This window comes from Phyllostomus discolor, chromosome 11, assembly GCF_004126475.2.
Source record: "Phyllostomus discolor isolate MPI-MPIP mPhyDis1 chromosome 11, mPhyDis1.pri.v3, whole genome shotgun sequence".
In the NCBI taxonomy this organism is placed as follows: Eukaryota; Metazoa; Chordata; class Mammalia; order Chiroptera; family Phyllostomidae; genus Phyllostomus; species Phyllostomus discolor.
The window spans coordinates 92,665,806-92,945,126 of NC_040913.2; the positions used below are offsets into that span (position 1 = coordinate 92,665,806).

A 279,321-nucleotide genomic window follows, 5' to 3' on the forward strand; every position below is an offset into this window, starting at 1 on the left:
AAGGAGACCCTAACCCCGAGTGAGCGAGGCTCAGGGAGGCTCAGCCCAGGTCGGAACGCGGGCCTCCTGACTCCTAGGGGCCACGCGCAGCCCAGGCCGTGGGGAGCCAGCTGGGAACGCCCTGGGAACTCGGGACTAGCAGGAGAGAAGAAAGGCTGGACATGAAGAGACGCCCCAAGTCACAGGTCGCCCAGGAAGTGCCAATCTAAACAGCAGGGAGACGCCACTGCACGCCTATTGGAGCGGCCAAAACCCAGACCCGGACAGCCCCACGTGCTGGCGCAGACGGGGAGCGGCAAGAATTCTCGTTTACTGCTGCTGGGAACGCAAAAGGGTGCCGCCACTTCGGAAAACAGTGGGGCAGTTTCTTCCCAAAGTAAACGGGCGGTTGGGGTCTGATCCGACAATCCTGCTCCTTGGTCTCCGCCCAAAGCAGGTGGACACCGTGGCCACACAAACACCTGCGCTGGGGCGTGTACAGCGGCTCCGTTCTTGATCGCCACGATTCGGGAACCGCGAAGGTGCCCCTCGGTAGCCGAATGGGCAGACCAGCTGTGGCTCATCCACACAGCGGATTACCTTCAGAGCCTCCGCGTCACGCAAAGTGAAGAAGGAACCTCACAGGCACGTCACAGAGCGAAAGAAGGCAAACTGAGAAGGCGGCGCGGTTCCAGCTCTGAGACCCCCTGGGAAAGGCGAAGCTGCGGAGACAGGGACAGATCAGGGGTTTCTGGGGGGTTTGGGTGACAGGGAGGGGCGAACGGGCACAGCACAGAGGACGTTGAGGGCGGTGGATCTGCTCTATGTGACACGGTAATGATGCACACATGTCCCCATACGTGTCTACAAACCCACAGAACGTGCAACACAAGAGTGACCCTGATGTCGCTGTGGGCTCTGGATGACGACACCGTGTCAGCACAGGTTTATCAGTTGTGACAAAGGTCCCGTCTGGTGGGGTGTGTTGATGGTGGGAGGCTGTGGAAGGGGTGGGGGATGCAGGCTGGAGGTATACGGAAAATCCTGGTACCTTCCCCTAAATTTTGGTGTGCATCTGAAACTGCCTTTAAAAAAATAAAGTCTTGATGCAATGTAAGTGGTAGAAGTGGCTTGTAGTTGAAAACTGGTTTGAGAGACATATTAGTTCAAAAGGAAGGGAGGGAAGGAGGAAGGGAGGAAGGGAGGAAGGAAGGAAGGAAGGAAGGAAGGAAGGAAGGAAGGAAGGAAGGAAGGAAGGAAGGAAAGGAGAGATTGGAAGGCAGGCTGGTGCAGGCGGCTCCGGGAGAAAGTCCCGCGGCAGCAGGGAGGGAGCAAGCAGCCTGGCTGAGGACAGCTGCTTCCCGGCAGGTTAAAGGAAACAGCTGGCTGTCTGTGTCGGGGAAGGGGTGAAGTCTGAGCCCGGGAAACACAGTTCAGCTAAAGAGGCTGACTCAGGCTTCCAGGCGGGTGGCCCCTGGCTGTTGGCCACCCGGTGGCCACTTCTCGGGCTCTCCGGGCCCTTCCACCCTCCGCAGGGGCCGCCCTCTCCAGGAACCTCATTGGAACTGCCCGGCGAGGGGGGAAAAGAGAGAAAGAGCTGCAGGACAAGCCAGCTGCAGGTTTCCAAGCTGAAAGCTCAATCCAGCAGAAGGCGTCAGGGGGGTGGGAGTGGGGGACGGGATAAAGACAGTGAAAGGATTAGCCCAAGAACATGTATGCACAACCTGTGGACACAGACAAGGGTCGGCTTGGGATGGGGAGAGGGCGGGGCCGGGTGAAGGAGGGAAGGAAGGGGAGAAAACTGGGAAGGATCGTCACGGCTTAAACAATCATAAAAGGTAAATAAACATATCAATCCAGCTGCCGCTGGTCAGGGACTCGCAGACCGCTGGGGGTGGGGGGAAGGACGGGGGGGTCACTTATCAGAGTTTCCCTCTGAGGATTGCGACAGCAGCTGCCCGATTGTGCAACCCTCCTGCCCTATAAATACGGAGGCGCTGCAGCCTCGGGAAACTGTCAGCTCAGCCTCCAAGGAGCCGCACCTCCACCTGCCGCCCCAGCCCAGCCTGGCAGCCACCATGAAGGTTTTGTACTTGCTGCTGCTGCCTCTCTGCTTCCTCTTCTCCCAGATAGCCCCAGGTGAGCTTGGGGGCCAGGGCTCCAGGGCTACGGGAGCTGTGAGGACAGCCGGCTCTTGCACCCTCAGGGCGGAGCGGCCAGACGGCATCCCCAAGGCTGAGGGGGCCATGGGTCTGCGGTGGTGGGCAGACAGCAGGGAGCCTGCTGAGCCTCAGGTCTGCCCCGCCCCTGACCGGCTGGGAAGGAGCCTGTGGGGAGCGTGTGCAGGCTTCTGGTCCCGGCACCCCAGGGCCACCCAGCTGCAGGACTGGCAGGCTCGTGCCTGCTGCCTGGCCATCCCGAGGGCTCCGTGCCCTCCGCACCTGGCAGGGACAAGGGGCCGGGCCCTGGCAGCTGCCAGCACCCCCCGGCCCCATCAGGTCTTGGGCATCTAGCAAAGACACGCTGTTGGGGGCTCACCTACTCCACCTGCAAGACAGCCCCTCACACAGGGTGGCCAGCTTCCTATTCTATCCAGCTGACGGGGTGTAGGCTGTCAGCCCTGGGTCACCGGGCGGGGCCTCCCAGGTGCCCTGCTGCAAGCAGGTGCCGCCCGCCCCTCCCACAGGGCCAGCTCACCAGTGCCTTTGACTCACCTGTGTGCAGGTGCTCCAGGCCCAGGGGCGGTCTGAGACCCTCCCTCCCTCCCTGAGGAGCCCGCTCACATTCTCCCCAGTGTGCGTTCCCGGTCCGGCCAGGCTCCCCCAGCTCCTCTGGGTCAGAGCAGCCAAGTCCCTGGTGTGAGAGAAGGCGGGGCCTCCGGGAGGATTTGGGGAACACATTTCACCCCGGCCCTGGCCCTCTCTCTCCCTCAGGGCCTTGAGCAAGTCCCGCTTTCTGGGTGTCAGCGCCCTCCCCTGCAGGAGAGCAGCAGCTGCCTCCGACGCAGCCCAGCTCTGAACTGCTCCCAAGGGTTCAAACACACCCTTCCCAGGCCATCACTGGAGCGGACAGATAGGCCTCACTCAGTCCAGTTGTGCCTCAGTTTCCCCGTTGGAACACAGGAACGAAAGCATTCTAACACCGCGTGTTTCGTGTTTGCGGCCGGAACCCTTTAGAGAACTGGAGAAATTGACTGAGCTGCAGCCGGGTTTTTCCAAACGCGTGCTTCTCCTCTGTCCTGCCACGTGTGTAAGCGTGCGCGCTGTTCTAGTGCGTGCGGGTTTGGGTTGTGTGTGCATGTGAGTGCACGTGTGTGCACATGTGTGCACACTGAGTAGCCGTGCGCCATCAGAAAGTTGGAATGCCGCTTTGTGGCCATGAAGAGTTCTCTTCCTCCCTTACGTCTGAATGGGGCTACGAGCATCCCATTCCAGGCACGGGAGACACGGGTGTTTCCAGGGACACGCAGGAGTAGCTGCACTGGCCGATCACCCATGGGAAAAACACTAGCTGACACTGGGGAGTGCTTAGTAAACACGGGGCGAGCTCGAGTGCTCCTGGGGTGGGGGCTCTGCCCTGTGCTTGCACAGCACACCTGCCCAAACCTACCAGGGTGGGGGTCCTCCGTATGGGGACCAGGACACCTCAGGAAGGCGTGTCCCTTGGCGGTGGGCAGGGGGCGCTGTTCTGGAAGGGGGAGAGCTGTGCCCACTGCCACCCCCGGGCTGAGCCTGGGTGGGTGGGGGGACTCAGATCACCCCGGAGGCTCCGCAGGCCAGATGTCACCTACGTTAAGTTGCTGCCGCTGGGTGAGGTGTTCAGGTCGTGAGCCTGGCCACAGGAAACACACACATCCTGCACCAGGGTTTTCCGTGTGTTCTGGACATGGTTGTCGGGGGAGGGGTCGGGGATAGCTATCCCCCCACCCCATCTTCTGCCACAGGACTCCCACAGAGTCTCTGCCTCACTTTCCGGGCTCCGGCTTAGGGTGTCTGCTGCAGCTGTTCTTGCCACGGCCACAGTCGTGCGGCTGCTCTGGTGGCTGCTACCCGCTGGCTCGGCGGACGGCTGTGTGTGGTTGGCGTGATCCCGGGTCCAAGTTCAGTGCAGGGGGCGGGGGTGCTGCCCCAGGCCTGCTTGCTCCCACCTCGCCCCCTCACTCACCTGAGCCCTGACATGGGATAGGCCCACTCCTTTTCTGGAAGGGCCCTTAGAGCTCGTTAGGCTGGCTCAGTCGGTTCACAGGTGGGGAAACCGAGGCACACAGGAGCCGGGGTGAACGAGGGTCACGCGGTCACTGCCAGAAGTCATGACACTCTCCGTAGGCAGTCCCCATCTCTGACCAGAGCTGCCCACGCCTGTCTCCTACAAATGCTCTTCCCAAGAGGACCGGCGATGTCAAAACGGCCCGGTGACTCAGGTCCCTGAATCAGCGAGTCCAGGGCCCCGCCGAGGTGTTTGGAAATCAAGGCGGTTTGAGGCGGTCCACTCCCTGCTCCTGCAGACATTTACTAGATTTTTAGGACTATAGGACACACCAGACCTTAAGACACACCTAGGTTTTAGAGGAGGGAAATAGGGAAAAAAAATTTTTGAAGCAAAAAATGTGGTAAAATATTTAATAACCTGGGGCCCTGCTCCACTACCACCCACTCCCGCCACAGTGAGCCAGGGAAGCTGCATTCTGACTATGAGACGCACCCCCCTTTTCCTCCCAAATTTGTTGGGGGCAGTGCATCTTATCATCTGAAAATACGGTAGTTTGCAGCTCCTGTGCCCGGGCACTGCCCGGGACTGGCGAGAGTCAGGGACGCAGCCGCGTGAGTTTGAATTCTAGGAGCAGAGCGCGGCAAGAAACCCGCGCATGTAACAAATACCCCCTAGGGGTATCGTAGGGGGATCGATCATGCTGGAGGTGCCGGCGAGGGCAGGGTGCGGTGGGTAGGTGTGACTGCAGGAGGTGCCTCAGCCACGAGGGGCTAGGACGGCTGAGAAGTGAAGGGAAAATGGGAGTCATGTGGGTGTTCGTGGTATTTTAAGAAGATAAAAGTTCATTCCTTCTTAGCCTTTAAAACTCAGGACGTGCCACAGAAAACGTGGGTTTTCGCCTTCTCTTACAAACACATAAAACGTGGCAACAGTGAGCCGCCTTGGAGTAGCGGCCACTGGTCCCCACAGCCTGCTCCCCACTGGCCGCAGCCCCCACCGCCCCCACCACCCCTCCCCGGCCCACGCCACAGATTTACGGGAGCTGCTGGCCGGCCGCTGTGGGTACCCGAGGTGACAGCCCTGAATCAGATGAGAGAGAGACAGCGGACAGGCCCCAGGGAACAGGGACAGTCCAGACGGAAAGAGCAGCAGGTGGCAAAGACCAGAAGGTGATAAGGAATAAAACTGAGAGCTCTCACTGTTAACACACGCCTCGCAGCGCCCCCACGGAGGAGGAGCGACCGCTACCCCCATCCTGTGGGTAAATAACGTGGCCAGAGTCACGTGACTGGTCCCGAGTGCACAGGGACTGAGGCCTGGGCATCAGCGCCCACGCGGGCCTGCCTGCCTCTCGGCCCCGAGTGCACTGGGAGCTCGTGGGGGCCAGACCCGGGGCAGGCCAGGCGAGGCCTCAGGCGACCCCCGGGTTCGGGCGAGCCCCGAAAGGCTCACACGCTGGGAGGGTGGCAGAACCAGAGACGGTGAGAGAGGCTGGTCAGAGGCTGAGCAGATGAGAGCGTGGGGAGGGGGCGGTGGCGGCAGGGACAGCGGGCCCCTAAACAGGGCCACCCCCTCCAGCGGAGCTTCTCCCCAGGTGACCAGCAGCTCAGCCAGCTCTGCCAGATTGGCCAGGCCCGCGGTAAAGCGCCGGCCATCCCTCCTCCACGCTCCCCTCTCCTTCCCTGAGGACACCGCGTGCATCCCTGGGAGCCTGGGCCTCGGTTTCCTCGCCTGGAAAACGAGAGCATTCAGCAGAACGACTCCCAGCTGCAACCTTCCATGACCCTCCATCTCTGCCCAGGTGCCCACACCTGAGTGTCTCACGCCGCCATCCCCACCCCAGCCTGCTGGCCCGAATTCCTTGCGCCCGTTAGACCTCTGGCAACAGCCGGCAGGAATGTGCCTGCTGTGTGACCTCTGAACCCCCGGGGAGGAACGTGCTCCCTCGGCCCGTCCCAGGCGGACAGAGGGCGCTGACCCGCCACACGTGGGGAAGAAAGGGTCCGCGCCCACACCAGAGGCGGCAAACCCCTGCGGGTGTCATTGCACCGAGTGTCCCCAGCATCTCTACTGGGCGGGGACTCCTCTGAGTGGTCGTCCTTATTTCAGACTTTATCCCCACGTCGTAGACTAGTTTTCAATCGTGAATCTCAGAGGTCGACTCCTCAAACACCCAGCCCGCGAACACCCCAACCCGGCCCCCACTCTGAACACCATGCTCTGCTTCGTCACCTCCCAAGGCCCCCCTGGACGCGCTGCAGGGCCCGCAGAGCTTCGTCAGGAGCAGCCCAGACAGGAAGGCAAGCTCTCAAGCTTCCGTGAACTTAGTGAGGGGCGTCGCTGACCACCCGCAGCCAGCAAGAGGCCACAGTGGACAAGGACTTCCTGGGCTACTTGTTGGCAGGGAGGGCCTCGGACCTGGGTTATGTCCCACTTTGTGGGTTTGATTTCTGTCCCCACAGAGTTTAACAGAGTCATAGGGATGCAGGGTGACCCTCTCTGGCCCCTGCTGCATGCTGGGACAGCATGGCCCCTAAGTTGGCCAGCAGCCTCTACCTCAGTGACCACAGTGGGAGGGGCCACGCTCGTGGGCAGTGCTTCCCCCACCTCGTCCTGACCAGGGGCAGAGCCTCAGCTGACTTGCCAAGGCCCAGGGGGCTCCGACGAGCTGACTCTTCGCCTCTGACCAGCCCCGGCCCACGTGGGGTGCGCCGAGGAGTGGACCCCTGCGGCAGGCGCCGAGAACAGCTGGCCAGCACCCTCCGCTCCTGTGCATGTGCCTCTGCGTCTGCCCCTCCCACGCGCCACCCGACGGGCCACGTCAGCCTTGTCCCAGCCCTGACCTCCTCCCGGTCTCCGCTCTTCGCAGTCCTGGGAGGAGACGGGGGCGTGGGTCTGGCCGTGGCGGAGTGTGGCCTCCTCTTCCCAGCACCCACGTCACCCACGCCGCTCACTTCCGCCTCGGCCGGTAGTCTTCTGGAGCAAGATACCGACGGGTTAGTCACTGGCTCTCCGGCTGTCCCTCCTCACATTGTTCTGCATGGTCCCATTGTTCTCGCCGTGTAACAGGGAGCGGCCACACTTCGGAGTGGGGTGGCAGAGGGCGACGAGCATTTTCAGCAGCCTGATCGCCACGCTCTGCTCCTCTCCCCTCCCTGGCTCGGCCCCTGAAAGGCTCTCCTTCTCCTGCCTCTTCTCTGTCACGTCCAAAGACTACACTCTGTGTATCCAACACGTCTTCTTGGCCTCTCTCTCTCCTGCTATAGACCCTGGACCGCCACCCCCGACCTGGGTGGGCTCAGTGGCACTGAAAGGGGACCATTCCGCCTTCCCGAACACTTATTTTCTGATGGCTCTAGAACCCACCCGCCTGCACCCGCCCGCTGCCGTAACCCCCCTCCCTGCCTCCCATGTTCGTCCCTGGCCGGCCCACGGCACAGGTTTCCCAGTTAGCTTCCTGCTGCTTCGTCTCAACTACCCTCAGCCGCCCAACACACAGTATTGTGCTCGACTAGGAAAACAGTTGGTGTGGCAGCTGTGCCTGGGCAGGAATTTTTTTTCGCCTTGGCAGGATTGTTGACTGGCCTCACTGACGTACATTGGAAAAAGTCCCTCTTGCAGCTGCAAGCAGAGAAACTCGGGCATCCTTTGGGAAGGGCCTGTTTGCCTTCTGCCCACGTTTTCTATCAGAGATCTGGCTCTTCTTAGTGGTTCGTAGTAGTTCCTTACACAGCGCACGTATAAGCCCTTTGTCAGTTGTGGGCATTCCAAGCCGCTCCTGGCTTGCGCCTGGATTTGCGCTGTCCTGAAGGAGGCTCTCCTTCGGGCTTTGTATCGCTGTTTTCATGAGGCTCGTAAATGCGTCACGGCTTTTGCTTCAGGGTTCAGGTTCTTTCTGCACCTTAAGGTATCCTTTTTAAGCCAAAGGCATGAAGAAAATCTTCAATATTGTCTTCTGTGAGCTTATTGTTGTCTTTTTTAATTTATATTTATTTGTTTTTATGGAGAGAGGAAGGGATGGAGAAAGAGAAGGAGAGAAACATCAATGTACCATTGCCTCTCATGTGGCCCCCACTGGGGACCTGGCCCACAACCCAGGCATGAGCCCTGACTGGGAATCGAACTGGCCACCCTTTGGTTCACAGGCCGTGCTCAGTCCACTGAGCTGCACCAGCCAGGTTATTGTTGTCTTTTACAGGTAGGCTTGTAAAGGGGTGTGTGTGTGTGTGTGTGTGTGTGTGTGTACAGTCAGGTAAGGGTGAAAGTTCCTTCCATACGAACATCCAGGTGTCCCTGAGCCAGCCTAGGAGAGGCCCACTTCCCCCCCTGCTGTGCCGACCCGCGGTTGTTCTCCAGCGACGAGCCACGCATGCCCGGGTCTCGTTCCGCACTCTCTGTCCTGTTCCATCCCCATGTTGTCCTGGTGCCTCCCCGCTCGGTCTGACTCCCGTGGCTCTATAATTAGTCTTGACATCCAGTAAAGCCAGTTTTTCTGCCTTCCTCTCCAAGAGTGTCTCGGTTATTCCTGGCCTCTTACATTTCCGTGTAAGTTTTAGGTTCACTTGGCAAGTTTCGCTGAAAGAGTCTCCTAGGATTTTCACAGCATTGGGTCAAATCTGTAGATTAATTTGAGGAAAATTAACATTTTAAGAATAATTAATCTTCCAATGCCTAAATAGCCGTTTCACTCATTTAGGTCTTCTTTAACAAAAAATATTTTATTCCTTATATATAGAGGTATTGCACATATTTTCTTAGATTTATAAGTAGAAACTGGCTATTTTGTACTATTCTAAATGGTGTTTTATTTTAATTTTATTTTTTCTATCAGTTGGTAGTATACAGAAGTAAAATTATTTTTTTTCCTTTTTTTTTTGTCTGCTGATCTTATACAGCAAACTTGCTCAATTTGCTTATTAATTCCTCCTGGGCTGTCCACATAGAATCGTAATGCCTGCAAATACTGAGAATTTTATTTCTTCCTTTACAACACTCATCCACGTTATTTATTTATTCATTTGTTATCTTATTCCCCTGGCTAGTGCCTCAAGTACAGTGTTGAAGGAATGGATGACGGCAGCCATGCTGGCCTTGTGGCCAGTCTCAGAGGGCAAGCGTTCAGTGTTTGCCCTCTAAGTGTGCTGCTTGTTGTAGGCTTCTGTAAGCGTTCTGTGTCGCATGAAGAAAGTTCCCTCTAGCTCCTTATGTGCTAGGAGTTTTTTATCATAAGTCAATGTTGAATTTTCTCCCGCATTTTCCTGCATCTGTGAAGAAAACCATATGCTTTTCCCCCTTTATTCTTTTTTAAAAGATTTTATTCATTTATTTTTAGAGAGGGAAGGGAGGGAGAAAGAGAGAGAGAGAGAGAAACATCAATGTGTGGTTGCTGGGGGCCATGGCCTGCAACCCAGGTATGTGCCCTGACTGGGAATCGAACCTGCGATGCCTGGTTCACAGGCAACGCTCAATCCACTGAGCTACGCCAGCCAGGGCTCCCCCTTTATTCTTAATAGGCATCGATCGATTTTCAAATGTTAAATGAAACAGTCAAAGGGGAAATGAAAGCTGAACCTGGTTTTGCTTTGTCCACTGAGAGTGTATGTAGGACCTTTGCCTCTGCTGACCAGGGAGGCTGACCTGCGAGTTTCCCTTCCTTTCCTGCTGTGACTCATCCTGTATGTAGACCATGCTGACGTCCCATTGTGAACGGGTGAGCATTCTGCCTCTTTTATTCTGAGAAACAGCGGGTGTCGGGTGTCGACACTACTCCTTATTTGTCCCCTGGGAGAATGTGCCGGTGAAGCCACCTTGGCCTGGGGGGTTATGTCTGGACTCGAGTTCTTGGACAGTTACGGGGGCTATTTAGATTTTGACATCCTCATTTGTTTATTTTAGTAAGTTGTGTTTTTCTGAGAATTTCTCTATCTCAACAAAACTTTCAAGTTTGTCCAAGTGAATATTCTATTTTTCTATAGGAGTGCATACACAGACAACTATTCCTATTGCAACTAACTGTTCCCATTCGTAATGTGCTGCCCTTGCCCCCCCTCCTGTCTGCCCCCAAATCTTGCCCCAGCAATTCTTGAGTTCTCTGGCCAAACGTGAAAACCAGTGGTCCAAGTTCTCAAGCCTTCCCTGCACATTAAATTTATCTGAGGAGTTCTTTTAAAAAAAAAAAAAAAAAAAAGACCAGCCCATAGACTGCGCCCCGGAACAAGTATATCGACACTGGGGCGGGTATCGCAGCTGAGTTTCACGTGGGTGCAGCAGGAAGGGCCACCGGTCTGGGCCACGGCGTCCCCACCTGGGCGCTGCTGACCCTGGGCCCAGACAGCTCTGCTCTGAGGGCTGTTCCGGGCCCTGCAGGTATCTAGATGCATCTCTGCCTCTACCCGCCTAGCACCTCCCACGCCCTCCCAGGTGTCCCCAAACAATGTGTCAACCAGCAATGTCCCCACACGTTGCCCAACGTCTAGTCACCAGACACCCACAGTTGTAAGGTGGGTGCCGTGGCCACGGCAGGGCTGTGGATTGAATGAGAACCATCTCCGTCAGTACGAGGGACATGTCCCCAGCGAGCAGAGGTGCGTGGCGTTAGAGCGCACCGTTTTCCAGGGAGAAGACGGGCTCTTGTATCAGCCAGCTGGGGCGGCTGTGACGAAACACCCCCGCGTGGGTCCCTCAGACAACCAACACTTATGTTCTTGCAGCTCTGGAGGCTGAAGTTCAAGTGCAGGTTGCAGACAGGAGGGCTCTCTCCTGAAACCTCCCTCCCTGGCCTGCAGACGGCGGCCTTTGCGGCGGCCGCACGGGGCCTGCCCTGTGTGTGCAAGCAGCCCCCACGTGTGTGTGTGTGTGTGTCTCTTTCTGTGTCCAAATCTCCTCTTCTTGCCGGGATGCCCATCATGTCGGATTAGGACTGACTCGTAGGGCCTTGTTGAACCTCGGTCACCTCTTCAAAGGCCCGGTCTGCAAACACAACCACACTCTGGGGCCGTGGCTGGTTAGGGCTTCAACACAAGCACTGGGGGCGCTGAGGGGGCACAGGTCAATCCATAACACCTATCGGTGCGGAACCATGGCTTGAGTGTCGCTCCCCGGGGATACTGCAGGGGCCGCTTTGCTCTCCTCTGCCTGCAGCTGACGGACCGTGAGCCTGGAGACCGTATAACTGGGACTCTGAGATTCTGGGAGGAAGGCAGAGTAAATCCCGGTGGAAGGAAACAGCTTTAGGGGCAGCCTGTCCTGCTTCACCAGATGTCCCAAAGGCCCGTGGGCCGCCAGCCCCGAGCCTGACGTGTGCTCTCTCCCCCCTCCCAGGTGCGGGCATCATGGCCGTGTTCCACAGGTACCCGGAATACGTGTGCGCCAAGAAGGGGGGGACCTGCAACTTCTCCCCGTGCCCGCGCTTCACCAGGATCGAGGGTTCCTGCTACCAGGGGCGAGCCAAGTGCTGCGTCTGAGCGGGGCGCCGCGCACCCGCGGGCCCTCTCTGTAAGCATTGTTTTAGTGAAAGAAAAAGCCCTTTCTTTTTTTTTCTTCAACATCCCTCTTTCGGACCAAAATGAATCTGGTGTCTCCTTTTGGAAGACGTGAGGAGGCAGGGGGACTAGGAGTGAGGCGCGCCGGGCCGCCAAGCCCGCGAGCCCCGCACGGGGGCGCTCTCCTCGTCACCTCCTCCTCGTTTCCAGACCAAACCGGCACGTGAGCGATGCAAGGAGTCCAAACGCCGTGGAGAAGACGTGACGAGGGGACAGCCGACTTCAGGCCCTGCTGGGCCGGGCAGGAGCCCACCCCAAATCCAGTGCTCGCAGGGGCCTGGCCCCTCCGCAGAGCTACAGCTGCCACCTGCCTCCTTCCCGGGCCTGGGGCCGCGGGGCAGTCCAGCTTAGCAGCTGAAAACTTCCAGTTTGACCATAAAACGATTCGGCTTCAGCTCCGCGCTCTAGGCCTAACGTCTGAGTTCCCAGGGGATGGTTTCTGACTCTTCTGCAATCGCTTAGCCAAGTCACAGGTGTCTTACGAGCCCCCGCTGGGAGCCCCGCCCCCGGCGCAGCGCTCGCTCGTGCCTGCCTGCCTGCAGCGCACCTGAGCCCGCGCCCACCTGTGGGTGGAGAGATGGTCCGCCTTCCCTTTCTCCCAATAAATATTTTGCAGCTGGTGAAGCATCCGTTGTCTCTGGTCGGCTACGGGCCCCTTCTTTCTCCCCACGTCGCCAGAGTGTAAAGGCACCGATGGGTGTCAACCGTTGGAAGAACCACCGCCCCAGGGGGCGCCTTAGACACAGCGCCCCCCTTGGGTGAGCAGAGGAGCGGGCCGACGGGGGCAGCCGGTTCCGGCTGCGGACTCCGGCGTTGGCGGCGGCCCACGCGCAGCGTGGGACTGCGTGACGGAACAGCTAGGAGGGGCTCGGAGCGGTGCCAGGTGGGGACTGGAAGCACGGGGAACCCTCTGTGAAGTAGGGGATGGCCTGACCAGCGTGCTGAGCGCCCGAAACTAACACAAAGTAATACGGACTGTAAACTGTCTACGAAAAAATTCTTTTGAAAATACAATAAAAGTTATCTAAGGTTTTTTAAAAACCCGCTAAGGAATCCTCCAGGGCCACTCTGCCCTGAGAAGCGGCCGCAGGGCCGCCGCCCACCCCTAGAGGCGGAGCGAAAGGCGGACTCCGGGGGGCGGAGCCTCCCACCCGCCCGCCGGCCGGTTCCCCAGGGCCCGGCTGCAGGGCAGAGGGAAGCCCTGGCTTTACCAGGCGGCTTCGGTTCACCGGGTCGTGGCGACGTGGCCGCCCTGCCAGGAGCTCCTCAAGGACATGTTTATGAACTCTCAGCCACGGAGACATCACTGCCCATGCCAGGAACACGGTGGGAGGGCACCAGCAGCGCTGTCCCCAGAACCAGGCTCGGAACCGGACCGACTAGAGGACCCCTGCGGCCCTCCCCGTCCCGGTGATAGGTGGTCCCAGGGCTCACGCCCCCCCCCCCAAGGGGCAGGGGCAGCCCTTCCCGCCCGCAAGGTTTAAAGGGAGGGCAGCAGATCCGTCTGTGGCCTCCTCTGGCCCCACCCCCGCCCCTCACGCCTCTGTCCTCCACCCAAAGCTCAGGCCTGCAGCTCAGGGAGCCCCCACCCCGCCCAGCCCCACTGTCCTGGGACTGAGGCCCAGACACCGTCTCACTCGGTCCCCTCGGCAGGAGCCGCCCCACTTCTCCCCGAGGGTGGCCTCTGATCACTTAACAATCAACTGTCCCCGGGACACACCTCCACCCCTGTCACCACTGCCCTCTCTCGGTGTCAGCCTGAAACACAAAGGTGCTGCCTGGACCCTCCCCCGCCCCCCAGGGGAGCTCGGCTTGGAAAGGAAGGACTGTGCGTAGAGCTGTCCACGACCCACTGCACTGTGCTCCCGCATGGGCGCAAGGCCCCAGCCCACGGTCCTTACCTACGACAGCCCCCCACTTAGGTGAAGGAGAGAGCGTGAGCAGGCGTGGGGTGCCCGCTCGCACCCTTGGGGACTGTGGACCTCCCTACGGCGTCCCTGGCTCCCCCGCCTGCCAGTCCCTGCGCACGCTGACGGTCCTGCATGGGAAACGAGTCCCCGGATGGATGGGTTTTGCCAGGCTGCCCTTGGCAGGCACCTTCCCCCACCCCCACCCAGGACGCCTGCCTTCCCGGTGCCGTGGTGGATGGCCCAGCTTACAGCCCGCAGAAACAGGACGAACCTGGCTACTTCGGTCAGATGCTACTTGAACACCAACTCTAACGACCTGCAGGGGGCGCTGCCACCTCTACAGCGTCGGACAAAGCCGTGGCCTAAACCTTCCCCCCACTCTGGCCTCCTGCCTCCCCACCCCGTGTGGCCCATCCCCAGGGACCTGGGAATGTAGTCAACAGGCTTCCGGGGCCCCTCCTCCGTCTCCTGGAGGCCACACCTGACTGACCATCTCAGACAGGAACACAGAACACGGGGCGATAAGAACGGCAGTGTAGCGGCAGGTGACAGGGGGCTTCAGAGACACCCCGCTGCAACCTGGCTGGCTGTGGGGCTGGCTGTGGGGCTGCCCAGGGGGGCCCCCACGGCCGCGGAAGCGTGGTGGGGGGAGAGGGGCAGGTGCCGCACAGATGAGAGCTGGTGACACAGAACAGGGTCTTGTGGACCCCTGGACGGAACAGTTCATTTGGCCCAATGTAATTCGAAACCAAGACTTTCTTATTTTTAGTTATTTTATTGTTGGTCACGTACAGTTGTCTGCATTTACCCCTGCTCTCCCTCCCCCACCCCAGCCATCCCCACCTCCCTCCCCTGATTGCACTCCCCCTCGGTTTTGTCCGTGTGTCCTTTTTGGTTGTTCCCGAAAATCCGTCCCCCTTCCCCCCCCCTCCCCTCCCCTCTGGTCACAGTTTCAATGTCTTTGGTTATATTTTGCTAGCTTGTCTGTTTTGTTGGTTAGATTCCTGCTACAGGTGAGATCCTGTGGTATCTGTCCCTCACTGCCTGGCTTACTTCACTCAGCATGATGCTCTCCAGGTCCATCCACGCTGCCTCAAAGGGCGGGAGGAACGGAGACTTAAAGCTTGTGACATAAAACTGAACACATGAAGGGTGACCGTGCCCACGGCTTCTCCACATGGTGGCCCAGTCCTGCCTGCTCTGAAATCTGGATCAACTAAAGGCATCTCCTGGTGGGTTGGCACGACCTTGCGACTATGGTTCCAGCCGTCGGGGCCCCCAGTCACCAGTGTCACTAAAAGCGCTAATTCTGCTCATCGGTGCCGGGTGAATGCTGTGCTCTCCTGGATTGGGCTAACCCGTCCTGTTCAGGGCTCCCATCAAAGGCCTCTCGTCAGTGGTCCCCCTTCTCCAGCCACCCCACAGGGCCCTCAGTGGTTCCGCCGTCCCTCCCCGTCCTTGCAGATGACACCTTTGCTGCCCCTGCCTTGCTCCAGGAGCACAGGTGTGACACCAGCTGGATGACATCCTCCTCCAAGGAGAGTCACCAGACACGCTAAGGGCACGTGAATCTAAGGTCTCTCGGTCCATCTGGGGTTCTGGTGGCCACAACCCTCACTTCCCAACTTCACTGCCCAGTTAAAACCAGCGGTCACTCCCAATGGCACCTCAGAGACGCTGCCCCTGCAGAGGCCTCGGCAACCCCTTCTCAGGCCCCCGGGGCTTTCTGGGCCACTGGTGACGGCCTCTGGTTGCCCGGGGGCTCCTCCCACTGCCCCAGACGCTGTCTGCCTTGGGCCACACACCGTTAAAACCACAAGCGACTGGCCGCCTGCCAGGCGCCGCTGGCTTCAGGGCGCTCTCAGACCGAGCCTGCAACCCTCCATGCCCAGCTCCCCAGGGTGCTTTCCACCACAGAGGCAGGGCGCTGTCGTCGTGGGCACCCCGTGCTCGGGAGACACATGGGGAACTGAACCATCATGGCGTCTGCCGCATCCTCTCAAACAGCTCAACGCAAAGACGGGCGGCGAAGCCATGGCAGTGGGTGCGTCCAGGGGAGCGTGCACCAGAGCTCGTGGCGTGGGATTTGCATGAACGTGGAGGTCTGATATACTCCACATGAAAGTCGGGGGCGGAAACGTCTAAGACCCAAGGTACGCAGCACGAGAGAGGATTCAAATGAAAGGGAACGTCGCATTACAATCCTCTACTCTCTGGCCTGTGAACCAAAGGGTCGCTGGTTCGATTCCCAGTCAGGACACATACCTGGGTTGCAGGCCAGGTCCCCCCGCAGTAAGAGGCATGCAAGAGGCCACCACACACTGATGTTTCTCTCCCTCTCTGCCTCCCTTCCCCTCTCTCTAAAAAATAAATAAGTAAAATCCTCTATTCTTACATTTGCATTGGAACAATCGCTATAAATCATGGTGCTCCCCCACCCAAACAAGGAGTATTTCTTAGCTTCTGCCCCTGGTGACACAGTGACTGGCAGCAATGGTGCAGGCCCCTCGGGCTCAGGCCACAGTCTCCACTCATCCCCACCGGGAAGACCAGAGTTATTTGAGGAAAGAGCAGAGCCCAGGTCTCACCCAGGACACGTACAGGCGGCACCTCCTGGTGCTGGGGAGGAGGGAAGGGAGTGAGAACGGACGGGTCCGAGGAATGCGGCGCCAAGCCAGAGGGGACCCGGAGGCAAGGACGGAGCATCTGCCATCGGGGCAGAGAGCGATGGCTGCGGTCTACTGAAACGTTAAACATCCACCCATCCCTGCGTTCCCAACGGCACGTGCACAACAAAACTGCCTGTGGCTGGAGTTTGGGGGCAGCGACACGTCCCTCTGGATACTGGGAGACAGAAACGAGGAAGCTCCCATTCTGCCTCGCTGGTCCAAACGGTAGTTTAGGATCAATAATAGTTATTTGAAGGAAACACCTGCTCACAGAAAGTCTCCAGCGTCCCCGAACGAAACCACAGGTGCGAATCATCTGTCAGTAGATTTAAAACCGCCCATGCAAAGCGTGACGGAGATGTGATGATCGGGGGTGGCTGCCACCGGCCAGGCTCGGTGACCAACCTCCACCGAGGGGGAGAGACGGGCGCTCACAGGCCTTCTGCAGCCCGTGGCAGAAGGCCTGTGCAGAAGGCCCGGAGGCGCCCAGCACCACCTGTGGAGTACTCGGGCCAAAAGCCGTTGAACCTGAGCCTAATCCAGGCTGTAGATCTAACGATCCCTTTGCAAGAAACACAGGAGTTGGAGAAACAAGGAAAGCAACAGCTCAAGGGAGCGATCAATCTGTCAGACCCGGAACGTGAGCCACGCCGCAGGGCCCGAGACCTGGGGTCGCCCCAAGTCCAGCAGCAAGAGGGACACGGCAGGGCGCTGCTGCAGAAGGAGACGGAACCGAGACCAAGCAGGCCCCGCAGGTTGGGTTTGGACCCTGCGCTGCAGGGACCGACTGCAGAAAGAAATGTCTGAGGCGGTCCCATAGGCTTCAGTAGGGACCAGGCAACAGCAGAGGCGTGCTGTGGGTTCCAGTAGGTGTGACTGCAGGCGGTGGGACAGGTGTTGGCAGAGAAACAACCCCTCGGTCACAGTTGCTCCTGAAGGGTTGAGACCACCGTGACGTGCTGTCCTGTCCGCTAAGCTGGTCGGTGGCCGAGAACTCGGAGGGTCCCTGCTGTGACAGCGACCCCAAGCACACTCCCTTCTGACCCGTGCAGTGTGGCTGGTTTGAACCACGGCCAGCTCTGGCCTCCTGGCCCCTGACCCAGATTGCAGGCCTTCGTCACACGTCACCTCCCGGACACATGAACCCCCGAGCCTCCCCCTCGCAGCCACGCAGCGACCCCGCTCATTGGTGTGTGTTCCCTGACCGGCAGGAAAATGGGATCAGGGAGGGCGAACCTGCTGGGAGCCAAGGGGGCCCCTCCCCTGGCCTGGCAGCATCCCCGTGCGCCCAGTGGGCGGGGCAGAGGGTGGCTGTCCGCCTCAGAGTCCGAGCTTGTTGCTTTGGGACTGGCCCTGCCACTCTGCTCGGTGAAAACCAGGGTGCCCTGTGGGCAGGGCCTTCCTGCCGCCCAGGCATCGGAAACCTGCCTGCGGACAGCGGTCACCTGGGCGGCTGCCCTTTCACCACCTCCCCCGCCCCCCCCCAAAGGCTGCTCCTGCCTCTGCCTTGGCCACACTTTCCAGTCCGGTTTCCCCCCTGTGCCCGCATTCGCCGTGCTCCTCTCCTCCTTCGCTCCGTGCTCAGGGGGTCCATCTCCCCTCTGACCTGCTCTCTCCAGCCACCGGGTGTCTGCTCCCTGCATCCAGGACCCGCCCCCAAAGCAGGGCACACTGGGTGCACGTGGACACACAGATTGCCAGGTCGCACAGACCTGGGGCTCTGCACAGCGCCGTACCTTCTCTGACCCTAGGCTTTCTCCGGAACACAGTGAGAGTAGAACAAATGTACCCCGGGGCGATGTGGGGGTTTGGAAAATGCATGGGTACCGCTGACACTCGCAGCGATGGACGCCGGGGGATGGACCTCACCCTTGGAGTAGCCGTGGGCAGGGCAGCACTGGTCAGTGGCACGGAGCCCGATGGCCACCTGCTCTCGGCCCCCCCCAGCACCTCGTCAGCCCATGGCACTGCCAAACTGGTTCTTCTGCTTCGGAGGGTGGAAGCGCCTCCAGCCTGTGACTCAGGGCTGACTCAGAACCCACATACGGGGAGGAGCCGCCAGCCAGCAGAGACGCGGAGACCGGGGAGCCGGGGAGAGCCAGCCCAGCTGAACCTGAAAACGACCTCGGAGACCACGCCGAGTGGTATGGGCTCCGGGGACCCTGGCGAGGTGTCACCCCACCCTCCCAGCACGCCTCCTGGGACAGGTTCCTTCAAGCTCGCCGGCTCTTGCCTCACCCTCCCTTAAAGTGATGGCACTCGTGGTAATGAGACCGTGACATGTTTATGAGAAATGAGACCATGACATGTTTACAAGATTCACTCAGTAAACGGAATCAGCTCCCCTCGGTGGGTCACAAGCTTGACACGGTTTCTTCTTCCAAAAGCTGCCAACAAACAGCCTCTCAGTTTGCTTCTGTGATGTTTCGGCAACTTTTAGATCTTTAGTTGAAGATCTCCTTCTGGTTCTTCAGAGGTAGACTCGCCTGTTTTCCAACTTCAACCTCACGTCCCGATCGAGGCTCTTCTCCTGCCCCTGTGGTCTGGACCCGAGCTTCGGTGGCTGGGAGGGCTGGGAAGAGGGGTACCCCACTGGCCCATGGTTCTTCCTCCTATTTAGTCCTTTGGGTGGGGAGGAGGGATGCTTAGCGTTTGCTCTCTCAGAAGAACCACCCTTCGCCAGGTCAGCAGGGTCTCTGGCTGGAGCTTTTCTACTTAGCCTGACGCCTCCCCTGGGTTGCGGGTTCCTGAGCCAGCCCTCTCGTGGGCTGCGTCTGCTGGGTCTCCACACAGCCCTCTGGGGTGCCCCCCACCCTGGTCACTGGCGTGGGACCTCCGTCCAGGTTCCGAGACTCTCCACAGGCCCCCTTCCAAGGCACAGCCCCAGCCTCTACCTTCTGAGGTCCTTTTTCACCCAGTAGGTGGCCCACGTGGAAGGCACCGAAGCAGCCTCAGCCCAACCACGGCCACAGCGTTCGGACCAGACCCTCGGTGTCAAAACCGCCGGCGCCCAGGACACCCAGCACTGTGGCTCTGCAGCTCGGAGCCTCTCCCCAGGCACAGCCTGCGCTCCACCCACTCAAACCTGAGCGACGGCCACACACGGAAACGTCACCTCCACACCTGTGGGAAGGCGGGGGAGGACACACGTAGGAGAGGACGGGGTGGGCAGGGCAGGGCTGTGCAGCCCCCCCAGAAGGCTGGCCCTGGAAACATCACAAAGACGGCAGGACGCCAAGTTCACCAGGAACGCGGCTGCCGCTGGGCACAGGGACCTGGAGGGTGTGGAGGGAAGAGTAATTGTGCACGAAGCAGCGTGGACAAACACGATACTAAAAACGACGAGTAATTCATGGCAACTTTGCAGCACGTGAGGAGAAGTGATGGAGTCCTTGTCCAAAGTGATGGACAAGAGGGAAGAAAACGAGGGAGGGAGGAGGCACCAATTTCAGAATCGCACCTGCTCGTGTGGGTGATGACTACTCTTTTTACGAGCAACGAAATGACGGAGCATGAACCACAACAAAGGAAAACTCAGAGAGGGCCCTGCATCGACGGGTCACTGACTCTCTCCGCTCTCACTCAAGGACGACTGTGAAAGTGAGGCTCTCCAAACATTCGCGCGCGCACCTGTGCCACAAAGGTGAGTCACTCCTGTGTGTGGCGATAGGAGTCTCTTAAAATCCTCTCGACACTCGCCCGGGGACAGCCCGGCCACCTCCCCGCCACCAGGCAAAGGAGCAGAATCCGCAGCGCTGCGAGGAGGGCCCGCGGCTGTCCCTGAGCCGCGTGGCTGGGGGCTGGCCGTCCTTAGCTGAGGGGACGCGCGCCCCCTCCCCCCGCTACCCACCCGACCTGACCGCGTGAGATGGACCGTGAGCAGACCCCCCGCGGCCACTCTTCTTTACATGGCGTTTCTACAGGAGGAAGCCCCAGGTCTGCGGCCCCGTCACTCCCTGGCGGGCACCTGCGTGTCACTCATCAACAGCAGGTTCAGGCCCTCTGCAAAGGGTCGGTTTAAAGGTCCCTTCCGCGGATCCCAGGGAAAGCCGCGTGAGCACTTTACCTTCTCAGGGCGCCATCTAGTGGCAAACTGTCGTAACGTGGGCTCTTTCGGACTCCAGGAGTTTATGTCATCTCAAAGCCCAAAACCGCGCAATGATCAATTCTGCATCATCTAGTTTTCCAGAGCCAACTCTCTCTCTGAGTACAGGCTCCCTAGTGGCCTATTGTCCTACAGCCTGAAGTTGTGTCTCAAACAATTCGACAGGTTCCTTTCAGCACCAGGGGCAAAAGATGGGGTGTGTTGGGCACCGGGACTGAGGGGGGTGGGGAGAGCCGGGAGGACGGCGGGGGTAAGGTCAGACACTGTGCAGGAACAGAAGTAGGAGTCCAGGCAAGCCTCACCTGCAAAAATGGAGGTCACGACCTTCGTTGAAGGGCCCCCATCCATACGGACATACAAAATGCAGCATTTGAAGAGTTCCTGATTTAATTATAAACAAGACATGTGGGGAAGTGGCAGCAGCGACATTAAAATGATCAAGGCATGGTGCAACTAGAATTTGTGAAAAATCCCTCTATTCAGCACCTTGGTAACTGGGTGACTCCACCTTCAGCGAATTCGTCACGTGGTACAAGACACGAGATCCGCGTGATGGTTTTCAGGGGGTCGGCTGCTTTCTGTCATTCGGGCTTTAAGATGCGCCCGTCCACCAGTGGCAGGCACAGGAGCCAACCCGATGAAATCATTCTGTCGGGGTCCCTAGCCCCGAAGGACTATGAACTGAATGCAAATTCGAAAACCTAAGTCATTCATCGGTGTTCAGCTTTAGTTACTGGGTAAGGAAGAGCTGGTCGTCCCTCACACAGCGCCCCCGTGTGGCAGCTCTCCATGAGCACTCATCAAACGCATGAATAAATGAACAAACCTGCCTGGACTGAATAAGGTTATAATAAAGTGTAGATTATCCTCAACATAAAAATATAAAATGTAATATTTTCCTTGGAGGCTTTGGCCTTCAGCGGCTGCCTGCCGAGCCTGCCACCCTTCCCTGAGGTCCACAGATCCCGGTACCAACAAGGGCCCCTGCCCTGGATTTTCTCAGCCCCCTGGGCCAGAACTGGTGGGGGCCAGGGGCCTGAGAGCGAGTCCCTCTCCGTGTTCTTTCTTTTCAACACTTCATTAGCAATTCTCTTCGGCTTAATTCTGGATGCTTTCAAAGTCTTATTTTTAAGTTCTAATTTTCTTTTTCTTTTTTCTAATCCGTATATCCATTCGAGAAGAAAGGTCACTTCCCCAGTGTTCAGCTTTCCCGTACAGAAACCCGATTTGCCTGCCCATGGACTCAGTGTGGCTAGGTCTCGTTCAGTGTCTCCATAGAAGTCTATGTTCACTGATAAGAATCTTTATAGGGATTTTATGCAAGCTTTGTTTCAGCTTTTTCCTGATTGTGAAAGAAGTATTTTTTACATTTTATCTTATTTACAGTAAGACTATATGGACTATGTGGTAACTGAAAATATATAACATAGAAGAATGTAAAGAAACAATAAAACGCCAGTAATCCCATAACCCAGAGAAAACCAACATGAACTCCACCAAACCAAACTATACTCAGCCCTTGAGTATATTTTCCCTTTCTGTGTATTTTTACATAGGTGTATTTTGTTCTATTTCTCATTCCACATGTCATGTATATTCACAAGGGTGCCATTAGTACTTCAACTTCATGAATACAATTCCACCGATTCCGTAATACTTAATCCTATGGCCATCCTACAATGTGCTGTGTTTGTTGGGGTGGATTTAACCAAAAAAGCCTTAATTTGAACTCAACCCAGGTAACCCTAGCCTCCAGCTTCAGGGTCAAGTCACTCGATATTTCTTTTTAATTTTCCCCAAGCAAAAGTTGATGTAGAAAGTCACAGAGGTTGGAGTAGTGAGCCGTGGAAGAAGCGAGCCAGCTGGATGGTGTGGGCTCAGGAAACAAGTTAAGAGGCAGAAGAAGGGCCCCTGGAATGTAGGGGAGAGAGAGGCAAAGCACACACACCTGGGGGAAGGAGGGGGGAGGCGCAGGTGTGCCCCAGAGAGAGGGAGTCACCCCGGGGAAAGGAGGGGGTGGGGAACGGCACAGGCATGCACAGGACAGAGCAAGAGCACCTGCTGGGTCCTTGTCTTTAGGGATTTTGACTGGGGGTCTCAGGGGAGGATCTTCATGGCTGCCCATGGCTCCAGGTGTGTCCCCTCAGGACCGTGGTCTCCGCTGATTGAGCGAGCAGGACCATGGTCTCCACTGATTGGTCCAGCCAGGGCCGTGGTCTCTGCTGATTGGTCCAGCAGGACCGTGGTCTCCACTGATTGGTCCAGGCAGGGCAGGCCTCGCTAGTCAGTGCAGCTGGCCCAGAGCTCAGCCCTAGTCGCCCCACCTGGCCCTTGTCTGGGCTGAGATGTTATCTCTGGGGCTTCAGGCTTAGAGGAGGGGTCGTGTGGGGGTCGCAGGAGGCTGTTCCCCAGAGCCCCCCAACTCGATATTTCAAATTGTAGACACAGTTGAGTTAGCTCCAGCTCACCCCACCATTGCCAAGTACTTTACCTGCGCCATTATTCCATGTCCTTGTCCCACGGAAAGGGACTGTCTCTCTCAGTGGTTTACCTCTTGCGTTTCTTAAATGTGTGGAGGGCTAATTTGACAGTGGTCTCTGTTTCTTAGAATGTTTGTGCAGTTTTGTTTCCGATGCCTGTGTTTCACAACCTGGCATCTACAGGTATTTAAAACGAGGTCATCGGGGCGGGCCTTAATCCAGTGTAAGGATGTGTAGAAGAATATAAATTCCTTTTCTGGAGAGGAAACTTGGACACGGAGACACTCCTGAGAGGGAAGAGGGCCTGAAGACACCGGGGGGGGGGGGGGGGGGGGGGGGGGACACGGCCGGGGGACTACAGTCGTGAAGCCACAAGCCAAGGATTTCCGGCGAACACCAGACAAGGTGACAGACGAGGATGAACCCAGCATCACGTCTCAGCACTAACCTGAGGGCCTGGGAGGAGCGGGGACCCAGTATCCGCACTGACCACCTTCTGCTGCAGCAGCGAACATCCCCGGATCTCAGCTTGCAAGGACGTCAAGCGCGCTGGCAGGTGGCCTCTGCTCCCGGCGCTGGGCCAGGCCCAGGTCCGCGGGGTGTGCCACCGGTTCCGAGTGCCTGCTTCACGGACCGTGGCTGCCACTGGCCTGCTCTCCTCCCGGAAACCGAGGGCCGAGCTGGAGACGTGTCGCTGCCACTTCTTCCCACCAGCACCACAGAGGCCCGAGGCAGACGGACCTGGAGCAAAGGTTCCAGGTCTCTGCTCTCAGGAACAGTGCGAGTGGCCGACTCCCGTGGCAGGGGCAGGTGTTTCCTGATTGGCTGTCCTTGCTGCACCTCGGGTTTGCTATTGGTGCGCTGCACGGACGCGATCGACAATCTAACCTACCACAGGGACCTCAAACTCCAAATTCCCGGAGACACGCCCAACCCCGTGCCCCGGGCGGACTGACGCCGACCCCCACTCAGGACTTCTGCACCTCCCAGCCCCGCCGCCATCTGTACTGTCTGACGCCATTGTTTCACCCCGGCTGTGATTTGGGGTGCGAACCGCTGTTTTGAGTTGGGGCTCATGCAGGGACAATCAGCCCCTTTCTCCGTGATGTTTTCTGCTGTTCGACGACCCTCCCGTAGCTTCAGAACAGAAAACGTCCGCTGTAGCTCTTATTCACACTGCTACTGTCCCAGGAGAAAGACCCCCTTCCAAACTTTTTAAATTTATGTTTAGAGAGAGGGGAAGGGAAGAACAGGGAAAGAAACATCAATGTGTGGTTGCCTCTCACACGCCCCCTACTGGGGACCTGGCCCACAACCCAGGCCTGTGCCCTGACTGGGAATCGAACAGGCGACCGTTTGGTTCACAGGGCCATGCTCCATCCACTGAACCACGCCAGCCGGGGCACCTTCCAAACTTTTAATTCTTTTTTAACCTATGAGGTATGGGATACTGTATATGTTTCAAGTAATACGTAGAAATCAGGGGGACATTTTTTTTCTAAACTGGAAATGTCGCAGAAAGTATGGAATACATACAACGATCCCTCCCTGTCCATAGACACCCGCTACTCCCAACCCTCATCTGCCCGTGACTCCAGTTTCTTACTGCTTCTACTAGACGAGAGCCCTGCTCCGAACGCAGACAAACTGTGACATGTGCTCTCTCCAGGGCCACCAGAAAAGTAGGACGTCGACAGAAAGGAAGGTTGTGGGACTTGGACACCAAGGTTTGGGGGGGAAGAGAGGCTGAAGGACCGAACACCCAGGCCTCAGAAGTGCACCCTCCTGCCCACCCATCCGTTAGAGGGAAGAGACTCGGAAGGGTCGCAGGGGGTGTGTCATCTGTATTTCCGAGGACAGTCCCAGGTCAGGTCAGAACCCGCCGTTCCGGTGAGAAAACCAGAAGAAACACACTGAGAAGTCCGTGGAGAACCGGGGTGCAGGGTGCTCTCCGGATAAACAAACACCACCTCCAGCCAGATGAAGCGTTTTAGAAGAACCACGCTGGAACTACAGCAGAAAAAAACGGAGGTGTTGGCGCCTTGGTTGTATTCTGGTAAATGGAAAATAACCATAAGCGCTTCACAGGCTCACCCCAGGGCCCTGCTCCCGCTTGTCCCTTCGAGGGTTGGGGTCTCCTCCTGGGGCTTCTCTGCATCGGGGCTTTAGCGGGAAAATTGGACCATGGGACAGTGCGGCCAGCGCCGGTGGGGAAGCGGCAGAGGCCCTGACTCAAGGACGGTGGCCGGAAAACGTCCCCAAAATAAAAGGGAGGACTGGTTTGGCTAATTGCCTGCTTTGGGGGTTACAGACCCCAGATTCATCATCACCTTCACGGCACCCAAATAAAACCCTTAACTCAGACCACACATGCCTGTGCGCATGGACACATCACGTGTGTGCCCATCACACACAGGGTCGGGCAGGAGTAAGGCCTGCTTGAGTGTGTGTGGTTGGTAAGGTAATAATATCGGTGACATAACTTAGAGTTTTAATTTGAATATTTCACCTAAAGTCCCATACGGTATGCCTGAGTGTGATGTGGTGATGTTACAGAATTGCTTGCTTGTGATTTGGGAATAAAAGAGTTTGGAATCAAAGAGGGGGCGTTATTTGTGCCGGGCCCTACACATACGCACGCTCTGGAGAGAACGTCTCCCAGTGCACGGTTACTTCTCGCAGCTCGGAGCCTTGGGTTGCCCTCCAGCCGACCTAGAGCTACAAAAATACAAAAGGCCGTTGTGAGGCCGGAGACAGGGGTGAATTTGAGGGCGGTCTGCAGAGAAAGAACCAGCTGGCATCCTCCGTGCGATTTCCAGAGGACCCGCTGAGGGCTCCATTGCATGTCCACCCCCTCCACAGACCGCACTCCCCAGCCAGTCCACCGCCTCGCGACAGCCACCCGCAGTCCCGACACCACCGCGCGCTTCTCCGAGTCTGGGGAACAGCGAGGAGACGCCCCCGCCCCCTTCCAGACGCCTGACCTTGCCGGCACTTTCGGGCCAGGAGCCAGACCCCTCAGCGCCGCCCGCACCAGGGGGAAACCGGGGCCGGACACCGCGCACCGAGCAGCCCCCAGCACCAGTGTCGCGGCCGGAAACCTCCCCGACCCGCGTGCCGGGCGGGGAGGGGGGGAGAGAGGAGGGGGGCGGAGGGACGGAGGGACGGAGGGGGCGAGGAGGCGGCGGCTGCGGCGAGGATGCACGCGGGGCTCCTGGGGCTCTCCGCCCTGCTGCTGGCGGCCGATCAGAGCGCGCGTAAGTGCCGGGCAACCCCAGACTGGGAACCTGCCGGGCTCACCCCTCCGACACCCCAACCCCTGCACGCTCCACCCCTGCCCGGGCCTGCGCCCTGCAGGAACCTGCCTGCTGAGCACGCCCGCCCAGACGTGAGCAGACGCCGATAGGACGCGGGAAGCACGACCCTCCTGCGGACGCGATTCCCTACCCCTGTGTACATGAGCTCCCGAGCGTGGGACCCCCTCCGAAGGAGCACCATTTTCCCCGTGGAGGCTGAGTCCCCCGTGGATGCCTGATTCCCCCCACCCATGGTGCACGATCCCCGAGCGCAGGAGATCGCTCCTGGAGGCACGGCTCCCCCTCCGCGGAGGCTCGGCCCCTCGCAAATGCACGATCCTCCCGTAGATGCAACACCCCCACCCCGACAGATACCTGGTCCTCTGAAACACTGGCACATGTATCCCGCCCCTCCCTCCAGAAAGTTCTCGGGACTCAGCGAAGAGCTGCGGGTTCGAGGTGGGCTGAAGGCCGGCCCGGTGCGCCCTGTTCCCCGCCCACCCCGGCAGGCCTCGGGGGCTCTGGCTGCTTGGAGGACAGAGAAGGGTCGAGTGGGACGGGGCTCGGCCTCCGCGCTGCACTGGAGGTCTGTGGCTCCGCCTCGGGGTTTAGAACAGCCCAGCGAGGCCTCTAGGGACACCCCTGTCCCTCGGAGACCCGGGTCCCCACCAGCCAAGGCGAAGCAAGATGGCAACACTTTTAGCGCCTTTCTGGTTTGAATTGGTAACTCCTTCGGCGCCGGAGAGAAGTCCAGGCTCCGCCCACTTCCGCTGGACTCCCAGCAACGCCTTCTCCTCGGAGCGGTCTGGAGTGGGGAGGAGGGGCGCATTAGGAGGTCACAGCATCTAAGCCACGCCCCTCTGTGCAGCGCCCCCTCCCCCGCGCGCACACAGCTTTACCACTTTACCCCTGGGAGCCAGTCGCTGCTCCGGGTTGGTGGGGTCCCTTCTTTGAACCTCGGTCTCTGCGGGTCTCCCCAAGGCGCCCGCTGTTTCAAAGACGCACCAGGAGAAGCCAGTGTGAGCAGGCAGGCAGAGCATCGTCCCCGCCAAGCGGGGCGGAGACAGAACAGGACCCCGTGGTCTCGGCACGCACCAGGCCCAGAGAGGTCCCCTCCGGGAGCGGCCTGGCCCTCAGCTTTCCTCCCGCAAAGACTGTGCTGGGGGCCTGGCTGCAGGCCCACGAGGCCCAGGGGGCGGTGGAGCAGGAGACAGAGCCTGAGGGCCCAGGGTGACTGCCCAGGCCCTGATCCCTGGTCCAGACCTGCAGGCGTCTCTCTGCAACGAGGGCCGGCCGTGCTGCTGCTGCTGCGACTGGCGGCAACGCGCGTGCCCACTTTAAACTCCACTGTCACCAGAAACGACGACAGGACCTTCCTGGACCTGCCGGTGTGGACAGACGCAGCGCCGTCTCCACTGTCAGTGATGGGGGCGGGCAGACCCTGACCTGTGTCCGTCTCTACCCTCCCGAACGAAAACATGAATCCCGGCCAGCAGTGCGCAGAGGGGCGGCTCCGCGCGCTAGGTGGCGCGGACTGTTTGCTCCCGCGATCTGGGCCGTCCAACGGCGCCTTCGTCTGTCCGTCTGTGCACCCTCGGCGGTGCCTGTGCCTCGGGCTCCCTGGTGCTTTCATTCAGCCTCGCGCCCATCTCGCCTGCCAGGCGGCCCAGCAGTTCCCGAGCTGGGTCTTGCAGAGCCCTGGCGGGGACAGTGTGGGCTGGTCACCCCGGCTCAGTCCACCACTCACTCACCCTCTGTCCTTCCCCCTGCACCCAGGCCTCTGCGCGACCGTGTACTACTTCGCCACAGGACAGCTGCTCTGGGCGTGGCTGACCTTCGCGGTGCTGCTGCCTGGCTTCCTGGTCCAGGGCCTGAGCTACCTGTGGTTCCGAGCAGACGGACAGCAAGGTCACTGGGGGCTGGTCACGCTGCACCTCCTACAGCTCGGCGTGTGGAAACGGTGAGCCTGACGAAGTGCAACTGGCGGGGTCTTCTGTGCACACGTGTTCTCTCCTGGGGCCCCTGCAGGGCTCAGAGGGAGCCCCCTGCTATCCCACAAGTCGGGGCTCCCAGCGCCGAGCCCCCTCCCCCTCACCCCAGCCCCGCCCACAGCTGGGCAGAGCAGGACCCCCTGCGGCAGCGTCTTCAGTGCGCCGTGAGGGGTCAGGGGCCCCGGTGCGCACAGACAGGGCAGGTCACTCTCCAGAATGCCACAGGTCCCACCAACACGCCAGGGAAAGGGGGCTGTTCTGGTCAAGCCCGCAGTTGGGCCCCACACCATCGCCCTCCCCCCTCAGGCACTGGGACCTCACCTCCGCTGTGCTGGGGAAGCACGCAGCGGCCCCCCGCCCGGGCCCGCCGCTGCTGCTCCTGGAGGCCGACCTGTCGGCCCTGCGCCTCCTGGAGGCCCTGCTCCAGGCCGGGCCCCACCTGCTGCTGCAGACCTGTGCTCTCCTCGCCTCGGACTTCACCGACGTTGTGCCAGGTGGGCGACACCTTCCCCCGGCCCAGCACCGACTGTCCCACTTCTCAGGGGGGCCAGAAACGAATGCCTCATTCAGCAACACCCCACAACCATGGCTTCCTCTGCCCGCAGGGGTGAGTGCCCTGTGCTCCTGGGCCGCGCTGTCCTGGGCCCTGGTGTGCTACACTCGGTTCGCGGGTTCGGTGAAGCCGGGCCCCCTCTCCGCGCCGGGGGCTGCCCTCGCCTGCCAGCAGCTGTGGAGGATGGGCATGGTGGGGGCCCGCGTCCTGAGTCTGGCGCTGTTCTTCAGGGCCCACCACGCCTGGGGGCTGGCCGTTGTAGGTGAGCCGAGCCCGGGCCCCCGCTGTCCATTGCTGTGTACCGGACTGCCCAGGGGTTAGTGCCTTCAAAAACCCACTCACCCCTCAACCCCAGCGGGCATCCGGAATCACAGGGAGGCTCCGGCGGGCCGGCCTTTGCGACAGCGCCTTTCCTTGCACACCTGGCACCCCCAGGCTCCTCCTGTGCCCTTTGAACCCGGCAGAGAGCCTGCACCTCACACGGGGCAGCAGAGGATCCCAAGACAGACGACACGGAAACCGTCGGTCCTCCTCACAGTGGCCCACACGAGGCCTCTGCTGTGTTCTACTGGACAAAGCAGTCGGCCAGCCCAGAGGCGGGGCCCAGAGGCGGAGGAGGGGGCTGCAGCTGCCATGATGGTCGGGTTGGGGGCGGGAGGGGGCTCTCACTGGAGACGGGTCCCACGGCCAGCAGCCCAGCCACAGAGCCCCCGAACTCTGGAGTGCACAGGAGGGAGGCACAGGGAGCCCCCAGCCCTGATGCCGTGCAGCAGTGTTCCCTGCGTCCGGTGACATCTTCCAGCCTCCGGGAGCCCTCCACTTCGTTGGCCAGGCTTTGGGCATCTCCCCTGACCCTGACCCTCACTCACCCATGTCCTGCCTGGCCACGCGGGGGCGCTGCAGAGCCTGTGTGCCCCTGTGTCCAAGCAGCGGCGTCTCCCCGGGTCCTGGGGAGGCTCCGCAGGAAGGCGCAGCGGCCTCCTGTTTACGGAGAACAACAGCGGCTAAGAAACACCCAGCCTGGAGCCCGGGGCAGGTGTGGACACACGTCACTCGTTAACAGAAAGGAGACGTTTCTGGAAGAAAGTGGGTTCCTAAAGAGAGATTAACTCTTCTATTCACTTTTTGACATTCAGCTCAAGCTCCAGTATAAAATTATTTAGCTTAAAACTAGGAACAAAAAGTGCAGCTGGAGCCCGGGCCGGTGTGGCACAGTTGGTTGGAATGTCCTCCCGTAACCGAAAGGTTGCGGGTTTGATTCCCGGGCAGGGCACCTGCCTCTGGTTTGGGGTTCAGTCCCCAGTTCGGGTGCGTAGGATCCCTGGTCCAGGTGCAGACAGATGGGAGGCGACCAGATGATGCTTCCCCTTCCCATGCGTGTTTTTCTCTTTCCCTCCCTCCCTTTCTTAACCTCCAAAAGCAGTGAGAACACGTCCCCGGGTGAGGATAAAAAACAAACAAAACTAGCTGCACCGGAGACAGGTCTCACGGCAGTGATGAGAAAACGGCGTGCCCTCAGCGGCCTCGGCTCCTTCTAAACCAGGGGTGCCAGCTCACTTCCACGGGGACCGCATCGGCCTCCCGTTTGCGTTCGAAGGGCCGGATGTAGAGCTCCCTGCCTCTAGCTGAAGAGCAGTCACATGTGTACGGTCCTAAAGTTGTTTCGGCCCCTTGAAGGCAACCGCGAGGCTGCCGTGGTCCCCGGTGAAAATGAGTCTGACGCCCCTGCTGTAAACCCTTCCTGGGACTCCAGGGCACAGATGCAGGGTGTCCGGTACGGGTGGCGGAAGCTGGTCTCGGTTTTCTCAGCACTGGGTTAGGTCAGCCGCCCTCGATGGGGCTCAGACAAAATGCCCCGAGCAAAGAAGACACGCACACTTCTCTGTGCCCCGGTCTCTTTGGGTCCGTCCTCTCTTCCTGGCGCTGAGGCAGGGTCGGGGGCTCAGAGGCAGTCCCGAGCCCCCCCCCCCCCCCCCCCGCCGCCTCCCCTCCGGGACCCTGACTTCCCGCCTCTCTCCAGGGGCCCACTGGCTGGGGATGACGTTCTGGCTGGTGGCCCAGCAGAGCGACCTCGTGGACAGCACCTGCCACTGGAGGCTGTTCAACCTGCTCGTGGGGGCCGTGTACACCCTCTGCTACTTCGACGTGCGGGACAGCCCTTCCAGGAACCGGATGGCCGCGTTCTACACGGTGAGCATGGGCCTCGCGAGCCCTCACTCCTCCTGTGCATACGGGAGAGCCCCAGCCGGTGTGAGTCTGAGTGTGTGTGTGTGTGTGTGTGTGTGTGCGCGCGCACGCACAGCTATTTAAGAAGGGAAATCTCAGGTTTAGGAAAACTTCCAAAAGGAGTTACTGTCCTAAAGAGGGACTTTGGCCTCTATAAACAGAACCCCGGGCCCTGTTCCCCCCGGTGGCTGCTGTATCCAAACCTGGGGGTGTTCGGCGGTATCCTTCCGCCGCTCTGCACGTCACCCCGCCTGGTAAATACAACCGCAGCCCTGCTGTGCAATGCACACCGCGTCCTCGGTAATCCACTCGGCCGCTGAGCTCCAGCCGGGGGCCCGGGACGGTGGGAAGAGCTCGGAGGGGATGTGGTGCCCGCCTCCGGCTGCCCCTTGCCCCCAGTGTGGGAGGTGAGCTGTTTGCGGCCGAGTGACCGGGAGGAAGAGGCAGAAGGGGCGCGAGAGCTGAGAGAGCAACGCCAACCCGAAGCCCACGGGCGTGCGGTCCGTATGGGCCCCGCTGGGCGAGCAGAGGTGCTCCGGCTGGAAGGTGCGGTCGGGCTGCCGACAGCAAAGAGGGCCGTGCGGCCACGGGCCTCGGAGCACCCTGTGTTGGCCGCGGAGGAGCTCACGTGGAACCCCAGCCCCTCCAGCGACCATCCCCTGCTGCTGTGGCCAAGGCAGTTGCCCCTCTGAACCTGTTTCTCGTCAGCACTTGGGGGGCGAGGCTGCCCACAGCAGCCCTGTGACCCCCTCGGGAAATCTACCCGTCCTGGTCTCTATGAAGACTGAAGGAAGATTAAATAAACAACTGGCACAAAGCAGCCGGCAAGTAGTGGCCATCACTTTACTGCTAATAAAGACAAGGACACTTCTGGGAGCAAGCCCACCAGGACGGCGCCGTGAGCTGATGGAAGGGACCGGAGAGGCAGCTCGGGCCAGGGATGTGGACGGTGCGGTCCCCTCCCACAGGGCTGCGTGACCCCATGGGCCTGGGGTGCACAGACCGGAAAGGCTGCGTGATGTTGGGCACGTTACAGAGCCCCAGCCAGCCTCCGCCTCCACACCCGAGAGCGGGAACAGTGACGCCCCTCCCGGGCGGTGAGGGTGAGTTTGTTCCCGGCCCGGCGCCACGCCGACAGCAGCGTCCCAGCCCACAGGCACCCACGTGTGACTGACGTGGACGGTTGGCTTTCCCGTCCCCCTGCAGAAGCAGTGTCCCCTTCGCCAGCACCCACGCGGGCCCCGATGAACAGGAACTGACCGGGGAGAAGTCCGGTGTCTGTGGCATTTGTTCGAGTCGCTGGCCCTGCCACACCTTTGTCTCCACACCAGCTCCCAGGGGTTGCAGAGGCCGTCACACGTGGAGGGGAAGTGAACACTTGATGGCTTCCTGCTGTCTTGTCACTGAGTCACCGGGTTAAGGGCGATTGTGTGTGAAAAACAGGAATTAGTACCGAAGTCTGGAGCCGCACCTGCAGGGATGGCCGTGCTGTCCGTGGGTGGGGCACGCCGCAGGTGCAGCCACAGGACAGGTGCAGCACGTAGCAGATGCAGCACAGGACAAGCGCAGCTTGCCACAGGTGCAGCATGCTGCAGGTGCATCCCTCAGCCCCTCACTGTTTGACTCGGCCTCCTGTGGACTCACCGCAGCCCCACTGCGTGGAGTCACGACCGTCCGCCCTGGAGCCAAGAAAGTGCACTCAGGGCTGGCGGGGGACGCTGCCCAGGCCAGGCCCAGGTCTCCTGCCAACACCCCTCCCCCTAACCCCGTGTCAGGCCCTGTCACTCGGTCCTTTCACGGCCTCTCTGCTCCCTAACAGGCTCTTGCCTGGCAGAGAGACAGGAGCCTGGATCCCAACAGAAAGTTACGCCTTTTGGGGTCATGGTGTTGTGTTGGCAAAGAGGAGTAACACCTTCCGAGGGAAGAGGAGAGGTCCAAGAGCAAAGACCACAGGGTCCGCTTTCTAAGGACGATGGGCCTGGTGGGCTGCTTAGTGGAGCCCTGGTTCTTCATGGCTAATTCAAAAGTCTGTTACCTGCTTACATCATAGAAAACTTGGCCCCAGATCAAAGCCACCCAGAGCCCAAGGCAGGGGAAAGTGGGCATTCTGAGGATCGCTAAGCCACTCCTAACAACGTCGTTAGTGCTCTCCTCCTTGCTTGCTCTCCTCATTTGCATCTTCTAGAGTTAAAATGACACCCACCAGTGGCCACGCAGTCACTTAGCACTTGGAGACTTAGCACATCCGAATTACAATTCAGTTTTCCTCCTGTCTCCTACACAGTGTTTCAGTGTATCACCTTTGAATCGTGTCTAGTTTAATTATTTCAAGAAATTTATATTTTGCGTTTGAAAACTGGAAAGCAATGTTAATAAGCCGCCCGGTGGGAGGGACAAAGCCCCATGGGATCACCTGGGAGTCTCCCCTGCTGCCCCCTAGTGGCTGCAGAGCAAACGTAACGTTTAAGGAGGCAAAAACTTGAAAAAGGCTGTAGTTCTGCGAGTGTGTGACTCCGCCTTCCTGGAACTGACGGGCACCACGAGCTGTGCAGACACCTTTCGTTGTCCTGTTATAAAACCGACACGTGCATACAGCTCACACGAGCGTGTGGACAGTATAGAGCCGGAGATGAGGTCTCTCTCAGCCCCGCCGGACTTGCCAGCGGGAGCCAGGCAAGCCCCCACGGGGGCTTATCCTTGCCTGTCCTGCGCGTTTACAACACTGCAGACACCCGAATGAGCTGCATGGAAGACAGGGACAAGCCCCCAATGCCAGAGAAGCTCTCAGACCCCGTCCCTCTCCCCAGGGAGCCCCTGCCCGACTCTGGGATGGGCATGTCCCCGAGGCCACGTGCTCCTGGCCGGAGAGGTGACGCTCCCCCTGTCCCCTAGGTCATGCTGCTGGAGAACAGCATCCTGCTGCTGCTGGCCACTGACTTCCTCCAGGGGGCGTCGAGGACCAGCCTGTGGGCCGCGGCGGGAGTCTGGGCGGGATTCCTGATCGGTGAGAGCCGAAGGGGCCTGCTTATTCTCTCCAGGGGCGGCTGACCGCACAGAGGGAAACCCTGCAAAACGGGGCACAGCAGGGGAGGGGCGGGGAAGCGAGGGAGGGACACAGAGACTGCCCGGGCGTGCCCGGCTGGGTTCACGCGCATGACTCTCGGGTCTGGGTGCCCGGGAGCACCGGGAGCCGCCTGTCCCCAGGGCGGGGCACAGGTGGGTGCCAGCTGGAAGCCTGACCTCTCCCTGGGATGGTCCGGTTCTCGGGGGGCATCACCCAGTCCCCCCACCGCTGCTTCTTGTGTTTGCACACTCCGGTTCAGAAACACACACCCCACACCTTCCTAACACGGGCCTCACGCCCAGTTTCCCACCAGCTTCGCACGGGGGAGGTATTTTCTTTCTCCTCCTGTTGACTCGGGACTCGGGGAGTGGAGCCCGGCGGAGGGTCAGCGCCGGCTCAGACAGCCGCAGGGCTCCTAGCCAGGCCTGCGGCGCTGCCCTGTCCCTGGAGCTGCCCCAGAGCCGACTCCCACGCGGTCAGGAGGGAGCCCTCAGCGGGAAGATGGTGTGTGGACGAGTGTCAGGCAGGACCCTGGCTTGCGATGGCAGCTCTGCCTCTTGTCCTGAGCTCCCCGGACTGACATTGATTGAGCACCCACTGCGTGCCGGCGGGACTGCAACCAAGAACCCCGGGAGGGGCGTGGCCTCCCTGAAGTCCATCGTCACTGCGGCTGGGGACTAGGGTTGCGAGATCGGGACCTTCACTCCCTTGCTTGGCCTCGGGTGGGTCACTGTGAAGGTGCCACCCTCGCCCTGCACGGCCGACCTCAGAGTTCACAGCGGTGTGTGGACTGGGTTTGACCAGGGCCCACCGCGCAGCCAACCCTGGGGGCAGGGGGAGTCAGCCTCCTTTCCCCCGTTTGCTGCGGCTCGCCTGGCGCCCACCCTCACCCCCTAAGGAGAGGAGGCGAGGGGACGGGGTTGGGCTCCTTCCAGCCCTTCCTGGCCCTCGGCAGCCTCCCCCGCACCATTTCAGGTTTCACGCTGTTTATGAGGAGGCCCAGGCCAACAGGAAGCTGGAAATAACGTGGGAGGTTGCTGGAACGCTCTGCTATTCCATAGTCAACACTTCTGATCACAATAAACGAGCCCGACAACAATGCAATCAAGATGTTTGTGCACAGAGGAAGGGCTGTTGCTGCCGCTCATGGAAATTCCTCGATCTGGGGTTTCGATGGCTGCCTTTGACCTCTGCGGGGCCCGCGCCCCAGCCTGGCAGCCCACCCGCCCACGTGTGAATGGTTAGATCCTGAGTAGCTGACCCAGTCATCTGGAAGCAAAATAAGCCTTTCTACCAACATTCCCACACACACACATGCACACACATGTGGATGCACACACCACACGCACACACACCCAGGGTACTGGGTTGGAGCTGCCCTCCAAAATTTAGGACTTAATGGTGTTATTACATTGTTAAGTTTAGAAACACGGGCGGCTTATGGCAGCTGGAACCAATGTCAATCCCCCCCCTCCCCCCCCGGCTACCCAGTCCTGGTCCCCAATAGTCGTCCTGTTTTGGATCCCAAACCACGTTTTCTACTCAGAACGCCAGAGCCTGGGACGCGCAGGGCCCCGGGGAGGTCGCGGGGCTCGGAGAACAGAACCTGCACTCTTTTTCTCCCCTCTGCTCCAGGCGGCGTCTCGCTGGTCACCTACTACGGCCTGCTCCACCCTAGGTGCGCGGACATCCGGCGGGGCCTCGCGGGCAAGTCCTGTGGCGTCGCAGGGGGCGGCACGCCCCAGAGAGGATCTACTGCCCCGGCCACCGCAGTAGCTGGGGAGAGGCCCGGGACCCCAGGCCCCGGGGAGGGGTCTGAGCTGACAAGCCTGGAGAAGCCCCCCAGCCCGCAGTGGGCGCCCCCAGAGGCTGGGCCGGAAAGCCAGGGGGCCGGGGGAGACTCGTTCTTCATGCACCACCACTGGCTGCTGCTCAAACTTGCCCTGAAAACAGGAGACGTGTCGAAGGTCAACGCAGCCTTTGCTAAAGGCCAGGCTGGCTGCCTCTGCTCCCCTGCGTGGGGGCTGAGTCCACACGACAGCCAGCAGAGGGGGAGCACGTGGTGCTCCCAGCAACAGCCCCCCTCGCCACCCCAGGGCCCTCTGACCTGGGAGAAGGGTGCCGAGCTCCCCGCTGACCTGACAGCAGGGGCCGACTCGTTGGAGACGTCCAGTTACTTCTCTGTGGACAGTGGCGGTTGTGACACAGCTCCTGTCCAGAAGCCATCAGCCACCCGGCAGGAGGGCAGCCTGGGGGAAGGAGCGGGGGCTATTTCCGGGGTGCAGGAAGGAGGCTCGGGGGCGCTGCAGCGAGGAGGGGAGGAGAGCGCCACACTGTACTTCAGTGCCACTTCGGCCGAGGTGGCCGCGTCCCCACACCGGGAAGGCGCGCGGGCCGCGCCACAGACCCTGGGGGCCGGCAGCCCTGCTGGGCCGGCCTCACCGCAGCCGGCCACGAAGCCCTTCCCCATCACCATGGCCAACATCAGCCCGATCCTGGGCCCGGGCCCGGCCAGACGGTTCCGCCCCAGCCCCAGCGCAGTCCTGCCCGGTGGGGCGCTGGGTGGCTCCGAGCGTGGGCAGGAGCCAGAGCCCACGAGGGACCTGGATCGTCCTGCCACGGCCAGCCCCGGGACGTCCTGGTCCAAGGGGAGCCTGAGACTCCCCGACACGCCCCACCTCACGTCCACCCCCAAGGCGGAGTCCACTCCCACGGGCCGCAGCGGGCAGGAGGAGTGTGTGGTGCTCCCGGGGCCCCAGCCACGGTCGGAGTGGCCAGCGGGCTGGCCCAGCAAGCACGCCCCCGGGTGTCGGGACAGGACAGACCCCACTCTGACTCCCATGCCCCGGGAGAATCCCTGCCCCTGTGCTCGGCTGGGAAATGGGGGGCCCAGAGGAGGTTATTTCTGAGAGCCCCCTGTGGACGCCCCAGGCCACACGTGTGAGCAGGACACTCTCCGCCGGGGCAGCAGCAGGAAAGAGCCTCCAACCAAAATCGCCCGCAGCCTTTCGTGGGCTCAGCGGTCTCTACTGTGTTGTGTTTCTTTGGCGTGGCTTCGGGGAACCCCGGAGCCCGGTTCTATTCCGCGCTCCTGTTACAGCCAGCTTCTCCCCACACTCGTGATTGTTGATCTGTGCTAAAACGTGTTCTGGCGGCAGTGTTTTATGAAAGGCGTGGAAAGAGGGCCTAAGCCCTCCCTGGAAGCAGCAGCCGATCGGAAAGGGCGCGCCTCTCCCCCTGGTCACTGCGGCGGAGCCCACAGGGCCTTCCCTGGTTAACTGCGCGGCCCTCCTGCCCGCAGGCCCGGCCCGGCGCCTCTTCCGCGCTGCGGCCTTCGCACGGCCTCCGGGGCCTCCCTCTCCTCCGCGGGGCGCGAGCGTCCCCCGTGACGTCAGTGCACCCACCAGGAACGGACTGAACGTCCCTCTCCGCTCGCGCTCCGTCTCTTCCCAGCCCTCCCCTGCATGTGCACCCCCCGCGGACCGGCACTCGGGTCATCTCCCAAGGCCCTCGCTCTCCAGGCGGGGGCGGGGGGCCTGCCGACCCTCTCCGAACACCTCTGTGTGCAGGGACAACGTTCAGGCCCCCGGGGGGGGGGCGGGCAGCGCGGCCCAGCTCGCACAGACTGGGCGCGTGGGCGAGCGTTTCCTGCAGCGAGCCGGCAGGGCAGTCACGGAGGCCGTGCACGGCAGGGGCGGACGGCTTCTGCCAGGACGGGTCAGCGGGAAGGAAAGGGAGTTCGCTGACACAGCAGAGAGTCGTCGCAGTGACAGTCCCTGTGCTGCCACAGCCACTGCTCCCCCCACCCCACATCTCCCCCAAACAGAAACCGGACCCTCTTCCCTGATTCCTGCAGATCCCTACCCCCACCCCTTCGCCCTCCGTGGCCCATGGGGACCCTCCCGCACCTGGCGCCCCAGCCTAGGCTTGTCCTGCACTGGTCTTTGTGCTCTAGTGGCCGCTTCCTAAACTCGACCGAGGCCCCCCTTGAAGGCTGAGGAAGGGCGCAGAGCTTCACCCTAAGCTCAGGAACCGGCAGCGGGCAGGGCTCTCCCTGCAGCCACCCTCCCGGGTGAGGCCTGGCCTGGGGCCGCTGCTGGAAACCCCCCCAGCAGCACCCCTGAGAGAGCAGGGCCCGAAATGGGGCCCCCCATGATCAGGGCGCTACGTGGGGCCCAGGGGGCGCCTGTGCCCCCCACCTGAGCCTCCGAGTTCCTTCTCCTGCACCCTCTCCCCTGGCAGAGGGCAGAGGCACCTCTGGCCCACGCGGGGCCTCGTCCAAGGCTTGGGCCGCCACGAGTCCGGGGGCAGCGGAGCCCGGGACTCAGGGCTCCTTTAGTGCCCACATCACACGCGGCCCTGCCAGGCGGAGGGCTTCCTCCTGCCTCTGGGCCGCGTCCTCGAGGTTCTCCGCCGTGTGCTGACCACCGGAAGTCCCTCCGGCACCAAGCGAGGGTTTTGCTCTCAACCGTCATCCGCTCGCTGTCTTTAAAACAGACGGATACTTTGCGGGCCTGGATCTGATTCAGTGTCCCGTAGTAGTCAGGATGGCCAACCACCCTGGTCTCCCCGAGAGTGCGAGGTTCCCTGGGACGTGAGCTCCTGGGGCTGAAACCCAAGTTCAAGTGCCGTCAGGATAGCCGCCACCCTAAGACCTGCCAGCGGGGGGCTCGGGTTTTCTGCCTGCCTTGGCCACTGGGCCCGAGAGCAGAGCGAAGAGGTCACGGTTACACACCTGGGAGAGGCGAGTCCCCTAGAATAGCTCCTACGCCCCCTACCCCGCCAACCTTTCAAAACCCAGCCTGACTGATGTGCCCCTTGCTGGTCACGACCCCCAAAGCCAACACCACCACCACCTTCAAGCTCCGCGGTGCCGGGAGAGACCCCGCTCCGCCGGCGGAGCTGCAATCCAGATTTTCGGTTCCCATCTCTCGGGGGGGAATCTCCCATGGAAAAACACCATGGAAAAATCCAAGACTCTGACCACACAGAAACATTCATTACGGCAACACTGTAATTACCGCGTGGCCCGTCAGGGTTTCCATTATGAATGGGGCCTGCATCGCAGCGGAGCACGATTCTTTCCAGCTGGAACCGGCCGCGGACAGGTTTCCAGCCCTCTGGGGGGTTTTCTGGTGCGATTTCCAGTTGGCACGGCTGGGGCGGGGGAGGGGCGGGGAGGTTGGGAACGGAATAAACCGTATGGGTTTTTGTTCTTAGCGTGTTCTTTAAGCTGTAATTAAGAAGACACAAACAAACAAAACACGACCAACCAGGATAATTGAGGATGTCTCGATGACCCGTAGGGTTGGGACTTAAAGGGGACGGATGGTCTTTAACTTGCTTTAAGAGATGGGGCGTTTGATAAAAGAATGGAGGCAAGGTATTTTTCATACTTCTACCTGAAGTGCGGGCAGGTGGGATAGCGAGGAGCTGGGCTCACTGTGCCTTGGAGGGAGGCTGTGGGCTGGGGAGGCCAGGTGGCCCACGAGACCTGGCCTTTCTCTTGCAGCTGTTTGTCCAGCTCATTCTGTGCGCACAAATCCCCTCGTCTGAGAGCCTGGGCCTCAGGTTCCTCGTGGGTGCATCAGGGACGAGCGTAGCTGGCTAGGTCACAGAGCTCTGGAGTAAGCCACAGAGGCCCTGGGAGCGAGCTGCTTACCCTGGTGACAAGGCCCCTCTGTTCTTCCCCGACCCCCCAGCTGCCCGCCAGAGTCCTAGAGTCACCGAGCGGTCAGGGCCCTGTGTCCCCTTGACCACCTCCACCCTGCTCTGGGTCCTGGCTCACCCCCCAGCAGACGCATACTGGATCCACCTGGAGCTATAACCGTGGCTTTACTGAACAGTGTTACAGGCGGAGCCCTGAAACCACGGGCGGGGGAGGGGAGGACAGCCTGCCAGGACCCCCGGGTCTGTAAGGCAGGAGGGGCAACCCTCCTCCCCACCCCGTCCTGTATCCTGCGGGTGGGATCAGAGAGCCCTGTGAGGCCTGGTGGAGTCACCGGGTGAGAAAACAGCCTTAAGAAAGGACTCACACCCCAAACAGGAACTCCAAAAGCATTGAGCCTGCCCCTCCCCCTCACTTCTAGGACTGCTAGGGAGAGAGAAGGGGAGGACCCCATTCAGCTAGTGATGGGGAGAAGTTTAATTTAGCTACGCAGACCCCACGTGCCTTTCTCAGGTCTTCAGAGTGTGGAGGCCAGCGCCTTTTTCCCCAGCACCAGGAAGAGCTGTGAGCACTCTGAGCAGTGGAGGTGGGTGGACAATGTCCACGTTGAACTGGATAAGGTTATGACAACCTGCGGGATTTTGAGTCATTGATGTTCAATAACTGCCCGCCGACAGCGGAATCGGGCGGAGTTCTGACTTGGGATCGACATACGAGGCCCCTTAGCTTTGCTCCCGTTTAACTCAGGGTAGGATGTAGGTAGCCCCGACTCAAAGCTGCAAAGCGCGGGGTGTGTGGAGAGAGTCGCTTACCCCTCCACCCACCCCCGGAGACACAGGTTACTGCCTCGAGGGGCTCCGGGCCTTGTCGCCTTGCACAGTGAAGACACCCCGCGCGGGCTCTGTGCCCCGGCGCACGGTACGAAGCAGGCCCGCTTCGCGGGCACGTTTTGCTTTCCGAGTTCCTGCGCTACTTGGAATCCCTCCGGAGTCCCCACCCGGGGCACAGCCTTGAAGCCGCTCTTTCCAGCTGCGCCCGGGGCGCCGCTGCCCGCGCAGCGCCCTGTCGGCCAGTAGGTGGCGCGCCTGCCCCTCCGCAGCCACGCAGCCTGCGGCCTCCTACTCAAGGCTGCGTCTCTCACCCTTCCAGCCTAAGCTCGGGTGGTGGGTGTTCAGTCTGCCGCTGTTGGCCACACACAGGGACGCCCCGCGTGGGCCGTCCCACGGGGCTCGCCAAAGGCCTGGCAGGACCGTCTGCATTTACCCACTGCCCTCGCTGAAGTCAGGGGCTCAGGGAGTTACTGAGGTTGTTGGGTGTTCACACGCTCCGTTTCCCACGAAAGGAATGCCACGAACCCCCGTCGTCACAGGCCCGTGCCCTCGAATTCGCAGCCCGCGTTTGTGAGCCGTCCATGCAGCAGGCTAAGCTTGCTGGCTCACGGGCCGGGCCTGCGCCCGCAGGTCTCCTGCAGCGGGGTCAACCCGGCTGAGTCTTGTGCCAGCGGGGATCCCTGCCTCGGGCTCCCACGGCCGATGTCATTTAAAAGCTGTCATCCCTGGGTCTCTCCGGGGACAGCGACTTCCAGTCCGGCGCTGCCCCACGTTCAGTCTAAGTTCCGTGGATCTGGAAAAGCACCTTTCATCTCTGTGGGGTGAAAGTTGTGCCCTTCGCTCCCAGGTGATGGCATGTGACCCGGCTGTGGGGGAGCGAGCTAGGCAGCCGTGGAGAGGCGGGGGGGGGGGGCCTGAACGCGGGTTTCTGGGCGGAAGAGGACACCCGGGAAGGCTGCCTACACCGGACGGCGCTACCACGTGCCGCAAAAGGCAGGACTGTGGAAGCAGCGGAGAGATCAGCCGGGCAGGTGGGGGGCGGGGCGGACAGGCGGAGCGCGGGGATTTTCCAGGCAGGGAAAGTACCCGTGTGACACTGTGGTGATGGACACGTGTCACTGCATGTTTGTCCAAACCCACAGACGTGCAGCACAGAGTGACCCCGAGGTCACTGAGGGCGCCGGGTGACGACGCCCTGTCAGGGCAGGTCGGTCAGCCGTGACAAATGTCCCCTCGGAGGGGGTGTTGTTGGTGGGGGCGGTTGGGGGAGGGGGAGGGGGTGTATGAAATATCTCTGTCCTTTCCCCTCCGTTTCCCTGTGAACCTAAAACTGCTCTTTAAAAAAGGAAGCCTATTTTTTATAAGTTTTTAACAATTATGCTCTTCTTGGCCACGAACCGAAACCTCAGCCGAGCCGTTGAAACGTGTGACTGGGCACCTGCAAGGCCAGGCCCCGCGCCCAGCACCGGGGACCGAGGCGCAGGCCCCGCGGGTCGGAGCCTGGTGGGCGACCGACCGACCGTCACACGAGAGGCAGCGGCTGGTCTCCTCCGGCGTCTGGCCGGGGCCGGCGGTCAGTCGGCGAGTCCAGGGACAGGTCAGCACAGCGGCCCACCCCTCACAGGGTCTTGGCGAGTGCTGCATCGGCACCCGTGGGCTCGCGGGAAGAGGACCCTGGGTGAGCGGCGGGATAAAACCTCCAAAGGCCCCCGGGTTCACAGTCGCCTGGGAGGGGGACTCCCTCAGGGTCCGGGCTGGTGCTCTCATCCGCCTTGCAAGGTCTGAGGCCCTGCTCGGGGGGGTGTGAGCTCGGTGGCTTACGTGACCCTTCTGGGTGACCTTTCCTCTCTCCCCAGCAGGGCGGCCACCCCGCAGGCTTGTGCGTGGATGGAGTGGGGGAAAGGCCCACGAGCATGTGACACAGGCTAGTCAACATTGTTTCCAGGTGGGAGGCACGTGGGGAGCAGTGAGGGAGCCACGAACTCCTTACCTCGGTGACTGTGTGAAAGTCACATCTTTCCTCTGAGACCTCTGACCTCCCTCCAAACTCCCAATGTCCCCCTGGCAGCCTTTGCCGGCCCCGTGCGCCCCAGGAAGGCGGTCCCCATGCTGGGACAAGGGGACAGCAAGTCCCACCCTGTGTCTTCTGAGCCCCACTGCCTCCCGGCCAGCGGGGTGTCCAGACCTTCACCCGGCAAATGGGAAACTCCTCCAAGGTCTTTCAGGACCAAAGACAAAGACAAAGAGCAGCTGCCCTAGAACTTTCTTTAGGAAAGAAAAGAAAGAGAAAGTTACAGTTGTTTTTTTTTTTCCTGGTTCAGAGTTCTGACGTGCTTCTCCTTGTTTTTCTTCGTACTTGGGGACAGCAGAAATGACACACTGCCTCTCTGTAATCGGTGGGCCATGATATATTTACTGAGAAATTTTTAATAAATAAACCGCAGCATGAACCCCTGTGCCCCGACAGCCCCGCCGGTTCTCATGGGGAGAGTTCGGGAGTTTTTATGGAGCAATACGACGTTCTCATGAGAATTTTATTAGAAATCAGAGATTTGAAATGCATCGGGCAGGAAATTTACGAGGCTGCCTGGGAACCACCCTTTCATTTTGTCATTCGGGGTGAATTTGCTTCTCGCGGTGCGGCGATTTACTTTGGAAGTGTCTTCAGTCCTGAACAGTGTGCTGCAGTTCTCGGCCAGTTCAAGGCAGCTAATTGATTTCTCCTTCCATGTTCACCCTTAAAAGCAGATAGACACAGTCATGGAGAGCGCCTGCAAGAAAGCCCCCGAGTCTATGGGAAACACTTAGCACCCACCGGAAACGTGGCCAAACAAGCCCTTCCTCACGGCGAGGGGTAAACAGGGCCTCGTGGAAAAACATTTTTTACAACCACATGCAAAGTCTTTGTCTCCGATGTTTCCACTTAATCGTTTCTCCAAATAATCCCTTTTTAATTGTGTTTTGTGAAGTACCCAGTTAAAATTTCACTCGCCCAGAAAAACTTGTTTATCGTCGTGCAGCCCAACTTGGAAGGCGGCCCGGCCCCAGAATAGCTGTTTGTGCCGGGGCCGCGGGCAGGAAGCGTCCCGAGCGAGGCCACTCTGCGTCTGGGCCGGGTCCAGCGGCTCGTTAACGGCCGGGGGCGCTGGCGGGTGAGGAGGGAGGCCTGGCCGGGGGTGCCGGGAACCGCTCTCCCGTCCTGACCCCTTAGCCCACACTCCAGCGTGGCTCCTGAGTGAAGTCCCCACGTTCGGCAACTTCTCTTCACGTCCAAACCTCCTCCTTAGATCGTGGCTGTGTTTTTCCCTCCAAATACTCGCTCCGGGGGAGGGGGAGTTTATTGATCGGCGACCGTGGTGGGGTCAGTTTCTTCTCGCTTTCCTACACACCCAAGGGCCCTACATTCCTGGAGACCCACTCCAGAAAAACATGCCCCTTATAAAGCAATGCCAGAAGGCACCCCAGGTCCTGGGCGTTCTGCATCCTGGGACCCCAGGAGGAGGTCAGCCACCCTGTCCTGGCTCAGCTGCTCCCTGGAGTCCTGGGGTCGGGTCATTCCCCCCAGGTGCCAATGGAGTAACTGATAATCAATCATCGTCACCATCGATTGGTCTCCTCTGTGTATACTTTACGTGTGCATTAGCACATCTGCTTCTGAATAAAATGCTCTGAAAAGAGGGCCTGTTCTTTCTTCCCCTTTCCCAGATGAGGAGCTCGGGGCTCAGGGGGTGGTCCCACAAGCAGGAGTGGCTCCTCCCCGGCTCTGCCCAGACTCTTCGGGGCCAGGCTGTGTCCAAGGTGGCGGAGCGGGCAGGGGGCACGGGCTCTGCCCTCGGGAAGCTCTCTCCCCGATTTCGGGAATGGGGAGCTGGGAGGAAGGCTGGGACCCAGAGCCTGCAGGGACCCTGTCACTGTGTGGGGAGCAGACCCGCACCCCGGGCGGGGAGCATGGGGAGGCCGCTCCCCGTCACGGGGCGTCAGGGGAGTGCAGACCAAACACCTGGGAGAATATCCTCAACCTGGAGCCCTGGCCGCACCGCAGGTGGTGGGGGGGGGGCGGCTGGCGGGGACCCAACAGGGAGCAGCCACGTGGGGGGGAAGACCGGTGGGCCGCGTGTTAGACACTCAGCCGCCTCTCGCCCACAGGGCCCGGCGGTCCCGCTGCTCCACGTCTCTTCAGAGGAGTTCAAGACCAGCACTCGGGGGTCAACGGCAGCCTCGTTCCTCACCCCCCAAGCGGGAGCAGCCCAGCTGCCCTCCCGCAGGTGACGGGCACGGAAGCCGGGCTCCCCCCGGGCGGGGGGGGAGCTCTCCCGCTAGAAAGAGATGAGGTGCCCACCGTGAGAAGACGCGGAGGAACCTGAGATGCGTGCGACTAGGCGACGGAAGCCAGTCTGGAGAGGCCCCACTCGGTGTGACTGCAACTCAGTGACATCCGGGAAAAGGCAAACCCAGGGGACGGTGGCAGGTCCGGGGCTGCCAGGGGTGGGGGCGAAGGAACAGACAGAGCCCGGGGAGTTTTCCAGGAGGGGGGGCCGTTCCGTGGGACGACGGACACGCGCCACTCTCCACTCGTCCGAGCCCACAGAACACGCAACACGCGTGTGACCCTGGCGCCACGCGTGGGTGACGACGACAGGCCAACGCAGGCCCGTGGGCTGTGAGAGCTGTCCCACCCCGGGGGGGCGCCGGGGCCGGGGGCGGCCGGCCCGTGCGGGGCAGGGGATGTGGGAACTCCCTGCCCCTTCCGCTCCGCTGCGCTGCGAACCCAGCACGGCTCTGAAAACACAGAGTCCGTGGGAGAACCAAAACAAACACAGGCACCCCGGGCCGAGGAGAGGGTCACGCTGGCGGCCCAGGGTCGGGGCGCTTCCAGACGAGCGTAGCAACAAAATCGAGGGACCCGGCAGCCCGAGGCGGTGGGGGCTGCTCCCCACAGGGCAAGGTGCTGGGACCGAGCCGGGACCAGTGGGAAAGCTGGGGGGAGAGGGGCCCCGGGGTGGGGGGGCACGGGGCTGAGTAATGGGGACCCGGAGGCAGAGGCGGGGCCTGGGCTGGGCGCCTCCGAGGCCTTTGCCCTGGGGGTTTTGCCTGCAGATTCTTTTTTTTTTTTTTTGAGAAAAATGCCACAAGCTTATTTTCATTGAACATATTCCCATAGGTCTGCATGTGATTTTTAACTATAATATATTGCCAAAAATACACTTTCTATTCATTTACAAGATTTTGACTCATTTATCTTATAGCTAGAGCGACACACCCTGTGAAGAGGTTAGGAACATGTAATCTCCCGTCTGCTCTTGACACAGTTAATTGGCTATTTCCTAAGTAAGGAGTAATGAAAACTAGAAGGACAGGTTAAGGGAACTGGTGCTCTCGAAACAAGTATATTAACACTGAATTCACAAAGTTGGTAAGCTGTACAGAATGCATTCAGAATACCCACTGCTGTTTTGTCACATTTAATGACGAGGGTTTTAGGAGGTGATCACGTAAACACTAAGATGCGTTGATGAGTCCATGTAAAGTATGTAATTGCCGTATTTTTCTTTTCTTAAACTGCTGTTCCGAGCACAGTTGTCCCCATGCCCTGCCGCCCCCCCCACCCTGCCTCCAGAGTCTGCCCCCACCCACCCCCCTCGGCCCCTTTTCTCTGAGAACAGCCAGGGAGCCGTGTCTGGGAGCCCGGCCAGGGCCTCGGCAGTGCCCACCGAGCCGGCGCGGGCCCAGCAAACTGTCTGTCTCCGGCCAGGAGCCAGAGAGCGGCCTCCTCCGAGGCCCCGAGGGCGGACACCCCCGCAGGACCAGGCTGTCCCTCGGCTGGGCCTCCTTCCGCTGGGACGCGTCCAGCGGCCGCGGCAGGGGCCAGCCCTCCAGCGCTGGGACCAGCCTCCACCCGCCAAGGGCCGGGCTCCAGAGAGCTGGCCTTCACATGGAGGCAGCCCAGGGCAGGGACTGTGGTGGGGGGGCCGCAGTGGGGGACCAGGGTGGGGGCAGAGGGAAACCGGGTAAATCTGGTGGCTCTGGGGGCACTCCCGGCTCCCCCACACCCAGCTCCCAGCCGGGCCTGTGACGTGGAGGCCCACAGGCCCCCTTTGAGACCCACCCAGGCTCCGGCGCTGCCAGCCAGGCCTCGGGAACCTCCTGCCGGACGTGCGCTTGCTTCCTGGACCCCCGATGTCAGCCCTGTGGCCGTCACTCCCCCCACGGCCCCTGCCCTCGCTGCACACACGCACGTCATCGAGTGCTCAGAAAAGCGCCGGCCCGCCCCGAGCATTTTCCTGGGTTTCAGCTCATCTCCTCCCCCTCCCGGACAGACGCCCGCTGCAAAGGACAGTCACAGGGCTGTGCCCTCGGCCCTGACCCCTGCGGCCCTGACCCCTGTGGCCCCGCTTAGCACACAGGACAGGACGGCCGGACAGACGGATGCTTCCTCGGCCCCCTCCACGGCTGTGAGCCCTCGGCTCTCCAATCCACGGGCCTCACTCTCTGCCGGTGGGCGTGGCCCCAGGGCTTAACGTGGCCCCTGTCCCCAGTTCAGTGGCCTCCGTGGGGCCCGAGACCTCCGCCACACATCCCCACGAAAGGGCCTTTGAGTGCCCCTCACAAAACAGAGCTGCGGGTGCAGGTCCAGGCGTCTGCGGGGACAGCCCCGTGGCCCAGGGAGGACGGCAGCAGGCGCAGGGAGGCAGGGCCGTGTGGGTGGGGGGCAGGGGAAGGGGCTGAGTGTGCCACGATGAACAAGGAGGGTGGGACACGGGCCCAGGCCGGTCTCAGGTGGGTGGCACCGCAGCTCCGGGCGAACCGGGGAACCGACCCTGCCGTGGAAGTCACCTTGAGACAGGGCGCCGCGCAGGCGTGAAGTCCGCAGTGAACAAAGGGTTTGTCACGGCGGCCACAGCGGGGCCGCACCACACACGCCAGGTGAGAACAGCCCGACAGAGTCGGCGCAGACAGGCAGGGCCCGGGTCTGCACGGGCACCACCTCTCTCCCTCCGCTCCGCACGGAGCTCCCGCCGGGAGGCTCCAGGGCGAGAGTCTCTGAGCCGTCCCTCCCTGCGGCCGGGCGCGGGGACAGGTGCTCGGGGACAGGTGCTCGGGGCGAGGCTGGGCCAGCGAAGGCTGCGGAAGGTCCCCAAACCGGGGCCCAGAGAGAGAAGTCACTGTGACAGTGGCGGCACACGAACATCTGAACGGCACAAACAGCAGGAAGGGGCCGAGCGGCACGAGGCCGGCTCAGGAAGCGCCGTGGGATGTCATTAAGGAAGAGGAAGCGGGGGCTGCCTCGCCGAGAGCACTTCCTGCCGGCCTGGCTGGGAGACAGACGCGCAGCCTCTCTCCGCTGGGTCCCCAGTGCCCCGCCCCCTGCTGCAGGGGACAGCAGGGACGCTGTGACCCCCGCGGCCCAGCACTGCCTAGCAGCAGCCTGGCGGCCGAGACCGAGGACACGGGGTGAGAGGGAGGGGACCGAGGGGTGTCCAGGGCCAGGCAGGTGCACAGGGCGGTCCCCGAACCTGGCCTGGCGTGGGGCTCCTGGGGGCTGGGCTGAGACAGAGAAGCAGGAGGAGGGGGGAGTCCCCGCGGCCCCCCTGCCCTACCTGCCTGCCAGTGCGCGTGGGTGGGTGGCTTTCTGCCTCTTGAGGAAAAAATAAAAAGGACGCCAGGGTCACTTCCTGAAACAAAACTAGGTGAACGTGAGCCCAGGCGGCCTCTGGTCGGTGCCCTTTGCCTCTGGCCTCAAGGCCGGTGCGGAAAAGTACTCAGCTGAAGGCTTCCCCGCGCCGTCCAAACGGTGTGTGACCGGACACAGCCATCCAGCAGCGAGGCCCCTGCTCCCCCGTGGGGTCCTCACCGCCACCCGCAACCCCGCACCCCCCACAGCCGCCCCCAAGAGAAAACTCTGCTCGCAGATGCTGGGTGTGGGGGTCCCTCGCCTGGTTCCGTTTTCGGTTCCACGAGCTGTTCCTGCAGCCCAGGGGGAACCTGGGGCCACAGCCCGCGTCTCGGGGCCCAGCTCCCACCTCAGGCATCCCCTGGCGTGCGGACCCCACGGGCCGTCCGTGCACCCGGCAAGGAGGGCCCCCGGTCGGCTGGCCCCAGCCTCCGCCTCCCCGGCCTAGACTGCCTGTGGGGGCCACGGGCCCGCCCCTCGCCCCTAGGCCTGCAGGGTTTCTGGTTTTCTCCGAGTGCACGTGGCCCCACCCATGACCGTGTGTGTCAGGGAAACCACCTAAAAAGGGGGCAAACACCCAAGGTTCCAGAGAGTTCTCTGGAAGTCTCCAGGCAACAGGCCAGCTCCTACACCCCCACTGCCGTGGTCGCCTGGCGCCGACCTCTCTCACTGAGTACAGGGAAAGCGTCTGGCCTGCATTACAGTCCTTCTAGAGGTTTCTCCCTGTGGCCTCCACAATCCCAGCCCCTCCTGGCCCCCACACGACTGATGGGTGCAGCAAGCGCTGCCCGAGAAGATGGCATGTCATGTCCCTCCAGGGTTTCAGGCCCTGTGGGCTGTGCTGTCCCGTGCCACACAGGACCGCGAGAAGACTGGGGAAGAAGACGCTTCTCGGGGCCCCGAGGCCGGGGGAGCAGACTCCGGCCAGGGCCTGTTCCTCCCAGAGCCGCAGCCCCACTGGCGGCCGGGAAAACCCCGGAGATGCCAGGTGGTCGTGCCTGCGGGCGGCCGGGCTCGGGGGGCAGGAGCTTGGAAGTGCGTCACGAGGTGCGGAGGCTTCCACAGCCTCGGGGTCATCTACGCAGCGCGGATTTTCCGTGTGGAAAGAACGCAGTCCCCGGTCCCCGGCGTCCGTCCGATTGGTCGGCGGCCAGCGGGAACCGCCCTCGGGCAGCATGCGCATCACGGCGGGGGGAGCGCGGCTGCTGGGCCCGGCCCGCCCGGGAAGGGCACTCTCCGATGATGGTGACTCGGACGCGGCTTCCACCCCGTCCCAGGGGAGGAAGGGGGTTTAACGGCTCCCTGCCACTGTAAATTTCCTTTAGTCCGTTTGCTTGTTTACATGTGGGGAGAGGGGTTTTTTTATTTTTTTATTTTTTTGGAATGAAAAAACCAAGCCAAATTAAAAAAAAAAAAAAGGCTCTTTTTTCAGCCAAAAGATGAGAGTTTCCCATTCACAGAAGTGTACTTGGATGCCCTCGGTGTCTCTGAATGAGCGCGGCTGTGTCCACACGACAATGGCAAGCGTCCCCCGAGCCTGGTCAGGGCCCTTTCCTCCAAGTCCCCTGGGCCCGCGGTCCGTCCAGCGTGGACTCCAGGGCCGGGCCCTCTGTGCGCCCCTCGGCAGTGGCTCCTGGACACCATCCCCTTGCTCCTCGTCAGCAGTGAGGAGCCTTCCTCTGGGGCCCAGAGCGGGCAGAACTCCCCGTGTCCAGGGGCCCTGCCCAGTGACCTCAGTCGGTCCGTCACCCACCGCAGGGCCCCAGGAGGCAGCGGCCCCACTCGAGTGGGAAGGTGGGCCCCACCCCAAGCTGCTGGCGGGGACGGAAAGGGAAGGCCGGGCTCTGCCCTTCGGACACACCGCGCTTCCCACGTGGGCCCGTTCCTGCACCCGTCCGCCGCCCGGGTCAGGCCCGCCTGGCAGGCGGTTCCCACAGCACATGTCCGCCTGGGTCCCTCTCAGGCCTGCGACTCGGCCTCCGGAGGCTGGGCCTGGGAGAGCTAACGGCCAGGGGATCGGGGGGCCCCTCACCCCGTCCTCTCCACGCACCCTGGGGCCATGGTGGATGGCGGGCAAGGTTCTGTGATGCTCCCCCACGGGGAGAGCCTCGGGGAAGGGGGCTCTGCTCTGGCAGCAGTCGGCAGGCCGGAGAGGAGTGGGGGTGCACAGGCACGGGTCCCCCTCAGTCCCGCCAGGGCCCCCCACCCACAGCGAACGTCTTTTCCGTCAGGGCCCAGGACGGAATGAGGACCAGCTGTGCGAACACGTCGCCAGAGCTCACGGGCTGTGTTCGGTGGATCCGTGTGTGAGCCTGCTCGCCCCCTGGGGCTGGCTGGCCGTGCTTACCCCCGGCACAGGTGCGGGCGGCCTGGAGTGGGCTCAGGGACTGCCCCCCGCCCCCCGAGCCCTGGGTGATGGTGCCCACCCAGGCCTGTGACCGGCGGCCCTGCAGAAGGGCCTCGGCCCCCGCTAGCTGGCGGCGGCTCAGAGGAGGGGAGGAAGGGGGGCTGGGTCTGGCAGCGACGCTCGAAGGGACAGGAAGGGAGCCAAGCACAACGGACTAAATCTGGAGCCCAGTGTGGGAAAGCACAGGCCCGCGCAGCGGCGGGGCCAGGGGCGGGGTCGCCCCCCCCCCCCAACCCCGAGGACCATCCCCAGACACTCCCAAAGGCCGAAGGTAGACGTGACACGGGGTCCCCCGACCGGAGCCCCCGAAACTCGGGAACAGCTCATTCCACCAGGCGCCCGAAGGTCAGGGGCACCCACGATGCCCACCGCCTCCTCTCGGCGCAGGCCGTTCTCTCCAGGGGGCGGCTGCCCCACCCCCCGCCCCGGACACCTGCACCCACGGGAGCCCCTCCGCCCACCCGACGTGCTCCGGGTGTGGATGAGGCCCGGCGTCCACCTGTCGGCCCCGCCGTGGGCTCGCCTCCGGTGGGCGGAGCGGCCGCCCCATTGTCCCTCCACCTGCGGGCGCTGTCCTTCCGCCCGCCGCCCGGACTTCGGGCTGCAGGGGGCGCAGCCGAGCTGGCCCAGCCGCCCTGTGACGTCACATCCCCTGCCGCCCCGCCCGTCTGCGCCGCGGGCCGCGGCCCCAGGAAAACAGGGAGGCCTGGCTGGGACAGCGCCCTCTCGGGACGGTCTTCCGCTCAGAACGGAGAGGCCTGTCCTCGGCCCCCAAACGCCACCTCTCCGCCTCCCTCGGCCTCACAGGGAAACGCACCCCGAGTTTGCGGGCAAACCCCGTGGTCGCTCCGGCCCTCCCGCGTGACCTCCTGCTGCCGGACGGAGACCTGCGGGGCCGCTCTGCCCCAGTGCCGCCTGCTCAGGGGAGATGCCACCACCCACCGAGGTCACACCTGATGGGGTCAACGGCCACGGGGCTCCGAGACGGCACCGGGGGGTCAGGAGGCTGGCACTCCGAGACAGGCACCAGCAGTCCTGAGTCGGGGGACACCCTCCTCCCCGGGGTCCCCACACGGTGGAGAGGCCGCTCCTGTCTGGTCCCTGTCCTCTTCTTCTTGGGAGCCACTGGCCCCCGTCTCGGCCGCTCGGGAAGGTGGGCACCCTGCCACGGTGAGGGGACCCGACCCCCAGTGACCCTCAATGACCCTCAGTGACCCTGAGGGCAGATGCCCGGCCAGGCTCCTACCCACCCTGGCCTCGGTCTCCTTCTCTGGAAGTCACCATCCCGCCCACGCCAGGACCCAGTGGTGCAGCCCCTGGGGCGTCCCGGGGCCCTGTCCGTGGGCGTCCGTGACCAGGCCTTGGGGGGGCCGCCCCTCAGCTGCATGGAGGCGACATATTTCATGGGGGTGGGGCACACAGGTGACAGGACTCCCACCCACGGCTCACCTCCCCATCGGGGTGCAGTGGGGTGTGGCAGCACTGCACCCGAGGAACGGCTCCCGGCACCCCGGGTGACTTGGGGAAGGGCGGGGCCCAGGGAGGGGACAGGGCCGGGAGGCGTGGACCTCACTCACCCAACACACAGGCGGCCAAGCAGCAGGCCAGGCCCCTGACCCTCGAGGAGTGGGGGGCAGCGGGCGGGTGGGCTGGTGTGTTCTCCTGCAGGGCCCATCCTTCAGTCAGGGTGGGGGTGGGGACAGGAGAGGCTGGAGGCCCTCCCTGGGGCTCCAGAAGTCTCCGGGAGCCCCTGGGTGCCGTGCAGGGACGGGAGGTGCATCCTCCTTCCGAAGCACAGTTCTGGCACGAAGCGGCCACCAGGGGGCGGCAGAGGGACTCGGATACTGGAAAGGGACCCGGGGACCTCCCTGCACCTGTCCAGCCGCAGGGTTCCCGCCCGCCGGCCCTCCTCCCATCCGCAGGCTGGGCCTGAGCCCAAGTCCATGGGACACGGCTGCCCACGGCCGCCCACCGCGCCGTGCAGACGGGCGTCAAAGGAACGCTTGCCGTGAAAACCTACGCGGCTGCTCCCTCCTGTGTCTTCACGAGGCCTCCTCTTCTCTTATGGGGGTGCGGGTGCGCCGGAGAGCACTGGGGCCCCTGCGGCCCCTGCTACCTTTCACCCCCTGCCACCCTGGGGGTCGGACGGAGGCCTCAGGAACGGGGCGCTGAGGCCTCGGGGGCACAGCCAGGGCTTTGGAGTCCGGCCGGCAGGTCACAGGCACTTCACGCCTCTGCTGGGGGAGTGCCAGCCAGCGGGGAGCCCCCTCCCCGGCTCAAGCCAGCTACTCTGCCCTGCTGACAGCAGGAGACCCCTGCAGCCCGGGCTGTGACCCCTCAGCCTGCCCCTGGGGCGCAGCCGGCAGCGGTGAGGCTCCCTGTCCTGAGCCCCCCTGCCAGAGCCCCCCGGAGACGGGAGGATGGCGTCCCTGAAACGCACCTGCCCTCTCCCCCGACTCTGGGAGGAGGAGACTCCTGGCTGCTGCACCGGGCACTGGCTTCCCAGCATTCCACGCATCTCCTCCTCCACCGGGTGGGCGGGCGGGCTCCCTCCCCGCTGCGCCTCTGCAGCAGGGGGCCACACCGCCCAGCAGCCTCTGCGGCCGGCCGGAGCCAAGCACACTGCTCGGCGTTGACCCTCACGCCGTGCGGCCAGCCCGCGGTGGCACCTTCCACCGCCATGACGTGTGACAACTGCGGCCACGTTTCCGAGCCCGTCCCCCGCCCAGCCTGTGAGCTCACTTCGTCCACACGGCCTCCCTGCGCAGCAGGCCTTACGGCTGGCGGGCCGGCGCTCCATCTGCTGAGCCACACCAGCCACGGCTTCCCCAGTGACACCTGCATCTTGGTGTTGCCCTCTGTCCTCACGGCCCTTCCTGTACCTCTCAAGTGAGCCAGGGGTGCCTGATGCCCCTCCAGCGTTGCCTGCTCTCCTGGGTCCCGATGGGGTCACTGCGCTGAGCTACTTGGAAATGTATCTTACATGCAAGTGGCCGTTCTGTCCGGAAGGGCCACGGTTCCTTGCTGGGGGATGTGCTCCGCGAACAACTCAGGGGGGTTGTCTTGTCTTCTGCACACCTCCTTCTAGGGTTAACGGGCCCTGACTCACGGCCAAGGTCACTCTCCCGCCGTGCGCGCGTCCGTGTGCCCTCGGAGGCCACTGCGAACAAACACACCGTCTCCCGACACAGCTCGTCCTCAGTGGTTCCCCCGGGGAGAACAGCAGGACCAGAGAGAGAGACGCCACAACTCGGTCTCCCGTCCGCAGCGGACATGGCAGCCAACAGCTTTGAAATTCCTCCGCGGAATCGCAGCACCTGTACCAGGAGCGGGGCGCGCTCCTTCGGGTCAACCAGAAACTCACATGGGGGGGGGGGGGGGGGGCTGTCCGAGGACTGCGTATCTGCAGATTGTAAGACTGTGCCAATCCCGACCCCGCTCGGAGGGAGGGGCGCCCGTGGGAAGGTGGGGGCGTGTGTTACTGGTGACTGAGACGCAGGTGGACTCGCCTCCGGATGATGAGGCTGGACAAACGAGCGAGGCCCCGAGGCTCGCCGCCGGAAACCCTGGAAACCCTTGGACACGAGCAGCCCCCGCAGGGCAGCAGGAGGCGCCCCCCGCAGGCCCAGACCGGCGTGGATGCGCTTCAGGCCGCCGCGCCACATCACACTGGGCCCCCGGGCTGCGCGGGACTGTCCTGAACTCCATCAGCGTCGTCACTTCCCCGAGACTTGTCACGTGTTTGATAGATGCTGTGAAAAGCCATGTGCTTTTTAAAAGAATCCGACTCCGGACTGTGAAACTGAAACAACTGATGGAGAAAGCCCGTGGATGGCGCTGCACCGGATTCCTTCCGTGAGGACGAAGCGGGTCTGCCTCCGCGGGCGGATGCAGCTGCGCCCTGTGCCCCCGGGGCAGAGTGGGGGCCGAGGCCCCGCCCTGGTCCTCTCGCAGACCAGGTCTGTGCCAGAAAGGGGCGGGGGGGGGGCGAGAGAGAGAGAGAGAGAGAGAGAGAGAGAGAGAGAGAGAAGGGGGGGGGGTTGCAGGCAAATGAAACGCCCCTGGCCCACCGCAACGTTCCTCCAAGCTGAGAGCGCGCTGCGAGAGCCGTCACCGCACGCCTTCGCCCCACGACCGGGGACCAGCCCTTGCCACCCGGCCAGACGCACACGCGAGCTTGCATTTCCTTTGCTTTTTCACAGGTCAAACGGGGACAGCGAACGGCACTCGCTTATTCAGCGTCGTAGGTAGGTCCCCGTTACCGTCCCAAGATGTCATCGGTGCGGAGATGAACGAACCGGTCTGCGTTCTCTTTTGGACTAGATTTTAAAAGCGTGGAACGCACTGCACACTCACCGCACAGTCTGCGGGCGCTGCCGAGCGTGCGGATGTGAGTGCGGGAGGGGGCCCGCGGGGACCGGGGCAGTGGCCAGGGCTCGGGGGTCAGGGGCTGTCGGGAGGGGGGTGAAGAGAGGAAGCTGATGGTGGCGGGAGGAACGAGCTTCGAGCAGACGCCCCTGGGAGACAGGTGGAAGGCGTGACTGCAGGCGGCCCCAGGCGTCGGGTGGTGGGGGGAGGGGAGGACGCTGGGAAACGCGGAGTGCGTGTGTGGGCGGGGCGTGCAGCGGACCGGAAGGGGCAAAGCCGCCAGCCCCCGCCCCGCCAGACTGCGGTCCCGGACAGGAGGGGCCCACCGCCCCGTGTGGGGCACCGGGCCCCAACCCAGCTCTCCCGACCCGCAGACTAAGCGCCTCTGTGCTCTGCACGGCCGCGAGGCCAAGGCCGGCGGACACCGCCTCGCTGGCTTTGTGCTCGATTGGAGCTGGCGGTCCCTAACAAGACGCGTCGGGAAATGGGGCGGCAGCCCCGGAGGGTGCCCGCGAAGCAGCCGCAGAGCCGGGAAGTGCCGGCGGCGAGGACGCGCGGAGGGACCCTGGGCGCTGGGTCACTTCCGGTCTAGCCTCCCCCGCGGCTGCGGCAGGGGCGCAGGCGCAGACACGGAGACGTGAACACGGGCTCACCAGGAGAGCGCACAGGCCTGGCCCCCGCCTCTCCGTGCACTGGGTTCCATTTCACGCGTCACACGCCAGGTTAGGCCCACACCCCAACACCTACAACACACGTGTGGTGTTTGCACGCCAGCCAGCGCTGGTGCCACGCAGAGCCCACGCGTGAGCACGAACACAGTCAGGGGGTCGAGGTGACAGACACCCACAGGCACCAGTGAGACGGAGTTTCGGGGAGCCCAGTGACCCAGTGGAGTCCCAGGGACCCGGGGCCCCGGGGAGAGGCGTCCTCACCACCCGCACGGTGCAGGATTGTGGGAACACGGGCCAGAACACGGCTGGCAGGGGCGATTCTCGGGGGGGGGGGGGGGTGACCCCAGCACCCCCCTACCCCCAGGTCCCCGCTGGGTCCTCCAGAAACCCCACACGGGGACACTGCTGCGGCCGCCCCTCTCCACTCCTCCGAGGCGAGCCCGCGGCCCAGCTGGCTGGCACTCGGCGGTGCCCACGCTCCACGGGCGGACTTTCTGTACGTTTCGTTTATTTTTTAACCCTCCATCCGACTCGATCACTCCGTGGACGCAGACCCACTGGGCAAACGCCACGACAGGCCGTGCGACGCTGCACGGGAGAGAAGGAAGCCCCCGTCCTCGGGCTGGGAAGGCGCCACGCGGAGCGGAAGAGGAATCCCGAGGTCGGGAGCGCACAAACACTGCCACTGGGAACGGCGGGGGGCAGGCCCCGAGGGCCCCACGGACCCCTGGGCGGCCACGTTCTGGGCTGACCGGTGCCCCCGAGAGCTCCCGCAGATCAAAGAGTCATGGAGCAACCCACACTTGTCGTGCGTCACACCCAGAACAGGGACGGGCTCAGGCAGCCAAACTGATAACGCTGCTTCACAATTCCGGGAATTGCCACGTGCGTGTTTTTAAAAACTGGCTCAGCACTTCGAAGCAGTATTCCGGTTTTACCCGCTCAGAACGTGGGCCCGGCCACAAAGCCCCCTTCCCGTGACGGAAGGCCGCCGGGGAGTTTCGGGGCACGGGGTGTTAAATGGCACACACACACTAGAGACAGTGACAGATTTTATTTTTTCTTTTACTTTCATCTAAACACACTCTTTTCTGAAAAACATAAAAGCATGCACATTTATGGCGTTCTTACAAAGAAAAACTAAACATTAAGCTGTAAACCAAGATAACAAACAAAAGCTTAAACGATGTTACGTGAGGAGATTTACAAGTAGAGACGGGGCTCTTCACTTCAGAAAATAATCCAAATGATACCAATGCACGTTAAAAAGAAGCTTTTAATTTTCCAAATATTTTGACACAAACTTTTCAACTAACAAATATTTTAAAGACCCCTTGTGAGAAGAATATAAGTATAGCGACAAAAACCATGATTTTCAAGTGATTTTATGCGGTTTACTTTGCCTTTTTGAAGTCAGTTATAATCAATACAGTTCTAATGGCATTGCTTCTTAAAATTTAAATCCAGAGCGTATCCGTTCTAGTCAAAGGAACACAACTGACATTTATCTTGACCTCATCGGAAGCAGGGTCTAGCCTCGGGACCTAAAAGAACGCATGTGACGAAGACACACGACAGACCTAAGCGTCACTTCCCGGGGGGGAGGCCGCTGCGCTCTGGCTGGAGGGCCCTCCTCTGAGGCCTTGCTGACCCCCCCCCCAGGCCCCTCAGCCGTGTGCTCCCCGTGGGGACGTGTGCGGGAAGCGTGAGCGTGAGCACACGCCGACACACAGAGGCCAGTGCCCCCGACCCCGGTCTTCAGAGGTGCTGCCCGAGACGGCGCCCTCGGGTCCTGGGGAGTGGGGTGGACGCAGCTCCTCTCACTGACCGCTCTCCGGTGACTCAGCCCGAGCAAGGGCTCGCACAGCCCGGGACCAAGCCCATCAGCGGCACAGACCGCGGGTGGACCACACTGGGGAAGAAGTCCTCCCGCACGCACGCACGGGGCCCACCACTCCAGGGCTGAACTCTGTGCGGCTGGGTGCCTGGAACGCAGGCGTGGCTCTGAGGGGCACCGTGAGCTGTGGGCCCCCACCCACCGCGCACGCTGCACGCTCGGAGCTGAGGGAGCGCGCCCCAGCCCCACTGGCCGGAAGGAGGCGAAGTTGGAGACGGATGCACGTCTTCCCCCGCAGCCAGCGAGGCGCCCTCTCCACAGCTGACACCGCCCGCCTTCCAGGGACAGGGCCCGGCCCCACGCCTGCCCCGAGGGCTGGGGCTGGGAGTCCCGCGGGTCCAGGGGCGGCAGGAAGAAGGCACGTGCTCGTGGATGCAGGAGACGCTCAGAGGCCCCTTCACCTCCAACTTTGGTGGGACCAGGTCCAGCGCAGGGACACAGTGATTGCTTTGATAAAAAAACAAAAGGAAACCTCCAGGTTTGCAAGTACGTATGGCACAGCTGTTGGGGAGTTCTGAGAGTTTAGCCTCAGTCTTCAAACTGCCCGGCAATGTCAAGTTCTGTTACAAGAAGGAGGGTCCCGATTTTAACTCACACTCAATTCTCGTATTTTACACATCAGTCCTCTGTATGGAGTGCAGGGTGTGCAAATTCAGCTGTTTCAATAAATACTCGAGACGGGAGTGGCTTTGCAAACACAGAGTGGGGAGATGGGCGCGTGGGGCGCGTGCCCCCAGAGTGCCCCGCCTCCAGCCAGGCCCGGCCCTTCCTCCCGCCCCGTCAGCGCTCAAACAGTTTCTTTCACCGACTTGGAGAACTTTTGCAAGAAGCAAAATGTTACGTAGCTGTAAGAAACTTAATACTTCAGTGACGAGCTTGGACCAGTCAAGCTGTAGAAAACGGGAAATAACAGACGCCATGGGACAGACTGCAAATTAACGCTCGTGAGGGTAGCTGAGGGAGTCACACGGCCGCAGCGGTGCCACGGGCTGCCCGTTCCCTGACGCCAACGCCGGCTGGCGGACAGCGCCGCGTCAGCACGGACGCCCTCCGCCGTGCCCTCCGCCAGCCCCTGCGCTGGAGCTGGAGGCCCTGCACGCCTGCCCGGACCACCTGCAGCCTCGGTCAAGTCAGAAACTCGCTCTGACCGCGTGTTCAATCAGTAAGGCTTTATTCACATGTCTGGGCAAATCGGACACGGGGTGTGCACGCGGGGCCGCCCACGACCACCAGCGAGCATGGCCCGCGGCCGGGGCAGTCCTACGCCTTGATGCTGACCCACAAGCAGCCCACGAGGGTCCCGTAGACCCAGGTCTTCACATACAGCCTGCGCCCCGTCTCGGTCACCAGCAGGCCGGCGGTCAGGCCACTCAGGATCAGCAGTGACGGCAGTGTCTTCATGAGACTCAGCTTCGAGTGGACACTCTTCCCGGGAAACTTGTTCCTCCTCTCCGGGTCCAGCGAGTCATAGAACTCGATGAGCAACCTGTGGCCGAATGCAGACAGCTGTGAGTTCCGGCCCCAGGTACTTCGGCACTGTGACCCGACCGGCACCAGCGGGCACCTCCCCCGTGTCCCGCGCTGGAAGCGGCGCGGGGCCCTGAGAGACAGAGAAGAGGAGGCACCAGCCGGAGCCCAGGTTCACCCGGGGCCTACAGGCGTCTGACAGGCCTCCGGTGCGGCCAGCGAGTGGCACACACGCTACACCACCAGCCGTTGGGGGGGGGGGGGGAAGCTTCTGTGACGTTTGCCCGTGACCGGACCCACAGCTGGGTGGGGAGCCCCTCCCCTTCTCCCACCTGCCCCCACCCCACCCCAGAAGGCAGGGATAGGTCAGCAGTGCGCCCAGCACAGGAGCCTGAGCCCCGAGAGGAAAAGTTCATTCGTTCCCCATCTCGTTTTAAAAAGGTAAAGTTTTAATAGCACAACACATTCCATATAACGATCTCGAACACAAAGGTACAAAAACAAAAAGTCCTTTTTCTGCCTTATAAATCTTTCCCTAGCAATATCGACGGTTTTAAAATTCCAGACTCATCCTAAATATGTACAAATACTTGTAACAAAATATATTGGGTATTAAACATATTGTTCAGGCTTTTTTTTTCTGAGAACAGATTTTCATGTCAAAACATAGCGATCTTACTTTTAAAATTTTTCCCATAACCAAAGTGCGTGGCACTGTTGGTTTAATAAATCAAGTCATGTACAACTGTCAGTAAAATACAGAAATCTACCGACTTGTCTGTGAACCGTCTAGTTTCATACACTGGGGTCGGCGTGCTCTCAGTCACTTGCAGGCAGAAAACACTCTCCAGGAATGCAGTGAGGAAGGGAGGAAGAGCCGCAGCCCCCTGGGAAGCCACAGCCCCTGGGAAGCCGCAGCCCCCTGGGAAGGTGCAGCCCTCTGAGAAGGCGTGCATGAGGAGGAGGTTAAAGTCCCCGGGGAAAGTTTCTGAACATCAACATAATTTTGAAACTGTTTTTTAAAAAAGCACACTTTCCAATGTGGCCTCTGTGAAACGGTGGCCTCTATGACTGCAGTGCAGGGGCCCCTTCTTCCCAAACAGAAAACGGAAGCAGAGATGTGTACAGCGTCAGACAGGACAGAGCCCGCAGGGACGGCAGGACCGGCAGGAGCACACACGTGTCCTGCAGCCCCCACGGAACGGTCGGAGCCCAAGGCCCACTCCCATCTTCCTAAGAAGGAGAGGAAGTTCCCTGCCTGCAGAAACGTGCGTGGAACCTGAGAGATAGATGCACGTACACTTCACCCAGGTCACCGGCGGCCTCTTGGGTCAGTGGCACGCACGCCCTGCTTGGCCTCTTCCAGCCGGGCCTCACCCAAGGGCCACTGAACACGCCTGCCCCACCCTCCTTTCAACAGCATGCGGCGTCCCGTCCCACGTACGCACACAGGGACACAGTGCGCCCCCTCGGCCGGACAGCCGGTGCCAGCAGCCCCGCCACTGCACTGGGGCTGGGGCGGCAGGCTGGGGCATCGTGCCGTGCCTGGTCTGTCTCAGTTACACGTGGTGTCTCACCCAGAGTGTCGCTTCGGGGAGACTGAGTGTGAAAACAGGGCGGGGGGGGGGCGGGGGTGGCAGCCCCAACGAGCTCCTTTACGGGACGCAGGGCGGCGAGGGCTCCTGCGCCAGCGCAGCGGAGCAGCCCGACCCCGAGTCACGGAGGGCGCACTCAAGGCCACGCCGCACCTGCGCCTGGGGGCTCAGGGCACAGAGACTCCAGACCCGGAGCGGCACTGCCGCCCCGCGACACTGCCGATACTCACTTGTCCTTTATTTCAAAGCGCTCGTGAAGCCACCTTCTCATGTACACTTGTTCCTCCGGGACGTCCTTCTTGTCTATGCGGTCAATGTGAATGTGGATTTTTGGACATTCTTTGCAGAGGAATTCTAACAAAAAATAAAAATATGTCATGTTTTTAATTTTAGAATTCACAGTTATATAAAGTAACAATGAAACTGAAGCAAAGAGATGATTAAAAATGAAAAGGTGCAGCGCCCTTAGCAAAAGCAGTGGAAGCACAGGCGGTGACCGGCGGTCTGGGTGTCCAGCCGAAGGGGAGCGTGGGGCGCCTCGGTCTGCCGCGTGAACCCAGCAGACAGCCCGGGGCAGGGCGCCGGCTCGGCCAGCACCGGGGCCCCACCCTCCGAAGGGAAGGACTGAGACGGCAGCCCAGAAACACCCCCTCAGCAAGGGCAATGAGACGCGAACTCGAAGACGAGTAGGGAGCACCAGAAGACGCGCCGGGGTGCCCCTGGGGGGAGACGGCCGGCACAGGCAGGGCGGCGGCGCCCGTGCGGCGGCTGGCAGACCGAATGACGCAGTCCCGGCCGAGGACGCAGGACTTACCGACCATGGACGGAGCTTCCTTCCGCTGCCCTTTCCCATCCACCGTCCCTTCGAAAGCCACCGTCACATCATACACCGCGTCTAAGTAGTCCTTCATGGAGTCAAAGGCAACGTGGGTGGCCTTCACGCGCGGCGTCAGCACGTGCTGCAGCACCGCCAGGCCTGGAAGAGAGGGGGTCTGGCGTGGGGCGACCGTGCGCTGCTCCTCCCCGCCTGTGCGGACCCCGCGGAGGGTGTCCGTGCCTGTCCACGGCTGTCCACGCCCGTCCTTAGGCCTCTGGGACTCGGAGGGCAGGAGCGCCCCCACGTGGCCGCGCGTCGCCCGCCCGCCCGCCCGCCGGTAGGAGGCACTGCAGGGCGCAGGGTGTGGTGGGAACGCGGCCTCCCGAAGCTCCCGACCCTCCCGGAGACCCTCCAGCCCCGAGAACCCGACCAGGGCCGCACTGCCCCGCTCGCCTCCGAGCCCGCGACCCCCGGTCCCACTGCACTCTGTATTCCGACCCACGGCCCCAGCGCCGCTCGCTGTGGGGGAGGGGCGGAGTGCACCGCGTGAACTGCTGGCCTGAGCCTCTCGGGGCAAACCCCCAAATCCAGCTCAGTGGCGTGTTTCTTTAAAAAACCGAGATCCAATTCACATACATAAAATCTGCAATTTCAACGTGCACAACGCAGTGGGGGTTTAGTACATTCAGAGACCCGTGCAGCCATCACCACGTGGAACTCCAGAACTTTCCTCACCCCGACACCCCGGCCGTGCGCGCCCCACGGCTTTACTTCTCTGGGGAACAGGTGACATGGTGTGTGCACACGTTTTTATAAAAGCTTCTTTTTAGAAGTCTTTACCTGAGAGAACACGGCACTTGAACCGCCCACCACCCACTCGCCCGCGCTCCCACCAGGGCTGAGGATCTGCTCCGCCTCCCCGTCCCCCGAGGCGCCCTCTCCCCCTCTTCCCGGCGGACTGTCCCCGGGGTCACCCGAGAGCGCTGTCCGAGGAAGCGACACGGAAATGCTCTTGAGAAAGCCAGCTGGCCTGGGCCGCCCCTCCCCGTCCCTGTCCCCGTCCCCGGGGAGGACCGGCTGCGTACGGAGGGGCAATCCGGGCTGGGACCCTCCGCGCAGGAATCTCTGACATGCGGAGTGGCGTGAGAACCGTGGGCGTTCCCACACCGCACGTCCGACCCAGTCCCCCAGCAGCGGCCGCTCCGTCCACTCGTGGACTCGTGCCCGAAGTCCACACAGCGTGCCTGCCGGCGGGGAGACACCCGTCACTGAAGGAGCTGGTGCTCCCTTCGTGGCTCCCAGAGCACACCGCTTCTTCAGCGGTGTTGGGTCTTAGTGGCCGGCCCGCAGCACTGTGAGGGGCGCCCACACCGTTAGCACCCAAGCCCCGCAGGACAGGCCCACCCTGCGGTGTTCGGTAGGAGCAGCCCACTAGCAGGCGCTGAGGAAGTCAGCGAGAAGACAAAAAGCAAGAACGTTCTGCTAAAAACGGGTGACAGTCAAGGTCTGGAAGGGGGGGACAGGGTGGGGAGGCTTTGTGGGCAGTGACTGAGCCCCCCACCCCCCTGGAGCCGTGGCAGCCCTGAGCAGTGTCCTCCGGGAGACGTCTGGACCCAGCCCTGCGCCCTGCTCCGGGAGAGAGCGAGCCCGCAGGGCGGGACGCAGAGGGCGCTGGTGACGCCCTGGAGGGTGAAAGCAGCCGTCCTTCTGCCAGGCGGTTCCGACCCTGCCTGTCCCGTGGGTGGAAGCTTCAGGAAGAAGAGGATGCTGGAGCTGCCGGGATGGGTCCCGGGGGCAGACACACATGGAGGGACCGGAGGGACCCTGGGGTCCGGCACCGGGAGGGGGCGGAGTGCGGGGGCAGAGCCAGGGAGTGCCTCGGGTCGCGCATTGGGTCGCTTCTGCGGGCAGAGGCTCAGGCTCGCCCACTCACCTGGGGGCTCTGGGGACGCCAGGCCACACGAGGGCTAGACCCCAGATGCTGAGAAAAACCGCTGGTTTGCTCGAAGCCCAGCAGTCCCGGGTATCTGGCTTGCGGTCACGGAGGAGACAGGACGGCCCTGTTTCCTGACATGAGGGATCAGAAAGGCCGGGGCCTCGCCGGCTGCTGCGGCGGAAAACCACCAGGGCCCCTCGGACAGGCCCCGGAGGAAGACCAGGACACGACCCGCTCCCCGGCCCTTAGCAGGCCCTGAGAGTGAAGTGCTGAAAGGGACCCCCCCCAGCCCACGGGAGACTGGCTCCGAGGAGACACTCGGTGCACCCGGGAGAGGGGGAAGGGGTCGGAGGGGTGGGAGGGTGCGTGAGCGTCCTGGGGGGGGGTGGGGAGGGGGGCTCTTCCTCTGGCTCTCTGATGGGCATGGAACTGCTATTTTTCTCTTCTTTTTCTTGAAACGTGAGTGTCAAGTGAAGGTTTACCAACAGATACCAATCCATAGGTTCCGGTGGAAACACACAACTTGGACCCGCCTAACCTGCCGATCACACGACTCACCTCCGTCGGAGGGGCGAGCACCTCTAAACTCAGGCTGCTCAGGGCGCATGGGGCTCAGCCTGACCCCGTTACATCCACCAGACGGGTCCTTCTTCCCCGTCTGGCGACTGTGAGAAGGATCCACAGCTCAGAAAAGTGACAGACCAATCACTAATCAACTATGTTGGCGACTGTATTGTACCTATACTGCTTCAAGCTTTACGTAAAAGCACTTGTTTGAAAGCACACGGGAGCATCGCCGTGGACTTTTACAAACCGGCAGGAGGTGAAGCAGACCCCTCGGCTGACGAGACGGAACCGGCTGTGAAACGGCAGCGAGTAAGGAAACGCAGCTCGGCCTCCCTTCCCACCCAGAAGGGGGTGCAGGCCAGTCCTGGGCCGCGGCGTCCACGCACGCCCTCTCCCAGCTGCCCCTGGAGCCGGCCCGGCCCCACCCGAGGGCAGGGAAAGGACAGCGTACCGCTGACCTCCCGGGACAGAGGGCAGCTCGGGCGGCGCAGCCCCCAGCGCACTAACTGAAATGAGTGGAATGAAGAGCCGGTGCCTCCTACGCCCCGCCGCGCTCTGACCACAGCCGGCCGCACGTGGGCGGGATGGCCCACTGGGTGACAGCGGACACAGCACCCCGGCGCTGGCACAGCCCGACCAGGAGCCAGTTCTGTGCGGTGTGCCCCGAGAGAAGCACCCCCATCTTCGACACACGAGCCCTCGCACGGGCTGCCACGCCCCCATGAGGCACATGTGCTTTCAAGGGACGAGGAAGCTGGAGCTTCGCAGCCTTCGGTGGCTTAAAACCAGGCGGCCGGTCGGTGCCGGGGTGGCCCTCGGTCTGCCGCCAACAGCCCCACCCCCGCCCCGGCCGCAGAGCCCGCACCGCACACAAGGGCGCATCTGCGCACCCTGCGTGGGGGAGGGCTCACCCCGTCCCCGGTGCCAGCACGTGGCCGCGGGAGCCGCCCAGCCTGGCCTCCCAGACACACGTGACCACACGCGTGTGGACTGACGAGAAGACCGTGCACCTCCTGGGAGGGCACACCCGCCCGCCCAAGGAGAGAGCACGCTCGCTCGTCCGCTGCAGGTGCTGTCAGACCCAAGTCTCTCCTCCGGGAACTAGGACCTCCGTCGTCACCGCCGTGGCGAATGGCTTTTCCAGACACGGACACGCCCCACCCACCTTGCTGAGCCGCGAACGCCTGGCTGGCCGAGATGACCTTCGTCAGCTCCGGGTTGTACCGCGTCCCCTCCGGGAAAATCACGAGGTACATCTGCGGGCACAAAGCAGGTTCGCGTTACTTTTCTGCGGTCGGCGTGCCCCCGTCAGCCCTGCAGACGCTAAGAGGGTATTTCCTGTGGAAGGAAAATTGCGTTTTCACTTACGTGTGAGCTTCACTTCAAGGAGAACCCCCAAAATGCCAAAATTCAGATAAGCGTAAGACAGACTGTATGTGGAACACAGTCGGACGCTCGCTGGTAGGCCCGCCAGGAAGAACCCACCGTTCCTACCCGCGTGCTAGCGCTCACTCAGCGAGCGTGTGGCCATGAGACGCTGACTCGCACGAAGCCTCGATTAATCAGGACAAGAGCTCCCCTCTGCTAAGTTCTGCAAAATGACTTTTAGAAAGGTGCAGATTTCAGACAGTTGTGTCCCTAAGCACATGTCATTTGAGGAAAACCATGTATAAACATGGCAGTCTCCACAACATAAAAGGCAGTAAGGGCTCACATTTCAACAGTCACACAGTACGGTGTTACAGAGCTTCCATGATGCGTCTTTTTTAATCCTCACCTGAGGACATTTTCCACTGCTTTTAGAGAGAGAGGAAGCAGCGGGGGAGAGGGAGAGGGAATGAGAGGGAGAGGGAGAGAGAGGTTGATCGGCTGCCTGGCCACACAAGCCCCGACTGGGGACCGAACCCACAGCCTGGGTATGTGCCCTGACGGGGAATCGACCCCGAGACGCTTCAGTGTCTGGGACGACGGTCCGACCAAGCAAGCCGCACCGGCCAGGGCTGTGACGCGTTCCCAGTGGCCTGACTTACAAGCCGCTCCGTGAGAGCGTCCGACTGGGCGGTCACTACGTAACCAGTCAGTGCGAGCTACTGCGCGCATCTCCCGGGAAAGGCACAACAGAAGCGGTGACACCGAACCGTGAAAACCTCCCAGTGTTAGGCCTGAGTCACACAAGCTACACGAAGGTCTCTGGCGGCCAACAGACAAAATAAGACTTTCATCAAACCTTTTCAAACGCACAACATACAAAATTAACTCAACGTGGATGACAGACCTGAATGTGAAACTAACCCTACAAAACTTCCAACAGGAAACGGGAGAGAACCTTCTACCCTTGAGTTTGTCAAGGGTGCTACACCAGGAAATTGTGTGAGAATCCCGTGAGTCTGACTCGAGGAAAACGAAAACCTTCGGTGGAGACACGGCTGGGAGCGTGAAGAGGCGCGTCAAGAGGCGCGTCACTGACTCCCCGGCAGCCGGGACACTGGCAGCCCCGCGCCGAGAACAGCCGCGGCACCCACACGGCACCGCGCTCCTTCGCGGGGAAGACAAACAAGGACATCAATGGGCCCACACCACGGCACGGGGGACTCTCCCAGTCACCAGGCTGGGTGGAAGAGGCCGACCGCCCCCCCTCCAACATCACCAACGGTGTGACCCCACGCGTGTGGCGTTCTGGAAAGCACACGCTGATCTGTGACTCGGAGAGCAGCCAGGGACCCCCTGCAGCAGCGCAGGTGCACGGTGCACACAGGCAGACTCCGGGGTGACCGACACGTGCCCCTCCCCGACCGTGTGGACGCCTCCACGGGCGTGCGCCGAGAGCAGGACGCGTCAGACTCTGCACTGCAACTGCCCGCGGCCTACCGCACACCGTCACCGCACTAACGCCACGTCAGGAAACAAAGAGGTCTCCTGCGCTATGCTGTCACAAATGACAGGACTTCCTTCCTTTCTGAGACTGAAAAAGTCTCCGCTGTACATATACAGACCACATTCTTCATCCACTCGTCTACTGAGGGACACACTTAGGGCGTTCCCATTCTCTTGCTCGCTGGGAACGTTACTGCAGTGAGCAAAGGGATTCAGGTACCTCTTCAAAACTGTGTGCGTGTGTGTGGGGGTGTGTAAATACAAGGTCTGTCCAGAAGGTGCCCAGCCACGTAGTATGGAAAATAGAGACATTTATGGAAGAAGACACAAGAAACACTGTCCACAGGACAAGGATGCCTCAGTCCCCTTCACAGTAGGCACCTTGGGACCTCACACAGTTCTCCCAATCGCCATCAGCTGCCCTGCTGTATTTTCTTGAATGTCAGCAAGGGTCTGAAATCCCTTCCCTTTCAAAGGTGATTTTAGTTTAGGGAAAAGCCAGAAGTCTCAGGGCACCAAATCTGGGCTGTAGGGGGCTGAGCCACCTGGGTGATTTGATGTTTTGTCAAAAAACTCTGCACGAGACGTGATGCGTGAGAAGGTGCGTTGTCATGATGATGCTGCCAGTCACCAGGTGCCCACAGCTGTGGCCTTCTGAATCATCTGAGTAGTTTCCACAGAGGAATGTTGAAGCCCAACACAAAATTTGATGCAGATTCATTGCTCTACTTGCTCAGTCATTTTGAATGCGACGGCCACACAGTACACATGCTCACTCACCAGTGTCTATCACCCCCACTGACTAGTGCAGTGAAGTCGTCACTGTTCACACATGCACATTCCAGTCCACTCTGCTTGGCTGCCAGGTGACATGGATGTCGTGCAAAGCATTCTCGTTACATTAACAATGGCTGGACTTTTTCCGGACAGACCTCGTCACGCGCCCGGCAGCACAACTGCTGAAGCACATGGCAGGTGGTTCTAGTTTTAATCTTCCGAGGTCCCTGCATTCTGTTTTCCGTATGACGACACCAGTCTGCATTCCCACCGAGAGTATCTAGGGTTTCCCTTCGCTCCACATCCTCTCCAACACCTGTGATCTTCTGACTGTGTGGTGACAGCCCTTCCAGCAGGCGTAAGGGGACACATGACCATGCTCGTGGCCGGCACCTCCCTGACAACAAGGAGGCGGGGCACCTATTCAGGTACCTGCTGGCCCTCCGCAGGGCTTCTCCGGGAAAGGCCTATTCACGGTCTTTGCCCGTTTCTGCTCGGTTTGCTTTCTTGCGGGCGAGTCGATGAGTCCCTCACACACTGTGGGAATTAACACCGCACAGGGTGTGTGCTTCACGGATGCTCTCTCCTTTCCACAGCAACTTTTTCACTTGGGTTTTGTAAATCTAAAATTATTCCAAGCATCAAAACAAGTTAAAAAAACACAAAAAACAAAAAAGCCAGGCGGCTTCCCCGTGGGACACAGAGTGCTGAGAGCGCCTTGCCCCCGAGCCCAGGACACCGGCGACGAGCCGGAGCATGTGCAAGCCGAGCGCCTCAGAGAGGGCGGGGCACCAGACAGCCGGGCGGACGGGCGGCCTGAGCGGGTCTGCAGGGAAAAACCGAACACCGCGGCCCGCGGTCAGCTGACTGGAGGACTCCTCCTTGGGTGCGGGTGGAGAGAGGAAAGGACGACCAGAGAGGACGGCGGGGAGGGGGTGCGGGAGGAAGAGCAAAGAGGGTGCACTGGGGGGCGAGGTCCCGGGCGGCAGGACAACCGCCCACGGGGGGGGGGCGCCAGCAAGCGAGGCGGGGGGCGGCGGGGGCACCTCGGCATCCCTCTAAGAGAACCCGAGATTCCTTGGCGGGAGCAAAGTGCTGTGGAATAATATCTACACTGAATGAGTCTTTGCTTGTAGATACTGGAACTGTTTTTGGCCTTTCAAATAGCTCGATAGACACAAGCAGTCTGAACTCACACTCAGAGACAGAAAACGGCTGCTTCTCCCACTCGCCCCCCTCCCCCCCCGCCGACACTGAAGACACCGGGTCACGAGGCCCTGCGCAGGCCAAGGGGCAAGGTGACCAGGGCAGTCCTGCTCGCTCTTTACAGGCCGAGGCCGCCGACGCTCCCCCGGCCACGCCGCTTCGGGCCCACACCAGCAGCACCGCGGCCGGCCGGGGACCCAGGGCCTGCAGCTGCCTTTCCGGGGACCCGCAGCCTCACCCACCCGTGCCCACGGGCACCGCCCGCCCCACCTGGGGAGATGGGCTTTCAGAACGGCCCTCACGCTCTCACGGAAGCCCGAGACTGCTGGCACGTGAGCAGCCGGGTGGGCGCAGGGTCTCACCGGGGTGCCAGCGCGGGTGTAGCTCTGCAGCTTCTTCCTCATCTCCTTCTCGTCGAACCTGGCGCTCCTCCTGACGTAGACCCCGCCGTGCTGCCGGGAGAGAGGGAGAGCGCTCACCACCAGGACGCCCACAGCGAGACACAGAGTCGCACGGCGGGAGTTAGACTGCACTAACACGGTCAAATGTCAGCATCTAGGGAACGTCAGTTGAGAATCCTCGTTTCTTGTTTCAACATAAATAAAACTGCACGCTGCATCAGAAAGCACGCTAACATTTACTTTTGTTGGCAGTTAAAATCAAAGTGCTTTCTTAAAAACACGGCTTTGAAATAAAAACTCGGCCACAGACGCGTCCCGGTCCTCAGCTCCTCCCTGAGCGCCGGATCGCGAGGTCGTGTCCTGGGCACTGGCCGGCCACAGGCCCCCGTGCCAGGTGGCAGTGTTGGGGGCGGGGCTCTAGGGAGGGGTCTGGGTTCCCTGCGGTCCCAAGGTGGGCCCCCTGAGACGGGCCCTCGTTCAGCGGGGCTGTGCCCTGTCGGAGGAGGTCGGGACACAGACATGTGCGGGCATGCAGGGAGCGAAGACCGGAGGGAGGGCGGCCGCCGCGAGGCGAGGACAGAGGTGCGGGAGCACAGCCCGGGACGCAGGTGCCTCTCCGTCCGGGGCAGGGGGACTGTCAGAGGGACTCGGCCCCCAGCGCACTGTGACTTGAGCCTTTCTTCCTCCAGCTGCTGTTCAAGTCCTACTGACACGCGTGTCTCCCATACAGGAACTGTATACTTCGTACTTAAAAAGTTACACGTCAGGCCATTCCGTCAGAAGAGGACGAGAAAAGCGCTAGCAAGCCCTTTCTGAGCACACACTCCCGCTTCACAGTTCGAAGCTGGCTGCACGACTGAGGGGGGGGCACAGTGGTGTCCCCTGGAGCGCTTGCCCCAGACCCTTTCTGAGCGTCCGGGAGCCCGTTCCCCGGAGTCCTGGGACCTGAAGGTCACGGCGTGGTACTGAGGGGCATTCTGGGAAACGGCACGCGTGGAGCACGGACTCTGTGCCTGGTGCCCGTGCTCAGTGCCACACGCGTGGAGCTGCTCGCTGTGTCCCCAGGAGTAACGACGCCTCTCAGCGGTTTCATAAGGCAGATGGCTAACTGCCTATCAGATTCTGTGCCGTTAAGGTTTCCCATTTGTTTGATTTTTGTACAATTGTGTTTCAGCTACTTAGTTTAGCTATCCGGGTAACCAGACGTGTATATAAACACACACCAGTAAAAATCCGGAACAGCCTCGGCCAGGCGGCCCAGCTGGCTGCAGCGTCGTCCCAGCCAGCCGGGGCGTGGGCTCGAGCCCGCTCAGGGCACGTGCGAGAACCGGCCGACGGACACATCCGTCAGAGGGGCAACAAGTCAGGGTTCCCTCCCCCACTGCTTCTCCCTCCAGAAACCAACAGGTAAAATTTGCTCAAAACTAAAAAATCCTAGATTACTTCAACATAGAAAAAGCTATTAAACTCATACACGCAACCCCTCCAGCTCACGCACCTGCGTGAAGCGCACGGGAGGCCGGCACGCACGGCTCTGTGAGCTCGCGCGCAGAGCTCGAGGAAGGGGTGTACCTGCGAGAAGTAGCAGCCGTACAGGGGGAGCCACTTCAGCCCGTCCTTCAGCACGTAGCGCACGTGCCCCAGCGCGCCCTGCCGCACCGCCAGGATGTCCGCCACGATCCAGTCCACTGCGAAGACAGAGCCGTCAGCGCCGCCGCCGCTGGGCGCCGGGCCGGTGCTCAAACACAACGGTCTCCTTGCAACGCTCAGCAAAAAATGCGCTCGGAAAACAGTATGATCGGAATTTTAAATGACTTTAAATCAACACACTTAAAAAATAAAAATTCTGTGGTTTTTCATTTGTTTTGTTGTTGTTGTTTAGGGGTTTTTTGTTGTTTTTTATTTTTTTGCATTTCTTGGGAGACTTTTTGTGTTACGAGCAAAATGCAAAGGTTCCAGACCACCACACCGATCCACAAGCAGCATGTGCACAGAGTAAAGCTCCTCAGGTCCCCAGCCCCGGGGACACGACAGAGTGAATATTCTGCACGTTGGTCACAGGCACCGTCAAGTGACGGTGAGCCCTGCGACACACCGCCTGCGCACCCAGGGCCAGGGCCCGCCCCGACAGCCCCAGGGCAGGGCCCAGCACCCGCCCCAGCCCGCCCCCCCATGCCAGGCAGAGACAGGGCCCCGGCTGCAGGCGCCTCCGGACACTCGGCAGCTCCTGACACGACGGTGGGAACAGCAAACAGAAGAAGGTGGGACTGAGCTTACTGCCAACAAAGACTCACGGAAAGAAACGAACTGTTGACGGATCTTGCACAGAAACTCGAACGGGGCACTCGCCCTCGGCGGGAACCAGGAGCGGGCAGAGCGGGCCGAGGGCAGAGTGTGCCGAGGGCAGAGCGGGCCGAGGGCAGAGTGTGCCGAGGACAGAGGGAGGGCGGGGCGGGGGGTGAAGTGGCAGAAGGGGCGAGGGGGCGGGCAGGGTCTGGAAGGCCCGGATCCTGGGAGGGGCGGGAGTGAGGACAGCAGACCTCGAGGGAGACTCTTCCTGAGCCCGTGGGTGACCTGGAGGACGGGCCCCTCGGAACAAGTGGTGGGGCTGCGTGAAAGGAACAGGGCCACACCCGTACCAGGTAAATTCGAGGGGAAATGCTTAAAAAACACCAAACGGAGAGTTTTGTTTCATTCATCCCGTATGAGATAAAAGCGGAGAAATTTAAGGATCACAAGGAAGCTTTAACCAAAGGGGGCGGTTTCCACAAGTACAGGATGATTCACTCTCTACTGCGACAGAAAGGTGCAGAGAAGATTCAGCCAATTTAAACACTAAAAGTTATCCGTTGGGGAAAATATTGTATTGAGTATTACAATTGTCTTTTTAACCTTTTTAACCATTTGCAAGTGAACTCTTCCATGAGGATTTAAGAATTAGGATGATTATCAAGACAAATTCGATGACAGCTCCCTGCCGGCGGTGACGCCCGGCGGTCAGCGAGCCCGCCCAGTGGCCCACCCAGTGTCCATCGGGAGCACCTCCGCCGGGGGGCTGCCACCTGTCACTGCTCTAAGGATGGAGCTTCCTGCAGACACCCTGCCAGTCCCGTGCCCTCCCCTCCCCGCCCGCTCACACCGGCGGCACTGCCGGGCACCCTCCCTTCCCAACACGTCCTGGAACCAGGTGTGCATGCAAGTCCGGGGTAGCTGCGCCCGGTGTGCATCGTCAATCTGAGCCAGTCGTGAGGACCAGGGCCTGTCTCCAGGCTGAACACAGGAGTTGGTATCTTTTCCTGCAACGATCACTTTTAAAGTCTGGAGACATTTCTACAATGCATCTTTATATTAAAATCTGCATGGTTATACTCCAGCCTAGGATGCATCTTCCCAATGCCTTCAGGAGAAAGTGTAACGTTTTAAACACATGTCCTGTTTGTAACGAACTGTCCTGGATTATGCCCTTAGTCTTTCAACAATTTTAGTGGAAACATTTAAGAACCTAAGAGGCCAAGAGACACAAGCTTCGTGCCATCAACTGTTGCTACTCCGATATCTTTTTCACTTCTTCTGTTTATTTTCAATGAGGTTTCAAGACAAGAGACGAGGCAGCTGCGTTCCTGACAGCTGAGGCGGTAACGTGTTCCCTGCACAGTGACATTTACACTCTGTGCCCCGGCACAGTTTAAGATGCCCAGAAATGTGGCCACATAAGAATTCTTTCCTGCAGGTCCTGCGGGGCAGTGCCACTACTTGCTTAACTGGGAAGACAGGAGGAGAAGGCCGAGAGGCAAGGGAGCAAGAAAGGAAGCAAGGAAGACCAGCTTTCCCGGCCCACGTTACAATGTAACGAGTTCCAAATTCCCAGGGGCGCTGCGGAGTCTGGAGACCGCGCAGGGAGCTCTGGCCTGGCACGGACCCATGCGCTCTGGTGCTCGGTGAGGCTGCGGGCCAGCTATGCCAGCTGCCCGAAACTCCTCCTCATCAGGAGATATCACTCACACCCTACCAGGAGGGCTCAGAGAGGTTAAGGAATCTGCCCACTATCACACAGCCTGTTGCAGAACAGAACATAAACCAGGGCCTCTCTGACCCCAGAGCCCATGCCTCTGCATGACAATCTACGCACCACACAGGCTGTCAGTCAAGAAAGATGACCCCTAAACCAGGAGGAGCATTTCACGGGACTAATGAGGGAACTGGAGGCCAGGGCAGGAGGTCCCAGGAGGCCGAGAGGAAGGACTCAGAGCCGCCGCCCCGGTTGACTCCGCAGAGACACAAGGCGGCAAGGAGTACACGTGCAGAAGCAGCAAGGACAGCGGCGCGGAAACGAGGGCGGGGAGAACGCAGCGGCAGGCCAGCTCTCGGGGCGGTGGTCGGGCCAGAGGAGGCGCGGGCTCCGGCTGGCCCAGAGGAGGGCACACCAGGACGTCTGAGCTGCACTGCGGCCCTCGAAATGCCCCTTCTGCTGATCGCAGCGTCCGACACTCGGCGGTGACGGAGGACACCTCCAGAGGGATTTGGAAAGGGCCCTGGACTCGACGGCCAGCGAGCGACCCAAGCCCACAGCAAAGCTTGGGGCCCTCTGGAGCCCAAAGCCGAGGGACAGCTTGTCTGGGCCCCTAACCTCCCTGTTTCTGGGAAAAGGCTCCAAATCTATCCTATGGGGGCGGGGTGGAGGGGGGGGCACAGGCAGGCTGACCGTTGTATGTACGGGAAACCAACCATCAGTAAGTAACAGCACGAGAAGAGACTCTGTGTTTTGCACGCTCGAACTGTAAACCTACTTTTGCCCCACCCTGTATCCGCAGGAGGCCTGCGATCCTCAAGCAACTGAATGTCACTCCCTAGGTGTGCTCCTAGGCCATGGGTTTTAAAGGCATTTAACATGCACCCCTCAGCCCTGACCCCTGAGGCTACAGCCCTGGCCCCAGAAGGGCAGCCTCGGAGAGGCCGAGGTCAGGGCTGGCCGGCGCTCTGCAGCGGGATGTGGGATGGGATGTGGGGCAAGACTTCCTCCGGCCAGTTCTCTGGGCCCCAGTCTCGGGAGGAGCATGTTAAAGGTCTGCCCTCCTCCCGACCCCTCCCAGGAGTCCTCTCTAGGAAGTGAGGTGTGCGGGGGCCAGCGTGCGGTAAGCACACCACCAGCAGCTGACCGCCCCCCACCAGGGCGATCGGGAGGACCGGCCCTCCGCCCACATGGCTGCCACGGCCCTCCGAACAGAGCCGTGTCTCCCCCGAGCCCCGGAATGAGGGATTTATTTAAGAGAGAACCCTGCTACACAGAAAGCAAGCTCACACGAAGGGAGTCCGGGCCCTGCGGAGCCGGGTCTGCCCTGGTGGAAACACGCCCCAGCAACAGGCCGGGAAGGGCGGGCCTGGCGAGCAGCACGAAGCCCAGGCGTGTCCGGAGGGACGGTCAGGGCACAGCGAGCAGTGGGCCCACTGTCCGGGCCGAGCTGGAGGCGGACACGGGCCCGAGAGCTGGCTGGTCTGCCGCAGCCGGGGGTGGTGGTGAGCTGCAAGCCCCCGAGCCGGCCAGGCTGACACGGGCCGCAGGACGCCGACCCAGCGGCCCTCCTGTCCACGCCCGGCGGCCCTGGCTCCTGCCCCGTAAAACTGAACGTGGTCACCGACGCGCTGAGCTGGGAAAGACGCACTTGCACGTCTTCCACTTTCTCTGCCGTGTTTAGGGTCTAGGCAGAAACAAGAGCAACCACGTCAGGAAGCAGCGCAGTGGACGGGAGGAGGCCGACGGCGGCCACGGGCTTCCGCGGCTTCCATCCAGGCAACGCCACTGCTCAGGGCGCTTTCATGTCCTCGTTGATACTTGAAGACTTGACTTGTTTATTTCTGGAGAGTGGGGGAGGGAGGGAGAGAAACGTCCATCGGTTGCCTCCGGCACACACCCTGCACGGGGACCGAGCCCGAAACCCAGGCATGGCCCCGACCGGGAATCAAACCAGTGACCTTCCGCTTTGCGGGACGGCGCCCAACCCACTGAGTCACACCGGTCAGGGTGCTCAGGTCGTCTCCGCTTCCGGCCTCTGGGTGCTACAACTTTTGAGTAAAAATGGAATTCAGGGAGTGTGCATCGAAAGCGGTCCCAGGTGGAAAACACGAGGTGGGAGTCACTTTGAACCGAATTATCTGTGAAGCCAGAAGGCACTGCAGCCAGGGTGAACGTCCGGGTTCCGGCCCCCGGGGGGGGGGGACGGGGGAGGGGGCACGGAAGGCTGTATTTGCACGGTCCTGCGAGTCTGTGACTACTCCGCAGCAGAAGCAGTTTAAGAAGTGCCTTGACCTGGTTTGCAGCATACGCTGCACTTTATGGGGGACGGAAGCCCTCTGCCATGCTTCTGGCAGAACAATGAGCTGCAATTACACCAGAGCATCTGAGGAGGCGGAAGGAACCGCAGACAGACGCTGGAAACCAGCGCTGGGCTGGGCCGGCCACTCACAGGTCGCGCGGACCTTCCGCAGCTCCGATCAGAACGACCGAGTGTACCGCGGAGGGGCCCGGCCCCACCCCCAGGGACATAACGGACAAAAGGAAGAACAGGCTCTTTGAGGAACTATTCAAACACGTAGAAAAAGGGAAGAAAACAGCTTATTTACACCCATCAGAGGAAAAAGGTAAGAATAGGAAAATTCATAGTAAAGATCACAGAAACACAAGGTCACGTGTAACATCGGCATTAAAAATTCATGTTTAAACAATAGCAGTTTTTCATGTAAATATATAAGAGCATTACTTTGAATGCCCACATATTTTCTCTAGAAAAACCTAAGTTTCACACAAATGAAATACAAACCTGTGCATTGATGATTTGCTAAATATATTATATTTTCTTTATTTTTTGGCAAATCTCCATATAGCAATATCTAAAAGATAAAACAAAAAGAAGCATTACTTTGGTGTTTTAAAGCATGCACTCCTGTAACACAGTAAGCAGGAGAAGGTAAAAAACTGACAAACACGCGACGTCATGGTTATTTCCGACCACGATCACCAAACCTCGGACTGTTCTCGGGGGTCTCAGAGCACGGTCGGCACGCCGTCAGCAGGGAGGGACGGGCGGCTCTTTCTGGATTCCGGCCTGGAGCCCCCCATCCCCCCGAGGGCCCGCTCCTCCCCCCATCCCCCCGAGGGCACGTTTTCTGTGCCTCGAGCCCCCCCCAAGCTCCACGGGCCCCTCTTCTGCCTCGGCAGCTTGTTGTCTGAGCCCACACGGCCCCGCGGGCTCGCCGCCCCCGCCCCCGTGACGTTCCACACAAACTGCTGCTCCGTGAGGCCAAAGGGGTCGGGGGTAGGGCCGGCGGAGGGTCACCCAGTGTCGTGTCGCACACGTGTGTGATGAGACACAAGGACCGGTGGGCCCGGTGAGAACACAGGAGGCGGTTCCTGACGCCGAGTCACGGACACTGTTCCGGCAGGGACCGTGGGTGCGCTGCACCGCTCGTGCCGCCCGGCGGGCCCCCGGTGAAAGGCCGGCAGGGTGGAGGGCGGTCCAGGCCGCTGACCCCAGGAGCCCTGAACCCCCGGGTTTCGACTCTTTGTGGGCCCCGATGCACACAGAAATGTTGCCACTGCTGACACTCGTGTGACTTCTCCCCTGTCAGTCTGTCTTTTGTCTGGTTAATCTGCAGGCCCCACCAGGACCCTGAGAGGGCAGAGGGCACGCTCCTCCTCCCTGCACTGCAGTGTGCTGGTCACCAAGAGCACGGACTCCAAAACACTCCCTCTGAACCAACCGGTGTTGTCTCCGTTTCAGCCGGCACCTGCCTCGGTGGGGATGGGCCGAGAGGAGGAAGGAGCAAGCATGAAGCCAGAGGCCCTGGTGCAGCCACCTGGGCAGCTGTCGGCAGTGCCAGGCCAGCGGGGGCGGTGGGGAGACGGCCCGGCCCTGAGCACCACCCTGACCCAGGGGCGCCCTTTGGCGCAGAGCCGGGGTGCAGGAGGTCAGAGCCGGCCCAGCCAGCTGGCAGCCCCGGGCGGGGGCTGCGTGCACTGGGTTCCCGGGGAGGCGGCCTCTGCCGGGGTGGGCGGTGGGGGTCGGGGTTGCTGTGTCCGGGCTGCAGTGGGACCGCAGGCTTTAGAGGAAGCAAACTGCTCAGTCAGGCCCGATCGCAGGTGAGAGGCATCTCCCTGGCCTGCTCCGAGCTCCTCACGACAGGAAGGGCACACTCTTCACTTTCGGGGAGGGTGGACTGCAGCCTGGGGTAGGGGGGCGGGGTGGCCCTGCAGAACGACGCCGTCCTGCGTCCGAGTTTGCGGCCACTCAGTCCACAGCACCTGGCTGGCTGGGCGGGGACAGGCGTGCTGGTGGGGCGGCCGGGACAGAGCCTTCCTGGCACGCGACTCAGACCTGAGGCCCAGCCCACGGCCTTGCCACGGGAGCCGAGTGGAAGCGCCTGACCTCGCAGGGCCGCTCTCCGCCTGGGAACCGAGTGTGCGCAGGCTACCGCCCCTGGCGCGGCTGCAGCGAGCCCAAGGAGGCTGCAGGGCCCAGGGACGGTGCCTGGGCCACAGCCACCGCCCCAGACGAGGCCACTGCCGCTGTGCCGCTCTCCAGAGGAGTGGCGTTTTTACCCCGAACTGTGCTAGGTGGCCCATGAATGAGAAAAACAGCTAGCTGGTCTGTCTTCCTGAAAAAGTCTGAACATGCAGAAATGCAGCTACACGGAGTTTCAGCTTGAGGAAGACTGCATACAGAATGTACACTCCGTGTTTATAATCGTTTGGAACACACACTTGTAAAGGCTTTAATGCCAATGAAATGTCCCACAGGAACCCACTAGGAGTCTCCACCACCACACACACAGGGAAGCTGCACCCACCTCCCCCGCCCCCTTAAACCTGTCCCCGACCGGGAAAACACGGCACCTGGAAACCAGGTCAAACGCAGCCGCAGGCACCGGTCTCACAGCAGGTGCACCTCGGGGGGCCGACAGGCACCGAGCCCTGCACGTCGCTCAGCCCGCAGCCGCGCCCGCTGTCTCAGGACAAGCTGCACCACAGCGCGGCAGGAAGGGCTCCGTCTCAGGAGGGCACAGGGCGCGGGAAGCCACCACTCTGGGGACACATGGCATGACAGGGGACGGGAGCGCCACCCCAGCTCTCGCACCTCGGCCCAAACTCTCTCAGCTGTTACCAGACTATTCTCCGCCAAAACTCCAGGTGGAAAAGGTCAAATGAGAAGGCTTCTCGAAGTGTATTCGGAGCTCACATGTCCTCACTTCGAACGCTCACCAGCAGAGACAAGAGACTCGGGAGTGATACAAAACTAGAACTGACGTCGAGAACTGTCCTACAGAAAACACGCCAAGAAGGGGAGCGCAGCAGGGCCTCGGTGCTCCAGGAGCTGGCCTGCACGCGGGGGGGGGGGCAGGCCGGCCCAGGGAAACCCTCCGGCCCAGGGAAGGGGCCCTTGGAGCCTCCCGCGCCCGCCTCCACTTCCTGAGTTCTGTGTCCCTTCCTCTCCTTTGGAACTTATCTCGTGGTGCGGTTTTGTTTTTAAACTGACTTCTTTCTGCACTGAAGCACGTGCGATTTAGGGTGGAAACTATTTTATCAAGTGAAATGCTAGCACCTAGCAAGTGCTCAGCACTCAGTGTGATCTCCTTTCCAGGCATCTCCCCCTCGTGCTCTCGCTCTCCTGGAATTCTCACCCGAGCGGGACCCGAGTGGGGCTGCCCGGCACACGGCGTCGCAGTCACAGACACACACAGCACCCGGCCTACCCAGGCAGCACCGGCTGCCAGTTCCTACAGAGACACGAGGGAACCGTAATAACCCTGACAGAGCGGCACTGGTTCAAAACCGCAAAACGTGCAAGTCCTCGCTGTGGGGTGAAGGAACGTTTCTCTGCCCTGCTGGGGTCCCAGAGCCCCCTCCCGCCTTCCTGAGGTCTCTGATCTAGGTCTCCCGGGGAGGGTGGAGTCCCCAGCTGGCTCTCCCTCCTTTATCCGAGTGAGGAATGCGACCAGACTCACGGAACCTGGGGACCCTGTTACAGCAAAACCTGTCAACTAGCACAGCCACTCAAAACCCTGCCCTTAAAAGTGACGTTCACCTACATTTGCACAAGTGCAGACCAGGGTCCCCTGCAGACTGCTCTGCCCTCTTGCTACAAGGAAAAAAGGACAAGTGGTTCTCCCCTTTGTTGCCACCCCCAAGGGCTAGTCTCGCAGAGGGGAAAACAGACATGCTAACGCGTGCTGAGGTCACTAGCGCACATGCTAATGTTACACAGAAGTGCCCACACTGGAGCCGGGAGAGGTCAGGCACATCGGGAGGACGGGCAGAGACAGCGGTCCAGGGGTCCAGGGGCGCCCTGCCGGGAACGTGCTGGCAATCTGGGAGGGGGAGGGGCGCAGGGAGCAGCAGCCCGGCCAGGGCAGAGCTGAGGAGACTTCGTTTTCACCCCGAGGTCAGCAGAGACCCCCCAGCCCTGAACACGCTGCCTGCTTCCGCCTGCTCTCCCCCTGTCCGCAGGGAAGCCACAGCAGCTCCTGACCACCGGGGACAGCCCTCGGGACAGGCCTGTGCGAAGTCTCTCCCTTCGGGGCACAAAGCTGGTGAACACACGCTCTCCGACGTCAGTGTTGCCGTCTGTCCCAACTGCCCACGTTCTCCCAGGGCAACCACCTCGAGAGATGGGGTCTCATTCCAGCCCGCAGAACCTCACCACCCGGCAAGGCATCCGTGGAGACCGACCTGAGGCTAGGCTGCCTTGGACCGAATCCTGGCATGACTGCTAAACCCTGCACCCTTTGTGCCTCAGTCCTCCCGTCGTCTGCCAAGTGGGGAGAACGGTGCCGCCTGGCAGCGTGGCCCAGCAGGCCCAGCAGAACAGGGCGTGACCTGGGGTTCTCTGCATTCTGTGCTCACCTGCCCTTTCTGCTGCCTGCTGTCCCCCTGATGCCCACGAGGCCTTGCAAACTGGCTCTTCTTCAGAGCCCCAGGCGAATGCCACCTGCTCGGGGCAGCGTCCCGAGCCCCGACCCTCCTCCACGGGGCTGACGCCCTCACACGGCACAGTGCACTGTCACTCCCTTGTAGGGCACTGTCCCCCCAGAGGCCACCAAGCTGCGAAGGGCTGCGGCCTTGGCCATTGTTCTTCCCTGCGCCCCGCGGTGCCCCGCACAGGGCCGGCAACCAGGCGCCCGCTCCGGTACCAGAGGCATGAATGAAGAGCAGGTTCCAGGGACTGCCTGGTGAGACGTCATTACTGTCAATGTCCACCTCTGATTAAGAGACTATAGTCCAACGAGAAAATATTAAAGGAAAAATTAACTTTCAATTCCATTTAAGAAGAGTCAACTCTCAGTGTATTTAGCTCCACAAAATTAGACAAATTTATGAGGGAGGCAAAGTAAATTGTGTCTACAGAATTCCCTGCCACTATTTTACCAAGTAGGCTAGCTGAAACACTAATTTATTGTATATCACATTTCACGTTGTATTGTTATAATGTATTATGTTGGCATTTGGGGAAGAGGGAATTAGCGAACACAGCCATCCGAGTAAAACCCACTTTGAAGTAAACCCAACAGCTTTGAGCAGGAAGAAGCGGTGACTCACACACCATTAGCTGCTGAGGAGAAGACACCCATCATCATACCACTGGGTTTGCTGGCCTACAAATACCAGCTTTTGGTGTATTCTATTGGAAGGAGGGCAAAGAGCAGAGATTTTCTAAAGAGAAAAGAATTCTGGCATTAAGAAAAAATAACAGTAACTTTCATCAGCTTCCAAAACATGTTGAAAAGAATTTTCATTACTGGCTGTAACTACTCCCAGCACCGTCCACCCATCCACCTCCCCACCGGGGACAGGAGTCCAGGGATCCGGGCCAGAGACGCTGCTCCGCCCGGTCCGCCTCTCCCGGGGGCAAGGGGGCCCCCGGGGCTCTGGCCGGCACTCCCAGGACTCGGTGCTGCTCCTGCAGCACCTCCCCCCCCAGCTCCAGCCCCCACACAGACTCGCGGCCTCCTTTCCTTGGGAGGCTCCAGGCATCCCACGTCCAAGCCCCTTCTCCAACCCACACGGTCTCAGGACGGCAACCACACCCAGCGGCCCATGCGCCCGTGGTGTCTGCACCATGCAAGCTCTCCACCAAGAAGTCACGCCCCTCCACGCTACCAGGTGCTCAGGGGTTTTTGGTAAGCTACCACGAGATGGTAATGTAAGAATCTATTAGAAATTAAAAAAAACACCAGCATGTGAATAAGAAGTTGGTTATTGGTATATAGAATAAAGATTGGTTCTGGAAATAAGACAACTATTCAAATACTCTATTTGAGGGATATATGGAGGTTACTTTGAAAATTAGACACTAAAAGCTTATGGGAAATCTTTTTAAAAGATTGCATTTATTTACTCTTTAGAGACAGGGGAAGGGAAGGAGAAAGAGAGGGAGAGAAACATCAACGTGCGGTTGCTCTCACGTGCCCCCTACTGCGGACCTGGCCCACAACCCAGGCCTGTGCCCTGCCTGGGGATCAAACTAGCGACCCTTTGCTTTGCAGGCTGGCGCTCAACCCACTGAGCCACAGCAGCCAAGGCGGGGCGTTGTTGTAAAGGTAACCTCGGCGTGTAAAACCAGGCTCCCTTTCCTTGAGCGTGTCAAAGCAAGTAGACACCAAGTGCCTGGAGAAATGGGGCAGAGTTGAACTGAGAACAGCAGCAACACAAGCAAGAGGCAGAACCCAGGAGCTGTTGTTGTAGTGGCTTCAATGACAACCCCAAAGAAGGCGTGCATGTCCCCGAGCGCAGAACCTGGGGACGGGACGCATTCGGAACAAGGGTCTTTGCGGGCTGCTCGTGACCGTGAGTTGAAGAGGTCACCCCGGATTGCCTGGGGAGGCCCGACAGCCGGTAACAAGTGTCCTTCTAAGAAAGGCAGAGGATACCTGAGACACAAGAGCAAGAGCCCACGTGACGCCAGCGGCAGAGGCCGGACTTGAGGTGGCCGCAAGTCAGGGGACGTGGACGGCCTCCGGAGCTGTAAGGGACAAAGGGCTCTCCCCCGAGAGCGTGCAGGCCAACCAGCGCCTTGATTTCCGACACCTGGCCTCCGGGACTGGTAAAGGATAGGTTCCCACTGTTCTGAGTCACTAAATCAGAGGGGCTTTGTGAGGGCAGCCCCAGCATGTGGTGCGGTCACTTCAGTCGGTGCCCCGCCCCCAGGTAGTGAGCAGGTGTGTTCTAACCGTCAGTGGGTCTCAAGTGAAGAGACACCACGTAAAACTTAAAATTCCAAAGGAATAGACGGTGAAGAAGGCACCCAGTTTAATGAGATTCCAGGAGAACCTACACAGGTAAGTTACAAACAGTACCTTGAGCAACAGCAGCTGAACTGTTCTCCTGTCTCAGAGATGCACGTGGAAGCAAAGTAGTGAAGTGAGGAAAGGACAGAATGTTCACCTGGAATCCAACCGGACCTCCAAGTGCAGGTGCTGTTTGGGAGCAGGTCTACCTGCCAAGCACAGACCATGAACTTCATGGACTTACTTGAGTTCTCTGCAACTTAAAAACTCCGTGCATAAAAAAATTCTCTGGCTCACAACTATTACAAAGCATTCTTTTTAAACTTAGAACTGGAAGGCATTAAAAGGCTGTTTTAAAAAAATCTAATTTGAAAATACTTCTGCAATGTATATAATTTAATGGTGAACTTCCTTTCGTTTAAAAACTCTTATTTTTTATACAGAACAGACAAGAGGCTTTGCAAATGAAAGCTGGTGAATAAGAATAACAAGCTAAAACTTGAATTGAAAACTTTTCGACGACAAAGTCACTGATGAAAACTATTAAGTCAAAAATAAGAATACAGTAACAGAATGTCTGTTCTTACAAATCCTTTTCCTTTGGGTTTATATTTAATAATAGCTATTTTTCCTTTACCGATTTAAGCTTAAAATAAACCATCAGAAATATTGGAAGGTAGCCTTGTCTACCCGGGAACCCCAGGTTCCATAAAAAGACCCCCCAAAAATACCCTGCTGTTACTCACCAGCAAATAACTCCTTGCCAAAATAACAACACCCACCACCACAATATAATGCATGGACAGGACACTCTGGGGCCTACACTGCTATTACATGTTCACCACCTGCGTCTGACGGCCAGTGCGCACCGAGTCCTTCTGTCCAGCATTCCTAGCGAGCCTCGCCGAGGGACCCGTGTCTGTGGAAGGATGTCGGATGGCCTCAGGTACAATTCAGAAGTTCACCCAGTGTCGGTCCCATGGTGAAGTGTGTTAGGAATCCTAGAACTGGGTGCCCAAAGGTCATCGGCAGATTCACTTCCACGTGCTGAGAACTCAAAAATGAAGAGGAAGTCTCTCTACTGAACAGGGCGTGGGGGAAGAGACACAAAGTAAGGAACTTGCTAAACACCGAGCACGTCAATGATACATTGTACGTGATGCTGCATGGGGCGTGTTCCGTTCTTTAAACAAAAATAAAATAACCCAGCACGGGGAGAATTACTTTTCTGGGTAGTAACAGACGCTGTCACACGTTCTGAGTCCAGGGTAGCTGTCATATGTGAAATTAAAGACTTAATCACAATAAAACCATACACTTAGATGCATGTGAAGAGCACAGGGGGAAGACAGGTCTGCATCAGTAACAAATTTAAATGAGGCCCATTCTAAAAGCCAGCTCTCGGGGAATCACTGTCTGGCAGGGCGGTCTTTCTCTCCCTCCTGGTGGACACAGAGTCTGGCTTCAGCAGAGACCCCCGTTCTCCTAATTCCCTGCTGGCCACACCACCTCCCTCGGGGGCAAACTGCGTCCTCAGCCACCGATGGCATCGCCAAAAGTCAGAACAGGAGCCAGGTGACTGACAGCAGGGTGAGAACAGTTGTTTTTTGGGGGTGGGGGGGTAGTAAAAGACAAAGCAGAAAGGCACCCCCCCCAAAGGCCATCCCCTCCCCTCCACACCACTAAACCAAGACACGAAAAAAAAAACAGGAGCGCCTGACTGGAAGCAATAAGCTAGAATCAAGCTCTGTTTCCAAGCTGGAAGATAAAAGAAAAATTCGCAACTGTTATTTTGCACGAGATTTCAAAGAACCCAATGAACACATTTAATCTACACGTCCGATCTCCACAGAGAAAGACGGAGACAAAAAGCATCAGCCACACATTTAAGCCCAGCCCAAGTTGGCAAGAACTTTATCTACGGCAGGGCTTCTACAGTAACAAGTGTATTCATTTCCTCGCCCGGCTTTCGCTGCGGAGGAAGGCCAAACAGAGTTGCATTTCTTGTCCAAACAGTAACAACTTGTTTCAGGAGCAGGTCTCGTCTCCGACCTTTCAAAGCGCGCTTCTGCGCTTCCACGTGACCACCTTCTCCCAGCGAACGCCCCAGCTGCCCACCGCGTGCCCTACTTCCCGCTGAGCCTGGCTCCACGTCGCAGGGGCCCAGCCGGTGGGGGGGGCGGGGACCCCCCCGGGTAGCTCAGAGCACGGTAGCTCCAGCTTCCCAGCGAACGTGGGGTCTCTGCAAGGAGGCGCTGGGCCAAGGCCTGCAGTGAGCACCCGAAACCTCCCCCGCCGCGGGAGGATGGGCCACACGGCACGTGCTCTCGGGGCCCGCCGCGAGGAGCCACGCCGCAGGTCCCGGCGGGGGCGCGCGGAGCCTCACCTGCACGCCGGTGTAGTTCTCGAAGAAGAAGAGCACCATGCTCTGGTAGACGCAGTAGAGCCGGTCGTCCACCGCCTGGTAGAAGCGGGCGGGCAGCAGGGCGGACAGCAGCCGCCAGGCGCCCCAGGCCAGCACGTAGGTGGGCGCCGTGCCCAGCAGCACGGCGGCCGGCAGCACGCAGCGCAGCGAGTACATGTGGAGCACCAGGGACAGCAGCATCCTCCCGGCCGGCGCGGACCGCTCCGCCGGCCCCGCCCGGCCGGCCGCCTCCGGACGCCCCGCGGCCCGCGGCCAATCACCGGGCCGCGCCCGGCCCCGCCGCCGCCGCCCCCTCGCCGCCGCCCCGGGCCGCCGCCGGCCGCACCTGAGACGCCCCGCCCGCGCGGGCCTCCGCCCCCAGCCGCATGGGCCGCGCCGCCGCCGCCGAGGCTGGGCGGGCGGCCGGACCGGCGAGTGCGGGGCCGCGCGCGCTGCTCGCGGCCGCGGGCAAGGGCACGCCGCCGCCCTCCGGGGCCGCTGGCTCAGGGGCGATCACACCCCATGACCCTATCCCGTCACCCAGCGCCCCCGTCGGGGGCGGGGCTCCGCGGCAGCAACCGGCCTCCTGATTGGCCGCCCGTTTCCATAGTCCCCCGCCGGGACGGGCGCCCTCGGCAGCAACACGACTCCGGATTGGTCTCCTGCGGCTGACGGTTGACGTGCAACCGCCAGGGGCGCACGGCCCCCACGCCGGCTCCGGCCTCTGCGCATGCTCTGGAGCTCGGCCGCGCTGCTGCAGCCGCGGAGCTAGGCGGCAGCTACCTGGCCGAGCCGGGGGAGGGTGGGTGCGGACAGGAGAAGGGCTCTGGGCGCCGGGAGGCTGGAGGGAACGCCCACCCCCCGCCGGCATGCCCAGTGGGCTGCGGCCAGGGGTGCATCGGGTGCCTCATTTGGAGTGCCCAGGTACGCGCCGTACCTGGAGTGTTCTGCAGTCGTGCCCTCCCCAGTTAGGAGGCCTCGCGCAAGCCACAGGTATTCGCCAAGCTCCCCGTGGGAGGGACGGCAAAGTAGGATCGGAGGAGTTACAAAGGGGTGAGATAAGTGCTAAATCCTCGCCCGGGGTCCTCCGCGCGAGGCCATCGCTAGTGACGAGGTTACCTACCTTTTCAAGGGGGCTCCACCCTCCCCCTTCCTGCTCCTTCCCTCGCCCCAGCAGGTGCCCTGGGGCCCTTCCCAACAGGCGCCACTAGGGAGGTGCAGAGTTAGGCCCCTTTGCTCCGGGGAGATGTTTACGGGTAGCTGGACAGGCTTTGCACAAAGTTCTTCCCACGCTGGTGAGCAGGAGGCCTGCTCAGATCCACCGCTGCGGTTCCCCAGGGCCCGGCTCTTCCGCTTCTTTCTGATTTTTTTTTTTTTTTTTTAATGCGGAGCGTCCTTTGTGAGTGTAGTGCTTACAGCACTTCAGAGGCTCTCTGGCTCCTGCGGCCGCCCTTGGACTTCAGGAAATGTGGCCGCATAGCAGCCCTGCCCCGCGACGGTTGCACTTTGAAAGATGCCAGAGGCTTGAAGTGACAAAAACTTTCTCCTGAACGGAAGCCTGCGGGGAGCTTTATGCAGAAGACGTTTTAGTGGGAAATTCAAATCAGGGGCAGGATGGTGGCCACGTTCTTAGACTGGACGGGCCTGTCCCTGGGTTGATCGCGGTGACCTGGGGGACGGAGCCCTGTGAACGGAGACCGCTGGAGGAACAGGTGTTCGCACGGCACGCGGGTGTCGGTCAGGGTCTCCCCTGCCTTCTGGGGGAAGCAGTGCCTTGCTCCACGAGCGCTGCATTTGGCTTCGGAGGGAAGAAGGCCTGGGCGCGGAGAACGGGCTCCGCCTCCTGGAGCCGACCTCGGCCAGACGCCTGCGGGCGGAAAGGCGCTGGAGGAGATGAAGCAGGTCCCGTGTCCACGCAGCCCACAAATGTGTGTGATTGTGCAAAGGAGTTCCGTGCTGTGGGTCAGCCCCATACCACTCCTGGCCCCGGGGGGCCAAGTTCTGGGCAATGTCTTGGCCTTGTAGACACCACGGGCTCCAGTCCCTCCTATGGACAGACTCGTCCCTACCTGCTCCGTTGGTCCCTGTGTCCCTCACCCCAGTCACCTCCCGTTCTGTCACTAGACCCGAGGGGGCCCCATGCCCTCTGCCTCTACTTCCTCAGTGCACACACTTCTGACCCCACGGAGCCCCGTTCCTTTCCCTCCGCCCCACCCCCGTGGCTCTCTTAGAGTGCGACCACCCAGGCCTGCGTTTGCCGGCCCTGGGCGCCACGGAGAGGAGCCGGCTCCAGGGGCGCGGCCTGGCGCTTGCGTTTAGTGAGCGGTTGCCAGTGGGCATGGATGAAAAGGGGCCATTCCCGGTGCGGCGGAAGGCAGATTGAGGAGGAGAGTGGGTTGGCTCTGGGGACAAAGACAGCTCCTCCAGCAGAGTGACACCCGAGATGCTGCTTGAGGGTGGAGCGGGCAGGTGAGAAGGGAAAGGAAGCGCGGTCAGGTGAGGACAGACGCCGTACCTGCAGGACTTGGGCCGTGGGGGGCCCTGCGGCAGCTGCCCACTTTTATTCTTTAATTAGACGCCCCCTGGAAGAACGCCGTGTATTCCCCACACACCTTTCCAAGTTCACTTAGCATCTAAAATTATTTTACCCCGAGTTGACGTGCAAAAGTTCTGACGAGTTGTAAGTGACATTTTAACATGAGGTAGTGACAGGAATCTGTTAAACAGACCCCACGGGTCAAAACACCTGAGTGATTTCACACCCAGCAGCATCCACTTAAAAATACTCAGCGTTTTTACCGATTAGAATTTCATATTGGTTCTTTTTCTTTTTGAAAACATTTTCATTGTGCAGACTTTACCGTAACGGAAAACCTTTTTTGCTTCAAAGCCTTTTATCGATCAGACCATTTCATCAAGGTTCTGCGTGGAAATTTCTTCTGGATCGAACCATCACTGTTCCTAGCAGTATAATTTAATCAATATGCATCACAAAACCTGATGTGTCATTACTGTAAATACAAATAAAGTTTTACCTGAAATTTCTGTCTCAGTGGCGCCTTAATGGAGAGAAATTGTCACGTCACCTTTGGGTGCCTTCAGCCAGACGGTCACACCTTCCCGCCTCCAGGTGGGGTGAGGCGGTGAGACCCGGGGTGGGCTGGGGCGGGGAGGTGCTGGGGGGGGTCTGGACCCCAGGGAGTCTCAGAGGCGGATCAGTTTTAGGCAAGTTAAGCTCCTGAAAACCGGGTCCCTTGAAGCTCCTGAGGCCCGCAGTGTTCCTCAGCCTCAGGGACCCCCGTGGCCGAGGTGGAAGGTTAAAGGTTAAGGCCGAGAAAGTAGGGCAGAGGTGAAGAGGATGGGGGCTGGGTCCGGCAAGAACCAGGACAGCGGTCCGATGGGACGATGGGAGGATGGGATTGTGTAGGTGACTTCAGACTTTGTCCCCATGGTCCTGGGAAGCGCGAAAAGGTCTTAGGGAGAGACGTGATGTGATTCCATTTGATCTTTTAAAAAGCGGTTCTCGTGGGCTGAGTGGGGAGTGGACTGGGGGCCGAGCGGGGCTGGGAGCTGGACTCCCAGCGGGAGACCGCGGTGCTGAAGCTCTGACCGGGCCCCCCGGGATGGCAGGGTGCACCCCGCACGGGCAGCCTTGTCAGAGGAAAGTGCGGCCAAACTGACTAGCAGTGGCTCAGTACGTCTGAGGGGCACCACGGGACACGATCGCATGACAGGGACCCACGAGAGGCTGTGCAGCAGTGAGAAGGAGACAGGTGGGGCCGCCTGTGCTGCCAGCTCCCCAGGACACCGGGTCACACGTGCGCTGCGGCCCCGTTCCCGGGCAGACCACGCAAACCGGCACATTTCTCCGTGCCAGTGTCTAGAGACGTCTGAGCACAGGACTTCTCTGCAGGGAGGAAGCAAGGTCAGGTGAAGTCAGCTGGACTTCCCGTCCTGGGCCAGGGTTTCACCGAGAAATACCGATCCAACAAACGAAGTCGGAGCCTGCTGCGGATCCCACCCCCGGGGTGCTGGGGACCAGGATAAAGGCCCCAAGGTCACGGCCTTGTGTCCAGGGTGGGCAGTGAGTGGGGTTTACCACTGACAAGGCAGTTCAGGACAGATGAAGCAGAAGAGCGGAGAGCGGTCCCCTGTGCAGGAGAGCGGCACAGGTGTGGCCCACTGGGGTGCAGACGCAGCCCCGCAGGAGGCGGCGGGAGGAGCAGGAACGAGCCAGAGGCTTGAGTAACAGGTGGGACAGGTTCACCTGCGGACGCGCGGGGACAGGCCCTATGGGGCCCGACCTTGTCTGACGGGTGGGGTGGGGAGCCCTTTACGAAAAAGAAGACGAGTTTACAAAGGCAGGTGTGAACATGCGTATTCATTTAGCGTGAGAAAAAGAAATCTCGGAAAACAGGCGTTGAACAGGCCCCCCACCCAGCACAGGGCCCGCTGTGCACCTGTAAGAGAGCACACCTTTCTGACCACGATGAAAGCCTTTCGGTGTTCTCCGTGCGTAGAAGGAAAAGGAATTCTCTCCTCTGGCGTGATAACTGGACCTTTGGTTTTCGTCACCGATTGTGAGGCTGCATGAAATGCGCCACCTGCCTGCCGCAGGCTCTGACCGTCATACCCAGTCACTAGAACCCTAACTAGGTTTCCTGTGAGGAGGGCGTCCCAGGGAGGAAGGCGGCCAAGTGCCATGGGGCCACGGCAAATTCATTCTAAAGTTTAGAAAAACACCTCAAAAGTTTTTTTTGAAAAGGACCGATACTGAGTGTGGCAGAGAGAATGATGTCCCCCCCCACCAAGGCGTCTACCTAATTTCTGGGCCTGCGAATGGGTCCATTTACCCGGCAGTGGGGAGTTGGGGCGCAGACGGCGTTGGGGCTGCCCGTCTGAGGGCCCCGGGACCCTCCAAGGTTGTCTCAAGGGCTCAGTGTGACCTCCAGGGTCCTGGAAAATGGAGGGAAGCAGACCAGGAGCTCAGGGTGACCCAGCCCGAGGTCAGGGGCGGGGGCTCCCGCTGGCGGGCTGTGAGGATGGAGGGAGGTGGGGGGCCAAGGAAAAAGAGGGGGCCAGCTCCAGGGGCTGGGAAAGGAGGGAGTGGACACCGCCCCCACCCAAGCCCCGTAAGGACCCAGGCCTGCGCCCCTGTGCCCTGTCCCGGGAGGCCCACGTTGGACTGGTGGCCTCCCGATCAGCCAAGATGGTGTTACTGAAGCTACGACGGGCGTGCTGACCGGTTCCAGCGGCCGCGGGAGCCGGCCCGGGGGTAGAGTTCCAGCAGGAGCCACACACGGTGACGGCTCGGGGAGTAAGCCCGGAGGCCGGACACCCTCGGACTGAGTGTGCGTTTCATGTTGTGAACCAGACAAGTGGCATTTCGTAAAATCCAAAAGGGGAAGGATTGTTGGGGGAGGGGAAATGATGTCAGCAGCACCACTATAAAAATTGTCATCAGCAAGCATGACAGCCTACACCCCAATAAAAGCCAGATGGGACTGAAACATAGGAATGTTCATTAAAAAGCTGCAAACATAAACACGCCAGGAAAGACACGAGGTAACAGGGCTCTGATCTTCAGGGGAGAAGGCGTGACTGGGGCGGAGAGTGAGACAGACGATCGTGACCAGGTGTCGACTGTCCAAAGAGTCTGGCCGCCCCGCAGGGCGACGAGACAGCAGACCCGGGTGCACTGACCAGCGGCTGCACTGCTCACAGGCCCGAGTGCACCGCCCACGACGGCGCGTGGGCAGGACGGGAGGGACCCTGCGCAGCAGGGACCCCTGCAGCTCCCTGGAACCCTGGCCCCGTGCACGGCCCCTGCCTGGTCCGTGTGCACTCGGGCTCTGTTTTCATTTGTAAAACAAAAACGGGCCTGTTTGCTGTAACAGACTTAAACTGCAGCCTGTTTTGTGTGTTGGATGAAATACAGAGGCCCCGCCCCTCACTCCCCTGCTGTCCTGACCCCCACCTGCTCGCCCAGAGGCCGACAGCTGGAATAAGCACCTTCCTCCCGCCGCCCCTGCCCCGTGCTGCTCTGAGTGGGTGTCCGTGGCCCCCGCTCCTCTTCTCCATGTCGCTAGGATTTCCCTTCCGAGCGGGTGTCCACCCCGTCAGCACGGCCCACACGCTCTGGGGGATGGGACTGACCACGGGTCGGAGTAAAGCAGTGTCTGTTTTGAAGTGCCCCCAGACGCCTCCAGGCGCTCTCAGGCCAGCACACTGGTCGCAATGTCATGGAAACTCGGTGTGCCCTTCTCACCATATCGGGAGTGTGGGGTGTCAGTGGTGGCCCCGCCAGCCCCTCAGCAGCATCGGACGGTGACACCCGAGCGCCAGAGGCCTGCAGGCTCGCTCCCCGAGGGCCCACGCTGGGAGACTCACACGCGTGTCCCTTGGGAATGCCCTCGACGCCCGGCGTCCCCCAACGAGAGCGAGACGGCCCTGCCCCTCCGAGGAAGGCGACCCCAGTGCCGCCAGCGGCATGCCAGCTTGCACAGCGGAGCGAGCACTTTGGAAAACTTACGTCAGCCCCCATCTTCCCCGTCCGCTGGCCTCGAGGAGCCCCCACGGCACTCTGTCGTGACAAGTTTCACTCTCTGGAATCTATGGGAGGACCCAAGGGAGATCGCAAGATCCTTGTTTCCCGTGTGTCCAGCTGTTTCTCCTCTCAGTCTGTTACAACGTGATGTGCTGTGTTCATCGGTCTGTGTGTGCCGCGCCACCTTTGCGTCCAGTGAGAGCGGCCACCTGGGCCACAGTGTGTCATCACAGAACCCCGTGACGGAGTTCTTGAACTCCGCCTGTAAGGCTTTGTTGGGAGCTTCCTCGTCTCTGCTCACCAGCGGTGCTGCTGCGTGATTTTCTCAGGGTGCCACTCATTATCCGGCGTCGGTGGCAGGGCAACGCTGACCCACAGGGCGTGTCTGGCAGCGCTCCCTGCTCCTCGGGGTTTGGGGAGAGCTGGGGCCGGACTGGCATGAAGTCCTCTGCAGGGGGTTGTCGGAGCTCACCTGCAGCGCCTTCCGGGTCCAGGTGCGGGTCTGTTCGGGGTCGCCGCGTTTGGATCTCTCTCGGACTGCCAGCTCCGGACGTGTCTCATTGTCCGGGTTAGGAGAGTTTCCAGCCGCTGTGTCCTCAAACACGTTTTCTGTCCCTTTCTAGCTTTCCCTTCTGGGGCCCCCACAATGCACATGTCAGTCCGCTCCCTGTGGTGCCACACGCGTCCCTTACGCTGCCTTTATGTTTTTATTCTCTTTTCTTTTCGCTGCTGGGCCTGGGCGAGCCCCTCTGCCCGACCCTGGGGCCACGGTCCCTCCTGCGGCTCGGCCCCGTCTGCTGAGGAACCCCTCGGGGCACTCGGGGCTCAGTCACGTTCCTGTGTGACTCGGTGGCTTCTCTGGGGGTTTGCTCACGGGTCCCGCCTCTCGGGTGACATTCTCGTTGTGTTTGTCCGGCCTCACCAAGATCGCTCCGCATCCCACTGGTGCCACTGTGAGCCCTCGGTCAGACACACGACTTGTTTCGGCCTCGCCGGGCCACACAGCTGCTGGGCGGGGCTGCCGGCCCCCACCCGTCGTCACCGCCCCTCCGACCATCACCCCCACCTGCCCGTGGCTCACAGGGTTGCATGCAGGCTAAGTCAGCCCTGTCTTCCACGCAGTCCGAATTCAGATCCCCCCCACCCCCCGCCCCGTGCTCTGTTTATCCCGGCAGGTAAAATGGGCCAGGTAGTGAGCTTGCCGATTCCTTTGCTCCTTAACTTCGATATTATGGTAGGTCGTCTAGTGGCACGAAAGTCACATTTAAAGACTTGCCTTCAAGATAATCTTCAAGCAGAAGTGTTTGTTGAAAGACCGTTCAGCCGGCCAGCTCGGTGACTGAGGGGTGAAAGGTCGCCCCGGCTCCCTGTGCGGGTTGGTCTCTCTCAGTTTGTTACGGAGGCGGAGGCGACCCCCGCCCACCCTCTGCCCCGCCCCCACTCTCTGGTCCCCTGGAGTCTGGAACCCCGTCATGCTCACACCAGCTGGAGACGGTGACAGTTGTGTTACAGTCCGTGCCTGTGGCCTTTCATGGTCTCAAACAAACGTTGAAAATTAGTAACATTATTGTTCAAGTCTTTTTCCGAATAAACTGCTTCAAAATTCCTGAAATGAGATGTTAGGAGTCAACCACGCCATGTCTGTAATCCGTATCCTCTAAACCCACTGCCTTTTTCCACGGAAAGCTACGCATTTTGGGAGCCTTCCTCCCCCCACCCCCGCCCAAGTCTGCAGGGAAAGCCCCGCCCTCCCCGGGAGGCGGAGCATCCGAGTGAGGGGCCCTCCCTGGGACGGAGCACCAGTGCGCCCCACTAGGGAATCCCCCCGATAATCCCCCTCATGCCCTGCCAAGGGGTGTCAGCAGCCATCCCACACGATGTCACGCCCTCCGGACTGATGACCCCAGATACGTGTCACTCGCCGTGACCTGTGACCGTTTTATCGCCTGGCCCCTCGGAGTCTTCCTGAGAGCCGCCGGTGGGCCGCAGCGGGGACGGCTCCACCGCCCCGGCTCGGGGCCTTTCCGGGGGCGGGGCGGAGGGTGACAGGCTCGCCCCCCCACTCCGTTTCCACTCCACGTGCCATCGCTGGGTTCCTTATCGCACCGCAGAGGGCTGTCTGAAATGCCTGTTTTTTTTCTCTCTCTTGGAAATCCATGCCAATGTCTATTGTTTGCCGAATCATATATTACTCTCAGAGCTGTCCGCTCAGCCAAGGGCTTTATTTATTGTCTAATGTGACGACTGTGAGACCTTCCAGGTCAGCCCGTCAGGGCCCCGTGCGTCTGCGGGGTTTTCCCCGTCCATCCCGTGTCTCCGGCCAAAGCCGCGTCCGTCTTCCCGCAGCGCCCCGTGGCTGAACGCACCCCCGACACGTGGTTCGGGGTAGGTTCGCCTCTGTCCCGAATCCCTCCAGCCTTATTCACCCTTCGCTGCCCGCTGTCACCGGGTGGGGCCGTGACCTCGCTCCCACTGTGCGCCACCACTGGGTCGGGCACCCCGTGCGTCACCCTGGAGAAGGGAGACAGGGAGACTCGGTCCTGGTCTCCGGGGAGCTACGGACCGACCTGCAAGGAGACAGGCCAGGCTCGGCCTCTCACTCATTCCACGCCCGCCAGCGCCTCACTCAGGCCACAGCTGGTACTTCCGGAGGGAACATAGTAGTTAACGCCCTGGAACCGAAAAGCAAACAGCAGCGAGCGCCAGGGGAGGGAAGGAAAAGCCTGAGAAACGGCCGGTCTGACAGCGCCCACAGGAGGCTCCACTGCCTGGCTCACGGAGCCCTGGGGCCCAGACGGCAGAGCGGCCGCCCAGGGTGGCAGGGACCCCGGTCTTCCAGCCGGAGGACACAGAGAAGGGGCCCCCGAGAGCGGAGGGGTGCAGGGGGCGGGAAACCTGTTTAGCTTCTGTATTCTCTGTATTCTCTCTTGGGCCAGCCCCGCGCCGCCGCGGCAGACACACCGCCGGGGTGGCGTGGGAGGCACCGAAAGGCCCTGAGCGCCTGTCCCTGTGCTCGGAGGAACCCGGAGAAGAGGCCCCCCCCCCCCCCCCCCCCCGGCCATCGGCCACTGACTGCGCAGCCCAGGCAGGAGGCAGCTGGAGAAGGCCGCTCCCGGAGTCCGTCGGTGACCCTGCGCGACCGGCCCGCTCCGCCAGGCGGGGGCGCCCTCGAGGGGCCGGGGAAAACAGGGACAGAAGCCTCAGGGCCAGAGAGGAGCGCGCCGCTGCCCCCGCCGGGCGGGCGGCCTGCCTGCGGAAGCGGACAGCGGAACACGCGTGTCCGCACAGGCTGACGCGGGGCCGGAGGCCCGGGGCACGGCACCGCACGCGCCCAAGACGCAGTGCGGAACGGCCTGACGGAGGACCGGCCCCGGGGGCGGGGGCCGCTTCTCTAGGGAAAAAGCAACCCAGAGCCGCCGAGGGCGAGACGGTGCGGATGGACGCTGGGACCCGTGGGCTGGGTCCGCGGCCACGCCCGGACTGAGCAGGAGGCAGAAGTGCGCTCTCAGAACAGGACTCTGCGCGTGACAACAACAAAATACATGTTCTAGGACTGAAAAACAAGTACAACTTGAAAGAAGTTTAAATGAACTCGATAGGCTCAATCACAAAACGGAGACGCCGGGGGAAAAAAGAGCTGGAAAACGGCCGACAGAAAGTACCCACTCTGCGGTACAGGAAGGACAAGAATTCACGCCAAATTCTTAGGGCCCCCGAGCCCGGCGGGAGAAGGCTGGAAGGTCTGCCACACACACACACACCCCGTCGGAGGCCCAGGAGGAGGAGAGAGAGCGGCTGGTGCCGGAACACTATTTGAAAAGAGTGGCACGCTTACGGCTCACCGAATTTGGGGGAGAACATGGCCCTCAATGAACCTCAACCAGAAAAACGCAAAACCCAGCTAAGACACCTCACAATCAAACTACAAAAGGAAAAGGGATGCGGGGGGTGGGGGACAAAGAAAGACACAAAGAAGGAGGAAGAGTAGAAGGAAAAGTAAAGGACCACAAAAGCGGTCAGTGAAAACAGCACGTCACCAACAGAGGGGGAACCGGGTGAGCGAAGGCTCCTCGCCGGCAGCCGTGGCAGCCGGAGGCAGTGGGGCACCCTCCCGGCGCTGGAGGGAGAAGTAACACAGCCTGTCACCCTGGGATTCTGTGTGAGTCACCACTGTGCTCCAGCAGTGAAGGCGGGATACATTTTAGAAAGAAAGGAAACTAGAAGAACTCGACACCAGCACACCCGCCGCGGAAGGGAATTCTCCAGGTGGAGGCACGCTCGGATCTCCCGGGATAAAGGAAGAGCAGGAGCAAGTACGGATGTCTGGGTACACACAGTACGTCCCTCCTTTCGGCTGCTGGAGAGGTGGGTGACGGTGGAAGGCAGACCAGGTGACGCTGGGTGGTGGGGCCACCAGGGTCTGCAGCACAGGGATGCAGGACAGCGGTGCCTGAGGCTGCAGGCAAAGGGTCTGGCAGGGCTGTCCGGCTTCTGCGTGGTCCTTAAAACGAGGAATCGCCGTGACCAGACCAGAAAAGTGCAAGTGTTGTAACCTGTAGAGCTACCACTAAAAAAAATGCAGTGAGAGATCGTTTTATTTCAAAGGTCAATGTAATAAATGATCTTTAATATTAATAAACATTTACATAATACATGCAAAATAGGCAGGGCAAGGGGAGGATGGGGACAAAGAAAAGGAAGACGGGGCAAACCGAAAAAATAACAGGCCCGCGTTCGACCACGTCGGCAACATTGAGTGTAAACGATCTGAACGCCCGGGGGAAAGACGGACGGACCTCCACACTGGGTTTGGGAACAGGGTGTCACGACGGGCTGCCTACACGAAACCCACTTTAAACGCAGTGACGGGCTCGGAGCGAAACGACGGGAAAGGTGAGATGCGAACACTAGTCTGAAGACGGCTGCAGCGGCCGTGTTGTTCAACAAGCCGATTTTGGAGGGAAGACAATTACTGAAATAAAAAACAAAACACAGAGTGGCAGAAGGGCCAGATGGCCAGGAAGAGAGCAATCTCTGTACCTTTGCTGCAGAGACTCACAGCACACGAAGTGGGACCTGATGGAATCTACACCAGAGGTGCAACAACAGCAGCAACAACAACAACCGCTGAAGCTGACACACAACTGAGCAGCGTTGCAGGCTCCCTGCGGCGTGTACAAGTCAGCATGTGAGAAATGGCTGCGTTTCACCCTGGCAGGCGTAGCTCAGTGGATTGAGCGCGGGCTGTGAACCAAAATGTCGCAGGTTCGATTCCCAGCCAGGGCACATGCCTGGGTTGCAGGCCACGGCCCCCAGCAACCGCACATTGATGTCTCTCTCCCTCTCTCTTTCTCCCTCCCTCCCCTCTCTAAAAATAAATGAATAAAATCTTTAAAAAAGTGGCTGCGTTTCTATTCACGGACAAAGATGATCTAGAATGGAAATGAAGACGATTGCACGGGTTAGAAATGGATGCAGCCGGGGGACCGACGGCTTGTGCCCCGCCAACCACAAAGAGGAAGATTGCCGAGGGGAAGGGAGTCAGTGGGGAGACAGCCCACGTTCGTGGACGGCATCACTCACCATTGCCGCCAGGCCAGCGTGACCCGAAGTGACCTGCGGGGCCAGCGCGCCCCTGCTCAGTGTGCTACTCACACGGCTCACAGAAGCAGAGACACACAGAGCAGCCAACCCTGAAACCCACACGGAATCCCAAGACACCCCGCGGGGGGGGGGGGGGGCGCCGGAGCGCCCCTGTGCAGGAACACAGCCGGAGCGCTCAGGGTTCCCAGTCTCGGGGCTGCACGGGTGAAGGCGGCGAGGCGGGCATGAGGACCGGCCCCCTGGCCACCCCAAGGGAATGGGGCAGGGGGCCTGGAAGCGAGCTGCCCCACAGACGGTAGGCTGCTTTCCGACAAAGGTGCCGCGGCCGCTCAAAGGACACAGACGGGCTTCTCACAGGACTGGTGCCAGGGAGACCAGCAGGAGGTGAGGCTGAACCCTTTGCTTACACGGTGCGCAGGAGTGAATCCGAATGGCCCGGAGACCTGCCCGTAGCTGAGAGCCAACGTTGTGAAACGCTTACAGGAAACCCCAGGGGGAATCTGTATGACGCAGGATTGGGCAACGGTTTTTGGCCTGAGGTGGCACCGCAGGCACGGGCGGTACGAGAGAGACCGGTGTATGGTGGACCTCATGGAAACGCAGGGCACTGTTGAAAGCACGGGAGGGAGCCCACAGAAGGGGAGAAAATACGTGCAGGTTACGTATCTGGTAAAAGGTTAACACTCAGAATACATGAAGAGCTCCCTTAACTCAGCAAGGAAAACCAGCCCCATTTAAAAATGGGCAAAAGGCCCAACCAGATGTTGCCCCAACGAAGATGCACGAAAGGCCAAGAAGCACATGAAGGGATGCTACACGTCCCCCGTCACTGGGGGTCAATGCGAATGAAAACCACCATGAGGTGTCACTCACCACCCCGTAGGACGACTAGGAAAAACCGAACCCACGGAAAGGAACAGGCGTTGGCTGGGGAGGAGGCGGGTGATCCAGCTGCCACGCTCCCTGGCCCTGACCTGAAGGAGCCGAAAATGCATGTTCACACGAGCGCCTGCACGTGGGTGTCTGCAGCAGCGTCCTTCGTCATTGCCTCGTCTGGAGCGTGGCCGAGACGCCCTGCAGCAGGGACACGGGGAAATGAGCTGCTGCCCCAGGCAGTGGACTATCACTCGGCCGTAAACCAGAGAGGAGCTGTCAAGCCACTAGGCAGACACGAGGAACCTTAAATGCACGTAACTAAGTGACAGGGGACGATAAAACAGGCTACACACCCTTCGATCCCAACCCTGTGACATCTGGAAAAGCCCAAAGGACCGGCACAGGCAGAAGGTCAGGGGTTGTCACGGGTCTGAGGGGCGACAGGCGCGGCCGGCGGAGCCCAGAGGTTGCGCAGGGCGGTGGGACTCTCACTCCGTGACGCTGTGACGACGACCGGCCCAGGCCGCGCCCCTCTCCGATCCCAGAGTGCGTGTACACGGGGGTGCGCCCCGAGCTGCAGTGCGGACACCCCTTAGTAGGAACAAGTGCGTGGGGGCCCATCGGTGGTGACAGACACACAGCACGGGCGTGAGACGTTGGGGACGCAGCTGGCTGCCCGGTGAGGGGACCTGTGAGGGCTGTACGCTTCGCTCCGTCTTTTCTGTAGCTCTGAAACTGCTAAAAGGTGTCTGTTAATTCTCATAAATCTCTCATTAAAATATTCTATAGTCTTTCATTTCTCTTGTTATTATTATTACCAAAATATAAAGCAGGAGCATGTGTTTTGCCAACGTCACCTGTTCTCGCTGCTCCTTTCTCTGCTCCATCTCTGGGCCGTTTACTCAGACTAGGCTTGGCTCTCCTCCTTTCCCGGCCACCAGCAGAGGGCGTGGGGAGGCCGGCGTCCCCCCTCCAGAGAGGGGCCCTTCTGCTCTGTGTGGGCCTGCTCCCGCTGCCCCCTCCCCCGCACGCCCCCCGCACGCCCCCCGCACGCCCCCCGCAGCGCTGTACTGCCGGGAGTTCCCAAAGCATTTAGAGTGTGTGTGTGTGTGTTCCGCAGGGCGTCCTGGGAATATTCTCCGGGAAAGAAGGCATCAGTCCGGACACCAGCATTGAACACACATCTTCCCCTGGGGGTTACTGTGTGAAAGCTGAAAGATTTTTTTTCTGTTCTGTAGACACCAGAGTTCCCCACTTCACTAAGTTCTCAAGAAAGTTACAGCAAATTTCACTTACGTCAACCACTGTTAGGTGAGCGATCCAGGTTTGGGCTTAAAATTTTGGTTTTGCAAGCACAGCCCCTAGTGATGAGAGCGAATGAATGAAGATAGGGAAAGCTTATTTTAAGCCTATGTGCCCCCAAAACTATTCAATGACCCTGTGAAACCATTTTATTTTGAGGTCTTTCAGGGTCTGAGGCGTGCTCAGGGTTGCTCACGGGCTCACGAAGAGGCTCGGTGCTCTCCCTCGGTGAGATTCTGAGTGTGACCTCCCCGTGTTCTCGGAGGTCACCCAAGGCAGGAAGGGAGAGGGTGCTTTCAGAGAGCATGAAGTGGGAAAATGTTTAAAACTATTTATAGCAGCACTTAGCTGTGGAAATCCCAGACTCCACCGTCTATTTATAGTTCCCCTTTGGGTTAAAAGGGTGAAACCAGAAATCCAGAAAATGCTGCCTGCTTTCATCCAGCAGCAGAAACTCATAAGCTGTCTTCCTGCGGTTATGATAACCAGATACTTCGCAAAGTAACGGCAATAAATACATCTCGGCCCCCGGGGGGGGGGGTGCGGGGACTGCATGGAAAAGACCAACGTTTTCCCTGATTAAGTGGTTTTTGCTCGGTTTTCTTCTGTTTTCACGTTAACTGCAAATCGGGGTTTGTCCACAGCGTGGGGCCGTAGCTAGCGAGATGTGGGAAGGGGGAGGCTACAGAAATCCACAGAGGGGCCCGCGGGTGACGCCCCAGCGCTGACTGATGAAGCTCAGTGCAAGGAACGCCCGGGAACGGCACCAAACAGCAAGCAGGCGGCCGCTCCCGCTCGAGGCCCCGGCTGCGGAGCACCCCGCCAGGCTGCACCAGCCCCTCTCCCTGGCCCCCTGAGTGGGGCACGCACGGGCTTCCCCCACAGGCAGCACGGGCTGTGTGGCCCTTTGGGGGCTGTGTGGCCCTTGGGAAGGTGCCTGTGACGTACCTCGCCCGCACGCTTTTCTGGAGGACAAAAACAGGTGAGACCATTGTTGGAGAATGCTCAGAGCCCCCGAGAGCGCGGCCTGGGCCCGGCTGGCCATGAGCCTGGGGCCCTCAGAAGAGACTCCGCTGGGCTTGACTCGGGGTTCAAGGGTGAGGCGTGAGCCTCCAGCTGCAGGGAATGTTCCGCCTCCATCGCCAGGGGACCCTGGGGTGTGACGTGTAGAGACGATTAAGGATGGAGAGAAACGTGGTAGAGAGACGACACACACACAACCGGGCAGCTGCCCTGCCCTCGCCCCGCACAGGGCCCCAGCTGCGCCCAAGTCACCTGACGTCCCCGTGCAGGTCTGTAGGTGGGGCCTGTGACGCCCGGGATGCGCAGGCGCGGCCAGGTAGACAGAACACCGGCCCCTCCCCCCAAGCCCCAGGGTGTGCACGCGGCTCCCCCCGGCACTGTGTCCGCGGCCGCAGCTCCCGTCCAGTTCCCGGTACACCTGGACCTGCATCTACCCAGCCCCCAGCACCTCCAAGCGCACCCCAGGCCTCCCCGCAAACCCGGCTGGTCCCGCCTTTTCAGCCAAGGGTGACCCCCCCGCCCCCGAACGTCGTTTCCTCCCTCCTGCGGCGCGACCTCTCCTCTGAGCTCCCCAAGTGCCCGCTGGCCGAGGCTGCCCGTCTGTGTGTCTCCCGCGGCCTCGTGCCACCCGACGCCGCCGGGGTCCTTCCTTTCTGCCTATGGCAGCCCCACTCGAGCCCAGGCTGCGGGTGGCCCCGGCGGAACGCGCCCTCGGCACCCTCGTCCGGGGATGACCTGCCCGGCCCGCGGAGCCCCCCTGTGCGGGGGCGGGGCCGCGGGGAAAGGGCCGCGGCTGAGGGAGCCGCACGCACGTGCGCAGCCGGCACGGCCCAGCGGAGGGAGGAGGAGGGCGTCCGAGGAGCAGCGCCGGGTCGCTGACCCACCACGTTTCCTCCAGCCTCAGAAGGGACCCCCCCTCCCCCTCTCAGCCCCCACGGGGGAGCAGCTGGGGTTGCAGAGTTGGGGGTGGGGTTCTCTGGGGCCGACTCCGGGGCCGGTGGAGCCCTGCGCTGGAGGGGAGGCCGAGGCCCGGATTACAAACGGCAGAGCCCACATCTTCACCGGCTGGTTGGGACGCGCGGGTTCGGGCCCTTCCGTTCACGCAGCGAATTGAATGTTTGGATTACTCAGCCTCGTCCAGGCGTGTTCTGTCTCCAAAGCCCCGTTGTCCTTCTTTCCTCCCTGGTTTCTCTCTCTTTTTTTTTAAATTATTTTTCAGTTCCAGTGGACATTCGGTGTTACTTTGTGTTAGTCTCAGGTGTACAGCACAGTGGTCAGACAATTACATCATTTGTGAAGTGACCCCCGATAATTCTAGCGCCACCTGCCGCCCCTCACAGCCATCACAGTGTTGCAGGACCCCACACCCCTGTGACCGTCCCCTGACTTCCAGCCCATCCCCTCCATCCCTCCCCTTTCCACCCCGCCCCCCAGTCCCTGCCCCTCTGGCCGCCATCAGTCCGCTCCCTGGTCCTGAGCTGCGCCTCCCACTTTGAAAGCAGTCGGCTCTCCCTCCCGTCACCGAGAGCCCCCAATCCTCAGGAGGGCTGGTCAGGGCCCAGGGGCCCACCGCAGAACAACTCCCCGCCTGGGCCCGTCCCCCAAACCTCGCTGCCTCGGGCGTCCCTGCCTCCAGCCTCGCCCCAGCTGAGGCACCTGACACTCTCCTATCAGAATGACCTTCAGAATGACCTTCCCTCAACACAAATCGGATCACACCGTTTCCTGCCCACACACTCCTGGACGACTTCCAGGGCTGGCTTTTTTAAGACAAACTGAGTTAGGCCCTGGCTGGTGTAGCTCAGTGGACTGAGCGCAGGGCAGGCTTTGCACCAAAGGGTCGCCGGTTCCATTCCCAGTCAGGGCACATGCCTGGGCTTAAAAAAAAAAAAAAAAAAAAGACACACTGAGTTAGCATGGACCACGCACAGCCTGTCCCTAACTTGGTCCCGTCTGCATTCCTGGCATCCGAACACTCCACAGAGATGGACCCCTCACGTCCTCCTCCAGGTGCCATGGATACAACCCCGTGGACACGCCTGTGTAACGCCCACGGTGCCTCACATGCACCTGTGTCACGCGCTGGACGGCAGCTCTCAGTCCTCATTGATGCGCTTCTCAGATGCAAGGGCCAGGTCTGTCTCTAGAGACCTCTGCGTCAAATTGGTGCCTGGTGGGTGGGTGTCTGGTCAGGCTGGACCCTGGAGGGGACCCTCATCCATGGAGCCAGAACTCAGGGGGACCCCTCGGCCCGATGTGGTGCCGGGAGGCGCCGACTCACAGGGCGGCGAGGGCCCGCCCATCAGGCGGTCAGCACAAGAGTGGTGGCCGGCTCCCAGGGGGTTCCAAGTTCAGCCCCGTCTCCTCACCCTCCCATGGGCACAGCACGGTTTGATGCTCCTGAGACTCTGGAAGAGAGGTTTTCTGGTGAGCACACTGGACTTTCCTAGGACAAGAAAACAGAAAATTTTTGAAAGGCTTTCCAGCAGAAGGACTGAACTCCAAAAGGGTTTCTGGTGAGCCACGCGAACCAGGGGATTGTGGCGTTCTTGTCTCTGGCCATCAGGGTCGGCCACGGACTTATTAGACTTGAAGGCAGTAAGTGACGTGGCACATTTCTCGGCAGGCTGCTGCCCTCCAGCAGGGAACCCGAGAGAGAGCAGCAACCCCGCTCCCCGTGGCGGCCACCCCCCGCAGGCTGGTTTCACTGTGTTAACGTGGTTCTGTTGGACGGGGTGCTGACGACTCCGTACGGGGTTTCAGCTCTTCTCATGGACGGTCCCGTTGCGGGCGACCTTCGCTGGTGGCTTGGGAGTCTCCTCCGCTGTGTGGGGAGCACCCGGAGATCACACTCGCCCGTTGTGCTCATCCCCGAGGGACCCTCCGGCTCGTTCGGCAGAGGTGGCGCGGCCTCGCGTGTGAGCCCCACGGCGTCTCCGAGTCGGCGCTCGGGCCTGCGCACATTCACACGGCGACGGCCATGCATCCGAAGTGATTTCACTGCTGCCGTTCTCCCCTTTCTGACGCCGTCTTCCGTCCCCACGGCTGAGCGGGTCCCCGAGGCCGGCCTCGGCTCTGGAGGGGGGTGCCCCAGAAAGGGGCTCACCCCCAGCCACCGAGGGCTGGCCCCCCTGTGAACCCCGACTGTGCTTGTCTTGGGCCAGCCCGCGCCCCCCTCCAGAAACTTGTGCCACTCGCTGCCTCCGCCCCTCCCCTCCCCTCCCCTCCCCTCCCACGGGCCCTGCATCCTGGCGGTGTCTGCGCCCCCCCCCCCCCCCCCCGCTGTGACAGCTCGGGTGCTCCTGCCATGGGGGGGTTGCCGGCTGAGCCTGAGTCCGGGGACGGGGCGCCCTGGCCAGGGAGGCCGGCGGGGACGTCAGGGCCCTCCCAGCCTGGAGGGCCCGGGGCCCGGTGGGAACGGACTCCGCTTCCTGCCTCGGGAAGAAAGGCCAGGGTCCGCCACGGCTCAACGCCTGCCCCCTGGCTGGCCGCCCGGCCGGCCCCCGGGGCACCCCCTGCCCTTGCTCTCTTCTTGTCCCCATGCCCGTCGAAGGGTGGGGCAGAGCTCCCGGATAAGTGCCCCTTTCTCGGGTGGAGACCCCAGCCCTGTCCCCTCCCGTGGACAGTGTCCACCCTGTTTGCACAAGGTCCTCCCATTCCCACACCCTCCCCTAGGACCCAGTGGTCAGTTCAGGACAAAGGCCGCGTGGCCTGGCAGACGGATAGGGGTGGACAGAGCTGCAGGCTGGGTGAGCTGCCCAGCCAGCCAGGGCCCTGTGGGCGGTGCCCGCAGAGGAAGCGGTGGAGGGGAGAGGGCAGCTCCTGCTACACTCTCCCGTGGTTATCTCAGACACGCAGTGTGCAGGGGTGCTGGGGACCACGACTGCGTGAGGGTCCGGCCGGGACGCGAGTGCGGGCCACGACGGTGCCCCCGCAGGCTGCAAATGCAGGCCCAGACCCTCAGGGGGCCTCTGGGGCCTGGCGGCTGCCGGTGCTCGGGGAGCAGACGCGCACACGCGGTTTCCTCCGACCTGCCCTCGCTCCCAGAAGGCGCCCGGAGGTTCCGCCGACAACTGTTGCCGGCAGCCGCGCAGCCAGCGTCCAAGGCCTGCGTGCGCGCGCCGTGGTGCGTGGCTGCTCGCTCGCACCGCAGAAATGAGAGCCTCTTCGTAAAACCCGCTGGCCCAGGAGATACAAACAAATGGTCTGCCAACGTGACGGTGTAAAACTGAAGAAAACAACAGCGATTTGGTGGCAATGAGGAAGGAAACCCCAGAGATGCAGTGGAGTCGGCTGGACGGGTGGAGAGGAAACAGGGACCGTTTCCCACCGGAGGGCCTGCCTGCCTGCGCGCCGCAGGGAAGCCCAGGCCACGGCCGGCAGGGGGCGCCCCTCCGGCGTCCGGTCCGGGCAGCGCCTGCGGGGAGCCACGGGGCCAGGTGGGGGGCAGCCCACCCCCGTCACCCCCATCACGGAGGCGGCCTTCAGGGGCCTCGCCCCGCTCAGGCGGGGAGGGGCACAGGGCACGGGGTGGGAGGGGCTTCCACGAGAGGAGCCACCCTCCACGTAAAGGCCACCTTCCCTGCTGGGGGCGACCCCACTTTTTCAGACGTTTAAATCGGGCGCCGACTTTAACCTGAGATTGACACGTGGATCTAAAACGGGCCGGTGGCGGGGGGGTGGGGAGTGGGGGGATGCAGCCGATGTCTATCATTGAGCTCCAGCAGGAGGAGGGCATGAGGACCGTCCCTCTCCCCTCGCTCTCCTCTTCCCCGTCGTCTGGAAGGTGGCCGCGGGCTGTCCCTGCGGGGTCCCCCCCCGTCCTGCGCGCCGGTGGACAACGCGGAGGGGCTCGCTGGGCGGCTCGCTCTGACTCCGTCTGCTCCCAGCAGCTTGCGGCTGGGCCTTTCCATCCGCTCCCCCCGCGTCTGCTTCCCCTCGTTGGTGTGAGAGGTGGGCATGGGCCTGTTTCTCTTCCTCTCGTGCCGACCTGGGACATGTTTACGCGTGCGCAACGGACTGAAGTTAGTGAGGATTTTCCCGAAACCCAGAAAGACCTGCTGTACGAGCCGGCAGCCTCTGCCGGGCATTCATCCGAGAGACGAAGGCACGCGCTGGCGAAGGCGCCCCAGCCCGGGCTCACTGCGGGGGCGTCTGGAGCGGCCAACACGCGGAGCAGCCTGCCTGTGTGCTCCCCCACGCGGAGTGGGGTGGGGGGCAGGGCACGGCGGGCGGCGTCTCCGGATGTGGTTTCCGCTGACCCAGTCTCTCCCGAGCCGTGTTTCCCTGGAAGGAGACACTTCCATCAAACGTGTTTTCTCACCCACAGGCGTCTCACTCGTTGTGTGTCTTTTAAGTCTCAGGAAACTGACACGCGCCTGCTCTGTCCTGGGTCCTCCCGTACAACTCACCCCGTTTACTTTCGGAACAAACAACCTGCGAGCCACTGGGTGTGCTCCGCTCCCCGCCACGCGGGTTCCAGTGGCCGCAGACGCCGCGTGCCGCCGGGCACCATCCGGTCCTCTGTCTGCAGCCCCTGAAGACGGGCAGCCGGGCCCACCGGCGGGACCCCACTCGGACCCCGGGCCCTCGTCAGGCCTGTGGGAAGCATGCAATGCCTCCTGGTTGCCTCTCCGTCGTGTGGTTTTGGGAGTCACTGATCCTGACACATAATGTCGATTTCCACTCGTGGGGGGCGGCCAAGGGCAATCTTCCATCGTTTGTTTTTCACGGGTTGGTCGGGATTATACTTTGTAAAGACCCACCGATCCACCGTCCCTCGATCGTGATTAGCTTACCAAGCAGTACCGTCTGCAGAACGGGGGCAGGGGAATCGCTCTGTTCACCAGTTTTCAAGGAAGTAAATCGGTTCTTTTCCACTCCTGTCATTTTCAGCCGCACTAAGAACTCACGGACTTACACTTCTTTCCGGGGCTTTAGTTCATTGCAATTATTATTTTTTAAAAGATTTTATTTATTTATTTTTAGAGAGAGAAGGGGGGGAGAAAGAGAGAGAGAGAGAAACATCAATGCGGGGTTGCTGGGGGCCATGGCCTGCAACCCAGGCATGTGCCCTGACTGGGAATCGAACCTGTGACACTTTGGTTCGCAGCCTGCGCTCAATCCACTGAGCTACGCCAGCCAAGGCTCATTGCAATTGTTATTAAAGCTCAAAGTGTCTCCCTTTGTCCACTGGGAGCCTCTTCTGGCTGGTTTCCGGGTCTTTCGCACGTCGCCCTCCCGGTCTCCGGCGGCTGCCGCGCCCTCCGGTCCTGCAAGGCGTCCCCGGCCCAGCCCGCACTCTCCCCCTGCAGGTGTGCAGTCTGCCGTCTCCCCAAGAAACCTTCAGTTCTTCCGGTGAGAGACGCTGTTTCAGGACCGCAGTTTCGTCACGGAAGGATGTTGAGTGGGCAGAAATAAGGAACGCCAATGTGCTGACAGCAAAACACCTACCTCCTGAGTTTCATTCGGGGTCGAGTCTGCAGGGCTGAACGCCGCCTCAGTGAGGTCTGCAGCTCCTTCTCGCTCCCAGACCCGAGAGCCTGCTCCTCAGAGACACGGGTGGCGGCAGGATGCCCCACAGGAAGCATGTTGGCCTCATGCCACATACAACCACCAACACAGCAGCCTCAGGCTGGTGCCACCGCCACCGCCACCGCCACGTGTGTTCTGAGAACGTCACTTTCTGGCGTGTGTCCTCCGTCCTCCCACCCTTTCTGGCCGTACTACACATGCATCGTCAGAGCCTGCACCATCCCTTGCTCTCTCAGCCTGCATGTGTGTGTGTGAACACACGTATGTGCATGCTCTGTGCACACACACAGACCTCATGCAGGACTTCAGTGGGCATCACCTCAGGCATTTTGGGTGTTCCGAGCTTGACCTCCGGCAGGCGCTGGCAGGCAGCCCTGATAAACAGGCTGGGGGGGTGGGGGAAGGGTGTCGTGGGAACGGCTCAAGGACAGCAGGGGCCAGGTTCAAAGTAACCTGACCCCCACCCCGCCCCGCAGTCTGACAGCTGGTGGGGGCCCCCTGCACACACAGACAAGGTGGCTGCCTTTCGTCGCCCCTCGGATCTTTCCACTGCCGGCCGCCCCCTGGCATGTCCCCTTCTGGGAACCACGCTGGCGGCTTGGTGAGCCACGGCCTCCCCCCCACACCCCACCCACCCTGTCAGCAGCTCTGCCTGCCCAGGTCCCAGCCCTTCTCTTGGATCCCCAGCGTCACGATCAGGTTTCGCAGCGCTGGCTGGCGGCTGGCGGTGGGGAGCCTGGGCCAGCCAGTCTCTGCCTCTCCCCTGGTCCCCGGCCGAGCCGACGGAACTCCCGCTACTGCGTCCCGTCCCTGCCTTCACACCGACAGACAGACAGACGGACAGACATTCCTCCTGACAACCCCTCCCCCTTTGGTGTTGCTGCGAGGTCATCCACTGGCCTGCAGGACGGGGACACAACATTCACTTTGTTCCAGGAACACTTCCCTCTGGAATATTCAAGATGTTAACCTGTCCGTTCCCACAGATGAGCCCTGACTCCGAGCATTAAAAACAAACGGAAACCAGGTGAACACAGACGTGACTGGGGCAGCATCTTAGAGTTCCAGCGGGACGCTCTGGCCGTGGAAGGCCCCGAGGCTTCGGGGAGGTGCCGGTAACCGGGGTCGCACCGGACCAAACCCGAGACCAGCCCGGAGGGCCTTGGCGTGTGCAGTCTGGCTTCCGATTGGTGACTTGGGTGACGGTCCCCGTCAGCCGCTCAGGTGTTTGGGGGACAGAGCGGATTCTGTGCTTTCCTGGCACAGGAGACGGACCCGACGGTTCTCAGGGGAGGGAAGTTGAAGCAACACTGAGAGCAGGGGCCGCGGGCGTTCACTCGCAGCCACGGGTCCCTGTGGACCACACACACGTCTCCACGTCCCGGGGACGGTCGGTGGAGTCCGGCCGTGGCCGAGCACGCACGTCCAGCGCGAGCAGAGGGCTGCCTCGCTGCCCTCTCCGCCGGCCCGGCTGCTGGCGGCGAGGCCCCACCCCTAGGCTCGCTGCGTCTGCGCCGGGAACTCGGGGAGCTGGCTGGGCCGAGGTCCGGGGAAGACCCACTCCCCGAACGGCTCCAGGGGGGCCGCAGGGGCGGCGGGCTCCTACCCAGAGCTCTCGCTCCGCCCCAGGCGCCCCGGCGCTGGGTGTGACCGTGGCTGCTGAGGGAGACTCCCTGCGTGCTCTGGGGGACGCTGACCTCCTGAACCCCCCCTGGCCTGCCCGGGCACCTGCCTATGGAACCCAGAGGTGGTGAGGGTCCTGCCAAGTCACCTGAACCACAACCTCTCACCTGTGATCCCTGGTTGCCCTCAACCTCGGCTGGGCTTCCTCATCCCCCGCCGTCCCCTCGTGAGGGCGGGTCGCCTGGCCGCCCTCCGCAAGGGCCCTGCTGGGTCAGTGTGGCCAGAGGCCCCTCACCCCGGAGGCGTCCACCCACCGACCCCACCCTGCCCTTGGCTGTCAATCCCCGCCCCCACCCCCCGCTGTCTCTGGCTGCTCTCTGAGCTGAGCCCCAGCTCTGCCCGCCTGCCTGCGGGTCCCCACGGCAGTGGCCCACCTATGGCCGTGTCCTCCCGGAAGTCTGCCTTAACCAGTGCCATGAATATATAGTTTGTCCTTGACATTCGTGCCGGTCGAAGAAACCGCGGCTCCAAAAAGACAGGTACCTTGTCTGGGGGCCTGGGGCTGCGTCTCGGAGCCGGTGACCAGTCAGCCCCTCCCGGACTCGGCCCGAGGGAGACGAGCAGAGCGGGAGGCGGGAGAACGGGCCGGCCGGTGACGTGTCCCCTTCACGGGAGAGGGACCTACGGTGTCCCCGGCTGCTAACCAGCTGTCTCCGGTGTAAAGAGCTCACCCCGGGTCTCCTCTGGGGGCCCAGGAAATCGGGGTCCTGAGCCGGGGGGGGGGAGACGGGGCAAGCTCCCCGTGTCCCGGGGATGGAGTGAGGTCGTCTCCAACAGGCCGATGGCTCTGCAGCTGGAGGTGCAGCCCCAGCCGGGAGAGGCAGGCCCCGGAGCCTGGAAACGGCGAGGGGGAGGGGAGATGGGGACCTCTCCCCGGAGCCCCCAGGAGGGACCCCAGGCCGGTCCGCACCTTGGGGGGAGCCCTGTGGAGCCGCTCTGACCTCCGGAGAGGAAGGGAAGTCGGGGTGGGGGAGGAGGCCACGGGGTTGCGTTGAACACAGAAAAGCACAGAACCACGAGGGGGTGGAGGGGGAGAAGGTCAGGCTGGAGGGAGGGAAGGCCAACCAGGGTGCGGGGACCCCAAAGGGGTGTGCATGGGTGCCGAGGCCCCATCTGGAGAGGAGAGGGTTCAGGCTCTGGGTGTTCTCGGAACTTGGCCGGAGGCTCCGGGGCCGACATCCGAGAGCAGCCGGGAGGAGCCGGCCAGAATTCCACGCGCAGACAGCCGCACCGGGGGGCCCGGACTGCGGCTGCTGTTGACTGGGCAGGCGCTCAGTTTCTCTTTCTGAAAATGTCGCCGTCACTGAACGAACATCGTGACACGGAAATCACATGCAAACACGGACCGTGCCCCGGCCATGGTGCTCCGGTCACGGCTCCCTGCCACCCTCCCCTGTTTGTGCACGCACACACACACACACACACACACACACACACAGGTCACGTGGCCCGGCTCGGACCTCGGTGTGCACGGGGTGGTGTCTCCCACTCCATGCCCCAGGACTCCCTGTGTGCTGTATTGGCCGCACAGCAGTCCGTAAGGGCTGCTGGGCTCGTCGCCCGACTGACGGTCACCCACTGGCTGAGTGGTGTCCACTCTGCTGGATGGGCATCCAGCTGCTCCCCGTTCCTGTCCGGTGTAACTCGTGCTGCGGTCAGCAGCTTCGGGCACAGGCCACCTGTCTCTTTAAGAACATGGACTCAAGAGAGACTGATCACTGGCTGAGGGTCCGGACCCCCCAACGACCCTCTGCCTCACGCCGCTGTGGGCGGCAGAGACACCCGCTCCGACGTCCGTCTTCGCTGTGGCCTCACCGACATACGGTGGGTCTCGGGGAGCAGCCGGCGTTCCACCGAGAAGGTGTGTGCTCTGCTGCTTGTGGGAGGGATGTTCTGGGTCCGTCTGCCGGGCCGGTGTGTCATTTACGGCCGACGTTTTTTTCCTGGTGGTCTGTCTGGACGGGCCACCCACTGATGGGCACACCACGTCTGTGAACCACTCTGAGACCTGCCGCCTCACCCACACTGTCTTCTGAAACTCGAACCACGTGTGTTTCTCCACGTGTCTAGGCCTTCAGTCTCTCTGAGCCACGCTTTGTAGGCTTCAGTGTGCAGGTCTTACACTCTGACTGTTAAACTTATTTCACTCTAGTTTATTTCTAGACGCCATTATAAATGGTCTTGTGTTTTCCCGTTTTCAAACTGTTTACTGTGAGTACACAGAAATACAACTAACTTAGTTCGGTATATTGATTTCGTGCCCTGTAATCTGGTAAAAACTGCTTATTGTTTCTTCTTTCATGCCTTGTGATTTTTTACATATCATGTCATGTGATCTGACAACAGTTTTACTTCTTCATTCCTGTTTGCCTTTAATTTCTTTTTCTGGCCATCTTCTCTGGGCAGAACTTTCGATACATTATTGAATAGGAATGGCGAAAGTCACACGCTCTAAAACTTAAAGGAAAGTGAAAAGTCAGGCTCCCGGGACACGGGCAGCCCTGCGTGTGCTGCGTGGGGGCGGCAGCCGGGCAGCCGCTGGCTTGGGGCCCTGGGTGGCTCACACGAGGCGCCGCGTGTGAAACGCTCAGCACACGGCCTGGTGCCGTCAGGGCCTCAAGAAGCGCCGGCTGCTGGAGAGAGACGCTGGAGCGGCCACCACGCACTGGGGCGCGGGCCCGGTGGACCAGCCACCTGTGGGGCTGGGGGGGGGGGGGGTGACGGCTCGTTCTTCGGGGCTTGTCCCCAACGTGGGCCAGCGCCACTCTCAGTGCCTCTGCGGGCACTTCTGGTGTTGCGGGCGCGCCGCCCGAGCTCCCGCGAGTCCACGGGGCACGTGGGGCAGCGAGGCAGGACTGTCAGCGGGACGGCGATGGCCATGGCGGCTGCGGCGCAGGGCGGTCCCGCTGTTGTCGGGCCTGAGTGCCGGGAGGGGGCTGTCTGTGTTGACGCTGTTTAAAAGCCACCATCAGACCCTTCATTATTCCTGGCTGGCGTAGCTCAGTGGATTGAGCGTGGGCTGTGAACCAAAGCATCGCAGGTTCGATTCCCAGTCAGGGCACATGCCTGGGTTGCAGGCCATGACCCCAGCAACCCCACATTGATGCTTCTCTCTCTCTCTCCCACCCTTCCCTCTCTAAAAATAAATAAATAAAATTAAAAAAAATTTTTAAACCCCTCATCATTTCCATCTGTGTGACGGCTCGTTTCGCACAGGGTTCGTCTGGAAGCTGGCCCGTCTCGCTGCCGGGGGACTGGAACTGTGTGTGTGGGGGGAGCAGCCACGGAGATGAGCGACACCGCACGGAGGGGCGAAGCTGGCGAACGCCTCGTGGCCCCCCCTGACCGGCGGGACTGGGCGGTGCTCTGCGGGAGGGGCCGCTTCCTCCGGGGGCGGCAGGCGCTGAGGCGGCCCTCGGAGGCCGGGGCGTGTCCGCCCCGCTGGACAGCACTGACTGTCACTGTGGCACCACAGTCCTCGTTAACGTCTCGGGGACCAGTGTCCTCCCTGTCCCCTAGAGGACATGGCAGGAACACCCCAGTGCCCAGCCAGGAAACGTCAGGGGTCAGACTGCTCTGCAATAAAACAATCTACACTAATTCCCATCTTTATTTAATGAACGAGTAATAAAGGTTCTGTGACCTTTGAACTCGGGTCACTACCGACACGCACGGACTGTCCCCAGTGGGGCGAGTCACCGTCACGGCTTCTCCGAAGCACATGGCCTGTCCCCGGAGAGTCACACGAAGAGGGTTCCAGGCACGACACCTGCACCACACGGGGCAACCGGGACGCTGTCCACAGAGAGGCCCCTTTGCGGGTGGGTCCTCGCCTCGCAGTCTGGGTCACCGCCCGCCCGGTGACACCGCGGGGGCCGCCGGCAGGGCCGCGCGTGGAGGGGCGTCCCCGTCACTGCAGCAGGTAGTCCTCACAGGCGCAGACCCGGTGCCGGGTGATGGAATCTGGAGGAGGAGAGAGAGAAGGGCGGTTCGGCGCTGAGGACGGCCAGCCCAGCCTCACGGCGAAGCGGCAGCCTTCGAGTGGAAATGCGGAATCCCATCCTGAACTCGTGAGTGGCCCCGGGCCGCACTTTCCACATGTCCCCCTAACACACGGAAATAAAATACCTTAAAACTGAAATAAGATACAAAGTTCGGTTCCTCAGATGCACCAGCCACATTCATGTGCCTGGTGGCCACGTGTCCATTAGATGCAGCACACGGCACACGTCGGGTGTCCGCCCCAGGGCCGGGCGGTCCCTCAGCCGCTGTGGAAAGTCGGCCTGAGCCCGCATCTGGGCCGAAGCGACGCTGTCTGGTTGGAGGCAGAGCCTGAGTGGACACACACACGTCGGTGCCACTCACGACACTAACTACGCATCCTGGGCCACGTGCTCCTGCTCCCTGTGGGACTGCGAGGGCAGGCGCACTCCCCGCAACGCGGCCGGGCGAGGAAGGGGGCGCTTCTCCCGTTTGACACTCTGTCCGTTTGTGAAGGCTGCGAGAAGTCCCCTGGCCCAGGTGGGCTGCAGGGGCAGGCGAACGGGCCAGCACAGGGGCGCCCTGCAGCCGGCTCAAGGCAACCCCTTGCTCCTCCCTAAATGCTGAAGCGCCCGCCGCTCCCAACCCCACCTCTGCTCCAGGGAGAGAGGAACCCCGTGGGCCTCGGCGATTACCACTGTCAGCTGCAGATGGACTGACTGGATTTGGAGTCCCCATGGCGAGTGGTGGAAGGTGGAAACTACCATCCGTGGCTGCGATGTACAAAGAATAAAAAATGGACCCCTGGCTGGCGTAGCTCAGTGGATTGAGCACGGGCTGCGAACCAAAGTGTCGCAGGTTCAATTCCCAGTCAGGGCACATGCCTGGGTTGCAGGCCATGACCCCCAGCAACCGCACATTGATGTTTCTCTCTCTAAAAATAAATAAATAAAATCTTTAAATAAAAAAGAATGAAAAATGGGTTCATTCTCTCAGTGCGGGAAGAAAAAAGTGGCTCGTTTCAGTTGTGGCCCAAGGCGGAGCCTGGGAACGTCGGCGCAGCCTTCCTGCTACAAGTGCCCGCCCTCCCCGGTCACCTGCGCAGCGAGCCGAGCCGAGGGAGGGGGAACGCTAAGGCCGGCTGCACCGACGTCAGGGGATTCCAGCCAGCAGTGCACAGAAAACGGAGGGTTGGCAGTGAGTGCGCGTGCACGCACACCACTTGACTCCCCGACGCAGGGAAGCCGGCGGCGGTGGTGGTGGTGGCGGTGATGATTTACGTGCTAATACAGTCCTGTACTGGTGATGCAGCTTTATCTACAACATCCGTTTGTCAATGGCTTTCTGACTTTTTTTTTTAATTTTATTTATTCATTTTTAGGGAGGGAAGGGAGGGAGACAGAGAGAGAGAGAGAGAGAGAGAGAGAGAGAGAGAGAGGGAGAGAAACACCAATGTTTGGTTGCTGGGGGTTATGGCCTGCAACCCAGGCATGTACCCTGGCTGGGAATCGAACCTGGGACACTTTGGTTCCCAGCCCGCGCTCAATCCACTGAGCTACGCCAGCCAGGGTCAGCCAGGGCGCTTTCTGACTTTTCTAGTGAGAATTTCTACCAGGTAAAACTTTGTTTTCAAATGATACCAGTCTTTTCTTTCATTGCACCTGGGTTTTGAATCATAGGTAGAAAGCCTTTCCTTAGTCCTGGTTATAAACTAATTAAGCCCTAATGCTCCTCTAGGTGGAAAACCTCTGTGAATTCATCTTTTACATTAAGATCTTTGACAGGATGTCCTTTTTAAAAGCCAGAAAAGATGGCAAAAAGCATGATTTTCCCCTGATTAATAGAATCCTGAAATCCCCAAAATTTCTTTTAAAAAATTGAGAGGCTTATTCCAAAATTTATATGAAAGAAAAAAATGCACGGGAAGGCAATTTTGGAAAGAAGGAATGAAAAACTGATACACCAGACACCAAAACACACTGTGAAATTAGAGCAGTAACATAGCACGTGATGAGCACAGGGCACACAAGTAGCTCCGAGGAGACACTGTAGCAGAGCTGTTGCAAAGCAACGTGAAGAGCATACACGGCCCAGTTTAAAAATAGGCAAGGGACAGGCCAGTCACGAAACACCAATTCCCCTCTCAGATGGTCACACTCGTTAGCAACTCAGTAATTAGGGAACCAGTTCACTAATGAGACCCGCCGTGTCAGTGCTCCAGATCACCAAATACGGACAACACGGTGCCGGCCAGCACGGGGGAGGGCGCGGGGGGCGGGGGCAGCGCGCGTCCCAGCGCTCCGGGCACGCACACCCCGGGCACAGGAAGCCCACTTCCGCGGACGTGTTTCGCAGGCTCAGTCCGCCTGGGACTGAGCCGGGCGGCTGCAGCTCGAGGCAACCCCTCCACACCGAATCCGGGTCGTTCCAGCTGGGACGGGACGCACAGCGCTTACGGCAGACCCAGTGGGGAGAGCCCCAGTGCCTGCCCGCCGGCCGGCCGGCGTGCGGCCAGTCACAGCGCCCCCAGCGGCCGGAGAGGAGAAGCGCCCACACCCGTGTTAACACGGAGGGGCCGCCTCGGCACTGAGCTGAAGGAGAGGCCGTGGGACGGACAATACGTGACCCTCCACTTAGAGGAGAACAAACCCTCGCACGGTACGTGTGTTTACGTGCACTTATCTTTATGCAAATACGGTTCTAAAAACCCGAAAGACAAACCTCCTTCTTCACTGACCTCACACTCAGGAAGGGGGTGTGATTTGGGGCTCCGTGTACCTCTCTGTTGTTTGCATCCCTTGACCTTGAAGTGTCACTCCATGTGTCTGTGCACCCATCCATGCACCCACCTATTCATCCACCTGCCCACCCACCCATCCATCTGTCTGTCCCTCCCTCCCTCCACCCACCCACTCATCCATGCACCCACCTATTCACCCATCCACCCACCCACCTGCCCACCCACCCACCCGTCTGTCCCTCCCTCTCTCCCTCCATCCACCCACCCATCCATCCATTCACCTACCTGCCCACCCACCCACCCATCCGTCTGCCCCTCCCTCCATCCATCCATTCTCCCACTCATCCATTCATCCATCCATCCACCCACCCACCCATCTGTCTGTTCCTCCCTCCCTCCATCCACCCACCCATCCATCTATTCATTCATTCATCCATCCACCCACCCGCCCACCCATTCACTCATTCATTCAGTCACCCCTTGTGCTGGGGAAAGGCTGACTGGAGAAGGATCAAATTTTAAGTTTAGATAAAACGAAACAGAGGCCTAAACGTAACCTCACAACGAAGCCCAGGCTGGTCCCTCGCCCGCGCCCGCACCTGGCGTGCCTGTGCCCCCGGAGGAACGACCCTTGTGCTGAGGACGGACGTGGGAAGTGGCACCGAGGTATCCGAGGGGCTGGGAGCCCGGGCGTCACCAGCAGGCAGCAGCACCTGGCTGGCAGCCGGGACAGCCCCACAGGGGGGCCCCTCGCGGCTCTGAGTCCCCAGCTGGGAGCACGCACATGAGGGGTGCCTTCTGGCCAGGTCCACCTGGCATCTCCGGGCGGCCTCACCCCCAGGTTCCGATGTCACGTCACAGAAGAACCAACCCTCAAACGCCCCGTAAAACACGGCCGCAGCACAGATGTTAGCACAGTGCAGGCCTGGCCCGTGGGAAGAGACGGCCCATGAGCGGCTCTCCCAGAATTTAATGGAAAAAACTGGCTGTGCGTGTGTGTTTTTAACGAGGTGCTCCGCAGGCAGGCCCTGGCACGCCTCGGCCGCGCTCCGGTGTGGCCTCCTGGTCAGGATGCTGAGTCAGCAGGCTCCCACGCCAGCATGTTTCACGGCCAGGTGGGCAGGTCGCTGCAGGAACTAAACCTCCGAGGGCCAGGAGCCAACTGTGGCCGATGGCACAGGGTGCAGGGTTCAAGAGCACTCGGGGCCCTACTGGGAGCTTTACTGTATCTCCTCAGAACAAGCTGTGGCTTTTGGACCCGGGAGAAGCATCAGGGGCCACGCGGGCAGATGCCCATCGAAGTGAGGAGTCACCTCTGCTGCCCTGTGGAATTGGGGTCACGCAGTCCCTGGAGCGCTTGGGAGAGCGCTGACCCACTTGCTCGACTTACAGTCCCCTGGGGGCTTGCATTTGCTCTTGGAACAAGGGCACGCTCCTCCCCATTGTCTGGTGGCCCGGAGTGGGCGGGCTCTGGGACTTGTCCGGCTTCACCTCCTGTCACTCTGTCCCCTCACGGGGTTCCAGCCACCCTGCACTTCCCGCCTCTCCTTGACGCCCACCCTCAACCCCAGCGACTCCCTGGGCCTGAAAGGCCGGCCCCTAAGACCGCACGCCCCCTCCCGCACACTCGTCTGGGCCTCAGCTCGAGCGAGGATCCTTGGCCAAGAGACCCCTCACCCTCAACATGCACCCCGTTTTCTCTGCGGGAACCCTCGCTGTTGGCGTGTCCGGAAACGCTGCTCTCCGTCTGCTTACAGGTGTAGGTCCCGCCGGGCTGACACCACCGGCCGAGCCCCGCCCACCCCGAGCACCGCGGTCCCCGTGGGTGGGGCCCGGAGGGGCCTGTCACGTGCCAGAGGCTCAGTGAGTGTCTGCCCTGGGAATGAGCGACCCAGTGCTATTCGGAGCACGCCCGGGGACAGCGTGGTCTCGTGACGGCGGCCCTCCACCTGTGCCTCTGCTCCGACCTCCCGCTGGAGACCCACGCACGCCTGACCCTTTTCCCAGGGTGCACTGGGAACCCAGCTGTGTCTCACCCGAGGTGGCCTGCAGGCCATGTGCGGCTCCTCCCACACCAGCTTCTGCTTCCCACCCAGGAAATGCGAGTGAAATGACACTAGCAAGGGACTAGCCTTGAATTCACTTCCATTGCATTTCACATGTACTGGGTGTAAGGATGCAAGTGATTTCAGCCCTGGCCGGTGTGGCTCAGTGGACTCAGTGTCGGTCTGCGAAACAAAAAAGGTCACCGGTTCGATTCCCAGTCAGGGCACAGGCCTGGGTTGTGGGTCAGGTCCCCAGTAGGGGGCGCATAAGAGGCAACCACACATGGATGTTTCTCTCTCTTTCTCCTTCTCTTCCCCTCTCTCTGGAAATGAATAAATAAAATCTAAAAAAAAAGCCCAAACACGTGGGATATTGAAACTGTAGAATCCCCGGCTCAGTTCTAGTCCTTGTTGGCTCCCGCCCTGGGAGGGCTCAGGTGTGGCGACAACACAGAAGAGAAACGATTCATCCTGTTGCCTGAGATCGCACCTTAATTAAAGTGCCAGTCCCTTTCGTTCCTTTCTTTCTTCTTCTGTGAGTTGTTTTCCCTTAAGCGCAGTTGGTGCACGGCCTCACACTGGTTGTATTAGTTCCGGGTGCACGACACAGCGGCTCGGCATTTTCACAGCTCCCCTGGTGGTCGCCCCACGACTTCTGTCCGTTGTCCGTCTCCGTGCCAACTTGTCCCAGCACGAGTGGCTCCATTCCGCTCTCCTCCAGAGAGGACCTTCCGCGGGCCCACGGGCCCACGGGCAGAGGCTCAGCGCCAACCACCGCCGGGGACACGGGGACCCAGACTCCAGTGGGGCACCACCGCACGCCAGAAGACCGGCTGTCGCCGGACAGTGGACAAGCACCGTGTGCCGGCGAGGATGCGGAGAAGAGGGGACCCTGGTCCCCCGCCGCCGTCGGCTGTGGCTGCCTCCCTGAGGACGGGAGCAGGGGCTCCACGGGCAGCTGGAGCACACCCGTTCCCGCCCCGCACCCCACTCTCGGCAGCGGGCTGCCGGCCCGCCTGCCTGCTGGTCTGGGGGTGCGAGTGTGGCAGAGCCCCACCCCTCCAAGAGCCCCGGCGCCAGCGCCCACCCACCCGCCGGCCATCAGAAGGGGGTCCCATCACCCACGTGAACTCGCCCACGGCCCGTGCTATCAGCAGCCCCTTCCTGAACTGTCGCCCTGGGGAGACAGTCAGACCACATGCTTCATGGAAGTTGTAAGGGAATCAGGCCCAGGCTCAACTGCTTTTTTTCTTTTTGCGACGCCGCTGAGAATACCATGCTGCGTGCCCACAGTGGCATCGACCACACGCCCCACCGCTCGGACAGAGCCCAGACCTCGAAAGGGCGCCCGGGCCTGGACACCTGGGCCTTGACAGAGGCCGCACCGCCCCTCGCAGCGCCCTCGGGGCAGGAGAGTGATGGGAAGGGCTGCAGCCCGCAGGCCGCCCTCGGGCCCAGGCACCCGCCCGCTCCCGGAGGTGTGCAAGGGGAAGTGAGGCGACGGGACACGCTTCCGCACACCACGTGCGTCAGCCGCACCAGGTAAAGGTGGCAGCGTCCCGCCCCCCCCCCCCCCCCCCGTGCGGGAACTCCGAGTTGGTCTTCCTGCCGCTTCTTCGCACACACACTCAGCGCCCGAGTGCGCCTCTCCCAGAAACCCCCGTCCGTCCCGCCGGCCGAGTGACTCATCCACAGCCTTGGCCCCGCGTCCTGCCGTTTCGGGGAAGACGGGCTCTGGGGACCCACAGGGAGCACACTCACGGCCGGCCGGCCCCACCGCCTTGCCCTCGGGCAGCTGGAGCCTGAAGCTCTGCAGGAGAGGAGGGGGACAGGGGCCCGAGGGGGCATTTCACACCCCCACCTTTGAGGCTCTGTGCTGCCTGGTGCCAAATGGTCAGCTCAGAGCCTCCCCCTAAGAAACGGCGGAGGGCTGGAAGCCTTCTCCCAACTAGGATGGTCACGTGACAGGGGGTTTCGCACCCCTAAACGCTGGGTCGCTGTCTTTGGAGACAGGAGGGGAGGGAGGTTTCAGCCCTCGGGGTGGAGGGCTGTGGCCGGGGCTTCCTCTGGAAACCTGAACCCCCCGGCTGGACCAGCCCTCGCTCTGTCGCAGAAACAAAGAGTCCGTCAATCACAGCGACAGGAAGCTGCCCCAGCCCCCGGGGTCTTCATCTGGGAAGGAAGGCCCAAGGTCACGGGAAGCCTTTTCACTGTGGCCTTCCCAGACTAGGCCTCGGGGACCCAGCTCACAGCGGCCCACAGCCCAGTCCCAGCCAATGTCATCGGTGGGGTCTGAGCTGAGCTCTGCCTTTCACGATGTCGCAGAACAGCTCTTTTCCTTTGCAACTGGTGCTCTCACACAGTGTCAAAAATGGTTTCACTCCTGATCTCCCTGGTCTTCCAAAATCCCGCTTTGTCAAGGGGCCGGGTCGGCCGTCCCACACACAGGGCAGTGGACACCGTCTCCAGCGATCCGGGGCGACGCCCCGAGGACACCTGCATGGTTCTGCGTGCTCCAGGGCCACGTCCTCGGGCCCCCTCGTGAGGTGGCAGAGCAGAGGTTGCTGCCCGATTTACCGACGGGGTGACTGAGGCCCCGGGAGCATTTGAGGAGTGGCCTCTGGGGACAGAGGCAGCCAAGGCAGGCCCTGGGTGAGCAGGCAGGCCAGGCTCCGGGCCGTGTGCTCTGCAGGTCCGGCCAGGGAGCGGAGACAGAAAAACGAAACCGCTCTTTCCACAGAGCTGGAGCGGCCGCCCTGCAACTCAATGCAGAAAGGCAAGCGTGCGCACTAATGAATATTTGAAAACGCGAGGCGTAGCCCCGAGCGCCCAGCTGCAGAGGGCCCAGTGCAGCCGGGGGCCCGTCGCAGGGGTGAGGGTTTCTGCACTCGGACAGCCAAGGGCACACAATGCCCGGACGCAGCCCAGGGCACACGCAGACGGGGCCGTTCACGACCAACTGGGAACGGGACGGGAGCTGCGGGAGAGGACAGGCACAGACGCCCGGGCCGGCTGCTGTTCCGGCTCCGAGACCCAGAGCGCTCCACAGTGCCCTGCAGGCTGAACCCCTGGGCTCAGGCCGGGGATGGTCACCTCCTGCAGCCCGTGGCAGGAGAGCTGAGCACAAAGCCACCAGCGGGGCCACCTGTGCACAGAGTCTTGGGGGGCCGGCGGGTCCCCGGCCCAGAGAGGACGAGAGTGTGGACCCGTCTCTCCGGTCCCGGGTGGGGCGGGGGGGGGGGGGAAGCACGCGGCCCCTCGTCTGGGCACGTGAGCTCTTCTAGGAAGGAAGACAGGGGGAGCCTCTGTCGCGGAGCTCGGAGCGTGGGCTGCCGGGAGAGCCGTATTCTCGGTGCTTAGAGAAGCGTAAACAGCCTCCTGGCTCTTTGGATTGCAGCTAAAATTACAGAGTTGTTTTTTCTTTAAATTAGTTTCCAGGCAAAAGACAAACTGCCCTGCATGAGACAGTACAAAGTTACTTTGGATTGCCACACTTTCCGTGCATGTCAGAAACGACCACCAGTCAGTCACTCGGGGGCGTTGGCGGAGTGCAGCTGCGTGTGAACGTACCTCGGACCAAGGCGGGGCCCCTCCTCTGACCGAGGACGGCGACTAGGGAAGGGCGAGCAGAGCCAGGGGCTCCTAGTCTGGACGCAGGCGGAAGCAAGTGGGAAGAGGACCGAAAAGGAACCAGAGGAGGAGGGTGGGGTGGGGTGGGAGGGAGAGGGCACCGCTGAGGCCGCGAGAGAAGCCAGGCAGGGAAGGGTCCCGGCCTAGGGCGGACACTGGACTCACTCACCGCTGCCAGCCGAGCAGAGCCCCCCCCACCCCCCAGCCCCCCGAGCTGAAGGCCTGACCCCCCAGGGACCTCAGTTCCTGGCTGGGCCGGGGGGGCGTGAGGGCCTGGAAAGAGGTGACTGTGTCGGGTGGCGGTCCCTGGGGCGGGACGCAGCCTGCCCCGCCAGGTGTCCCTTCAGGAGCAGGAGATGAGGGAGACACGGGGCAGGGGCGGGGGCGGGGGCAGACAGCCTGGGGGGGCGGAACTAGCCCTGCAGACACTGGGCCCCCAGCCCCAGGCTGAGGGCGACCCTCCCGGGGTCCCAGTGGCCGCCCGCTCCCTTGGCTGCGGCCACCCCGGCAGACTGACAGCCACCAGGTCTCAGAGAGGAGGAGGCAGAGTCTGTCCCCACAGCAAGGTCCGCGGGTGTCGTCCCACTGCGCGGGCCTGGTCACAGCAGGTGCGGCAGGGAACCCCCGACGCTCAGAGTTCTGAGTTCGGAGCGTCCAGGCCCGCCCAGCCACCAGGGACAATGGCAGGACTCGGTCAGGGCAGGGGAGCGGGCAGAGACCCCCCCAGGCCCCCAGGCCCGTGGAAGGGGCGGGCGGGTGAGAGGGTTCCCCCCACCCCCCGGGGCAGAGCCCAGTCCTGTCACAGGACACCGCTCCCTCCCCAGGGGCGCCCCGCAGTGGCTGCTGCTGCTGCTGTCCAAGGGCCCCGCACCCCCCCCCCCCCTGCCTCCCCCCGGTGGTCCCGGGCAGGTTCCTACCTAGGATCCACTTCTCCGACAGGTGCGTGCGGGCCCCCTTCTTCTCCCCGTCGCAGGGCCCGATGAAGATGCCGGCCCGGTGAGGGGCACCGGTGACCCGGCCCCCGCACAGGCGGACCAGCTCCCCCAGCTTGGCTCTGGGCGGGGCGCTGGCCGGCGAGATGAACATCGGGGGCTGCCCGGCGAACAGGGTCCCGCGGTACGGCCCCGCCGACAGGTGGCGCTCCAGGCGGCAGAGCTGTGGGCAGAGACAGGAGGGTCAGCCCTGAGCCGCGCCGTGGGGAGGGCAGGTCCGCCGTGGGGCTCCCGCCCTTTTCGGGGAAGGCCCAGACGACAGCTCGAGGCGCAGTCTCGGGTGCCCCTGAATTCTGAGGGCCCGAGCCGACGGTGACGTGGGCGCTGCCGCTTTCTGAAGCGACCTACGAGCAGCACGCCAGGCAAACGGTTCACGGGCAAAAAATAAAAAGGTAGGAGCCTTCGAATCGTTACAAGTTCTGTACCCAAATACTGGGAAGCGTCGGCTGTGTCGCAGGGTGGGGGGCCCCCCGCACCCCAGGACCCCTGCCGTGTGACCTGAGCGTCTCCTGGAAGCCGCCGCCCTGCACAGTGCCCGGGGCCCCCGGGGCTGGGGTTCCGCGCAGCACACGGAGGAGGCCGGCCAGCGAGCGCGCAGGGCGCCCGCCTCCAGGGGGCGCCGGGGAGCAGAGCGGGGCAGCGGGAGCCTCCTCGGGGTCAGGGGCGCTGGCCTGCGCTCCTCTGGGTCCGGACGAAGTTGGAGTCACGGGGAGGCCCAGTCGCTTCCCCCGGGACAGACAAGTGCAGACCCCCCAACCCCGGGACACGCCGAGGGCTCCCCGCCCTGCACACGGAGTGTCATCGCGGGCCTCTGTCTCTGAGGTCGCCCCTCGGAGAAGCCAGTGGCTGTGCTGGCCGGGAGGTGTGTGGGGAGCAAGGTCGGGGTGCTCCTCGGGGGGCAGGCGACCGGGTTGGGGGGCCTCGGGGGGACCTGCGGGGGGCCAGAGGGGGGAGGGGGGCTGCTGGACGGGGCGGTGGGCACCGGGGAACATGGTGTTCAGTCCGCACCTCCGACGGGATCGGAGGAAGAACGGATTGTTCTCCCACCGGTGTCGAAGCCGCTCCCATGTTTAAGAATCGAAAAGCCTCCAGTTACAGAGAAATAGCCCCGATGGTAATGGAATCGACCCAAAACACGTACACACGGCCACACGCAGACTTTCCCGGCCTGAGTAAGACAGCTTCTGGGAAAGCTCAATCAGGACATTCTGAAAACGGGAAATCCACGTGGGAACGCAACCTACCCGGCGGCATCCCCTGCGGCGCGCAGGGGTGCGCGCGCACGGCCGGCCGCTGCCATGGCGACGGAGACGGCGGCGGCCGGTCTCAGGGTCTCAGTCACCCCGCAAACACCAGGGGGCACGTGACTCCGCCCATCGCCGCGCTCCAGGGCAGCTCCTTCCGGGATGCGGGGGTGGGGGGCCCCCTCCCCGAGGACCCCGAGCCCTCCCCCCTTCTGAGGGCGCGGCCCCTGCGGCCCGGCCCTGGGGGAGGCCACAGGCCTGCTCGCTGCCTCGGGGCCTGGCTGCGGGGCCCCGGCCGGTCGACGCCTCCCTCCGGCAAAGCACCGCTTCGTCCCCACCGGCACGTCCGGGCAAACACGGGGGGAGGCACAAGGCGGCGGGCAGCACCAGAGGCTGACGGAGCAGCCACCCACGCTGTCCAGGGAGGCGCTGCCCCTGACTGGCCCCCACTCCCCACCCCGGGCCGACTGCGGCCCCGACCCCGAGTGCCCGCTGTGAGGCTGGCCGGCGCCGGTCATTGGGGGGGGCCTTCTCAGCCCCTTCTGCAGAGGGGGTTCACGGCAACCTGCTCTCAGGTCTAATTCCATGTCAAAGTCTCACACACACACACACACACACACACACAGGAAACGTGCCACCTGCCAGACAGAGGAGGCTGGGCGGGCTGCCCACCGGGGCCGGGGCCGCGGGGCGGGTGTGGGGCCGCGCTGTGCGCCTCCTGCTCCTTCCTGCGAGAGGACCCGGAGAGAACCGGGTTCACCCGCACTGGCCGGGAGGCCTCAGCTAGGGACGGCTGGGGAAGGGCGGCTGCGGAGGCCACCCTCCGCGGAGACCACACCCCCGAGGAGACCCCCCCCCTCGCGGACACCTCCGCCCGCGGAGGCCCGTGAGCCGCCACCGGAGCAGAAGGGACGACGGGAGCAGCGGAGTGAGCCTGCACTCCGACCAAAGGTGCCGGAGCGGTCCTCCACTTCCTGCGGGGGACCCTCCCCCGGCTGCTGCCCGTCCCCGGGCAGCCTGGCTGGGCCCAGGTCAGGGCGCTGGGCCCCTGACCTTTTCACCTCGCTGGTGAGCAGGCCCGGGGCAGAGGAAGGCGCACAAAGCCGCGTGGTGAGCAGCCGTGAGCAGTCGTGGGGCCGAGGCACCCAGCCCTCCACTGGAGGAGGCAGGGGCGCCCGCCCTGCAGTCCCCACCCACCCAAGGGGGAGCAGGGGCTGGGGCGGGAGCAGGAGACGGGGTAGTGAGGTGGACCTCAGGTCGCTTCCTCGGGCCAGCCCCGGCTCTGCCGCCCACTGTGTGAGCCGAGCTTCAGCGAGCAGTGTGGGCCACAGCCACGCTGCCCGGGGCTCGGGGACCGGCCACGGCGCACCGGCCATGTGGCCCAGGTGGTTACGTGGACTCTGGCAGGAGACCCCGTCCACGCGACCTTCCCTCCACAGCTTTTGACCCTGGGGCTGGCACCCCGCCCCCCCAGACTTTGAAGCCCCCTGTCCCCTGGGCCCCAGGACGGCCTCCCTGGTTCCACCCTTGGCCTCTCCCCTGTATCTGGGTGGTCTCCTCCGCCAGGCCAGGAGACCCCGAGACTCCTCTCGGCAGGCCCTCCCCACCGCGCAGGCTCCTGCTACCGGCGGTGAGGACGCCGGGGCTCCTTCCTCCTGAGCACACAGCCCTGGGCGCACAAGCAGCTCCCCCCCACCCAGCATGTGGGGGTCTCAGCTTTGAGTGTCAAGGCTGCGTAAAGGATGGGAACACAATCCTCTTGGGAATCCACAGATGACCTTTAAAAGGTCACAGATCCGGAGTTCACGCCCCCTGCTTTTCAGCACCCGCAGAAGGTGGGCTGGGGCCCCCGGTGGCAGGCTGGCAGCGGGGCCTCTCCCGTCCCACCCACCGACCACCGAGTCCGAGAGCCGGCCACACTGGCGTCTGCACTGCTTTCGCTCTCACTTCTCAGAAGTCGTGATGGAACACACACACGGAAATCACCCCTGGGTTTCACGGAACCTTCCGTCTGACCCTTCACACGCTGCCTGGGAGGTGGGAGGAAAATCACAAGCCTCTGAAAACACCCAAGTCCACGGAGCAGCCTCAGGCTGGGCGTCGGGAGCGCAGCTCTGGGGAAGGTGCGGACCCACCGCCAGGCAGAGGTGCGCGGGCTGCAGCACTGCCCCCCCCTCCCCCCGCCAGGGAGGCCAGGGCTGTGGGCAGGAAACCCCGTCGTGGGGACCCCAGCGCGCCCCCCGGTGGTCCCCGGGGGCTGTCAGAGCTGAGGAGGGTGACCGCAGGGCTCTCTAGCTGGGCTGCGGGCAGCGGCCACTGGGCAGCTGTAAAGGCCCAGGTGCCGGGACGGCGCCGGGCACTCGGGTCTCGCTGAAGGGGCCGTGGCCCGGGGAGACACCTGAAAGTCCTCCAAGGAGCCGGAATGGCCCAGGCAGACTCAGAGGGGCCCTGGGCAGCCAGCAGCTTGTCCCGGAAGGGCCTGCCTGCGGGTCCGGGAGCTGGAGGCCAGAGGCCCTGGGACTGGCCGTGGGCCTGGGTGCCGTCTGCCCTGCGACGGCCGGTCCACTGGCCACCGGGGAGGAAGAACCAATATACGGCCCATCTCTGACAGCCTGCTGGTGCGGGGGATTCCACCGCAGCACAAGGGGGCCGGCCGGTGCGCCGTCTGCATACCCCCCCAGTCAGGGTGGCCTCCCTCCCCCGCCCGAGACGCCACGCTCTCCCGCCGGGCGTGGCTCTGCAGGCCGACGTGCCCGGCGGTGCCACTGCCAAGGGCGCCCCGGGTAGGACCCGCTTCACCCCCACGGGCCTCCTGGGTTCCCACGGCGCCGCCGGCTCCCGCTGCTGCCCCAGTCTCCCTGTGGTCTCTCTCGGCGCCCCTCCCTCCGGTCCAGGGGGAGGGGGAGGGGAAGAGGCAGCTCCCCTGGTGCACCCCCCCTCCCCGCCCCCTCCGGCCGACACCCACGGGCTGCTGACTCCCAAGGGCCCTCTGCCCAGGGGCGTCGGCGGGACCCGCCCCACAGGCCGGGGCTGTCAGCTCCGCTCGTGTTCAAAGCCGTGCTCCAGCTCAAGGTTCACAGCATGACCTGTGGTGCGTCTTTCCGTCAGGCTCCTTCACGGCCCACGGTTTGCTCTTGGGTGACTTCACCGTCCACCGCGGCCAGCGTCTCCGCCCGAGTGGGGATGAGCTGCGTTTGACTTCTCAGAAGTTTCCTTCCCTCTTCTCTGGGGCGCCCCCAGCCCCCACAAACTCTCTCACCACGGACACGGACACGCCACGCACACTCACCACCGACACACACCACTCACCACACACCCACTATTTTACATATATTTCGTGCATACATTTATTTATAATGTTTTCTGCTTCAAAATAGCACACGCCCTGTTGGTTTACTGTGTCTCTGGAAACTGCCAGAATGGACTAAACCCAGAGACACGGAAGGAGACCCACCAGAGAGGGGCCAGAGGCCAGGCCCGGGGCAGCGCTGGAGAGAGCGGGCTGTGGCCGGCCGGCGGGGGGTGACGGGGGCGGAAGGGGATGGGATCTGTCTGCAGATACCTGCAGGCTGTGACCAGGCAGGAAGCCGTGGCCCTCGCCGGCCACAGAGGCCCTCCAGTACTGTGCGGGATTCAGGACAGGAAGCGGCCGGCGAGGACGCCTTCCCACCGGCGGAGCCGGAGCAGGGTGGGGTGGGGTGGGGCCGCAGGGCCCGCACGTCCCCTTGGCCCCCCCCCCCCCACCGCCTCCTTCCTGCCCCTGGGCCCTCCCCAGGCTGTGTGTGAGTCCTGCACCTTTCCCACGGCTCGGCCCTGGTTCCCAGGCACACCCAAGGCTGCCGGGCCCCTCCCTCAGGGCGGCCAGACTGAACCCCATCTGCCTCTGCTGCACCTCGGGGATGCCCGCACCGCCGGGGGACCGGGGCCCTCGCTGGCTGCCGACCTGCCTGACCCAGAGCAAAGACCTTAGTTCGGTCCTCAGGCCGCTGACCCCTAGTAACCCCTAGTGACCCCTAGTGACCCCTGGCCTTCTCAGAGACTGCCTTTCTGGAGCCTCCCTGTTCCTGGAAGCGGCCCCCCAGGCTTCTCCCCGTGCAGCGCCCACCCAGGGCCCTGCCCGGTGCTCCCTTCCGATCAGGTTCCACTTTCACGCGGCACCACTCGGTGTCTTCGGGGCGGGCGCGGGGACAGACGGACAGGGACAGGACCGGGGGCCTCGCCCTGGGGAAGCTCGCAGCCCACAAGACCCAGTGACCCTGCCCGCACTGCGGGGCTCGCAGGGGTGATTCGGGAACCCCGCCTCGAAGCCGGGCCGGGGTGGAACTGACCACCCCTGGAGGCCGGGAGCGCTGCCCAGGAGCGCCGGTCTTCAGGGCTGCAGGGAAAGGGTGTGTGCGCACCGTGCCCGTGCGGCGCCCCGCAGGCAGGACATGCCGGGCAGTGGCAGGAGAGGGTCCGGCACAGGGGCCTGGTTGCTGGAGGGCGGCCGGGCGGCGGCAGGAGAGGGTGCGGCGCCGGGGCCTGGTTGCTGGAGGGCGGCTGGGCTCTCCCTCCGCAGCAGCAGCAGCGGCGGCGGGGCCTGCACTCAGCCTCAGGCAGGAGCAACTGCTTCCTCCAGTGCCAGCCCTGGTTTCCTCCTCACTACACCGACAGCCGGGGTCAGTCTGACAGGGGTGGGACTCGGGGGCCCGGACCTCCCTGCGGACGCACGCCTGTGGGACGTGCGGACAGGTGTGCGCACGGAAGCCCGCGGACACTGCCGATGGCGGAGGCTGGCCACTCCCCCGAGCTGCGTCCTCAAGGCTGGGCCAGCACTGACCAGCCAGGCAGGCAGGTCCTGCCCGGATCCCATAGCGAGCAGAGACCCTACCAGACACCTCCCCCGCCCGAGAAGACACACAGACGGCAGATGAAAAGACGCCCCAGGTCAGAGGTCACCGGGGAGGTGCAACTTGCACTTCCCTGAACAGCAACGAGGCGCCACCACACTCCTATCCTCGCGGCCAAAGTTCAGACACGGACAGCCCCACGTGCCGGCGATGACGGGGAGCAGCAGGAATCTCACCCACTGCCGGGGCCTGGGGGGGGGGGGCGCACCCTCCTGCAGCCACCGCGGGGGGGCAGTCGGACCGTTTGTCGTAAAACTAACCCTCCTCCTATCACACCGTCCAGCAGGCGGGCTAGCTGGTATCTGCCCAAAAGAACTGAAAACCAGACGCCCACACTAAGACCTGCAGGGGGGTGTTTGCGGCAGTCCCTCTGGCGCAGCCACGGCTCGGAAGCCCCCGAGATGCCCTCCAGCCGGCGGCGGGTCAGAAACTGCGGTCCCTCCAGCCAGCAGAGTGCCACTCGGCTAAAACCAACCAACCAACCCCGGGCCACCGCGTCACACGAAGTCGAGAAGGAGCCCGAGATGTGTGCTACCGAGTGGAACAGCCGGCCCGGAAAGGCCGCATGCACACTGTGTGGTTCTAGCCCGGTGACTCCCGGAAAAGGCCCAGCTGCGGGACGGCACAGAGATCCTGGCTGCCAGGGGCGGGGGGGGGGGGGGCAGAGGGGTAAGCAGGCGGAGCCCAGGGGATTTTCCAGGCAGGGAAACCAGTCTGCGTGAAGCGTAGTGACGGATGTGTGTCACCGTATGTTTGCCCAAAGCCACAGCACGTGCAGCACAGAGTGACCCCGAGGTCGCTGTGGGCTCTGGGTGGCGACACTGTTGTCAGTGCAGGTTCGTCAGTGGGGACAGATGCCCCGTCTGGTGGGGCGCAGCTAATGAGGGAGGCAGTGGGTGTGAGTGAGTGTGTGAGTGTGATTGTGTGTGTGACTGTGTGTATGTGTGTGGTGGGGGCACACGGGCACTTCCCTGCACCTTCCTCTCAGCTCCGCTCGGAGCCTGCCGCCGCTCCGACAGCCTGGTCCTCACTCAGACAGACAGACGGACAGGAGCTGCTGCCTCTGGCAGGAACAGGGCTCCGTCGGCACCTGCCCCTCTTCTGGGCCTCTGTCGAGTTGCATCTCGGAGCCTTTCTGATGGGTCTGGGGTGCTTAGGGCAGCCTTGGATGACCAGGGCCACTCGGCTTAGAGTAGGGCCGGGAATCACTCCCGGGGACGCCAGTTCCCCAACACTGCCTGCCCGCCCCCCACCACACTTCAAGGCAGTGCCCCAGCCTGACTTTTCAGAGGGGACCGGGAGACGCCGACCAGGGGCTCCCGAGGCTCTGGCAGCTCCAAGTGCGCGGTGCTCGGCACCAGACTCCTGCCCAGCCTCTGCTGCGGAACGAGCTCCCTTCGGCATGCGCTCGATAGCAAACAGGACACCAGGGCTCGAGTCCACACAGCGCCTTTCACCTCCCCCGACCTCAGGTCCGGTCTCCCGGCTCCCGGCTGCTTTTGCAACAGCAGAGCTGGGCGCTTTGGTTTTCCTCGCTCTGCACACGGGCGGTTACTATGTATCTGCCTACAGATGCAGATGTACGTGGAGAAGCCCCCCCCCCCCAGGGTGTTTATTTTATTCCACAGCTGCAGTTTAAAACGTGCACACGGTCTCTAATTGAATGTCTCCACTTCCCACCCCCATGCACACTCTCCGCGTTAGAACGAAACCCAGCAGACACGCAGGCGAACAAAACCAAAAGGAAGACACAGAGTCACTGACTGCAGGGAAAACTACCAGGCGGCAGCCCGTTTCCGACAACAGATGACTCAGCGAGCACCTGAGAATGCGCGCGAGTGTGCGAGGCTCCGGACTTCCTGCTTCAATGAAACACCAAACAAGTTGTGTTTCCTTTACAAATAAGCTATTACATCAGGCGCTGTTCCTATCACCTCAGGCTTTTGTCCCCGTGCCAGCGTTTTCTTTGGCAAACGCAGAAACATTCTAATTAAAGTGGGGAGGAAAACAAGCATCGTTCATCACGGCGAGAACAACGCGCCGAAGAACACCCTCGCTCTTTCCTCCCTTCGCTGAGCCGGCCGGCCCGGCGACACGCAGTCCCGGACCGGTGCCCAGGTACCGGCTGGAAGCGGGCCTGAGTCACTCGAGAGGAACATTCCAAACGTATCCATGATTCCTGTCACAAGGTTAACGTTCTCTCAGGAATATCCTTCCGGGCCCGGGAGGAAGAGCATTCCTTTAGGTCCCACGTAACAACATCAAGGATTCTTTTTAAGATGCTGAGATTAGGAGAGGCCTTCCTATTTACGGCCACGTGAGGCGGGCGGGCGGCGGGGGCGGGCGGGGGAGGGGGAGGGACGCTCTCCCTGCCCGGGAGCTCTGTCCACGTCCCCTTTGGTCACAGCTTTAGAAAGCCGTGTGTTTTGTGCTCTGCGGTGCCATCTGCATTGCTTTCCTGCTTTTATTTTCTTAAAGGTTTTATTATTTATTTTTACAGAGAGGGGAAGGGAGGGAGGGAGAGAGGGAGAGACACATCAGTGTGTGGTTGCCTCTCATGTGTCCCCCTACTGGGGACCTGGCCCACAACCCAGGCAAGTGCCCTGACCGGGAACCAAACCTGCGACCCTTTGCTTCATAGGCTGGCGCTCCATCCACTGAGCTACACCAGCCAGGGCTGCTCTCCCGCTTTGTAAAACACTGGGGTTGACGAGAAGCAGCCAGGGCCCGTCCTCCGTCCCGGGTTAGGCGGGTGCCCATCTGCGCCTCCGTGCGGGCACGTGTCCCCAGGTCCAGTGGCAGCCACCGCCCCTGGTCCTGGTGCTTTGGAAAGTCGGCCTGGGAGCTGCGGCAGCGCTGGTGGGGCTGCCGTCAACCATCGGTTCTGGCAGGGCTTTGGGGACCCTCCTTCCCTGAGGGCTGCTGCAGCTGCCCATGTCCCTCAGCGTGGCAGCTCCCCCATCCACCCCTGGCACGCAGTGCACACGCGTGCTTCAGCCGAGACGGTGGCACGGCCTGGGCGGCTGAGCAGGGAGCACCGTCAGGTGCCTCTCCAACCGTGTCCAGACCTCGGAGCAGGAAGCCCCTTCCCTACCCCCCCCCCCCCCCAGCGCACAGCGGGCCCAGGGCCGCCCGCAGGACTGACCTCTGGGGTCCCCTGGGCCCAGTGCCCGGCTCGCACGTGCAGGCCCCCCCGCACAGCAGAGCTGTCGCCCGTGAACAGAGACATGGACGCTGCTCTGAACTGTCCCAGCCTGGGCTGCGGTCACCTTCTGGACGCCGGAGTCCACCTGCGGCCCAGGCAGGCACCAGGGGACGCTGTGCCCGGCCCTGTTCCCCTGCAGAACCTCCCCACGTCCACAGTGACGGAGGCGATGCCGACCTCACGGGCCTGGGACGCGTGCCACCCCCGCCGCCGCCGGCACAGCGGCTCCACGCCCGTCCCATCCGTGGGTGCCCCCAGCTGCACCGGGGAGCAGCCAGCAAAGCCACGTGGGGGCTGGCTGTCCGGGAGGAGTGTGGATTCGGGGGCGCCAGCCCCTCATACGGGGTGCGCTTCCCTGGGGACTCGGGCGGGGCTGCGTCCCGAGGGGGCGCCCAGGAACGGCTTTGCAGCCGGTGAGCGGCCCGTGTCACCTGGCGGCCCTGCAGTCGGGAGCCGGAGCCCGTCCGTCCGTGGGAGTCACGGAGCGAGGGCAGACGGGACGGACCCCCGCTCGTCTGTCCTGGGGGACTACTTTGCCCTAAGAGTCACAAAGGTTCGTCATTAGCACTTGTCAGACACACTTCAGAAACAGTTCCGTCTTAAAGAAGGTTCTAGAACCACAAGACTGTCACCCAGGTACAGGGGGTGAGATGCTAACTCGTGCCCGTGTCAGTCCCGCCCGATGCAGCATGCTGCGATGTCACGGGTGTGTCTGTTCGTCCCTGTCCGCACCCCAGGGGCCGCCCTGAACTCGGGGCACCCCTTCCAGCGGGGGACCAGCGGCCACCCTGCCGGCCAGAAGGACTCGGGCCGTGGTGGCTTGCCACCTCTTCCCTCCGCACAGCTCTGTCTGCCCGAGGGCCGGGGCCGGCTAGCGGCCTCCCACCTGAGGAGGATGGCCCCTTCCGCAGAAGGAGGAGGCAGCCCACGCACGGAGCAGGCGCTGCCGGGTGACTTCGGCCCCAGGGGAAAGGCTGCTCCGCTCTGGGGTGGGGAGGGGTCCCTGCTGCGGGAGGCCCCGGCTGGGACAGCGACCCCACCCCCGGCTTCACCAAGGTGCCTGAGACCCTCCCCCGGCTGTGCAAACGTGCAGACCCCCGCAGCACCTGAGCCGCCGCCGGGAGGCAGCGCCTGGACCGAGGGGACGAGCAGCAAGCGTGTCCGCTGGAAGAAAGGCAGGAAAGCGAGTGCCTGGGCCCTCTCCCGGGTCCCTGAGTGCGGCCTAAACGCCAGGGCGACCTTGACGTCGCCCTGGACACTGAGTCTGCAGGGAGCCCACCGTGCGTCTGGGTTACGGTCGGGCGAGTCCGGATAAAACGTCACCCCAGCGGCCGGGCCCCTGTGTGTGTGTGGGGGGTGGCACCGTGCTGGGACGGAGCCCCCACCGGGAGGCGCTGCCGACCCAGAGAGCCACCCCCAGGTCTGCGCAGGGCTGTGTCGCCCCGGCACCGGCACCCGGAGAGGGAAGGAGCGAGGGCGCGGTGCAGAGGAGGCACCCGGCGAGGCCCCTTTCCTCCCCCCAGCCCCACGTCTCTTCCTGCAAACAACACCGTGTTGCTCAGCATCTCATCACTTCCACCTGCCTGCTCGTCCAGCGACACCCCGGGGGGCCCGCGGGGATGCCACAGGGCCTGCGATGAACTCACCGGACACTGAGATCCTGTTTCCGTGTCCGCATCCTCCGGGACGGAGCCCGAGGGAGGAGAGGAAGCGCACACGCGCGTGCACACACACACACACACACCCCCACACACACCCCGTGCTCACTCGGGTCTCCCTCTGCACCGGGAGAGGCCCCCCCCCCCCCGAGTTTAGGTGCCAGCTGTGTCGTCGAGGGGGACAGAGGCCCTCAGCGAGGGGCACCGAGGGCACAGAGGCCGGGCGCTGGAAAGCGGCTCATCACCGCGCTCCTCCAGCTCCTCTGTCGTCTGTCCGGACAGGGCAGCCCGGCCGCCCCGGGGGCCGCAGGCCGAGTGCCGGGGTCCGTGCAGGTACACAAACCTGCCGGTCAGGTGCTGCGGTGGCTCTGTGCTCGGGCGTTCACGCGCTGACGACTCAGCAAGCGTCTCCGGAGGCCCGAGTCCATCCCCAGTGCCGCCCGCCCCACTCCTCCCTCCTGGGACTTCTGCCCCGGCCCTCGCGGCCCTTCTCCCCATGCTCACGCCCTTCCCGTCGGAGCCGGGCCGCCCGCCTGCTGCGCCTCTGGCAGTGGCACCGCTGGCTGGACCCAGAGTCCCTGCCCGGGGGAGGGGGCGCCGGGTCTGGCCAAGCTCCGCTGCGCCCTGGGCGAGGAGGACAGGAGCGTGGGACGCCGAGGTGGGCCAGTGTTCTGTCTGGGCCCGGGCCCGGGTGGAGGACAGCCGCAGCGGCCGGGGTCTCGGGGCCCAGGTGCCCGGGGCAGCAGGGGGCCTGCCCAGCCCGACCCCGCGTGTGCACTCTGCAGCCCGCCGACCCCTCTCCTCCGGAAGCCGTAGCACCTCCTCTCAGAAGGGCAGCCGGCCCCTCGGGGAGGGGGAGGGGTCTCAGCCCCCCAAAGGGCCTGTCAAACCGGCCCTCCCAACCACCAAGTCCGCTCGCCCCGGCATGCTGGCTGAACACGTTCTCTTTCCGGAGCTTTCTTTTTTAAACTTCTTTTTCTGCCTTTTTTTTTTAGATTACTTCAAGGGAATTGTGAGTTCTCACTCCAAAGAAGGCTGGTGTCCGTTCCAGACGGACAGCTCCGTGGCTGGTCCCACCCCTCTCCGGCTCCGAGCCGTGAAGGGGGCCTGGCCGCTGCAGCCCCGGCCGGCGGGCGCCAGGACTCAAGGACGGCGGCTGCATGCGTGGGGGCTCGGAAGGGAGCTCTCCAGCGGGTCGAGTGTGAGGACACCGCACGCGGCATGAAGCGCTCAGTCGTCTGCAGCTCCACGCGAGGCAACGCTGTTCGACTGTGTTGTGGCAGCTGTCACAGCAGCGTGCACTTAAAAAACTCCTGTCGAAACTGGTGAATTTTTGTGCAGGCCCACTAATATTAAAGATGGAAGAAAACAGGCCACATTTTCGGCACATTATGCTTTTTTAAATTTCAAGAATGGTGAAAGCGCAACGGACACGGAACAGGAGGTTTGTGCAGGGTGTGGGGAAGGTGCCGTGACGGACCGAGCGTGTCAAAGCGGTGTGCGGGGTTTCTGGGCGCCGCGCACACTTCGGGCGGGCCCCTCTCTGCTGCGGGGCCGCCTCGCGCCCCGGGAGCGGTTCAGCTGCTGCACCCCCGGCCTCTGCCCACTGCAGCCAACAGCGGGAGGGAGCCAATGTCCTCGAAACATCCAAACCAATAAAGTGACTGGTGAAGGTGAAAAATGTGTCTTTTATTTACGGAAAAAACCCCACTGGCAGACGTCTCGGCGCACCCGGCACTCACGCAGGGCTGCCAGGCAGGGCCGTGGGCGGCAGGCGCACGGCGGGCGCTGCTGCTGTTGCATCTCACTCCTCGAGGGCTCCCGCCACCCCTCAGGCCTGCGGCCGGTTCTGAGAAGGCCCCCCTCAGGCCTCCCTGCTGGGCACCGTGCCAGGCGGGGTGCGGGCTCCCGGGGCGAAAGGAAGGTGTCCCCCCCGAGGGGCTGCAGTTCCACTACAGAGATGCCCACGGAGACCCGGGGCCCAGGTCCAAGTCGACGGACCCCCGGCGTCTCGCATGCGCCAAGACAGGAGGGCGGACCTTTGGGGGGAGAGGGGGAGTCTCCCCTAGGATTGCGGGGAGGCTTCCTGGAGAAAAGGGGGAGCCTCCCGGGCTGGGGGAGGGGGCGGCTTTGGAAGCAGAGAGCCTCCTGGGAGCAGGAGATTGCCTCCCAGGAGGGGGACCGGCCGGAGCGGACGGCACAGTGGTGGGAAGGGCCACCGTGGCGGCAGCCGGGGCTGCGATGGGGAAGAAGCAGCGCAGTCCGGGGTTGGGGAATGCTGGGGGCTGGGCTGGCCGGGGACTGGGGCCCCCCTAAGGTGTCCTCGGAGGGAGGAAGGCAGGGACCGGGCAAGAGGGGAGGTGCCGGCGCCCTGGTTCTCGGGTCGGGCGGTGAGTTCCCAGTCTGTGTTCCACCGCGGACACTCGCGAGCACACCACCGCGCCCGAGGGTGACAGAAGGCCAGGCCCGGGGCGACGGAGGAGCTGGCCCTGAACTGGGGACACAGATGGGCCCAGCCCCGTGCACCTGAGGGCAAGTGAGTGGACGCTGGACAGGGGGCCGTCTGCTGTGGAGTCGGACCTTGGAGTCGATCCCGTCTGCCCGGTCACCGGACTCCCTCCGCTCCGTGCCCTCGGCCGCACGGGGCCGCCCCCTGGGAGAGCTGGGGGACGGCTCCCCCGGGGTCCTCTCTCACGGGCCAGGCGAGAGTCCAGGAGTCCCCACGCACAGGGATGGGCCGCCAGGCCGGTCCCGCGGAGAGGTCATCAGGCGCGGGGGCCGTGGTGTCTGGCTGGACGGGCCTCCCGCCCCCCAGCTCAGCAGTCCCACGCCCAGGCGCCTGCTTGCCCTGAACGCTCCCCTGGGGGTGACAGCGGCGTCTCTGGAGTTGTCCGCCACGTCCCTGGTGGCAGGTGTCCCAGGCAGACCCCTGGCGGCAGAGTGTTGGCCGCCGGCTCCCTTGCATCCGAGTCTACTCCGTTGTCCCCACACTACGGGCACTTGGGCCGTGACGAAACAGCCTGCTCTGACCAGGAGGGAGAACCAGCGACACAGTGGGTTTAGATCGTCCACAAGACGACCCAGAAGGACTTTTCCCTGTTAATCATTAAAACATTGAAAGCGTCCTTGGAAATCGGGCCCGGAGAAGCTGGACACCGGCCCGCGTGGGCTGAAGCCAGGCGTGTTTCTGAGCCCGCAGTGAGCTCGTTACGGAAGGGGGTTCCCGGAGCGCCGGGCTCTGAGCCCTCTGGTCCCCTCACGCTCCTTCTGCCGACTAGAAGGTTGTCCAGCGCCGAGACTGGACAGCAGACAGCTGTCCATCCTGCCGACTGTCCTCCTAAAAATGCCAGTTTGGGAAGGAGTTTCCACCTGGTTGCCTGTCCCACACGCCTTTACAGTGGTTCACACTTACTGTGTTATTTTGTTTATTTACTTTTAGAGGGGAAGGGAGGGAGAAAGAGAGGGAGAGAAACATCGATGTGTGGTTGCTCCCTGTGCACCCCCTCTCCTGGGGACCTGGCGCCTGCCACCCAGGCACGTGCCCTGACTGGGAATGGAACTGGCGACCCTTTGGTTCACAGGCCGGTGCTCAATCCATTGAGCCACACGAGCCAGGGCCACACGTGCTCTTCTGGAAGGGCATCGAGCAGATGCTCACGGGCACGGCCAAGTGTCCGGGGAGCCAGTCCAGGGTGGCATTTCAAGCTGCGGGTGAAATGTGGGTGGAGGCAGAGACCACTGTGACCTGCCCGGGGGCAGAGGGGACCTTGCTCTGTGGGACGCCCCACCTGGGACTGGTCTGGCATTTCCCAGCTGCTCTGGGGGGCGGTGGCAGACACGCCCCCGGGGAGTCAGCGCAGGGTCGGTCCCATCCCGTGCGCCAAGCCGCCGAGACGCCTGAAACCGTCAGACGGTGGGCAGCGCGACCCCTGTGCCGTCTGCCGAGCGAGCGGAATGCAGTGCAACACCGCGGACAACCTGTTACAACCTTGTGGCGCTGCGCCGTGTTCTGTCCCTGACTGAACCCAGCGCAACGCCGCAGCTGGGGGCGTGCGGGAGACCACTCGGCCCCTAACGAGCGGCACTGGGTCCGTGTGGAAGACGGTCCAGGGCCAGCCCTCCGCTTCCCAGGGGCGACCAACAGGGGCGCTGCAGGGGTTTTCGCCGGGGCAGCAGGGTAAGCGGAAACAGCCTAAAAAGGTTATCTGCAGGGAACCGCCGAGTTCTCCTGTGTTGTTTGTTACACGCTCAGTCACGCTTTGCACACGCAGCATCTGCAAACGCACTTTTCTGGGGGCGACCTGCTCTGTCTCACGTGCTGAGCACGTGGTCATTTGGTTCACCTTGGAGCTGCTCACCGACACGCAGGCCAAGTGGCTTCGCTCACACGCCACAGGCTCTGGTGTGAACGAGGCGGCAAGGAGAAACAGGCCCCAGGAAGCCCCCAGCAGCACCCCAGTTTAAAGAAGCCCCAAACACCAGGGCCGGCACTCCACATGGTCTGGGAGAGGCACCCAAACACTCGGGAATGTGTTCATTAGCTCCAGGGCTTGTGACACCGTTACAGCATCGTGGCCACCTGCAGGACAGCGAGAAACGGAGCCGGCTGACGCTGTGGCTCACGGCCTCGGTCTCTGTCTGAGCGGGCTGCCGGGGGGGGGGGCTCACAGACACCAACAGTGACCCACGGGGGCACGGCCTCAGGTGTGATGAGGTCATTTTCACAGGGCAAGAGGCACGTGCTGGCCCAACCTGACCTTGGCGACACCAGCTCTGCCCGCGGAGATGCAGGGAGGCTTCCTGGAGGAGGTGGCACCTGAGCTGGGCCTTCAAGGACGACAGTCTTACAGGAGGACAGCAGCAATTAGGGAGGGCGGGGATTTCTAAGACATAGTTTCACTGTTGCAAAGTGAAGATTCCCAGGACCATCACCCCCACCCACTGAGACGGGGGGCTGCCAGGGTCCCCACCCTTAGATCACCCAGCAGGGACACCACGTTAGATCAGAGCCACCCTCCTCTGGCGTGACCACATTCTAGTTCCCTACACTTCCACCGGCCCCGTTTCCAAGCGAACCAGAGACTGAGTTGCTCAGAGTTTCGATGGCGGAGTGTATCTTGCAGATCGAATCTTCAGTCTCTGGCAACATGGCACAGACGCCGTGCGGTGCCTTTTCACTGGCCAGGCCCGCCTTCTCCGTGGGCGTTGCCGCCACCCGCCCGCCTCGAGGGTGTGCAGAGTAAAGGACGGCACGGAAGAGCCGCAGAGCCTGCACCAGCCACCAGCCAGCCGCGGCTGACAGCCATTGTTGCACCCCACCTGGAGCGTGTGTGGCGCACAGGGCCGCTCTCTGCCGCCACCACTCTCTCGCACCGGCCGCTGGGAGTCAGGGCCCTCGGTCAAGGCTGGCGCTGACAGTGCTCGTGGGGACTTGCCGCGCTCCCCCAGCCTGGGTCCCTCTCGAGCTCCGGGCCTTCGTATTCAGCGGAAAACCTCTGCCAGGAAGTTTTACAACCGATCAAAATGGAAAGTAACCGGAGGTGTGGCCTGGACACCCTTGCCCAGCCGGGCTCTTCCTCAGTGCCACCCGTCCACCAGCAGCAGCCTGGGACTGCAGGACGGTCCTCGACTCCTCGCCCTCAGGACTCCAAGGTGCCTCCTGAGGGTCGTGCTGACCACTCACCGGGCTCCTTGGACCTTCAGGTGCGTCCCACTCCACAGTGTCTTCGAATGCGGTTTGTCCTAAATTCCTCCTCTTCCTCCTCCTCGAGTTCCACTCCACGGCGTCTTCAAACATCTTCCGCTCCAACTCCTTCTTATTCCCCCTCTTTCTCCTCCTCCCCCCGCCCGTCGGTCGGCCGCTCCTACCCGCCTCGGTCTCTCCCCAACGCTCGCTCCCCGAAGGCTCCCTAAGAGACCCCTCCTTCGGCTCAGGGAGCCTCCTCCCGGACAGACTCGTCTGCCCTTGCGTTGAGCACGGCCGTGGAAGTGTGAATGCCGGTCACTGCGCTGCTGTTCCTGCAAGTTCTCTTTCCACGCCTACTGTGCGATTCTCCTTCTTCACTTTTCTGCCCCTCGTTAGTGCCACCCAGCGCAGCACCAACGGTAGACACTGTGGGCCGGACTGGGCCGCCGCCGCCAAAGGCACCAGTGCTCACCTGCAGAACCCGAGAACGACCTTGCTGGGAGAGGGGGCAGCCGCCATCGCGTGCCACTGCACGACCACCCACACCGCCGGTCCAGCGGGGTCACGGGGGAGCCGGACGTCATCGAGCGGCGAGCAGGACCGGGTCCCCAGACCCACAGCCCCTGCTCTCCCCGCCGCTGCGCCCCTCACGGCGTGGCGACCGGGCGCCAGGGACACAGAACGGTCTCCTGCCTCCGAGTGCGCTAAGGAGGGCTGAGCGACGCTTCTCCTCTGTGTGCGCACGCACAAAAATGCACACACACACACACACGTGTGCATGGGCGTTCAACTTCTGCGAAGGGTGTTAGTTCTTCCGCATGAAGACGACGGTGAGAGCACGCCCCGTGGTATGTCAGTTGCTGGTGAGCTGACCCGAACAAACACGTTTACGTTCGCCTGTTATCTGCTCTGAGTCCAGCAGAGGGGGCAGGTGAGCGCCACCTGTGGCTCTGATACTTGCATTCTCCTACAGGTAGCACCTCCAACAGGTTTTCCTCCTGTCGTTCTTCTACCGGTGCTAGGGCTTTCGGCAGCCACGGCCGATTTTTATTTCCCCCTGGGGGGAACGTGCCACAGATGAGGCGCCTCAACACCCTCACAGGCGCCCTCTCTTCACCCGCTCTGCAGAAGTCACTTCCTCTGGATACGGGAGAAGTCACTCCCGTATCAATCCTCCTCTGAACTGAGACCCTTGCCCTGACGCGAACTGTCGGGCGGGAGAACGGGGTGTCCTTAACGGAGCGAGTCCCAGAGAACCTGCACGGGGCTGTGTGTGTGGGGCGGGGGGGGGAAGAGAGTGGGGCACACATCCGATCTGCAGGGCGGACGGCCATCCCCACGGCCCGCCGGCCAGCCACACGCGGGGGCTGGCGGGGCGAGAAAGGCAGGGAGAGCTTTTACACGCGTGTGGGCGAGCAGTCCTCCCTTTCATGCGTGACGACTTATCACACTTCTCCTACCACCCTTCAAAAACTGTACATAGTTCTTCAAAAGCACTTTTATACATCTAACTCCGTAATTGAGCCCCCTTTTCCATAGGGAGGTTTTTTTTTTTTTTCATATCAAGTCAGACCGATGGGAATTCTGGAAGGGGATCTTGTGCTTTTATTTATTTTTTAATTCTCTGACACAAGTGACTTTATTTATGTCAACCTATAACCAAGAGAGATAATATATCTTCATGTAAATAGCACACAGGACAGTTTTATCTCTCTTATTTTAAAAGGTTTCTCAAAAATTAAGATAAAAGCTTTATAGAGTCAGATTAAACAAAGATTAATCTTAGGTGGCACTGAGCCACTTTCAAAGAGAAATTCACTCCGGGAGAAACTGGGTTTTCAGCTGAGTGGTGAGGACAAGAGACGGACACGTTTGTCGCAAGCCACAGAGTCTGAGTTCTCTGTGGTCTCGATGAAACGGACCTGGGAACACTTCACGTGAATTCATGACTCATAAACACCCCCTGCCCCCGAATCTCTCTGACACTGTTTGGCAAAGGACAGATTTTGTTGACGTGACACCGCTCGTGGGCAGGGCTGCCACCCCTGACGTCTGTCCACGAAAAGAAAATGTTTAGCACTCCTTCCCTGTGGGCAGAAAACAGGACACGGAATCACGGGCAGAAGTATTATCGGGCTCACACACTCGTCTATTGTTTCGGAGTCTCGCCCACTGGCTCTTTAAAGCTGTGATCTGTATCTTGACCTTTCAGGCATTTTCAAAAATGAGATGATAAACTATTCCATACAAATATCAGAGAGTGAAAATATTTAAAAATCAAACAGCATTTGAGGTGACTGTTTTTTATAACAGGAGGATTATATAAACCAAAATATTCCGAAAAATTCATGGAATTCATGATGAAATCTTTAAAAAAATAATTACTTGGATATTTCCCGTCTCTAGTAAATAAAAACCTTTTTCGCCCCCAAGTCCGTAAGGTTGCGTACTACATACAGGGTGGCTTTAAAAAAAGAAGTGTTCTTCAGCAGAGTGTGCTGGCTTTTGGCAGTACAAGCTGTAAAAGTTTCTTTAAAAAAATCTGTCCCCTCTGGAAGTCTTTCGACATAATGTCACAGTGAACACTGATCAGCCAGACCGAGCGAGCACGCTGGGCACCTTGCTCACCGGCCGGCCTGGATCGGACCGACGGCCCCCTGCGAAGTCACGTGAGCAGCACAGACTTCCCCGTCTCAGGGACTCGGGCCCTTCCATCCGTCCAGGCCCCCCCCCCCCCCACAGCTGTGTGTGTCGGGCCTCCCCGTCCCGCAGGAGCCGCCCCGGCTGTGTCCCCGACGCCTGCGCTCGCCCCCTCTGCCCCGAGCGAAAGCTCGCCTGGAAATGGGGGGGAGTGGCTAGTTCCCCAGGAAAGGAAACGGCCTGAGGACACCCCTGGTGCGGGGCGGTGGCGCTCTCTCCCTCCCTCCCCGGCGGGCAGACCCCCATCCCGGCAGAATGGGGCCGCTGCCCCAGGCCGGGTGGACGCGGGGTGTGCTCTCTCAGCACGGCGGGGGTCGAGGGCTGCAAGTGCTCTACCGAGACACGGACGGGGGGCGGCTGCGCCAGGCACCCCCCCATTCCTCAGGAACGGTTTCCACGCTGAACCGTGCAGCCCAGTCTGCCGGCGGCCCCCGCTGGCTGCCGTTACAGAGGCAGAGGAAGGGGGGGCACGGGGCCGCGCCAGAGAACCCAGGACGCTGCTCTGATGGGCGGGTGAGGCGCGGCGGGCGCACCTGACACCCGCCCGGATCTCCCGGGCCCTCCGGGGCCCGTGAGGGAGACCGCCGTCTGGTTGCACCCCCGGGTGCCCCGGAGGGGCCTTTGCCTGCCCAGATGCCACCGGGCGAGGACGCTGGAGCGGCTCGTGGCGGGCTCCCTGGTGACCCGCCGGTTGGGGACGACCCAGGGCCCAGGGAGTCTGCGTCAGTGCAACGGACTCTGTCTCCGGGGACGGGTGTTTGTGCTGCAGAGAGGGGGCGGCCGGCCTGCGAGGGAACCTCCTCCTCCTCCCCGAGGAAGGCTGCAAGTCTCCTCGTTAAAGCCGGTGCAGCCGCTGCCTTAGGCCCACCAGCAGGGAGGTCCGAGCCAGGCTATCCCCACCCTCTCCCGGAGCCTCCACCCTGCACCTGCAGCAGGGCCGGCCGGGCCGGGCTGAGCCTCCCGGGGTTGTGTGTGTGTGTGTGTGTGTGTGTGAACACTGACACTTTTTCTGTCCTTACGGTAACTGGAAGGGGCTTTTCCTTTGGTGCTTTTCCCAACTCCCAGGGCTGGGAATTCTCTCTCCAGGCCGCCAGGGCCACGGGCGGCAGCGCCGGAGCCGGAGAGCGGCGACGCCCCAGCTCCCACAGACCAGCCTGCTGGTGGGTGCTCGGGCTCAGCCCCCCCCCCCCCCCCCCCCGCCTCTGGACATCCCGCCGAAGGCGGCGAGGGAGGCGCCGGGCGGGCGGGGAGCCTGCCTGCGGAAAGCCGAGCTTTTTCTCTCCTTTCTGGCCAGTTGTGCTGCCTTCTTCCTCTCTCACTCGCTACCGCACACAGTTCTGGGGGGGCAGCAGTACAGGTAACTTTCTCTCTAACAGGTTCACGTCCAGGGGACCTTCTGACGGCTCTCCACCACTCTGCACGCCAGCTCGCACGTGGGCGAGTCGATGGGGCTCGCGGAGCTGAGTCTGAGACGGCTGGGCGGGTGGGAGGCGACCGAGGCGTCCCCGAGGCCCCTGCTTGCCCCCCCCCACCCCCTGGCCCGGAGCTCCGAGCATGCCGGGCTGTGGGCCAAGAGCCACACACCGACGGTGCCACGTCCCCAGCTCCGCTTCTCCGGACAGGTGTTTCAGGGCCCAGAGCTCTTCCCCCACTGACGCAGCGCCTTCCCAAAATCCAGGCCACCCTGGCCGTGCGGGCCCACCCCAGGGCCCACGCCTGAGGCCGGCAGGCGGGGAGGGGGACGTGAGGAGGGCAGGGGCATGGTGCAGGGGGACACAGCCGAGTCCGGAGCACCTGCACCCGAGTACGTGAGGGAAAAGACTCCCCACAGCCCTGGCCGGGCGGCTCCGTGGCTTGGAGCGCGGTCCTGGGCGCTGGAAGGCTGCGGTTCGATCCCCGGGCGGGAGCGTCGGGGAGGGGCCCATTGACGCTTCTCTCTCTCGCTCCCCCTTGCCCTCTCTCTGAAGATTCATAAATACATCCTCAAGTGAGGGTTAAAGAGAGGTTTAAAAAATAATTAAAACAAAACCACGGCCCCAAATGTGCGGCAGACGCAGGACGACACCCCCCCCGCCCCCCAAGTGTCTGAGAGCTTCCCATGCCCCCCGAAGTCAGACTCGGGGTCTTCGGGGCCACGGCCGCACGGAGCACTTGCGGGGGCTTCAGCTGCTCGGGAAGCAGCGCCCGCCTCCCCGGGCCAGGCGATCCGCCCCGCCCCGCCCCGCCCCGTCAGCCACACAGTGCACAGGGGGGAGGCGGCCGGCCAGGCTGCAGTCGCGGCCATGGGGGCCCCTGAAGTAGTCTGACCGCTGGGCTGGACGCCGGTTTGACGGCGGCATCTGTGGGTCGCCGACTCCCTGAGACGCTGCTCCGACTGGCAGGTGTCCGAGGGCCGCCCGGCCGCCCCGGGGGCCGGCCTCCGGCGACGGTGGTCGGTCAGGCTGCTGATCCAGGTAAAAGGGGTCTACACCTACTCGGACCCACGTGCCCGGAGGGTCGGGTCAGGTCGGGGGGAGGGGGGCCCGGGATGGCCTTGGGCTCCGCAGGGCGAGCTGAGGCCGAGGGCCTTTGTCCAGGTTCCAGCCTTCCTCGGGGAGGGCGGACGCCTGGTCTTTTCGGGGCCCTCAGGGACACTCTGCCACCGCAGCCAGGGGCGAGCCCCCTGGGAGAACTCCCAACAGCAGGAGGGGCTAGAGCAGGGCCCGGGGGTGACGGCGGGCCCCGCCCACCCAGAGCTTCCCCGGACTGGACGCGCCGCTAATGACCGCCACGCAGGGACCTACGGAGAGCTGCTCACGGCACATTCGGCCCAGAGCTGAGGGGGCGGCAGGGGCAGTGCCGTGCACAGGGTGCCCGCTGTCCTCCTTGGGGGCAGCCCAGGAGCCACCTTCCTCCCTCCCCCCATTTGCTTCCCTGGGCCCCAGCTCACCCCCACCCCCACCCCCAGGGCCTGCGAGTGGCTGGCAGGGACCCGGGGCACCGGAAGTCCCCGTGGGGGGGGCGGAGTGACTTCTCCAAAGGTGACCACACCACCAATGCCCTGCAACAGGCTCTTCCCAGTGGGACACAGACGGAAGGAGAAGTGGGCGCCCGAGTCCCGTCTCCCCATGGGAGGGGACCGTGGCTGTGGGACCCAGCAGTGCAGGAACCAAGCCCCGTTCTCAGTGGAGGCTGGCAGAGACGGGAGAGTGAGGCTCCGAGGTCACGGCCACTATTTCGGGTTGCCTGGATCCGGAAGGCCCTGCTGGGCAGGCACGGCCTCCGGGGCAGGGGCCCCAGGCTCAGAGGGACCACGCTCTGCGTCAGACCCCCCGGGGCAGGGCTCGGACAGGCCCCACACCCGCGGGCCTCCCTCTGGGGTTGGACGGGTGCCCTGTCCTCAGCCAGGGCAGTTCCGGAAGCCATGCACTGCTCCAGCCCCCGGGGGACTCACCCAGTACCCCCCACCCTGTTGTGGGACCCTCCAGAGCGCGGCTCCAGCCGGCACAGGCCCCTCACCAAGAGCGGCAGCGGGAGCTGCTTCATTCGGAGCTGGAATCTCGAGGTCTGTCCAGGGACGGGTCCGGCGGCAGCGCGGCTCTGAGCGCACGTGAGAGCTCGGGGATCCCCAGGAAATCACCCACGATGCTCGACGCGGAGAAAGCCTCCGGCACAGGCCACCGCCGTGACCTTTTCTGGTTCAAGGAGAGGCCGTATTTCAAAGGTCAGACTGCATCTCTCCGGAACTCACCCCAGGGAACGGAACTCACCACACAGTTTCCACGCTCGCGCAAGAGGCACACCGCCATTCGGTCCCCCCCCCCCCCCCCCCCCCCCGGCGCCGTCGGCGTGAGAGGCCCGAGCCCGCACGGAACCTTCAGGAGCTCGCGTCAGACCGACCGCAACGCTGGGACGCAGGGTCTCGGTGGGTGCGGAGGCTGCGTGGAGGACAGCAGGGCTGCAGCTTGGCTCTTAAAAATGTTTATTTACTTATTTGTTTTTAGAGCGAGGGGAAGGGAGGGTGAGAGAGAGGGAGAGAAGCACCGACTGGCTGCCTCTTGCACTACGCCCCCACCCCGACCCTGCAGCCCAGGCCAGTGCCCCGACCAGGACTTGAACCGGCGACCTTTCAAGTTCACAGGACGCTGGCCAACCTACTGAACCACACCAGCCAGGGCTGGCAGTTTATGTCATGTGTTAGAGTCAACAGAGGAAGTAAGGGGAGGGGCACACGAAGTCCAGGGGTGGTCGGTCGATCAGGGGGGCGGGCGACAGTGAGGCGGGCCCCTCCGGGACGGGGTGACAAGTGAGAAGGACAGACACTCCTGTCGCGCCGCGGGCACGGCAGGGTCAGCAGTCAGTACCTGCTGAGCACGGGGTGGGGTTCGGGAGGGGGGGACGACGAGACCGGGCCGCCCTGCGCCAGGCGGGCTGCCCCCCGCATTGTCCGGAAAGCAGGTGGCCCGGACCCTTCAGCGGTGTGCCACCTCGGATGCAGAAGGACGGCAGAGGGGCTCAGGGCGGGGCCTGGCCTGCGCACAGGCTGCCGCCGGGACCCACTTCCCCGAGGGGTCTGCTCCGACCGCTGGTGCGCTCCCTCTCGGGGCCTGCGTCTGCGTGCCCACCGCGCAGGACCGCCCCCACGCCCGAGGGTGGCGGGTTCAGGACGTGGCCCCCTGTCACACAGCACACCCAGAGGCTGACCTCGCATGACACAGACGGACACTGGTCACCGCCGATGGCGACCGCTGCGGGGGAGGAGCCCGCGCACGCACTGAGACGCCACCGGGCACGCCTGTCCAAGGCGCGCTCCGGCCGGGCGGCCAGCAGACTGCCCGACTCTCAGGGGCGGAGGTCTCCTTGCCGAGGCAGCAACCAGGGGGCATGGGCCGAGCCGCAGAACCGAAGCCGAGGAGCCCGGCCAGTGGACTGGCTCCGGACTTCTACAGAGGAGGACACTGGCACTTAGTTAATCAAAAAGGGGAGGGGAGGTGTCTGAGTTCAAGGTCGGATGGGTGGGTTCAACCGACCCCGGAAAACACGCCACAGAATGGGAGGACGGGAGCAAGCCCTGGCCCGGTGGGGCTTCTGCGCTCCCCTCCCAACACCCTGGCACTCGACCCCGCAGACGCCCCGCCCGCTGTGCTTCCGCGCACCCTGCATCGGCCCGCTGCAGGCTCGTTCCGACTGCCCGAGGGGGCGTTCTGTTGCAGAGATCGGGTGTCACAGCTCGGCCGCCGACCTGCCTAACGTGGCTTCACGAGTCGCGATTCTCCCGTCAAACTCTGGGAACATGAAAACCCCGTCCCCGGAGCTGACAGTCCAGAGACCCAGGAGCACCCTGAGTCTCCCCCCCGCCCCCCCCGCCAAGGCAGGGTTCACGGGAGCAAGGCTCCTTCCTCTCTGTGTGCAGCAACGAAAATAAACCGCAGTCCTGACATACTTGCAGCATTTCTATTCCTCAAGGAAAAAACAGGAACCGTCACTGCGCTTTCAAGTTATTGCTCAGCCCCGGGACCGGCTGCTGCGGACGGCAGCGCCCGGGGCTCTCGAGGAAACACCCAGCCTGGGGGTGTGCCTTCGAGGTGCGGGGTGGGGGGGAGGCCTGGGAGCCGCCTCCCCCCCCCCCCCCACCAGAGGGCTGGTGCGGCGCGCGGCCCCAGCTGGGAGGCTTGCGCGGGCCGGGGTTTTTCCTGTTGCCTGGCTGCTGACCCCCCACAGGAAGATAACGGCCGAGCCAGGAGGGCGGAGCAGCTGGCCGCACATGTCTGGCTGCCCTTATCAACTTATCATATAAGAGGAGGCAAGGGATCGATTCGGACCCCGACAGGCGGCCTGGGGGGCGGAGGAGCAGAGCAGCGTCCGCAGGGATCTGCAGGCGAGCCCAGCCCGGCCCAGCCGGCCCAGCCCAGCCAGCCAGCGGGGTCCCACTCCCCCGGAGATCTGACAGCTCGCGGCAGGACCGGCACTCGCGGCAGGACCGGCTCAGGGAAGCCTGCCCCTGCCGGGGGACGCGGGGACCGGGTCCCGCACGTGGACCCTGACTGAGCCGGGCAGCCGAGCCCCCCGCGCCTGCCTGGGAGCGCCGCCGGACCGGCTCCCATGCGCCCGGGAGCCTGCTGAGCGCCGGCCGCCCGTGCCCCAGACGAGGAAAGAATGTGGCGGGTGGTGTTCTTTGCGCTGGGCTGGGCCCTGGCCCTGGCGGCCGCCCACGGCAACTTTCGGAGGAGCATGGACGGCGGCGGGCGGCAGCAGGTACCAGGTCCAGCACGGCCCCTGCAGCTACACCTTCCTGCTGCCCGAGGCGGACAGCTGCCGCCCGGCATCCGGCCCCTCCGTGTCCAACGCCGTGCAGCGGGACGCGCCGCTCGACTACGACGAGGACTCGGTGCAGAGGCTGCAGGCGCTGGAGAGCGTCCTGGAGAACAACACCCAGTGGCTCATGAAGGTAGGAGGGTGCTGTCTGCCCCGGCGCGCCCCGGTGCCCCCGGTGCCCCCGCCGCCGAGGCTCGCTCCCACGCCCGCAGGGGGGGACAGCAGGGGAGGGAGGGTCGGGGACGCCTCGCGGTGAAAGGGGGCGGCTCGTGCCCACGGCCCTGGGGGGCGGGAAGCTGGCGCGGCGGGACGGGAGAGGCGCCGCCTGGAAGGGTCGGAGCGGACGGAGAGCGAGCCCTCGGTGGGGAATCTCCCTGGGCCGGGCGGAGGGGCCGGGCGGAGGGGCCGGGCAGGCTGTTCTGTCCGGGCGGCTGGGCTCCGCGCGCGCGCGAGTGAGAGCCGCTGCCAGGGGCCTGGTAACGGGCTGCAGCCCGGGTGGGGGCGGAGAGCAGCCGCCCGGAGCCGGGAAAAAGGGGACAATCCTGTTAATTACGGATACATAACAACGGGGGAAGGGCTTTACCGATTTCCTGAATGTATTTACTGAAACGGACCGCGGCTCTCAGCGCACAGAGGAAATTAAATAAAGCAGGGCTCAAGTTTCGCAGAGCCCCAGGGCTCCCCCCACGGGGCTGGCGTTCCTGAAGGGGTGAGTTTCCCCGAGTGTCTGGGCGGAGTTCGGCTCCGCGGCCCCTCCGGGGCCGGCACTGGCTCTGCAGGGACCCACGTGGGCCGGGGCGCAGGGCTGGGGCGCAGGGCTGGGGCGCCGCACCGGTGCCGGGATGGGCGGTCAGGGTCTTGGTCCGCCCGGGAGCCCTCCGGCGGTCCCCTGTGGTGGGCTGGGCCTGCCCTGAAGCAGGGTCCCTGGGGGCTCTGACTCCCGCGCTGAGCCGCACTGCTCCCAGGCAGCAGGATGTGACTGTGCAGGGCCGCTGGGAACGGGAACTTTAACGAGCGGTCGGTCCGCCTCATTCACCGCTTGCCCCAGAGCAGCGGATTACCAGCAGCCTTTCATGCCTCGGGGGACCGTTAGTGAGGGCACCTTATCTGAGCCTCAGAATAGGTCTCGGCTCCTAATCTGTGTTTCTCATTAACTCCGCTGCCTCCGGAGAGGAGAGGACTGGGTTATTAGCCGAGCCCGGGCCCGGATGAATGAGGGCTCTCAGCGTGGCGTTCGCAGGGTCGCTTCAGATCAAAGACCAGAGGACACAAAAACCTGCCAGGGAGGCCCGCCCTGTCCTACAAAACTCGTTAGCGACCTCTCCCTCAGCCCTGCCCCTGGGTCACCCTGCCCCAGCTCTGGGTGGCTCTCCGGGAGGCTCCTCTCTCCTCCCGACGGCGTCCCTGGGACCCGCTGTCTTTAAATCTTCCGACACTCGGAGCGGTGCGAGGAACAACGTTAAACCTGCAGGCAGTATGCACAAGGCAGGTGCGAGTGCTTGGGAGACGACCCGCCTCCCGGGCTGCTGCTCACCCCGTCTGACCGCGCTCGAGTGGCTCGGGGGCGTCCCCACGCCTTACGGTGCGGGGCCGGTGGCCGCGGGCAGGGAGGGAGAAACACCCTCCATTCCAGTCAACACCCCAGTCAGTCTGCAGGGGCTGCTAACTCATCTCTGAAGATAAACAGCCTGGAAACACAAAAGAATGTTTTGCCAAATGCCAGACCGCTAAATTGTATTTGCTTAGCGAAGCCCCGTGAGGTCTACCTGAAATGCCAGGGGCAGGGCTCATATTTCTTTCTTAGATAAACTGCCCCTTCTGCGGGATCTGTGAGACTCTGTTTGAAGAAAGAAAAGGACAAGGAAATCTACACTATGTGACCCACACTCTTTTCCTTCCCAGGCTGTGTTAGTAAATATTTGAACAGTGGCACAGGGCTTATTTCTGAATTCCTGCATTAGCTACCTAGCTAAATGTCCCCGAGGATGACTTCATGTTTATCTTTTCCTCGGCTCAGCACCTGCTCCCCTGGCCCATCTGGGTGCCGTGCACCTGAGAGAGTCAGCTGGTATTTTCCCTCGGTTTATGGGCTTCTGGTTCGGGAACAGAAGCAGGAGAGCAAACAGGACCCCACTTAGAGCGACTGCGCGCTGGCTCTCGGCTTGTTTTCCTCCTCTGTGCTTTGCCACCTGTGACAACAGACGGTGCTCATCTCACTCGGGAGGGCACAACACCTAGGGCAGGGCAGATAAGCCGGGATGAAAGGGCCGGCCGCCCACTCGCACACCTACCGCCGGGCCCGTCGCAGAAAGAGAAAACACCCCTGTGTGGTTTTCGTTTCCCGTGCTTCCTCTCCTTTAGAGATGCTTATTTATATATTTGTGTTTCCCTATTTCCTCTCTGTCTCTGAGCAATACTGAAAACGAGGGGGTGGGGGAGGGAAGGAGGGGAGAGGGGCAGAGGGGAGAGGGGAGAGCGAGCGCATTCCCAGCTTTCCAGAAACCGGGTCAGGACGGAGAGGAAGCCCCGGGCTCTGGCGAGTTCAGTGTCAGGGCAGAGGAGGAGTGCGCGGCTGCGGTTGCCCTGGGACGCGGACTGAGAAAGCTGCTGTGCGCCTCATCCAAGGTGCCACTCCGTCCTCCTCTTCACGGGCCAGGCGAGGGGAGTGGCGGCCGGCGCCCGAGGGAGGGGCGGGCTGGCAGCGGACACTGCGGCGACCCACGAGAGCCCCGGGCGCCACGGTGGCCCCCGCGAAGCTGCTGCTGGGGCTCCGAGCCTCTGCCCCAGACCCTGAACCCGCCTCCTCGCAGAGACTCTGACCCTCGCCGCGGCGGCGGAGCACGGCTCGCTGGGGGGGGGGGGGCATGTTTTCCCCCGCGTCAGAGGAAGCGGGAGCGGAAGCAAACGGCTCTTTCACACCGACGAACACCTCGCATGTGTAAACAACTGCTGGGCCCATTGTGCTCGGGCACAGACTGTTTTGAGAAATACTGCCGCTGCCTGTGAACTTGAGGTGGACACTTCCTCGGTCATCTCACTGCGGGGTTTTTTGGGTTTTTTTTTTAATGACAAAAAGTGCTGGCTGGAAACTGCAAACCTGAACTGAGGTCCTTTCCTTCCTTTAAAAGTAAGACCCGAGGCCTTGCCGCAGGGCATGAGAACCGCTCCCCTCGGTCGACCGGGGGTGGGCGAGGCAGTCCGGCCCCCAAACCACAGCTGCTGCCGGCGGGAGGGGCCGGGGCAGACGCCCCCTGCGCTGGGAACACTGCCCCTCCCCCCACTCCCCCCCAAAGGACGGTGTCGGTGTCTGTGCGTGTGTGCGTGTGAGAATATGTGAGTGTGCGTCGGTGTGTGAATGAGTGTGCGCGCGAGCAAGTGTGTGGGCGCGCGTGCATCCTGTGCCGGGTTCCGTAACGGGAAGAGCGACCCCTCGCGCCCGTGGCCCCGGCCGCGGCGGTGTGGTGCCTCTGTCCTGTCCTCCGTCCTGACACGTGACGGGTCAGTGTCCGCGGCAAACACGGTGCATTCAGACAAGCCGATTAACCCCTTTGTGCAGGATCGCAGGAAAACGGTGGTTACTATTCCTTAACTATCTGTTAATGACAGGATGGTAGGGGCGAGCAGATTTCACGGTGGCGGGGCAAGTGCAACAGACTTAAACTCAGAAAACGCAAGCGCAATAGAATGCTTACTATGAAGGTTAAGCACGACGTAGAGTGCAATGTATGACATGTAACAGGTGCTCACTCCGTGTTACATACGAGCACATACGAATGTTTGCCTTCCGTGAGTAAGTGGCCCTGCTGATTCCACGGGGGGGGGGGGCACACTGGTTTAACGCTGTAGGAGCCACAGCGCGAGAACCAGGAAACGGACTTGTACACGCAACTGCCACGCTGCCTTACTGTCCAGAAGCCAGACACTCCGCGTGCCCTCCAGGCTGAAACGTGGAAATGGGACGATTTCAATCACCATGGTCCCTTACGAACAGCGGGAAGTGGGCGGTCCGCCCCCCTGCCCCTGGTCGTCGGTCCCTTCCTCCGGCTGTGCGTGCAGAGGCTCACACTGGCTCCTCACTGGGACCAGTTCAGTGTCACAGCGCCTGAGTTTCCTTCTTCATCTACACGGTGACACTGTGACAGGATCAGAATCTTGTTTTGGCTCACAGGTGACATGAGAGGAGGTCGGAGGGGAGAGATTGTAATTAGAGAAAAAGCAAAATTTAGAAGACAGAGAGGTAAAGGAGAATGCCGATTGAAGGTGTGTGTGTGACACACACACACACACACACACACACACTAGACTCGCCGTGATGGAGCCTGTCACCATAAGAAACAGCGGCCGTGGGGGCAGGGCTGCCCGGGCAGGGGCCGGAGTGGGTGGCGCTGTGCATCCCGGGTCTGGTCCGGCCCCGCCCCCCCCCCCCGCCGCCCCTGCCTCCGGTGTGCAGGGTGGCGGCTGACTCACGACAGTGGCAGCTCAGCAGACACACTCTTGTCTCTCACGAGTCCCTAGTTACACACGCCTGCTACACACACCTCTACCCTGACCTGATAACCAAGCGGTTTTCATTAAAGATAAAAGACAAAGGGAGCCGTGTATGTACACCTATGAAGACGTGCACGTGAATATCCTCACCGCATCCTTCCCCGACCTGAAGAAAACAGACGGTGAGAGTCTTCCCCCCACCACCCCAGGGGTCTCTGACAGGGCCGGCGCCGCACCAGCCACACCGCGGGCCCGAGGGGGGCTGCACAGGACGGTGCGCAGCCACCGGCAGCAGCAGACCGGACCGCTCTCCGCGCCCGTCCGCTCACTGTCCTCAAACAGCCCCACGACACGGGCCCGGGCACCTCCCACCGGTCCGGCCATCACCTGTGGACTCGGGCGGGGGCGGCTGGGGGGCACCAGTGTGCTCCGCAGGTCACGGGCCTTGCAGGGTCCCTGCCGAGAGGAGCAAACACGGCACAGCACCCGTGTCCCCCCCCCCCCTCCCCGAGGCCCAGACGCAGGACTGTGGGGGGTGGGGGCGGCCAGACTGCAGGACTCTGCCGAGGAGCTCGGGTGAATATGGACAGAGTGTTACTCTGAGTAAAACCCCCTGCCCCTCCCACCCCTCGTCGGGACGGGTCTCATTAAGGTCCATTTCTTTGCTCGACAAATATTGACGGAAGGCCACGCGTGCCCAGGCAGGGGCCTGGGCTGAGCCACTGGGGCAGAGAGATGACGGAGGTCTGGCCCGGCGGGGACACGCCCCGGCAGGGACACGCTCCACGTGAGCAGCGCATTCTCGCCAGAACACGCGTGACGGGAGGTGGCGAGGGCTGTGCGAGAAGGATGAACGAGCGAGGGGCGGAGAGCCAGGGAGGGGGCGCTGGAGCGCGGGGCGGAGGGTGAGTCAGCCGCTCTGCGAGCCGAAACCTCTCCTCCGGAGGAAACTCGGTTCAGACTGCTGCCGGGCGCGCTCCTCCGGACTCCCCCAGCGAGGCGTGCCGCTGCGGGAAGCGGGGTGCGCGGGGAACGCAGGGAAAACTTTCACCAGGACCTCTGTCGTTCTGAAGTCGCCGTCCTCAGTAGTCACCGCTGACACACACCTCCAGTGTGGGAGTAGCTTTAAACGTGCCGCACGTACTCTGACGTCACACACACCTGTCTGATAACCTACATACTGCACTTAACAGTGAACAAGGGAAGCGGGTCTGCGAGGCGCAGCAGCTCGGCAGCCCCTCCCCCCCGACTGTGGGTCCCGGGGTCTGGGCTCAGCTCAGCCCCGGACCCCCAACCCCGCAGCAGCCTTGGCGTCCGATGGCTGCTGAGTGGGCAACCCGCTCCCCAGGTGCGCACAGGTTAGAGGGGCCGTGCCGTCCGTCCGTGAGGGGGTGGTACCCAGAGCCGCTGGGAGCCAACAGCAGTGGGGGTGTCTGAGGCGTGGAACGGTCAGGTGGATTCCACTGGGCAGCTCAGAGGAGCTTCTGCTGAGATGGCAGGGGACAGGATGGACCGTTCCCACGGTGACAGCCCTCCCGTGGAAGCGGCCGGAGGGTGACAACAGAGCTACCTGGAAGTGCCGGCCACTGAGGCTCAGGCCCAGGACAGTGGTCACGTGCAACCTGTGTCCCCGCCCCCGTGCGACGTTAAAAACGACGAGAGGGCACCCCCTCCGGCAGGTGACACGCAGGCGTGACCGAACCCTCCCCCCAGCAGCAGCAGCGTGAGGTGGCGCTCTCGTGCGAAACGAGAGGACAGCACCAAGCCCCAGGACGGGGGTTGTCCCAAACGGAGAGGTCTCACGGGTGACACGAGTTTCCCGTCACTGGGGTCAGCGCGGGGGCCTGTGTGTCTGCACGGTCGGAAGCAGAGAGGGACGGGCACCCCCCAGCGGAACAGCGGGGCCGGGGTGCTGGCTGGCTGCCCCCCAGTTAGCGTTGTAATTGGAGGCTCCCCACGCAACCGCCTTCCTCTCGGCCGCCCCGAGCTCGGCCCGCGCCTGCGGGGGAGGCGGAGCCCATTAAACATCTCCGGAGCAGGAGCAGGGAGCCTGACCCGTCCACCCCCCACCCACCCTCCTGCAGCGGCTCAGCCATCGTCTCTGCCACCCGGGTTCCCCAGGACCCCGGTCACCGCAGCCCCCGCAGGCCCCGGTGGACAATGGTTTCGGTGGACATGGTGATTTTTCAGGGAAGAGAAGTTAGGACACAGAGGTCTTGGGAAACATGTTACCGTTTCCCAAAGTGGTCCCCTCCCGCCCAGACCACATTGACCAGCACTTGTTCACACATGAAGGGTCCTCCTTGTGCGAGGGGGCGAGTCCACCAACCGGGGCGACTTAATGGGGTGCGTGGCCGGGTGATGGAGCCGTACCCCCCACCCCGTGCTCAGTGCTCAGCACCCCAAGGCGCACCCGGGCCCAGGAGCATCCAGGGTTGCGGGCCTGGCTGTCACTAGCTGATGTTTCCCGTGGGGCTGGACACACGCCCCACGGGGGGGGGCCTGCTGCTCTGGCTCCCACAGCCTGTCTTCTGGCTCCCACAGCCTGTCTTGGTAGTTGGGTTCGGAGCTGCCACCCCCAGGGGCCGGGAGCCTCGAGGCCCTGACAGCTCTGGGGTTGCCTCTGGGGTTGTTCTCCTGGCCTCAGTGTCCGTGCAGCTGACCGCACAGCTGGTGGGAGCCGCGTGGCTCACCGGCGCCCGCTGAAGCTGCAGGACGGAAGGTCTCTGCTGTCATTTCATTGGCTCCTCTGCGTATGTAGTGAGGGACCCTTTGAAAACCGCTGTTAGGCTCTCAGCTAAACGGAGTGGAAGGCAGAGAGATTTCCCACGTACCCCCACCCCCGCCCCTCACAGCCCCCCCCCCCCAGCCCCCCCCTCCCCCCGCCCCGGCGGCACACCTGGTACAGTCAAGGAGCCCGCACCGACGTGCGGACACCCGAAGCCCACCGTCCCCTCCAGGGCGCACTCCAGGTCTCGCACGGTGGCCTGTGTCCACGGTCACCTGTCTCACACTCAGTGGACTCCCTGCCCCACAGCCCTCTGGGCTGGGCTCCAGCCCGTCCACCCCTCCCTCCCTCAGCCCTGCAACCACCGCCCCGGGCCCCTGCCTGCCATCTCAGCTTTCCCAGACTGCCCGTGAGCTGAGTCACACAGTAGGCAGCCTGTCCGGACTGCCTTCTCTCACTGAAGCAACTTTTTTTTAGTGTGTTTAGCCTTACGTTTACTTAGCGGCCCTTGCCTCATGCCACTACGGGGATGGCTGAGCCTCTGCAGGGAACCCGCTCACCTGCGGGGGCCCTGGGCACCAGTCCCAGCTCCGAGGAGCCGGGGAGTGCCTGGCGTCCCATGGGGCCGCGCTCTCAGCGACAAGGCCAGAGACACCCTGACCCAGATCTGCTGCGTGCCGCCCTGTCAGGGGGACAGCTCCACTCACGCTGACCCGCCTGAGCGGCCCGGCGGCACACGCCGGAGGCACACGCCTCCGAGCACACCTCCACTCCGAGACAAGGGACGACATCCTTTCCTCCAGAAGAGGACCGTGCCAAGTGTGCGCGTCACATGCCTGTACTCGTAGTGCACGGCCGAGGGCCCCTCTGTAGATGCGCCCGGCTCCAAAACTGCCCACGGCGCCTCCTGAGCCCCCCCCACCTCCATCCCACGAGCCCCCCAACACGGCCGGGCTCCACCAACTCAGTGTGTGTGGCTCCCACGTCCAGTGAGTGGGCTGTGAGCGGCGCTGCCCTGTGCTCCGGTCTGTTTTCGCAGTGGGAGGCGGCAGGGACCACAGGACTGTTGAAAGGCAGCCCCCAGAAAGGCGGCCCCCGAGCCCCCTCCCGCGGGGGCACCCTGGGGTTACCGGCCGGTCTGCACGGCTGGTAGGAAAGGCTCAGAGTTCCGGAGAGGCACTTTCCTTGGGGCCTTTTCTCAGTCTCTCATCTGCAGCTTCGACAGACACGGTCAGCTCCTGCCCACATGCTGGACGACCCCCAGCGCTGGTCTGAGGCTAGCCGAAGGGTTCCCTTCCGTTGCATTAACGACTACCAGGGCTTTGGGACCCTGAAAAACTACTACACATGGATGTTGGTGAAAACTTCTCTGAGCAGAATTTAATGGGAAATTCTGGTGCAAAAATGCTGCCGGAGGGAAGATATTTTGCTGAATCACAAAAATATAACCTGATTCCAACCACAAGCTAATTACCCATGCTTAACATTTAGCGTAAGTGTATAAAATTCCTAATTATTTTTAGCTACTAGGGAAAATTCTTAAGTTTCCTCTTTTAAAAAAAGCTTACCGGATCAACAGGAATTCCTGACCAGCATTGGTTTTAACGCAGCTGTAACAGTAAAATGCTCCTGAACGCGGTAATGGCCGGGTAATTAGATTATAGGTGAAAGGATCAAGGTTAATCAGAACGCGTGACAACCGGTCATTGTGTGACATGTAATTAACTGTCCGACTGTCACAGGCGCCTCCCCCTTGGGTCCCCACAAGCACAGTCCGGCCTGCAGGCGCTCCTCCCTCGAACTGGCCAGCGTGTGGTGCCTCGCTGTCGTGGGCAGGTGAGGACACTGAGCCAGCCGCAGGCCCGGGGCTCACTGAGCGCACACACCTTCCCTTCCCTCCGTACCCCAAACGCTGCCCGGTTCTCGCACACGGCCCCGGGACGAGAAAGGAGAGGAGGAACATCCCCGACCAGTGGAACAACTCCCCCACCCGGCTGGGACGCGCTCGGGGTCCCTCCCCGCCGTCAGTGACGCCGCCGCATGCACGCTGGGTCGGCAGGAGGCACGCACGGGTGCCCCGCCCCACCCCCTCACCTCGCGGACAACCGCAGGCTGGGCAGCCCGCAGCTGCGAGGCCGGCACCTGCCGCCTGTTTGTTTGGAGAGCTCACAGCGTTCCTGCAAAAGGATGCTGCTCAGACGACAGCGGTCACTAGAGGTCAAAACCGAGACCGTTTTCCTGCCGGCACCCTGAGGGTGTGGCTGTGAGGTGGCAGTGGTGATGGCGCTGCCGGGCCTGGGGACAGCAGCCGGGCGGGCGGCTGCAGAGAGTGGCACTGGCTCACTGAATGTCACCATGGGCCGCGTCAGGCAGGCCCCCCCCTCCTCGGAGGGGAACCTGGAGCTCGGGTGCCACCAGAGGCACCCAGCTGGCAAAGCCGCGATCGAGTGTCCTTCCCCAGAGCTTCGGACAGGACCCGGCACTCCAGACACACGCCGTCTCCGGCGCGCACGGGGGAGCTAGCAGGCTTCGCCGGTTTCCCAGACACCTGCACCTGCGACACCACACACAGCAGTCACGCCCGAGCCAGCGCCCTGGGGAGCGAGGACCCGTGCGGGGAACCTGGGGGAGGGGCGAGGAGAGCCTGTGGGTGGGAGCTGCGGCCCCCTGCCCCCCCGGGGGGGCTGGTCTGGGGGTGTGCGGAGGAGCGGGGGTGGTGAGAGGCCTGCCAGGTCCCAGACTGCAGAGCGCAGTCTCAGCCCAGGAACGCCTGATTTCCTCCCCCCAGCTGCGCCCCTGTGGACTGGAGCCCAGTGGCTTTTGGTGGACTTGCGTAACGACCCCCCTCCTGGCCCCCGACTCCAGGTCAGCTCTCCTCCGCCCTCTGGCCCCGGAAGGCCAAAAACCACTCCGAGGCCGGCCAGGGTGGGGCTGGTGGCCCCGGAGACGAGGATCAAGATGAGGAGGCACATCCCAGGTCCGAGTGGACCGAGTGGACCGCGTGGACCGCTGGAGCCCCACCCCCAGCCCAAAGGCACCCCTGCTCCAGGGGACACAGGGTTTAGGGGCTCGGGGACAATGGCGAGCGGTCTCCACGAGCCGCCTATAGAATGCCAGGCAGAGACATTGGGCAGGCAGGCGCACACAGAGCCTTCGCTTAGGGTGTAACCTCAGCCCCCCACTCCAAGCCGGGCACTCCAGAGGGGCCCAGAGTCCAGGGGGACCGATGGCTCAGTGCTGGAACCCCAGGAGCTGCCAGGACTCCCACGGAGGTCCTCCCGCGGGGGGCTTCCAGCTGGCGTGTAGACCACGTTCGTCTGAAACCAGATCCCACAGCCGAAGGGGCTTTCGGAGTTCCCGCTGCCGACGGAACCCCACGGGCCTGCGGGGCCAGGGCCAAGCCTCTCCCGCAGCCCGGCCACGTGGGTGCAAAGCGGGTGACGTGACGCATGGCCACCGGAACAAACACGGTCTCACCACAGGAAAGCCCCTGCCGCAGCCCCCTGCTTCCCGTGTGCACACCCACCCTCACCCCATCCCGTGTGCACACCCACCCCTCAGCCCCACGTCCCGTGTGCACACCCACCCCTCAGCCCCACGTCCCGTGTGCACACCCACCTCACCCCCACGTCACGTGTGTACACCCACCCCTCACCCCACATCCCGTGTGCACACCCACCTCACTCCCATGTCCCGTGTGCATACCCCTGCACTCCCACATCCGGTGTGCACACCCACCTCACCCCTGTGTCCTGTGTGCACACTCACCTCACCCGTGTCCCGTGTGCACTCACCTCACCCATGTCCCGTGTGCATACCCCTGCATTCCCACGTCCCGTGTGCACACCCACCCCTCACCCCCAACTGTCCATGAGTACCTCGCGCCCACGTCCTGTGAGTGTGTTGTTCCCATGAAATGAGTCGGTTAAGATGTCCTCAGTGATTTGTGTAATAATGAGTGTGAAGAGGAGGTGGTGTGCTGTGCTGTCACTCACAGAGCACCCGGTCTGCACAAACAGTCGGCTCCCTGGAACCTGCACGCAGCGGCTCCGCCGAGCCCTGGGGGCCCAAGGGGTGCTCACTCGCCGACAGAGAAGCACCTCTCGAAACGATTCTCCCCCCGTTGAGTTGTGAGTAAAAATTCAGCACGGAGGAGAAAAAGCCACTTCTGAATGGCATGCTTTTTATAACTTGTGGCAGCGAGCGACAGGGACAGGAATTTCCCACTAGCTTCCGCGGGAGCAGACGCGCGTGCCGGGCTGTGTGGGGGGAGGGGCCGCGGCAGGCCTCCGCTCTGGGGCTCGCCGTGGGACACGGGCGCCGTCACCACCAGGGCTGCCGGGCGCCTCGGCGCTGCAGCACCTCGGGGAGTCCCCGTGCTGTGACACTGGTGCGGCTCGAGCGAGCGGGGGCGGGGGGCGGGGCAGGCCTGCAAGCTGCCGGTGACGTGCAGAAACGAGCAGCTTCCGTCGGCATGGGCACAGGCTCTGTGTCTCCACCTCACCACCCAGCATGCGCCCGCCGGAGGCCCGTGCGCCCGCTGGGAGACGCAGGGCCGATGGGCTGGCCTGCCAGGGACACGCTGTTTTTCTTAACGGTCTCAGGAGCGGGAGGAATACTCAAGTACACGTCTTAAAGGAGACCTTACATACCTTACCAGCTCTTTCTGATTTACTGGTTTTCCAATAAATACCAAATCATGGCGATGGCCATTACAGACAGCGTCTGGACTCGGGGCCGGGGGTGGGGGGTGGGCGGACGGCGTTTGCACCCAGAAGTGCCGGGTGTGAGGGACTTGACCCCTTTCCCAGCTCATGGCACCCTCGGGTTCCCAGAGAAAAATGTACAGCACCTCTGGGCCAAAAGAAAGGCCAACAGTTACATGTATTAAGTAGCCAGGTCCAAACAGCACACATACTTGTGTCCTGACAATCAAGGAGCCCGCTAAAGCCCCGAGTTCGAGTTCACGTGAACTGAGAACAGAAACACGACACTCTCCTTTCCTGGCAGGCAGGAGCCCCAGCCGCCTGGGGGTGGGCTCTGTCGGCCAGCGGGCACTGCCCGCTTCTCCCGCTTTGCAATCGGGCGGGGCACTTCAGGTTCCAGGGCAGCTTCCAGGGCAGCTTCCGTGCCGCACCGGCTTCTCACAACGGCACCCCCCCAGCCCGGCTCTGCAGGGTGGGCCTGTTCAGCCGTGGGGAGCTGGGGAGCCGTGTGGGGCCACGCAGCCATCCCCCCACCCCCAGGCTGGCGGGTGCTCAGGAGCACTGCGTGCTTCCCGGGACACGGAGCTTTCCCCCAGGCCCCCGTGAGCTTGCTGGGGGGCCCAGCAGCCGCAACGGGCAGGCGGGGGGCTGGGCTGACGGCGCCAGTCAGTCTTCACACCGACCTGGCCCGGCAGGCATCCCCACGGCCCGTGTGCCGACGACACACCTGCAGTGGGACCGAGTGGGCCTGGCGGCCAGCCCGGGGGCGAGCTGGGGCCCCCGAGGGGGTCTGGGCCCCCCGTGGGTGTGGTGAGGGTGACTCCGCACCAGCTTCAAAACCCAGACGGGGTGGGCCTGTTCCCCGCCTGAATCCAACCCGAGTAAAGCCCCTGGACTCAGGGTTTCTGCTGTTGCCCAGAGTGGGCAGCGCTGGACCTGGACGACCTCGAACACGACTGAACTCGAGGGGCTGGCCCGCCCCCCCTGCCTCGCGTCCCCCCGAGTAGCTCCGCGCCGGCTCCGACGCATTTGCAGCCCCGAGACCCGGAGGATGAATCATTCCCTTCCTGCGCTCTCAGCCACTGGGCTCCGGCAGAAAGCAAAGCACCATGGCTCAGACGTTTATTTATTTGTTACTTATTTTTAGACTAATGGGAACGGCATGAATTCTTTCTCGGTCTTCCAAGAGCAAATGCCTTTTAGGCTTGATCCGGAAAGAACCGAGTTTCGGAATGTTCAGTCGCTGCTTTACCTAACCGAACGCGCTTAACCCCCTCCGGGCAGCTCTCCCCGGCGCCCTCCGATCACCGGCCCGAGTGCACCTCTGCCGGCGGCCCGCGGGGGCAGCCCGGCGGGAGCAGCCCGGCGGGAGCGGGGCGCAGAGGACCAGGGGGCCGCTCAGGGCAGCGAGGGTCACGGCAGACCTTGTCAAGGGCTTCTCTGTCGACGTGCTCTCCTTGTAAAATTCTTTCTGTGCAGGTCTAACGGGCAAGAAATGGCCGCACAGAGTGTACGGGCCTTAACGACAGCCTCGAGAACCTCTGTCTGAAGTAGTTTATTCCGGCCAGGGGCTCAGAGACGGAGACGAGACCTCTCCAGCAACGCCCCCCCCTCCCCAGGGACTCCTTTCAGCCCCGAGGAGCAACCCCCCGCCCACACCCCCTGCCCCCCTCCCCCACCCCCGGTGTGGCCTGCGCTTGGACCTGGGGTGACGGGCTCCGGGAGCAAACGTGCACTTGGGCGAGGTCTCTGGTGCTGCGTGCCCGCCTCGGCGGCATTTAACCCTCAACAGCAATCCGCTGTATTATTTAAAGACGGAGCCACAGGGCATTCACCCATCAGATCGGTTCCCACGGAGCAACGTTCCACGGCAAAGCGCAATTCCGTTGCGAGCAGAAGCCGGTGGAAAGCCGGGCTGAAGGAGGCGTCGAGGAGCGCCAACTTGGTGCCTCGCAGCCGGGCCAGAACCGCAGCCCAGAACCCGGGCCCAGAACCCCGGTCCAGAACCCGGGCCCAGAACCCTGGCCCAGAACCCGGGCCCAGAACCCGGTCCGCGCCCTCGGGGTTTGGGGAGCTCAGCGGCTCAGCTCACGGGAAGCCAGGAAGGAGGAAGAGGTCTGTCTTGGCGAGGGGCTCCCTCCTTATCTCAATTTAAACGAACTCCTTCTGGGAGTGGAATTCTATGGGAAACTACTTTAAACCTATAGAAATAAATTAGTGAATGTTTAAACTCCGTGTGGGGTGACGACACCTTTGCTTGCTGGCCAGACTTTCCCCTGTACACCCCTCAGCCACTGCAGGGCACAGCCCTGAAACAAGGGGTGCACACAAGCAAGCTCCCCCAAAGGGGGGTCCGGAACCACATCACCCCGGGACTGGCACTGCGCGGAGCGAAGTCTGGCGCCAGAAGACACTCTCACTTCCGGCCGGGAGGCCAGGGAGACACAGACAGAGGCTCCCAGACCCGTCCGTGCCCCAGGCAGGCCCTCCCGTCTGGGAGCCGCACAGTGGGGCCGCCGTGCACACAGTGGGGCGCAAGGCTGCCGGAACATCCCCTCCACCCCGAGGCACGGCGGGGCACGCCAGGCTCGTCTGGGCCTCCCAACGTGCACGGAGCCCCGGCCGGACCCCAGCGTGTCACGTGCGAGGGGCACGCTCTGACGCCTACTGAATGCACTTTCTAGCAAATTTCAGACCCAGGAACGAAGATACACAGAGTTAAAATGAGCAAAAAAGAAAAGCAGCCACATCCCTCGGGCACTGAGCACTGCTATGCTGCAGTGTCTACGTGGAGCGGGTTCAAAATAAATTAACGTGCTTAACAAGCGCTTTACAGCCTGAGAAATTAACGTGCTGAACGCAGCCCAACGAGTGAGTTATGAAAAGAACCGGTCAGCGTTAGAGCCCTCTGCTCCCGCAGACCGCGGGCCAGCACTCAAGTCCTCAGAGTGCGAGCACGCGGGTCACGGAGTCATGTAAGCAAGCGCACACCCATGGAAACTGTGCAGCTCAGACACTTGTGGGGAGGAGCACGGAACCAGAGGCCACACGCGAGCTAACCAGATAGCACGGAGAAGGCAGAGTCTGCCTCTGACACGGCTCGGAAAGGAGAGCTCAGGCTGTTACAAAACCGGAAAATTCACGAGCCTCGGCGGGGGCTGCGGGAGCCTGGAAATCTGCAGGGAGAGGACCCAGGGGCCAGTTCCCAGCGCTGTCACTGCAGCCACGGCCACCTGTGGTCTGAGCGGCTCCATCCGCAGAGGGAGGCCGAGGCCCACGGGGGCTCAGGGCCCGCCCGCTGGGTGCGAGGGTGTGCAGACGGGAGCTGCACCCCTTCACTGGAGCCCAGGGTCCGGTCTGCAGCCCCTGCCGGGCCGGGCCCAGAGGAGGCACGGCTCAGCCGAGGGCTGTCAGCCTCGAGTGAGGAAGATGGAACACTCCGACGCCGGCCGGCCGGCCGAGAGTCTGCAGCGGGATCCCCCGTCTGTCTTCCCCGCTGGAACTCCCTCCACCCTCCCGCCTGCTGCCTGCCGGCAGGAGGAGGGGAGCAGGCCATGGGAGGTCGGAATCCTGAGATTTCTCAGGCGTTCCCAGGCCCCTCCCCCTCCCCCTTAAAGCAGCAGCAAGGCTCCCTGCCTGCCTCACGGAGAACCAGTGTGTCCTGGAAGTGTCTTCGGACAAAAACCCCTTAAACTCCTTCAGCCTTCTCTTTTCCTGCCAACCCAGCACAGCGATGGTGACAGAAAAATAAACCAAATAAACCCGGGAGCGCAGCACGCTCTGGTAAGAGGGAAGGGGCCGGCAGGGACAGATCAGAGCCACACACGACCTCTGGGGTCTGAGCGCGTGGGCACAGAGTGAGGGAGCAACGTCGTCAATGCTCCCTGGTCGGCACCTTTCCTGCGGCGAGTCCTGCGCGCCAGCGCCGTGGTCAGAGGGAGGGGCCGGGTGCCTGGGGACCCCGGTCCTGCACCCTCACTCACGAGAGCAGGGACTTGGACGGTGCTGTTCGTTTCTGACCCCTCCCCCCAGCTCCAGCAGGCCGCCCTGAGCCAGGGAGCTGCAGTGCAGGGACACGCTGACATGGGCGTCTGGGACGCCTCTGCACACACAGGAGGACACAGGTTTGTCCCCAAACACGCACGTCTCTGGGGAGACACGTGTCAGCCTGGCTGCCGCAGGAAAACACGGAAGCGTTCCCTGGTCTCCCCGCTCGGTGCGCCCTCGCTGCAGGGGCGGGCGCAGCCCCCTCTCTCGGGAGGGGGAGGCCCGGCACCGTGCGGCCTGGGGTCCCGGGGCTCACGCGCACCAGAGCCGTGCTCCGGCCGCTCCCACGTGGGACAGCGGGGGCGCCGCTCGCCTTACGAGAGAGAAGTGTGACGTCCCTTCCCACCGCCGTCTCTCCTGAGCGTGTCCTGAGCTGAGGAAACTTTCCCGGGACGCAGGCCAGTGTCCCGGGTCTCCAGTGGGGGCCGGCCGAGCGGAAGCGAGTGCCCCCCCCCCCCCCACCATGGCAGCGTCCCCCGGCACCAGATCGCCGGTGTGAGTTTTACTTGAAGACCCCATGCTGCCCGGGACCCCGGGGCCAGGCCACGCCAGCCTCATCGTCCGTCCCAGCGCCCCCCGGGGGGGACCCGCACCGCGGCAGCACGAGAGTCGGGGGATGGAAACACAGAGCCGGCGGTGCGCATAGCGAAGTGCTGCGACTGTTCTCGCTGTGCGTCGTCGGCGTATTCCTGACCTTACAGTGCTCGCTGCATCTCACTGCTCTGGGCTCTCAGCTCCCTGCAAGGCGCTGTGAGCCGCAGCTGTCTGGGGCAGCGCGGAGGAGAGGTTTGGGTCAGTACATGCAACACCAAGCTCAGGAGCCCTCTAACAGCCTCCCCGGTGCAGCCCTGGCAGGTTCGATTCCTGGTCAGGGCAGGTGTGAGAAGGTAACCAATGTGTGTCCCTCTCTCTCTCTCTCTCTCTCTCTCTCTCTGAGAAATTTAAAAAAGTTCTCAGGTGAGGATAGAAAAAAAGAGAAATAAAAGCCTCACGGGGTAACCCGTGACACTTTGCCACGGACACAGGAACGTCCCCGGGGGACCCCGTCAGTGGCGCCTGGACCCACAGACCAGCGCCTCCCCGGGCGCGGTCAGGCAGGACGAGGGGCCCAGGTGCTGCTGCACAGCCAGTGCGCACAGCCGCCACGCCCCTCCCTCCCTCCCTCCCTCCCTCCGCAGGCTCAGTGCCAAGGCCCCGGTGGGACCCCAGCCTGCCGGAGGCCCCGGTGGGAGGGGGGCCTCCGCCAACACCTGGTTTCTATCGAGACTTCCTCACACTACACGGAATTTCACTGGGCAGACTTCTCTCCTCCTGGGTTTCAGCCATGGACGACAAAAACCAGTTACTAAACAGAAAGGTTTCTCGCCTCCTGGGTTTCAGCCGAAGACGACAAAAACCAGTTACTGAACAGAAAAGAACTCGCGGGCCTGGCCCAGGCCCGGGAGACGTCCAGGTGCGCTTTCCCGCAGGTCCGGCAGGCCTGGCGGGGGGGCCTGGCGCAGGCTTGCTGGCCGCTCAGGGACCCAGGGTAAGTTTGTCCCACACCCCAAATCCAGACGTGGCCGCCAGTCTTTGGAGGAAAAACAGATTCTCTGGTCACAAACCTCCCAGGAGACAGGATCCGCGTGAGTCATCCTCACGTCCGGGCTTTCTGTTAGTAAAAACGACCCCCCCTTCCCTACTGCCCGGTCGGTGGTCCGTCTGGTGTTTAGGGCGCTGCCATCCTTGGACCCCCATCATGCCAGCTGGGGGACGTGCCCCTTGGGGCTGCCGACGGCTGGAGGAGGGCGGAGCGGCCTGCGGGCGAGGGGCCGGCCTGCTCCCCGTCCCACTCCTGCCGGCCCCCCCTCCCCCCGCCGGGCAGGACCCCGCACACCGGGCTCCCGGAGTCCCAGCAGCGCAGACACTGCAAGTGGCCCCCAGACCTGCACTCCAGCTGCAGCGCCTCTCTGCTCTGGAAGCGCCCTCCCCGCGCCCCCTTCCAAAGGCCTTAAGGTGACCCCACGCTGCAGGTGGGAGACCTGGGGTCTTCTTGGGAAGCGGCAGGAAAGGCCTGATCCTCGACGCTTCCCTTTCTGTCCCACTTTCCGCCAAAACTCCGATCGCTCGGCACACGGGTCGCACTGGCCACGCTGAATCCCCCGGCGCTCTGCTGCACAGACCGTACGAGGGACTGCGCACATACACCGCGTGCACGGCACGCACACACACGCACACACACACACACACACGTCTGTCCTTCGCCTCAGTGTAAGGTGAGCCCGCCCCCCACACACACACCGTGCACACACACACACACCGTGCCGTCCTGAAGAGCTGGAAAGCAGGGACTTCAAAAGCACTTTGCGTTCCATCGTCCTCAGGCTCGGGAGAAGTTACGGCAGTAAAACCAAGAAATTTTATTTTTATGTATCGGGTCTTTTATAGCTCCAGAGTCTAATTTTAGGCTGGAACACGACTTCAAAATGGCAAATTATACACAGCCCTGTTACATCTGCCGATGTTTGTAAACACATGCGACCCAGCAGTCCCAGACCCGGGGCTGGGGAAGGACCACGGCATCCCCCTCCCCTCTGGGCGCACATGTCCGAGTGTCAGGGGAGAGAGTGAGTTTTCTTTGCTCTTAAGCACTGAAATCGATACGATAACGGCTTTTAATTGTGAATTATCACTTTGGAGCAGAGACTTGAACCACGCTCCAGCTTGCATCTGTCCGTCCTAGCTCCCGACTTCCCAGAATAAGTCTTTCTAAATACTATTTTTGCTCGGTGTTAAGAGTAAGCGAGATAACTTCTCTGGAGGACTTGCACAGCTTTAGCTCCAACCTCACAAATTCCAGTATTCCCTTGGTGGTGAATGGGAGTGGGAGTGGGCGGGGCGAGCGGAAGGAGTCGCAGGCTTCTGTGTCCAAGTTCTTCTAGATGGGGTCCTGAAACCGTGCGAGTCACGATCCTTAAACACAGGGGAAGGGAAGAGGGAAGGAATTTCCGTCTTTCAGCGAGAACACGGCCACTAACGAGCCTGCGCCTGCCGCCCCTGCCAGCCAGCCGGCCGGCGGAGGGTTAACGGACACGGCCCACGTCCGCAGGGAGCTGGCGGGGGCTGCCCCGGAGGGGACGTGACTGCCCCTGCTGGCCCGGGCGGCTCGGATTCTCACGGAGGAGGAGGGGCGGCGCGAGGAGCAGAGGCCTCCACGGCCGGGCTGGACGAAGACTGGGAGCTCCAGCAGGTGCCGGGCTTCCTGCCCAACGGCCACGAGAGAACCGGGGGGGGGGGGGGGGGGCAGGCCCCCTGGCGCGGGGAGATGGGAAACGCGTGGGCGTGGGGGCGGGGCCCGCGGCCCGCCAGCCCCGGGAGCCCGACGCTTACAGCTCCACCGCGAACCCTGAGGCCCTGCACACGGCCAGAGACACAGAGCGCAAAGCGTGCCGACACGGACGACCCTGGGCCGCGGGAGAAGCGCCGCGCGCCCTCGCTCCGGCCTCCGCCAGGCCGCGCCCACGGGGCGGGGCTCCGCCCGCCGACGGCGCCGTCGAGGGCTGCTCCGCCGTCCGAAGAACGGCCCTACGGGCGGTTTTGTGGTCGACTGCTAATCACTCGGGTTAATAAAAACATTCGAGCTAGAGCTATGCGACAAAGAAGTAAACATAGGGTCCCGTCCTCATCGTGCATTCCAGACCAGCGGCTGGAACTGCGGCCCCGTCACCGGACCGTGCAGAACGCGGAGAAGAGATACAGCAGGATTTCAAGTGCCCCAGGGGATCCACGCGCGACGGCGTCACGAACGCAGCCCGACGAGCCCTGGCCCGGCGGCTCGGCCGGTCGGAGGCAGCGGGGAACGCTGTCCTGTGCGCCGAGCGGCTGCGGGTTTCACCCCCGGCCGGGCGCGACCGGAGGCAACCCACAGAGGATCCTTGTTCACGTGGGTGTTTCTCGCTCTTTATCCCTTCCTTTCTCCCTCAAATCAACAAATACACTCCCGAGTGAGGATGAAAAGTAGTAACACACAGCTTAATTACACGGGAGCGGCGCAAGCGTCCCTGGACACCCGAGCAGATAAAAATGTGGCGCACCCACGCGAGGGAACAGCACGCCGCCACGAAAAGAGCGGAATCTCGCCGTCTGCAGCGGCGTGGGCGGACCTCCGGGGCGCCTCCCCGAGTGCAGCCAGGCAGGCAGAGCACGTGCGATTTCACCGACGCGTGGCGCAAAACGAACAGGCACACGGCGCGGAAACAGAGTCACCAGGGACAGGCCGGCGGATGGGCGTCCAGGGGGCGGGGTTGCTAGGGGGCGGGGTTTGTCAGGGGGCGGGGCGGAGAAGGGGGCGGGGCGGAGCAGCACAGACTGGAAGAGCCATGCAGACCGGGGTCCGGGGATGAGAGGCCCGGCACGGGGAACGCAGCCCGTGACGCTGGGATAGCTGTACCGCCTCGGGCGGGCACTGGACTGGGGGCTCCCTCTGTCTGTGATCACACAAGTGTCTGACCGCCATGCTATGCATGGACACTAACAGAACATAATACCGAGTGTCAACTGAAAAAACAGCCCTCTGACCAGTCAGAAACTCTGTTTCATCCAGGAGGGCCCTGGAGGCCCCGCAAAGGTGAGCCACCCACGTGGGGTCAAAGGCTGGAAGTAGGGAGCAGGAGGGGCCTGCAGCCCGCCCCCCACCCCCTGCCCCCGGCCCTGCGTGTGCGCAGTAAGCTGCATCACCTGACGGCCAGTGGGACGGGCACTGGACCAGCGGGGGTGCAGTCAGCTGCTCCACTCTTGTGCTCACGCTCATGACACAGGGAGCTGGCGTGCCCGTGGGCCCCAGGGCCTCAGGCAAGAGGAACCGGTTCCGACCGGCCCGTGAAGTGCCGCGGTGCTTGTGTGGGGCTGAAACTGATGCCGAACTGACGAACCCCTGACAAATGCGCACACGCGAGGAAAACCTTGCCAGGTCTCCTGCGTGCTGGACTCTTAAGAGGGCGGGGCGCCGGAGGGCGGGGCGCGGGGCCTGCCCAAGGTGGAGCTGAGGGGTGAGGCGCACGGGTGCCGGCGAGCCCCCAGGTGAGCCTGCACTGCGCACCGTCTTCCGAGGTCCTCGCTTCGAGAACTAAGTCTAGATGGTGGCAGAACAGGGAAGCTGCTGAGAAGCACATTCCTGTTCCCTGCAGACCGGGGCAGAGCTGTGGCAGGGCAGCGGGGGTATAACCGGACGGCCCCGCCGCCCGTCCATCCACCTGGAGACGCAGCCTCGCGCCCGCCCCACCTGCCTCAGCACGCGCTCCCAGTCCGACTGCTGCGCACCAGGTCGCAGGGCTGCCCGATTCTGAGTTAGATAAAGTCACGCTGTTTCATTCCTAGTAACTAAAACAGAGTCCGGCAGAGTTTCAAACCCTGAGCAAGTCCCAGGCCGCCCCGGACTGACTGGTCAACGGCGGGGCATGCGCTTGGTGGGGAGAGTCCCGCGTCCGACTGGCGGCTGCCGCTCTGATGCGTGTGCGTGTCCGACGCGTGTGTGTTGCAGCTGGAGAGCTACATCCAGGACAGCATGAAGAAGGAGATGGTGGAGATGCAGCAGAACGCGGTGCAGAACCAGACGGCGGTGATGATCGAAATAGGCACGAACCTGCTGAACCAGACGGCCGAGCAGACGCGCAAGCTCACCGACGTGGAGGCGCAGGTAAGTGCCCAGAGGAAGCCGTGGGAAAGGAAAGGGCGGCTGGGCTTGGCAGGGAAAGGGGAATTGATATGGATTTACGGCCGTGTGACTAATCGGTAAAGACGTTTGCACTGTTAGTGCTGAGGTTACATCACGTTCACTCTATTACGGACACTCGGTCATTTGCACAGTCCTCGCACTCGTGACCGCAAGTTAAATGCTCCCCTGCCGCCCTGGCGCTTTCTGGACTCGGGACATGCTCTCGTCAGTGCGAAGGCCACTTCCCGCCGCGCGGAGAAACGGCCAGCCCGGAGGCAGAGGGCGGAACCTCCGTCCCTCAGTCTCCCTCTTCAGTTAAGGCAGGGCCTGGGTCTCCGGGAGCCCGTGAAACCAGCGGTGGCGTGAGTGCACCCAGTCCGTGGTGAGAGCTCATGCGACTCGCCCTGTGTCAGTCCTTACAGTCACCGAAGGGCCGGAGGGCGGAGCAGGCGCACACGGTGGCAGGAAGCAGCACGCTGCACAGAGCGCCCCCTCGTGGCCGAGCACGGGACGCTGCGGTGGCGCCCATGCCCCTCCGGGCTGGAGGGTGGCGTGGGCGAGGCCCCGGACGGGTGATGCCAGTGAGGGCAGGGCCACACGGCCGCCAGCGACCGGCGCCCCACTGCCGCCCTGAGAGTCGCCGGCCGAGGCAGGGAAAAAAACAGCGGCGAGGCGGGGGAAGCCAACGATATTTTTATCCGAGGCCAGAGTGAAAGGCGTTTGCCTACCAGATCTTTCCACACCATTAGAACAGCCTGGGAACAATGTAAATATTTTACGTGGCGGACTACAAAGAGGCGATAAAAGCCGAGAATGAAAGTGTATAAACTGTAACCCGAGATGCGATAAAAACTAAGAAGGAAAACACAGGAGCACTTAAAAGCGAAAGTGTCACTACGCCCACAGGCGCTTCTGAAGACAAACTGGAACCACCGAGTCGCACTCACCTCCTTCTGAGCGGGCCGGGGGAAGCCCGGCTCCTGGGTGTGCCAGGGCCAGGGGCCAGGCCTCCAGGCGTCCTGTCTGGGTCAGACTTGCCGCTCCCACAAGCTGTTTTCAGTTGGGTCCGTGCGTTTTAAAGACCCCGCGAAACTGCACACCCTGCGGACGACAGGCGCACTGGGCGACGGCTGGAGAGACCAGCCTGCCGCTGTGTCCACCGGTGAGTGAGGACGCGGACGAGCCTGACGCCGGGCCCCACGCTGCGGAGCCCTCTACTGGAAGCCCCCTCCTCGGAGCATTTGTGGAGCGGTTGCTGCGTGAAGCGGGTTCAGTGCGAACGTACAAGTTTCCGCACGGAGCAAGACTCTGCCAGCCTCTCAGACGGTCCCTCTGGACAGCGGGGGGTGGCTGGAGGGCCACGTGAGAGACCACGGGAACGTGGATGGCCCACTGTGGTGGAGGCCTGCCGAAGCCTTGGTCAGCACCTCGGGGGTCCTGAGTCAGCCGGGACCCACTTGTCCCCCCGCCCCCCAATCCTATCATAGCTGTCCGAGTTGCAGGAGGGACCCGACCTCCCAGCCCCGTCAGCAGGAAGTGGCGCAGCATGTGGGGCCCCCCCTACCCCGCGATGAAGGCGGAGCACCCCGGCTGCCCGTCACGGGAAGCCCGCCCCGCTGGTGGCCAACCCGTGACTCACTCACAGAGCAGCGCTCTGGGTGGCAGCGCAGGGCGGGCGCTGCGGCTCTGCACCAGACTGTCCCTAAGCTGCACGAGGGCCGGGCCAGCCCTCCAGCGAGTGACACACACCCCGAGCGAACGCTTCTCGCACGGACCTGCCCCTGGGCAACAGCCCTGCCTGCACTTCCCGGTGACTCCACGTCCTGAGACCCCCGACCCGGAGGGTGCGAGGCGTGGCCTTCTCCTGCTGGAAGGCCGCCAACGCGCAGGAGTTCGCCCGGAAGCTGCGGGAGCGCACGGGGCGGCGGCACTGCGGGGGCACAGGTCGGACAGGCCCCCAGGTCACCCCAAGCTCCCGAGCCGGACTGGCGCGTCACTGCGTCCCGGCTGGACACGACTTTTAGGACCAGAAAGAGGAACGAGGAGAAGAGGCTGCCGCAAGTGACCAGGAAACGCGGGCATGGAAGCCTGAGACTCTGACCACGTGACAGCCGGCCAGCCGGCAGGAGCGCGGCCCCGAGTGCTGGGCGCAGGCTGGGCCTCTCTCCGTGTGCCAGCCACTCCGGCACGTTGGTGTGACCGCTCCGCCCCCCGGCCAGTCTCACTCTGTGACCTGGCCGCACGTGGCAGGATGGGGAAAATGACATTACATCCTTCGACCCAACTACCACTGTCCAGAACCAGTGAGCACTTTCCACAACGAAGACCTGGATGCAAACCTTAAACAACCCGATACGACCCAGGAAATGGAGAGTTTCCCGATAACGAGAAACACGCCCCAGGGAGAGAGTTGGGTAAATGCATCACGCCTCAGGTTCGTTCTCCTGGGACCCAGGTAGAGCAGTGAAAAGGAAGTTCTGTCTGATTTAAAAATGGTGACCAGGAATTTTGTCTTGTTGCATTTAGGTGTTAAATCAGACAACGAGACTCGAACTTCAGCTTCTGGAACATTCCCTCTCCACAAACAAATTGGAAAAACAGATTTTGGATCAGACCAGTGAAATAAACAAATTGCAAGATAAGAACAGGTAATAAAAGTATAAAACAATTTATAACCCAGAATTGCATGCTTTCTAGATACACAGGACTGTTTTATGTGACTATTAATTATACTCTTCCAAAATGCTGAGTTGCTTCGTTTAAAACGTCCCAGGGGTCAGGGGCTCTGTGGCAGGGGGCCGGTGAGGGGTGTGGGGGAGGAAGACCCTGAAGCAGTGCACAGGGGCCGGCACAGCCCTCCAAGCCGCACTCCATCCTGGTCGGCAAACGTCTGCCTGGAGGCGCGGCTGGCAGCGGCCGAGCCACACGGGCCCGCCCTTCCCCCCAGCACCTCGCACCGGGCACCGTGCTGTTCGCGGCAGCATCGCAAGTTCTTGCTGTGAAATCACACGCTGTTCTCATCTGTTTCACCCCACGTACACTTGACCTTTGAACAACACGGGGGTTAGAGACCCCAAACCCCCATCCGTCAAAAATCCCCATGTGACGTCTGCCTCCCCCCGAAACTTAACGACCCTCTGAGTCCCCCAGGGGTCAGCTGCAGGGGCCCACGCCCCGCCAGGCACCGGAATCCGGGCACACTAGTGTCGTGTGCAGAACAAGGTGCCGAGGTGCACGGCCGGCCCCCCGCACCCTCACTCGAACACAGACGGAAAACGATGCAGGGGTCATTGGGGAAAAGCCCGCACGCGGCTGGACCCGCAGTTCAAGTCCGGGTCGTTCAGGGGCCAACTGGGTTTGATGTGATCTCCTGGCGTTAGAAAAGCGCGACTGGCCTCACAACCAGCGACGGGTCCCGGTGTGTGTTGCGAGCCGTTGCTCAGGAGCGGGCCCCGGGGTTCCTTGGGGCTGCACCCCTGGGGCCCGTGCCTCTGCGGGCACCACGTGGCGTCCTGGGGGAGCCAGCCTGGTCCGGGCAGGCCTGGCCTGGGCTTGCCTCGCATGTACGACGGACTCCTTCTGGCCATGATGCGGCCGCCGGGCTTGTGTAGTCTGGGGAGGGGTGAAGGAAGTCTCCTGAAGACACACCCATCCCTGAGAGTTCACACGCTCGTGCACACGCTCGTGCACACTGGGGGCCATGCGACCGCCCGGCCCGTCCGGCCCCCTCGTCGAGTGTCACCGGCGACAGAAGACAACGTCGCTGTGAAGGCGGCAGAGGGGAGCCAGGTGCCCGCATCTCTCAGGTGCCGGTGCAGGTCGGGCGCGGCGGGAGGGTTTCCGAAGCGAGGGCCTGCACCCGAAGGTGCTAGACGACCTCAAGCAGGACGCCAGCGCTCTGGGCGCCCATTTTCAGGTCCCCTTCTTCTGCTGGGGTCCCCTTGGTTTTCAAGGTGACGAAGGAGACACACAAATCGACACGCAGCCGATGTCCCGGGAAACGTTCAGAAATGACGAAGGCGGACGTGGTGCCGCTGACGCCAGCCGGGTGCGGACGGCTGCGTCCCGGTGGCTGATGACTCAGGGACGGGCGCGCTCACGGGAGCCCAGTCGGCCGTCCTGATCCACAGTGACCCATGGGTCACTGGGGGAGACGCTCGAGCCCCCGCCGCCGGGCGTCTGACAGTAACTGTCGGCGCCGACTCAAACCGCAGCTGACCGCGCAGGCGGCAGGAGGCGGGCGAGCTGTTTCCGAGGCCCTGGCCTTGACCGCCGCGGCTCCCCCTCCCCAGCCTCCTGGAAAAGAAGGTGCTGGACATGGAGGACAAGCACGTCGTCCAGCTGCAGTCCATGCGGGAGGAGAAGGACCAGCTGCAGGTGCTGGTGTCCAAGCAGAGCTCGGCCATCGAGGAGCTGGAGAAGCAGCTGGTGAGGGCGACGGCGAACAACTCGGCCCTGCAGGAGCAGCAGCGTGACCTGGTGGAGGCGGTGCGCGGCCTGCTGACCCTGGTGTCCGCGCCGGGCTGTGAGTGACGCCCCCGCCCCGCCCCCGCCCCCTTAGGCTCTCGCGCCCCTTACACTCAGTTCCAGCGTGCGTCCCCGAGCCCTGGGAAATCCTCCCCGTTCAGAAGGCGGCCCCACTTGCCTTACCCACTGGCTGTGAGAGCTTCACAGGGTCTCAACGTAGAACCAGTGAAAAGGGAGAAAGTGGGAGGAAGGGGAGATATATTCACACAGACGGATTGTTACGAAGGGAGACACCCCAGACATGGTTTGACGCCCGGGCATCAAAGAGCCTTAAGTGGGTCCATCCCGTCACTCACGAGACCTGGGGCCAGGCAAGTTAGCAATGTGTTCAGTGGGGAAACAACAGTGGACCCACCCGATTTTGTTCGAAGGAGCTAATGCTCGCAGTACCTGGCAGAGGGCTGCGCTCCTCTCCAGCGGACCCTCCCGTGCCCTCTGACCTCTGCGGTGCCCTTTCACCTTCCACTCCTCTTGCACCGGAGGGACGAGGGCTGCCTGTCCAAGGGCCCCTCAGAGGTGTGACACCCCACCGCTGTGGCGTTTTTAAGTTCTTTCTTGAACACCTGGGGTCTACTTCCTACCATGGTGTATCCCGTACTGGCCGTTCAGCTTGGACTCTCGGACACAGACACGCTTCACGTAAGAATCTCGCCGGGACACTCGTTGTTCCCTAAGAGCCGTGCTCTCACCCGTGCCCCGAGCCGTGCAGCGACTCCTGCTCCCACAGGAACCCGCAGGCAGGGCCTCTACCAGCCGGGGGAGCGGACACTCACAACCGCAGCCCGTCCCGCTGAGGCTGGGCGGCAGGCCGGCTCCCGCCGGGCTGGCTGGGAGCAGCTGGGGGCCCTCTGACGAGAGGCTCCAAGTCTTACAACGTAGAAAAAGGGTTCTTTCCGAACCTGCGTAGAGCAGGAACAGGGACCTGAGGTTGTGCGGCGGGACTGAGATAGTGCGAGGTGTCTGTTGGCTTCGAGGAGCCACAGCCCAGGGCGCCGCGCGGCCCAGGGCCTGGTGGGAGACGCGAGCCGAGAAAGGTCCCCCCCCAGAAAGGTCCCCCCGTGGGGCCCACAGCAGCCGGGCCAGGCGCCGTGCGCAGGGGGCCCCTGGGAGGACACACAGGTCAACACCTGCCAGGGCGTGTGCGCGCGCGTGCACACACACACACACTATTTTTAACAGGATGAGAAAAGGCTGGGAAGCCTGAAAAAATTTCACGGTCCTGGAGTTTTCAGACTCAGATGAAGAACTGGAAAGGCGTACCTAGATGATGCATGTTGGGTTCCCCTTTAACGCAAACTATTAGGAGACAGTGGCTAAAAACCCAAAGACCTGTAAACGTCTTAAGCCCCGAGTCTAAAGGGCCATGCGTGCGCAGGCGCGGCCTCGGGTGTGCGAGAGCGCAAACACAGCCAGGGCCCGGACCGGTGAGGGGCGGGGCCCAGCCACGCAGCCCCCCTGCGGGCACCGCTGCGTGCGGCGTGTGCTGTCCCCTTCCCCCGCAGCAGCCTCGTCTGGGTCTACCCCAGCTGGAAGGTTTTAGAAAGCAGCCGTTCATCAGGGCGGGCTGTGAAGTGTCGCATTCCGTGTAGATCCAGAAGGAGGCGCGCACTGCGGGTAACAGTCGCTGCGGGTTCGGGCAAAGCAGGCGGGAGGAGGAACTTTTTTGGAAAGGTTGAAAAAGTGACACATCCCTTCGACTTGCTGTAAGGATTCAAGTGTAATAAAGCTTCCCAAAGAGTGCCTGTCAGAACCCTCACCTTTCCTCTTTCCACGGACCCCACACAAATGCTCTTCTGTCTCCCCAAGCAGCGAAGACCGCCGCCGCGGCGGCCAAGGAGAAACAGACCGTCTTCAGAGACTGCGCGGAAGCGTTCAAGGCCGGCCGCACCACCAGCGGCGTCTACACGCTGACCTTCCCCAACTCCACGGAGGAGGTCAAGGTAAGGGGCTGCCCGGGTCTCCCTGCGGGGTTGTGCTGCGGTCGCTGGGCCCGGACCTGCCCGCTGCACATGCGCGCAGGGCCAGCCGGGACCCAGGCCCCTCTCTGCGGGGACACTGGCGGGGCTCGAGGCCCACCGCGGCGCGCGCTCCCTCCAGCCCCATCACACACGCCTGGGCCTGGGCTTGGGCGCGCACGCCGCCAGCTGTCCCCCATGAGGTGTGAGACTCTTTCGTGAAGTTTAAAGAAAATATCTTCCAACACCCCCTCCCCCGCCCCCGAAATCATTGAGCTCGCAGCTCCGCCGCCGCGGGTCCTCCCGCGTGCGGGGGCGGGGCCCGCCCCTCCCGCCAGCGCACAGATACGGAAAGGGGTGCACCCCGCAGCTCGGGGTTAACAAAACCGCACCGACTGCTGCGTCAGAGGCAGCCCGAGTGCACGCGAGTGACAGGAACGCAGCCGCGCCAGGGCAGTCTGAGTCCCACTGGGCACAGCAGGTTCACACGCCCGTGCTTGTGCACCGCGTGAGCAAGCACCGATACGGTGGGCAAGGCCAGGGACCACGTAGTGTCACTATGGAAACGGTGCTGACCTTGTGGACTTGCTGCCAGGGACCCGGGTCTAGGGACCCGCAGGAGCCCGCAGACCACGGCCCCAGGACCGCGGGGCTGGGCTGCTCGCTCTCCGTGGTCGCTGTGGGCGGGGACGCACACATGCCGCCAGGGGCAGAGCATTTTCTCCGCCAGGACAAGGCGCGGACTCCAGGGCACGCCCCCTCCTGTGCACGGAGGAGTGACCCAACAAACGGAGGCCGCGTGGGGGCAGCGGGCGCACAGCTCCCCCTGGGGAGGGATGCCGGTGGCTCCGCCCTTAGTCTGGACTGGTCCGGGGACGGTGGGCCTCCGAGGGGACGAAAATCGCTCCGTAGGGGATGCTTCAGCACGGCCTGTCTTAGAGGTTCCAGAAGCCGGAAGAACACTGGGAGAGCAGCGGTTCTATAAATGCTGGTGACTGACTGCACACAGCCAAGGCCACTGCAGATGCAGCTACCGACCGAATGGAAACACTTGCGGAAAAGGCGCTGATACTGTATCAAAAATGGAAATCTTGGAGACCCCTGGAAGTACCACCTCTCCGCTTCAGTGTTATCCTCCCAGTGTTATGCTCCGCAGCGCAGTGATAAAGAAAACCCCTCTGAAAGTATAAGCACTAAGGGTTTCAAGACCCTGGGTTTGAAACAGTAACACAGACCTTGGCTACGAATTTAAAAGACAAATATTGTGTTAGCGAAGATAACCCTTTCCAAAGAAACCTAATTCACTCATAATTCACTCACGCTGCTTTAAATCAACCCTGGAAATCAGTTAGTGTCCCTCGTGCCCCAGAGGCCTGTACTAGGGGGAGGGCAAAACCCCAAACAGCCTGCCGCAGATGACAAGTGGTGGACAGGCTCTGGGCCAAGCCTCCCAACCCCCTCTGCAGTCTGGCTGTCCAGCCAGGTCTTGGGGTGCCCCTGTCGGTACCAGGTGGTGGGCTCTCCTCCGCACAGAGATAATGGGGGTGGGACAGGAGCAGTGGGGGAGGGTGCGAGCAGAGGGTGACCGCTCCTGGTAGAAACCCAGACGCACAGTCGCCCCCTGCTGTTGTGCTCAAGTTCTGCTCAGTCCCGAGTTCCCAGCTGGTGCAGGAGACCCCACCAGCAGCCCCGGGAGACGTCCTGCAGGAGGAGGAGCCGTGCAGGTCTTGGGGATGGTGGGGGTCTCCGGTCACCTCTGGAGGCATCAGGACCCATGTCCCTGTCGAGCGTCTGCAGGAACGACGGTACCTCGCACACACAGCAGGGAGCAGCAGTCCGTCCCCGCTAAGTAAAGGGTCCAGGCGCAGATGCCCAGGTTCCCCCCCAGTCGGGAGACCGTAATTCCCCACCGGATGCGGGGTCCGCGAGTCGCCTCCTTTGGGTAAGGATTCGGCTCCACCAATCCGTGCCTCCGAGCGAGCGAGCAAGGGAGCTGTGTGTGCTGTGTGACCCCTGAGATGCCTCCTCTGTGAGCGACCCGACCCCTCCAGCCCTGCAGAGCGGAGTCGAGGTCACCGGGGGGGGGGGGGGGGTGCAGCCCCCGGGTTGGGACTCGGCACTCACCGCCCCCCTCCCCCGTTGTTACCACTGCGACTGCCCGCCCGCTCACAGGAGGAGAGGACGCCGGCTCCCCGAGGCAGGGGCCCCACGCCGCCCTGACTCAGCCACCTCAAGCAGGGAGAGCGTTCCGCAGACTTTGGGGAGAGCTTTCCCGAAAGGGCCTCCATAGTTCAACCTCACTTTTGAAAACCTCATCAGGTTCTTGTGCAGGACGGACACAGCGAGACGGCGTCTGTGGGCAGTGCTCGCGTGTGCCTGCCAGGCGGAGACACGGTGGTCTCCTTCCCTCATTTCACGGGGCACCTGCCCCCCAACGTTTATCCTCCTGCTCGCGTTGGCTGTGCAATCACCGTGGCCTTGGGGCTGAAGCTCAGCCCTGAAACCAAGCCTCAGAGCGAGAGCGAGCTCCCAGGGCCCCACTTGCATGCTGGCCTGCTGGCCCCAAGTGCCGCTGCCCGGGCTGCCGGCGCCGGCGTGGGCCCTGGCACCCTCAGTGGACCTGGGCTTTGCCCAGCCTGGAGTCATCTGCTTCGTCACTGTCACCCAGTGCCCCGGCCATGAGGACGCCTCTGTCTCGAAGTTCCACGACCCGGTGAACCGTGACTCTGGACTCTGGAGTTCGCAGGCCCTGTTTTTCTCTCTTCCTCCTTCAAGTCCGGACAGAGCCACGCTGAGAAAGTGCTCTAACGGTGGCGGTGCAGTCCCGGAGCAGGTCGCCCCGTCGCTGGCGCACCAGCAGATGACCTCGGCCGCCCCAGCACCTTCACCCCGCTGCCCACGGCGGGCGGGCGGGCTGGCTCCCCGACGTGAGCACGGAGACTGCAGGACGGCGACTCTGGCGTCCTCAGAACAAGGACGGCCACGGCAGGAGCCAGGCCAGCTCTGTACCCCCCCCGAGGAGCGCCGCTGGGGTGCGGGGGAGGGACGCCGCCGCCCACGCAGGCCGTGCGCTGAGTGGGGAAACGGATGTGAGCGGGACCGAGGGTTTCGTGGACCGCAGGCAAAGGAGGGGGGTCGTCTGTGAGCTGCCCGCAGCCGGAGCTGTGCTGAGGGCCTGCTGGCCCGTGACCCAAGGGTCGGGCTTCCCTTTCTGTCCGCGGGGTCTCGTAGAAAAGACGCACGTGGGTGGGAATGAGGGAGAGCCGCTTCAAGCCCTGTGGTCCACTCAACAGTGGCCGGCCGGCTGCGTCCATCCAACTGGACTACACCGGTCCGCTGCCCTCAGAAACGCAGCAGCGCCCATCACCGCAGGCGGCTGCGGGGTTCGGTAAAAGGCGCCACGAGCCTCGCACGGGGCACGGCATCGAGTGTGAGCGCAAGGCGGCACGACCTCCACCCACCACGGTGCTGCTGTGACACGGGGTGGGCAGGGGCGCCTTCAACAGACGGGTGTCATGGGTCTGAGCCATCTGAAACGGGGAAGCATTTTACTCTTCATAAGGTAACTTTCCTCCTGAGGGAACGTGTTTCCTAACACAAGGATCACGGGGGGAAGCAGTCGGGGCCCAGGGGCCCTCAAGACAGTGGGGCGAAGGGGGGGGCTGGGTTCTCGCCGTGTCCCCCCACCCCCGGGCACTGCAAGACGGCGGGCCGGCCCTTCGAGGGCAGGAGCGGGTCCAGGCATTCCCCCCCCACCACGGCCCCCCGCCCACACGCCAGGACTAGCTCACGGGGGGCAGTTCCGGTCTCGGCTCACTCGGCCTGCGTGTCCGCCACGCCTACCGAAAAGGCCGTGGCGAATGACAAAGGAAGCCGCGCTCCAACTGGCTTTGAACCTTAGCGTTCCCGCGCGCGACCCGGTGTGCCGTGGGGAAATCGATCCCCGCTTGCTGGAAACCCTCTTCGTTCTGCTGTAATCTCATTATTTACAGCTATTTATGCAATCTTGCTTTCAGGGGTTTTGATTTCAGAACGAACCTCCAGCTGAGCTGAAATTGGGCGTGCGTGCTCGCAGCCCGGGAAAGAATTCTGGGTTCCGAGCCCGGTCTGCACCCACCCAGCCAGCCCGGAGCTGGGAGGAGCAGCGCCGTGGGCAGGGGTCAAGGGCAGGGGCCAAGGGCAGGGGTGCTGGAAGCGGGCTCTGTGCGCAGAGCTGCCAGGCCACGCTCAGGCCGCAGCGGGGACACAGTCCCTCCGAGTGAGGACGGGCGGAGACACCCGGGGTGTGTCCCACACAGAGGGAGCTGGACGCCCCCAAGACGTGCCCCGCAATGGGAGCCTGGGAAACCCCGTGTGGCGGGTGCACCTCTGACAGCCCCGCTGCAGAGGTGGCGCACTGCCGGCTCTCCTGAGGGGTCTCAGGGACGCGAGCACACGTCCCTGCCGTCCTGTGGGTGGCAGTGAGAGGCTGGCCCGTCTGCCCGGCGAGCGCCCCGCCCACAGGGAGCCTCTGCGGGACAGCGGGCTCTGAGTCAGCTCCTCGGTGGGTCTGTGGCCTGGAGCAGGCGATGACAAGGACGCCCCACTCCCACCACTGCACTGCGTTGCATCGCCGTGTGTTTCCCGTCCTCGTTTTAGAGCCACGGTTTTCAGCGTATTTAAAACCCTCCGTGTCTCGGAGGACCACAGAGGTCCACCCTGAAGACCCCCGCGAGCACAGGTCTTGTTCGGGGGTCTCCGAGTCTCTCACGCTTCCCCCGCGGGGCACGCAGAGTTGCGCCCCTGAGCCCACACGCCGTGACGGTGCCCTTCTTGTTGGCAGGCCCACTGCGACATGGAGACGGCCGGCGGGGGCTGGACGGTCATTCAGCGGCGCGAGGACGGCAGTGTGGATTTCCAGAGGACTTGGAAGGAGTACAAAGTGGTAAGAACGTTTATTAAGCCATCTGAAAATGATCTGTGTGTGTGAAAAGTAACTTTCAGGATCTGCAAAGCCTTCCCCACAAATTCAAAACCACCGATGAATCATGACTGTGTTTTTTTTGACTCAAGGGTTCTCGGTGACCGGGTGTCGGCCTCCCCGGTGAAGGGCGGTCCTGCCAATGGAGCGCCAGCTGTGTCTCCAGGGGAAGGCGTGGGAGCCCCCGGGGGGCAGCTTTGGAAAGCCGACTGCTCCGTGGGGCGTCCCCCGCCGTACCCTGAGCCGTCTGTGCTCACGTGTGTGCGGTGGTGGGGGGCGGGGGTTCCCCAAGTCCTTCTGACTAGTCTAGCGCTACTTCTCTCCCAGGAACGGCTGGCTGCCTGAAAACTGGCCTATTCAGATCAATCCGCATTCCCACATGGAGGCCCCCACATTCCTAGCTGGAGGGCCCCAGTTTCACAGGGCAGGGAAGGGTTTCCGAAGAGTGCTTGACGGCACCGCACGCTGACTGCTGACCACGGGCTCCAAGCCCACGGAGAAGAGCAGGAGAGGCGACTGAATCTCCCCCTCACCCTCGGTCTGCAGGGCTTCGGGAACCCCGCGGGCGAGTACTGGCTGGGGAACGAGTTCGTGTCGCAGCTGACCAGCCAGAGGCGCCACGCGCTGCGCATCCGCCTGGCGGACTGGGAGGGCGGCGAGGCCTACGCGCTGTACGAGCACTTCTACCTCTCGGGCGAGGACCTCAACTACAGGTAGGGGGCGCCCGCGGCGGCGGCGGCGGCGGCGGCGGCGCGCTGCGCCGGGGAGGGCGGCCCCGCGGCACGCCCCTTGCTTCGTGGCTGCCCTGAGGTCCGTGTCTCTGGTTTTGAGCGTCTGCCTTTGGTTTTAACGATACAAGGGGCCCCTCGGGGACAGCTCCGTGCCCGCCGTGTGCGCTCCGCACCCTCAGAGCGCAGGCGACCGCAGCCCGGCAGGCGACGGGCCCCACAACTCGGCGCAGCGTGGGGCTGTGCACCCGCGTCGTAAGATGTCAGGACAGAGGCACCACACACGCGCCTACCTTGTTTTCCCCCGAAAGGTTTTAACAGTGAAATCCATCTCTTTGCGGCTCAAATACCCGCGACTGTTGTGTCCCACCCAGCGTCAGGCTGAGCCGTCCCGTTTGAGTGGCGGGTTTGGTAGGAGGTTTGGGGGACGGTTGGTGGGCGGCCACTCCCCCACGGCCCGCGCTACTGTTCACCCCGTCCACCAGCTGGTGGCGCTAATCGCGACTGTTCCCAGGAAGGCACGGGCCACCTGGACCGGGGTTTGCTTCCTGGCCCTGAAACGCCGCCGCGGTGCAGACAGAGCCACGAAGGGCCCGAGAGCCTGGGCCCCGGTCGTGCGCAACTGCGGGGCGAGGCCCGCACGGAAGAGCCTCTGGGGGGCATCCAGCTCCACCAGGAGGAACTCAGCACAGTGGATGCGGGTGGGGCGGGGGTGGGGCCGGCGGAGGCACACCAGGAGCCCCTCTGAGAAGGCCCCGCCCTGGGGTCCAGCCACCAGCGAGCCCTGCAGGCGTCCGAGGAGCAGGCCAGTGCTGCGTGCTGACCCTGGGCACCTCCCAGGAGGTCAGAAACAGACCAAGTGCCCTCGAACGTCACAGAAGACGGCCGCTACCTGGCCTGCCGGCCCACCTGCGTCTCTCGGGGGCCCACCTGGGGCCTGCTGCTGGGCGGGGGAGCCGAGCCGTGGGGCCACAAACTTCAGCTCCAGATCCGGCCTGGGATGGGTTCCCCGTGGGGGAGGGCACGGTGACGGCACAGGAAACAGCTGAGGCCTGCCGGCAGCCCCGGGAACCGCAGGGCACAGCACGGCTGCCCCGTGCGGGCGGACCAGAATGCACAGGCGTGGCCGGGGGCCGCAGGGCGTCAGCCAGCGGGCCGGCCCGGTCTCGCTGCCCCACGAGCACGGCTCCCGGGGAGGCCACACGGGGACGGCGACGGGACAGGTGTCCGGGCCCCAGGCAGTGCCCAGGACGCCCCGGAGAGATCGCCGCTGCGGGGAACGCTGGGACACAAGTGCTGGTCACTGTTTCACCTCCAAGCTAAATGTTTTTCCAACTGGCAACGGTTAGGAGACTACAACAGAGGAATTAAAAAAACAACAACAGAGAAACACAAAAATTAAGGATTAGACTGTTGATAGATGAAGATTTTACAAAATGGGTCATGACCCTTACATGCTGACATTATAAAAACACTCTCATCTGAGATGGCTCTCAGATACTTCCTTTGGAAGCGTAAATCAACTTGGGATCTGCCGTTCCACAAAGCACACGTGTTTAAAGCCTGGTTTCACTCACTTGGCAGTACAAGACAGATACTACATTGAACAAATGTTGTGGCAAGAAAGCATGCCAGTGTGATAAGAGAACCGTAGGGTGGCTGACACCCAGAAGAACCACCGACGGCCCAGAACGCCCGCCGAGCACAGCAGCTGAGCTCCTTTGCAGGGAAAGCGCAAAGCACACCAGCAGAATGCGGGTCTTTCTACTAAACCTAAAGGCAACTCGCACATTAAACCTTAAAAACCGGCCCCTTCCCGCCTCACCTCCGACGTCACTCCCCGCCCTACCACGGGGCTGACACCAGGTCCCGGCAGTCCCGAGACCGTGGCTGTTTGCAACAACCGCATTCTACAAGAGCAGCCTGAAGCCAGCGGGTCCCACGGCAGTCTCTCGGAGACCCGTAAGAGGTGGTATCCCCCTCGTTTTTCGCACCCTGGGGAAACTGAGTCCCAGGAGAGCTGCGGTGGCGGGAGGAGCCGGGAGGAGCTGGGAGGAGGGACTGCCCGACAGGCCCCGCGAGTCCCGAGAAGGGCCGGGAAGGAAACAGCCTCTGAGGCCCCGACTGCAGGAGCGAGCGCTCACGCGGGGGACCCTTTGCAGCAGGGCCCCGGGGCTGTGCGGGGGGCGTTTCCGAAGCTCAAGGAGGACGCTTCTGAAGTTCGGAGGTTCAGTCCACGCTTGGTGCTGGCGTTCGCAGAGCGGCCACAGGAGAATCTCCCCAGGTCTCAGTCATTAACCCAGGAGGGACTCCGGGTCAGTCGGCGCTCCGTGGGACGCCCCCTGGTGGCTCCTGCCTCCACCTTCCAGAACCTCTTTCTCAACGAGCGGTCACCCCCGGGGGTGTCTGCCAGGGGGGACCCCGACGGAGGACGGAGGGGCGAGGGCGGACCTGCGCCCCCCCCCGCCAAGGGAGGACTTGGCCGAGCTCCTGCCCCTGAACTCACCCGTCTGACAAGTGAGCACACACGGGCAGCGTGGCCCCTCGGGCTGGAACGGGCTCCGAGTGCTCGCCCTGCCTGTGCCTGCGGAGCTCGTGAGGGTCGGCCCCCGGTGAGCCTCCCTCTCCTCCACCCTCTGTTCCCGCCCCAGATCTCGGGTGCGGCCCTCCTCCCACGGAAGGGGCTGGCGAAGGGGCGGGTGTCCCAGAGACGAGCGTCCTCTGGGGGCTGAGGTACGACTGTCCCTGTGACGCTGGAGGGCTTGGTCTCGTGGGAACCCCAGGACCGGCAGACCTGACGCCCGGGCCCCCGCACTCCACGCACCCACCCAGGGACGCCGCAGGAGGGTTGCCACAGCTCCCCCCCTCCCGCTTCCCCAGCCTGTGCCTGCTAAACATCTGCACGCCTGACACCTCAGGACGTGCGGGCCACCACCAGTGCCTAACAGGACGGGACCGCCGGCCCCTCCCTGGGCCTGGCAGGGGGTCACAATGCTGTGCAGACGCCGGGCGAGGCAGCCCGAGGGGCTTCTTCCTGCCCCGACTCGGCGGATCCGTACTCCGGGCTCCGTGGTCGCTCCTTGGTGCCTGCTGGCCTCCCCACCCCACCCCCCAGGGGAAAGAGCGGCGTGTGAGGCTGTCCAGGCTCCCCGAGGCCCTCGCTTCTCTCTGGGTGACCCTGAGGACCGGGAGAGAGGACCCCTCCCCACGCCGAGTGGTCCCCCCTTCCTGTTTATGTCACAGCCGCAGGAAAGTAAACCGCAGTGCCCCGAAGTCCCCGCTGGTGCTGTGCAAGTGACAGCCGGTGACAGTTTCTCGAAAACAGTCCTCCCTGCCTACAGGGCTGATGATAAGTTGGTTCCTGTTTACACCAGCGCAAACATACTTTGTCCAGAGTGTGTATGCCTTATGCGCTGGGCAGCCCAGGGCTCCTTTCGCTGGAACAGAATGCTTTGTAGAAAAATGTTCCACCACGGTAAGCCAGCGGCCCACGCCCACTAACGCCGTGTTTTCTCCCCCTTGCACGCCTGCAGGATTCACCTTAGAGGGCTGTCGGGCACGGCCGGCAAGATCAGCAGCATCAGCCAGCCGGGGAGCGACTTCAGCACCAAGGACGCCGACAAGGACAAGTGTGTCTGCAAGTGCTCGCAGATGCTCACCGGAGGTGGGACGGCCGCGCCCTCCCTTCCCCTCTGCGCCTGGGGAGGGGGCTGTTCGCGGTGCGGGGGGGCCGGCGACCATGCCCGCACCCCACAGACACCCCACAGACTCCCCACAGGCAGGCGTGCCCACCTGCTACGGGGGAGCTCCACCTCTTTCCGGCTGCTGGGTGTTAGGCGGGAGCGGGATGTGCCGCTGGAGCCGCTCTCCCGCCGGCAGTGTCGGTCCAGGACCGGGCCCCGCAGGGAGGGGCCGGGGGGCGCGCTGAGTGGGCAGCAGCGCCAGAGACGCGGCGGCTGAACACGGAGCTGCTGTGTCAAACAGGTCACCTGCCCACGGCAGCAGCCCGGAGAGCAGTGGAGGGGCATTACTGTCGAAATGCTTCTGAACCATAGTTGACTGTTCCACCAGGGAGTTTTCAGGAGTCTTTTCTTAGAGGAGGATCCCACCGCTATACATGCATAAACACGTATAAACACGTATAGAGCAGATGCGTGTAAGCACGAAGCAACTAGCGGGCTCTCCTGCCTCTCTGGTGCATGCGTGAGAAGGAGCCGTCCGGTGCATGAGAAGGCCTCACTCTCAGACTCCTCTTGCTCTCCCCCCCCCCCCCCCCCCCGCACGTGTGTGTCCGACTGCTGCACGGGAAAGGGAGCCCACCTCCAAGGCGGCAGCCCCGCGGCCGTCACGCCAGGCGGCCGCACTCATGGTCAGGAGGTCTGACGAGTTCAGTGCGGGGGCCGGGGGGCCGGCTGCTACAAAACCCCTTCCGATCCCGTCAGGTTTACACTGAGTGCGCGGAGCGAGTCAACAGTAACTGAGAGCAGAACATGCCGTCAGGGGAATCTTGGAAATGCGGCGAGGCCCAGGGCAGCACCAAGAGCTGGGGGCAGGGCGCCCGGGGCGGGAGACGCAGGGCTTGGGGGCCGCCTGCGGAGGCCGGGCACCAGGGCGGGCCGAGCTCCGGGCAGGGCCCCCGGGCGCCCACGTGGGAGCTGGGGTCCGCGGCCGGGAGGCGGGAGGACGGCCCAGCCTGCGCTGTGTTTGCGCTTCAGTCAGCAGGAGGGACTCATGAAAGACGACTTGAGACTCGTAACCGTCAGGTCCCCGAGTTAACGCTGGAAGAGCCGTCTGCGTTACAAAAACCAGCCCCGTGGTCCTCAGACGGCGTATCTATGCGCACGTAGAAATTCAGGCTGGACACACAGGCCGTGCCTGTTAGCCCCAGTTACTTCGGCCCTTCCGCCGGCGGGAGAACGCTCTCACGCTGAGGCCTACGGGCTGCCTGTCGCCCCGGCCCGCAGCAGTGATCCTTGTTCAAGTCCACAGAGCGACAGAGCGGGGAAGGACACACCCAGCCCTTCCCGCGGCCCCCACACTGACCCCGCTGCCTGCTGCAGGGCACAAGCGCAACAACAGCCAAGGCAACAATGTATCTGTTCGCTCCCATCAAGATTTAGGGCCCGGAGTGGAAGTGGAAAATAATGCAGCGGGAGGGAGAAGGGAGAAACCGGGGGTTCTGACAGCACGGTCCACGTGCAGACCATGGGCACACCAGTCTAAGGACCGGCCAGGTGGCTTCGAGGACAGTGAGCTCAGAGTTAAGTCACACAACAGGCCCTGGAGGGGCGGATCTATAAACCTGAGATACTTCTGAGTGCCTTGAAGGGCTCTGAATAAATCACACACACACCTTGTCAAATCGACCTGAACCTGAACCAACTCAAGTCTCGGAGCTGTCACTGTCAGGGACAGGCGCCTGGAAGAAATAACTGGTGTCCACAGTCTAATGGACGAATAATGGCACGTAATGCAAATGCTGCACCGGAACCCTTTTCAGAGAAAGAAAACACCCAGACACGACTAAAGCCACTGTCCCAGTCCCTGTCCCCGAGCAAACCGCTGAATCGAGGCCATTCACACCATTTGTAATCTTACTACGTAGGAAACACCAGGGATAATTCTGCGGCTGTGCTCTCTGTTCTCCACGTTCTATGTAAGTGGCACCGTCCTGTGTGTGTCCTTGCAACACAGTGTTCCGGGCCTCACACAGATCAGCGCGTGCAAACCCAGCAGCCCCTGTCCCTGCCACCCAGCCCATGCTCACTGTGGTCTCCACAGCGGCGGGGGGGGCGGGGGGCTAGGAGGGGGCAGGTGGATGTGGACCTAGCCCACCCCCCCTTGCCCCGTGCCCTGGCTTTACCTCAGTGAGTGCACCACTATGGTTTCAATGTCCTTTCTGTCTTTCTATCTAGCAGCACTGGGTGCTTAAAATTCAGGGTTACATTTTAAACAAAAGAATGTCTTTGGTGGGTGGAGGGGAGGCTGGGTCAGTCCAGGTCACTGGGTTGCTGGGCCTGGCACGGTCTCCTGGCCCAGAGAGCCGCCTCCAAGGCCTGGGCTTGGACACCGTCCGCTCCACCCCTGGGGCCCCTGCCCGCTCAGCACCATGGGGTGGTCTCCTGCCCGTGGCTGTTGCCGCTCGCCCTTCCACACGGCGCAGGGGGGAGAGGGGTGAAAGCCTGCACAGACATCGCCACCAGGGAGCTGAGGCTCCCGTAGGGCGCGGGAGGACAGACTTCCCCCTCGCCGGTGCATGGTCCACGCAGCACCAGCCCCCGGCAGGAACACCTGCACGCACTGAACTGCAGGGAATGCGGCGCGTGGGCGAGCCGGTCCCTGATTCCATCTGTTTTACCTCCACAGGCTGGTGGTTCGACGCATGCGGCCCTTCCAACCTGAACGGAATGTACTACCCCCAGCGGCAGAACACCAACAGGTTCAACGGCATCAAGTGGTACTACTGGAAGGGCTCAGGCTACTCGCTCAAGGCCACAGCCATGATGGTCCGGCCCGCGGACTTCTGAGGGCCTGCTCGGGCCGGGCCAGGGCGGGCTGCTCGGCTGTCCCAGACTCGGTCCCAGAGCTCTGAGGACGCCGCTGTGCTGCCACCTCCACCATCTCAGAGGGGCGCGTGCCCACGGGGGCTCTGCGGCAGAGCCCCGCAACCCCACCACGGGCACCTGCTCCAGTCGAGGAACCGCCCCCACCCCGTGCCCCGGCGGGGTAGCTCTGCGAAGACACTTGGAGCTCGCAGGGAGGACTCGCAGACCTGCTGCCACTCCAGGGCGCCCCGTGACAGCTCCTCCGTAAATAACTGGAAAACAGACGCTCGGGCCCGTCTGGGGGTTGGGGGGAGAGGCTTGAGGCCGCATTCTTCCCGGCACTGTTTACGGACCCTGCGGATACCCTCGGGCCCTCTGTGCACACGGCTCTCTCAGCTAGAGGGCGGAAAACATGCTCGCGGCCGCACGGATGCAGGACCTGCTTGGGGGGGGGAGGGGGGGCTCCGAGAAGTGCGTGCCTGCAGCTCGCTGTCCGCAGGAGGAGCGACAGAGTTCGTGCATCTCCGCTCTCCCTAGGGCTTTGAATTCTCACTCCGAAACGGTGTAGTCACATGTGTGTCGCCGGCAGAGTTCTAAGTTAACGCTCAGATGCAGACGTCAGGGCCGTGCAGTGGAGGCTCCGGGCCTGCCAAGGATGTGTTCTTTCCCTCGTGTACAGACTGTGCTACCGGCTTGTTCTTGCCGCCTGCCTGTTAAATATGAAGGTGTTTTTAGAGAGTAAATATAACTTATGAGATGAGATGAGTGCGTTCAGTTTTTTTTGAAAATATTTACTATTTTGCTATTTACTTTGTTGAAAACACTTGAAGTATTTTAAAAATAGCAATTGGATTCCAAAACAACCCATGTGTCTGGTGACGTGGAAACCCCTCATTCTCCACGATGAGGAAAATCACGCCTGCGGGCTCGGGGCGCGGAGACCTCGCTGGCCTTCACGCACGGCTCTGACGCAGCGTTCAGCGTGGCCGAGCAGAGCCTGCCACTCAACGCCTGTGCAAAGCTCATCTCCTGGAGTTAGACTGGGCCCTGAGGTTACTTTAGGAAAAAGATAATTTGCATTATTAAGATTTCAAAAAAAAAAAGTCTGCCAGAACACTTCCCAAGGGGCGCTGTGAAGTGCAAGGCCAGCCCCCGCGGCTCAGAGGGCGCGCGCACAGGCACAGCAGGCTTGGAGAGGGCGGGGCTGAGCTGGGGCTGCCTCACACCCCTGGCCCTCGCTCTGCCTGGAGTCTGCCCAGCGTCACGAGCGCAGGTGCAAGGCTGGGGGCGGCTCGGAATCTGGGGGTGACTGCCAGGCAGCTTAGGGCCGAACCTGCAACCAGCACGTGCTTCACGTGTGTCTTCACCGGCACTTCCCTACCGCAGCCCTGCCCTTGGTTCCCGCGTCCTCTCTAGCCCACGTGACCGGCACAGGCCCCGCCCCCGCCCCGCCCCACTCAGTGTGCAAACGACCCCGGCGGTCGTCCACGGGCTCTCCCCGCCCGCTGCCTCGCAGTCCCTCCCCGAGCACGCAGACCGAGTCCAGGACCACCACCCTTGTCACATCTAAGGCGCCACACACTCCGCAGAGGCGCCAGCTCGGCACCAAGTGAAAACCATCCCGCGGCGGGAAAACACCGGCGGCTGAAAAGCAACCGCGAGTTTCTACGGCGCCTCGCTCCACGAGCACCAGGCAGACACGTGCGGGGGAGAGACGAGCCGGGACAAGCTGCGGGCAGGCGGGCCGCGTGTCCTGGGTGGAGCGCCCCCTGGTGCCTGGAGCGACACCCGCGCTCGCCCGACGGAGAGCGGGTCTGCGAGCTCACCCTGCGCTGCTGTGCGCCCCTCACACGGCATTCCAGAGCGTCTCGGAGGAGACCTCTCCCTCCTTAAGGAAGCATTCACGGAGTGCACAGGGAATCAAAGCGGTCATCTCAGAAGTGAAAACGAAACAACCCGGCAACCTTGAACACCACCGTGCATCAGGGCAGAGGCCGACTCCGCGTCCCGGGAGAACCGCAGGCCACGGTCCGGCAGCCGGAACGCAGGCGCGCACGTCGCAGGGGCGAGCCCCTGCCTGTCGCGCAGGCGCGGACCTCTGAAGCGAGCGGACTGCCACCCGCTGGGGGGCGCGTCCGAGAACCGAGACCCGCGGCCAGCTCCCGCGCAGTCCTGCCTCCAAGCAAGCCTGAGAGAGACCACGGCCTGGATCGCTCCCTTCCCGCCAGCATCGGAACCACCGAGGACGCCGCAGAGTGGAAGCCCGCTCGGGGGACGCCCTGAAGCGCGAGCCCCGTCCCAGTGCCGCTGGCCGGCCGCGGGTCTCACACCCACACGTTCCATCTCCACTGGCGGCAACAGCGGTGTGTTACCGTTAGGGCTGGCAACGGGGCGCAACGTTCCCTTCGCAACAACCCAGGCTTTCTCGTTTTTGTTTTTCTCAGTCCTGGGGACTTCTGTAATTAAAATTTCTTGAGATTTTTTGAGAAGGCATCCCTCCCAACTTTCTGCAGACCATTCTCACGTTTGTTCTCACAAACACATATAAAACATGAGCGCTAGGTTTGGCTAACATGCCTTCTTAGTCAATGAGCACTCGAATCCATAGCTGCGCTAATCATAATTTCTGGAGAACACCCAATCGTATGTCCCACCACGACGTAGTGTCTGACTCACAGGAGCCGCAGGGAAGGAGCCGGAAAGTTCGAACGGTTCCTCAGAGATCCAGTGGCCCAGTTCCAACGACCACAGCACCTGCAACGACACAAAGGCACGGCACTTCAGACGCTCGCCGGGCGCCTTCGTGGGGAACGAGCCACGTAGGAGAGGGAGCAAAGGCAGAGCGACCGGGAACGCCGGCCGTGCGCCCACGCCCGCAGCTCCGACGGCGAGTCTGGCACGGCGGCGGAGGGCCCGGGGTCTGGGCGGCGGGAGTGCCGTGCTCGTAAGCGCCTGGTGAGGAGAGTCCCACACCGGGACTGGGACCGGGACTCAGGGCTGCTACCCCAGGCCGGTCACCAGACGCCGCCCTGTTTCTGCACGTGCGAAACACCGTATCCCCTGTTTAACTCCAAGTTTCCCGTGCAGAGAGTCAGCCCCACACCAGGGGGGTCGGACTCGTGTTCACCGGGGGCCACACCAGCCTCGCGGCTGCCTTCAAAGGGCCGGGTGTAACCTCAGGACTGGGTAGATGCAACCACCCCTCACAGTCGAGCGAGAGCTTGGAGCTGCCAGTGGGCAGAAACCAGGTGGGGGCCGGATTGGGCCCGTGGGCCTTGTGCCCGCCGCCTGTGGTCCAGACAACGCTCAGCAAACACTCTGCAGTCTTATCACCTAAACACACATGGATGTTAAGGGAAGGGAAACCCCAGCCCACAATCCAGAAGCAGCCCACTGGCGTGTCTGTTCATAACTCCAGCATCCGGTGGTGTCTTCAGGAGGAGTTTTCCCCAGCACACGCGGGAGTCCTTCCGGGAGCTCTGACCAGTAAACTGTCTCGTAAACGGGCATTTTTCCTCCCATTCTTCCTCCTCGTGCTACTATTTGGGCCCACACGTTTTAAACTGGTCAGAACAGTGTGTCCAGTTTCGCTCGGCAGTGCTTGGGGCTCCGCAGCCCGCTCTGCGGAGACCGGCCCCTCCGAGCCCGCAGGTGTCTAGGCCGCAGAGGACGTTTACGGCTGCAACAACCCGACCGCGGCCCCGGCAGAGCCCGTCCCCCCCTGCAGTCGCGCTTCTCACCTCCAGGGGGCGCGCGCTCTCCCCCCGGAGTGGCGACGGGAGGCCTCAGTTCTTCTTGCTCAACTACTGGAACTACGGCCGAAGCCCTCCTTTTCGCTCGTTTCCAAGGTTCGGGGCCATCTACGGGGAACGGGGCATGATATTCCCCTTTCCAATACACCAGAGCCGGTGCGCATCCGGCGCGAGGCAGCAGCACGTGGGTTCTCCGGGGGACTGAGCTCGGCAGCGGCGGGATCCAGGCCGGAGTGGGACGCAGTGTCTCCGCTGCCCGGCACCGGCCGGCCCCCCCGCAGACTCACTGACTCACTCAGCGTCTCCTCCTGCCGCTCGCTCTCCGCCCCTCTGCCACCTCCATCCGATCCCACACCTGGGACCCGGGCAGGGAGACAGACGCGGACCCAGAGGAGTCTGGGCTCCGTGGGAGGCGGGCAGGCCCGCCACAGACAGCGGGAGGCCAGGGGAGGACGCCAGCTGACTCGGTGCGGGAGAGTGGGAGCGAGGAAGGGGCCCCCGGCGAGCGGGTGTTTCAGCCGGGGCCTCGGGGACGCCTGGGAGCTCCGGGGGCAGGGAGAGAGGCAGCGGGCAGGGGGAGGGCGCAGCGAGGGCAGAGTCCCACGGGCCAGGACAGGGTTCCGGCGGGTTCCTTCCTTGGCTTGAGGAGAGGGTGCTTTGGCCGAAGCATCAGGAAAACGGGGCTGGCTGGACCCATTGGTGGGGAGGATGGACGCCCTGTTTCTGCCCCTGCGTGCTCAGGGGCCGTGGCACGGGGCCCGAGGACTGGTGGGCAGGGGCCTCGGAAGACCGGCCAGGAAAGGCAGGACACAGAGCTCCCGGGGCTCTGGGCCCAAGGTGACGACACAGTGGAACGAAGGGTGACACCGGGAACTCTGTCTCCACCAGGCAGAGGGAGGGGGCGAGAGAGACAGAGGGGGGGAGAGAGAGACAGAGTGGGGAGAGAGAGAGAGGCAGAGGGGGGAGAGAGAGACAGAGGGGGGGAAGAGAGGGGGGGGAGGGAGAGAGGGGGGGAGGGAGAGAGAGGGGGAGGGAGAAAGAGACGGGGGGGGAGAAAGAAACGGGGGAGAGAGAGAGAGACAGAGGGGGAGAGAGAGACGGAGGGGGAGAGAGAGTCAAAGGGGGGAGAGAGACGGAGGGGGGAAGAGAGAGAGACAGAGGGGGGAGAGAGAGACAGGGGGGAGAGAGAGGGGGGAGGGAGAGAGAGGCAGAGGGGGAGGGAGAGAGACAGAGGGGGGAGGGGGGAGGGAGAGAGAGATGAGGAGGGAGAGAGAGGGAGAGAGATGGGGGGAGAGAGAGACAGAGGGGGGAGAGAGAGACAGAGGGGGGAGGGGGGAGGGAGAGAGAGATGAGGAGGGGGAGAGAGAGAGGGGGGGAGAGAGAGACAGAGGGGGAGAGGGGGGGAGGGAGAGAGAGATGGGGGGGAGAGAGAGACAGAGGGGGGAGGGGGGGAGGGAGAGAGAGATGAGGAGGGGGAGAGAGAGATGGGGGGAGAGAGAGACAGAGGGGGAGAGAGGGGGGGAGGGAGAGAGAGATGGGGGGGAGAGAGAGACAGAGGGGGGGGGAGAGGGGGCTGGCTGTGTTCTCGGCGACCCTGTGCCCCCCTGCAGCCAGGTCTGAGTGTGCACACGCGTTCTGCCCATGAAGACCCTTCGTTGCCCCGACTCCCACCGCCCGGTGCCGGCCCAGAGAGGAACAAATCGTGGCCTATCTTGGGAACTGAAATGAAGGAAGATGGTAGACGCCCGGCGGCAACGACACTAACATCGTGTCTCTGCTCGCCCCTTTCTGGGCGGCCAGACACGTTTACACAGGAGTGTTTCCCTGACCTGTCAGTTGAGGCGCCTGGCCGTTACAGAGCAACGCCAGTGAGACTCGCGGTTCCCTGCAGGCGCACGTGCTCGGCCCAGGAAACAGGGCGCAGAGGGTTGCAAAGTCAGGTCCCCGTCACCTCGGACGCGAGGCTGCGGGGCCGGGCGGGACGGAGACACGCTGTCCCAGCGCCTGAGGCCGGAAGCCACTCCTCAGTATGTGTGGCATCTGGGCCCTAATATAACCCACATTAAAATGTCAGCTGGATTGAAACGGCCCCTTGGAGAAACTTGATGTTCTCTGAGCTTGTCCGTCTTTAAATGTTATGAAAACAGAACCGTTACACATCGACAGCAGAATTCTAGTCAGTGAGTTATTTCCTTTCTCTAGAAGCCCAGGGTGAATACTCCGCAGAGAGAACAGAAAGCACACAAATCCGATGGCAAGGCTCAAATCAGAAACGCATTAGGGACAAAGGGAAGCTGCTCTCGCTGCCGCTTCCCTGTGCCGTAGGGGAGCCTTCAGACGAGGGGAACACGGACTCTGCAAGGTCAGGGTGAAGGCTGCACGCGACCTTCAAGATGGGGAGTTCACTCAGCACGTGTCCCGTAATGTGTGCGATAGAGAATGCACAAAGAACCAAATACCACAAGGGGCAGGGCTGAAGGGACACAGAGGGTCCGGCCCCACGGTTAACGAGGGCCGAGTGACTTCAGCACGCCCCACCGATGCATGCGGTCGGTGTTCCCGGCACGTCACAGTGGTCACTCATGGGACGGGAATGTGACGGACGCAGGCAGGCACTGTTTTCTGGCCTCGCCATCGGACCAGCAGCAATGAGGAGACGGCGACCCAGGGCGCAGGCCCCCCCAGCCCCCCAGTCCAGGCCAGACCTGTGTGCGCACACAGGGTCCGCTCGCTGTACACGTGTCGGCCCGCGGGCCCGGTGCTCCGCTGGAGCGGGCGGGCGGGGAACGGGCCCCCGGCACGGCAGATGTGACGGCACTCTGGAAGGTGCCGAGAAGGCGGCTCCGTGGTGACCGGCTGGGCAGGGCAGAGAAGAGCTCCGGTCTGAGTGTGCGGACAAGGGGGTCGCAGGGAGGGTCCGGTGACCCGCTCAGGAGTCAGGTTCCCGGGAACTCGGAGCTGGGGTGGCACAGGTGTGTCTGAAAACGGGGTGCGGAGTGGGGTTACCAGGGGGCATCTCACTGGCGAGAAGTGCAGGGAGGACCTCTCCGCCCGGGCCCGGCCCAGCCCGGCCCCGCACACCAGCCGGACCCCGGGGCACGGCCCAGGCCAGGCGCTCGGTCCTGGGGGCCTGGTCAGCCCAGGAGGAGACGCACACGCAAACCCCAACACCACGCGGCCCCCCCGTCCATCACACAGCCTGTGGCCCGTCACGTTATCCGCACGCCACTCAGGCCCGCCGTGAGAGCCGGCTTCTCAGTGCCTCACGCCACACGCGACGTCGCACCATCACACGGTCTCTAGAAGGAAGCGCAGGCCCCGCCAGACAGAAGGGGCTCCTGGCTCCACTCCGACGACGAGTCTCAGGGCGCCGGCTGCCGTGCGGACTCCGGGGTGGGGGGGGGCAACGAGGGGCTCCTGGGCGGTGTCGCCGAGGAAAAGAAAGGGGATGAGAGGACTATTTGACGCACAGACAGAGGTGAGAGAATTATAACGCTTCAAGAATTTTTGGCAGTGAATGCGTGATAGGCACATAGAAGTCGAAGCAATCAAAAGAATTATGAAGAGCGAACCAAAATTACCAGAAAAGAAACAGAACCGCAGTGCATCACGCGGCGAGGCTCAGAAAGTGACCGCATGACCGTCCACGTGTGAGCGTGTATGCACGTGTTCACACACATAAAACTCAAACAAAAATCATGGCCACATTGGGTACATTAGCCGGGGGGGGGGGGGGGGGTGTCGGTGCCAGGAAGAGCCATACAGTTGCAATGCAGTCTTCCCCAGTCTACAGATGATGGCTGAACGGAAAAATCAAAAACTGGCAGGAACGGCAGTTTATTCGGACATATGTAGGTAAACCATCAGGAGGCTATTTTAAGAGTGGGAACCGGGTTGAGAAACAGCAAGGCATTTTCTCTTCTGAGCCTCATAAATTTCACTCGATGTTTTTCGAACATTCCGTCTCCTAAAGCATAAGACTCTCGGGAGAGCTGCCCCAGGGCACGGGGGGTTCCCGCCCGCCCGCCCGCCCGTCACCCAGGCCCTGGCGCTGGGAGGCTCCGACTCGGCTCCCGGGTTTCACGGGAGCCCCGCCCACGGGACCCACGTGCCCAGAGCCGCAGGGACACCGTGCCGGGCGTGACTCGAAGGCTGAGTTGACGCCGCAGCTCACGACGGGCAGAACCGACAGCTTAAAGCTGCTTCCCGGTTCACGGACACACGGCCTCTCTCCTCTGACTTTCGTCTTGTTTGATTTCTTCCGTCAGAGTTTCACAGCGTTCCGCAAACAGGTCCTGCAAATGTTTTTGCCCTGTTTAAACGTCAATATTTCGATTTCTGGGAGTGTCAATTGGGATTTTAAAAGAATCAGAGTTCTCGTTGCTCATGCTAGTGCCCGGAAACACAAGTGCATTTCGCTCACTGACCCTGCGTCTCGTGACACTGCTGAGCCCCTCCGCACACCTGCTGGTGTTTTCCACACACACCACCACGCTTCCTGTGAGCGACAGTTTTATTTCTTCCTGTCTCTACCTGCAGGCGTGCGTCTCTCTTTCCCGCCTCCCTGAGCTGGCTGAGGACCCCCAGCACAGGGGCGGGGGGGGGGGGGAACAGCAGGAGCGTGGAAGCTGCGTGAAGGGCCGTGCGTGGCAGACGACGTGGGCTTATCGTAACAACACGGCAGCACAAACCCGGAGGGTTTCCGCGTGCAAATGTTTCTATGCAAAGTACAAGGTTTTTCCTGCTTAGTTTAGTTTCAGGTAAGAACAGTCGAGACTGCCGCCCAGGACCGGAGCTGGCCGGCAGCCACCGGGCCTTCCTCCCGAGCTGCCTCGGCCCCCGGGCCCCCAGAGAGTCCGAGAATTCTAGCTGGTCAGAAGAACGGCAGCTCCGCCCCAGGAGAAGCCACTTTCCAGGACAAAAACAATCCAGTTATACTCTCCTAACATGCATCCTAATTTCTTAATATTTTCTTATTTTCCAAAAAGGTTTTCTTCAAGCTGTTTTCAAAAATTAACTAGTGTCGCAGGTTCGATTCCCAGTCAGGGTACATGCCTGGGTTGCAGGCCACGGCCCCCAGCAACCGCACATTGATGTTTCCCTCTCTCTCTCTTTCTCCCTCCCTTCCCTCTCTAAAAATAAATAAATAAAATCTTTTAAAAAATTAACTTATTCACAATAAGTGAACTCTTTAAACAAGGTACCCTTAATTTTTGACTTATCAAAAAAGTTAACTTAGAGCGAGAAAAAATTCAGAATTAGTTAACTATATGAGTGAGGAGGGAAAGCTGGGATTAAAGAGAAAGGTGACCTGTGAGAGAGATTTCGGGTTGCACTCGAACAAAGGAATCACTGCATACAACGATGATTCAGCCCCGGTATGAAAATGGCAGTTGTGAAGGGAAGCAGATCTCACTCCCTGGAAAGCATCACTGATCACGCTGAGGACATTTATGAACAGTCACAGTTTCTCACCACAGTTGTGCTACTAAGTTGACTCCAAGTTTCTAAGCGGCCCGCTGAGCCGGTCACGGTTTTGGGTCCTGTCCCAGGAGCACATGCCCGGCCTGTGTGATCGTCAGTGCCGACGGTGGTGCCTGCACTGAGAACACTTGTGAGAACACAGCAGGCGAAAAAAAAAAGAAAGAGAGAAGTTGGGGGGCTTTGGGGGAGACCTACACAATGTTCTTTGCGAACAAAGGAATTTACGTGGAACAAAACACTCGCTGATGAGTTGAAATCCCGTCGGACGGACCCTCGGCCCCAGATTCAGCCCCCGGGGCCTCGGTCAGCTCGAGCAGTGGGACCGCCATCCCGCGGGCTGCGGAACCGGCCCGGCCGGGCGCACCCTCCCCCACCCAGGCGCACCCTCCCCCACCCGCCGCGGGAGCCCCAGAGACAGGGAGTGGCCTTCTGCTGCTGTGAGCCAACCAGACTCCGTAAGCCGTATTCCAAGCATTTTTCTCTCTTCGGGTTTGATAGACTCTTCGTCTCTGTTACGAAGGAAACTGCTGTCCTCAAGCAAGAAAACCTTCAGAGAATTCGGCGCTGTGCACACCGTTCTGACTGTTTCCTACGGGGAGAACGTGTTTCTCCCACGACTGGGCAGTATCGAGTATCAAGAGCCCGGAATCCAGGCACCTGGGCTGCTCCAGTCTCTCTCTCCTCCCCGCTCTGCGACAGGAGGCACGCCGCTCTGTCTTTCTGCCACAGGAAACACTGTGCGTCATGACAAATCACAGAGTATCCGCGGGGTCCCTGAGACAGCTGCGGCAGTGAAGGCGCAGCCGGGCTGAACTGCGGGGGACAACGTCCCGCTGCCTGCAGTGCGGTCTGTGTCACGAACCACCCGGCGCTCGTGTCCCGAGCACCCTGGAGCCGGAACGCAGAGGGGGTCTCGTCTCGCAGAAGGCCAACCCGAAGAACTGGCGAGGTTTCGGGGCAGGAACAGTTGTTCCAAAACAAGCCACTCCTCTGCACCACCAGCTCAGCTCAGAGAGACCAGGAAACACTCTGTAACTCCTTGGAGTTATTCAAAAACGCAAACCTACACAGCAGACGGGATCTCGTAGTTGAGGGGAGATTCCCCTGATGCGCCATCAACCGCATCACGGTGCACCGTCAGCGCATCCAGTGCGCTCACAGTGTCCTGGGACGACCGCCTTTCTGGTTTCAGGGCTTTTCAGTGCACCCCTGCACCTGTGAGTCGTCACTGCCCCCCCTTCCTGCCACCCCCAGAAACCCTCACCAGCCTATCTCCATGGGCCCGCCTGCCACGGGCACGCGGTGTGGAAGGGCCCAGGTGCCGCGTGGCCCTGAGTCCTCCTCACGGAGCACGGTGGCTGCGAGGCTCGCTCAGTCGGGCTGTGAGTACAGGTGGCCGGCGGTGCCTGGTCAACAGCAACGGTGACTGACAGGTGCTGGGTGCTGCGTGCTGGCCGAGCAGCACACCTGCAGAAGGACTCGGGGGCTTAGACGGCCTCGCCCGTCGCACTGGGGGCTGGGGGAGGGGAGTGCTGACATTCTCGTTGTCACCTGTCACCTCTCAGTGAGTGGCCGGCAGGCGCAACATGAGCTGACCGGCGTCCACGGCGGTGGTGGGCACAAACGCGCTCTGGGCCATCTCCGGAAGGAGAGGCCAGGAGGAACGCGGGCTGTGACTGTCCGATGAGCTGGACTCGAAGTCACAAATGCCCACTTTCAAGCACTGCGACCAGGAGCGACTTGCCACAACTCCAGTGCCGTTCCAGTCTCCAGCAGACTCCAGCCTCGCTCCCCCAGGACCACTGTCTGATGAGCCGAGAGTGTGCCTCTCCCCACCAGGGGGCGCCACACCTGCGGCTCTTCCCTGAGGCCACAGAGAACGTGGCCGGGAGGGAGCCCCTCCCCTGCAGGCCACCCCAGCACCTTCCTGGGGAGCCGGCAGCAAAGAACGGCGGGGACCCGCAGACTCAGGACCTACGTTTTCATGAGATCTTGGGGGCATGTGCATGGTTTTAAGACTTAAAAAGCACTACATCAGCTGTCCCGAAAAAAAGTGGCCCCAAACCAAAACCTTAACACGACCTACGTAACCAAGACAGGGAAGCTAAGCAACGAAGCCCTAAGAACGAGAAGTCCGCAGGAGCAGAGACTGGACATCAGGTGGTTGGGCAGAAAGAGGAGCCGCCTGCTGACACACGCTGGAACGTGCCCACAACAACGTGCGGCGGCCTCGTCCACAGGCGTCTGCTGGGTCTACGCCACCCGGGCTGCCCCCAGTCTTGGGATCACTCCTGGATCTGAGAGCTTCGCTGCTCTCTCTCAGCCACTTTTCACACAGTGCTGAGAGAGACCAGAGTGACCCAGCGTTTCAGCAAGTGCGCTTGAATGGGAAGTCCAAACATCTTTATAAATAACGCAAGCTCGTATTTTCCTCATCAAAGTGAAAACAAAGGAATAAATATAACACATTCCCATGTAACTAAAATAAACAGCAGAAACATCACTTTCCTTGGTGAAAACAAAGCAGAAATTATTACTAACATCACAGACAACAATGCAAACACTGTGGCTGCTAGGAGCAACCAGTGTTTCTGGTTCCTCTTCTTTCCATGAATTTCAGTTGCAGAGGTTTCTGGTTCTTCAACGAGCACCAGACAATGTGATTCCACGAATGCGAACACGGAGCGCACAAATACACGAACACTTCTGTAATTCATTGTACGATGTTTTTACACGACACTTTCAACTTTTAGCTCGTCGGAGAGCAGAAGAAATTCTGGGATTTTCTTTTTAGAAATCGGCACGTTCAGCCATCCGTCCCGTTTCCTCGGTCGACGAGCGCCGGGTCCCACGTCCCGCCCTGGGTCCCCCCGGGTCCCCACAGAGGGCCCCGCCCCTGCCCTCGGGGAGCCTGCAGTGGCCGCAGGAAGCGCCCCTGTCCGCTGGAGAGGTGCGGCTTCGGATCCGGACAGCCTCTGCGCGGCCCTCACCTGGGAGCCCCAGAGGGTCACCCCTGCTGTCCCCAAGGTTTGCTGCCAGAAACACTGCTCACCAGTTACCCACGGGAACCAACGCTCCACGTCGACGAATCGGAGTGCACGGAACGCCAGGAGCACACATGGGGGAGGAAGCCCCGTCCGTGACTCGAGGAGTCTGCCGCGTGCCAGTCTTCCTCACTCCGTGACTCTCCCACACGCCCGAAGGCAGGAGACAACCTCCGGGGCAGGTGAGTGTCCGCCCCCCGCCCCCCCCCACCCCCCCACGGGAGCCCTCCCAGGGTGCACAGCGCGGCACAGAGTGGGCAGGGAGTGAAGGGCTGAAACACCTCCTCCACCCGGCTTTCTGAGGGCCGGCACCAGGGGCCCCGGAGCGCACCTGGGTCGGACTCGTGCCCGCACACCCGTGCACCGCCGCCTGAGCGTCGCCGGCGCTGGACGGGTTACTGGGTTCTGAAAACTCCTACGCAGGCAAGGCAGCTCTCTTTCCACAGAACAATAACCAACTCAGAAAAACTGAGAAACAGATCTGTTACCATGCATCCGAGGCAAGCTGGAATTCCGGCTGACAAAACCACTTCTATAGTTACTTTATCCCTCATTCTTTGGTTACGGAAAAAAAAATCTAAAAAGTTCTCTGGAGAGAACTGTCCAGGGCCACGAGTTCTAGGAGAAGCCCACTGTGTGGGCTCACGCGTACGAAGTATCAGGCAGTGGAACGCACCAAGGTGCCGATTACAGTTTTGAAAAGCGCCCAGCGGTGCCCTAAGATCCAGTGCTTCTCGTGTCGGCTCTCTCCGACACCGAGGGGATCACGGAAGGCACACTCCCAGAGGCTGCTCACGGCCCAGCTGAGGCGTGGTCTGCGGTTCCCAGCGCCTGCTGTGACTCCGACCAGAGCTCAGCAGCCTAAAAACGGGTGTCGACGACACCCCTGAAGCATAAATGACGTGGAGAGCCGGAGGCCCTTCTCAGGACGCCCTCGGAGACCCGGCCGCGGTTGGCTTTCCTGCTGAGGCGTCTGTGCTGTTGTTTCAAACACCAACTGCATCGCTCACGTGTCAGGGAAACAGAGGTGAAGCCTTAAGAACGCAACGGAAAGTCGCCAAGGGACGGGAACGAAGACGAAACTTCGGACGACGCGTAGGTTTTCCCCAAACACAGGCTTTAACCTTGCGACACAGTTCGACACGGACTGGGGTGAGGTCCCGGGGTTCGCCCTCGCAGGCAAGGAAGAGGTCGTCGGGGTTCAAACGGTCACCGCTCAGCTGCCCCAGGTCAAGGAGCACCCGGTGAGGAGACAGTGCGGCCCCCCAAAGGCCATCGTTTGGAAGGGAGGGGCAGCGACCAGCCCCAGACGGAGCCCCGCCCTGCTCTGCTGGTTTCCAGCCTCATCCATTCGCCGCGCTGTTGACCAGACAGAGCACTGGTGGCACACGCACCCTGACTCCAGTTCTTTTTCCTGGTGCACCAACACGTTCGGAGCTTCAGGGGGTTGCTGCCAAACGCATCGTACTAACACCAAATGTCTCTCCACCGGCCCTGCGGCAGGGCCCGGCTCCTACCTCCTGGCGCTGACCTGACTCTGGAGACCCGCCGGAGGCCCGGAAAGGTCTGCACACTCGGGCCCCACCTCTTCCCTGACCCTCCGCCCGCCGTGGCCCTTCCCACCTCCTAGGCGCTGTTTCCGAGACCTGGCGGCGCCCATGCAGTCAGGCCCAGCACCCCGGGGCCCGTCTCCTCCCCACTCGCCGGTCAGCGGCACGGAGAGCCCGCCAGCCCGCCCTCCTTCCCGCGGTGGTCGCAGGTCCCCTGTAGCCAAGCATCACCTGCGGCTGCTGCTCACCTGTCACCAGCGCCCGTCCTGACTTCCCGGTGCGGCTCCCCCTCCCCCGACTTCTAAGTGCAGGCCCAGCCCAGGCCCTGTCCTCAGCTCACTGCCCCCCCCCCCCCCCCCCCCCCCCCGTGCACTCGCTCCCGAGGCAGCAGGGCTGGACTGATGCCGTCCGCGTGGTGACGTCCCCTAGTGGGCAGTGACGGTGCTGGCCGTGCCCTGAAGACACGCGCACACACACTGCCTGTGACGTGCTACCTGTGCACGTGCTACCTGTGCAACCACTGTGACGAGTTGAATGTGTCTCTCACGGGAATCTCACACTCAGTGTGTACAGACCAGAATTTCTATTGGACCCCACACCCAGGAGGCCATCTTTGTCCCCCGGTCTACCCCCTGCAGTGGATGGCACCCCACCCACCCCCAGCAGCCCAAGTGAACGCAGCTGGGGGCTGTGTCGACCTTCTCCTCCAGGCAAGGTCACGGCCTCCGGACCGGTGAGCCTGTGAGGTTCTGGGCCAGGGGACTGAGCAGATTCCGTCAGCGCCTGCACGAAACCACAGATCCAGTTACCGGCGCAGACACGTGAATTCCGGGCGTGGTTGGAGCAGGGTGCAGCCAAGAGGGGGGCCCCCAATAGGGATTTGGAATGGGGTCCGTAACTCAAGGTGTCCAGGAAATATGAGAAAGATATATAGGGTGTCCTCTGCCCCCAACAGGTGTGAGTTGGGGGAAGGGACACATGGGGCAGGAACATGCCGAGCTGTTTTGTGCAGCAACAGACAGCTGTGCAGCTACCCTCTGGCGTGGTCATTTAACATGTCTGTAACCTTTGACTGGTTGCACGGATGTGCTAAACAGCTGTGGCCATGCTCTGAGCTGGGAAGAAGGGAGTGACTTCCACCCAGAATGTAACTGGGAGGCAATTCCTCCTGGTTACGGTGCCTGCATGAGAGCTTAGAGATGATTGGCTGTACACCATGGGGCCACACCTGCCCAGACCTACTACGGCAGCCCAGTAAAGCTGGAAGGAAATGGGAATGCTGGCAGGTGTAGCCGATTGTGGGAGGAGTCGGAAACGGGGCCGCAGAGGAGGATGGGAGCGTGGATTTAAACCCAGACGTGGCGGCCGTTGAGGAGAGAACTACCAGGCTTTGGCAGAGTGGAGATCCCCTTGCAGCTTTGCAGAGGAGAACCATGTGGCTTGATCCTGGCCGACCACACAGCTGATGGTGCAGGGAGCCTGGATCTACTTCTTTTCCTGAGATACGGTACCCAAATTAGGGCCGAGGGAGAAGGAAGGACTGTTTTGCATCTGTGGGCATCCTAAAGGACTTTGGCATTTTAATGAAGACGCTGGGTCACTACTTTAAGTCTGTATAGCTTTAAATAAACATTTCCTTTCCTTCTCACGGATCTGTGGCATTGGGAGACGTCTTTCCTCTGGCAGCGGACAATCAAACCTAGTGGGGGGTCCTTTTGGTAAGAGTATATTGTCCCCCCCTTGGCCCTGTTCTGTAACAGTTTCTGGCGTCTCTGGGTGGGTCAATAATTGCCCCCCCTCAGTCTGTTCTGTAACAGTTTTTGGCAACTCCAGTGGGTCCCTAATTGCCCACGGCAGACCGATCCCCTCGGGTGAAACAGAGTGAGACTTTGGAGTTTTCTGTCTCGAGAATTCCTCTGTGCTCCTCCTGAGGGCATCGGCCACTATCATGCCCGGAAAGGTGAAAAGGAAATGAAATGGGGAGGGAGCAGAGACGTGAAAGTGTTGTTGAACACTGATTTCTGGACGCTGTTTTGGAATCATGGAGCTGTGGATGATGGTTTGGTTAGCGTGCTGCTCCCAGGTGGCCCCTGTCTGCTCACTCATAGTTCCGGGGAGCCCAGGTGGCACTAAGGGGACCTGCACTCAGGTCTGGGGAGGAAGCAAACCCCTAGGCTCTGTAAGCTGAGCCTGCATGCATGTTAGGGATCAGACAGCAAACCATGGGGGTGTGCTGCCACTTTGGGTAAAATGGAGGATGAGCCATGTGAGTGCCCCCCACAGAGGACGGGTCATGCATGGGTGCTGTTGTCTGGATGATGGGTCCCCTGAGAGTCCCACCATCTTAGAACTGGGCAAGGTGGCGGCTAAGGGCTCTCTTCAGATTATGGGCTGTGTGCTGCTGCTGTGTGGGCACTGCACCAGTCAGGTTCTCTGTGTAACTGGTTCTGATTGGAATGGCTCTGGTTGTGAAGGTCATGAACTGAGGTCCGAAGGTGACCATCTGATCCATAGGGTGTTTGCAAGGTCTGAGCTTCAGAAAGCTGCAGGATGTCCCTGCGAATCTGGGGACTTTTAGTGGAAGGTGCCTGTCATGCTGGGGACTTCTGGCTGTCAGATACTGAGTTTAAGTGCTGAGTTTAATCACAGTCCTCCCCAGTATGGGGAAGGAGCAGGGATTAAAAGTGAATTATGGTTAAATCTAGATGGGTAAAAATATGTATGAAGGATGTGAAAGTTTTAAACCTGGAGGAAAGGAAACCTCAACCACTCGTTTTCTGGTTTCGTGGGAAAGGAGCAGGTTTCTCCCATTGGTCCTGCTTCTGATCAGAAACCCTCTGCGCCTGAAGACCTGGTGAAGGTCACCTGTAGCTGGTCGGGTTGGGGAGGATGCCTTTGCCGCTCGGGACCCAGGAAGGGTCACTCGGGGCTGATGAGAGTTTCAGCCAGAGGCAAAGGGGCGTGTCTCTGCCATGAGACTGGGCCTGAAAGAGCATATGTCTGTGAGCACCAATGGATGCACTGGTGCAAGGGAATGCCTCTACCTGTGTATTGTTCTGGAGCTCTGTTTTGGGTTTTGCTCTGTATCTGCTCTGAAAAGACAATCGAGGATTCCAGAAAAGGTTGAAACTTCATACTCTGTAGGAAAGTGAACAAGGAAAAAGGATTTTCCTTCATGCTTTGTATTTTTTTCCCTACCTGATCCCTCCAGAATTTGGCATTTGGAAGGAGTGAGTGAAGACATAAGGTTTCTTTGCATAAAACCAATTAGACCAGTCGTTAATAGTGGTTTTGTTAACCAGGACTCTGACTGGAATGTCACGCCTGAAGGAGACATGTCTGGGTTCTGGTCATCACCAGAAAGCCCTGAGGAACTGGGATTGACTTGTGAAGCTAGCGTAAGCCCACGGAAAAAGCCTGGTACTTTGGTTGGTGTGCAGTTCATGGCAATCTTTCCAGGGAAGGAACGAAGGTTGCTTTCATGAAAGATGGCCAAAAGGAACCTGTGGGCACAATGAAAAACTCAAGGATCTGAGTGAAACAACTGGTACAGGCAGAGCCAGATGGTGGATGTGTGGCTCTGCTTCTGTGCCCTGAGGGGCAGACTGAGAAGTCAACCTGAAGGTCCCCTGTGTGAGTTCCAGCAAGGTAGACTCAAGGATCACAAGTGATCCAGGCTGCTCTTGGTGTGTTTATGCAAATGAACAGTCAAAATTAAAAGCAAGACTCAAAGTAGTCCCTTTAATAACAGTGAGGGTGATCTTAAGGAGAAAAATTGTGGTTCAAGGAAAATCACGATGCTCAGTATCGGACATCAGAATGGTGCAGCTAACTGTCTTGAAAGTTTGTTTTCATTTGAAAGTTGAAACTGGGTTTGTAATATCACCAAAGTACAATTTACAGGTACGGAGCAAGTTGCCATCGTTAAATGCCATTGCAGGAAGGACTTTGCAACTGAATGTCTTTCCAAAAGACAGTCTCACAGGCACAGAGGCTGGTTTGGGAGTTGTTGTGTGAATTAACCTGTGTGTTCTTCTGTTTTCATTGGGCGTATGCCTATGACCTCACTACCTGAGTGACTGGTTGCAATACAGGCCTCACTTAAGGAGCCCATCCTCATCATCACCCCCTGAGACTCAGCGGTTTGGCTGAACTAAGTGGTTGGGTTGGTAAACGGTTTGGGCGGTCTGTGGGCTTCACTTTAGAACTGATTTTCCCTTTTTTGTCTTGATGGCTTAGACAGAAAGGGCCCAGAAATCTGAAAGGAGGGAAATCATAATATATATATATTCCCCTCAGCCCGAGTGAAGTATAGTGGGCCACAAGAGTTTTGGGTAGGTGTAGCATGCCTTGTACACCTTCCTCCAGATAAGCCATTCTTTACCTAAGTCTCTGCGCCTTTGTCATTTAGTGGTTATGTTTTAATTGTGCCTTCCAAGTCTTTCCAAATCTGTTATCTCCAGAATATGAGGAGGATGCCAACAGTCCAAGATTCTGTAAGGTCCTTCCCCTTACAGGAAGGACTCCCTCCATGCTGCACCCCCCCCTTCAGGGCACCCCTGACCCAAGGGTAGGTAGGACGATGTCCATGTCCAGCTGGAAGTAGTTACAAGAAAATAAGACCTTCGTCCATTGTCCTTTATATGGTTATAAAGTGGTTGTGTATCTGAAAGGAGGGATTGTTACAGGGTGCAGCCAAGAGGGGAGCCCCAAACAGGGATTTGGAATGGGGCCCAGAACTCAGGGTGTGCAGGAAATATTAGGATGTCCTCCCTCTTCCCCCGACAGGTGTGAGTTGGGGGAAGGGTCACATGGAGCAGGGCCATTGAGAGCTGTTTTGCATAGCAGCAGCTTTGCAACTAACCTCTGGTGTGGTCATTTAACATACCTATGACCTTTAACTGGTTGCATAGATATGTTAAACAGCTGTGGCCATGTTATCAGCCAGAGAGAAGGGAGTGACTTCCACCCAGGATGTAACTGGGAGGCAACTCCCCCTGGTTACAGCCCCTGCATGAGAGCTTGGAGCTGATTGGCTCCATGCCATGGGGCCACAGCTGCCCAGACCCACTGTGGCAGCCCAGGAAAGCTGGAAAGATAGGGGATGCTGGCAGGTGTAGCTGATTGTGGGAGGAGTCGGAAGTGGGGCTGCAGAAGAAGACCGGCACAGGGATTTAAACCCAGACGCAGTAGCCATTAAAGGGGGAACCATGCGGCTTTGGCCAGAGTGGGACTCCCACAGCCATGCGAGAGAGAATGCGGCTTTAGCAGAGAACCGCCAGTCAACTTTGGAGGTTCCCCACCAAAGTTGGGGGGTCAACCCCACCCTCACCGCAGCTTTGCTGGAGGAGAAACACGTGGCTTGATCCTGGCCGACCACACAGCTGATGGTGCTGGGAGCCTGGATCTACTTCTTTTCCTGGGATACGGTACCCAGATTAGGGCCGAGGGAGAAGGAAGCACTGTGTGCATCTGTGGGCATCCTACAGGACTCTGGTATTTTAGTGAAGACACTGGGTCACTACTTTAAGTCTGTATAGCTTTAAATAAGCATTTCCTTTCCTTCTCACGGATCTCTGGCATCGAGAGATGTCTTTCCTCTGGCGGCGGACAAGCGAGCCTGGTGGGGGGTCCTTCTGGCAAGAGTGTATTGCACCCCCTCGGTCCCCTTTGGCCCTGTTCTGTAACACGGTGATGGGACCACGCTCACACACAGTGAGCGGCCATGTCCAGGGTGAGTCATGCCCCCCACCCCCGCCCCGCCCCGCCCGGGGCCTGGCCCAAGGCTGCAGACCACCCAGGCTCCTGAGACCCTGAGACGCCAGCCCTGGGGCCAGTGACAGGCCGGCCCACCAGGCACCTCTGGCTATAAGCTCTCCTCGGAGCGAGTCCCACAGTCCCTCTGCCGCCTGAGAGGCTCCTGGGAACGGCGCCGGGAAGGCCACCGGAGACGCCGAGGGCACAGCACCACCGGGGAGGGGCTCACACCGTCCAGGGAATCCGGCAGAGGGTCCCATGCTCCCCTCCCTGCTCATCCCAACAGCGCAGAGCCATCGCTGTCTGGACGCACGGCGAGAGCCGGACCGAGGCTCGTGGTTCAGTTCAGGAAAACGCCCGGTAGGAAGCCGCCATTTGGGCTGTCGCACACCTGAGCACGGAGTGTTCTCCTGTTTGCTAACAGTCAGCGTGCTCAGGGGTGGCTGTGGGACCGAACCGGCTTCCAAACTAGGATTTGCGCTCGGAACTGATTCATTTACAGCCCTGCATCGAGCCTCACTCACGAGCTGCGCAGAACCCCCTTTTCTGCCCCAGAGGCAGGGGGACCCACCCTCACTCCTGTGCCCCCATTCTGATGAGGACGGGAACGCCACGGGGGCAGGAGGGGCAAGACGGGTCACTCGCCCCCGGAGACAAAGCAGAAGTGCAGGCAAGTCGGAGGGCACAGGGAGCCGCGGGAAGTGACCGGAGACAGGCGGCGGCTCAGGGACCCACGGAGCACTACCCACGGAGCGCTGCCCCCGAGCACAGCCCAGCCCCGTGACTGAGCGCTGCTTTCAAGGGGCCCCCCTGTGCTCGAGGCGCTGTCCCCCTCCTTCCGCTGGGACGCGCCCCGTCTCCCATCCCCAGGAGAGAGCGACCTCGAACCCGGTGCTGTTTCTCTGGGCCCGCCAGACCCCTGGGCCGCGAGCAGCAGAAACATCCATCACCCTCCTCGCTGAGGGCGGCCGCCAGCGCCGGAGCTGGCGCTGCTGTGACCGCGCGCGATCTGCCAACAGGCTCGTCAGAACACAAATTAAAAAAATTCAAACTGAATTGTTATAAAAGCACCATCATTTTCTTTGACAGACTAAGTGGGCCACATACAGCCATCTAATTTTAAAGAACTGCTGGAACCCCACAAGAAGTTTCCAGAGAACACCACACGAACCCTGAAACGAAAACATTCTCGGCCCTGTTTGTCTTGGAGGCCAGGCTGCGCGGCTGGCCAAACAGAGTGTTTTCAGAACCCCCCGCGCCGCACTGCGCCGCGCGGGGGACCAGGAGGAAGGGCCGGACCGCAGGGAGAGGCCTTCGTCGCATGCACAGACGGGGACCCCCCACCCCCCGGGCGTGGAGGGCGGCCGCCGCACGTCCCGGCTCCAGGGGAGAGGCGCACCCCGGCCCCGGTGCACCCCTGAGGACGGGCGGGGGAGGACCCAGCCTCCCGGACCGCCCGGGGCGGCTTCATAAACAGCGGGGCCACTGCGCCGTCTCGGGGAAGTTGGCCACGCCTGTCCGACTGGATGTCTTCAGGGAATTACAGAGACCGTGACAGACGCCACCCCTCGTCCTGGGTAAGACCGAGGCCTTGGGGACACATTCAGTTCCCTCCCGAGCGTCTCTGCCCGAAGGAGGCAGGTCGGCAACCCCGGAGGGAAACCAGCGGACGCGCAGCCCCTGCTGCGGAGCGTCGGGCAGCGTCTGATGACGTCACAGGGCCGGCCGGCAGGTGACGCGCAGCCACAGGGTCCCGGCCCTCCCCACGTCCTGGGAGTGGAGGCGCCACCGGCACGGGCAGCTGCTTTCAGAGACGCACACGGACCCCAACGCCGCTGCTCTCACAGTCGGAGGGTGGCGACCTGCAGGGACCTGCTCCCGCGGCGGAGGTGGGCAGGGGCGGGCGGACCGTGAGAACCGGCACCGCGGGGGGCCTTGGGGGGCTGTTTCAGATCACACCGGAACCCCGCCCATCGGCAGGCAGCGCCCCCCGAGACCACTCCCGGTGCCCGGGGACCTCCTCTCCCTTCCGGGCGGGGGCCGACTGTGCAGCCCCCCGACTCACGGGCGGTGACGAACAGGGTGCAGGTGCAGCAGCAGCGCACCCGGCCGGGCCCAGGGTTCCAGTTCAGGGTTGCCGCAGGCCCTCTGTGCAGGAAGCGAAGGTGCCGGCAGACAGCACGTGAGACGCAGACAGCACGTGAGACGCAGACAGCACGTGACGTTCACCGCTCTGCGCGGGCAGCAGGCACGTTGTCGTTTCCGGCGTGAGGCTGACTGACATCTCTTAGGTTCTCGCTCCTCCCAGTCGGGGGCCTGCGCGCTGCCCACACCCCGGAGCCGGGGTCTCCTCGCTCGGGGGGCCTCCTGCTGCAAAACGGCCCTCGGGTCAGCGCGGCGCAGACGTGGGCGCCGTCGGGGACGCTGAGCGCGTCACGCAGGCAGGGGGGCCTCCGAGCAGGGCGTGCACGCGTGTGTCTTCACGTGCAGGCGTGCGTCCTCACGTGCAGGCGTGCGTCCTCACGTGCAGGCGTGCATCTTCACGTGCAGGCGTGCGTCCTCACGTGCAGGCGTGCGTCCCCAGTGCAGCCGCTTCAGCAGCAGCCGCCCCGCCCCTCCACGCCGCTCTCCGTCTCCGGAGGCTCTCGGTGGACCTCCGTCTTCCCGCAGAAGGACGTGAACAGACAGACCGAGAGAAGACGCAGGAACCTGGCCGAGGCCGCACCTCCGAGGAGCCGCGGCAGCTTAGTGGCGCCGGGAGGGGGAAACCCTGCCGTCCCGGCACTAAAACCACTGGTTCCCGAGGGCACTGTGCCGGGCGGAGTGAGTCAGGCAGGGGAAGACCAACACTGGGCGCTCCCACTCACCTGTGGGGTCTGCGGAACGAAGGGCACAGACACAGGGAACGAGCAGAGGCAGACGGGGGCCCGGGCCGCGGGAGCCGGAGGGGCGGGGCCGGGAGGCGCTGACTGGCAGGGAGAGGCAGAACCCTCCCGGGACCTGAGGTCCTGCACAGGGAGCGCGGTGACAGGGGGGAGCTGGAAGCGTCCACGGGACACGCTGTAACATGCACCTGAAACTAATGTAAAATAATGTCGTGCCCGAACTGGAACAGAAAGAGAAAAGGGCTCGAGCCTTTACAAAATGAGTTAGAGCAGACCGCGACACTGGACGGGGAGCGTGTACGGGGAGCGTGTCACTGGGACACTGACCGCAGGCCTGGTGCGCGGCCGCGCAGGCGTTGGACCTGGGGACCCCTCGGGCGTCAGCCGGCGCGCAGACCTGGGTGCTCACGCTCCCCTCGCAAGGGCACACAGCCCCTGCCCCCGGGGGTTGGGGACCAGCTGCCTCACCCGGCGACCTCTGGGCCCGAGCAAACGGCTTCGGGAGCTTGGAGAGCCGAGGCAGCGGATTTCACGCGTTCTGTGGGCAGTTCGCCTCCAACTGCTCCTGAACACGCTCCGGGCCTCGACCGCCTTCCTCCTTCTTGCTTTACAGCCGACAACGGCCAGTTCTGCAGTCTGGCCACCCACAGCAAGGGCCAGCGGCTGGTTCCTTCTGCGGCTTCTGGAGGCAGGGGTCCTTGGCGCTCCCTGGCTGGGGGGTGCATCCCTCTGAGCTCCATCTCCGCAGGGCTGTCTGTCCTCCTCCAGGGTGTTTCTTTCGGAGCCTGGAGAGCTCAGCCTCACGGAAGTCACGCGACGGAAAGCCATCCATCCGCCTGGGACACACCGGACGGCAGCAGGCGTGGCCACTGCTTCCTGAGACGGAGCAGTGACCCACCGTGTGGGGGGACCACTCATCTGTCTGCCCGCCCGCCGAGGGGCAGGGGCTGGCTTCCAGGCTTGGGTGGCTAGGAGCAGCAGAGCCGCAGGGCGTTCAGGCACAGGCCTGGGGGGGCCAGCACAGCCAGCACTTCTCTCCGGCCACCTCCCTGGGGTGGGCTGCTGGGTGGGCAGCGTGAGCACATCTGACTTCCTGTGGAATCCACACACTGCTGTGCGGGGTGGCCGCGCTGCCCTCCACTCGCCACAGTGGGGTGTGAGCGCCCAGGGGCTGGCACCCTCGGTGGGACCACCACTCTGCTCCAAACTCAGCCCACCCCCAGGGGTGTGCGGTGGGGTCTCGCTGCACTTGAAAGCTGCACGTCTCTAAGGACAATGATATTCAGCAGCTTTCAGGTGCTTTTTGGCCAATTGTATCCCCTGGTGTTAAAAAAGTACTTGGGTCTGTTTTTGTTTGGGTTATTCGTTCTCTTATTTTGAGTCTGGAGAGTTCTTTGCACATTCTGGGTGTCAATTCTCTGTCGGGGGAGATCGGCAGATGACTTCTCCGGCCTCTGATGTGGACTGCGGAAAAGTCTGGGGGAGCCGGGGGCCAGTTTTCCTCGCACAGCCTGCTCCTGGTGTTGGGGAGCACTCCTCTGCGTGAGGGTCTTTTCTCCTGTGCTGGCTTCTCCGAGTTTCCCGTCTCATCTCGCAGGCTGGGGTCTTGGGCCCAGCACCACGTGTAGAAAGCACTGCCCTTTCTCGGCGGAAGCCCCCTGCACTGGCATCCAGGGTCCCCCCACCCAGCCCCTCCGTTCCGGCCCGTCACGCCTGTCCAGCGCCTGCCTGTCCGGTGGCGTGGGAAGGAGGCCCTCGCACCAGGCAGGGCCAGTCCTCCGACGTTGCTCCTCTCCCTGGAAGCGCATCCATAAGGCTGGCCCCTGCTCCCCTCCGCATGCACTGCCGGGTCGGAGTGCCTGCGTCTTCGATACGTCCCCCGAGACCGCGACCGGACCGCTCCGAGGAGGAGTGACGTTTTAGCCCCACGGCCTTCTGGTCCGTGGACACGGGGCGTCCCTCCTTTAATTCTTTGTGGTTGAAGTCGGCGTTTTATGATCTTCAGCATACAGATTCTGTACACACCACTGGGTTAGAGATGTGTGTGTGTGTGTGTATATATATATATATATATATATATATTTTAGTGTGAAAGGAGGGAGGAGCAGTTATTTCCGTCTCCGGGCCTTAGTGCTCCTCGGACGGGACTTCAGCTCCTCACCTTCCAGCGCGTAGCCGTCCGCTCGGCCACCCTGGCCTGGTCGTGAAGCGATGCCCGCAAGCAGCCTGCCCCGCCAGAGCGCTCTTCCCGGAGACTGCTGAGTTGGGCGTTCTTTTTCCTTTCATCATATTTCTTCTGAATTTTCTTCGATCGCTTTTTGTTCAATATCTGTTCCTCTTTAGGAGTCGGCTGGGCCCCCTTCCTGCGGCCCAGGGGCCGTGCACGGTGGGGCTCGCACCACTGTCAGCGCGGGGTGCTACGGGTGAGCACGGTGCGGGTCTGTACGAGGGTCTCGGTCCGGCCAGCTCGCTGCTGGACGCGGTGTAGACGACCTCAGTAACCCTTGTTCTGCGCCCACAACACCCCGAGCCCCTGGAGAAACTGCCCGCGTCTGGGCTCCGTCCCTCTTGTTGCCTCCTCGCACCTGAACCATGTGTGCATGCGCCGGGGCCATCTCAGTGCTGGCAGCGGGGCGCCGGTGCTCATGTTCTCGCTTCTCATGGGTGGGGGGCTTCCTCCTGCCCCTGGTCTCACGGCACTTGTGCTGGTTGCCCCGAGAGGTGCCCATGGCTTGGCACAGGCTGGAAAGAGCTAGACTTACAGTTAAATACGTCAGGGAGTGCGGACCTGACCGCTGCATGCTGGCAACTTGCTGGACTTGAGTGTTGGTCCTAAGAGCTGCCTCGGTTGGGCTCCCGCCGCCGCCCACAGAGACAACCACGCCGCCAGCTGTGAGCACGGCCTCGCTCCTCCCCCTCACCTAGGGGCCTCGGGGCCCCAACTCTGTTCCCACCACACTCACAGGCCACTCTCTCCCCCGAGACCCTGAGCTGGCCCGGTCCCTCGCTCCAGGCAGGAGTCTCCTCCGGGCACCGGAGTTTGCTAAGTGACCTGCCTCACTCCCCTCCACTCGCCACAGTGTGGCGCGCCCCACGTGGACGCTAAACCGGCACCTGGCTCCCTTTCCACTCAGCGTCAGTGGCGGGGGGGGGGGGGGGGGGGGGGGGGAGGGAGCCCTGGCGGCACCCGGAGCAGAGCGAGGCGGCGCCGGCGTGGCAGAACAAACGCTGACCCTTGTGCCTGACCCCTCTGGCCGGCTCAGAGCCCCAGGAGGACAGGGTGGGCACAGAGTCAAGGACAGATGGTATCTCCGTGGAGGACCCAGAACATTTTCTCCTCCGGGGAATGGGGGAAGGAACAGCTGACTGGCGAAGACACTGTGACCCGGAGAGAGAGAGAACAGGGCGCTCGTTCACGGAGCTGGACCTGCACGCGCTCCCCGGTGCCAGGCCGGGCGGGTCAGCACGGATGTCTAAGTAGGTGAGGGGGCCTCCAGCCACCACGGGTGCCAACGGGCGTTCCGGGGCAGTCCCAGCCTCTCCCACTCGCTTGGTGCCCGTGGGCACCAGGGTCTCACGCGTCCCGGACCGGAGGGCAGAGGGTCAGATCCCAAGCGGGGACGAGACCAGAGCTGTGCTTACACAGGCATCTGCAGTTGGTTAGTGTATCCCAGTTCTACTGGCTTACACTGACACAGCACTAATGCGATACATTCCCAGTGGGAGGAGGAGGGAGGGCGGATACTGTGCAGACGCAAAGCAGCGACCCAATAACCGACAACCCCTCTCACAGGCTGCAGGGCTCTGGAGTGGGCAGGGGTTGAGGGGCAAATAAAAATAGAAACAGCAACAATTCCAACTTTTATGAATAATGAAAACAATGATTTAAAGAAAACAAACTACCTTTAATTCACAGAAATGAGGGCAAGTCGTGTTACAGATAGATATGCATAAGATAAAATGTGTCCAAATGGGATTAACATTCATCCTAAGTAAATCCATCTGTAAAAACAGGCACCGAATTTTTGGGGCTTTTTGAAACCGTCAGTGACACAGGTCACGTTATTTCTCGGTCACACACACAAAGAAAGTGCGTGTGGCTGTGGGAACGCACACGAGCCTTTCCTTCCAGGGCCGTTCTAATCGGATTTCTCCCGGCGGCTGAGGGGTCCCCTCAGCGCCCTGCTCCCATGGGTCAGCGGTGGCTGGAGGTGACAGCTGGGGGATACGCCGGAGGGCTCTCCCCGCCCACGGGAACGCACGTGAATACACAACTACGGGTGTGGAGTGACCCCCGTGCTGGCCCCTACCCCCCCACCCTGGGGCTGCGCCCCGCCCAGGCTTACCCACTCGTAGGACAGGATCCAGCAGCCGCGAGCCAGGCCCAGCAGCACGGTGAGGGTGCGCAGCGCCTGCCCGGCCAGCACGTGCGTGGTGCTGCCGCACACTTCGCGTGCCACGGAGAAGCCCTTCAGCTTGGCGACCACCTGGAGGACGATGCTCTGCTTTCTGCGAACGGGGAGAAGAGGAGTCAGCAACACAGATGCTTCCCGCCGAGGAGCAGCACCACCGAGATCACACAGAGTTTCTGAGAAGCCTGAGGACACTGGGATTCTGCACGGGTTTCCGCTATGGTGGTCCTGTCTGAATTTCTTTGCGATCCATAACCTGAAATGTGGGGGAGTCAGAGAACCTCAGATCTCAACCCCAAGGGCCTGTTCTCGGGGCCGAGAAGGCAGGAGGGGGCTCGCCCAGGGGTGAGGGTGCAGCCGCCCGGGCCCCAGGCTGCCCCCACCACAGCGGCCGTGGTCCCCTCAGACCTGCAGGGACAGTTTGTGCCTGCTCAGGACCAGGCTGTCGGTGGCACATTTCACTGGGAAAATGCAACGTGTATTTACTGCGAGCCAGACACACAGTTTGTGGACTGAGGGCAGGGAAAGGTCCCTGTCGTCCAGCGGCCACGTCCACTCTTAGGACGAGTGTGACCAAGGCCCCTCGTCTCCACAGAGCCCGTCACGTTCACTGTCCGCGCTGTCGTTACACTACGGCCTTAAGTACCTTTAAAAAAAATCTTCCAGTTTAACTTCCTTCCCAAACGACTCTCCGATCTTCCTGTCTGCCTTTCTAGTGACGCCTTCCGTTCCGACAGCCTGCTTTCCCTCTCTCCTGGCGAGCTCTGGAGACCCCCGGGGAGAGGCAGACACACGCGGGGCTTCCCCAGCCAGGCTGGGACACATGCACACACACGCACACACACACACACACACACGAGAAGCAGGTTCTCCCCTCTCCGAGACTGACACGCGTGGCAGGGGGAACCGGCCGCGGGGTCCGTGCTCAGAGAGACCGGCACTCACACCCCCCGCCCTCCACGGCGGCCCTCAGCGGCTCTCTCCCCCGTGACCTTGGGGATGTGGGTGCCAAGACCTGTCTCTCCCCCCGTCAGTGACAGGGGCGAACTATGTCACAGTTCCAAACGCTTAGAGATCCGTGGGCAGAGAAGATAAACACTCGAGGCCCGGGTCCCATCCCCACTTCCACCAGAGACCTGCACCTCCTGGGGTTGTGGAGAGTGTAGAGTTGGGTGAGGCGGGGCCGCAAGGCGAAGCAACACAAAGCAAAGCAACGCAACACAGAGCAGAGCACAGCAGAGCACAGCTGAGCGGAGGAAAGCGAAGGAAAGTGGCGCAGAGCCAAAAGCCGCGAGACCCCGCAGCTCCGCAGCGTCCCCGTGTCTGTGCACCTGGGACTCCCCTGGCTCAGGGCCCGGCAGCCGCCAGCCACGGGCTGCACGTGCTCACAAGTGTCTTCTCAAAGTGTGGCTCATCGGTACGGCATCTAACGTGCTGATCGCGGGTTCAAGGAGGTTTCAAACCCACGTGTTGATGTAAAGATGGAACACAAACCCGGTGGGTAGGTTTGAAGAACAAGCCTGCCAGGGTGTCTGTGTCTCAGCTGCTGTGGGTGACTGGCAGCCGGCAGCCGGGGGCTCCCCGATGGGGCCCCGGGGAGCAGCAGCCACAGCCGGGGGACAATCAGGCCGTGGACCCCGAGTCTCGGGGCTACAGGAGGGTTTCGTCCTGGACAAGGCACGCCTGGCCGACCTAAGCGCTCCCTGAGGCCCCTGCAGCACTTGCCCCTGTGCGGCCACGGCAGCTCTCAGGTGCTGCGGGGTCCCAGCAGGGGGAGGAGCTGGGGCCCAGCTCCTGCCTGGTGGGGTGCTCCCGGGAGGGAGGGGCACGGGCCATGCACAGGCCCGAGGAGTGACCCCCTGGAGCCGCCAGCGTGCTGGCCAGCACCGAGGCCACTGCTCCCCAGCCGGGGCCCCGAGGTGAGGACCTGCACTCTGTGTACTCGGGGCTGGACATCCGGTAAGCCTGGGTCTCCCCCTCCCCGGGGCCTGCTTGGGCAAAAGGTCACCTCGCTGAGATGTGGACCTGGCCCCCCTCTCCTCCCCGGCCTGGGGGGACAGTGGCATCGGCTGGCCGTGGTTCGGGAGCAGGTCATCCCCTTACTGGCCTACTCACACGCTGTCCTGGGGGCGGCCGGCTGGTGCAATGCCAGCCGTGAACCTGTGCGGGACACTCGGCAGGCAGAGCCGCTGGTTCCCGAGCCCCAGACACACAGGACAGGGCGTCGGGTCTTGTCCCCGCCTCGGGCAGGGAGTGCGCGCAGGGTGGAAACAGAGAGACAGAGACACCGTCAGGCCTACGTGAGGAGTCCGGTTTCCAAACCCCCCAAAGTCGTAGCTCTGTAATGCCTCTGTGTTTGCAGCAAAACCCCAGGCTTTTAGAAACAGCATCCGCACGTCCAATGCTCGTTTCTGTGTCACGCTCCAGAGAACGTGCGACGTGTTATTTCCAGGGACACGAGCGCAGCCTGGGGCGCACTGCCCCTCCCAGGGGCCGGGCGGGGCAGACTCTCGGCCCGTCCACGTGCCAGCCGCGGGCAGGACGAGGGTAGGCTTCTGAACACGGGTGGGACGTGTGCCCTTTCTGCTGCCCACTCGTCAGGGAGATGCCCCACCGTGGCTAACAACCCAGGGCTGCTGTGAGGACACACGGTTCCCCCGTAAACGGGGGTTCGGCACCCGTCCCAGAGAAGGCGGCGCCGCAGGTGCGGGGTGCGCTGCGCAGCGAGAAGGCCCGAGGCAGGTGCGCAGAGCGAGCCGGCGGCCGCGTGCACCTCCACGAGTCGGGGAGGACCGTCGTCCGCACGCGCCGTGGGGTGTGCTTCGGAGCGCGGGGGACACGCTTGCGGCAGCGACGCCCCACTCCCTGCGCACCCCCGGGGTGCGGGGTGGGCACACGGAGCCAGCAGGCCAGCCGGCGAGGGGGACAGCAGACCCACGCCACCTCTGACGTGGCCAGTTTTCAACGTCCAGCGACCCTCGGACTCGGACGCTCGTCGTCCAGAGCAGCAGCGACACAGCCCGGGCTGCCGGGCAGCGCGGCGGCATAGGAGCGCGGGGCACACGGGGAGCACCGGCCGAGGCGGGGGGTACTCACTCGGGCGGCAGGCTCGTCATGACCAGCGTCCTCGGCGGCTGCGGGTTTCGAGAGGGAAGGAACGGGAAACCGTCAAAAATACAAAACGTGTTTTCCCACAGAAACACGTTTTAATACGTGTTTTGAAAAGTTACATCATTAAAAGTAAACACGTGAGCATGCATATGTACACACACACACACACACACACACTTACATACACACACACAGGGTCCTGCAGAAGGAAGGCCTGCTTGCGTGTGGTTGGCAGGGTCATAATAAGGGGGCAGTAATTTATAGGTTTAATTTGCACAGTTCACCTCAAGTGTCGCGTGGTGTGCCTGAGTGTGACATGGCTGTGTCACAGAACCACATGCTCATGCTTTTGTAATAAGCCGGGGCGTTAGCTGTGCCGGGCTCAGTGCACGTGACACCTGTGCTCTCCTGGACGCTGACGGCCCGGGAGGTGGACGCCAAGATGCCACTCTGACACCCGTCCGGAAGAGCCCAGGGCGGGGGGCCGAGGGGAGGACCAGGTTCCCGAGAAGCCCCTCCCACCACCTCTGGCGTGTGGACCCGCGGGTCACCCGTGCGTGGGCTCTGCCAAGGGGCCAGTCGCCCAGGGCTTCTCGGGGCCACGTCCTTGTCTCGGGTGACGGACACAATGACCAGTTCGTCCACTGGGTGAGTCCGCCCAAGCCCTCAGCGCCCTGCACTGGGGAGCGCAGGTACCGGGGCTGCCTCCTCAGGGGCCGGCAGCTGCTGTTCTCGGTAATTGTGCAGTTTTTACCCTGTTTCTTCCATCACAGTTTGCAGCCCACAGGATTTCACGTTAGCGTCAGGTGCGCGGCACAGCGGCCAGACAAGCGTGTGCTCCAAAGTGGTTCCCTACATGGTTCATGTGCCCACCTGGCACCGAGCCAAGTCGTTAAAATGTTACTAACTATACTCCCTGTGCTTACACTCGATTTCAATAATAGTATTTTTTAAAAGATTCATTTTAGACACAGGGAAAGGGAGGAAGAGAGGGAGAGAAACATTAATGTGTGGTTGCCTCTTGTGCGCCCCCTACTGGGGACCTGGCCTGCTACCTAGGAATGTGCCCGGACTGGGAATTGAACTGGCAACCCTTTGTTTCTCAGGCCAGGGCTCAATCCACTGAGCCACACCAGCCAGGGCCTATAATAGCTTTAAAATACTTCCTTTACTTACATAGGTAAAACACATGCTTATGACCAAAAAAAAATTTAAAGACTTTGGCAATGTATCATTACACACATAAATTTCCCTGTAATTCTTCCAGCCAGAAATTACAAGTGTTTAATGATTTGGTATATATTCCAAGCCAAACGTTCTTTCTGCGGGAGTGTGTGTACACACAATTTTAAAAACACACGCGTGTCCTCCACCCGTTCTGTGACTCGCAGGACGCACTTCCCACGCAGCCCGCTGGGCAGTGTGGCCGTGAGCTGACCACGGTGCCCCACACGTGTCCGGGCTGGCCCACGTGACAGACGGCCCCTCTGCTCCCCGTGTCCCGGCTGCTCTGCGCTTGTACCGGACGGCCACAGTGCAGTGTCACCGTCTCGCTGCCCCTCGTCGGGGTGTCGCTTCTCCACCTGAAATCCAGCCTCTTCTGGGCCGACGACGGCCTTCAGCTGAGGCGGCACGTCAGACGTAGTTTCACAAAACAGGGCGCCCGGGGCCTCACTAACCCAGCCCCGCCGAGTGTCTTGGCCTGACGCCCTGACACGCTCTCGGCACACTTCCCGGATCTCGGGATGTCCTGCTGCTGCAGCTCAAGGTGGGGTCGCCGCAGAGGAGGGGCTGGGTGCAAGGTGACCAGGAGATGGGGTAGAGCCTCCACTTGGGGCGCGAGGGAGCCTCTGAGGAGGGACCCCGGGCATGCGAGAGGTGGCGGCGTGTGTGTGGGCGACAGCGGGGACAGGGAGCATGAGTGACGGTCACTGAGAAGCCAGGTGCGAGTCCGAGCTTTCTGTCCACACTCGGCGCCTGTAAGGATCACTTCCTTCGGTCGAGGGCAAGGGATGGTGCGAGTAGCAATGGTCACAGTTTGTTCTCTTCGCCACGGGGCAGGAGGAGGGAAACCGGCAGTTTAGTAAGGAACTGCCCACTCCACAACTTCTGTATAAACATCTCATCTCTCTGCCGTGCACCTGAAACTAAGGTACTATGGTCTGTCAACTGAAACTGGAAAGACGAAACCAGCCCCGATGTCCTGGGATGCAGGTTGCTACGTCAACAAGCAGCAGCAGCACCAGCGGAAGAAAAGGGCAGCACCACAGGCCGCGGCGGCCGGCTGGGCACAGACTCCCAGAGACAGGGGAGGCGGCCGGCCCCCGGGGACAGGGGAGAGGGCGGGGGGAGAGGGGCCTCCTCGCTGTCAGCGGGGAGGCGGGGAGACACCCTCCGTCAGCACTGACACATGGAGGGAGCACGTCCGTGCGGGGCCCAGCTCTGGCACCTCGGCCTCCTCTAGGAGGGCCAGCGAGGCCGCCTGCGTCCGCGGGTCGCTCGCGGCTCTCACGGCCTTCGCCAGACGGGACGAGGGACGCGAGCAAAAAGCACGTATCTTAACGTTTTAGTTGTAAGCATGAAGCTCTCGGAAGTGAGAAAAGTACGATAAAATTGTACTGTATGCACTGTATTCCACATGCAGCCTCAAAGGAAGGTAGAAGCCTTCATTTCATTATCTGTAATGATTTTTTTTTTATTTTTAATCTCCACCCAAGATATGTTTACGCATCTTCAGCGGGGAAGAGAGAGAGAGAGAGAGAGAGAGAGGGAGAGAGAGAGAGACTGATCGGCTGCCTCTCGTGCACACCCCGACCGGGGAAAACCCTGCGACCTAGGCGGGTGCCCTGAGCGGGAGCGAAGCCGCAGCCGGCCGGCACCCCAGCCAGCCTCGCTCAGCGGGGGCCGCAGGGAGTTAGTGTGAAGTCTCACGTCCCAGTGTCCCTCTGTCGCCTCTTCTCACACATCCGAGCATCCCGGGAGGTCTCTCACTGACCGCCTGGACAGAAAGGAGAAAACCCACCCCTCCCTGCTCCCCACACCGCTGTTCAGTGGGGGCTCTGCCCCTCGGAGGATGAGCATGTGCCCAGACACAGCCCCACGGCACCGCACGGCACCCCCGGCCAACGTGGAGAGACGCCCGTGCGAAACAACCCACTGACCAGCGAGAAACAACTCACTCGCAGGAAACCCTGCGTTTAGTTTTAGCGAAAGCATGTTCTGGAAGTCCTGAAGTGGCGAGAGGAAAGGGGAGGGGAGAGACAGAGCGCGCACATTTGGGAAACAGCCTAGTCAATATTGTTCTAGTGAGATCAAAGGCAGGTCAAACTAAACAAGTGCACTTGTGTTATTAGTGATAAAAGAGAAACACTTTAAAAATAAAACATTCTTTGACGTGGTCTGGGTTTCGGTACCGCTCAGCGGTAAACAGTGAGACCGCTTTCCCGTAAGAGGAACTGCAGCGGGACCCGCCGCACACCTGCCAAGGCCCCCGCTCCGGCCCCCTCACGAACAGACGCCCGCCGAGCGCCCGGCCCTGCCCCTGTGGACTCCGACCACAGGGAAAGTGCACAGAGCATCAGGCCCGGCGTGAGACCGAGTCCGGAGAACACCTCCACGTGGCTCCCTGAGGATCTACCATTACCTAGCTACCTGGCAGCTCTGTCATTTCAACTGTCTCTGTCCTGGCTGGTGTGGCTCAGTGGACTGAGCCCTGGCCTGAGAACCAAAGGGTCACCAGTTCAATTCCCAGTCAGGGCACCTGCCTGGGTTGTGGGCCAGGTCCCAGTAGGGGGGCGCGTGAGAGGCAACCACACACTGATGCTTCTCTCCGTGGCTTTCTCTAACCTTTCCCCTCTGTCTAAAAATAAAATAAATAAGATCTTTAAAAAAAATAAAGTGTCTCCAGAAAAATGCAACCTATGGCTTATGAAACTGATGTTATGAGCCGCCCTGTCTGTGCCAGCCCAGGTGGACTAAGATGGACACTGTGGTGGTGGGGGCAGCTCTCGTGTGAGGGTCCACTCCCCACTCCAGGAACTGGGGGCCACGGAGAAGCGGGGCCGGGGTGGGGACAGTCCCCGTGGGCCCAGCACACTGCCCGGAAGAGGAGGAAAGTGCTGGAGGAAGAACAGGGCGTGTCACAGGGCGGCCGGGAGGGGCTGGTCCTGGCTGCGTCTGGCCGGCCAGAGCACCTTCCCCCACGGACGGACGGATGACAGTGACAGATCCCAGCCCACTGAGGGGCAGGGCTGAGAGGCACGGGGCGGCTGGTGGGGCGGGTGGCAGAACAGACGCCAGCTTCCACGCGTGGACCCTCTGGTGTGGCCTTTCGAAGACGCCTGCTCGGACCGCAGGGGCTCCTGCCTCTCCCCGCTCTGCCACGGGCCTCGAGTCCCCATGCCCGGCCCTGGACACCCGAGCGGGTGGGACCTGGGGGAGCGACCACGTTCCTCGGATCCCCGGGCCCCTGCTGCTCCTTTGGGCACCAGACACGTGTCCCTCCCCTCGGAGCCCACCAGGTGGCCCCACGAGGGTCTCCCATCCCTTGTCCCCGCCTTCTGTTAAAACTGGACCGACGCAGCAACAACTGCCGAAAACAAAAACCAGGAGAAACAGCCGGAACCTGACGGGTGCCGAGAAAGACCTGGGCCTCTGTAACGAGCAGAGTCACAATGTGACCAGTGGGTCACGTGAGACGGAAAGGAGACCGCTGTGCAGAAGAGCAGCACAGCCTCACTCCGAAGCTGAGGTGCACGGTGACGCTGAGCGCGGCATCCGGCCCTGTGCTGGCCCTGTGCTGGCCGCGCTTCCTCAGGCAGAGTCGCTGGCATGGCTGCAGCTGCCCTCACACCCACACGCACACGGCCCGTGCTGGGACCTGTCTGGAGTGCCCCCCGTTTCCTCGCATGAACGAAGGCCGTGCAGTGAGGCCTCGCTGCTTCCCGGCCGGGGCTCTCTCGGCCTCTCTTCTGTTAACGCCTCGCCCTCTGCACGCGCCGGGTGTCTTCTCAAGCTGCGGGAGCATCCTGAGTCAGCAGCCCGCCGGGCGTCTGCCCGCACGCTGGTCGGAAAGGGACCACTTCAGGGGTGAGTGCAGCCCCGGCTGGGGCACACCCGAGAGAGAGGTGGTGGGTCCAACCCCTGGTCCAACTCACCCCCAGACTGCGGCTCCATCCCTGGTGCGGGTGAGAGAGACCCCCAGTGCGCACGGGAGGCGACCGATCAGAGCTCCTCTTGTGCATCAGCGTCTCTCCCCTCCCTCTCTGCCTCCTTCCCATCTAACAGCGATGGAGAACCGCCCACAGGGGAGGACTTCTAAGAAGAAAGGCCCACAGCAGGGTGTCAGGCTCACTGAAACCGGGGGCCACGTCAGCCTCGCGGGTGCCTTCAAAGGCCGGATGTGATTTCAGCTCCTTGACAGTTGAGGAGGAGTTCCCTTTATGCAGTCCTACCGTTGTTCTGGCCCCTTGAAGGCACCCGCGAGGCTGCTGTGGCCCCAGTGACGACGAGTCTGACACCCCAGCCTGCAGGGAGCTGAGCGTGGCTGGCGCGGGGTCAGTGCTCCCCAACAGAAGCCGCAGGGCGACCTGCCCGGAAGAACCTAGAGCCCCGGAGGGAGGCCTGGCCCCCCCGGATAAACGCATCCGCTCTGCACCCCTCTGTACCAGGACCGCGGCCACGGCACCCAACACCCACGCACCCCAAACCCCAAGTGGGGGACCCCGAGTCAGACAAGAGGACGCAGCAGCGTTGCAAGTTTAGTGTCGTCTTTTCACACCGACCTTTGGGCCTTTCCCTCTCCTCCTCGGGGCCTCGTGCGGTCCGCTGGGGTCCTCGCGGCTGGCCCGAGAGCCGTCCACCGCACCGCTCCTGGCGGGCCTGTCCTCAGCACCTGCAACCCAAGTAGACAGGGGATGGGTCAGGACTTCCCGTGCACTGGACACTAGTGCAGCTCAAGGAAGCGGCTGAGATTTCAGAGTTTCTTTCTGCACGCTGGCTACAGTCCTTTCAAGCCAGCGCTGACTGCGCACTCCCAGCTCTGAGGCCTGCTCCAACTTCCAGTTCCTTCCACTCCGGCGGCCCACGCAGTCCGCCCAACTGGAGGGTCAGGAGCCACTGTGGCTGCCGGGCGACGCTGTGCCGCGCTAGCACCCCCTGTCAGCCCCCCGAGACAAAGCGAACAGCGCCTGCAGCTCAGGCACGACTCCAACTCCAGTTCTTCGATTCTTGTGTGACAACCAAACCCCAGCTCCGCCGAGAGGGCGGTCCTGTCCCGGCTACAGGTGAGGGCGAGTTACTCCAGAAACAGCCTGCAGCACCGAGCTCCCCGTCTACGGAGGGGAAATGGGGCTCCACTCCCCACAAACTTCCACCCCGGACGGCACCTGCCACGAGACACACACACACACACACACACACACACACACCGGGAAGACACTCATCAGGTGGCGTGCGGTGTCACCGGATGCTGAGCGGCGGAGACACCCTGGGAACCTGCAGTCGAGCGAGCGACGTTCGCTGTAGTTACCTGGGCTCCTTACTCCCGCCTCTCCCTCCAGAAGCAGCCGGCCTGCTCCCCGAGGGAGCTCCTGTGAAGGGGGACTGTGAGCACCTGCCACCACCACCTGTCTGGTCTCGGGGCCGTCCCTCTGAACCCGCGTGGCTGCCGCGGCCTGTTCCCTGTGGAGCCGGGGGGCGTCCCCCCTTCTCGGGGACCAGCACGGTGAGGCAGATGCTGAGTCAGGGTGGGGGGTACGCGGTGCAGCGTGGCCTGCAGGATGGGGACTGCCGGCCAGCAGCCCAACCCAGACACTGGCCGAGGAGCCGAGCCCTCTGAGTCCCCCAGCCCGGAGCAGATGCCGGTCACCAGCCACACCGACAGAGGGCAGGGAGCCGTCACGGGTAACCTCGGCAGCCCGTTGGCCAGCCTGACGGTGTCGGAAGTGCTTCCCGGTTGAATTCCCAGGTTCAAGTGCACTTGGGTTGGCCAAGACACCACAGCCTCTCCCACCCTGGTGCGTGGGAATCGACAGTGAGCCACGGCTGGTCCCCCCGGGGAGCGGGGCGGGGGGACGGCCAGCCTCGGCCCCGCTCTGGTCCCGTGAGAACTGCATGGCCAGAGGGCGTCTACCCGGTGCCCTGTGGCAAGGCTGGGTCCAGAGAAGAACGGCCCCCAGGACACCGCCTCCCCCCAGGGACCCTAAGGACAAGTCCCGGACGCCCGCCTGCAGGCCGGCTCTGGGGGCGGCCGCCACAGGAAACGACTGCGTGTCTGGTGGGCGGAGCCAGCCCGCAGGCGAGTGCCCGTCATCCTCCCCCTGCTGACACTGGTCACTGGTGGCTGTTCCCCATGACACAGAACCGGACAGCTGGGCGCGGCCCCGCGGTTCAGGCAGGGCACCCGGGTGCGCTGGCGTGGAAAACCCCACCACCCACCCATGATGGACGGGGGGGGGCAGGTGTGGAGGGTCACTGCCCCCAAGTCTGCCCACGGCCCTGGGGCCGCTGGGACTGCGGCCCCCGTCGCTCCTGGGAAACGAGAGGCCGGCGGTGTGCTGGTTCGGGGGCCCGTGGTTCTCTGCACTTGGCAGTGAGAACCGACACTGGGGCTGTGGGGACCAGGGCTGCGGTCAGCAGTGCCACGGGGGTGGAGGGCCCTGTCTACCACAAAGTGGACACCAGGCAGTGTCACGCACTTCCTGTCCCGTGCCGTCAAACGTGAGCGCGACTGGGGTCACTGCTTCCACGCAAACTCGACGCGGACGCATTTCCTGGCTGGAGTGAGTTCCGGCAGCGCTGGCCAGAGTGGGACGCCAGAGCAAAGGGCGCTCGTGTCGGAAGGCTGTGCGGGGCTGCGGAGGCGCGGGCCCTGCGGTCCCGACCCGTGCAAGGGGCGTTTTCGAAGGCGAAATGCATACGCTCTTCCCACGTGCCAGGCTGGACCACGCTGGCCAGCAACCCTGAGGGGCGCAGTCCCTTGGAACCCCGGGCAAGTGAACGGCGACAGCTCCCCCCAGAACAGACCCCCGTTCCTCCCCCAGACCTCCAGCACAGAAACTTCCATTCCCAGTTTTGTGAAAACGTCTTTTTCTCACTGAAAAAGTACTTATGTACCTTGATTTCCCCTCCTGGCCTATAGCCTAGACTGTTTACTGACGTATCACACAGAAAACCCACTGACCCTGACACAGAGCCCATTAAAAAACAAAGTGTATCCATGGCCCCGATGATGCGTTAACAGTGGTTCTCGCCTTCGGTATCTCGTGGCGCGAACACACACCGACCCAAGTTCTGCAGCACGTCCCACACCTCCTGTTCTGCTGATCGACCACACACGCGGGTGTAACTGGGATCCACTCACACCAGACGGACATCACTGTGTGGGCTGTTTTCACTTTTTTATTTGACACTCCAGCGGGGGGTGTCCCACCTTCTGGCGTCTCTGGAGGCAGAGTTGTCATGGGCCGCACGTTAAATACACAAACACTAGGAAACACTGACGAGGACAGATCAAAGGTTTTCGGTGGATTCACAGTTCCGGGTCGGTCCACATGCACAGCCACCGGGGCCGCGTGTGGGTTGGCCACCCCACAGTCGGGGAGGCCAGCGCCCCCGCCGAGCCGGGCACTGCACGTCTCTACGGCTCTTACAGCGCGCCGGCCGACAACCGCAGACACCAGCCCGCACTCTTTAAACTCTAAAAAAGACGACACGCTTCACTACGAAAATGCCGTGGCCACGGGAAGGACGGACGGCTGCGTGTGCTGCCCCGTGGCCCCGCCGCACGGCCCCTGGGGGCTCCAGGCTCGCCCTCCGCCCTCCGGCTAAGGCCCCCCTCCCTCCCCGGGACTCCTGCGCACGTCAGTCACCCACAGAACTGCGCGCCGCCACTCTGATGAGATTCACCTTCGCAGGGACTCGACGCTCTGGGGGCGGGAGCTTCTCTCTGCACATCTGTGGACACGCCCGCCGAGTCCCTCCTTTCTCCGTCGCCTCCTGTCGTGGGGGTGGCGTCGCCGTGATGCGCAGGCGGACGTGTGGGCTCTGGGTCGGGGCAGGGGCTGGTGCAGGGGCTGGTGCCGGGGCAGCGACTCCCGTCCGGGCCGGCACCCTCTGTCCTCTGAGCCTCGCCCTGGCCGCCACACCCTGCGGCTTCTCCGGCAGCGGGTGGGATCTCAGGGGTCACGCCGCCCAAAGGTGTGTCCGGCTCCACACGCGCAGGCTCCCGCGGGCAGGGGCCCGTGTGTGCTGGGGAGCTGGCGGCATCCGCGGACGTGAGGCTCTTGCGGATGCAGGAGAAGTCGGACGCCTCTAAGACGCTCCTTCTCTCGCTCTTGGAGAGGCCGACAGCGCCCCGGAACCGCGCGGGGCTGGAGGGGGACTGCCACCCGGGCGGGAGCGTCTCCGAGCGCCTCTCCCTGAGATTCTCGGGGGAAAAGTAGTCCTCGTACAGGGACGCCGAGAGGTCCGGCGGCTCGACCGCAGGCCCGGCCGCGGGCTGCGGGCGCTTCTCCGCCTTGAACAGCCGCACCCGGGGCGCGGGGGAACTCCGGCCGCACCTTCTCCTCTTGGGGCTCCCTCCCGGCGGCGGCGACTCCGGGTGCGCGGACGCTCTGGCTCTCTTGGCCGAGGAGCCCCCGGGCCGCGAGCGCCCCCCACGGCGGCCCTCCGGTGCAGGGGACGCAGGGGACAGACCGCGCTTCTCATCACACGTCTTCACCCCCCGCCCAGACCGCCCGGCGTCAGGGGTGGCCGCTCCGCGCGCAGGGTCGTTCCGGCCACTTGGTCCTTCCTCCGGCAGAGGGCGCGCGCGCTTCCGAGGCGTCCACCGGCCGCGGAGCTGGGGCGAGGCGGACGGGTGCGCGCTGCTGGTCCCCACCGCAGGCGCGGAAACTCGCGCGGCACTCCGAGGGTCCCCCACGCGTCCTCCCGGGCTCCGGTCCTGACGCCCGCGGCCCGAGCGGCCACACAGCTCATCGAAAGACGACTGCAGGCCGCCAGCAAAGGAGTCGTCTGGAAAACAGTGACGAAGGATCAGCTTCTAGAAAGTCTCGGGGAGTGTGCACGGTTATCAGTGAAGAGGGGCGGGTCCTGCTGACCCCGGTTTCTGGGAGGACGTGTGGGTGCGTCACGGGGCTGTCTCACCACGCCCCCCGCTTTCCCCCGCACACAGAGACGCCCCCGCGCTGTGGCCCCCTCACCGCCCTCTGCACCGGGTGTTTGGAGTGCGAGCAGGTTAGGTCATGTGAGGTCACAATATTTTTTCTTAATGAGCAACTGATTCTGTGCCGAGAAAGCAAATGTCTAAGAGAAAAACTGCAGGAACCATGTAATTCCTCATGTCTTAACTTTACCACAAGACTTATCTTTTATCACCACACCCAATTTCAGGGTGCAATTCGGGGACCCTAGACTAGTCTTCGCACCGGGTGGATTTCCAGATAAGAAAATCGTGACACGCTTAAACCTTGAACGTATCGCAGAAGACAACGTACCTGAACACGAAGCATCATGGGACACGTTCAGAGACGCTTCGCACGGAGAGTCGTCATCCAAGTTCTCCATCATCTGGGAAGCTGCGAGAAACCAAAGCGTCTCGTCAGACGCCACGCCGGCCTTCTTCTCGGACGCAGCCCGCGGGCTGCCCGTCCTCCTCCCGCTCCCCGCACCGACCAGGCCCCGGGCTTCCGTCCCGCTGAGCCACACACACGCCCGAACTCCGACTCGGGTCACTGCCCAGGGTGAGAACCGCGGAGAGCTGCCTGCGCGAGTCCCGTGGCAGAGAGGCTCGAACCCCGGGACGAGGGTGGTCGGGGGGAGGGGGGGGACCGCGGAAAGCCGGCCTGCCGCAGCCCCACAAAGGCGACAGCTACTCCGGGCAGCCGGCGGCCGGGCGCGAGGGCCTCCCCCTCGAGGACGGGCAGCAGCCGCAGCCTCCGCGCCCGCAGCGGCGCGGCTCCAGCAGGCCGCCGGCAGACTGCTCCTGCAGGCCGCACGCTCCACCGACGGCAGGGGCCGGCAGGGGATTGGGGGTGGGGGAGGTGAGCTGCGCTGCTGACAGCTAGCAGGTGAAGGGGAAACTGGAACCCTTCCCGGCACAACCTGGTCGGCACAACCTGGTCGCCTATTCGCGGGACGCTGGTTTCGTAAGATGCGAGCACTCACAGGTGAGGGAGAGGTTTTCCCTTTTCTCCTTCATCTCCCGCAGCCTCTTCTCCATGGCCAGGTGGTGGCCGCCGCGCACCGTGGTGGCGGTGGGGCTGTACACCAGCGACCCGCCGGACTCGAACAGGAGCACCGGGACGTCGTCCTCTGAAAGCAGGCAGGAGCCCGATCTCAGGCTAAAGGAAACGCCCTCCCACCGCAACACACGGACTCCTCCTCCTCCTCCTCCTCAGGAGGAGCACCCTGCCCACCGCCCGCCACAGCCTCCTCCTCCCCTTTCACACCAGGACTGCTGAGAAACGGCCCACGCCAGGCCCCTGCTAAGCAAGTGTCTCCTTCACCTCCCCCCAAGCCCACCGCGTCGGCAGCAGTGTCCCCGGGCACGGGCTCGACGAAGACACTGAGACCCAGAGGAGCAGTGCGGCCAGGACCACGCAGCCAGGACCGCACGACCGGAGGGAAGGGGCAGCCGTTCAGAAGCCCAGCCCCCGAGTCCCCTGGAACGGGCCCGAGTGGCATCAGGTCTGTGCCGAGCTGCAGGCAACGCCACCACAGCGAGTGCCAGAGGCGCACTCCGACCCCCCTTTCCTGCCGGAGGAGACGGGGGGCCCTCCTTCCTGCAGGAGGAAGGGAGCATTCTCACCGCCAGGGGCAGGGAGTCAAGGCAGGGACAACTCTTGCAGACAGAGCTGGGGTGGGAGTAGGCGGTCACACTCTCCGTGTCAGTTACGTGCTCGCACCTGCTCTGTGCGACCCAGCCCAGAAGTGCCTGGGTCTCCGCCTCCTCACGAGGGCGCCTGTGTCCCCAGAAACTTACAGAATCTTTTGTTACCGAGCCCCAGCGAAGACACTAGGGTGGGCGGAAAAAATATGCTGTGCTGAATGTTGGAAACTGGCTAAGAGAATACATCTTACAAGCTTCCTCCCCCGGAGGGGAAAAAAGGAAAAAATTGTAACTACGTTTGGTCAACAATGCATACAAATGCACCGGATGTTAACAGTGTATACAAATGCTGACCATTATGTCGCACACCTGAAACTACCAATAAATGAACGCTGTGATCCAGGAGCTTAACTGTAAGACCCTCCGAGGTCCCCTGTCAGGTCTGCAGGCGGCCTGCCGTCTGTGTTCCTCGTCCTGGGCCGGGGCCACTGCAGCCCGAGCTGTGCCCTCCTGGGAGCCACTGTCACCGAGCTGCACCCTCCTGGGAGCCACTGTCACTGGGCGGACTGAACCAGTCGGATACACACAGACGCAAAGGACCATGCGGCATGTCTCTGCTTACCAAGAGTGGTTTTTTGCCTTTGTAGCTCATTAGCCATCTTCTCAAATTTCCTTTGAAGTCTCTTATCATTTTCTGGTGTTTTAGCAGTAAAATCTTTGGGCTGCATACACTTATGCTGTACAAGAAAAAGAACATAAAAATAAAATATACAGTGTTGCAACTATGCAAGACAGGAAAAAATTGTTTTGTGTACATTTTGGGCATCTTTTATAACATTAACCAAACCGTCTTAAAGAGGCATTTTTTGCCATTACGTGAGCTCACGCACCTGTGAAGATGTGAACAGAGCTTTAGACTGAGTAACTGGCTGGCTGTGCACGTAGCTCTGTCTCCTGAGGCTTTTCAGTAACCCAGCATCTTAATTTCCGTGAACACTCCTAAACAAAATCAGTCTCTTTCTCCTTATTTTTTGCTACTCTCATGTTATCTGCCTGCCCCACAGAAAAATCACGGTGTGGCAATAACACACATCAGTGGTCCTGTCACCACCAGTGAAAAGCCACTGGATCTAACCTGGCCTCGTCCTTAAATCACAGCAACCCCACTCGGCCCGCGGAAGGCAAACCCTCACCACAGGGGCAAGACGCGACGGAACCAGCGACCCCGGGACCCGGGGAGCCCCGGGCCCGAATCCCTGATAGGACAAAGGAGCCTCTAACTCACTGGAAAGCGCGATGTGACACAGAGGCACCAAAGGTAACACTAAAGACAAGTCGTGGGTCCATCCCTACAAGCTTCGCTTTTCTAGGAATAAGACAGAATGGTGCATTCACAGCCGCCGCCGCCGCCGCGCGCACGGACACGCGCACTCACCTTCCGTCTCACCAGGCAGGGCAGGTGCTCCGGGGGCCTGGCCGCGGGGAAGAGGGCCTCGTCCACGTGCGCCCCCGCCGTCCTGCACCTGCGGGCGGGAGGGGTCGGGGTCGGGGTCAGGGTCCGGGTGAGCGCGGCCCCGGCGAGGCGCGCGGCACTGACCTGCGCGTTGGGGGGGGGGACCGAGGAAACCAGCACAGGCCGCCGGAGGGGGCACCTGTGCTCCCAGAGCAAGCGCACGTGTGACCAACCACAGTCGTCACTGCAAACGCAACTTTCCCAAGTCCCCTCTCCACGGCGGTTCTGAGGCTGAGAGCAGAGGCGAGAGCGCACGGAGGAAGCGTTCTTCGTGCGCCCTGCTTCCAGACCTGCGGCGCGTGTGAGTGGGCGTGCGCGCAGGCCTTCGGGGCGCCCCTCGGGGGCGCCGGCTGCGGCCGGAGTCGGTCAGAGCCAGCAGGGCCCAGAGGGCACGGAGGGCGGAGGCTTCTCTCCTCCACGCTCAGGCGGCTCCTCGGGCCTCTGTCCAGACCCCGGCCACCCCAGAGCGGCCGCACCTCCGCCCCGCCCCCCCAGCCTGTCCGTCCCTCAGGTCACTGCCCCTCTCTCCACAGCGCCCCCTTCCTTCCGCACTCCCGGCGGAAAACCACGGGGGCCTCCCATGCGGTGCCCTCCCTGCTCGTTCCTATGACACCGAAGTGCTGACCTGGAAACACTCTACTCGTCCCTTCCCTCGCTCACGCCCGGGTTCACAGAGCAGCCCCACTCCCCCGCGAGCCGCGCCCCCGTCCACACTGCAGACTTTCACTGCTCACTGCCAGGGACCCTCGTGCACCCCCGGCCCTCCCCGAGGTCCTGCAGGGGCCCGACCCTGTCTCACAGCCCCCCCCCCGCCCACAGGCTCCAGCCTGAGCAACCCCTGCACACACAGGGCTCCCGGCCTCGGCCCACCCCGAGGCTCCCCCAGAGCGCGGTCCCCCCCTTCTGGGAGGGCTTCCTGGTTCCCCACCGCTCAGGGTCACGACTCCAAGAGGGGCCACAGCTCCTCCCCTGCCCCCTTTTAAAATCTGTGTCTGTCACTAAACACTAGGTTCCATGAAGGCAGGCGACACGCCAGTCTAGACACAACGGTCACCCCGTGAGTGCACAGGGGCCACCTCCTGAGCAGGCGGCACCGCAGCGGAAGACCAGCGCCCCTGACCTCCTCCTCCTCCTCGCTGCCCACACACGTGACTGCCCAAAGCGGTCACCGGCCCAAACATAAAAGCCAGAATTATAAAGCTCCTATGAGGAAATAAAAAATTTCATGGTGTTGAAGACATTCAGACAGGGTATCAAAAATGCAAAGCATAGAAGAAGGAAAGGAAAAACTGGACAAAATAAAAAACTTGTATGCTTCAAAAAGCGTAAGAAAATCAAAGTCACAGACTGAGAAAAACATTTACAATATGTAAATCTAACCAGAGAATGGGTACACAAAATATGCAAATATTGTTGGCAACTCGACACTAAGACGACACAGACCCTGTTTCTGAAAGGGCATGTAAGACGCCCCCCCCCACCAAAGAGACGCGCAGCCGCCTGCAGGCCGTCCGACACTCAGGTCCTGTGCTCGGGGGACACTGGTGAGAAGCAGGCGCCACCCCCTCCCCCCCCCCCCCCCGCCCGCCGCTTGAGGTGTGACGTGCTTTGACGAGGAACCCGGGACCCTTCACCAGGGGACAATCTTCGCAACAGCTGGTGCTGACGAGGCTGACGCCACCATGAAACCTCACACAAAAACCAGCCCGAAACGGGCCCAACGCCTAAGTGCAGGGCCGACACTGCACAATTCTTGGGAAAAAATACACGCGTGAACCTTGTGATCTTGGACTTGGTACGGTTTCTCGAGTGACACCGAAAGCACAAGAAACAGACAAAAAGCAAACCCAACTCCATCAAGATGGAACCTTTTGCTCCAAAGGACACACAAGGACGCGTGAAGCATCTCCAGACGGACGGGAGACACGTGACCCAGCCACACGGTGGGACCCGCTCCGTCGTAAAGGGGGATTCCGACACGAGCTACAGTGTGGGCGGAGTGGGTAGACCCTGCAGACGCGGCGCTGGAGGAGGCCACACACACGTGCCGTGTGGTGCTGTTTCCGGGACGCGTCCGGAAGAGGCCGATCCAGAGACAGAATGCGGACCGTGGGGGCTGCCTGGGGCTGTGGGGCCTGGGAGGCAGGAGGGGCGCCGGCAGCCAGGTCCCCTCAGTGGGCAAACGCCAGCCCCCGATCCGTGCTGCCCGCTCAGCTGCAGTTTAGAAACGGTCTCCAAGTGTCACTTTTCACCAACTTCTCTCTACAGATCGTAGGGTGACAGTCACGCTGACCCCGAGTCCTTCCAGCAGCTTTCTTCCCTCCTGCAGCACAGAGGTGCCTCGTCTCCCAAGGAAAGACGGAGTTCGGTCAGCCGTCACACCGCTGTCTGCTCTGGAGGAGAAACTCCCGGAAATAACCCAGCCACATGGGGCTCTGGTGACACCCGGTGGCCTTTCCTAGGTACGGCTCACAGTTTCCGCGCAGGCCCCGGGGAGCAGGACAGACTCGCGACAAACCCCAGGCCGGCCTGGCTCTCACCTCCAAGTCCCAGTGCGGGAAGGTCACGCTCACTAATAAACACCAAGGAAGGGGAGCTACAATCATTTTATCTTTTCGTCCACAAAGTGGGGAGACAGAGGCGGCTCGCAGCGTGAGGGACGGCTGAGGGTCAGGCGTGCGTTTGCAGGGCTGGGGGAGGGCGCAGACAGCACACCGTCCCTGTCCCAGGGAGAGAGCTGGACGGCACCCACCCCCGCGTCGAAGACGCAGGCCCTCCGCACGCACCGGCCCGCTCCTGGGATGCGGCCCTGCAGAGCGGGTTTATCTGCGGGGAGCGAGGCAGACGGTGGCTCCCCGCTGCACGCGTCTGCCTGGGAAGGAGGAGGAGAAGCGAAGGACTTCCCACTGAGCAGCAGCACGCCAGTCACACAGTCACTGGGTGGCGGTCACCAGCATCCCGTGTGTTTATAACAGTGAGGCCCGTCTCCGTGTGCGAACACGGAGGACATCCTTGCACACACCGCTGACTGAGAGTGTGTGTCCACGAGAAGCCTACTTGGTACTCCGGGTTCACAAGAGATGCACACGCAGGAATGGACGTGTACACGTTAATTACATGCTTAGAAACAGCACCTCGTTCTCCATGGTGCGTTCCCCCAGCTGAGGGAGGGAAAATCAGGCACGAGGTGGGCTAGATAGACATACGCTTTAAAAACAGACACACATCCGAGCGCAAACACATTTAATTCAACATGACATTGATGTTTTCGAGGGAGCAAGAGAAAGAGCTAGAAATCGGTGACTGTCAGGGCAGCTAACACCTGCACGCGTCACAGCAAACACTGACGGGCGACACAGGAAGAACGGGCACGGACACACACATCAGAGTTCTCTCCAGAGGGACCCGGAGGTCGCCGGGGGACCGGTTACGAGCGGCTGGGCATCCCCACGGGCCCCTGGAGGAACCCGGGCCGAGCGGGGCGGAGAGAGAGAGAAAGGGGGGCAGAAAGGACCTGGGGGGCAGGCCAGCGGGGGAGAGGGGAGCGGACGGCGGGGGGGCTCCTGGAGAGAAGGGGGCACGGAGCAGGAGGACGCCGTCACTGCAGGGTTTTGTGAAAGCGTCTCCGTGGCCTCAGGCCCCAGGAGGGGTCTGTTCCTGCGCCTTCCGCTCCGTGTTCCTGCCCCGCCCTGTACCCGCGGCTCCGGTCCCTCCCCGAGAGCCGTCCTCGGGTGGCTGAGCCAGTGTCAGTGCAGCGTCCCCGTCCCTTAGCGGTGGCGGCGAACCTTGACAGGCGCCTGCAGTGAGCCGGGAGGGTGTCGGCTAACTGGGGTGGGGGGGGGGATGCAGCCGTGGAGCGAGAGGAGCACAGAGGCCATACTCCCGGTTCACACCGCAGCAGAACAACTGATGCCCGTGACGGCGCGGGCAGCCCGGCAGACAGACAGCATGGAAATGAGGCAGGCAGTGCAGATGGAGCGAGCACAGGGCCCTGCTGCAGGTTGGGGACAGACAGCCCTTTCCGGGAGGACAGCCTCCACCCCCCAGTGGCACAGCAGGGGGCAGGGCCCGTGGGACAGTCCCAGAGCCTGAAACGCAGCCCCGCCGTGCGGCAGGTGAAGAGCCAGGGTAAAGAGTGGGGCACCTTCGAGGAAACACGGCCAAGCGGTGCCGGCCCGGTCAGCTGGAGCGGCTGGAGAGGCGAGGACGGGGCCACGGCAGCCGCACTGTGCGAGGGCGGGAAGGATGTGGGGATGCCACAGCTGAAACTGCCCAGGGTGACGTCCCACGTGGACGGGTGGCACAAGGCCAGTGACAGGGAAGAGTCAGGACACTCGGGGACAGGCCCAGACGATGAAGAAGCACCCGGCCTCAGGGCGTGGGGGAGCTCTGAGGCCGGCCTCCACCCCCACCGCCTTCCTACGGGGGCTTCGCCGGCTCGGCCACAGCCGCGAGCTGGTGTGCTTGTCCGCTGGGCCCCCGGCCCCAGAGCCGAGTGCGGCTGGTCCCTTCCCGGAGCACCGTGCCTCGCCTGCTCTGCGGCCACCTGGGGTGCTGGCCGGAGAGCAAGAAGGGGACACGGAAGCCTCTGAAGAGACGACGGCCCAAAACTAGCAGTTTATACAAACACCTCAGAGAAGTGCACACAGAATACACTTAAAAGCACCTAAGCTCAGGTTCTAAAACTGAAAGAGGAACTGGAAAGCAGCCGGCGAGAAAGGACACGTCACTCACAACGAGAAATGACGGCGATGACCGCGGCATCGCACCAGACACCGGAGGCCAGAGGAGGGCCGGGGAGCCACCGCCACCCTGGGACCCACCCCCACCGAGAACACGGCCCACATGTGACCACCGCGCAGGGACACCTGCAGACAAGGGAGCGCCTGAGGGACGCGCCGCCACCTGATGACAGAAACGCCACAGCGACAGGACAGCCGCGGGAGACGGTCGACCTGACAACCAGCACTCCAACACGCCCCCAGTGACCGACAGACCCACGCCGACCAGGAAGGAGCCAGAACTCGTGCTCGACAGACACCAGCAGCTGCACGCAGCGAGGGTGTGACGGGGTGCAGGCGGCGAGGCCCGCGGGCCCCCACAACCTCACTGGGGGCCGAGAAAAGCCGCAGCTCGGAGACTGAGTCATCTTGCACACCAGGAACTGCAGGCAGCCTGGCGGCCTGCGCAGAGCCAGGGACACGGGCGTGACTCGGACCGGTGAGGGGCTCCCTGGCCACCACGCCTGCAGGAGAGCTGGGCGTGGTTCGAGCCACGCCACGGAGCCAGGCCCCGGAGCCACACCTGCCAGGACTGGCTGTGGCCACCCTGGTGCTGCTGCGCCTCCAGCCCGGGTCACTCAGCTGCCTCCACCGCCCCACCTCCCCGCCCCCCGCCCCGAGTCCTGCTCCTCAGCCTCACAGCCCACCGGAGCCGGCGTCACCAGAGGCCCAGGACCTCTCCCACCTCAACCTCCTGCCAAGCTTCCCCGAGCACTCCTGTCGTGGGCTCAGCTGTGTCCCCCTCCCCCCCTACCTCAGCACAGGACTGCACCGGAGACGGGGTGAATGAAGAGAGGTCCTGGGGTGGGCCCTGCCCCATCCGCACTCAGCGTTCGTTCGCAAGCGGAGATCAGGGCACAGACAAGAGAGACCAAGGAAGACAGCCCCCTGCTGGCCAGACCGGCCAGAGAGAGGCCTTGAAGAGACCAGCCCCGCCAGCACCCTGGCCTTGGACCTCCAGCCCCCAGAACCGGGGGGAAGAGAGGTCTGTTGTCTGCGGCCCCAGCCTGCGGAGCGTGGTGACAGCTGCGTGGGCTGACACACGGGTCAGGGCCCCACGCACGGAATGCGCCTGGGAGCGGCACAACAAAACGACGCTTCCCTGGGCGTGCGTCCCGTCAGCTGACAACAATGGGGCGGGGGGGGGGGGGGGGCGGGGGGCACGTACCTTTCCACCCAGAGCACGGACACGAGCTTCACGCCCCTCTCCTGCGCCCGGTCCCACGTGCGCTGGTACCCGTCCTTGAACACCACGTGCGTCACGCGCTTGCTGAAAGTCTTCGAGACCTGCAGGTGAAGGGCAAAGAAGTTCTGTAAGTCAGTAGTAACTGTCTGCGCCGAAATTCACTGAGTGCATACGGGCAAGCGCCGCTTCCGCTCGCGGAGACTCGAGACTCGTACAGAAGAACAAGCAACAAAGTAGCAAACTGCACCCCGGTAAAAAGGACAGCAACGCAGGGCAGGGCATCATGGGTGCTGGCTGCTGCTCGTGTGGGAACTGGCGCGACGGTGAGTGACAGCATGAGAATAATGGACCGTGACACGTGCGCACCACTGCACCCTCGTGTCCGCCCGCCCCGACCAGCCCCAGCCCCTGTTCCAGAGCTGCAAAGGTGGCTGATGTTAAAAAGAAAACGTAATTATTATTCGCCACATTAACAGAGTAAAACTCATAACGATCGCCTTACTATGTGTGTACAACACATTCGGTAACACTAAAGGTTTATTCACGAGGACAACTCTCAGGGAGGGGGGCTCTCAGAGTCCGCACGCAGTGCACCGGAGGAAGTGCCGAGGGCTCCCCTTTGACCAGAGGGTGCCGCCAGGTGCTTGCCGTCTCCATGCTGCCCGCCGGCCTCCCCCGTGAAGTCCGGGAAGGAACAGAGATAATAAAGGTGTTAGGACAAGAAAAGCCAGAACGGTCCAGTGCACACACCGTTCGACCGGGCCGGTCTGCGAAAGCCCCAAACACCGCAGAATTCACGAATGAGTTTGGGGACTTTCCTGGACGCGAGGTGGACATGCAAACGCCGACCACTTTACAGACCAGCAGCTGCTACAACCACGGGGAAGCCCAGACCATTCCTGAAACACTCTTCAAAACCAACATCAACAAAGGCACGGATCGTGTTCATAGGCTGGAAAATTCCGTTGTGTAAAAATATCAGTTCTCTCTATACTGATTTATTGTTATTGATCCAACCCCATTCAGAGTCCCCCAGAAGTTCTATGCTGTAAATTAACAGACTGGTTGTAAAATGTATTTAGAAAGGTGAAAGGCTACAAGTGGCCAGAACACTTTGAAGAAAAGAAAAGAAGATGATGAAAATTTATTCTGACGCACTATTAAGACAGGGTGGCTTGTCACCAAGCAGGACACACAGACGCCGAAACACAGTCACAGGACTGGGGACAGGGAGTGCTGTGGGGCTTGGTTCATGGACAGTCTTTTCCAGGGTACTGGGTGCAATGAATACTCCCATGGAAAAAAAAATGAAATTATTTCATACCATCCACGAAAACCAATCCCAGATGCACTACAGATCTAAAAGTGAAAGGCAAAGTGATACAACTCCCGGAAACAACAGGGGAGGAAAACCTTCAGAACCTCAGTGCAGGAACAGGTGTGTTGTTTAGACCAGACACACAACAAAAAACCCTCCCCATGAAGCGAAAACCACACCGAATCCTCCCCCAGGGCCCTGCCACAAACACACTCTGTCTACTGCCGAACTCCCGGAGAGCCGTCTGCACTCACCACTTCTGTTCCCAGCTTCTCAACTGCCATCAACACACACCACCAAGAGGAGAAGGCGAGCCAGCGTGATAGAGAACCTGGCGCGGTCTGCGGGGCTCAGCGGCTCCGGGGCCGGTCCATGCCCTCGGCCCGCTCCCCGCAGTGGTGCCGGCTCCACCGTGACCTGCGGCTCTCAGACCGACCAGCGCTGCACTCGCCAGGCTCAACTCTTCTCAAGAGTGGGCAGTGTTTTCAAAGTCCCTCCCTCCACTTCCAGACACGTTTTCTGGATTCTGACATTCTTCTTTATCACTGTCCCTGGGCCCAGCCCCTCGCCCCCTACCCTGTTAGAAGCCGTAGAAACACTACACAGGGTCCGCCTTCAGCACTTCTCCTTCCAACGCCGGAGCCCTAGACTCTTGACCCCGAACTCGGGGTCTCCAGCCTAGGCTATAAGCCCCAGACTCGCATGCCTACACGACTGCCAGAGGCTTCCAGTGCCCCAACTTCCCAGCCGTTCCCTGGAGCACCTCTTCCTCCCCTGTACTCTTCATCTGATCAGCAGCAGCTGCACCCACCATGTAGCCAAGGGCAGGGCGCACACTGTCATCTAGAGTTCCCCGTCCTCACGAGCACAGGACCAACCGTCCTGTAAACCCCCTGGGCCGAGTCCTTCGTACTGTGGATTTCTTCTTTTTTTCTCCTGCCACTTACTCACTGTCTTCTTTTCCCTTCCTGTTTTACGTAATAACCCCCCAGGTAAGAAGATGTAAATATATCTCATTAGGTAGCAGAGCACTATCAAAATGTAGCGATGTTGAGATGAATTCTTAACTGACATGTAGCAATGGTGAGATGAATTCTCCCACGTAGCAATGAACTTCTTACTCACGTGTAGCAATAGTAAAATGAATTTCTTACCTTTGCCCCCATCTCCACAAGCTGGTTTGTAAACGTCTTTGAATAATTTTCCGTTCCGTTGGCTGACCACACTTCAACGTAAGCCACCACATCTAAAGGTAAACAAGGCATTAACATTTTAAATATACTGAAAACCCAGCATCCCTCCCCCAAAGACTTCAATACATCTTTCTCTTGTTATATGTACATTAAAAAATAAATTTAAAACTTCTTCCCTTACAAGCCTATTCAAAAGAGCATTCGTGCTATCTGGTCCTTAAAATCGCAAACAAAGAACAACTCGACTCATACACATGTCACAGTGTACATGACGAACCCTCAAAGCTCTTCCCAAATTCCCAAACCAGGCTCAACTTTCTTGGGGCAAGAGTCTGTGTTCCGTAAAGGACCTGATGATAAACATATACTCCAGGCTTTGAGAGCACGCCACTCACGGCCCCAAGGCAAAGGCAGCCCAAGACGGTGCTAAATGAGTGAGCTCAGCTGTGTTCCCATAGAACCTCACAGACGAGCAAGTTACAATCTGATACACTTTTCACTGGCCATGCTCCTTCTGGTGCGTTTCTCCCCCACCCTCCCCACCATTTACAAAAGTAAAACCGTCTTGGCTCGCAGGTCCCACAAAAACCGGCGGCAGGCGGAATGGGGAGAGGGGGACGCGGCCCGCAGACCCCTGATCCAGGGGCTCCCTTTCTCCCAAAACCTCATGCTTTAAAAGGATCTCCAGGTGTGCCACTCTAACTAACTGTGAGTCAAGCACAAGGAAAGGCGGGTTAATTTACCAGAATACGAACATTAAGAAAGCAGCTCCACCTGGCCGGAGTTTACGTAAAGTAAAGCCTTGGTCTCCTCTCTTGGCTCCGAGGTCTGTACTCCAGGCCCCTCCCTGCACACCCCACTGCCCTTCGCCCCCTCCCTGCTCCCGTCCTCCCTCCCCCTCGGCAACTCCAGGGGCCCAGGTGGGCGCCCCGATCCCCTCTGCGCCCAGCTCGCCGTGGGGTGGCGGGGGGGAGTCCCCGCAGGCGCCGTGCCTCGGTTTCCCCACCTACCACGCGAGGTGCGGCAGGGTGGCCGGGGCGGTCGCCGTTACGACGGCGTTGACCACGCCTCCGGCACAGTCCTGGGCGCACTGCGCCCAGCAGGGGTCGCCGCGGTCGTAACGAACGGCAGGGACGCGAACGCGGCCGAGCAGCTGCTCGCTTTCCCGAATTCCACAACGGACCCCGCGCCCCTGCGGTCACCGGCCGTGCAGCGGCGCTGGGACGCGGGAGAACGCCGACGACCCACCGCCCCCGGCCCCGGTGGCGCGGCCGCCGCACGGTGCGCGCTCGGGGGCAGACCCCGCGCTCCACGAGGAGCTCGGCTGACTTCCGGGGATCCGCCGACCCTCCCCCCCCCGCCCCCCCGCCCCTGCCCCCCCCCCGCGGGCCCCGCACGCGCTCCCAGAGGGAACCAGCCCTCACCTTTCAGAACCGAGCCCCGCGGGGTCCCGGGCTCCGCCATGAGGAGCGGAGGGAACCGCACCGCCGCGCGAAGCCGGACTCGGCAGACACGCCGGGCGGCATCGAGCATGCGCAGGGCCGGCGCGCCGCTCCCCTCCGCCCCGCGACGATCCGCTCTCCGCGTTTTCTCAGCTGCCGGAGGCGGAGCCGCGGCGGCCTCGCGGGGAGGGCGCGATTCCTGCGCGGGCGCGGGCGCGGACCCGGTCTCGCGTGCAGCCCCGGGCTCGCCCGCCGCGGCACGGGGCCGCGTCCTGCCCCGCGAGGCCTGCTGTCTGTCCTCTGGTCCGTCACGAGGACGAACGGCCCCGGAATCCGAGCCGAGTCCTGCAGCCCCTACAGGAGACCTAGAAGCTCTCGGCGCCTCACCTGGGCTCACCTGCGAGCGGGGCCGGGAAGGGCGCCGACGGCTCGCGGGGCCGTAGAGCATAACTGCTCGGGATCCCGCCACCTGCGCGCCCCGCGCTCCCGAGCGCCGCCCTGCCGTCCGCGCGCGGAAGGGCCGCTCCGAGGGAGACCCGGAGGGCGGACGCGGCCGGTGACCCCGGGCCGCCGATCCGCCGGATCCCTCGGACAGTCTAACCTCGAGCTGTGCAGCTCGCAAATCCCGGAGCAGATTACGGCTGGCTGGACAGGGCGAGCCCCGCGCTCGGGAGCTGCCAGGGCCTCACTCGGCTCCGTGGGTCCCGGCTTCAAACCTCCCGCCCGCGGAGCCCCGCCCACGCCGGGCAGGACGCAGGCGCAGGCCCCGCCCCGAGACTGCTCTGGCTGGGGTCCGCCTGGAGTGCAGGCGGGGCGGGCTGTCTGGGCGGGTCTGCTTGTCTGTCCGCAGAGGTTCTCTGTCCGCAGAGGTTCTCTGTCCGACGACCCTGCGACCCAGAGTCGGTTAAAGGATCGATACCGGCTGTACCCAAGAATGAACCAAAACAAGTGAAGACACTCCTCTCCCATGCTTTCGGCAGCATCTTGGTGCCCTGCCTCGTAGGGCAGATTCCATTCCCAGCTCAGGGGAAAACGCGACCTTCAGAGTGAAAGGACCCTTATAACCTAGTTGTCACAGTACAGGCCAGGGAACAGACTGACGGCTGTCAGAGGGGTTGGGGGACGGGGACTGGATGGAAAATGTGGAGGAATTCAGCAAAAACAAAACAAAACAAAAACCCTCATAGGTAACAGTATGGTGACGTTGGTGGGGGGAGGTAGGAGAGGGTAAAAGGGGGATAAGGAGACGGGGTGGTGAACACACAATGCAGTACACAGATGGTGTGTGATAGAACGGTACACTTGAAACATAATTCTATTAGCCAATGTCACCCCCATAAACTCAATAATTAAAAAATGTACAAGAAGAAGAAGAGGGAGCAGGAGGAGGTGGAGGGGAAGAAGGAAGAAGAAGAAATAAGAAAGAACTGGATCTGACTTGGAGACTTGTCTCCAAATAGCTCCCAGCCATTCTCGGCTGTGAGACACTGACGAGTTACTGAAACTCGGGGAGCTTCCTTCTTCCGTGGGGGCTGGGGGCAGGGGGTGCTGGGGGCTGGGGGCAGGGGGTGGGGGGCAGCCCTGAACAGCAGCACAAAGAATCGCGCCCGCTCATGGAGCACATGCTACCAGCTTCAGATGTGTTGTCAGAGTTAATCCTACCCAGCTGGTGAGTGTGCTGAAATTTACAAAGCACTTACATGTTTTTCCTCCCAGATTCTCGCTAAAATTCCGCTATTCTAGAGGTATTTCTCATGGTAACCTGGAGACTAACAGTGGCCGCCCCGCCCCGTCTTCTGCCTCCCCCAACTCCCTGACAAGTTAAGAAGGCTTTCTCTTACTTTATATTTTGTATCCTTTGATGCTCTCAGTAGCCATTACATAGCAAATGGGATTACACACATTATAAATACAACTATCATGTAAATATATAAGGATGACCTTATTCATAATGTCGAACAACACAAATTGACACAAACACATTTTAAAGGTCTAATTGGCTTCACTGGAGGACTCATGAATTGGGCAGCGTCCCGCCCAGCAAGTGGGAAGGAGCCCCAGAGGGCTCCAGAAATGGAAAGGTTTTTTAAAGCACAGAGGGGGTGGGGGGAGGAAACCAATTTTTTTTAAAAGGATTATTTCAGGCAAGGTCACCTTCCTTTGGGGAACAATCGGGACTGTTAGGAGGATTAGTTCATTGATGCTGACCAGGAAATTCCAGGCTGGCTGCCTAAAATTACAGTCCTGGGGAAGGTTGGAACTGTAATTAAGTTGAGTATTAAGCCTCGGCATGAAGATGTGGGACTTGGTACAAAGGACTGCATTCGGGGCCTGTTTTCTCTTTTCAGCCGTGAACCAGAAAAGGGGCCACCCTGACCAGCATGACAGATGCGGTCACCGAAAGGAACCACACAGGATGTTTTCATCCCAGGAAATTCCCAGCTGAGCAGGTCGTGGTGATGGGCAGCCAGGTCCCCAAGCCTGCAGGGTGGATTACTCTCTGCTTGGAGCAAGCTCTGTCCACTTTTTTTGTACCGCTTGAGTAACACTTACAATTTCAGAACAGCCCCTTCTTTAGACCTCCAGAGATGAGCACCCCCAGTACCGAGGAGAGACGCCCCCAGTGTTCCTTGTTGTTACCTTTACCTGCATCCCTCTGCAAATTGTATGTTAAAAGCGAAGTCTCCTGCACCTGCCAATATAAAAAAAGTATGCATCTATCCATTTTCATCCAATCCTAGAGATTTCCCTGCTTTAGTTTCTCCCGCCTCCTTAATCTACCACCAATGATTTCATTATCTTCCTTACATCTTCTCCTTTCATCCGAATGTGTAAAAGACACTGCAAAACCCTTATTTTCTCTAGAGCATTTTCTTAATCCTTTGAGATTTTGCTCCTGAGACTGGCCCCTGAACCTTATCTGAAGTGAGTGCATTAAACCTCCCTTTAGGTGTGAAATTTCCTCTGTGGGCATAACAATGCACAGAAGTAATCAGGTTCAAGGGTGGTTCCCTGATGAGAGCACAGTAACACAGCCAGTAGCTGATGGTGCCAGCTGGAACTGGAATGCAAGGGGGAAATTTGCACAGACGTGCCCACAGGAACAACATCACGTGAAAATTGTAGTTGCGCAGCCGGCCACTCACCAAGGAGCTCTCAGAAACAGGGAGAGACACCTGGCTCCACTCCTTCCCTTGCACCTTCCAAGGGCACGCAGCCCTGCCGACACCCTGACCTCAAATTTCTGCTCCTAAGAACAGTGAGATGATAAATTTCCATTGTTCAAGCCACTGGGTTTGTGGTGTCCGTTACGGCAGCCATAGGAAACTAACACCACCTATGTGTAAGAAACAAAGCGTAAGAAGAAAATAATGCCTGCACATGCATGTAAAAAATTTTAATTTTTCCTATGAACACAATTGAGGCAGTTGGTGACATTTGGAAAAGCCCTTAGATTATAGTACAAATGTTAATTCCCTGCTTTTGATCATTGTCCTGATGCTATTTAACAACAGGCCTTATTTTAGAGAAATAGCACGGAAGTATTTCAGGGGTGAAGGAACATCCAGTCTGCAACGTCCTTTCTAACATTCCGGGGGAAACTACTTGGACACACACACACTCATACTCATACACGCAGAAAGAGGACGGTAAAACACGTGTGGTGCAACGTCAGCATTTCGGGGACCTGAGTGAGTGGTTTGTGGAAATCCTTTGTGCTATTGTACTTTTTCTGTAAGCCTGAAATTCTTGCAAATGAAAAAAAAAATCACAGCAGGAAAACAGCGGGGCCAGACCTCAGTCAGCGCGAGGGCCCAGCGGCTCAGGGGCAAGACGAACCCGGTTAGGGTGGGCTCGCTTCCCACGGGTGGGCCGTTCTCCTTGCTCATGGGGTGCCGGCAAGTAAGGGGCTTGTGACGACGCGGCGTGGACTCCGTGTGACCGTCTAACCTTCCTCCCCGTGGGGAGAACAGCGGTTTCTGCTACGCCAGCGACCTACGACCGGTGGCCGCAAGACTTGGGAAAACACACCACACCTGACTCTTCCGTCAAGGTCAAGGGCACTGGCCTCTTTCCCTTAGACTCTCAAAGAAAGTAACGACAACAGCCAGCCAACAATAGCCATCTGGCATGAATACATCAAAATCATACCTTTTTTTGTCAGATTGGCAAAAAAATATATTTTTTGGTGTGCCACGGAATTTTAGTAACTAGTTGATGTGTGCCATGAGATGCGAAAGGTTGACAATCACTGTGCTACACAATTTATAAACATTTCTGTTCAGGGTGGGATGATTTAAATATAGAACAATAGTGTCTAGGCAAATACTGCTGTTGAATACTGGACTTGAAAGTCACCTTGTTCCTTGTTTAGACTGGAAGGATGTTTACTCCGCCCAGGATAGAGCTTGAAGTATAAAGGTGTTTTGATTTTGTGTTACTCGAAGAACAGTTTCAGAGCTGGAACAAAAAGTCTTGTTTAAAAAAAAAGGTAAAATTTAAAAATGACCTGGCTGGCGTAGCTCAGTGGATTGAGCGCGGGCTGCGAACCGCAGTGTCGCAGGTTCGATTCCCAGTCAGGGCACATGCCTGGGTTGCAGGTCATGACCCCCAGCAACCGCACATTGATGTTTCTCTCTCTCTATCTCCCTCCCTCCCTTCCCTCTCTAAAAATAAATAAATAAAATCTCTAAAAAAATTTAAAAAGGTAAAATTTAAAAATGAAAGAGGGGGACTGGCTGAGCCACAGCAAATTGAAAAGGGCCCGTTTCTGACACGCATACACACACACACACACACACACACATGAACTTTGGACAGCACCACCTTCTCATTCAACGTGTTTGCTTCAGAGACTGGAGGAATAAGGCCGCCGGCTCAGGGCCGCAGAGCCACCGAAGTCAGCATCAGCCCCAGAGCTCAGGCCTCCGGCCGTCAGGGCCCAGTTTGCCCCCTTCCTCCACGCTACACACCTTCCACAGACACTGACTGCACACTCTCTCTGCACCGGGAACCGGTGCCTTTACTGGTGCGTGGGGATGACCTTTTCTCATTTGCCTCACTGCCCCTCCAGATCAGGAGCAGGATTTATCATTGAAGCTTATAAGGACTGTGCAGCTCATTACTGAGAGCAAAGTTAATTAATGAGTCCAGAGAAACTCGACCTTCGCACCAGTACACTCCGGTTTAATTTTTGTCATTGCATTTCTATTCAGGGCTTTTCAAGATTTTATTCAATTTATTGGAGTGACATTGGCTAATACAATTATATAGGCTTCAAGTGCAAAATTCTATCATGTATCACCAGACTATTCAGGGGTTTTAATAAAATCATTTAATCTGAAGGATCTAGTAAAGTCTAAAAAATAAGCTGTCTGTGCTTTTTCCATTTTACTCTCAGCCAAAGAACAACATATGAAAGCCACGTTCCCTACCAACACTCCCCCGGAATGAAAGGGACCCAGACGAGGCGAGAAAGCCCCTTTGTACACACTCAGAGCGCAGGGGGAGCGGGGAATATTGACTTCTGTGAGCAGCCCGCTTCCTCGCGGCGGGCGCACGCTTCTCAGAGGCTCGTCCCTGACGAGCTGGCAATCCCCGGGCAGGTACAGAGACGTGAGGTCTTGGCGAGTCGTGGCAGAAGTCAGATGAAAGGCCCGGGTTCAGAAGGAAGCCGGGAGCTGCAGAGTCTGAAGTTCCCTCCGGAACCCTCCGCTCTCAACAGCGTACAAACACAGGGCAGGCGTGGGCCCCGGCTTCCTGGCAGTCCTTGAATTTCAAAGGTGAGGCGCAGAGCTCCGAGTCCCATCTTCCTCTGCGGCGTTCCGACAAAACCGAAAAAAAAAAAAAAAGACAGTGGAGAGAGACTCGACGGAGGGAATGTGCAATCTAATAGGAAACTTTATTTTCTAGTGAAACTGCAGCTCTTATGGTTAACAGCAGGAGTGTGCCGTTCTTTCTCGAAGAAGAGCAAAATGCACTCTCTTAAAGTTAAAACTTTAAAAAACAAAGTTCTGAAGTGCGACTATTATGTGATGCTGTGGAGTAACTAAGAGGCTTGCACTCCTGTGTGAAAAAGAGTGTGAAAATCCACGAATATCTGCCCTGAGGATGAGTGAGTGCAAAGGGAAGCCGGGCACAAAGGGACAGACACACCCGGGTCCCCAGGGCAGCTTCGCCCAACGGCAGTGACTCAAGGGACTACGGTTACAAGAGCAGGTCCCTCACCCTTCATTCACTCAACGTCACCTGCCGTGCCCAGGGGAAGGGTCTGGAGGCGCAGCAGTGGCCACACAGACAGAGAGAGGGGCGGGACGGGGGGGATACACCTGTCGAAGCAGGAGGTTCCAAAGAACTTTCTGCGGCCCTTCAACTCTTACTGTGATGACTCACCACTGACTTGCCGCAAACCCTTCTGGAAGCGGAGATAAACCCAGGGAGGGCCCGCCCTGGGGGAATGCTCAGGACACACTGCTAAGCCGGAGAAAGCAGGGCACCAAACGGTGTGTGCGAGGGCCTCAAATCCGTTACAAAGTCGCTCTTCAGGGGCGGTTTCGAGCCAGCACAGGCTGACCCTGTGGTTCTGGCCCCTGAAATGCTGGGCGTGGGGTCATCTGAAAAGCAGCTGGGACTGACCCTCGCCCAGACTCACCCCCCCCCCCCCCCCCGCCGCACTGCCGCTGCTCCTGCCCCCCCGGAGTGGTTTCTTTACTAGAGACCGTGGTCACGGTGGCTTTCTTGTGAACGAGGTAACCTTGGACCTGAGGGTGGGGCTGGCTGTCACTCAAGAGACTAGAGGGCTGGACCGTTCAGCCCCTCCCCCGATGGCCGAGCCACAGGTGATTCCCCGAGAGGAGTCTAAGAGGCTCTCCCCTTGGGCGGGTCCTCCCAGGGCTCCACCCAAAGGGCATTCCGGCCCCCGCACCCTTTCGGCAGACAAGAAAAGTTGTCTTGAAATAGAATGGGCAAGTCCGGAAAGCAGAGCCCTGTTTTTGAGAGGCTGTCCTCATACCCATTTCTAGGCAGAATTCACACACCTGGGTGTTGTGAGATCTGGGCAGAATTCGCACACCTGGGTGTTACGAGACAGCACGCCCCGTGAGCTCACTCGGAGCATCTGGGCAGAGGCACACCCAGGCGCCCGGCAGAGCGAACGTGGGCCCTGGAGGTCTCTCGTAGCCAAGCCTGGGGAGACACAGTGTCGCACAGGTTGAGTGGGAGCTGCCGTTTGGGGGGGACAGAGGGGACAGGGGGCATCTGAGCAGTAAACCACAGTTCTGGACACTGTGCAGGGTTTTTTTGTTTGTTTGTTTTTTGCAGGCTAACGTCGAGTTGTGGTGATTGTTCCCGACTCTCACGTTCTGCGTGTTCTAGCAGGTCTGGGGGGCGGGGGGGGGGCAGCCCAGTCCCTCGGGACAGCCACCGATTCCTGTCTCTCCCCTGCACAGTACCGCGGGCTGCGGCTGAGACTCTCCGAAGCAACTGTGCGCCCAGACAGTGACCCATGTCAGCTCTTCAGCTGGGCGTCCCTGATGACTCCCGCCCTGAGCTCTTTCCCCCAGCGACATCCTGGGGATCTCTCACACAAGGTGCCCCACATGACCAGCTGGCAGCCACAGTTCAGGGTTGGCTCTGACTCTCACGGCGCCCCGGGCAGGCACGCCCACCCTCTCGGAGCGAGGCGTCGCATCCCTGGGAGCCGCAAAGGTTTTAGGAGCTCAGTGCCCGTGGCAGGGTGAAGGCCCAGAGGATGTTTGTGATTACAAATCACACCCCCCAAGTGTGCAGTCCACTAGTGTCCAGTGTACCCACAGAGGAACGCACGTCGGGGCAAGCTGCAGTATCCAATACGTACCCTCACGCTTTTCACCTTGCGGCACTGGAACTCTGGCCCCGGGAAGCGCCAGCTCCCCTTCCCCCTCCCTCCCGGCCGCCAGCAGCCGCCCGCCCCCCCCCCCCCCCCCGCTCCTGTCCGTCTCCGGGTCTGACCACTCCGCGCGTGTCCTGCAAGCAGAGCCCTGTGTGTGTGTCCCCTTGTGCCCGGCCTGTTTCACTCGGCCTCGCGTGCGTCCTCAGGGCGCACCTGTGCTGTCGCAGGCAGCGGCATTTCTCCGAGAGGCTGAACACTGTCCCGCTGTGCGCGGGGGGAGCAGCTGTTTCCCAGTCACCCATCACGGACACGTGTGGGGTGGGGGGCGGCTCGCACCTCTCGGCTGTGCCCGCGAGGAACAGGTGTCCCTGTGAAACCCTCCTCTCGATGCGTCTCAGACGCATTCTCCCAGACGCGGAATTGCCGGATCACCTGGCAGTTTGTCGCCTAATCCTTTAAAAATATTTTTTAAAAAGGATGAGCTCTCTCCCTGTTTCAATGGCCTGTAAAGGATCAACCGAGTAAGAGAAAGAAGCCTGGACATCATTAGTTCGTGGAAAACGCAAATGCCACCCGTGTATTTGGGCACTCTCCTTCTCCTGACTCCTGGGCACCTCGGCGGGGGACGGGAGGGGCAGTGTCAGTGGGTGAGAGCTGAGAGCCACGCCACCACGGCGTCTCCGACAGAGCGGTGCTGGCCCTCGTGGCCCCAGGGACCCGGCAGGGCCCAGGACAAAGCGGATGGGAACTGGGAAGAACGTTTGAAAATAAATGGACAGAAAACGAAAAGACTGTCGTCGAGTTGTGGAGGAAAGCGTTAGCTGTGCTCCCACTCACGTCTTTAGGCGGCTTTTCACACTCAGCCTGGGCTGGGGAGCTGTGTGCGAGTGCTCTCACACAGCACACCGGACGGGGCTCCCTCCCCGCGGGGCCCGTGGGGTCGGGGACGGTCCCCGGGTTCTCTGTTGGGGGGGAGCAGAAGCCCCGCACGGGCTCACGTGTGTTTCATCGCAGTGTCGTTTGGAAAGTTCTTGCCTTTTCACTTCAGTTCCGCCTGCGACTGTCTTCACCTAGGTGTTCTAGAAGAGAGATCACGTAGGTGATTCCCACTCCAGTGTCAATCCCTTTCAAGTTTCTGACCGGAGAATTAGAACAGCAAAAACGTCCCTGGTTCTAGTAAACGGAATAGCCCAGAATTGTTTACTGGCTCCAACGCTCACGAGAGAAGCATCCGAATGGAGGCTTTGGAGACTCGAACTACTTATCCGCTTCCGAGTGTCGGTCAGACACGTGGCCAGTGCCACCGCACCACGGGGGCCTGCCCTCCGCCCTCCAACTCCTGCCTGCAGTGGGGGTGAGTCAACGCACAGGACATGCGTGGTCTCGGCCCTGGTCAGAGGAGCTTTATTCCAGTCACCGACACCCCCCGTGCTGGGTTAAATGCCGCCCACACATCCACGTCGAGGCTCCTGCAGGCCACACTGTGGCTCCCAGAACTAGGTGTTATGCGTGACGGACCCCTCCTGTGACCTGCGAAGTCGCACAGCCTGAGGACGGGGAGGCGTCTCGAGGGCGGCAGCAGCTGGACCCGGCAGAAGGGCGGGTGGCAGACCCAAGGGCATGCTCAGAAGAGCGGGGAGTCCCCCTGCTGACACCCTCGGGCTGCCGGCAACCTGTCTCCCCAGTCAGGTTTTCGTGGTCACCTGGACTGCAGGTTGGTGGCAGGTGCATGTTTCGCATCGTCGTCTCGTGACACAGGAGGAGAAATAAGTCCACGGAGGTCTCGGGCTAACAGAGTGACCCACAGGTGTTACAGACTGAATTCTGTCCCCCCAGAGTTCAGGTGCTGAGGCCCCGCCTCCCAGTGCTCCTGTTTCAGACCCTGCAAAGGCACTGAAGGCTAACCGAGGCCACGAGGGGTGGGGCTCTAGTCTGGTGGAACCCTCGTCCTTATCAGAGAGACACCAGCCCCGAGGCCAGGCCCCTGAGGGCGCAGAGACGAGGGGGCGGTCTGCCAGCAGGGAGGGGGCCCTCCCCGGAAACAGCCTGCGGGCACCCTGACCGGGCCTTCCAGCCCCAGAGCCGGGGGAAGTTGACTGTTGCTGCCTCAGGCCCGTGGACTGCGGCGGTTTGCCCCGGCAGCCCTGGCTGACCCGTACAGCTGCTCCCCGAACCAACACCATTTCCCTCCCCGACATCCACAGTGCATCCGACGCGGGGGCTCTGCAGGTGCGTGGGACCCTGCCGCGGAAGGACGGCTGCCGTGGCAGGTGCGTGAGAGTCGCCAGCCAGCCCCACCTGCCCTCGGACAGGACAGTCTGCATTCACCACGTTACCGGTGGGAACCTGAGGTCCGGCACGTCTCGGGGACGGCGTGCTCACATCCTTCACACGGAGACGCGCAGAGAAGGGTCGAGACCCGCTCTCCCCTCTGGGCGGGGAACTGGCCTTGTACTGGTGAACCGCAGTGGGTGCCACACTATTCCGCGGGTTCACGCTTTTCTCACAGGGAGCACGTGTTCATGCATTCCCCTGGAATTTCCACAAACACAGTCAAAGGGTCGAGAGGGAGGAAGAGCACGTTGGCAGCTGCCCTGGAGCAGAGCCGTGCTGTCTGCGAGGAAGCATCCAAAGGCGGCAGCCCAGGCCAGAGCTGACGGTGGCCCGGGGGAGTGTGGTCAGTAGCACCGTCACCCCTGTGCACGGAGCCGGGGCACTGGGCTCACCAGGGGGGTCCCTCATCAGTCTTAGAAGTGTCTGACCACCAGGCCGTGCACCTGGGAGTAATGTAAAACACCAAGTGCCAACTGCAATTGAAAAACAAAACCTAAAAAAGAGACGGTGGTTCCCCCATTCTCATCCACATCTACCGTAACTGCTGCGGCCATGTGTGTAATGACCACGGACAAGTTTACGCCACTCTCCGCCTCGGGTCCCGCACGACCGCTGTCCCTGGGGGCGAGCACCCTCCTCACTGCGGCCCGGACGGCGCTGGCTGCCTTGTCCCTCCCTGCTTCTCAGGCCTCCCTCCGCACAGGCTTCGGCCCTCTGCCCGGCGTCTCAGAAATGCCCGCCTCCTGCAGTGCCCCCTTCTCGCCCGCCTCCTGCAGTGCCCCCTTCTCGCCCGCCTCCTGCAGCGCCCCCCTTCTCACCCGCCTCCTGCAGCACCCCCCTTCTCACCCGCCTCCTGCAGCGCCCCCCTTCTCGCCCGCCGTGTCCAGTTCTCTCTGCTCCACTAGAGACCTCCCGCTCACCTCCCAATGTCAGCCAAAGTGTTACTTCCTCGGGGGAATGTCCCTAGTGTGGCAGCCCTCACCCCCACCCCTGTGTGCAGGGCTGTGTCCACCTTCTGGGCTGCACCCCCCCGCCCCGTGCCTGCCCTCACCCCGCTGCTCTCGGAGCTCCCTCCCTTGTAACAAAGTGTTTCATTGTATCACGCTGGCCCACGTGGCACTGGCCCTCGGTGAGGGGTTAATAAGTATCTGTTGAGTGAGTGAGCGGATGGATGCAGGAACATCAGGCGAGGCTAGAAGGGCGCCACTGTGGTTTCCCTAGGGTCACAGATGTGCAGCATCAGAGGGGACCGCGGCGGGGGCCCAGGCGGTAGGAAGCAGCCGAAAGGGCAGGAGGAGCTGTTCCTCCATCAGGCAAGAGGGGGCGATGCCAACTGTTGAAGAGCTGCTAAGACACGGATGGAAAGTGTCTGTTTTAAACTTCGTGGCGTGACAGAGAGACCACCGGGGACTCTGTGGCAGGCACTGTAGGATAGGGAGAGGGGTCAAAGGTCGAAGGTAGACTTCAGGACCAGATTGAGGAGAATGAACAGGGAAGTGGGGTTAAGTCTCAGACGGCAGCCCTGCCACTTGCTAAGTGTGGGCGTCAGCACCTTCCTTGATTTCTGGGTCACTCGTCCACCACAGGGGATAGTAATGGAGCCCCCCTGCTGGGAAGCTGAAGAATCAGAAATAACAAATCAGAAATAACGAAGGCCACAGACTCGCCTCCAGGGGATCCTCAGTGAATGGCAGCAGTTGTTACAATCTAGTTCAGTGTCTGCTGTTAAATGCGCTGTTCTGAGAGCACAGGCCAAGGCAAATCAGTAGAGGCTGCGGTGTTTTTTGAAAGTTTGTCTGCTACATTGTAATCAAGTTCAGTTACTACCCGCTGAGTTGCTTTTCCGTTAGGCAGAATGTGGGCGGAAAACAACGTGGACAATACATGCATGCGTGCATTTTATAAAGGACCTGTAGAAGCACCCTAACTATATTCATAAAGGCAACACCTCTTAAGGACTTTCCAGAACTGTGTCAGTGCCGACATGAAACAAACAGAAGCATCTTGGAAACATCACAGCACTGAGACACAATGACCAGAAAGTGCATGGTTGGGATTCTGGGCACAAACTCTCAGAGCGGATGAGCATATTGACATGATTCTTTTCTCGTCTTGGAGCTGCTATGAAAGCCATTGATGGGTGAAATTTTAAATGACTTTCTCTGTGGGTGAGAATTTTAAATGAAATTTTAAATGAAAAAAAAAAAAACCTGGAGGTGCATGCCATGGTTTTTGAAAGACACATTGACACTAGACTATAAATGCAGTAATATCTTTTGTTCGGTATCAAAATCGAAGTATACTTAGTTCTTATTAGAACACTTTCATGTTTTACAGAAAAAATTCACCCCCATTTTTACACACACTGCTAGGTGTGAATAAAGACCAAAGCTATCAGCCAGGGTATTGTTAATTTTCCTTCACTTTCGAAGGACAGGTTTGCCAGAGGTAGAATTTTTGGCTGACAGTTAAATATCCTTTCACAATGTTGAGTGGGTGATCCCATTGCCATCTGGTCTCCATGGTTTCAGATGAGCAATCCACTGTCAATCTTATAAAGAATCCTTGTATATGATGAGTATTTCTCTCTTGCTGCTTTCAAGATTCTCTCTTTGGTGTGTGAGAGTTTAATTATGATGTGTCAGGGTGTGGAGCTCTTTGACTTTAGACGACTTGCAAATTGTTGAACTTATTGGATGTGTAGATTAATGTATTTTGTCAAATTTGGCAAGCTTCCAGCCGTTATTTTTTCATGTATTCTCTTGGTGTATTTTTCTCTCTCTTCTCCTTCTGGTCATTCTGGTGTGCTTATGTTGGTACATTTGATGGTGTCCCACAGGTTTCTGAGACTCTATTCACTTTCCTTCACTTATTTTTATTTCTATTCTCCAGGAGAATCTCAGTTGATCTACATTTATGTTTGTTGATTCTTTCTTCTGCCCATTTAAATCTGCTTCAAGTCCCTTTAGAGATTAAACAAAAATTCCATTACTGTATTTTTCAACTCCAGAATTTCCACTTGGCTCCTTTCAATACTATTGGCCTCTTTATTGATACTCTCTATTTGGCGAGCAAGCACTCTGATTCTTTGCTTTAGTTTGTTAGACATGGGTTCCCTCAGTTCTTAGCATATGTTCAACACAGCTGGTTTAGCCCAACGTCTGGGCTTTCTCAAGGACAAATTCTACTGAGGGCTTCTGTCCTGTGTCTTACTGTGTTTTATTTCTTTTCTTTGCATGTCTCACAATTCTTTTCTTGAGCCCTGCACACCTGCAGTTACCTAATGTAGTAACTCTGGCAATCATCCTTCTCCCTCCCCAGGGTGTGCAGTTGCTGAGGCTTACTCAGTTGTTTGTAATTCTTCTGAACTAAATCTGTAAAATTTATTTTTTTCTTTTTGTTTGATTTTGGGGGCCCCTGAAGCTTCTGCTCTGTTAAGTGAGTGGCCAGCGAGTGATGGACAGTGGCCTCCTTAGCAGCCTGGAGCCGCTCCCCCAGTGTCTGCAAGGGCCTGTGGGCTTGTCGGGCCATCCTTCCATCCTCACCCAGGCAGCTCATAGTTCCGCCTGAACCCCCACGTCCCGCTCGCTCACGGCCTGCAGGTCAGAGGCGACAGCGGAGGCCCTTGTCAGACCCTCCCCTGGCCTGTGCACAGCCCCACGGATGGTCTTGTACGCTCCCCTGGGGCCCTGTCTGAGCTTTCAGAGCCCCTGCGGACTTCCCATGCCTCGGCACCCCGTCTTTTTTTTTTAAGTTTTTTTTTTTTTGTCAGCACCTACTCTAATGCACTATTGCTAATGCTGCCTGCCTCTGGAAGCCACATGCTGCAAAGACTTCCTCTAACGGTTTTTAACAAAAGCCCCGGAGAAAAGGCTGTTTCTCTGTTGAAGTCAAATAAAGGGAAAACTCATGAGTAGGAGTTTCCTGGCAACGTCCACGCCGGTAAAGAAATTGCAGAGCTGTGGGAATGGGGCCTTCGGGGAGCTCTGCCCCACCCCCCAGCATTTTTTCTGCTCCAGTGGCTGCTCTGCGGCTGGGGACCCGGCCTGGGGGCGGGGTGACTTACGGCACCGCGGAGCTCGCCACTCTGACCAAGGTCCAGAGGGTTTTTCCAGAATGCACCCTCCCCAGATTGCCGCGAGTCTCTGGCTAGTTCCTGGAGATGGGAACAAGTTGGCTGTGACCGTTCCCGCCAGCTCTTTGAGACAGGAGTTGTGGGTATTCGAGGTCCTCACCGCGCAGCTCCCGCCTTGGTCTCCAGCGTGGGGGCCCCGAGGCTCCCCTGAGATGCGGCGGTGTCGGCAGCCGGCTCACGTTCTCCGAAGAGCGCGTCATCCTGTGTGTATGTTCGATCCACTTGCCAATTGATGTACTTTTAGATTATTTCCAGTATTTGGCTGTTAAAAGTAACGTTTCTCCAAAAATTCACATACAAGTCTTTCTTCCATAGGGGTTTTTGTTTTTGTTTTTGTTTTTTTTGGAGGGTGAGTATCTTGATGTTGAGTTGCTGGGTCATGCTGCAACTTTACGTTTAGATTTTTGAGGAGCTGTCAACCTGTTTGCACAGCGTCCGCACCGCTTCCCGCCCACCGGAGCGCGGGGAGGTTTCTGCTCCTTTGCACCTGCCCCAACACCTGTTTTCACTTGTCTTACTTGTTACAGCTGCTCTAGTGGCTGAAACACAGTTTGTGTTTGTCCCTCACACTTATGTGAATGTGTGTAGACACTTATTGTTATCATAAACAATAAACAAGTTTAAAACAAATTTTACAGTGCCCTGGCTGGGTAGCTCACTTGGTTAGGGAGCATTGTCCTGATACGCTAAGGTTGCGGGTTCAATCCCTGGCCAGGGCACATACAAGAATCAACCAATGAAGGCATCAAGAAATGGAATAACAAATTTATGTTTACCTCCTTCTCAAACTGATAATTTTTTTGTCATACCTCTTATTTATAAAGCACCTTCATGTAGGAGTTGATTGTGATAATAAGAATGAACATTAGGCAAGGTCACTATCCCCATTTTGACAGGAAAATAAAGACTTGGTGTAAACTCGAAAGTTGGTGACTAGTTAATCCCCACACAGCTCCTAAGTGAGAGAGCTCAAAATACTTGTGGCCAGTCCTTAACTTTTTTTCACAGGCCTCAAAATAGGAGTCCTAAAACTTTCAAGAGAAAAACACTTAAAAATTGGTTAGTTCCAGTTTACATTCAATATTCTAGTAGTTTCCAGTGGACAGCATAGTGGTTAGACATTTACGAAGCTTAGAGAGTGCCCCCCCGATAGGCCTAGTGCCCGCCCGGCACCACCCATGACTGGGACGAAGCATCACCACGTTCCCTGTGCTGCACCTCCCACCCCTGTGACGGCTCTGCTGCTGCCGGCCTGTGCGTCTCACCCCCCTCGCCTTGTCCACCAGCCCCGCAGCCCCCCCCACTCCCCCGGCGACCCTCAGTCTGCTCTCTGCACCTATGGATCTTTTTCTGTTTTGTTTGTTTATTCTGTTCTTTATATTCCACATACAAATGAAATCATATGGTATTTGTCTTTCCCTGACTTATTTTACTTAGGATAATATCCTCCAGGTCCATTTACGCTGTTGCAAATGGTAAAATTCCGTTCTGTTTATGCTTGAGTCCCATTCCAGTGTCTGTATGTACCACTTCTTCTTTATCCATTTGTCTCCTGATGGGCAATTTCAGCAGGTTGCTTCCACGTCTCGCTTATTGTAAATAAGGCTGCAGCGAACATAGGGGTGCACATATCTTTTCAAATTAGCGTTTTGGGTTTCGTTGGATAAATTCACAGGAACAAAATTGTTGGCTCATAGGGTAGGTCTATTTTTTTTTAGGAACCTCCACACTGTTTTGTATGTAGCTGCACCAATCTGCATTCCACCAATAGTGTGCGAGGGTTCCCAGAAAGCCATAGTTTTACACTTCCCGCCATCTTTGCATTCCCTGAATGACATTCCAGGACGACAATGAATGAGGTGCCAAACAATAGCATAGCTAGATGAATACCCCGAACACTGCCACTGGGCACGTGGCAGTGCGTGTGGGGGACTGTTCTCGGCAGGTAGAGTGACACCCCACGCAGACACCTCACATCCATAGAGCTGTTTATCTGTTACATTTTACAAACCGTTCCAGGAATGCCCCTTGTTACATCGCCAGGAAATGCCTGTCTCAACAAAGGTCTAGTGTGGCACCCTGTTACTTCGTAGAGCCCACCCACTGAGACTTTCCAACAACCCGTTAAGGAATTAGTAATGAGGAGTGAGGACGATGTTTTTTTCATGCACCAGTAATCTGTAGGATAATTTAACACGGGGCCGAGAATTGCAGACTAGCAGTCGCTCTGTGGTGGGTTTCTATCAAAGAAACAATCTTTTCATTGTTACAATGTGTCTGTCTTTAGGCAAAGCCTGTCTGCGTTTACTAACATAATCCCGTAATGTGTTACAAAGGTGTGGAGGCTGAGAACTTTTACAGGAAATACTGGATCTGTGCGACCACTGCTCAGGAAGAACTCTGAGGATCTGGCATTCTGGTGAGCGTCTATGAGGCCTGTATCCCTGGCAAAAGAGCAGATTTGACGGTGCAGTTTGTCTTCTCAACAAAACGCAAACAGGACGGAGGGCCAATTGCGTCGCCACAGGCCAGCCCCGGGAAGGAAACGGAGAGCCGGCGCTTCTGGCTGGCCACCACGAGGTGGCGCTGCTCTGCTGTGAACAAATCTAAGGACGCCGAGGCAAGTGAGGGACCCAGCAGGAAACAGCGTGCAAAGCAACCAGCGCCTGCTACCCGTGAGCCCTGTACTTGACTTTCTTCTGCTTGACAGCTGCGTGCGTGTTTCAGTTAAGCTTTTCATTGTGTGCAAGTGCCTCACAAGCGCACACTCCAGCCTCTAGCATTCCCTGCACAGGCGATCTGGTGCCACATACGCACTGCGGACGCAGGCATGCAGTAGGTCCATGTTAGGATGCCTGCAAGAGCCAGTGAAGTTAACCGAGGTGGAATGGGAAAACGTTGAAGCACACACTATGGCTTTAAAAATGTCACACACGTAATCCAGGTTCAATGCAGGAAAACCTGTACAAAATGCGGACAGCGAAAGTAACCATAAAACGACTCGGGATCTTTCAACGGAGCTTCCACGGAAGCGATCGATCCATGCGGGCTGCCTCTGGGGTACTGGGAATCCAGGGCACCAGGGGAGTGGCCGGCGCCGTCTGCTTTTGACCGCCCGTCCTTCACACTGTTCCATGGCCAGACTAGTCTTCCCAGTCTCCCCCTTCCGTCTGCAGCCAACAGAGGGTCCCATCCTTTCCTGGGAGCGCGCCCCAGCCCAGCCCAGCCCAGCCCAGCCCAGCCCACGTTTTGCATTTTGGAAACGGAGCTAGTCTCCTGTTGGGGTTGCCTTACCGCCTCCGGGCGCCAGGGGGCAGTGGAGGTCTGGCCATCGCTGCCCACGCCTGGGAGCGTGCAGGCAGCAAGTTTCCTGGAAGGAAACCTGGGAGCCAGCCCACGCCACAGGCCCCCTGTAACTTCCAGAAGCCGAGCGGCCACGGGAGCAGGTGAGCAAGGGGACGAGGCAGCACCCCCGCCGCAGGATTGGAAGTCCACCAGGGTGCCCTGACCGCAAAGCAGGCTTAGAAGCCTGCAAGCAGCAGCTTTGTGTGGAATTACAGATTCTTTGAGAAGTGCTGAATCACCATCCCTAGGAGATAGAGAAGGATTTGCCCTGGCTGGTGGGGCTCAGCGGACTGAGCTCCGGCGTGGGAACCGAAAGGTCGCTGGTTCGATTCCCAGTCAGGGCACGGGCCTGGTTCATGGTGGGCCAGGTCCCTGGCTGGGGGTGGGTGAGAGGCAACCCCACACTGATGTTTCTCTTCCTCTCCTTCTCCCTCCCTTCCCCTCTGAAAACAAACAAATAAAATCCGTAAAGAAAGAGAAGGATGTGGAGGAAAAAAGTGGACATGGCTAACTCTGAGACACAAGTGTTTTGGAAAACTTGGACTCACCCGTGAGGACGCTTTAGAAAAATCTTCATGGCATAGTGTGTTGATATTTCCCTTTTCGGTATGGATAAAATTAAGTGTATGACATAAATCTTAGTCTAAGTGTAAGTGAGTTCCTTGAAGTAGCATATAGAGACGTTCCAAGTGGTGCCTGTGTCACAGTTCAATCGGCAGAAAACGAGGGTGTGACTCTGGTCGACGACAGCGTAGACTGGACGGAGCTCGGAAAACAACGCGGACCGCCGCCCCCAGACCGCGAGCGCCACCCTGCAGCGCGCGGCTCCGCCCCGCCCACGTCGGGGCTGTAAGACCCAGGAGGGTCGTCCTGTGGGGCTACCGCTGAGCGTCTGCAATGCTCCACTCATTTACATGTGAAAAGCACATGAGGATAACATCTGTCTCCTCGGGAGACACCCCTAATTCACTCACCGTGGTTTCAGGCAGGTAGTACACGACCCGTGCGTGCTCAGGAGTCATCGATAATTTAGGCATCACAGTAAGTGGGCGTCTCGAGAAATGCCTGTCGGCAGCAATCATTTACTGCAAAATTTTTGAACTCTCCTCCACGACACACCCACGGCTGTCTTACAGAAAAATCTTGTGTTGCGCTGGCTGGGTAGCTCAGTTGGTTAGAGCGTTGTCCTGACGTGCCAAGGTTGCGGGTTCGATCCCGGTCAGGGCACACACAAGAATCAACCGATGATGCATGAGTAAGGGGAACAACGAATTGATGTCTGTCTCTCTCCCTCCCCTGCCCTCTCTCTCTGGAAGTCAATTAAAGAAAACACGTTGCTGCCCTCTCCCCGCCAGGAGCACACCCACGTCTCTCTTCCCTCTCAGGGGCGCACCCTAGACTCTAAGCGTCCTGGGCAGTGGCCGCCCGCCCTGTCTCCTGCCTCCAAGGCTGCCTGTCCCTGGCTCCTCAGGGGGCCAAAGCATCCCCCAAGGCTCCCTCCTGCTGCTCCTTCTATCTGAAGCTCCTCCTGGTGTCGCTGTCCTCAGCTCTAGTGAAGTAGTCTCAAAATAAAAATGAATAATAAGCAAAAAAATACATAAATAAGAGTGTGACCCGGGGTGGGTGATTTTATTTCCAGGTGGTTTCTTTGTTGTAAATAAAAAGTACTACACACACACACACACACACACACACACAAACACAGACAATACATCTTCAACAGAGGCCAGGAATACGCAACTGGGGAGACAAGAGTCTTAAAGGAAAAAAATGCGGGAACAGCTGGATAGGCATTTGGAGAAAAGCCCTGCAGCCCCTACCTCACACCACATGCAAATATGAACTCCAGATAGACCACGCACCTAATGTCAATGCTAACACTGTGACACATTTAGAGGACAAACAAGAAAAAGTCCTAGCAATCTCGGAGAAGGCACAGCTTCCTCATTTGGGGCTCAAGAACCAGGAAGCCACAAGGACAAACTGGCCTTCACCGAAATTTGAAACTTTTGCTCCTCAAGAAATACCATTTAGAAAACAATGAGATACACCACAGGTTGACAGGGCAGTCACAATGCATATGTCTGACAACAGATTTGTGTACAAATATTTAAATAACTTAAAATCATTAGCAAGAAGACAACCCAGTAAAGGGAAGTGGGCAAAAGGTTTGAACACAAGACAAAGAGGTGGCCGGTGCAAAGACGTGTGACCTCAGCAGCCATCAGGGCCGTGGAAACTAGAAGCACAGTGTGGTGCTGTTTCCCAGCCCCCGCCGTGGCTAAGATGAAGGACAAACAAAACTAAGTGGTGACGAGGATGTACAGCAATTAGAACTCCTATCCACTTCCGGTGGAAGTGCAAAATGGCTCACCGGCTCTGGCAGACAGTTTCTATGAAATTAAACATACATATTCCATACAACTCACTCATTCCACTCCTAGGCTTTGACCCGAGAGACAGCAAACCTATGGTAACCCAAAGACTTGTCCGTGACTGTTTACAGGTTGTGGATTCAGAAGGTCCCCAAATTGAGCCCTGGCTGGCATAGCTCAGTGGATTGAGTGCGGGCTGGAAACCAAAGCATAGCAGGTTCGATTCCCAGTCAGGGCACATGCCTGGGTTGCAGGCCACGGCCCCCAGCAACCGCACATTGATGTTTCTCTCTCTCTCTATCTCCCTCCCTTCCCTCTCTAAAAATAAATAAATAAATAAACAAATAAATAAATAAAAATACAACAAATCTTGATGACTGTTGGAAATCAAACAAAAGAAAAAGTCCCCAAACTGGAAATGCCCACCAACAGCGGAACGCACACACTAATAACAGCTCATCCAGTCCGCACGCACAGGTGCAGCACCACTCAGCAAAGAACCGACACACACACGCACCAGCACGGGAGGGTTTAAAAGACGTCGTGCTGAGTGAAGGACACCAGATAAAAGTGTGCACGTGCTCTAACGGTGTCACTCACATCAAAGCCCAGAGGAGGTAAAACAGGAGTTTGTAGCGACAGAAAGCAGGTCACAGGTCAAGTGTGTCTGGGATGGGGGCAGATTTGAGGACTGATGACAACATCCCGCACCTGGCTGTGCCGACACCCTGTAAGTGGGCACTTCACAGGGATGCACTTTACTGTACGTGTTACATCTCAGTAGAGGTGGTTTAGAAAGAAAACAGGGAGTACTCATCTCTCAGGAGTCACTATCAGAGCACCTGTAAGGGTCTGGCTTTTACAAATGCTCAGTACAGATGGCAGATTTTGCATCTAACTGGGCTGATATTTCCTTCTGTTTGGACAGAGAGGTCATCTCGACTGACACCCTCCTTCGTGAGGCCTCAGGGGAAGTGCTGGCATGTTGGCAGATGGAGGCTCGCTGGGCGAAGGCCCACCCGGTTTCTCATTCTGGGTGCGGGATGCGGGGTCCAGCCTGCCTTCCCCGCCCGGCCAGGAGATGCGAGAGCGGGCCCACTGACACCTCGGACCCCACGCCCCCCGCTCACCCTGCATTTCTCTCTCGATGTGATAGAATCACAGGTTGCTGAGTGGGAAGACACCTTGGAAATTACCCGGCCCGACCTCCAATCGCCTCAGCGTCGCCACGGCCTCTGACTCACTTTCTCATTATCACCTGCCCAGGGCCTGTGGGACTCTCGCTCGCTTTCCCAGCTCGTCCAGGCGTCTGGCGAGGGCTCGTCGTGCCCTGCCTTCTCCCTCTGCAGCACGCACGCGTTTCTCCAGGGCTTTCACTTTCGAGTCTGGGCTTCACGTTCCCAAAGTCAAAGGTTCGAAGTCATTACGCAGAGTCGAGCGAAACTTCCGTCAGAGACACTGATGTAAATCAGGCGTGTCTACTGCCATTTCCATAAACACGTGCACCCGGAGAGGTTTGACGTTTGTCAACCGTGTTCCCGGACTGAGTTACCTCTCAGGAGTTTCTTTGGGTTTAATACTCTTGGAGAAGGGTGGACGGGGATGCCCTGGCCTGCAGCGGGGACAGCGAGTGGGTGGGCGGTGGCCCCGGGGCCACAGTCCCCTCTGTGATTCGGCAATAGTGCGACCGTGCTGGTCTCGGCCAGGCCGTACAGCGTTTCTGGGCCTCCAACCCTTCACGAGGGGATGAGACTCACAAGGCGGAAGGACTTGCCGTCTTCACGGGGAAGGAGAGGACACAGACGTGGTCTGGCTCACCGCGGACCCTCGACAGGCGTCGGGCTCTTCGTCTCTCCAGCTTCGCTTGGTTCCTGACAGAGGCTCACACAGAGCTGCTTCATGGGCTCTCGGGAGCAGGGCTGCTGTAAAATTTGTGAAGAGTTTTTGTACATTTTGTAAAGTATTTGTGAAACCTCTGGTTTAGCCCTACGGAGCCTTGGCCCATCCTCTGACCCCTAAACTGTAAGCAAGCTCTCTTCCGGCTTCGGCACCAGAGGTTTGCAGGCGAAGAGGGGGCATTGCAAGGTGTCTCTTCCCCTCCGCTCGACAGGGCGGAGTTCTGCTGCTCCCGGACACAGTGGGCACGCGCCTGCCGCTGACGCCCGCTCATTTGTCACGTCCGTGGGGCCGGGAGGACGCACGCTGGCCGTATCTTTAACCTGAGACGACCGAGTGTCCGGTGGGAGCAAAGGGAGCTGGGGTTATTTGCAGTTTCACAGCCAGATTGTGAATATAAATAGACCCAGCCATCTCCTACGTAGAGTTATTGCTTCCTTCTAGCCGGGGTTCCCATCACTTCAGTATTTTGCCTAAATGGGGCGGGTCGCTCACTTCTATCGCCAGGAAGGGCTGGCGTGGAGCCATGACCTGCCGACGGCCCTCCACAGGGCAGGACGCCTGCGCCCCGTCGTGGGAAGTCCGTCCACCTGTGCGGGACGAGTGGGTGTCTGTTCCCGGTAAGAAAAGGGAACACAGACTATTTCTCCGGGGAGGCAGGCAGGCTGCAGATGATGAATCTGGGGCACTGGCTGGAGAGGGCTGGGGAGCCAGAGTCCTCGGGGCCGCGCCGTCCCTGGGATTCAGTGAGGAAGGGGAGGGTGACGCAGGGAGTCGAGGGCGTGGGTGGGGGCCTCGGGGACGTTGAAGAGTGGCCTCCGTGGGAACCCTCCGTGGGAACCCTCCGTGGGAAGCCTCCGTGGGAACACTCCGTGGGAAGCCTCCGTGGGAACCCTCCGTGGGAAGCCTCCGTGGGAACCCTCCGTGGGAATCCGTGAGCACGAGAGCTGGGGCTGGGCGTCTTGGGGGAGGCTCTGAGACTCCTGCTCCAGGGGCGGGCAGAGCCCAGGGACGACAAGTTAGGGCGTGGGCGTGGGAGCGGGCAGCAGCGCAGGGTGCCGCCTGGGTCCCTGGGGAACTCGGGCACCGGAGACCTTGTGGTAGCAGAGGGAGGAGGACCAGGGTCCCTGGAGCAGGGTGCAGCGGCGTGTCAGGGTGGCCTGGAGTTGCGGAGTCTGACTGCGGACAAAGTGCCTCACAGAGCCGGAGGAGAGCTGTGTCCGCAGCGAGCACACGTGGACCGCACCGTGGGAGGGCAGGCGTGGGGGTGTCCGGGTCCTGCGTGCTGCAGGTTGGGGGGAAGGTCCTCAACGACAGTTTCCTGGGACAAGTTCGGTGGCGGATTAAGAGGGCAGGCAGCAGCTCCCCCCGACCCTCCCTCCGGTGTGAGTCAGTGAGCACACCTTTGCAGAGTTCAAATGGAGGCAACATCTGTTTCTTAAAAATTCATCTATTATGAGGGGTCTTATTATTGTTGTACTTATTCAATCTGCATTCTTGATCATAAATAAAAGGAAAAACCCATTTTCTCTATATGATAAACTGTTTTCAAAATTTTAACAAGAATGGATTCCTAAGAAAGTACTTTTTTTCTTAAAAATATTGTTTAGGAGGATACCAAAGAAGCATTTGGTATTACTTTTTAAAGACGATTCTATCCCCAGAATATTTTTTACCATAAGTTTTTCGTTGATTGTATACATGGAACCTATCTTTCTTTGTACGAATCCCACCTCATTTCATTGTTCTCTCTGTGATGGAGCTGGAGCTGTTCTGTCTGGATTATGCTTGTGAAGGTCTCCCTTTTCCGAACAAAAACAGCACAACTGAGAAACGCTGTGGAGAGGAGAATAAAGCCTGCAGCCATGAATGCTTCCCCCCTAGAAAGGTTCATAAAGTGTTTTGCTTTGGGAGGGTTTTATCTCCCAGTGTCACCCCTGGCTCCAGGCTCACCCTTCCTTCCCCGCTCTGCCCCCAGGACCCGAGGCATCTTGTGTAAAGACCTCGGACGCCTGCAGGTGCGGCTCTCAGACTCGCCCGGTTGAGGGACCTTCCTTTCTTCCCCAAACAAGACACTTGGTAAAGAAGGAATCTTACTGCTCATTGCCTTAACTTGGTGTTTCTCATCAGCTTTACTGAGGTGCAATTGGAATAGAAAAGGGAAACGCAGGTAGCCCTGGCTGGTGTGACTCAGTGAACTGAGCATGGCCTGCAAACCAAAAGATTACTGGTTCGATTCCCAGTCAGGGCACAAGCCTGGGCAGTGGGCCAGGTCCCCAGTAGGGGGTGCTCAAGAGGCAACCACACACTGATGTTTCTCTCCCTTTCTCCCTCCCTTCCCATCTATCCAAAATAAATACATAAATAAAATCTAAAAAAATAGTAAAAAAATCCCTGTTAATTCCCAGAGTCCTGGGTTTGAACCCCACTGTACAACATGCTGTCACACATGAACCCTCTTCCTACGAACCCTCAGGACCCTTGGTGCGGGGCGGAGGCGAGTTGGCAGGAGACAGGAGAGGAACTCCGTGTCTCTGCCCCCCCGCGGCGGGATCTCCAGTTCTGCACGTTAACAAAGCAGCGTGGCGACGTCGGCGGCAGAGGTCAGGGGCCCGTGGGACACGAACCGGAACTGGCCGTTACCCATGGTCACAGACAAGAGCCCCAACCAGAGGACGCTGGCGAGTGCAGAGGAAACCCGTGTTTTCTGTCTGGGTTCTGATCGCCCAGTTTTTCACTTGGGAGGATTTTTTAAAAAATTTATTGCGTCTGTTTCCCTCTGCAAAGGCAGCTCTCTCAGCAAGGCACGTGTGTGTGCTTCACGTCTATAACCCAACTGCCACTCGTGTTTAAAAAGCCGCCGGCCCTCCACGAAGGCGCTGGCCCCGACAGCTTTAGTTTTCGCGTGCACGGGCCAGGGTGCATTTCAGCGGGCGAGGCTGCCTCGATTCTGGCAAGTGGGCGGCCGCGGCGAGAGCCAACGCCGAGGGTTAGGAGGGACTGAAACCGCAAAGCAGTGCCTGTACCACCAAGAAGACACTTCCTCAGGTTGTCTTCAAGACCGCACGGCAGTGGCGGGAAGTGATTATTTCAGCAGAGAGATTCCTTGAGATGACGCTTGGGTTCGCAAGGTGGAGAACGTGAACGGGATAATTCTCGAACGTGCTCTCCTCCTGCCTGCGGGTGACCAGCCAGGACGCAGTGTGACACAGGGCTGGCTGCTCCGCTGGGCGGAGGGGACGGAATTAAACGCTGGGAGGAGTGGCTGCTTCCTCCTCCGGTTCCCAGCCCTTCCGCGGGGAGGCTGCGGAGTGTGGTTTGGTTGGGGGGTGGGGGGGCTGAGGGAGGGGCGGGGGAAGGAGGTCCCCAGGGGGCGACCCTCATCACAGGTGAGACGCAGGTAAGTGGACTCGGCCTTAGCGCTGGCCTAGCGGAGTCCCCACGGGGCAGTCGGGCCTCTGATCCACGCGGAACACAGGAGGTGCCGTAGGAGTGCTTTCCCCCTTCTCCCCAGTGAGCCCCCTGAACACAGGGGCGGTGCCCACACAGCACACCCAGGCCTCTGCAGGTGGGAGGGAGCCGGCAGACTGGGGAGGCCCTTGGGCCTTCAGGACATTGGGGTGTCAGGGTGTCGTCAGCAAAGGCCGGGGTAGGGGGGGAGCTGGGCCTCATACTCCTGCCCAGCAGTAGCGAGGGGCCCCTCCGACCTTGTGGGTGCCAACAGAGACTGAATGGAGGGCTCCGGCCTCTCCCCTGCCTCTTCTCCCGACACTAGGCTCTCCGTTGGCCCCTGTGACAGCTGGAGATTACGCTGGGGTCACGGGCCGCACGTCTCCGCAGCCTGTCCCACAGCCGTGCCGGTCTCCGTGGCTCCTCCAGATGGGCTCTTCAGTCCTGTGATGAGAGGCTGAGAGCTCCCGTCCCGGACTGCAGCTCCCATGCGGGCAGGGGTGCCCTCTACCTCACCCCTGGGTTAACTGCACTCTGGCCGGCCCCTCTGCATCAAGTGCGGTGTCCGGGCACGTCGGGGCTTGGTAAACACGGTACGACCGGCAAGGACTGGGGCTCGACACAGGCTTCTGGAGCTGCTGAAAGTGTAACGCCACTCAAACAGCACAGGGACCGGACTTCGTGCCCACGGACCAGACGTATCTGACAGAGGTGGCCCCGGACAAGGGGCTGTAGAAGCTGCTGCAAGCACCGGAGGCTCCTGGAGAGCGCGGGGGGCGGGGCCACAGAGAAGCTCTACTTCCCGTGGGAGCTCACGGAGGAGTCTCGGGAATGGCTCCTGACAGTCAGGCTAGCAAGAAGGTGGTGGATGAGTCAGGAGCGTTTCCTAATGAGCCGTGCAAGCGCAGCCTTGATGGGCTTCGCATCTTCCCCTCCGCAAGGTCACGTGGGGAGCTCTGCTCAGGAGGAAGTTTGCTCGAGGACCAGGGGACCTGAGCAAGTGGTGCCCCCACCGCCCAGCTGGCTATGGTCTCCTGAAAACTCCACTTTCGCCGGAGAGAATGATCTTCTAAGGGAACCAGAAACCACTACTGAATTTTCCTCACACGGTTTTGGAGGTATTAAAATTCTTACGTTTCTATTGAAAGATGGTCGAATTGGGAGTCAAATTTCCGCTCAGCGCTCCTGGGCAAATCACACAGATTTCTTGCGCTTCAGTGTTCCCACCTGTGAAGATGAGCTCTTCCCAAATTGTTTTGGAAACTCAGTGAAAAGGGATATATTCAAATTCTTGCTTGGTGGCTGGTGCCTCAATTAGCCCAACTTTTCGTCTCCTCCTCCTGAGCTGTTCTCCCTACCGGGTACAATGAGCTACCTCCAGTATTAAGCAGCACCGTCCAGTGGCTACTAATGACCCCTCAGGGCAGGTCATGCCTTCTCCTGATGTTGGGTGTATTTACTACAAATGCTTCCTTCTAATTTCCTTAGGGGAAAATGGTTTTCAACCTCAGGTTCACATTTGAGGGTAGCTTGCTGTGGACCGCATAGCCTGCCTCCGGGCAGACATCTTCGAAACAAATAACTGGTGATGACATGAACATGTTGAACATTGACCTGCCTTGACTCCCACTGATGTGCAACGCCAGTAGGAGGTCAGACAGCCCCACGAGGAAGATGATGTGCCTCCCGATAAGCAGAAGGGTCTTGCCCATCACAGCTGCTCGTGTCCCTTTTACCGGGATGCTGGATGTCATGCGGGGGCAGCCAGTGCCTGTTCTCACGTGCTTACTCTCAGTGGCTGCAGTCCTCCTCACCTCCTATCCAGATTCCTGTTGCAAAGGCCTGGCGGTAAGACGGATGACTTTGTAAGGTGTAAGCAACAACACAAAGGAGAAAAACAGGCAGCTGATAAATTAAGTAAATACGGGAGTTGAATGACCACCATCCATTAGCCAACTTGTATCCAATAGTAAAGGCAAGCGGAAGAGCTGTTCAGTGTTCAGAAGGGCAGGGGTCAAGTTGACTGTAACGTCAGCTGCTGATGTCCTGGAAAGAATACAGGCTTTGGTCTTGGACTTGCCCCTGAATCTTGGCTTTGATCCTTAGAAGCTCTGCTGCCTTAGGCGAAGGAGTTATTCCCTTGAAGCCTCAATTTCCTTGCAAATTTAGAAAAAATGGCCAAGATTTGTTGATGCTTTGTTATGCACGAGGAGCTGTGCTTTGTAATTCACACAGTCTCCCGGGTCCCCACAGGCACATGTGCACTGTGATCAGAATAACCCACGTTTTTTCAGACGAGGGGACTAAGACCCAGGGAGATTAAGTGATCACCCAAGGCCTCGTCACCGGTAAATTACAGCATCTGTCTCGGATCCCAGACCCGTGGGGCTCTGAAATCTGACTCTCAAAGCCGCACCGCACTGTGTCATCTGCAGAACTAAGAAAATAAGGCCCGACCTCGAAGGGGTTTAAAAGAACGACATGATGTGGGTAAAATGTCCAGAACGGAGTCTGGCCCAAGAGTCTGTGCGCAATGAAGGTAATTACTCTAATGATAATGGTTCAGAAAGGGCCGGAGGAAGAGTGGTGTACGACACTCAGGAAAGGAACGGCCGCTGTTGTCCGGGCAACCCGCGCCAGGCTCCCCGTCAGGGGGACACACACATGCTGTCGCGTGGGTGGCCCACGGAACTCTGTTCTGTGGGTTTTGAAGAGCCACCCCCTTTTTCCAAGTGATGATACTGTGGCTCAGAGGGGTCGGACGTTTGGAACGCAGTCACATCGCACGGCAGTGAGAAGCGGGAGTAGGGCCAGGGCCACGGCCAGATTGCAAAGCCAGGTTTTGATGGCTTTTATTTTTAATCAGTCTGCTATTCGACCTTTCTGAAGGAGAGAAGCTCCTGATGCCCCCATGGGCCTGGGTTCTGGAAGAGGCATGAGGAATTTGGGTGAGACGGCCCATTTTGGGTCAACGTCCTCCGTAATGGCGGGTGAAAACCAGAATGAAAACCGGAATTTCGGAGACCCGAAAGCTGAGCAGGAAAGGGAGTGTTTTAAACCAGGAGACAGGGAGTTAATTCATCCGGGGGAAAAGAACCCCAAACATACATTTAATGAAAAACAAAAGCTTGGAGACGGCGCAGTGAATCTTGTTAGAAAGATTGATTTTGGCTCCCTCCTGTTCCGTTCATTACACCTGAATAATCGCTACAACCTAATCTATAAATGGTAAAATTCCCAAATCAGACGGGACCTAAATCTCCATTTCGTAAGCCCTGAATTAATCCAGGAAGACACTGAAGCGCCGTGCGGAGTTATTGATGTCGCATCTGACTCCATTTGGTCTTTCCATCAACCGGGGCGTTTTTCCTGCTCCTAGAGATAAGTGCCGTCATAAAATATGCAAAGTTCTGTAGCGTTGCAGTCGGAGTTTCGCTTGAGGGCGGCTGCTCCGCAACCACCACAGGCGGCGCCCCATGGGCCCTGGCGTCTCTCCCAGTCGCTGCGCACGCCGTCCGGCCGTCCAGCGCTACCCGGGGCGGCTCCCTGGGCGCCTCGCTCTCTGGCCCCGCCCTGCGTCCGCAGCCTCCTGCCACCGGCTCGTGCCGCCCAGCCCCCGCGGTGGCCGTGCGATGCACGTGCAACAACGGTCCGTGTCCACCTTCTCGCCGCAAAGGCGGCCACCACAGCGTCCCTGCTCCCCGCTGGGTCCCCCGTGTAGCTTTGCTTAGGTTGCAACGCGTGGAGCTGCGGATCAGCAACTCTTCTGGACCCACAAAGGCGACGACGTCACATGGTTCAACCAGATTCCTACACGTAATAGGTCTTTTAGGCGCATCTGATACACGCTGAAACAGCGGCAGCAACTCTCTGTAAGTTTAAGCTGCCTGTTTGCAGCCCCACCTCCTGGTTCTTAAAGGGGGAGGCGGGGCTTAGGGGTGAGGGCTGGTGAGGCGACAGGACAACAGTCGCCATCCTAAAGCCATCTTCCGATGTCCCCCGAGGAGAGGGGGTCTCCGGGAGCCCCGGGGCAGTCAGTCACACCGACTGGGCGCGGAAGCCAGCGCGAGCGCCTCCTTAAGGCGCGACCAGACGAAGTGGCCGAGGCTCAACGCTGAATTGCGCCGGGATAACCGGGACAGACGATAACTGATCCCAGGCCTTTCTCTTCGTCTGTATTTTGGAAAGAAGAAGAAATTGCGAATTATTGACACTCCGCCCCTGAACTGTTACTGATCAGTACGACTTTGGACAATACTCAGGTGGAAGCTGACGAGCTCTCTGAGGCCGATCTCGACAAGCAAGACAAGCCCACATTGATGATGCTTCAGGCAAAGAAAGAAAAATCCAACTCAGAAACAGTTGAAGCTTCTAACCAGGTTATAGGTACAGGAGACACGGGGGCTTACTAATGACTTCAAGGGGGCGTGGGAGTCTTAATTCATTCTGGGTGTGGCACAGCTAGGCTGGTCCGATGATTTTTGGGGGCGACAAAGGGGGGGTTTAATCTCCAAAGTGTTCCGATCTGCTGAAAGCAAGCTCACCAAAGTCAAGCAGATAAAACCCAGAATGCTTCCCTTATACAAGAAGATATTATTAACAGAGGGAAGACTTTTTTTTTTAAGAAAAATAACATCCCCCAACTTGGATAACTGTGCTGTATAATGGCGGGCAGACTCGTTTGGAAGCAATAACTTTTCGTTAAGCCTCCATGCACGCAGAGCAGGCTGAAACCGTCCGCATCCTGACATTCCGTGAGAGTTCAGGGCAGCGTTGCTGGGCTTTCACACATACATGGCTGTGGTCGTTGTTGTGACTGTTGGAGTTCCGCTCAGGAAAGCCATCAGCACAAACAGTGTGACTCGTGTTTTTCCATGTAAAACGCTCAGAAGAAATAACATGAACCTTAGCGTTGCATGTATTCACGTTTGCTTGTTCTCCTCCAGCGTTCGCCCTCTCCCCCTTCTCGACCACACTGGGTCCCCTTGTGGCTGATGGTCCCCCGCACTGTGTGCAGTCATGGGGTGCCTTTCTCCCGCCACAGAGCCAAAGTGGCCACGGCCCGTCCCTCTCCACTCGGGGCTGCGGCGGAGAGGCGGCTGCTGGGCCAGCAGGACCTTCTTCCAGGACTCTGCTTCTTCACACAGTGGCTCAAGGACGGGTGGGCCACGCCGTGGTCCCTCCCCATGCTGGCGCCCTAGCAGGGCGGCGGCTGCTGTGAGGTGCCGGTGGCTTGGGTCTCTGCCTCCCCTAGGCCACGGGAGCCCCAATGTGTGTGTGGTAAGCACCCTCGGTTTCCGTCTGAATCCGCCCCTGTGTCCCTGTGGCCCCTAACCAAGTGGTCCTGCCCGAGACCCCGCACTGTGCCACTCAGACAGGAGGCGGGAGGGGGGCCTGGCCCCCGAGAGCAGATGCTGTCGCTGCGGGGAGAACGGCCCGTGTCCACCGGGGCTGGGCTGTCTGCGCACCGCCCGACCGGAGCCGTGCTCCTGACCTCCGTGTTCCAGGTTCCAGCACGCGGCAGTCACGGTGCCGCCTTTGTGCCGCGGGGCGGCCCTGAACACCCGGGGGTGGGGGGGGGGGCTCCTGCACAGGGAACGGGGTGCAGGCCGGGCCCCGCTGCCGGTGCTCCCGTGGATGCAGAGGGAGAGCGGCCAGCCCCGAGGCCTGGGTCCGCACGCGACTCCGGGAGGCTGCTGGTGGCGTTCGGCTATTCCTTTATTCGGTCAACAGTCACTCGCCGAGTTCGCTTACGTGCTGGCAACCGTTCCCCGCGAGCGTGAGACAAAGGGAAGAGACAGGCTTGTCTCCGGAAAAGGTCGACTCGCGACAGAGGGGACACACGGGAGCCGCTGCCTGCGCTTGGCACGCGCTGCGGGCGCGGAGCGAGCTGTGGCGCCAGCGCCGGGGGCGGAGGAGCCCCCCACTGGCTCCGGGAGAAGGCCAGCCCCCCTCCGCTGGGCCGGGCCGCAGGAAGGGACGGGCTGGGCAGAGCGCGCCGCCTGCCGGGCGGTGTCCGGGGTGCCCGGGGGGCCCAGACGGCGGAGAGTGAAGTGCACAGGGGCCCTGGCAGGAGGTCGGGGGCAGGCCTCCTGGACACCCCAGATAGGGTTGTGGGGGGGGCACGGCTCCCGGGCTCGGGGAGCGGGAGACCCTGAACGCATCCAGGAGGGGTGAGTTCCGGGCGGCAGCTCGGTCGCCGTGGAAACGGTGGGGTCCCGTGAGCAGCTCCCAGGGGCTCGCGCATTCCGTGTCCTCCCCGCAGCCCACCTCGGGGAAGAGGACGAGGCTCACTCCCGGGAGCTGCTCACGTCCCTCGTGTGGACGGGGAGACACTTCCACACACACACACCTGTGCTTTCAGCAAGGATTGCCTTCACGCTGAGAACTCGGTAAAACCAGAGTCCGCCGCAGCGGCGGAGGCAGATCAACAGACCAGCCCGAGGTTCGAAGCAACTGGGAGACACAATGGAGAAGCAGGGGCCCCTGCGAAAAAGAAACAACAGAAAAGGAAAAGAAAGGACAGTGTGGGAATCCTGCTCCCAGTCTTTATTTTTTAAAATTTGCCTTTTCTTCTCAGCATTTGCTTTCTTTGGGGTATTTCCATTTCCCAGTGTGTTCCCCGTGAGCTCCCATGATCAGGAAAGAGGCGTCTCAGGCACTAAGGTCCTGCTCCCCCTTCTTGGCGCCGGAGAACATGGGGCTTCCCCAGGGGACCTGCCTGTTGTGGATGGACCAGCTGGCCCACCTCTCCGAGGCCCTGGTCTGGACGAGCGGCCCCTACACTTGTCAGATTCGCGGGTCTCTTGGTGACTCATGGCATCGCTAGCTCAGAACGGAGCTAACGAACACTGAACCGGCACTTAGCATGCGGCGCAGCAACCCTGCCCCTCGCCAGTTCCCCGGAGGAGCTGCGACGCGCGGCCACGTGAAAGCCTGTGGACAGATGTTTATGGCGGCTTCAGTCCCTCCTAATGGCTAAGCCTCGGGAGCGGCCCAGCTGTCCTTCTGCAGGTGACGACACCGAAGCGGTGCTCCAGCCGGACAGGGGAGATGCCGCACCCGGAGCTGATCTGTGGGGCCACGGAAAGACGTGGGATAGACGTGGAACTCCCATCAGTCAAGGGAAGGAGCCGGTCTGAAGGCTGAGCGCCTCGATGATATCCTGGAGAAGGCAGAACCGCGGGCCCAGGGAGGAGGCCAGGGGTTTGGAGGGGAGACGAACAGGCAGAACTATTCCCCCCCGGGGTGGCGGGGGGCGGGGTGAGGGCAGCGAACACACTCTGCAGGGTGCTGCACGGTGGGTGCGTGCTGTCAGACGTGTGTGCAAGCCCACAGAATGCGCACCTCTGAGAGTGACCCTGGGGGACGCTGGGTGACAAGAACGTACCAGTGCGGGCTCATCAGCATGTGACAAATGTCCCGTCTGGTGACTGCAATGAGGGCCCCGCTCTGATCTGGGTGGTGGGAGAGGCTGTGATGTGGAGTGGGGGGGTGCAGAGGGACACAGGGACTCTCTGGACTTCTGGTGCAAATTGCTTGTAAACCAAAACACACTCTGAATAAGTAATCTGTTAAAATGTATTATTGACCACGGGCCCTGTTAGCTTTGCTTCTTCGCTTAATTACTCTGATAATTAGTAACACTGGTATTTTTATCCAAAGGTTACTTTTACACCACGGTGTCTTTACTCAGAATTCCATTTCCTTAAGTGACGTGTTAGTGTCCTTCTTTCCTTCCCCCATCCCACTCTTCAATCACTTATTTTGTGTTTATTCATATTATTAGTCACAGGTTTTTCTTAGTACTATTCCATGTTTACGCTTTAATTGCTCCATTGGCATTAAGCTATATTTAAACTCCCAGCTGTTGAGGATTAAGCACTCGCTGCCCTTACTCCAATTCTCCGTCTTTCTTCCCTTCTTCCTGCCGTGTTTCCGCTCATTGCGCCCTTGCTACATTGTTTCAGGGCATGCAATGCGCCTTATTACCGTCCTCCACCCTAGGTCTTATGTTTGTTTATGTCTTAGGCCTATATTTACACACCACAGGCGTTTTTAATTGTTATTTTCCTAACTCGTTTGGCTGAGATTCAGCCTTTATTAATTTCCTCAGGAAGTCTCGCGGGAACAAGGCTGTTTGTCGCAGCCTGTACACTTGAGAGACACATGCTGGCCGCCACCAGGATAGGCCGTACCTGTGGCTCACCTGGGTGTCCCTGCCTGTTGGGTTTCCCTGAGGCCCCAGGCGCCTGGGAGGGCTCCAGCTGCCTGCCCCGCTGGAGTAGCTTTTGCCCAGATCAGTAGCTTTGGCAGCTTTTATACATAATTTGTAATCTGTGGGTTAGCTCTGTCTGCTACTTTCGCTGAAAAAAAAAAAAAAAGAAAAAGGAGTTTGCAAAATGGCTTTTGTTCTCCTTATTGCTTTTTTATGATTTCCAGGAGGAGAAAAATGCTGACTCACAAGCTTTGTTTGCACCAATACTCAGAAACTTTTAAGTTTTAAATATATCGGTTTTCGTTGTACTTTTGGATATTTACTTCTAATTTTATTGCTTGACGGTCAAAGAACATGGTCAGTGTGTTATCGACTCGATTATACCAGCTGAGAATTTCCGTGCAGCTTAGTGGGTAGTCAATATTTGTCAATGTGCCGTGGGTACTTGAAAAAGAAATGTATCTTCTAATTGTGAGATGTGGGGTTCGATATATGCTCGTGAGTTTAAGCTTGCTCATTATTTTGATTATACTTTCTTCAGTGTTTAATTATTTTTTTCTGCTTGTTTTATCGTTTACCAAGAGTTGTGTATTAAAGTCTCCACTGTGGCTGTAGATTGGACCTTGTAAAATTTTTTTTTGTTTGTTTAGGATTTGTGTAGGCTTCCCACAGGGGATAGAGAGGGAGACCCGGGAGGCAGAGTCCCCAGCCCCTCCTCAGGGTGCATTGCCCTGTGGGCACACCAGTGTGGCCGCAAACCAGAAGCTCCCGGAGCTCTGGACCCTGTCCCCAGCCCAGGAGTCAGGCAGCTGAAACTCCCAGCCCTTTCATCACAAGCCTGGTGCTTCTAGTGATGAGCCCCACCTCCAAGTTACCTAGGGGACCATAGTCTCCTCCTTAGCATAACAAAGACGCTCCTGTCCCTCAGGAAACTTCTAGGACCCTGCAAGCCCTGCGGCAGGAACTGGGGTGAAGACCAGCGATGCTCTTTGTCACACCACAGCTCTTCTGAAGCATCTCTTCTGAGTCTCCTCTCTGCTCTACGAGACAGCGGGGCCAGGGCTCACTCCTGGTCCGGGGCAGGCATCCCCAGTCTCTACAGCCCTTAGGAGGCAGGCAGACCACCAAGGGGCACTCGGGGGCAGGCGCCTTCAGGGGGCCCTGTAGCTTCACTTGCCCTTCCTTGAGTTCAGGCAAAACCACGTTTTAAAAAAGCTTTAGCTAGTTTTTGAGAGAGGGGAAAGGAGGGAAACCAGTGTGCACGAGACACACTGACTGGGGACCCAGGCGTGTGCCCTGCCCTGGAAGACCTGGAATTAAACTGGTGACCTTTCGGTCCCCAGGACAACACCCAACCCTCCAAGCCACACCAGTCAGGGCGGGTCAAAGAAGTTTTGATGCCTAACATTTTTTAACTCAGTTCATAGGGCAGGAGGCCAGAGAGCACGGGCCAACACGGGCATCTAGGGCAGTGTCCGTTTGCCGGGACTTGCTCTTGGCGTGTCTAGGCACTGGGATCCAATGGAAAGGGCGGAGCCTGTGATGTGCGACCAGCCAGGGGCAGGGGTTCAAGGCCCGGAGGCCCCAGGCCCAGCACACACTCTGAGGCACCGGCCTTGTCTTTCCTCACGAGCCTGCGTCCTTTGCAGCAGCTTCGTCTCCGCACCGGTCGCTGCATTTCTCCCGTTTCCATCTAATAGAATTCTCCCGTCTCCATTCTTGCCTTTGTCAGGTTGTCTCTCTCCTTGGTGCTTCTTCTGAGCACTTTGAAAGCTCCAAATAAAAGAGCATGTATTTATGTGGTGTGAATAATGCATGAGCCCACGCCTTCCAGTGCAAGAAACTGTGCTCCTTATAATGTCACTCATTAATCCATATGGCAAAAACAGTGGGAGAGGGTCGATACGGTGAAAGATAATTAGCAATTGATGAGCACCTGAGAAGCGAAATAAAAAGACACATTTCCTCCCAGTGGCTTCAGTTGAGACAAACAAGTCTGGTTTGAGACAAGTCATGGTGTTCGGGACAGAGATGGGGAAAAATCTTCCCGTTAATGTGAGCAGGAATCAAGGGAAATATTTGGGAAAAGAGACAGGAACCACTCCCAAGCATTCATTATAATACGTTTTATTAAAGAGTATCTGTCACCGGAGGTATAAAATCTTTATAAACACTATTTGGTGATAAAAGTGTGGAACACTGATATTGCAACGCCAATTAAGCCTCCGGTTTTCCCCCGGATGCGTCCGATCTGTTCAAGGAGGCTGGTTTTCTTGGCGCTCTTTTCGGGGGGGCTCACACAATGCCAGCTCTTCGCCTGGAAACAGGGCTGGGGCTCGGGGGGCAGAGCGGCAGAGACCACCGTCCTGGAGACGGTGAGAGCATGCCCAGTCCCAGGGAGGAGGAAAAGGTGCGGGGAGTTTTTTCAGACAACGCACGTGGTGCCACCTGTCTGGTGCTTTCTGTTCGTCCACACTCTCAACCTCTCCTTTCCTCGTTGACTGTCTTCTTGTCCCGGGAGTGTTGGAGAGGCCACGTAGTTCCCCCCTTGTGTGGGGTGAAGAGGAGGAGGGCTGTGTCCCCCGTCATCCGCAGGGGACACGGTCCAGGAAACCAGTGCGTGGCTGTAACCGCAGACAGCACCGAGCCCTGCACACACAGTTTTTTCCGAGCCGCACAGACCGATCACAGAGTTTAATCTACACACGGGGCGCAGGAAGAGATACATTCACAACCGAAACTCAGTAACACAGAGCAGTTACAGCAACGCGCCGCTGATGAAACCGATGGGAATGGGGTCTCTCTCTCTCCCCAACCCTCCGTGTCCTGTGCTCGCCCTTCTCCTGACCCCGGGGAGCCGGCGCCGAGTCACGTGACCCGGCGAGGCGGCCCACGCAGCGACCTCCCGTTGGACATTTTTCCTTCTCTTGGGGACGCCGGGGGCGTCCACCTGCTCCCCCAAATCAGGACGCACTTCCGGCCCCTCCCGAGCTGCCCGCATCACGGCGCTTCCGCTTGGGGACATCACTCGGTAAGATAAGGGCGACTGGACAGAAGCAGCGTGACGCCACGACCGTGGGACCGCTCACCCTCCGGGGGGCTGGCGCGTGCTCCTGCGCTGGGAGCGCGTGCTGCGTGGGGCGCTGGGGGAGCGCCGCCTCACGTGGGCGGCAGAGCTGTCCTCGCGCGGTTTCGTCACTGCTCGAAGCTAGACCGGCCGGAGGGGGCGCTTATGAACTGCTTATTCCTGAAATTTTTAATTTAATGTTCGCGGACCTCGAGTGGACCACGCGTAACTGGAGCCGTGGGGAGAGAAGCCAGGGACATGAGTGGACAGCCATGTTTTCTGTCTAACGTGCCTTTGGACGGAAAGCGTTTCTTGGCCTCGGCCCAGGGCGCGCGGCGCAGCCCACGCGCCCCTGCTGCCCGGGGAGGACGAGGTGGACAGCACGTCCCCACGGGCGCCCGGAGGCCCCTCAGCCGCTCTGCACGCGCCCGCTGCCGGTCCAGCTGGAGCCGCTCCCTCCCAAGGGGCGGCCCTGAGAACCCACGTGCCCTCGGGGCCTCCTGGAGCGCGCACGCGCCCAGCCGGTTCCAGCCTCTCTGCAAAAACCTTACGAGCTCGGCGAACATCTGTTTGACCTGCGGCGCCCAAGACCAGCCTCGGAGGTAAGTTCCCTTGCTTGTCCCACCTGCCGCCTCCCAGGGAGCAGTGGTCGCCTGTGTCGTCCCTCCCGCCCTGCTCTCGGTGTCCGGGGCCGGTTTGCGAGTCCACACCTTTTGTAGTAAGAGTTTGTCAGAAGCCCTTTAAATGTTTTACGTTTCTATAAAGGCACTCTGCTCTTTGAAATCTGGACTGGGGTCGGAGTGGGCACTCGGTGTAAACAAAGAAAGACATTTACCAAGCAGGGAGCGAGGGACAGAGAAACATCCTCCTGAGCAGAATCGGTACCTTGGTGCGTGGGGCTGAAACTGCAGGATTCGATTCACAATCATAAACCTGCTCTTCAGACACGGGGTGAGCGAAATATGCAGGCAGGCAGGCAAACATTTGCATTTCAGGCTTCCTCCTCCCCCGCTCTCCTTCCCGGTTCTCTGCCATCACCCGACAGTCGTTTCTTAGGGCGGAGTATCCTGGAATAACCGGAGATTTACTGAAGATTTTCTCTGTGGATTCCCTTATGCCACCTACACAGTGTTTTTTTTCAGAAAAATATTTTATTTATTTTTAGAGAGAGGGGAAGGGAAGGAGAAATAGAAGGAGAGGAATGTTGATATGTGGTTGCCTCTCACATGCCCCCTACTGGGGGCCTGGCCAGAAACCCAGGCATGTGCCCTGACTGGGAATTGAACCCGTGACCTTTGGTTCACAGGCCAGTGCTCAACCCACTGTGCCACCCCAGCCAGACGTTTTACAAAGTGTTTTATGATGATCGTTTAGGAAGCTGGGCTCTCCTGCCCTGTCCACCTGCAGTGACACCCAGGGGCCTCCCTGTGATCTCAAAACCACCGAAGTGTCCGGACCTCAGAGTTACTGTTGGTTTCTTCCTGGACCCCCTCACCGCTGGTGGGTGGA

General features: G+C 61.0%; 5 protein-coding genes and 1 pseudogene across 5 annotated transcripts; 3 read left to right on the forward strand and 3 right to left on the reverse strand.

The window, feature by feature from the left end:
* The first annotated feature begins 1,911 nt into the window (after positions 1-1,911).
* On the forward strand, positions 1,912-12,348 carry DEFB1 (defensin beta 1). Its single transcript, XM_036011793.1, has 2 exons — positions 1,912-2,118; positions 11,509-12,348. Exons 1-2 carry the CDS (start codon positions 2,058-2,060, stop codon positions 11,649-11,651), a joined length of 204 nt encoding a protein of 67 aa, XP_035867686.1. The 5' UTR covers positions 1,912-2,057; the 3' UTR covers positions 11,652-12,348.
* A 13,744-nt stretch (positions 12,349-26,092) lies between these two features.
* XKR5 (XK related 5) lies at positions 26,093-51,557 on the forward strand. The gene is made up of 11 exons (XM_028526903.2): positions 26,093-26,150; positions 27,966-28,149; positions 28,487-28,674; positions 28,786-28,995; positions 30,754-30,923; positions 33,852-33,963; positions 35,659-36,787; positions 37,593-37,740; positions 49,053-49,322; positions 49,821-49,987; positions 50,624-51,557. The coding sequence occupies exons 1-11, from the start codon at positions 26,093-26,095 to the stop codon at positions 51,555-51,557; spliced, it is 3,570 nt and encodes a 1,189-aa protein (XP_028382704.2).
* A 7,133-nt stretch (positions 51,558-58,690) lies between these two features.
* On the reverse strand, positions 58,691-85,088 carry AGPAT5 (1-acylglycerol-3-phosphate O-acyltransferase 5). Its single transcript, XM_028526755.2, has 8 exons — positions 84,838-85,088; positions 75,992-76,061; positions 70,749-70,864; positions 69,138-69,227; positions 65,084-65,174; positions 61,413-61,574; positions 60,829-60,952; positions 58,691-59,022 (listed from the first exon to the last, which is right to left on the reverse strand). Exons 1-8 carry the CDS (start codon positions 85,054-85,056, stop codon positions 58,797-58,799), a joined length of 1,098 nt encoding a protein of 365 aa, XP_028382556.1. The 5' UTR covers positions 85,057-85,088; the 3' UTR covers positions 58,691-58,796.
* A 26,931-nt stretch (positions 85,089-112,019) lies between these two features.
* MCPH1 (microcephalin 1) lies at positions 112,020-241,323 on the reverse strand. Its single transcript, XM_028526613.2, has 14 exons — positions 241,105-241,323; positions 239,642-239,733; positions 237,152-237,270; positions 231,125-231,212; positions 230,312-230,426; positions 229,026-229,172; positions 228,356-228,436; positions 226,802-227,873; positions 223,643-223,754; positions 217,845-217,882; positions 214,683-214,845; positions 190,541-190,618; positions 121,738-121,975; positions 112,020-112,387 (listed from the first exon to the last, which is right to left on the reverse strand). Exons 1-14 carry the CDS (start codon positions 241,211-241,213, stop codon positions 112,335-112,337), a joined length of 2,505 nt encoding a protein of 834 aa, XP_028382414.2. The 5' UTR covers positions 241,214-241,323; the 3' UTR covers positions 112,020-112,334.
* On the forward strand, positions 147,248-188,189 carry ANGPT2 (angiopoietin 2). The gene is given in 10 exon segments (XM_036011794.1): positions 147,248-147,428; positions 147,430-147,621; positions 168,976-169,131; positions 171,676-171,797; positions 173,442-173,674; positions 175,486-175,616; positions 180,454-180,555; positions 181,138-181,304; positions 184,853-184,983; positions 187,686-188,189. Coding segments are annotated over 10 exon segments (1,494 nt in total). The 5' UTR covers positions 147,248-147,329; the 3' UTR covers positions 187,847-188,189.
* On the reverse strand, positions 212,445-213,065 carry LOC114508629 (annotated as a pseudogene).
* Positions 241,324-279,321: the final 37,998 nt, after the last annotated feature.

What these genes read in the sequence shown, in the direction of transcription:
- MCPH1 (XM_028526613.2), bottom strand. Translation starts at nt 241,213, where the DNA reads ATGCTCGATGCCGCCCGGCGTGTCTGCCGAGTCCGGCTTCGCGCGGCG. An exon ending in AAGGCAAAAAACCACTCTTG is followed by an intron (nt 229,173 to 230,311) that starts GTAAGCAGAGAC and finishes GCCTGCTTTCAG; the next exon opens with AGGACGACGTCCCGGTGCTC. An exon ending in GGATCCTGTCCTACGAGTGG is followed by an intron (nt 190,619 to 214,682) that starts GTAAGCCTGGGC and finishes GTGTCGTTGCAG; the next exon opens with GTGCTGTGGTCGTTGGAACT.
- XKR5 (XM_028526903.2), top strand. Translation starts at nt 26,093, where the DNA reads ATGCACGCGGGGCTCCTGGGGCTCTCCGCCCTGCTGCTGGCGGCCGAT. An exon ending in GGCGGCCGATCAGAGCGCGC is followed by an intron (nt 26,151 to 27,965) that starts GTAAGTGCCGGG and finishes CCCTGCACCCAG; the next exon opens with GCCTCTGCGCGACCGTGTAC. An exon ending in GGATGGCCGCGTTCTACACG is followed by an intron (nt 30,924 to 33,851) that starts GTGAGCATGGGC and finishes CCTGTCCCCTAG; the next exon opens with GTCATGCTGCTGGAGAACAG.
- DEFB1 (XM_036011793.1), top strand. Translation starts at nt 2,058, where the DNA reads ATGAAGGTTTTGTACTTGCTGCTGCTGCCTCTCTGCTTCCTCTTCTCC. An exon ending in CTTCTCCCAGATAGCCCCAG is followed by an intron (nt 2,119 to 11,508) that starts GTGAGCTTGGGG and finishes CCCCCCTCCCAG; the next exon opens with GTGCGGGCATCATGGCCGTG.
- AGPAT5 (XM_028526755.2), bottom strand. Translation starts at nt 85,056, where the DNA reads ATGCTGCTGTCCCTGGTGCTCCACATGTACTCGCTGCGCTGCGTGCTG. An exon ending in ACGGCTGCTACTTCTCGCAG is followed by an intron (nt 69,228 to 70,748) that starts GTACACCCCTTC and finishes CTCTCCCGGCAG; the next exon opens with CACGGCGGGGTCTACGTCAG. An exon ending in ACACCCGCGCTGGCACCCCG is followed by an intron (nt 65,175 to 69,137) that starts GTGAGACCCTGC and finishes TTGTGCCCGCAG; the next exon opens with ATGTACCTCGTGATTTTCCC.